The 248,416-nt window shown below is 40.0% G+C and overlaps 5 protein-coding genes and 2 non-coding genes across 8 annotated transcripts; 5 read left to right on the top strand and 2 right to left on the bottom strand.

Annotated features, from left to right (window-relative positions):
• The first annotated feature begins 18,461 nt into the window (after positions 1–18,461).
• Positions 18,462–34,266, top strand: LOC141015714 (arf-GAP with dual PH domain-containing protein 1). The gene is made up of 9 exons (XM_073489873.1): positions 18,462–18,553; positions 22,549–22,631; positions 25,276–25,388; positions 25,523–25,669; positions 27,565–27,648; positions 27,744–27,806; positions 30,126–30,197; positions 30,289–30,517; positions 34,222–34,266. Exons 1-9 carry the CDS (start codon positions 18,465–18,467, stop codon positions 34,248–34,250), a joined length of 909 nt encoding a protein of 302 aa, XP_073345974.1. The 5' UTR covers positions 18,462–18,464; the 3' UTR covers positions 34,251–34,266.
• trnar-ccu (transfer RNA arginine (anticodon CCU)) lies at positions 31,155–31,227 on the top strand. Its single transcript has one exon. It is a non-coding gene; the product is annotated as a tRNA-Arg (tRNA).
• trnar-ccu (transfer RNA arginine (anticodon CCU)) lies at positions 33,021–33,093 on the top strand. Its single transcript has one exon. It is a non-coding gene; the product is annotated as a tRNA-Arg (tRNA).
• An 8,579-nt stretch (positions 34,267–42,845) lies between the features above and the next one.
• On the bottom strand, positions 42,846–69,540 carry lmf1 (lipase maturation factor 1). The gene is made up of 11 exons (XM_073489813.1): positions 69,328–69,540; positions 68,312–68,621; positions 66,662–66,672; positions 64,463–64,611; positions 54,896–54,961; positions 48,083–48,250; positions 47,107–47,287; positions 44,721–44,874; positions 44,441–44,624; positions 44,061–44,173; positions 42,846–43,318 (listed from the first exon to the last, which is right to left on the bottom strand). The coding sequence occupies exons 1-11, from the start codon at positions 69,536–69,538 to the stop codon at positions 43,132–43,134; spliced, it is 1,734 nt and encodes a 577-aa protein (XP_073345914.1). The 5' UTR covers positions 69,539–69,540; the 3' UTR covers positions 42,846–43,131.
• Positions 69,541–70,906: 1,366 nt separating this feature from the next.
• On the top strand, positions 70,907–73,587 carry LOC141015563 (transcription factor SOX-8-like). Its single transcript, XM_073489686.1, has 3 exons — positions 70,907–71,307; positions 72,472–72,722; positions 72,809–73,587. The coding sequence occupies exons 1-3, from the start codon at positions 70,907–70,909 to the stop codon at positions 73,585–73,587; spliced, it is 1,431 nt and encodes a 476-aa protein (XP_073345787.1).
• A 13,406-nt stretch (positions 73,588–86,993) lies between these two features.
• On the top strand, positions 86,994–186,959 carry LOC141015035 (ras-related protein Rab-26). The gene is made up of 9 exons (XM_073488931.1): positions 86,994–87,443; positions 90,833–90,943; positions 132,003–132,044; positions 134,501–134,567; positions 151,041–151,093; positions 179,837–179,902; positions 181,431–181,487; positions 182,199–182,275; positions 186,095–186,959. The coding sequence occupies exons 1-9, from the start codon at positions 87,255–87,257 to the stop codon at positions 186,195–186,197; spliced, it is 765 nt and encodes a 254-aa protein (XP_073345032.1). The 5' UTR covers positions 86,994–87,254; the 3' UTR covers positions 186,198–186,959.
• On the bottom strand, positions 168,092–172,526 carry LOC141015794 (uncharacterized). 2 transcript variants are annotated; one of them, XM_073489982.1, is made up of 3 exons: positions 172,438–172,526; positions 170,557–171,657; positions 168,092–169,108 (listed from the first exon to the last, which is right to left on the bottom strand). In XM_073489982.1, exons 2-3 carry the CDS (start codon positions 171,596–171,598, stop codon positions 169,047–169,049), a joined length of 1,104 nt encoding a protein of 367 aa, XP_073346083.1. In that variant the 5' UTR covers positions 171,599–171,657; positions 172,438–172,526; the 3' UTR covers positions 168,092–169,046. The 2 variants fall into 2 exon arrangements, with proteins under 2 accessions (XP_073346083.1, XP_073346084.1); XM_073489983.1 differs by having other exon boundaries at positions 168,092–169,105.
• Positions 186,960–248,416: the final 61,457 nt, after the last annotated feature.

Raw genomic sequence — 248,416 nt, 5'->3', positions numbered from 1 at the left:
CAGACAGACATTAGAAGTCGAGCAAATCGCACTGATCATCGATCAGGTTTTCGATTTTATGTCCCAATAATTTTACAAAGACAGAAGTCACGATTAGAAAAAATAATCAAAAACAATCTGACGAGAGAGGAACAGGTAAACCAAGGGAAATACACTGATGTTTCTATTTTTATAATTTTATATTGATATGTTGGTGTTGTTTGTATATGACAGTTGGATTACCATTGGATTATTGATTTTATTTTATTGGGTTTTATTGCCAATGAAATCAACCCAATAGTGTGTTGGGAATAGGCCTACAAATTAAAATTAACTAGTGATAGTATACTATAAAACAAAAATACCCAAGGTATAGATTAATCTTTCTCTGGCTTCATGTTTCTCCTTATAAACTAATAACGTAGACGTCTGGTGGACACTATCTACTGAGAAAGAACCAGTGATGAAGGACAATCCTGCAGGATATAGGTCAACGGCACAATGTGGCCTCCTGTGAAAGCATAGGCCTTCTTAATACCATGCTCTGACATTTTAATTTTTTTTTAAAGGAAATAACCTAAGTGTGTACTGTTTTGCTCGAGATCATGGCTTTTCAAAGAGTTGTAGACTTTTTTGGGATGGGCTCTGAGGTGTGTTCCGGCAGTCCACCGCTGGATGTCTCACTTCCATTAGATATAAGAGTGGATGGAGGCGAGAGGAGACAGACAGGCAGGGGAGGGGGTGAAGGAGGGAGGAGGAGGTGGTGGTGATGGTAACATATAAGCTTGATTATTATGCAGTGAGTGAGAGTCGGTAATAGAGCTATCAGAGAGAGAGAGAGAGAGAGAGAGAGAGAGAGGGAGAGAGAGAGAGAGAGAGAGAGGGAGAGAGAGAGAGAGAGAGGGAGAGAGAGAGAGAGAGAGGACTCCTCCAGCATCGGCTCGGATCGTTCAGTCTTTCTCCTCCACTTCAGATCGGAGGTGACAGGTGATCGGTCAGTCTGTCTGTCTGTCTCTCTCTGTCCATCTGTCTGTCTGTCGGACTCCAGCAGCGGATGTTCTTGGCCAGGCTCCTTCTTCCCACCGCGGTGAGGCTGGACGGATAAAACTCACCATGGCGCTGGAACCGGAGGGGAACAACCGGCTCCTGCAAGACGTGCTGGTCAGACCGGGCAACGATACGTGCGCGGACTGCGGCAATCCAGGTAAGCAAAGAAAAAAAAAAAGAAAAGCCTCCGAACCCCGTCCGAGCCAGGCTCCAATGCAGCCCGGAGCTGGGGGGGGGGGGGGACGAGCCAACTGGTGCCTGAAAACCCAACAAGTCTGAGGGAATTCAGTCCAGATATGATGACAAAGGCCTGGCAGGACACATGCACCTGAAAACAGGCTTTTTCTGCAGGTGTAAGAAGGCCGAGCAAGACATGGACTCTGGACTTCTGTCTGAGCCATAAACACATAAAACAGTGTGTGTGGCTGTGAGGGTGCACAAAGACATGTCAACTATCCCCTCCACAATTATTACTGTTGTTATTGACTGTGTGTGTGTGTGTGTGTGTGGTGTCATCATGTTCTACAGTGTCAGCAGCCTCCACAGTAATTACCGGTGTGTGCATTTTTGTTTTACATGTTTGTTTTCCATTCACAGGACACTCATTTCACCTGATTATTCTCTATTAAGCAGCTTCATCCCTTTTCTCCCTCTCTCCATCCTCTCCCTCTTTTTAATCCTCCCTTTTACCCCCCCACCACCCCCTCCTTTCTTCTCACTGAAATGGCATTAAACCAGTTAGTGGCCACAGAGGCTCCAGTTTCGGGCCGTACGCCCAGCGTTTGGAGCCGAGCCCGCCCAGGATGCCTGTTCCTTGGCCCTGGCTGCACAGCTCCTCAGAGGGACTGGCTGTAGTGGAGCAGCTTTCAGGGAGCCAGAGGCACCCTCGCAAATTTAGATAGCTTTGTCTGAGCGGCGGACACTTGAAGAGGGATTTCATTTTGACCGGAGGGTGTTATCTCGTTGAGAAATAAGCAGAGATATGGCTCGCATCGGGGTCGGTGCCGTATGTACGTGTCGTGCTGTAAAGTATCTGAAATTTTTATGTGGCCTTTTGCTCCTCAGTACCACCAACTTACATAATGCAATCCAGCCTGTAGCCGGTTTATAAAAGCTTTTACATAAACTGTTGGAGATGCTCAGTTTAAAACATGGTTTTATCTGCTAGTTTTTAGCGTTGGCAGTGTCAATCTGTCATTGGGTCTGCTGGTCCTCCATTCTGACCAAAGTGAAAGAGCACAACCTCTGTGGGATGGATTGCCATTGAATTTAGTAAAGACAACCGTGGTCCCCAAAGGATGAATCCCAGTGACTTAGGTGATGCCCTTACGTTTCCTTTAGTGCCGCCAGCAGATTAAAGTTTTTATTGATCCTGAGAAACATCAACAAGATGTATTGGCAGAAGAATTAGAGCAGATGTTCGTGGTTCCCAGAGGATGAATCTTAATGACTGACAAGTGAAAGGTCTTGACAACAAGTGAATGAATTCCCAGGAAGTTTGATAAAGATATTCACGGCCCCCACAGGATGAATCGTAATAACTTTCGTGATCCCATAATTCTTCCTGTAGCGCCATCATTATCTCAACACTTTAACCTGTTCAACGGCCCAAAAGCTGTTGGATTGATTGTCATTCATGGTCCCCAAAGGATGAATCCTAGTGACTAGGTGATTCCCTCTCTTTTCTTCTTGCACCAGGAGCAGGTTTAAGTCTTTACTGAGCCTGTGAAACATCTCACCATCAACATGATGGATTGACTTCAACAGTAGGAAGCAGCCTGGAGACAGGTGACAATGTCACAGTGGTTACTTCTTCATATATTTATCTTCAGTCTTTCATTGAAGCTCAACTTCGACTGAACAATGTTTGAGCACTGCTTGAATGGAGACGGATAGAATTTGTGGCTAAACTCTCCGATCGTGTCTCCATCACTGCCGATCGGAGCCGGAGCTGATAAACACCTTCCACTGCTGCAGAGTCATTCCTCACTGAAGACAATAGCAAGATGTTACTAGGTGTTAGTGGGCTTTTTCTCCAGTTGGAAAGTTGTTTTAGGCTTGTTTGGGGAACACTGGCACAGTCACCTCTACCCACATGGCCTTATTTAACCTTTGGGATACATCTTTTTGATGTAGTTTCTTCAAACTGCAAAGATCCACAGTGCCTGGAGGAGACATTGGTTCTGATTGTTCCCCTGCTGTGGTTGTTCATGAGTTTTGTTTGGCAGATACGCCACTTTCACCTTTGCAATCATTGCATAATCAAATTTAGCCTTGGCACAGCAAAGGCGGGACTGAGTTGAGATTGATCACAGCTAAGAAAATCTCAGCTGGTGAAGTGACTCATGTGTGCTCTCTTATCGCTCAACAAGTGCTGAGATTGCCTTGAGCAAGGCACTTCAAACACAACTGCTCAGTGGTCGGGAGTACAACTCTGCATGAATCCAGCAGCTGCTTTCTCTACCAGATTTGCATGTGCAAGCGCTGGGCTCATTCTGTCAAATTTCCGGAAAGCAGGCTGAACAGATGAGGAGTGTTCGGATGGCCATCCATCAAGCAAACGGTTATCTTTCTCCTCCTCCTCTGCTACCAGATCAGGCATTCCCAGGCTCATAATTCACATCTCATAATGGTCAAGATATGAATTATTGATGCTGGTTCGGCGGCTCCTTCCCAGATGGGGACCGGATCTTATCTCAGTGGCTTTTCCAGAAAACATCACAGTTTCATTACAGCTCAAAATACCACAAATCATCTCAACACAGCAAAGTAAACAGACAAACATGTACCAGTCTGGAGTAGATGTAAACTACAGTTACCAATGTTATTTAAGGTTACTTAAGGAGACTAGTTTAGTAGGCTGTAACAGGTAATGTAGGCCTAGTGATATGATCTTTCTGTTTATATATATATATATATATATATATATATATATATATATATGTATACATATATATATATGTACATATATATATGTATATATACATATATATATATATGTATATATATATATATATATATATATATATATATATATATAGTTTTAGTTTTTTATTCTTTATTCTTTATTCTACTCCAGTTCTTTTGATTGGGGCTAATGACAGTATACCTTTGCTTGTAATATGATTACATGACCCTAATTACATGTAAAGAGTTACTTCCCCCTTTTGTTACTTAATCATGGAGGTTTCGATTGTTAATGTGGCTATGTGCAAATAAATTCTAAATATGCAACCTCCTGGGCAGAAAAAGAAGGAAACTGACTTCTTCAATAATACAAATAACGTGGTAAACAACAGCCTCCCGACTTGAGGGTTAGAATCTTTCCCAGGGGTCACATGGTGAATCAATTGGGTCTCTAGTAGGGCTGCAGCTATTTTTTTGATCAATCTGTTAATTATTTTCACAATTAATGGATTAATCATGTCAAAACATATAGAAAAATAGTCATCACAGTTTCCAAAAGCCAAAAATTATGTCATCAAATTTCTTCTTTTTTCTAACCAACAGTCCACAACCCACAAATGACATCATAAATAACAAAGAAAAGCAGCAAATCCTTACATAAGTTACGTAAGTAAGCTGGAACCAACGAATGTCTGACATCTTTGCTTGAGGAATGACTAATAATTATAGTTGGAGACAAGACAAAGATATCGTCACCTTCCTGTTTCCTGTTAAACGTTTCTGCAAACTTGTATGTCGTTTCAACGCTGTGCTTATGGTCTGGTTAGGTTTAGGCACACTAGGTTAGGGTTATGAAAGGATCATGTTTTGACTTATCTGGTTCTTTGTCCCGACATCTTGTTCAAAACATCCTGTGGTTTCAAGAGTATTAATGTTGATACTCTGTCTTGAACAGTGGTCTTTGGCTTGGCAGCCTTTGAGCCTGGCTGTAAAGCCTCGACCAGCCCTTCCACCTCCTGATATGAAAGTCAGCTCATATTCGCTTAATGTGAACTTGATATGACACGTATTGTTGAAATGTCGATATGATATGTGGGTAAGCAAACAAATTTAACGAATCAGTGGTTTGCAGAAACATACAATGCTAACATTTTATTCCTGCGATTGGGCTGGTCGGCTTAGGTCATCATTTTGCAAAAAGCTCAGTTTTCAGTTTTGGGGTTAAAAAAATGCAGTTTTTGACTGGACGCATGGCTGACAACAGAGAGATAATGCATTTTAAGATTTAATTGGCCTAATGTCATACTCACTACAGTCAACAACAACAATCAAATGTGTTAACAAAAAGACATAATGACTAGCTGACATGGTTTGCGCTTGCTAACAAGTTGACATTATCTAACACAAATTCACTTAGATATGACTGATAAAATGTTTAGTTCCCAGTCAGAAGCATCACAACAGTCAATTTATTTTGCATTGCCACATTAGCAATGAAAAGCTGAGGACCTCTAATATGGCCGCTGCTGCATTCCATCACATAAAATCCCTCCATTGTTTCTGAATCTGCAGGGTGACAGAGGAAAGACAGACTATCACATCATCAGCGGTGACCCGACTGTCCTCCCTCACCTCCGCCTTATCTTCCCATCACAGATACAACATCCACTAAGCAGACAGAAGGCCTGATCTAATTGGTCTGCAAACACACAAATTGGCGACACGGCTTGTGCATTATTTGTGCTTAGTCATTCCACCTCTGCCTTCCTTACCTTTGCCTTTTTCTCCCCCTATCTTTTCTCTGCTTGTGTTCTCAGATGAGGCTGCTCAGAGGCTGAGCTGGGAGCTTATAGGGCAGGGTTTCTCTGTAGCTCAGCAGCGCTGTGGTTCTGCCCTTCGCTAAGGACACACAAACGAGTTATTCCCCCCAGAGAGAAGCCTCAGCAGTCCTCTGAGGTGTGATGAAGGTGTTTGTTGAACAGCAAAAAAAAGCAGGAACTGCGATGAGATAGGAGGGGGGTGGGGGGGTGGGTGTTGCGGTCAGGCTCCTATGGAAGCCCGCTCATGAATTTCTGGACGATGTTCCAGTGATTTATAGGAGGAAAGTTGAAGAAACACCTTTTTTTACTGCATTTTCCCACTGCAACTCAGTGTCCTGATAGAAACTGGTGACATTAAGTAGAGCCCTAAACAAAAAGCGTGGTTGCTGTGCAAGTGGGGCGAATATTGCCTTTCTTCATGTGCAGATGAATAAGAAAATTCAGTGTCAACTGACATTTGTAGGCATAGGTTTCCAAGCCATAGCTCACCTACTGCATTAACTTGTGCGTGCTCCCTGTGCGCTAAACTGACAGACGTACATCATGTGTGTATCCCCAATACTATGGTTATTGATCTTCTGGTTATTCTTTTCACTGAGCCAGCGTCAGTGTCTTTTTGGGACATAGTTAATGTGGGAGTTGCACCTTAAAGGATAAGTTCACCCGAAAATAAGAATTCAGTCGATGTCTATTCACCCCCTTGCCGATGGAACAAGCAGCAAAATATATTATTGCTACTACTGTTTCACGGCAAAATGGTGTTCCCCTAAACAACTGAAATAGATGGGGACTTTTAAAAAAAGCCCTGAGATTGATTTGAGAACATTTTATTTACATGCTTGAATTGTGGTTGAGTGCATGCACCCACATCAGATGTGGTACGCGCTAACTCTTTTAGCTCAGCAGCTACAGTGATGATTTTTTCTGAGAAAGGGTGTAAATTATATCATTTCAAATCAATTTGGGACTTCTGCAGACTTTCATTACACCAGATGAGCTGCATGGAGCCATTTTATGTTTGGTTTTGGATGTTTTTTTTTGGTTTTTAAAACAAGTCCCCATCTACTTCAGTTGTTTAGGAGAATGCTGCAACACTGTTTTGCTGTGAATCTCCAGAAAATGTTATGGGCTCTGCTAAACTTCACCTGACTTTCCATCAGCATGGGGGTGAGAAGATAATGGCTGAATTTTCATTTTTGAGTGAAATTATCCTTTAAAGGAGATACTGTGATCATAGCTCTGCCTTCTATGACCGTGTCATGGGAGGGTGAGAGCAGTCGATTGTGAACATGACTGGATGTTTTTAGTTAGCTGGTAGCCAAGCAGCTGATAAATGAGCCACTGAAGGTGAAGCATGAATGAAGCAGCTGATGCTGATGACTTTACAAGGTTATCGTCGCTCGTTCACCCACACTAACACACCAATGACAGCAAGCTTCTATGCAGGATGCTGGTCTGAACATCGGAAGGAATTTGGGGTTCAGTGTCTTGCCCGAGGACACTCAGTGTGATCAGGAGGAGGTGGGGATTGAACCATTAACCCTGTGATTAGTGGGCAACTCATTCTACCTTCTGGGCCCAACCCTGTGGGTGAATACAATATGACTTATTTGAAGTGGTGTAAGAAACTAATTACATCTACTGAAATTACTGTAATAAGGTCATTTTGGGGTACTTTTAGGGTAATATTTTTGCAGCCAATAAAGCTATCCGATCACAACCAGGCCAATGAAAACCATGCGATACAGTGAAAAAGCACAAAAAAGTCTGTGTCAGGGTGTAGGATTAAATACAAGAGACCTCATGTGTAACACAGATATATTTCACCTGCAACACACATCACTAGCACACAGGGAATCGAACAGGAAGCATTGTTAGAACCCACCATGAAACAATTACCACACTTCAACAAATTCAAAGAGAATCCTTAATGCGAGCACTTTTTTATTGTTCACTCTTGCGAATACATTCAGTCTGAAAAGTCAGCCTTTAGAAATGAAGAAAACCTTGATGATTTTCTCATAAAAGCCTTGGGCCTTTTCACAGATTCAAGTTAAGGCTAAACACAAGTTACATCAAAGCTTAGACTATTACTACTGCTGTAGAAATAAAATACCCAGCTAGTGCCTGAGGGGTTTTGCCAAGACATGAGAAGGTCACAACCTCAGCTGGACCCGCTGTCTAGTCATTAACCCCGATGATGACGCAGCCACTGACAGGCTGATGTGTAAAAAAACGTCCAGACGTACGAATGAACTGCAGCAGATGCAGAAAAGTGTCTGCGAGCGCTCACAGGCACAGGGGCTGCCATTGTGTAAATGCCCCCTCATTCATTTATCCTGCATCTGCCCCGCAGTAACACCACAGGCGCTTCTTTCTTCAACCTTGTCAAAAGCTCTGCTGTTTCAGGCCCCGCAACTCCTGCACAACTCGACTTTCCTCTCAACAATCCCTCGGAGATGGAGCTGTTTGGCAAACACACCTTTCGCTGCGACTGTGCATGTGTTGTTCACAGTGATCCTGTTGAGAAACATCTTCTACCTCCAGGAGGAAGCCCTGTGTGTGTGTGTGTGTGTGTGTGTGTGGTTAGTTAGTCATGCGCCCACAGTAATCTCCATGAGTGCTGTCTGCTCCTCTGTAAGGCCTGACTCAGACAGCGATGACTTCACCGCTGAATGGCCGGTTGTGTGGTTTCGTGTCAGCAGGGTTGTGTGTAGGTGTGCGTTCGCCTGTGTGTGTATTGCTGGCTAAAAGGACATGTAACGGATTAAAAAAAAGGCAAGAGGTTTGATTTCTTCACATCAAGGCGCCATCTTGTGCTTGATCACGATCCAGGATTACCAAAAGATGAGTTGACATTTATTCAAATATCGCCTCCCTGTCTTTGGTTAACAGAGATCAATCGAAAGACAGATTATCGTAGACGGCGGTAACACCCTCAGGGGATCTTGTGAGCGTTCATCATCTCTCTGCATCATGAAGAACCCACGCTCTTCCTCCTTTCCCCTCCTACATCTCCTCCTCATCTCTGAACCTCTCCTCCGCTGCTTCCTTGTCAGGCTCTGTGGCATCTCCATCTATGCTTTCTCCAGCCCCAAGAGGACGGGGAAATGCAAGAATAGTATTTTTTTTTTCTCCCACCCTTGAGAGCTACACACACTCACAGTGAGTGCATGTGTGTGTTTGGCTGCGGTGCACCACGCTGAGGGCCTCCTTGTGTGAGAAATGGCAGCTGCAGAGAAAGCGAGAGAGATGGATGGTGAATAGGGGGACTTTTAGGTGTTGCCTGTTGAGGACATGGAACACTCAGTCATACCATGATACATGGATGATACATGCATGGACAATATCACAGGCTGATATTAGCTGTTTATTGATCATCGATCAAATGACAATATCCGGTCTCAGAAACACAGTATTGATAGGGCTCTCATTAATTCCATGATTATGATTATGTATGGCTTTCTTGGAGCCAGCAGTGATCATATTTGGACTGGAGGGTGGAGCTGGGGAGGGTATCCTGCTTCGATCTGAATGAGAACCCAGGGACACGCCATGGTGGCAACCTGTCAACCACAATGTAGCCTTACCCTAAACCTAAAGCATACCATGCTGGCTGTCCATTTTACTTTAAATGGGACCATAATTTATAAGACGAACGTCATGCTGTATTGAAGAAGCTAACAAATCAAGTAAGAATTAAGGCCATTTTCTCATAAGCCTACATACATTCAGACTTCTTCTTGAAACCAGTGGAGTTGCATTAGAGAGAATGCAGTTTTAAGGCACTTTTGCAGTTGCTTTGCTTTTCAGACCCAGTTCACTTATTATATTGTCAACACTTTTGATAATCCAATAAGGGTTTGTGATTTGTATGTAATGTATGGCAATATAGCTCCAGCTTATGGCTCCTGTAAATCATGCTACATTTTTGTTTCATTTTTTGGGCTTTTTTACAAAAAGACATATTGCCTATGGCAGGATTACTGTCATCAGCATTGGAGAAGGTGTTTTGGATCAAAAGCAGTGGACTTTGAGACCATCACCACCAGCCCAGGAAGGAAGAGAGTTGGGATAAAAACCATGCTCCTCCAGCTTGATTTAAGGCTGCTTCTGGCTAATGTCTGGTCACAGGAAAAGGAATTGGACAAAATGGGACTCAGGCTGGCAAAACAACGTGAAATTAGAGACTGTTATGCCCACTGAGACCTATCTCCACCACAGCATCTCAGATCAAGCTGTTACACTCGACGTGTTCCAGGCCTACAGCGGGACGAGGACTGGTGGACTCTGTGTTTATAACATTGATGCCTGACACCATCTATTTCAGTTGTTAAGTTAATGGAAGTGTTTCCCAGATGTTGAACTTTGATATGAAGATGCCGCACTATAACTACCATCTTGTTGCTGCGGCTTACATACAGTACATCCTAATGCAGATTCAAAAGATGCACTACGTATTTATTTAATTAGCACATAAATAACTGAATATCCTGTTCTGCTATTTGTGTAGCATGAAGGAGTTAATTTCGTTATGCAACTCTGTGTTGTGCAATGGTGAATGCTCGAAATGATAATGCTAACGTGCTGATTTTTAGCAGGTATAATGTTTACCATGTGAGCCATATTATTTCAGCATGTTAGCATGCTAACCTGCGCTATTTAGGGTCGTAATTTGGTCATAAGCCAAATTATTGGACAAATAAATAACGTGACCTGATGATGGCCTGAACACCATATTTATTATATTTCATTCTGTTTGGGAAATGAATGTGTGCACCAAATTGTGTGCCAATCCATCTGGTAGATGTTGAGGTACTTTACCGGATAAGTGATGACTTTGACCTACTAGTAGAAAAACGGTAGAATCAGTAAAGTCTGTAGGCTTCGACCAGATTTTACGCCAATCCATCTGATATTTGTTGAGATATTTCAGTCTGAACCAAACTCGTGGACAGACCGGGCTTTAGCATGGCTAAAAATAGCGAACCTTCACTTGTTCGAGCTTTTTGAATATGAGGACTTTTTCTCTGTTTTATATTATAGTGAGACCAACTGTTAATCTGACAAAACAGCTGACCCAGAGCTCACACTCACCATGGTGCCAGATAAAGGAGCCCACATTTCCCACCCTGTCAGTTGTATTAGTTGCAAAATACATTTGCTGTAGATCTCTGTCCCTTTTCTTCATGATACTCTACTACAGTCTACAAGAGCTAAACGACAGCAAAATAGAAACGGCAACAAAATGTGGTGCACAGACTCGTTAAAGCACAGAAGCTTTTTTTTTTTGTGAGTCTTATTGAGTCATTGGCAGGTTTGCCAATATGAAACAGGGACAGATGGACATCTACAACTGGACATTAACTGTAATTAGTTTGTTGTTTGGATTTAAGCAAATAATTAATTATGTTGGAGTTGAACCAGCAGACATATTTGAGAAATACACAGAGGTAGGAGAGTAATAATTTCTCTGGGTGTTTTTTTTTGTGCTTGTGAGAGTGAAAGAGAACAGAGACACTAGTTTCCTGTGGTGGATTTTGGTTGAACCTGCTCTGCTAATCTTAGTGTAAGGGTTAAGGTGACAAATTGCTGAGGTTACTCACACTGTACTCAAATTATTGATGGCAAGGATGCTACTTTTGGTTGCCAATGATTGATTTGAAGCAGGGCTTAAAGTGCTCTGATGTTTAAGCAATATTAAATGGAGCTAGTTCAAGCAGACAACTCGAGCTGCACTGATATACACATGACATGCCCCACTCTCCACACTCATGTACCAGACGCACCCTGTCAATTTGGCAGTCTATTTAAACTGCAAAAATCTCCCATCTCTCCCTCTGCCTGCCAACGCCACCGCTGCCCTGCGACAGTATTGCGGCATGTTCTTTGAGCCCCGCCACCACCCCAGCATCCACCTGTAGGCTCCGACTGGGGGATTCAAGTTGTTTTGCTCATCACTCCCCGCAGATATGTTTACATAGAGATATTGGGGAGTGATGAGGTTGGAGCCTAGACGCCAAACTCTAACTATGTTATGTAAACATTTCAAATGTGAGCTGTCTGACTGAACTGTTTTAATGGGCAATAATAGTAATTATTTATATAGAGAGGTGTTTCCAATCTTCTGCCAGACATCATTATAGACCAAACAATTATTTGCTCAAGACAGATTAAGTGGCAGTTAAAATAAGCAGTTTTCACAGCCTTCAAAGAAATGATCAGAAAAAATGAATAGACGGATTAATTGATTGTGGAATTAATTATTAGGTGCACCCCTATAGCCTACGTTTATTTGCTGAGTCAGGTTGCATTTGATTGATTCACTTGTTTAATTATTTGTTTGATCAACTGACAGATTTTTCAGTGTATAAAATGTCGGAGAATGGTGAAAAATGAACGCCACAGTTTCCCAGAATGCAATGTGACATTCGACCCAATATGCAAAAGCCATCAATATTACCTTTTAATGTCAGTTACACTCATATAAAACACAAATTTGACTAGGATTGCTTGTCGTTGATCAGTTAGCTAACTTACACCCTGAAAATATTTCTTCTTAAACAACCACTGAGCTTCAATTTCCATCAATCAGATCATTTCTGCCAAAAGGGCAAAAAAAAAAAATCAGCATTTTCCTCTTTTTCTCTTCCTCTCTCTCATTTTCTGACACTTCTCACTACACTCTGTCGCTGTCTCTGACACACTGCGTCTCTGACTTTGACATCTTCATTTTCATCGTCTGAATCAAAGTCTACGTCTGAAACAGTGACTCAGATGTACCTTTGGTGAACACCCACGGATGCTGCTGCTGCTGCTGCTGAATCACGTTGCAGGGAGAAAAAAAACAGTCTTTTTACCTCTCCTTTTTTGCACGTTCTGTCTGACTGCTGATGAGACTGTTAGTTCTGGCGCTGGTGTCAAAGCGTGTGTTGCGTCACATGCCCACGTTAAGCAGCATATGGTGTGTTTAGAGATGATGCACAGGTGTGTGTGCCTGCATGCACGACGGGGTGTTTGTGCTTTCCTGTTATATCGTCTCCTTTTAAAGTAAAAAATATCGCATGGGCATAAAAATGTGAGTGTATGTGTGTGTGTGTGTGTGTATTTTGTGGTCTGGCGATGTAACTAACCTGATAACTCCCTCGGCTGACTTCTGATCAGATCTCAGGCAGTCTGCTTCCTGTCAGGAGGGTAAATAGGATTTCCCCAAAATCACATTTTGCTGCCCCGCTCTCCTTTACGAGCGGGGACACGCTCAACCGGAGTCCCTTGTAATATTTGCTTCATTTACTTTGCTCCTATTACCTCTATAACACTGCCAGCATCAGCACTTTCAGTATTTATAGCCTGAACCGTGAGCGTGGTGTTCTCTTTGTTGCAGCGCTTTTATGACAAGATTTTCTCACCCCTCCTCCTTTTTATCTCCCCTCCATGTCCACCACCATCCTCCTGCACCGCTTTTGCCTGATTTCATTTCCTCTCTCTCTCTTCTCTCCTTCTCCCCCAAAACTCACCTCCCCTCTGTTCACCTCTCCCTACATCAACCCTCCTCCGTTCCTCCCCCTCCCCGGCTCTCCTTCCCTTCCTTTCCTCTCTCCTGCAGAGCCGGACTGGGCGTCGCTGACTTTGGGTGTGTTCGTTTGCCAGGCCTGCTCGCTCCTTCACCGGAGCATCCCCCACATCAGCCGGGTCAAGTCTGTGCAGGACACGTGGGATGCCAGCGATGTGGAGGTAGGGCAGTGATGGCAAACATCCATCGCACTCGCATCGCAAAACATGTACACATCCTGAATAAAACAGCACTTCCCCCCCGTCTCTCAGAGGACTCCTGACATTTGATATTTGCCTGGTATCACTTTACCTTATTCCAACAATGGCAAATATTTGAGATATTTTTTTTCCGTGAGGTTTGCTCATTCAAGTGTTTCAGATTCTCATGAATAGCGTGGTTCAGCTCTGTGAAGGCCAAATGTTCGCGAGGTGCGTGCTCATGAGATGATTGGCCCTAAATTGCCATATAAGGCTACCTCTTTCGCTCTGATTGTGGCCGATTTTCATTGACTAAAATGTCACCCAAGAGAAGAAAAAAGATTTTCACACCACTGAGATGTACATCCTGTTGCTTAAAAGCAGCGGACGATAGCAGAACACATTTCAGTCAGCAGTCGTGTGAGGGGGCCCAGAGCGTTTAGAAAATAGAGGTGTGTCATCAGAGCAGCGCTGGACTGTGGCAGAATGAAAAGGGAATGTTCTGACATGAAGTTGGACGCTAAAAACATAGTAAAAGCAGTGTGTGGTGATGGAGGAGAGAATATTAGACCGCAGGTAGAAGAGGGGATGTTCACCCGGACACTGACATGCAGAAAGACTACGAAGCAGCAGATAGAGTGAGAGAACTTCTGGTGAATGCGTCGCCTTTTTCTGAAAGAGGTATTTCACCCTTGCGTAAAAGCTGCGCTGTCCATGTATTAGAAACACACAGACACCTTTCAAGCACTGTAAGTGTTACATGGACTGTGGTTTTCCGCTTTGCTCACAAGGTAGAAAGCCCACAACAACCAGAATGCACCAGAACAATAAACACCCCCGCTGCGAGTTGGGCGGTGCTTGGTTTTTGCCTCAGTCCATTTTGAAACAGGAAACAAAGGTACGGTCGGGCTCACACTACAGGAGCTATTTTAAGCCTGAGTTGCCCCTCCCGACAATCGAAGGAGAAATCTGGGCAGAGAGCTTGGTGGTCCTGAAGGTCGGTCCAGATTATCTGGTAATGTGAGGGGTGTACAGATCCAGTTTTACACCTCCCGAACTGCTACAGACTCATCAAGGCTGCCCAGATTAAAATGAACTGTATTAGAAATCTACAGTAGGTTACAGAGCAGCAGACGGTGTTGCCAAACCACCCTAGCCCTCGAGGCTAACGTTAGCTAGCATACTACTGTTGACACATATAATAAACATTAAAGAATTGATACAACAGCCATAAATTCCTCCAGATGATGCGTTTTGCCTTTTTTTTGGAGGATTTTTGCTGGCAAAAGAGTGGAGGGTTCTGGGTGAAGGCAAAGTAGTTTCATTTGCATGATACTGCCAACATGGTAATGATGCAAAGCTGGTTCAGAATCATGTTCCAGTCTAAATCACCTGTACGTTCCAGTTAAAGGGGCTCTGTGAAACGTCCGCGTTGTGCTGGTCGTTAGTTTATGTTAGCAGGGAGGCATGTGAGAGAATTTGCATAAAGTAAGAGAATCCAACCCGCATCCCTTACAAAGGGACAGTCCAGCAGCATTTAAATAACTCTAACGTATCGTCCACAGGCTGGGAAGGTCTCATTTTTCATGTCATGTTGCAATACACTCACATATGGGCAATAAGAAAGTGATTAATACATGTACTATGTGCTACAAAGTGTTTAATAGAGCCCATTTAAAGAAATAGTTTGGAGGGAAATACGCTTCACTCACTTTCTTGCCGATTAGATTAGAGGAATATTGATGCCACTACATGGTAAATATGAAGCTACAGCAACAGATGAGACACACTTACTCTGGCTCTGTGCAGCACCTCTAAAGCACTCTATATCCTGTTTGTTAAGTCAAAAAAGTGTACAAAAGTGTAAAAACAACATGTGGGTTTACAGAGGTTTGTGTGCCAGACTTCATTTTGGGTGAGACAGGTTGCCAGGCAACCAGCAGAGACTCCAGGAAGTGACTGGTATCAATTTCTCATTTGACTCTCTGCAAAAAAAAATAATTCCCAAATGTTCAACTATTCCTTTTTAGAATGAATCCTTTTGCTGAGGTGGTTCTTGCATGAGGCCAGATATTGAATATACTGACGCGTGCATAGTAATGTGTATGCATGCACATTTAGTATGTGAATGGTTTGAATGTGCATACAATACAGAGAAAAAATATTAAGTACGGAGCCCACGGTGGCTCCAGTGTGTAAAACTGTATTTTAATTGATGCTGTTGCTATGGAAACGGCCCAATCAGCAGACATTTTCTTATCAATATGGCAGAAATTCTGCTTGCTGACTGACACATGCTGTAGGTGCAGATCTCATTAACTCATACTGCTGGCTGCTGTTTATTTTATGCTTGTAAGTCAGTGATGGGGTTTCAGGAAAGTGTACATTAGGTTACAACAGGGATCAGAGTTTGTATCTGGTTTAACATAGCTGATATCAGTCAGTTTAAAATGCTTTGTTGGCTGCCTCCAGACATGTCTAGTCCTCGTGCAACACAATGAATTCTTATCTCCTGAAGAACATTGATCCCCAGCTGACCCTGACCTCTGACCTCCCTTTCGGAGGGAGAGAATTTCCTCACAGGGATCAATATGACTCCATTAGTGAGGCTGTTCGCACTTTTCCTCCTGCGTGCAAAAAGAAGCTGAGCTGTCGCATGACTCGCAAAATCTGTTGGCAAGAAATGGGAGTTCTGTGCAAAAATTGTTGACATTTTTTAAGGTTGTCATTTGTGATACTTGACAAATGTGCTGTTGCTCTGCAGGGGAAGTGTGAAGATGTCCTTTGCATGGATCATGTCAGTGCTTTAACACCACCGCTGGGTGACAAAGAGCACTTTGGGGGAGGTGATGCTGGGATGAGTCATGAGGAAAAACAGGGGGTTGGGAGTGTGAGAGGACAATAATTAGGATGTAACGGGGATTTGACTCACAGGAATAATACAAGAGAATTAGATGAATGGACCGGATCTGGTTGAAGTTTAGGAAAAAAAGGTGAGGGCCTTCCTTAATTGTCGCTTTGTGAGAGTTTAGGGGTGATTTTGAGATGCCAGATTTTATTGTTGAGACGTCTGGAGCTGCTGTGGTCCCACTTCAATAAAACATCCACAGTAAGAGGAGACACTTTTGTCTAACAGCCACAGTATTCACTCTATCAGCCGCACCTAGCTGATACTTGGAAGGAGCGTCTGGAGTCCGACAAGGTGCCACGATCTGTCCCACAGGAGTCTCGCTTCATATTGACTCGCAGTAAAAACTTGACTAAGTTCCTGCTGATATTTGCTCTTCCCTCTCATCGTGAAAGTACCTGGGATGTGACAACTGACGGAAAGTCATTGTCAAAGAACTACCTTGAGATCAATCTGTCTTTCATCAGTCTGAGGAATGACTTCACGGCTTGTGAAAGCGTTTTACAGCCAAACGGGATGACAGTAACCTTAATGGGAGGCGAAGGAGAGCGATGGAGGAGAGCAGTTTGGGGAATTAAAAATGACTGAATATAACTTACAAAAAGTCTTTAAAAGGTATAATCAGACAAATTAAGGACAATAAAACATTAATATGATATTAAAAGGAAAGTCAATCAAGGGTACATTTATGAAAAGATGGTGCGTACTTAAAAAGCACAAAAAAAATCTGGGACCTAATTTACAAACCATACTGTGCTTAAACCATGCATATAATCACTTCCAAACATAGCATCTGATTTAGTCATTTCTTCTTATAGATGTCCCTGCATTTGGCTGGCAGCAAAGTGAATGTTGATTCATCGCCTTGATGCACGCTGGGAAGCTTTCCCACAGGGAGGCTGCAGTACTTTAAAGGGGCAATGTGTAGGCTTTCATTTTAAAAACATTTCAAAAAAACGAACTAAAATGATCAACAGAGTGTGAAGAAACAACTGTATGTAAATGAGCCTGCATGCGCACGAGCAGATGGATGTAGAACAAATGAGATTTATAATTCTTCTTGCGTGACACTGGGAGTGTGCATGTTCTGATAAATGAGCCCCCACCTCTCCGTTTTATGTGATGCCACGCCAGAAAAGGAAATATCAGACTTCTCAGCCTCATCTGTTGTTGCCATGCGAATCACGTTATTATGAAGAGTTGCTTATTTTATTGAACAGTCACTGAATGACACGCTCTGTAGATGCTTGCAGCTCACAGTCTGGAATAGTAAGCAGTTAAGATAAAGGGGAAGGCGTGACAAATAAAGTGGATACTGAGAGCCGAGGTTACGCAATGTGCTCCTGCTCCTTTTTGTTTTGATGATATTAACATCGTGGTCTTAATGTCACGTCCCAGGTGTCGAAGGCGACACATTTTGGCAGCAGGTGTGTCACATGGTCGTGACTCTCCGTAGAGGTTTGTGTTTCGGTTGGATTTTCTGCTGCTATATGACCTTCACAATAAAACGCCACAGTGCTGCATGCCTTCCCGAGCCCCTCTGAGGATAAGAGAGGCGTGTTGAGGGATTCAGCCAGCTGGATTGGACTCAGGGATTATCCTTGGATGAAACGCACAATAGAGGGACCGAGGGCGGAAGGCAGACACGTCCCAATGCAGTGTAACCATTTCCACAATTAATCCCACAGCAATGCCGGGGCCTCATTGTCAACTGAAGTTCTGTCATACTTAGGATTTTCTATGCTTGTCTCATTTAAAGTTTAATGTTATTTTCCTTCTCCTATTGTAGTTTTGTTGTCACCATTCTCCAGGGCTTACTCTTTGAAATGTCACGGCTGCCGTTGTAATCAAAGTGACAATAGAAGGAGACGTATTACCTCATGGAAGTGTTTCCAAAATAAAAGCACCTCTAAAATCCGGCTGGATAACACGACTGTAAATATGCTGAAATGCATCTTGTGGAAAACACTGTATATTCCATTGAAGTGAATGTTGGACTGTGAACAGCATTCACATGACCAGGTTGTGTTTTCCTGTCTTCCCTTCAGTTGATGGCTGCTATGGGAAACAATGCAGCCAAGGCCAAATATGAGCAGAAGGTTCCCGCTTTCTACTACAGACCGACACACAGTGACTGCAAGTAAGTACTCATTCATTCAGTCGTGACTTTCAAAACACGAACACTGGCATGTATAGATGATATTCATAGAAACAGTTTATGTCTGAAAAGAGAAAATGCCTGCTAACTCAAGCGGCCTAGCTACTTGCTAGTTAGCTAACAATTTGCTGAGGCTAACTGAGCTTACTCCCCATATTAGGCCTACTTCTGTTTTGGAGAACAGACTAGTGTTAAAAACAGTGTGGAACCATCTGTTTAGTGACAGATATAACTTAAAACAGTATTTACTTTACAACGACCTCCTTTTCTGGCACGGCTATTAAATATTTTACGGTACCAGTATGGCACCAGTGCCATGTAAAGGTCAGTGTTTGTGTGTCAGTGTGTAATATGACCTTTATTGGAGAAAATATCAGAGGTGAATTATAAGTTCACTTGTATTTTGACAACTGTCTCCTCCTGTATAAACAGTGAAAAAGATAGAGTGGAGTGGTGTGTCCTTATTATTTACTGTTGCTAACAGGAGCTAGCTGGCTTCGGCTAAGCTACGTGTGTGCCTTTTTCATGGAAGACATCTTGAGATGTATTTCATAGTAGAAAATTAAAGGTGTAAATAACATTAATGATGGGTTAATAGAACAGAGCCATTATTAATGATTGGTAGCACTTGTGCTTTTCTTACTATGGCAACTCAACATCTCGTACCGTGCAGCTCAAAACGGATTGTCCCCATAGACCACCATGATAAAAGAGGTGTTGACGAGACACCTTGAACTGCAAGGTCTATTATTACCTTTTGTATAATGAATTTTAAAGGTTTTATATTTGTAAAACTTCCCAGAGCTTAAAAAAGGTCATCCCAATCGTATGTAAAGTCTACGCGCAACAAGTCACTGTGACTGCCAGTTCTGGAAGTGTTCTCCCCCATTCCATATTCCCATATCTTCCTTTAACAATATCCTCCATGCTTCGTAACACAGAAACACAAGTTTCTCCTGAATAATGTAACAATCATAGGGGTTTGTTGCGGCCGCCGCTTTGAATTATTTCAGCTTCATTTCAGAGAAATCACGTGTTGTTTGTCATTTCGGAAAGTCAAAAAAAAACATGTTGTCATACACTTGGTGCTGAAATGTACCAAGAATTAACCAAGAATTTCAAAGTAAATTAATTTAAGCTGCAGATTGAGTTTCAGTTCTTTCATCAGCCGTCATCTCTAGCTTGTAACACTTTTAGAGGACAAAATTATCACTTCCTTGGTGTCTGGCCACCTGACAAATGTAAATCCAAATACACTCTTCTTTAAGCTCAGCCTTTGTCTCCATCACCTCTAAGCTGTCCTAAACGCTCCACTATGTTCACTAGCTGACTGCTTACTTTGCCCTGCTACTATTAGGTGCAGGACAGGTAGTGCACAGTGGCGATTATAAGACTTTCTGAGTTGAAAAAATATGTGTCTGCCAGTTCTGGGAACCAAAGCAGTAAAGTTTCAGGCCTTAAAACCTCAAGTATATGCTGAAAGACGACACTATCAAACACTCTGTGAGCTGAGGGAACCCCTGCAGAGTGGGGTGCTAATAATCTGTGGGTACAGTGCTACGAGCAACCCCTTTCACGTTAGACAGAGTCATTTGATTTATTCTTGCTATGAAAATATTGATCACTGTGGCTTTAAAGTGTCATTATTTTATGTGATGTCGGCCCTTCTTGAGCCGACAGTCCTCTGCCCACACTGCCTATGGCCGAATGTGGTGAGAAAAAATGCTGAATGCAGAGGCAGTTTCATGTCGATTAGTGCAAAAGTGATGCACCATGCTGCGCAGTGGGACAGTGTTACTGTAAATGTATATTTAGTTTATGGTTCGCACCTCTGACTTTGTATATCACTTGAATTTAACTTCCTCTTCCTCTTTGTGGGTATAAAAGGACTAAAAAAAGAAATCACACACCCCCTTGGACTAGTTCATGTTGCTTAAGATCGTTGAGTCACAGTTGATTGGTTGAGCTTAAACTTTTTTTGACAACATCAAAGTTATTATTATAGAATACTTTTCTGACCTCAAATACTTTGATTTTATAAGTTGAGGTAGTCATACTTTTGGTCGCCTTGGACATTTTTAGGCTTGTCTATCCACTTCTCTCTGTGTCTGCCTCCTTCCAACAGAATTTCATTACAACAGACAGAAACAGAACCGAGAAAGGTAGAGCGAGAGGAAGCCTAGATGAGAGAGAAGTGTCTCTCTCAGTGTCTGTGCCATGGCGCTGTTTGTGTTCACTCGCTCTGCTCCCCCGAGGGCCACAGGGTTTAGTGTTTAAGATCCAGTGTCACTAGAAGGCGTCGTTCAAAGAAATATCTGCTAAGAGCAAGACGTCTTACTCCTTGATGCTGATAGAACGGTTGTTTAAATCCTACTCGAGAGAGAAAAGGGGCAAATAAAGCGAGAAGTGTGTCGAGATGGAGAGGATGAAAGCAGTTCGGAGCCTGAAGGGGGGTACTGAAAGGTTGAGAGAGGTAGAGAAGGAAACAGGATGAGAGAGATTGTTGGCATGGTGATGTGCTGACTGCTGCCATTTGTTTCTCCTCATGAGAGGAAGATGGTCTAAAACTGTGGTTGCTTCCTTTATATGCAGCTTTGGTTAAAAGTGTGGAAACAAAGGTAGTAATCATATTTGCCATTGAATGACTTGTGTTTCAATACAGCACATGTCTATGAGTGCTCAAGGGTTATGCTATTTCTTTAATAAGGATCAGGTAAGAAACATAATGTAAAAGGGATAGCGGCAAAACCTCCTTGGCTGAAAAATGAAGCCAATGAGGAAGTGCCAAAAACCACAGTTCTTCAAATGGCCACTTGAAGCTGGCTCCAAAAGTGAGTCAATCCCCACAGAGCACAACATATAATAATTCTCAGGCACAAAAGTCGGTTTTAGTCTCAATAGCTAATGTCTAAAATTAACTCAATCCCAGTAAAGTTGTCATGAATGGGTCATGACAACTCTACTGGGATTGAATTTTTATATAACTCACTCAGTTTTAATTATATCAAAGCTTAAAGTTAGGCATCTTTAAGGGTGTGGACACTTTAAGTGACAGCTAGCCGCTAGCTGGGTGACATCACGGAGACTAGGCCTATATGTCCATGTTTTACAGAATTAAAAAAACAGGTTTAATGCTCTGCCATTGTAAAAATAGGTCAAATTTCTGGGAAATACACTTTTTCGCTTTATGGCACAGAGTAAGGTGACAATGGCAATACCACTTTGTGTTAAATATGAAGCTACAGCCATACAGCTATGGAGGGTAATAGCTGTTTCCTGCTTTTGCCAGTCTTTAAGCTAAGCTAACTAGCCAGCAGTGGCCTTATAATTACTAGACATATGTGAGAGGGGTATCGATCTTCATATCTAACTCTCGGCAAGAAAGCAAAAAAACACATATTTTCCAAAATCTCAAATGTATTCCTTTAAATAGACAAGCAAATAAATCAGTCAATTACTAAATGCTAATATGTATACATAATTAAGGGTGATTTCATCCCTATATGTTCTTTGACTAAATTGTGTTTTATTCATGTATCATCGCTTTACCTCTACAGATGGTATGAAAGCAGATACACTCACAAATACCATTTAAATACCATTCTGTCTTATCTGACTAAATGCCAGTGTTTGTGTCAGAAGTTAATCTCTCCATTAGACTATAAATACTTGAATCAATGACCACAAAGAGGGATGATAATGTTTGAGTAGCTCATTTTTATCCTCATTCATCTAACGTGGCAGCCTGCTTCTCACAGCAAGAACTCCTCTGTTCATCTTCTTATAAGGACATCACATGCTGTAGGTCAAGCTATACATTTATTGAGTTAAAACTAGCAGATTATTTCTATTATTTTTTGTGTAGTTAAAAGTTAAACTGAGTGGAAACAGTTTCATACTGTATGTGTGTATATCGGGGCCCTTAGCGGGTGCAGCTGAGGAGACAGCTAACTGTGTGTGTTTTTCCATCTCTCCAGGCTGCTGAGAGAGCAGTGGATCAGAGCCAAGTACGAGAGGAACGAGTTTGAGTTTATCGAAAAACAGGAGCCTTACTCAGCAGGTACGTGACATGTTTGCATTATTATACTTGTGAAGACCCTCATCCAAGCTGATTTATTTTCAAGCTTAAGCTGATTTCCTCATTAGTACCCCTTGGGCACAGCTTGAATATTTAATGATTAATGGTCTCAGCTATGTAGAAAACACTATCAAAGGAATAGTTTTGGGAAATACACGTTTGCTTTCTTTTTGAGAGTTAGATGAGGAGATTGATACCACTCTCATGTTTGTATGGCATATATGAAGAAAAAGCCAGGCTACTAGTAGCTTAGCTTAGCATACATTGTGGAAATAGCTAGCTTTGCTTCTTTTAAAGGTAAGAAAATCTGCTGTCCAGCACCCCAAAAGTTCATTAATTAATTAATTAATTAGGGTGCGGCTAACCAGGAGTTGCAAATTTCTGCCAGAAATTGCTTCGGGTTGATCAGAAGTTGCTGTATTTGTGATTTACCAGAAAACTATTTACAGAACAGCCTCTGAATTGAGCTTCCAATCAAAGCTCTAATCACAACAGTAAGAGAACTATTTGCACAAGTTGTTTGTTCAAAGCAATAAAGTAATTAATACCCAATGGTAACACCTTTGTAATAATACCAAATGGAGATGCTGTTACCTTGTTTCTATGTGTCATTATCACCGATGTCTTTTAAAAGTGCAAGAAATTCTGTCATGCACCATCTTTTTTTTTGCAGCAGCAGTAGATGCAGTCATACAGTCAGAAGTAGATGAAGAACACAAGCGCTCATATACAAAAATGGCGGTTGTATTGTCGTGCCAGTCTTGCTTTGTTTACCCTTCGATAAGCAGAACCTTGAAAAACTCCTTGGACAAACATTTCTAGCTGGAATTCAATTACCCTGAAACATCCATCGACTTTCAAACATTAATTTTCATCCTTCTTCTCTTAAGTGGTTGTGTATATGTTTGCAGTTTAAAGTGCCATTGTTGTATTCGAGCAGTGACACTTTAATTGTCCCTGTTTGTTTGGTTGTGTGTGTGTATGAGTGTGTGGATGTTGAGTGCACAGTATTTGTGTGTGTGTGTGTGTGTGTGTGTGTGTGTCTCTACTCGTATACATTTCACAGTCATGTTGAAGATGGAGCCATCTGATTGGCTTGCAGTGACCTCATGTGTTTATTGTTACGGTGGAGCAACGTGCACACAGGCGCGCATACATGCAGACAGGGCAATGATATGAGTCATTCTGTCATCTTTATTTGGCCTTCAGGCTCTGTTCATCATTCATTGTGAGGTGCATGACATTGGTGTATGCGTGTGTGTGTGTGCGTGTGGGTGCATGAGTGGGCATCTGAAATTGACTACTGGCAGTAACCTGGCCTACACAGCAGCCAATGTTAATATTGATCCGCTATGCAAAGGATAGGAGGAAGAAAAGAGTGTCAGTGAAGGCGGCGAGGGTGGGGACAAGGAGGGCTATTGATCGATGAGGTAATCCCAGTGTAGGTGAATGTTTCATGTCAGAAAGTCACAGCCACAAAGACACACACCCACATCAAGACGGAGCAAAATGAGCGCAGAGGACGAGAAGACAGACGGGAGGCAATCAATGGCAGTGTGCCTTGAATAAGAAGATGAAAAAGAGCAGTAGAGGCATGAAGTTGTGTATGAACATGTAAATGAGGCATGTTCTGTACATGCTATACATAAGACTTTGGCTTTAATGTTTGACGTCAACCCTGTAAACTGCTGAGGAGGTTCATCAAACTCACATTGTCTTGTGTTAGGTTAAGTTATCTACCCAGCACACGAAAAAATTAAATAATACTGTGTTTAAGTTAAGTTCCATTTAAAGTATTGGCTCACCCGAATCACAATTAAAGCCATTTTGTAACTGCAGTCTGGAAAGTTAAAGTGTGAAAGTGGAACAAAACTGTCGTCATGGTTGGATATCACAGTATCTAATTTTTGGCAAATCAGCCCTTTAAGTTCCTGTTACTTAATTGATCTCCCCTCTCATCCAGTTTTCCTCTTGATTAAACTATTTCATTTATTTTATTCTGTACTATGTATTAATTCAGCAAATTAACTTCTCTTTCATCGCCCGTTAGAAAACACTCTTGCTAATGTCATGAGTCAAATGGCTGAAATGTAAATGAGTCCCCTTTTCGGAGCACTACCTGATTGTGTTTAGACATCCTCCACCCATTAAGGCACTAGAATAGATCCGGAGGGAAAACACTTCACAGCATGACCAAAATAGAGAAAGAGAGAAAAGGGAGTAAAAGGAGGCAGTGTGGCCAGAGCTATACACCAAAATAGACTAAAGAAGAAGAAGATGAAGACTTTACAGGCTATAAATAGAATAGCGTATCATTAACATGAAAAGAGGATGTTCTTAGTTTTAGAGACAATAAAATCTCTGCGTGCTGTCTCATGCTGCATCTCTTGGATGTCGTGTTGTCTCCCTCCATCTCCTTTTCCTCATTCCCCTTCTAAACACGATTTCAAACGATCTTTGATTTCAGCTTAACTGAAGGATCATCTTACACCAACCAGCTACAACATCTCACCATTACTGTTATTAATGCCTCCTCCGTTTAATCTCTCATCTGCTCTGATGGGATTTTGATACCATCCTCCCAACCGCACACACTTTTTTTCTCTCTCTCTCTGTCTCTGCCCAGGGTACAGAGAGGGGTTTCTATGGAAACGAGGAAGAGACAACGGTCAGTTTCTCAGCCGAAAGTTCATCCTGTCGGAGAGGGAGGGAGCGCTAAAATACTTCAACAAGCAGGATGTAAGCGAGATGATGCAGCAGATTTTAAAGGGTGTTTACAGACGCACAATTGCACTTTGGTAAAAGCCAGCAATACTCAGGCATATGAGACTTTGACTATGTTCTTTTTGTTGTTCATGCGTTCCTCCACCAAGGCGAGGGATCCCAAAGCGGTGATGAAAATCGAGACCCTCAATGCCACCTTCCAGCCGGCCAAGATTGGCAACCCCTGCGGCCTGCAGATCACCTACCTGAAAGACAACAGCACAAGGAACATCTTTGTCTATCACAGTGATGCTAAGGTACACTGCTACACTACTCTTTACAGTATAGAGTATATGCTACAACATAGTATAGAGTTGAGTCCCAAAGGACATTGTTGCAGGATGCCTTAACCTTAGTAGAGGCAGCAGTGTGTCTATATTATTTCCTCTGGCTCTTCCGTGACTATACGTTTCTACTTGTCACTTTGATCATGAAGGTGACACCATCTAGTTTAGAGAATATTATAGAGCAAGGCTAAACTGACAGAAAGGCACGATGCATTCTAGTCATGCTGTTAACATGGGGGGTGGCATCCCCCCTCAAATTGCCTACTGGTGAATCCTATCACTGCTCGCATTTCCCTTTAAAAAAAACTCTTTACTGGAGCGTTTCCCACAATGGCACAAGAGTGTGCTTCTCGTAGACTCCATGTCAAGTGTTAGATTACAGTAATACAGGGCACTAATACAAGGTTAGCAGTATAATATGCATGCTGCCTGCTTTACAGAGTCGGAAATATTTAATTTCCTTTTGGCATTTTCTGTAACATGGCAGCCAGACTGTATTTGGATAATGGTACATTTTGTGTTGTTTTGGCTCTGAGACCATAACTATGCTGACTTTTAGCTTTAATTCAATGGGTCTACATCCATATTCAGTGAAAAGAGCAAGAATTGTCTTACTGTTCAAAAATGGGGTGCTATGGGGAAAGAGAGGGCTGCGATTTCTACAGTATATGACCAGTACAAGTACAAGGTCCTGATAACCTCAAACAGTCTTAAAACTAAAAGTCAGCACTCTCATAGGTCTCATGGGCATTGTTTTATTTCAAAGATCAGAGCCAGCCCAATGAAAAATCTGTTTCATGAAACTAAATGAATTTAATCCAGGAAGCGTTACAAAATAGATTTGCCATATTGCTGAAACCCTGACTGATAATAACCTTCCACTTGAATCATGCGTAGCCTGTAAGCTAGTTAGCGCGTGTCTCTCAGGTCTGCCACTTGCTGCTCCTTCTGCTACTCTTCAAAAAGCATGTCGAAAGCACCACATCCAACCCAGCATTCATCTGTAAGGTCTAAGCATAGCTTCTCCATGGGGGGGGGGGGGATCTCTCCACGCCATGCTGACTTAATGCAGACGGATTCATCTTCTGTCCTTTGTTGTATACTTGCATCTACAGTAAAGTGGTGATCAAAGTATTAAATGTTGTTTGGTTTGTAGGATCAACAGCAAACCTTTAGGAAAGTATTTGTAAATGCTATGGTAATAATTGATTTTATTGGTCCCATGATTTCTGTTCTGTTTCCTTGGAGGCTTTCCTGGAAAGAACAATGTAAATTTAGTACTAATGATAGGAAAAAAGAGACACATGTTCTGAGCCAGTACACTAAGTACTCATTTATTTTGGTTTTCAAGAAAGAACCAGGAAGTAATAAATAGATGTGGAGGAGGAGGGGGGGAAAGTTTGCCCTCATTCTCCTTTCAAGCTCTGACCATTCTGATTTTGAACCAATTTATGTTTGTGTGTATGTGTGTGTGTTTGAGACAGAGTGAGAGAGAGTCCATCTAAAATGAGAAGATCAGATAGAAGAAAGACAGATATTATTAACCATCCGGGGAGAGAGTGGAGCCTCAGACAGGAATAGCACTGCTCCCTCTGCTGGCTGAGCGGTGTTACTGACGGCTGTGACAGAGCGAGTTCATTGGGTTCATTCAGTGTCACCGTCACTCTCGTTTCTGTGGTGGAGTTATCGACAGCACTGCAGCATCCACAGAGCCGAGGTGCCTTTGACTGCACCTTACTGTGTGGAAAAGATACCTTCCCAGGCATCTGGAGAAAAATTATTCACCCAGACTAAAAATACATACTGTGAATAGACAGTGCGTGGGATTCCAGCAGGACATGTTGTCACTGAAGGTGTTTTTACAGGAGATGGTCGACTGGTTCAATGCTATCAGAGCGGCCAGGTTCCACTACCTACAGGTGGCCTTCCCCGGAGCAAGTGACGAGGAGGTGAGGGCGACTTATTTAATGTCATGGAGCTTATTGTCGAGAAAACAATGGTCTTTGATCACTAATCATAATTTTTCAATTTTTTTTTTATTAAGCTGGTGCCCAAACTGACCCGAAACTTCATGAAGGAAGGCTTTATGGAGAAAACAGGTCCAAAGGTTTGTGTTGTGGTTGTGCTCACTGGATCCTCACACCCCTCTTCAGTGAAATCAGGAAAATTAATGTTATATATATAATGTTAAATATAACGTTATTACAGTTATATTTGCCCAAATCCTACCCAAAAACTTTATTTTGACTTAGTGTGTCACACACGCACACACATGCAGTATTTGGGGGCAGTGACTAATCCTCCATTTTGTTGGAGGTGCAGACAAAGAGGTCGTTATCACTCTGAGATGTTTCTTTTTGTGTCGGAGCCAGTGCATAACCACCGTGAAGTGGTGTAGTGCAGGGATTTGCAAAAACCAGCATCTAATGAAAAATGAGGACAGCAGCTCCAAATATGCATTTCTTAAATTCCCAAGCCACGAGAAACAGCCTTAGAGAAGAGCACTAAGACAATAAAGCAATCTGTAGGGACAATGCTTCAGTCCACAAAGTTTCAACTTTTGTTTATAGCGCGCAAGTGCTCTACACTTGGAGCACAGAAATGTAACCCGATGACAGATCGACATATGTACCACAAATAAGGGATAAATATCAACTCTCTTGCACCTCCAACAGTATGGCGGATAATATCACACGGAATTGTGGGTGGATTATGATGCAATGTGCACTTGCAACCCCTCAACACATTGTGTTAAATGAGCAATATGTAAGAAAACTCCCAGGACTGCTAACTGCACGGCCAACTGAGCTAACGGCAGCTACAGTTAGCAACAGTTTGCGGTTACGCTCGCAATATGCTGCCCCCTAATTGTTTTGAATCTCTCACTACCAGAATGTTTATTTTGAAAAAGTTTGATAAATCAATTAATAAGTAATTGAGGCCAGAAAAGGCAAAGAATCTGGTGTTTCGTAAAAAATTATAAATAAATAGATTTTATATATTGATATACACTGAAAAAAAATATAAACGCAACACTTTTGTTTTTGCTCCCATTTTTCATGAGCTGAACTCAAAGATCTAAAACTTTTTCTATATACACAAAAGATCCATTTCTCTCAAATATTGTTCACAAATCTGTCTAAATCTGTGTTAGTGAGCACTTCTCCTTTGCTGAGATAATCCATCCCACCTCACAGGTGTGGCATATCAAGATGCTGATTAGACAGCATGAATATTGCACAGGTGTGCCTTAGGCTGGCCACAATAAAAGGCCACTCTGAAATGTGCAGTTTTGCTTTATTGGGGGGTCTGGGGAGGTATCTGGTGTGACCACCATTTGCCTCACATCTCCTTCGCATAGAGTTGATCAGGTTGTTGATTGTTGGGTTAGGGTTAGGCACAGGTGTGCCTTAGGCTGGCCAGAATAAAAGGCCACTCTGAAATGTGCAGTTTTGCTTTATTGGAGACGGCTCATGGTAGAGAAATGAACATTCAATTCACGGGCAACAGGTCTGGTGGAAATTCCTGCAGTCAGCATGCCAATTGCGCGCTCCCTCAAAACTTGCGACACCTGTGGCATTGTGCTGTGTGATAAAACTGAACATTTTAGAGTGGCCTTTTATTGTCTCTGGATACGACACGTATACGATACGTATACGACAGCGTGTTCCAGTTCCTGCCAATATCCAGCAACTTCGCACAGCCATTGAAGAGGAGTGGACCAACATCCCACAGGCCACAATCAACAACCTGATCAACTCTATGCGAAGGAGATGTGAGGCAAATGGTGGTCACACCAGATACTGACTGGTTTTCAGACCCCCCCAATAAAGCAAAACTGCACATTTCAGAGTGGCCTTTTATTGTGGCCAGCCTAAGGCACACCTGTGCAATATTCATGCTGTCTAATCAGCATCTTGATATGCCACACCTGTGAGGTGGGATGGATTATCTCGGCAAAGGAGAAGTGCTCACTAACACAGATTTAGACAGATTTGTGAACAATATTTGAGAGAAATGGATCTTTTGTGTATACAGAAAAAGTTTTAGATCTTTGAGTTCAGCTCATGAAAAATGGGAGCAAAAACAAAAGTGTTGCGTTTATATTTTTGTTCAGTGTATATGTATATATAATTTTTGTCTTTCATGTTGTGACTACCCCCCAGTTTGTAAAACATTTCTTTAAAGTATACTATATAGCTAGTACAGTATATGATAGCTGTAGCTCATACTACAACCTTTATTTTATATTATTTATATATTTATGTATAATTAATTCTTACCTAACCTAACAAAAATGAAAGGCTTCAGTTTGTTAAGACTTGCAGACACCCTGTAGACCTCTTATGACCAATTCTAGTGTTTGCAGTGTGCTGAGTCTGTTTTTTCTCTCTTCAAAGTTTAATTGTCTCTTGCTCTGCCGCAGCACACAGAGGGCTTCAAGAAGAGGTGGTTTACTATGGATGACAGGAGACTCATGTACTTTAAAGACCCTCTGGTAAGGAGACATGACCTTTCCTTTAGTCCTGACTGATCCCTTAGTTTGTTAACACAACTTTGACTTTTCTCTCTCTCTTTCTGCTTCCCAGGATGCCTATGCCCGTGGCGAGGTGTTCATCGGCAGTAAGGAGAACAGCTACACTGTCCTGTCCGGCCTGCCCCCGTCCACGCAGGGCTACCACTGGAACCACGGCATCACCATCGTCACGCCAGACAGGAAGTTCCTGTTTGCCTGCGAGACCGAGGCCGAGCAACGAGATTGGATAGCTGCCTTCCAGAGGGTCATCAATCGGCCAATGAGGCCACAGGAATATGCAGGTGAGGAAATCTCTAAACATTTGAATACCTACAGGATGCCTTTATTCCTGTTTTTGTTTTAAGTGTTTATGGTTCCATGTTTTAAGGTCCCCTGTGGAGTTTTTTGATGGCTAGCAGCACTATGCAGCAATGCTTTTAAGCGTGGGTCTCTGTATGGTTGTATCTTTTAACACACAAGGTACAAACCAAGCAACATAGTGAACATCATCATGATGTATTTTGTGTCATAAACTGTCCCCTCCTTTGTTATAGGCTCTGTTTTTATATCCAAGTGTACGTGGACGCACCGGTACCACAAGATGATGTATTGACCTAAACAAATACGCATGGTTCTTAACTACTTGCGGCTTTGACTATAAAGTGGTGCTCATTTAAGGGACATATTTTAGTATAATTTCTGAGCTAAAGTGTGCTTTAGTCTCTAGTTCTCTGTTCTGTCAGTGCTTTACTGTGTCTCCATGTGCCTCCCCCTCCTCTTTGTGTTTCTCTTTATCTCTTTTATGTTTCCTCTCTGTTACTGCCACAGTAGCGTCAGGGGCCATTGTTATTGTATCTAAAACCACACATTGTGCTTCCCCTATAGTTGCTTTATAGTGGAACCCACTCGATATCTGCAACCAAATCACACATCTTTGTAGCCCCAGTGGCCCAATGGATAAGGCACTGGCCTCCTAAGCCAGGGATTGTGGGTTCAAGTCCCATCTGGGGTGACTGATAGCTGGGAGGAGCCATGTATGGCCCATTACCTAGCTCTTGGTAGTCTTATATAGCTTCCAAGGCTACCCCACTTTACTTAGCTGGCAAACCAGCTGCTTCCTGTCTGACACAGTCACATGGCATAGTCGTGCTGAAGTCAGTCGAGAGAACAAAACATCTTCTCCATCGAGGAAAACCTTGCTCTTCTTTAAATAAATAAACACTCTACGTTAACATCTAAACTTCGACCTAACGTGAAAAGTTGTTTTCAAATGAACAGTCACTTCTCTCGCAGGTTGTCACACATAAATCCCTAGTTCCTCAAAGGCACTGATTGGTCTGAACCACTGTGGTTTAGCCACAGACGGATAGCTTGAAGCCCGGCAAGATGGAGTTGCAAAACCACATGATCACTTGATCTCGTGAATCCAGCTGCCTTACGGGAAAATGTCACCGTAGCATCGGGGGCCATTGTTGCCTTTCCACTGAAGTACTTTCGGTATAGTAACCTTTGAGTCGTACGTAACCCCTGGTAACTGTACCTAAACGCCAGATCTGTTGTGCATTTCCACTGCGGACAATACCCTTAAATGTAGACAGGTTTGTTACCGACCGCTTTCTCTTTTCCAGCAGTTGGGAAACAATGGGAGAGACTGGTGTTAACTCTTAATAAGCCGCTGCATTTATTAACTGGCACATTGTGACCTGTCCTGCCTGACTGACAACTTTTTATCCTCTGCTCTGCTCGCATTCACCGACTCTTTTCTGCAGCTCGCTCTCTCTTGTGCAACCGCTCACTCCTCGACCGCACCATCTCTACACACAGCACACACGTGTAGTTGTTTAATATGGGGATGGAATTGGCTGGCTTGCATGTTAAGGAAGGCCCAGTGGCCTAATGGCACTGGCCACCTAAGACAGGGATTGTGGGTTCGCGTCCCAGCTGGGGCCACTCAAGGCAGAGTGCTGCAGTGGAATCATGCAGGGCCCATATTCCACAGCTTGCTGAACCAAAACCATTCTCTGATAATGGTGGAGCCCTTTGGTAAATCCAACTCTTACTAAAGCCATTCGAAAGAAGAATACATCTTTTCCAACAGGAATAACCTTCAGTGCCGTTCATTGCTCTTCATTCAATGAAGAAACACTGACCAGTTCTGATATAACTGATGCTATAACAGCATCTTTGCTAACCTCATGAGGAGCAGTCTTGGTTTTTTTTTCAAATGAACAGTACTTCTCTTGCTGGTCGTAGTTCCTCATAGGATGCCAATTGGTCTGAACAACTGTGGTTTGGCCACAAGCACACAGCCTGAAGCCTGCCTGCTAGACAATGCCAAATTGACATCAGAGGCCATTGTTATGTTTGGACTGAAACTGTATGGATGTGAGACATGTGAAGCCCCAGTTTCCTAATGGATACGGCACTGGCCTCCTATGTCAGGAATTGTAGGTTTGAGTCCCATTTTGGGTGACTTCACCACTCTTGCAGACCCGCAGACTACTTGCAGGTACATTCCCCTGAAGCCTGCAAGTGCTAAAGACTGTCCAAACCCTTCTGCAGAGTCCGCTTGGGGTGCAGTCTTCAGTGATTTAACTACCCACAATTCGTTGCAACACAAACATCTCATAGTTTTTCCAGTCACCGCACATACGACTGAAGGCCAAGACGGCTTAATCCACAAGTCCAGAGGGTAGACAGTTTGGATTCATCCTTTATAATAACCACACACCACACACAATATGCTTCCTGTATTGTTGCCTTTCACTGCATCACCACAGAAGTAGTCAACTGGGAGCCAGAGAAGCCCCAGTGGCCCAATGGATAAGGCACTGGCCTCCTAAGCCAGGGATTGTGGGTTCAAGTCCCATCTGGGGTGACTGACAGCAGAGTGAAACCTCACTCGGCTAGTAGGCAGTCAACCATAACTGTTCTCTGCTAACAGTGTTTTACTGACAGCTCGCTGGTCTCTCTCACTGCTGTCTGCCTGAGACAGTTACACGGCTCAGGGTGAGTTCTAGACAGCTCAGAACTCGATGATTTCCAGCCTGCCTAATTAAAATACAATGAATGCCACTCAAATCAGACTTTCTACTTGTAAACTCGGAGCAGCACCATCTTCCTCAACCTCATAACAGTGGGATGTGTGTGGAATTCATGTATAGACTACAGTATTTGTATGAGGCTGGTAAATGGACATTTTTAGATACATTTTAAGTATAAAAGAGCAGTAAATTAAAATGTGTAATGGTGTCTGTTACCTCATGCATCATTTTTCCTCCTCTGTTTCATTTTCCTATGAAAGGAGGCTGCACTGCTGACGGTTGCCAAGGGGAATTCATTTTGTCGCAGTCAGCCATGTTTAGTGTGGTAGTTAGTGTGGTAATTACTACATATGCTGTCTGTATAGAAAACCTGAGTCATGATGTCACATCAAGGCTAGCCTCTGTTCCACTAGCTTATGTCACTCAATGCCATCTCCCATTCAGCATTTTGTTATTAGGCTCACAGGGTGCCTTTAATTTCATCTCCTGCAAGCATTTTGTATTACCTCATCTGTTTGTATTAAACGTGCCACAAATTAAAGTCAATATGACACATATTGGTTAAAATCATGCTTTATTAAAGGTCGAATATGTAATAATTATAGTTGAAAACATTCAAAAATGTACTAAAAGTATCAACAGAATGCGAAGAAATAACAGTTTTGACATCTATGTCTTGTGTTGCAGCAATATCTAACCAGCTAGCCCCATCCCCTCCCCGTCCAAAGCTCCCGTGCTAGCAGTGTAAACACCAACACTCCCCTGGGGCTCAGAGCTCCCAGTCCGGCACCACTAGATTCACAGCTAACTGAGCTAACTAGCTAAAGGCAACTCTAGTTAGCAGCAGTTTGTGGTTACTCTGATGACATGCTGCCCCCTGTTTGTTTTGAGTATGAATTCGACCAATTCGACATATTGCACCTTTTAACTGTTGTTCTGTATAATATTTTGTGTCTTTGCAGTGGAGGCCCATTTTAAACACAAGCCTTGAAGACCACAGGAAGCCACAGCTCAGCTGGATCGGCCCAGTCTCAATCAGATCAGAGACAATCCCAACGTGTGACCACAGACCGTGGCGGGAGGTGGTGGGGTGGGGTTGGGGGACAGGAGGGGGGTCTTGGGATGGGCCGGGATGAGAAAAAAGATGTTGAAGGAAAAGAAGAGACAGTTGGACTTAAGTCTGTCTGTGTGTAGAAAACTTGAACTCTAATGGGACTAAAAGCCTGTCATGGGTTGAAATGTTGGTGATCAGAGGCCAAAGGGTAGATGATGTCATCACTAATGCGCCTACCAACCCTGTGCTATACATTATCACCCTTCCTTTCCCCCGACCCTTTCCCTGCAACAACCCCCCCTCCCCTATTTTGTCTTGTGAATGGTTCATTCTACCTGTAATCTAATGTAATTATGTAATCTAGAGTCATTTCACTGGTTGCTTAACAAAGACAATGCATTGTTAATTTATTGAATGTACAGTTTTGATGACAGTGGCTTACCGTGTGTGTGTGTGGAATCGTGACGTTTTCGTTGAGGACGCTGTGAGGTGGAACCGCTGGCACTGGCACCCTGTTATACCTGAACCTACAAAGTGCTGTTAACAACAAATATGCATAAAACCACACAAACTCTCAGTGATCACCGTCGCTGTTAACGTAGCCGGAGGTGGCTGATCTGCATCCAGACAGGGTTCTTTTACAACCTCAATCTGACAGCTGTTCTCTTATTTATTTGTACTGTTGAACATACTGAGTCATCGTAGACAGTTATTGCTGCTTTAAAGGATTGTAATGTGACAGGATTGTAATTTATATAACACTTCTACAACTGTTTTATTTACGTTTTGCATCTTGTTTTAAAGACACATTGTTGTGTTGACCTTAAAAATCACAGTGATAGTTTGTTTCATTATAAAAATCTTAAGATTAATACAGTTGGAGCTGAAATCATGTGTCCGTGTTTGATTTCTCCTCAGTCGTTATGTCGTTTCAGCATATCTGACGTGTGTGTCTTCTTTAGGACTACATATGATACAAGTGTGACACATTTCAACTCAAGGATGAAGTGATTTTCCTGGTTTAACTTGGGTCTTATTTTAATACATTTAACTCTCATTCTTGTTGGTCATACTAACTTATTTATTTTACTTTTATTTTTCTAAAGTATTTAGTGCCATATAATGCTTGTAATGTATATATGTATGTATATAATGTGGGCCAACGCCACATGCCGCAGCATTTATAGCCATTCATAGCCCCAAAACAAAAACACTTGAGTGAATTTTTATCAGAACCCCCAGTTTAGCCTTGTGTTTCTTGTCTAGTCAGACTTTGCTGTAGTGACGTAGGCTGAAATAAACTTGAACTTACCCTTCCTTTTTTTTCTGAGCATGTTTACTGACATTGGCAGTGCTATTATGAACACGCAGTTACGCCCATTTATCCTGCAGATGGAGTTCTCGTCTTACTTCGAAAGGGAGAACATGTCACCGTCAAATGAAATCTTCATACAGTGAAATGTTTTCATCCTACAGACTGAATTCGTCCTTAAATTGCAATGAAGAGATTAAAATCAGTGGATATTGGTCAAGGTTCCCCTGGATCCTTAAAATCCTTGAATGTTTGAATCAAGGCCTTGACAGAAATTGTAGTTTCTTTAGTTTTTTGTTTTTTTTAACATAATGTTAGTAAGTGTGCTACCTTCCGCTGTCTCAATGGGTCTCTTGCAGTTGCGTAATTGTTAAACAGGCTGCAAGCCTGGAGATAGTCAGGTGCGTGCATCAGTGACTGAAGTGGGAGGATGCCTGTTACAGCAAGGTGGACGTCTCAGTTTGGGTTTATGTAATGTTGCTGACTGAAGAACTGAAGCTGTTTCTCCCTTCAGGGTCAGGTCAAAACTTAAAATATAAATATGAGAGAACAAGAAAAATATCCAACAATGAATAAAGACAATAGAAGAAATGAAAACAGAAACAAATGAACTGACAGTGAGCTCCAGACATGTTTGATAGCTGCCTGGATGTGATGAGTTGTGCAGCTCTGGGTTGTGCAGCCTGCAGGAGGCAGCAAACATTAGCTCTGGTTGCATTTACAGCTCAGAATGATCTGTTAGACAACTTGTTGATATTTTTGAGGTTGAGAGATGCAACAAGGATCCAAGTCAGAGTCAAACTGAGGACGACGAGATGGTTTCTGATTCAGCCCGATGACAAACAACCTTTTCTAACACATGGAGCTGCTCCAGAGACAAACATGGTTTTAAATTTAACTGTTTTTTTTGTTGTTGTTGTTTTCTGGCAATTGTAAGTTTGATGTGACTGAACAAAGGCTTGATGTTCTCCTCCACACTCTGCAACTGAACATGTAAAATGAGTGACGGCCATTTTTTTATTCAAACTGTGTTCCCGGTCAAAAAATGACCAAACGTCGCTGCACATCCTAGTTAAATGATGAATAAATGATGAAGTACTGAAAATGACATTTGTTATTGAGATGTGATTAAAAAACAATCTCAGATAAGAAGGTAATTAAATTGTTGATAATAAAAATAATTTAAGCGTCAAACATTCAGGACATAACGTTGGTGAGTAAATGAGATAATTAGGTTTTTATAATAAAGTGTTTTCATGTGAGCAGATAATTAAAACCACTTCAATTCTCCACCTCCGTACTCTCCTCATGTTTCACCAAAATATCATTTCAATCAGAAGACAAAGATCCTCATTGGCTGATTTTAAACACTGATGGAAACAGTTTGTGTTGTTACCTATTAATATTGTAAATATTAAAATTCAGAGTCTGAATTTCTCCAAAACTACGTAGCGCCACTTTAATGCTGATTATTAAACAGTTGCATTTGTCTTCAGTCAGTGTGACTAAACTCTCAGTCTCTTACTGAGTCAAATGAATATTAACTGAACAAAACAGACTGTGTTGAAGTAACTGGTCAACAGGAATACCTGTTTCACTGCTTCCTGTCTGTCAACACAACAAATATTGTGATCTAAATATCTCAGTGTGGGCTCAATCTGAATCCTTTCATAAAGATTGTAATAATTTAAAATGAATTATGTTAAATAAACGTTTGTAAGATGTTTTTGGATCAAGGCTGGACACAAAATAAACAGAACATGAAGATATTGGAGCCCAAATACATGAGCAAAATGTGATCAAGTTAATATATTTTGAGGTTAATATTTCCTCCAGACAGTTTCAGAAAATGATTAACCTTTAATATAAGTAATAATATAATAGAGAACACTACAGTTCAGGCAGTGCTGGTGCTGGTTCTGATGGGACTATAGCCCCTCCAACAACAACAACAACAAGTGTATCAGATTCCATTTCCAGCAATGAATCAGCACTTTGGACTGAAACACTCCCCTGAGTCACATGTGAACCAACAGCATTCAGCAGAGGTCTGACAAAGCTCCGCCCTCACCTGACTCACCTGAGACAAACCAGGAAACAGTGTGTGTGTGTGTGTGTGTTTGTGTCTCTTTAGTAAAGAACCACAAGCAGATGATCAGATTCACCTTCAGACTGAACTAACAACGTCCTCTGAGTGAGTTCATCTACAGGAGAGAGGAGGAGGAAACTACAACACTGCAGACGCTCCACACACTGAAGGTGAGTCCGACTAGAACCAGAACTCAAAGTAAACTTCAGTGAAGTGAAGGAAGAAGTGGAGCTGTGACTGACTGTACTGTCCGCTGTGTTCCCAGCATCACTCAGAGACAAAATGGCTTCCAGATTAGAGGAAGATCTCTGCTGTCATGTCTGCCTTGACATCTTTAAAGATCCTGTCATCCTGTCATGTAGCCACAACTTCTGTAAAGACTGTCTGCAGAGCTGCTGGGCAGAGAAAGAAATCAGAGTGTCCAGTTTGTAAGAGAAGATCTTCAAAGAATATTCTACCTCCTAACTTGGCTTTAAAGAACCTGTGTGAGACCTTCTTACAGGAGAGAGATCAGAGAGCTTCAGAGGATCTCTGCAGTCTGCACTCTGAGAAACTCAAAATCTTCTGTCTGGACCATCAGCAGCCGGTGTGTCACATCTGCAGAGACTCAGAACAACACACCAACCACACAGTCAGACCCATCGATGAAGCTGCACGACAACACAAGAAGAAACTTCAGGAAACTCTGGAGCCTTTAAAGGAGAAGTTAAAGGTTTTTGAAGAAGTTAAAGTGAAGTTTGATCAGACAGCAGAACACATGAAGGTCCAGGCCCGACACACAGAGAGGCAGATTAAGGAGCAGTTTAAGAATCTTCACCAGTTTCTTGAAGAGGAAGAGGAGGCCAGGATGGCTGCACTGAGGGAGGAAGAGGAGCAGAAGAGTCAGATGATGAAGGAGAAGATGGAGGCTCTGAGCAGAGAGATAGCAGCTCTTTCACACACAGTCAGAGCCACAGAGGAGGAGCTGAGAGCTGAAGACGTCTCATTCCTGCACAACTACAAGACTGCAGTGGAAAGAGTCCAGCAGCCCCCCCTGCTGGATGATCCACAGCTGCCCTCAGGACCTCTGATAGACCAGGCCAAACAAGATGAAGGACATGGTCTCCTACACTCCTGTGGTTCTGGACCCAAACACTGCTCATCCAATACTCATCTTGTCTGAAGATCTGACCAGTGTGACAGGAGGAGATGAACAGCAGCTTCCTGATAATCCAGAGAGGTTTGATTGTTACATCTCTGTCCTGGACTCTGAGGGCTTTAACTCAAGGACTCACAGCTGGGACGTCGAGGTTGGAGACAGTACACGCTGGTCACTGGGTGTGTTAGCAGAGTCTGTCCAGAGGAAGGGAGACATACTGTCTGGATTATGGAGAATAATGTTATACGAAGATAAATACTCAGTGTGGTCACCATCAGCTCCATCCACTGTTCTCGTAGTGCAGAAGAAGCTCCAGAGGATCAGAGTGAATCTGGACTGGAACAGAGGAAAGCTGTCGTTCTCTGATCCTGATACTAACAGACACCTACACACCTTCCAACAGTCTTTCACTGAGAGGGTGTTTCCATTCATTAACACTGTGGATAAAGTGAAGATATTACCCCTGAAGGTGTGTGTGACAGTGGAACAGAGCAGTTAAAGAAGTATTTCATGGGGGTAGTGAGCAGGCCATGGCGTAGGTTGTGTTTTTTCTCAGCTCCTCCACCTTTGCTTGTTTTAATAAATAATTGCTTGGTTTTTTTTACCCGTTGACAGCGGCAGATAACTCATAAAGCTCTAAATAATGGTCAAGAACAAGAAACCGAGGCTGGGGGCGCAGGGTGGTCCTCCAGTGGATGATTGTGACAACTCCAGCCTGTCAGTGAGCTAGCTAGCGCCGCCGACTCATCAAGGTCAGCTAGCCTCATGGTCGGCACCGCAGATACGACGGCGGAGGGGTCCTCCTCACCCATCCTGGAGGCCATTAGACGGATGGAAAACTCAATGAACACAAGGTTTGACAACTTGGAGACAGCCCTCGCTGCGGTAAAATCCGCCCTAGCCGCAAATTCATCCCGCATCACCAATCTAGAAGAGGCCCGGGAGGACCATGAGGCGCGCCTCGCTGACCTGGAGAAAGTTTGCAGTGAGCTGCGGACCGAGAGTAAACTCCTCAGAGCCAAACTGAGCGACCTCGGGGGTTGGTCAAGAAGGCAAAACATCAAAATCATGGGTTTGCCCGAGAAAATTGAGAAAGGCTCGGCGACGGCATTTGTGTCAGAGTTTCTGCCTAAACTCCTGGGATCGGACCTCTTTCCCCACGGAATAAAAGTGGACCGAGCTCACCGGATCGGCCCACCGAGCAACAGACCACGTATCACGATTGCCAAGATCCACCATGACCCGGAGAAAGAGAAAATAATGCATATTATATATATGATATGTGGAGAATTCAACATCCCACAGAGAAAGAGTATTCTTTTTTTTCACATGTTCACAGCACTTGTACGAGGATTGATTACTTCCTGACTGACTCTAAACTAACACCTGCGATTCGCTCATCAAAATACCACAATATCCTAATCTCAGACCACAGCCCAGTTACCATAGGTATCGATGTTGGATGGAAGAGGCCCCATTACAACTGTCGGTTCAATGCAAACTTGCTTAATGATGTAGGATTCTTTGAAAAATGTTCAGCATTTATTGAGGATTACGTTGCTTTCAATGACACAGGGGACATGACAGACTCGACTTTGTGGGAAGCATTTAAGGTAGTAGTAAGAGGATTTGTAATATAAGGCAGAGAAGAGCTAGACTGTCAGAAATAGATCAACAACTCCCTTTGACAAACAACAAAATCAAAGTTTTATTACATCTATGAAATGTTTGTAATGAAATACCCCGCTGTTAGTCGTCTGTTCAGTGAGAGGAGGAGTCCTTCTATATTTAAGGTAAGCAAGATTGAAACCATCCGTCGCCCAGGGAAGGAAACAAAGGAAAGAAGAGGAAGAAAAACGTGAAAAAGAAAGAGGTACAGTGACATCAATGTGATGAAGTGAATGAAATGGTTGAATGAAAAGTTAATGTTACTCCCACCTTAAATTCATCAGGGACATATGGAAAGTTAACGTTAGGCCTGTTCAGGTGTTATTTTAACCTGTTGGCTGTGTTTTCCTGCTTGTATGTCAGTTAAAATGCTATTAGATTTCCATCCCCTTTATAAGTAATAGGGCAGTTGTAAGACTTTGGTTTATTGTGTCACAGTTTATGTTTGTTAAAGTTTACATCAGTGTTAAAGTGCAGTTAAAGTGTATTACTGTTAATACTCCACACCTTAGCTTTCCCATATCATTCATAGGCTTTTTTATTAAAATGTAACATCCAGTGGTCACATATACTTCTCTTCTCTCTTCAGATGCACTTATATATATGAATAAATATAAAAAATATAAATATTATACCACCACCCCCAGTGACACAGCATCAGGTGCTCCTGTCTCCTCTACCTCAGCACAGCAGAGTGACAATATTCTTTAATATGTGTGTGCAATACCTTATTTATATTGTATGTTTGATTCATTTTATGTCACTTGTTTTCGTGTTCACTGTTTATATTTTGTATGTAAATAGAATATTCCTTAATATGTTTGTGCAATGCCTTATTTATATTGTATTTTTAATTTATCACTTGTTTCTTTCTTCAGTTTTTATTTGGCGTGATATTTTTGACTTAAAAGAAATAAAATCTTGAATACATACATGCAGTTTCTGTGTGAGTGTATGAAAATTGACTGCGACGCAAGGGGGCGCCAGCTAAAATCTTGCCTAGGGCACCAAAATGGTCAGGGCTGGCACTGCAGCAAGCAAAGGCTTGAAACATGACCATGAACCAAAGTTGTTCCAGCATGGAAGATGTAAGACAATAGTTAAAAATAATCTTTTACGATGTTTTTTTTTTCTTTTTCTGTAAGAATTGAATGTTTATTACTTTTTGACGATATAAACTACATATGTGAGTAATGTGCGTATTTTGTAAATTACAGGATGATAATTAATAAATAATTAATTAAAAGATAATTGAAGTTACAAGTTTCATATTAACAGAAATGTAGCTGATTTGAGAATAAGATAAATATTCACAGGCAGCCACTTCAGTCATGACCTTTATTCAACCAATATATAGTCGATTTTGAAGTCTATTCTTTAAGTTTCACAAGTGAATCCTGGTGAAACTGTTTGTAATGTTTTCATTCTGATTTGTATCATTTATGTTCTTTTTTGCTTCAAATGGAGCGTTATTAGTTTGTGGTGGTCAAAATTACAATTTAAAGATGTTTTCCCAGCCATAAAGAACATAAAACTTTAAGCATATTAAATGTCAAGTTTGAACTTATCTGTGGTTTGCAGAAAAGCACACTGCCAACATTTATTCTGGAGCTTGGGTTGCGTTTTCTAGAAAGTCATTGTGGTGAAACAGTTGATGCAGCAGAAGTTTAAACTTTGTTCAGCACTGCACTTGGACAGCTGTCTTCGTTCCAAACCCCAACCGACTCAGCAGCCCCAGGCTGATCCTTCGGAGGATGCCAGCTCCAGCCCTTTCCAGCTGTTCCTCCCCGGGCTCCTCACCCAGGGCTCCCCCCTGAAACACCTCCCGTTTCCCCCTCAAACTCTTCCTCTTCCTCCTTCCCTTGCTTCTCACCATGCTCCTCTGCTACCTCCTCCGCCTCCTCTCGCTCCTCCTGTTCTCCACCCTCTAGCACCTCCTCTGGTGCCTCTTCTAGTTCTTCCTCTTGTTAATCCTGTAGCTCTCCTTGCTCCTCCAACAGATCCTCCTCAAGCATGTTTAATTACTTGTAATTTTGATACTTAAGTTCATTTAATATCAGATACTTTAAGACTTTTTAATCAAGTACGACTCGTATGGGTGACTTTCACTTTATCAAAGTAATAATTCAATACAAAATCTTTACCTTTACTCAAGTATGACTTTTGGGTACTTTGTCAAATGCTAAGTGACACAGCCACAAAAAATTCAGCCTGTCCCAAATATTCTCATTCTCATCCTCATTGAGAGAAAAACCAATGAAGGGAAAACAAAATCTCAATCAGGACTGTTTTAATATTGAAAGTAAATCAAGAGTCACACTCAAATTTGGGCTTTCACAGAGTTTGTTTTATGAAATACAAACGGCAGTGATTGTTGTAAGACATAGCTAAGTCCCTAGATGGCACTTTGAAAAAGCTTCACATAACTTGTGAGTAGATGTCATGATGTTTGACTTCAGGCTTTATGAAAAAGTTCTCCATAAAACATTTCAGTTTGATTAAAATCTGATGGCATCCTTGGTCCTTGTAACTTGTGTTCAGCCTTCAGCAGCGTCACGCTGAAAGAAAGTCCTCTGATCTCCTCTTAGCACTGCAGTCAGACGTCATGGCTTTAGTTCCTGTTCCGTGGTATGTGTGGGTGTGGCCAGTTCCTGGACTGAAAGTAGCCTCTGAGTCCTTCCAGGTTCACTGGAGGGAAGTAAGCTCCGATGCGTTTTCTCAGCCACCACTTCCCCTGCGCTGCGCTGGAAGTGCCCGGCTGGCTGAACTTGTATTTGAAATGTTCCCCTCGAACCCACCTGAGAAGGACGAAGACACGGAAAAGAGTTTAGACACATGAAACAAAGATATTTTAAATCTCAGCTCAAAAAAAGCCAGATTTGATCCACCTCACTCCTCCTTCATCATGGTGTTAGAACCGGTCGCTCTACAATGAGCAGTTTTTAGTCACGCATGCCCACCACTTTGGATCAGACTAAAATATCTTATCTACTATTCCTATTCACCTCCTGAGGCACCAACAACTATAGTCACTTTGGGACACTGAGCGCTCACGGTCGGCCTAAAAAGTAAGTAAATCCTTACATGTAGGAAGCTGGACCCAGCAAATGTTTGACATTTTTGCTTGAAAAATGACTGAAATATTATCATTTATCTAAATATGATTCTGTTATTATTTTTGATTAGTGGTATATACTGTCCTAACAAATGCATTGTGAGACAGTGCACATCCTCTAAACCTATTTCAGTTTTTGTATTAACAAAAGAAAGACACTATTTGCTCTTTGTTTCACCAGAGGGAGCTATAGCACAGACAGTAATCACTCATCCTATTGATCCCTGCCAACGCATATTTAACGACAACCAGGGCTTTATCATTAATAGGACAAATATGTGCCTTTTCAGGAAAAAACAGCTGAAAACAAAAGGTGTAACGGAGTTTTTAAAATTAATGATAGGAGCATTTTCATGAGTTCATGGTACAGTATTACCAAGATGCACTGTTTGGATCTTTGCTGCCACCTTGTGCTCTGTGTTTACCTGGGAGTTTCTCTGCCTTGGAAGGGGTTGTGGTCAAGCAGCGAGAGGACCGCGCTGTCATTGGACAGCAGACGTCCCGCTATGTGGATCACCCACTCGCTCTGCTCGTAGGTCTGTATGAAGACATGGAGACAGGGTGTTAGAAACTGAAACTAACAAAAATAACGCAGGGTGTGACGGAGATGTAAGTGTGGAAAATTTAAAGAGACAGGCAGAGACAAAGAAGGAGGGGGAATGTGAAATGTTGTAGGAGGCTCCCAGGCAAAATATTAAAGAGTGAAGACAAGTATATCCATACTCCAAGACAAGCAAATATGTTTATAGGCTGGTAGTGTACTTCAACTCCATACATCATGTCCTGCTATTGTTCAGTTTCTCACCTGGAAGGCAGCGAACCACATGAGCCAGTCCAGCCGGTAGTGGTACGGTGATATGAGGCACGGTCGGCGGTAAACGTCCCCTGGCTTACACAGGAACTGGTACTCCTCCCAAACCGCCTCTGGGTCCTTGGGATCCTGGCTCAGAGTGCCCTGGAAGATCACTTCGGTACGCTCCTTGGTAATGCTGAAGAGAGGTAATTTCATTGTTGAGGTATGTTTGATGGATCTACAGATATCTCCTCCAACCTCATGACCCCAGTGACCCCTGACTGTACTGTACCTGCCAAAGGCCCCGTAGGTGTTGACGATGCGCAATGGCTCGAATGACGTGTTCATCGCCTGCCTGGAACTCAGCAGGTTCATCACCACGGGAATGCTCAGGTAGCCGATCAGAACTGCCAGAGAAACGTTCACCACCCGACGCATCAGCATACCTGGATTACAGAGAGTATGTACACACACAAACAGGAAGAAAGAAATGGCATGAAAAACAGCACAGCGAGGGATATTGGAGACCGTTTAATGACTTGTTTTTAACGACACAGCTGCTCTATAGTCTGGTGGTACGTTAGTGGATACTCCTGTATCGTTTGTCAGATGGCAGCAGGGTGAACAGACTGTGGCTGTGGGTGTTGTTTTTTAGTACACTTTGGGCCCTGTGAAGGTTCCTCACCTCACCAATATCACTGACGCTTAGTGGATTGGAAGCAAAAATGTTCTGGCTGATTTTAATGCATGTAATTGTTCCTGTTTGGCCTAAAGTAGCTGCTACAGCGTTTGTTAACTTGCTAGATTTTTAGACTTTTAGAAGGATTATGCATCTCCCAGCTCCATTCCAGCATGTCAAAACGAAACTAAGTGGTCCAGGGGAAAACTTTAATTACAGCTCAAATAAAGGTGACATATTTGTTCGTGTCTGGTCTTGAAGGGGATTCATCATTTCATGTTTACTTAAGTGCTATTAAGCTTGTACGTCTGTGTGATGACTTTAACACTTCCTCGGTGGAAAAGGTTTGACCTGTTAGATCATGGGACGGCTGGTACTGACAAACGTTGGCTGAGTCCACGCCAGCTCCTCCCTACCTGTGTCTGCCTGCTTATCCACACATGTTCAACACATCAACGTAATCCAAAGCAAACTTTCTTCACACTAGCCCAGACTCTCTGGGTCTGTTCAAATGATTAAAAACCCAGTCACACTGCAGGTAGAAGCCTATTTTATACTCAACATCCTACAATAAAGCAAAGACACTAATGGGTCCAATGAGACCAATTATAAAGGGGCCACTCTTGTTTTACCACATTCTAAGCAGTCTGTATTGTAAAAAATGTTAGCGACATCACATTAAATTCCAATAAACCATATGTCATGCTTTTCCCAGCTCCTCAGCTGTCCAAGTGCTAATCCCTTTTCTTCTCATAATTCCCTCTCCAATATGACCGGACCCATTACAGGCCGGTTGTACCGATTAGCCTCGACTGTTAGTGATACCAGTGTTTTTTACATACTGGATTCCAAAATGAGATACCAACCACTTAAAAAAAAAGAGTGAAAAAAGGTAAAGTGTATATGTCCATGACTCATGATGACTCATGCATTTTTCTGATTTACAAATGATCTTATCTCACCATTGGGAGTCCTCCCAAATAGCTCCAAAAGTTTCCTCTTAAGACCTATTCACAAAGCTGCTGAGAGACACTGTTAGTAAGGAAGTGAGAAGGGCCAGGGTTGACATCATGTTTCATGAATGACCTTACATGCTATGTCTGCACTGACTGGTTGACAGTTGGCTGGTCTGTGTTAGTGAATGTGAAATAAAATATTCAACAAATAAAGGAGCACAAGGAACAACTTCAATTAGGATGGATGGAGGAAGCAGGTCCTCCATCACAGAGCCCGCCGTTTGGTACCATCATGTTTCTACGGTAACCCAGAATGGACACCGAAAACACTGGATCTAGTATTTTTCACGGTTTTAACAGCCATTGCAGTTGCAGTCTGCAATCTCACAGCTAAATGCCTCTAATTTCTACACACTGGACCTTGAAAGTTGAGATGAAACTTCACTTTAAACCTGGTTCCTTTCTCCAAAATACCATGGCTACTGGTTTGCTGGCTGAAATGTCGCACTGTAATGTCACACTAACAACAACATTCATTTCTTGGAAGACAACTGGCAGTTGATTTGTATTGCGGACATATGTCAAATTTGAAAAAACCGCATGAAAAAAGACAATTCAATTCTTTTTAAAAGGGGCACTGTGTGGTTTTTAGAGAAGAAATTTCAATTCATTTTAGACAATACTGATGAGCAAATTTCCCCCAAAGCTACATCCTGTTTCGCTCAGAAATAGGTCACGATACAGAAGCTATTAACTCTCGAAATGCTGTTTCATCTGGACTTTAACTAGCTGCCATTAAAATATATTAATGTTTATCGGTGTCATTGGCAGCATGATGTCCTCTGGATGGCCTCTGATATCTCTCAGAACTAGCAGCTAACTTTCATCCTAAAGAGATTTGTGATTTACTGTTAAGTCCTAGGAATTATTAAGTTAGCGTAATTATAAAGTTATGCTCTTTATTTTTAGGACAGTCTGCTGACTCAGCCAGTTAGGAGCTACTTTTAGCCATCAGATGTTTTGTGAATACGGTCCCTGACTACCTTTGGTGGGTTTGGGCGTCTGTCCAGCTGCATCCTCATTCTGTATCTCAAGCACTGCCTGCTTGGCTCCCCCTCTGGAGTGAAACAAGAAGCCCAGCGATGCGTCGTCAAAACAGGCCAGACTGGGAACAATGGTGAGCCAGTTAAGGAAACTGAGGTTCCCGCTAACTATCAGAACTACCTGTAATACAAGAGACAAGACAACAGATATAAACAACATCCAGGTAGTGTAGAAAACTTTATCATACAACTGCTAGACTGACTGTATTCCATCACGTGAAGGAGTTCAGCCAAGATGTGGCTGGTGAGAACTGACTTATTTTGAGCCTGGGTACACTGAGATACATTAACATGAGCTCTGGCATCCACAGCACATGATGCACAAATTACATTTAAGTCTACGGTGACAGATAATCCGATAAAACACAGATAAATGTAATAAAACATCCCCTTAAATCAGCCATTAAACACGTTTAATGTAATAATAATGTTCTGACTGAACAATTAAACTCACATTACTGCCTTGACTGTGTTTCTTGGAAAGGCGATGTTTTGGACACGTGGTTTTCACATTCTGAGACTTGTAACTCCACCTCAATACACAGGGAGGGACTGGAGTTTTGTTTATGATGTATACGCTATTATTATTATTATTATTATCATTATCATTATTGAACAATTACATAAAAGTAGTACCCCACCAAAACTAGTAAAATTAGTGATTAAGTGATATGAGGAAAAGCAGACAAGCTGTAGCCATGGTAACAAGTGCTTGACAGGGTAATACACACTCAGTGCGTAAGCTTACATTTAACTTCGTATGGGTTGAGTCAGGTTCAGACGTAAAAAAAAAAAACAGATAAAAAAAACTCTTCATAAAACTCAAACACAAGCTTTCTTGACAAGATGCCGCGATTAACCAGCGCCAGTGTTTGTCATCATAATTTCCTGTGAGTTAGTGAACGGTGCGAGTTACCTGGAACAGGATCTGGACCGCTCCGTTGACCATACACATCCGCCTGCCCAGGAAGGTGAAGAACGGGAAGATGAGCTCGATGAGGTGGTTGGACAACGTCTCGAAGCGATGAAACCACCACGGGGAGCGGTGCATGTAGTACGACATGGGGTTAGGAACCGGCTGGGTCTGGGGAAGAGATGGAGGGCCGGAGAGAGAAATGTGAAACCCAGACTATGTTTGAGACGATGCTTTGAGGCATCGAATGTGTCAAAAAGGCTGCATTTGTCAAGATAACCATGATCTTTAATCAGCATTTCTGTTCCGTGCACTTATGCATTAAAAAAGTTTAATAAATCTTCTAAACATAGACTCCTTCTTCTGCTTAAAATGCATGTTTCCTCTGCTTTACTTTGGCTCTAAAATCTCGTCTGAGCCCGAGATGCAGAGTAATTTATGGTGCTCCACCTTGAGGGAAACATTTCCATGTCTAAATAAAGATGGAACTTTATTTAAATTAAGGCAATCCCACCTACACTTAAAAAAAACACACTCAGAGGTTTCATACAGAGCTGTGCAGTGTTTGTGTACATATGATTAAGTGTGTGTGTGCGATGTGGTCGCATGCAAACCGTGTAATAGCTGAACATGCAAACAGTCTCAGGTGAGGTGGTGAAAAATAAATATAGCACAGAAATAGGTGGGGGGAAAAAAGAAAACAAGACACTGCCACACTCGTCTATGCTCTTATTGTTTTCATGGAATGGAGGAAAAAAAGAAAAAGGGGTTATTTAACCTGCAGCTTACCAAAACAGCCCTGGAAATCCGAGGGCAAGGAGCCTGTAACCTCAGACAACCAAACAACCCCACCTGGGCTGTAAACTAGCTGCACTACAAGAAACAAACCGATGCAAACAAAACACCAACTATGCCGAAACACATCTACGCAGCCCCCTGAGAGTCGGGACAGGAGGGGATCTGCAGTTTCTCTGCAGGTTTGAAAGGGAGCAGTGTGTCAGAGGGGGTTAATAAGGCTTCACCCGGCGCCAGTGGCTTCCGTCTCTGCCCATTGACAGTTGAGGTTAAAGCAGGTCAAGGAAACTGACCCAGCATGGAATAAGGTCCATATAGTAATAAGATTTGTCAGGTGACAACCGGTTTTCTAATAGACTCCATTTAATTACATTTTAAAGGGACGTTTCCCCCCAAAATCAAAAAGACATATTTTTCCTCTTACCTGTAGTCAATTTATCCGTCCAATCAATCCATAGATTGTTTTGGTGTGAGCTGCTGAGTTTTGGAGATATTTGGAACTAGATGGCCCTTAACTTGTGGTGCTCAAAGTATCAATTATTATATCAATTAACTATCAAATATTCTACACGGGGATATGATTGTTGGGTGTCGATTGGTAAAAGAGAAAATAGTTGCTAAATAAGAAGGTCTGTGGATTATCTTCAGTAACCGGGTCATAATTTTTTCAACTCTCACTGAATCAATATAGATGGACAAATAGGACTAAAGCTCAGAAAAAAAAAGATGTATTTTTCATTTAGGGGTGAACTGTCCCTTAAAAACCCAACATACTTCGCCTTTGCAAGCATTTATTTCATTCAGCTAGTTAGCTTTAAGGAGTGTTTCAGCATCTTCCGGCTCATCTTCCATATGACCCGTGACGTTACTGCTGAGTATTAACTCTCTCAAAAATCTCGTTTACAGCCACAGCAGGTGGCTGTTTTCAGCGGAAAAGCTCTGATCCCACTGTACGCGACCTGCCCACAACCAAACGACGCACAGGTTATGCTAGGGACTAGCTGGTGAACAGGATGGAGCATTTAGCAGCTAAAGAGCCAAATATTTAACTCAGCAGTCGGTAAAAGACAGAGCTATAAGCAGAATGAATACTTGACAGGCAGACAGACAAATGACTAAAAATACATGCTAATGGTGCGTTATCTGCAGACTGTGTGATGAGCAAATGTTTGCTAGCCTGTCCACATAAACACTATAGGCATCTGCTGCTATGTAGCTGGGTTAAAAATAGAACAGCAGTGCACACGGACGCTATAAAGAACCACGTGAAAGGAACCGATTTAAACCGTAAAAGGGCACAAACACAAGCGTAAGTATAAGGCTGTCACGAGACACAGATATACTGTACAGTATGTAAACCACAGAGCGGTAAATTGGAAGCCACACCACGCCGGTTTACATGTTAAAAAAAAAAAAATCCAGCTGACACTTCGATTTTTCAGATGATTCTCCTCATTACGGTTCATCAGTGCTGCCACTGTAGAAGGTCCACATTTTCCTGCTTTTTGTGTTGAACAACTGCTCTTGGTCTCCATTTAAAATGCAAATGGTATAGACAAACAACCAAGTCTTTGGTTCCTTTTAGTCGCTGGAGTTTGGAACCAATGCATCAGCGAATAGCTCAAAGAGATCTTGTTTTTTGTGTAAATTGTCAGTGACAGGCCCAATGTTCCCTTCGAGTTTCCTTCACCGCTGCATAATTATATTGGGTCACTCTTCCTTAAATAATTACAGTCATTTAGAAGAACAAAACTCAAAGAGAGTTTTACATGAAGATGGTAAAAAAATCAAACCTATACAGATATTTCTTAGTGGCACAAAACATTTGCTACCGTACAGTTCTTTGGTGGCCCAATCTGTAATTACAGTTATGATTATACTGTATTACATTTATAAGCACATTGCATAAGGTTTAATGTGAGTTTTTAATGGAGACTAAAGCCATGTTCAGACGGACCAAATCCATCTTGCCAGGCTTCAAGCTATTTGCTCTCGGCCGGACCACAGTTATTCGGACCAATCAATATTCTATCGAGAACTACTGGATGCTAAGGTTAGCGTAGCTGCCATTATAGCATGTTATATCAGAACTGGAGGGTGTTTCTTCATTGAAAGAAGAGAAAAGAACGACTGAAGGCTTTTCTTGATGAATAAGATGGGTTTTTTTGCACTGGCTTTGTCAACAGCATGATTTACCAACTGGCTCCACTGGTAGTACTCTCCTACTGTTATTGGAATGGTTGAGGTTAGACGATGATAGATACGTGGTTTGTCATATCACCTGCCAATTTTGTGCCTGCCCTTTTCAAAACATTTTCTAAAGAAGGTTTCCCTCTGGCACCATAGTCAATTTCCTTTTGTTTTTCCAATATTTATTTGGTTTATAATAGGGGTAGACCGATTATTGGCCCTGGCAGATTATCGGGGCCAATATTTAGCATTTTCAGATTATTGGTGTTGATGATTTTTCCGTCAGATTGCTGATAAAATAAACTAATTTAAAAATGTGCTACTTTGGCTCTAATGCAAACATCCTCTCACACAATCTGATTGGTAACTCGTCACAATTAATACTGCAAAGTAACTAGTTAGCAAGTAAAGTACCTCATAATTGTACTTAAAGTGACTATGAGGAGCCTTCAGTTTTTGTTGATTTCTTTTCGCTGATGGTCTCGTTTGCTGTTTCAGGTCATTTATAAATCATCAGAGGAATCAGGAGACTGTTTCATAAACACTTAAAAGTTTCTTGTTGTCACTTTAATAAGCTCTTAAAGTGAGTAAATTGTACTGAGGTTTATTCTGTCACTGGTTGTGGAAATTTTGACACAAAGATTTTCATTTTTACTGCAAATGAATATCGGTTCCAAATATCGGTTTTCAGTCTCCTTGATTTCCGATAATCGGTATCGGCCCAGGAAAACTCATATCGATCAACCCCTAGTTCATAAGCACATACTTGCTAAACTAATGACATTCCTATTAGCCTCAGAAATAGCTTACTTTGTGTTCAGTGCTAAGTAGAAAATGCTAATACGCTAAATGAAGATTTAGCTGGATTTAGCTATAAATAACATTTAGCTCAATGCACCACTGTGCTTCAGTACAATCTCACAGAGTCACCAACACGTAGACTCTTGTTTCTGACTAAGCATAGTCTGTCTGCACGGAAATATCTATTTTGTCTTATAATATAATTTAATATAACAAAGGTACTGTACTTGTGACTCACTATCACATTCTTCATAAAGCACACTGGTGAATCTGCATATACAGAGTTGTTCAACCAAAGAATGATTTCCCCTGTGTTTCATTTGATTTATATCACAGAGGACAGTGACTCTGAAACTGTTCAATAATTTACACGCAATAGAGATAATAAATTGCAGCAGCGGATAAAATATCCTATCCCATATTTTATCTTACCACCCCTGCGGTTTTTACAATCACAGTCATAGTGATTTCCATGGCGATGCTAAATATGTTCTGAACATGGGAACTAAAAATCAGGGGATAAATTACAGTAGATTTACAATGCAGTGCACTAGACTGTTCATATACAAGGTTTGTGCATCCCCAGTGCATATCAGACTGTGTAATATTCAATATTGTGTTCTTAAAACATGTCAGAGTGTCATCTTCAGTCATCAAGTCCCATCGGAGCCAGTGTATTCCTGTCTATGTTAATTACAGAAGATGCACGGCCCTCCTCCCTCTGCGGGTTGGAAACACAGAGCAGAGTAGGTCACAGTGGTTGAGTGTCCCACAGGGGAAAAACAAACAAGGGATTTGCACAACCTCAGGGTCTGTGCAAGACGCTGATTTATTGAATCCCACGACAGCGGTTACCATAATGTGTTGCCCTGGTGTGGTTAGCCTGATGTGAATTCATTGCTGTCTTGTCATCGCTCATGACACAAAGCCAAGGCACAATGTTTCTGTGCATCTGGATCAGTCTTGGAAGTTCAGTTTGGCAAAGGAAAGAGGCCTTTGGGAAATTTACAAACTAGTGTTTCAGAGGATGATTTAGGCTTTTTCTCAAGATGTGCTGGCCATCTGCCCGCAAGAATATTTCAAAATAAAACTGTCGCAGCAAGTGTCGTCTTAACTGGTAATTTAATAGGTTTTTAGCGGTATCTTTGGTGCTCAGGGCTCATTGCTGTGGTTTTTTTTCTGCACTGCACTTCTCAGAAGTCAACAAACAGCCTTGGGATTTTATGTTGAGAAAATCAGAGTTTCTCTTGTTTCCTCCTTCACTCGAGATAACCACGCTTTCACTCTCTCACTTTTGTTGCGTCTGGAAATGCCAACTGCATAATTTCTTGTGCACCAGCAAACTTTTCCCATGAAGGAACAACCAAGTACCAAATGTTCTGCTCAGAAAACATAAATGCTTTCACACACTTATATTTCAAAATAAGCTGTCAGCATTTGAGTTGAGTTGTGGGCAACATATGCGTCAGATTTTGACAAGAAAGAAGAATGCGTGGCTTAAGAAAAAAAGATAACTCTCATTCTGCATTAACTTTGCATCGATTTTGGTACTTTTTCAAGAACTGCATCATGCATCGTGCATCATGAGGCGTCACTGTGGTTCAGTGGTTAGCTCTGCTGCCTCACGTCAAGAAGGTTCTCACTTCAAACACATCAAAAAGGTTAGGTAAGGTTGATTGGTGATTCAGCCTGTAGGGGTCAGCCTGACCTCTCCGGGATGTACCCGGCATCGCCTCACCAAAGTGAGCTTGAATCTCTCCTCTAATTTTAAAAATCAGGGGTCTTATACTAAATTTCATCCTGGGCTACATGAGCATTAAGGTTGCTCTCAAAGGGCCAATGATAATGTGAGACTATAGAAATGTATCTGCGTAACGGATCGATCTGTCAGGGCCGATACCAATATGATTATTAGTAATCAAAAAGACCAATGACTGATATTTGAGCTGGGTTTGTAGTTGTTGTAAAACTGATAAATAGATTTACATTGTACTTTGTAACTTGTATATGCATTACATTTGCACAATAAATGAAAATCTTAGTGTAAAAGTTAAGAAATTAGAATTTGCAGTTTATTCAAGGTTATACTTAAGCACAATTTTACAGTACTTGTACTTGAGTATTTTTAATTTCTGCTAATCCACTTCATTTTGTGACAAATACTGCACTCTTTACTCCACTACATTTGATTGATAACTTTACTGATTCAGATTATTAATACAAAGTAAAAGTCTACTGGTATGAATAGTTATTTTTTAAAGGTGTGTGTAGCCAATGGATGTCTGTTGTGAGCATTGTGAGATGCTTAATCAGTGGAGGAAGTAATCTGTCAGCCAATAATACTGAATTTCTGATTATCATTGTACTTTGGAACGACAAAACTTACACTTAAAAGTTAAATTTTAACATCTTGTAGGAGTATTTTTCTTTTCTAATGAGAACAAAACAATACAAAGTGAGTCACATGTAACCGGGCATATTTACAGTCACCACAATTCATAAATAAAAATAAAAACAACTATGCACAAATCTGCAATATAGAGTCCAGTTTTGCGTCTGATGGAAACACTAAGTATAAATAATCAAAGCTGAAATAACTGGTTAATAAACAGATTATTTTATTGACTAAATATCAATGAATCTATCATTAATCATTACACTCCAGTTTCCTGTTTTATTGTCCCTAACAAGCTTTTTTTAATGGAAAAAAAACTATTAAGTCATTAAATATTCAGTGAAAACACTCAGAAGTTGCGAGAACGTCATAGTATGTAATGGACTGTTTGATAACTTTTCCTTAAAGTCTGAATTCATGAAAGCTTTTGAAAAAAAGCTGGGAAAAAAATGTCAAGGAGGACAGAAAGCAGAGCCCGGCAGCTGAAGAAAAGATCAGTCAGTTTAATCAACTTATAGATGCAGGGCATGACGGTGAGAAAGATTTGCGTAATGTACTGTAACGGCACGACCGTCACTGCAGGGAAACACACACACACGCACAGAGGATACATTAAACAGATTCTGTACACACACCTCGTAGTGGTAGTCCATGCAGGTGAGGTCTCTCCAGCATTTGTCGCCTCTGATTTTAATGAGACCCTGAAAGAGACAGAAAACATACGAACGTGATACAGTTTATGATGCGCTATATTTAGCAGGCTGTGCTGTTGAAAATCTAACAAGCAACAACCAAGACTCAATTAGAAAATCAGATTACAGACTGCAGTCATCTAAATCCCATATTTACTTGAAACGGTTCAAATACAACAAACCTAATTAGGATTTACTCGCCAACATGCATACATGACTGGAACACATGAAAAAAACAAGAAATGTCTCACTAATTTAGAATAACTAGAGATGTGATTTGTTTAAAATGGGACAGCTGCTTTTTAATGATCAAAATGACATTACTGCATTAACTAGACCCCTCTGAATACAAGAGGAATCTATAGATAATCTGTAGTATATCTCTGAGTAAGTCATCAAACACAGACAACATTATATTTTTAGAAAAGACTGATGTGCAAAGCTTCCAAAGAAAAAAAAAGGAAGGACTCAATATCTGGTTGACAATTTTGACATTAACTTCTCCTAATAAATTGAATCAATTCCTAGCCAAGACAGAGAAAACACAAAAATAAATGTGGCCCAGAAGAAAAGGGAGGAAGTGAGCTGTATTTTTAGAGCGACTGCACTCTCAGTTCAGGCCAGATAATAATAATATACCAGAGTTTATCGTTTCAGTTGATTTTTGATGAGTTTATACTGAATATCTGTAGTCAGACAGCTAAACGTGGGGGGTGAATCCAAATGAAACGTCTTGAAAAAGTCACTTTCTAAATCAATGTTGGTGGCTTCTTTACGAGTTCTGAGTGCGTCACACAAAATGACACAATGACAAATGACAAAATGATGATTCATAAATCCTCCCAAATCGAAATGTACTTCTCCCTATAGACTAAATTACTGGATTTCTTTATCCTCAGTCCTTCAATCCGTCATATATAGGGAGGAGTAAATGATTGCACGAGTGTGCTGGTGAGGGTAAATTCATTTGCAACTAATCAGTCACCATTCTTGCATTTAAAAATTATATATAATCTAATAACTGCTAAAAGTTTGATTCTGCTAATGCAATGTGTCTGCTCTTCCTCTCTTCTCCCACAGCTGTTTGTTACCTTCTTCTCTCCGTGCTTCATGTTCCCCTGTAACTCTGGTGATCTCTTGACCTTTTCTCTTGTATCGACATCAAGTCGTTCTTTTTATTTGTCCAACACAAAGCTAATGTTAGCGAAGCAAATGTACACCCTCACATAGCTGATGGAGTGTCTCTAGACTCTTTTTTTTATACATATATATTTTTTTTTATTCAATTTGATACTGGCAAAAACAAATAAACCCATGACTACACACAATATATCCTCACAAAAGGACAAAACGACAGTTGGACACAAAAAGGTAAGGAAAAAAGCCAAATAAACAAAATAAAAAATACCATACAATAAAATGTAGTCGGATCCCTTCAGCAGTTCATATAATTGTCAAACACATTCAATTTTTTATACAGTCGCACTCTTCATTAGAACATATTTTCTCCCATTTTATATTGTTCTTTTACAAAAGATATTGGCTTTGCCATGTATTTCTTTAATAAAACCTAAATTCAAATTGGTTCTTGATTTTTTTTTTTTAATTTTATTAAATATGGAGGGACAATTTTCATCCAAAATCTCCAACATATTGTTTCACGATGTCAATTTAAAATCAAGGCTGAATGGCTTTCGGCAGTTTTGGATATTGGTCGGCAGGTTGGCTAGATAAGGACTCTAGAAAAAAAAAATGCATCTGCTCTTCCTCTTCCTCATTACAGAATCTAATGGTGATTGTTCACTGTTAAACATCTTAGGTTGTTTTGTAGCAGCTGTGATTTTGTGGAATATCTTAAAGATTCTGAAACATGAATCTACTGATGTTTAATAAACTGTTCAGAATAATTAGCTCCTTTTTTTTGGACTCTTTCAGATAGTTTATGTTGCTTTAAATAGCAAGAGTGAAAAAAGGGGCTGGCCAATCACAATCTAGTATTTCACAATCCCAAACCACAATCTCAACAGTAATCTTCTTTCTCAGTTTTATAATTGCCCTATAGTCTGTAGCCAGACTTGAAATAGCCTATGAATTTTCCGTGTTTGCCATTAAAAGACGGTATTGCATGCAAGATAGTTCTTTTCTATCACAATCTTGTGCCACGAGCTCACAATGCATTGTTTGCAATAGATCACCCAAGGAAGAGCCATCTGAGTTAGCATGGCTGTCTTGGCTGCATCGCTCTACTGGTGTATCTTCCAGTCATCTGCTAGTTATGATAAATATGGAAACAGAAGGTAGAGGACATCCACAAAAGTAGCTTGTGGATGCCTTGAAGACCGATCTTGATCTAAAGTTTTTACTATTAAAATACTGTATACTTAGTAGCAGTGACTTTTTCAAAGACAATTTCATATGTTATAGAAGTATAAGGTTGGCCTTGTACCTCGTGTCTTCAGTTAAATCACAAAGTGGACAAATCAAAAAAAGAACAAATCAGATTTGCTTGCCGTCTGAACACATCGTTAGCTGTTCCGACTTTCAGTTTTCTCAGTAACAGCTCACAGATGTGTGATGTGCGTTCCACTAATAGAGAGCAACCCATACAGAATGGCAATAAGCACTAATAAATCTAACTATGCTGGGTGTTAAGGACTGAACAGAGGTGTTGTGCAACATGAAAACAGAGAAATGCTTCAGTTGCTCTGGGCCTGCTTTTGACCTAAAGAAAAGAGGAAGTACTCTATTGAAGGCACGAGGCTTGGGTAATAATTGTACACCTTTTTGTACCCCCCACCTTTGATCGGAGGTGTTCAAAGGCATTTTGGGAAATTAAGGAAACTACTGAGTGAGGTAGATGAGGCCCATAATAAAAGAAGATACTGATAAATAATATTTAAAACATACTTTAAGTGTCTGAGAGAGGATTTTCCCATAAGAAATGGGAAACAAAACTCAAAGTCCTCTGCTCGGGGCCTGTTTTTCACTACCTGAACTTAAGTAAATACTATGCTATCCAGGACACGAGGCTGTCAATATTGACACATCAGCCCAGCCCATGTGGTTGGCATGGAATGTGGAAAAAATCAGCAGATGACCTCTCTAACCAGATTTAGAAAAAACAGGACATTTCATTCTGATTATGACCTTGGCTGTTGAGATGATGTGGCCAAAGATGTCGCTGATAATTCAATTCAGTCATGAGATCCTGTAATGTCATCAATTACAACCTGATATACAGACCTCTGACAGGAACACAGCAGTCTGCCCAGAGTGTCTGGAGCACTGACGAAAGGATGTGAATGATGTGAATTCAACACATTTACAGGAAGAGGATCACAAAGATTTAATTAGAAGACTTTTAGCAAATACTATTTAGATACTCGCAAAATGTATATAAACGTCCAAGACCTGGCTTGCTATAGGGATGTCATTTTTGGACAATTACCTGTTCTTTCAGATGAAATCTGGGTAATTCTCCATCAACTTCATTCTAAAATAGACCGTGAAAAATTCCATCAACATGTTATATCATTAAGTCACAATGTGAACTGATTAGCCCTGCTAAAAAAAGAAACTTCGCCCCTTCCAAAACAACTCTGGGTAAGACCACAAGTTCTGTCGTCCAGGTGCACTGAGCCTGACAAAAATGCAAATGACATTAGGTAAACCGCAGCATTTAAATGTGAGAGACTGGCATAGCGAAGGTTTACCCTGGATCCCGACAATAAAACAGGGTTTAGAAAGAAAACGGAGCATTAACCATGGTGGCAGCACTACAGCAGGCCCTCATTTATACTGCAGTTCTCTTGGATTTAGCTCTTTGAAGAACAAGTTATGCCATTTTTCTAACATAGAGTAGAGGTGGGGACATTTCTCGATAATAAGATGCATCGCGATGAGGACGTGGAAGATTCTGCATCGATGCAGAGACGGAGCATAATCGAGAGTCTGCAGCTTATGTTGATTGGTGATTGTCTGGCCTCAGCTGGACAATAAAGTTACATCGGGACGTTGCTCCCATGCTCGAATTGTTGGTGGACATTAGGCTAACGTTACTTATGTAGGAGGTATGTCGGAGGGAGGCAGGGATCATCTGAGAGTGATAAAAAAAACTCACTATTTTTTTAAATAGACAAACTGGACGAGACCCACACTGAGCGTGACTTCCGACCAACAACAATTACTAATCATGTTAGCCATTTTCACCTGAAGCTAACGTCTGCAGCCATAAATAACTGTGACAGCCAGCCCAGCTAATCAGCCAAGATCTGAGGAGGCGCTGTCAACTTTGCCGTCCAATTCTGAGAGAGGTGTGTGCAGCAGAGTCAATAAATGCCTTATCTTAAAGCTGCCATGTGAAAACAATATTATTATAGATTACAACAAATGTGTAAGGCCCTGCAGATGGATAAATGTTTTGTTTTCGTAATGTTTATGTACTGAAAAGATGCAGCTTTTATTTTGTAGACTGCTGTAGTCTGATTAATGGCGGGACTTTCTGAATAAAAGGGCAATTTAAATGATGAAAAAGTAGCCATGTGCAGTAATATAGATCATTGACAGCTCATTGTTTTGACTTTACGACCCACAACTTTACAACTTTCATTACATTCTCAGGCAAATCAGGCAGCTGTTCTAAGCAACAAAAGCAGTGATAAACTCAAAGCATGCTATCTATTTAGCACTAAACAGCAGGCAGACAATTAGCTGATGAACATAGTCGAGCATTCCGCAGCCAAAGAGACAGATATTTCCAGTGGAAACTAAAAACAGGGCTAAAGGATAGTGGACTGTTTGCTAGCATGTTCACCATATTAACCTAAAATGCGATAATACCGTTTGTCACTGTTGTGTTCACAGCTTGTTTTTGCTGCCTCTGGGTAGCTGAAAAAATTGTGAATGTAGGTTTAAATTGTAACTCCAGATTCAATGCAATCATTTCAGATTATTTTACAAAGGGGCTCCAGGATTGGGTAGCCAAGAGGTTTTGCCATTGGTAACACAAAGAGGAAGAGAAATGGGAGAAAGAGAGGAGTTTAAACCATTTTAATCTAACTTCTTATTGATACCTATCGTAAATTGTCTGATAAAGACAGTGTACAATATAGCTCAAACCAACAGTGAAATCTTATCCACCTATTACCTATTTCTTCAAGCTTTTATCCTGTCCAGTCTTCATAATATCCTTGAATATCACAAATAGAATCAAATTAGAGGACTACAAAACAAAACAATAATCTTCAATCCAGACTGCCAGACTGTTCCTTGTAACTTCTTGTACATTAAGGAGAGGAACACTTGCTATATAGGTAACAATACGTTTTTCTCAAAAGGTTATGGCCACTGTGCAACAGCAGCACCGCAAACTTATGGGACCTCACCATCAATTACACTTGCACAGGTCGAGTAGGACCTACCCATTCCAGTTGGCCAGGTCTACACCAACTCCCTGAACGAGTCAGCATGCCAGCAACACTATATCTAAAAATTCCTTAGCAACAGTCAAACCAATCCGATTTGCACTCACCAAACACCTTTCATGGCAACTCTCTAATCCCAGTTAACACCCAAAGCTCCACACCTAGCGTAGCATTTCCAACTGTTGGAGTGTTTAATAGAGATGTTCCTGCCAGCACTGAAATGTGTGATCCAATTCACAATCACCGTGCCAGCACCTCAGACAGGAAGCTCTTAAATATCAGCAGCAAACCTGAGAAATGAATCACTACAAAGTTCATCCCAAAGAAAGGTACTCAGGTGCATAAGGTAAAATATCAAGAAACCCATATTTACTGGAGTTATTATTTATTAAAAGACATAGGTCAGCTAACGGCTAACAGGTTTTGTTGAATTGCTAATACGCTCACAGTAGTTAGCACTGTAGAAACTCTACCATGGACAAAACCCAAGTTACTAGCTTGCTTGCTAACAACGTAGAAGGTGTAAATAAGGGCAGCCGTCATGGGAAGGTAGTTTTAATTGTCCGACTAAACAAGACTATGTGTGTGCTCCCTGCTTCCAATGTTTGTGCTAAGCTAACATAATACTAACCACGGACCTAAAGTAGTTCTGTGCTAGATGGACAGGTTAAACTGGTATCCATCTTCTTGTGTGATTATGAAAAAGCCAGCATATAAAAATTTTATCTCAGATGTTTTTTTAGCTCGACCCTTATGTAAACACGGCAAGAGTATTACTGCATTTAACCTTTTATGAGCTAACAAGGACCTATCAGATCCCATTAGCTACACTTGTTGTTGCTCATCACCTGAACACCGGATTACAAACTATCATGGTACCACGGTTCTATCACGGCACAAATCAAGAGACATGTCAGCTATGCTAATGGGAACGCTAATAATTGCACAGCATCTATTTGTTTGCAAATGTTTCTCCGTCAACACACTTGTTTAGCACAACATATGGCCATCTGGTATTTCTTTTATTTTCGCAGCCATATGTTGGAACTGATTGTGTTTGGGCAACCTGCTGTGCCATTGCTATGTGTGTGTGTGTGTGTGTTAGAGGTTCTGTTTGTTCTAGTGAGCCAATTACTTCAAATATGTGGTGCTGTTTTATCTAGCTTAGCAGAGTTGTAAACATTTGATTTCTTTCTTCTTCTTTCTCCTTCTATATTAAAAGGGTTATTAAAACTTAACGTTTATCAACCCTTTAAGTAAAGATACGTCTTAAAAAGTATTTATGTGTATGGAACTATCATTAAGCAACAGCTAGTGATGGATAATAAGGGTAAAATGCACCATCAGTAATGGTTACAGAAAAGCACATCAGCCAGTCCCAAGTACAAATACACGCTTACCATCTTAATGCATTTTTTCCTTACTGATGTGACAGATGCCACCATGACAGCCATGCAGCCATGATGTCGGGACAGAAATCAGAGATTAAAGCATGTTGTCGGTGCAATCAGCGTTTGGAACATTTGTTAGTCACGCTTGCGAAAATACACGCAAGCAACATGACGGGTGGGCTCTTGCAACCCCTCTCCCACTCATTTCCTACGACTGAGGGGTCCTTTGAAGTGTGTGCTACGCCATGTCGTCCTCACAAGCACAAACTCTTTAGCAGCCGCAGAGCAGTGGTGAACCACAGGCTGTCAGACAGAAAAATGACTGTGACCAGGGTGGATCAAACACTGAGGGACTGTGGCAGGGGCTGTGCTGTACTTAACACTGCTGAGCTGCTACACAAACAAGGTCACACAGACAGAGTCGTGCTGCCATCCCATATGTGTAAGTGTAATTTCTGGGAATGTTCATTACATATCGAAATCTATGTTGTCGCAAACACAGATTTACTAAAGACGAGGAAAAGACACATAGTTGAGTAGCTGAGTGAACGCTTTGTTTGTTCTTTGTTTATTGTTTGACGTCTGGATTCAATTTCCTGACAATGCAGCGTGTGAGTGCTAAATTCTGGATGTCCGACATTCTTTCCAGCACCTGAATGCAGCATTGTGGGAAATTACTAAAAAATGAAAATCTCATTGTGTGATTTCTATATCTAGATTGTCACCAAAATCTAATCAGCTGATCCAATTGGGCCGAGCAGAGAGCTGAACTGAACTTCTTCAAATATTTTGCATACAATCTGACAGGGCAGCATCAACACCTTCTTGCTAATGTCAAAGACAGAAATTAGAGGAAGTTATGAAAAATGTATCATCTATTCAACAATGAAGTGTAATGATTAGATTTACTGACAAACAGATTAAGCGAATACGTTGAAAAAAAACAACTGACATACGTTGCTGCAACAAAAGATGACAATATTGTCATCATCGAAATATTTGGTGACTGTTTTCTCAATCAAACGGGAACTTTCCTGATTTTCAACCAGCTTTGAATCACGACAATGTTGGTGGTATATGCAAATGAACAATGGCAAACTTCTTTCCAATTTGTCTGCATCCAGAGACCCAACTCCATTGCCAGCAAAATTCCCCTAAATCACACAAAATGTGACATCTGCCAGATTGAAAGAGAGAGAGAGAGCCGCCGCCCTTTCTCTCACTCCAACTCGAGCGAGGGGCGTCCCACTAAACTCAGATCAAACTGTCTAGACTAGGCAGTGCTGATAAACTATAACGTAGGATTCTGTTATTACATTGCTTATTTTGCCTAAAATGCTTTCAGCAACATATTTTTGTGTACTGTTCAGCTGCAACTGAGAAAGGCTGCAAACCATATCAGCCATATCGTCCCACTATTATGAAAAGAAAGGCTGAACGAACTTTTATCAAACTGTGATACAAGGCAGTGCTGATCCAACATGAACGGTGATCCTGCTCATTCTCTTTTTCTCTCATAAAATCTTTTCAACAACATATTTTACTGGACTGTTCAGCTTTAATACAATATTGTTTGTTAATAGCTGGCCGCCGCATGGTTTCCTTTTTTAAAAACAGAAGATGAGCCAAACTGTCAGTACATCACCCATCAGCCACTCTGCAGGGCAGTGCATTCTGGTTGTTTTGGATTTTCTACCTTTTCAGTAAAAGGGAATACCACAGCCTCTTTTTTCCCTGTTTTCTCTGATCATGTAACACCAATTTCAACAATATCTGTGTCTTTCTGCTGCATAGACAGCCCCGGTTTTATGTAATGGCAATTTTTCCAGCGGTGAAATACTCCATTAATTGATTCAGTGTATAGTATATCAAATATAACAAAAGCCTTGGCCAACTGACATTCTCAAACCAAAGAAATATTCAATTTACTTTAATATCAGAATATGAAAACGCAGCAAATTCTGAAACTAAAGAAGCTGGAACCATCAGACATTCTGCTTAAAAAATGACTTCGGTCACAGATCCATTTTCTGTCTATAAGCCTTATAATTAATTGACATAAATCATAAATGTATTCAGAAATCATTAAATCTATAATTTTTGCCAACCAATATTTTACATCTCCTTCTACCATTCAGAACAAACCATAATTCAATGGTCAAAACAACCAAACTCTCAAAATTGTGTTGACATATTGCTGAATATGAGGTCTGTAGAGTCTCCTTGTGTTTCAGCTCTTTTCACAGTACTGACTGAAAAAAACCCTTCAGGATTTGTGCAAACTGCAGTGACTGGCAGATAAAACCGAGCTGGTGGGCTAAAATTCACCATGGAAACTGTCTGACAACAAACAACCAACTGTATATTTGGGTTGGATCTCCAAATACTGGCTGTATTTTATAGCAAAGAACACCAAAAGTAGCGATTTAAAATCAGACGGGCAAACACTGAATTATCCCACGGAATTAAAATGTTGCAAAATGGCTTTATTTCTCCATGCTGGCCTGCTGGATGCTACTTCCTCCGAGACAGGAATATAATCCGTAACCTGTAATAATCTATAATCTGTCTGTGCTGGATCTCCCAATAGGAAATGACTAGGTGACAGTGAATGGATTGGCTTTAGGAAAAAGACTAGTACTTAGTCAGAGGTATGCAGGTAACCCTTCTATGTATTTGTAAAGAGTTTTACTTACAGCTCCAAGCATGATGCGAACAATGAGCCATCTGAAGGTCCACATGCAGATGAGGGAGGGTGGACAGTTGCGGGGGACCTGAGACAGAGTCCATACCGGACACAGGAAAATGGCCAGAAACCCTGTCTCCAACAGCTGACTCTCCCAACCTGCACACATCATCACAGTATCATTTGTGAAAAAATGATTCTCTGAACTAAGGGACAAGGAATGAATGTAAAATATTCAAGTTGATTAATAAGACAGTTGTTGAGACATTTGACCTAAACGCACAGTATGTAATTTCTGCTGCTAGGGGTCTCTCGATCCAAACAAAACCGTAGACAGAAGTAGCAAGGGTTCATGAGAGTTGATGTCTCCATTGTTTAACAATCACCGTTGCTGATGCAAATCTATCTGACGTACGTAACTCATGCAAAAATGTTGACACACGAGGTAATGTTTTAAGTTTTAATCAAGTTACGTTCAGTTTTGTTCACTGACTTCCTTCCTTCTCACTCTCTGACTCTCTCTCAGAAGTTAAAGCGACATGGGACAAAATGAAACGCACACCTCGAATTAAATGTTGGATTTCTCTAGGTTTTAACATTTTTGGAACTTTTAGGATAATGTACTGTAAGCACACAACTCACCAAAATATATAACAAAGGTCTTGTTTGTTTGGGGAACATTTTAATGCAGAAATGTTACATATTATATCTTTGAAACCCCAAATGCCAACCTGATAATGACACTAAAGGAACAGTCAGGGGATCACCAAATCAAATTTGTTATTTGAGATATTTCACAGGATTAGTGAAAGTTTGGACCTGCTGGTGGTTCTAGACGAAATGTCAGGAAATCACCTAAGTCAGCAGGTTTCACTCTCTGGGGACCATGAATGTCTGCACAACATTTCATGGCATTCATCCAGTAGTTGCTGAGATATTTCAATCTGGGCCAAAGTGTCAGACCAACCTCCTGACACTGTGCTCTCCACAGCCATGCTTTCAGTGTGGCTAAAAATCAACTGTTCAAATCAAACTGTTATGAAGAGTTGACAGTTTCAGTTGCAGTTCAGTGACAACTGTTATATAATCATGTTATATGGTCAAAGCTCTTGGGTGGAGAACGTTTTTTCAAAAGAAATGTGATTTAATTCTCAATAATATCGTAAGATTTACTTTTATAGGTGACGTTTTTGTGTTTTTAAAATCTAAAATAAGGACTGAACAATGCCTGCCACGCATGCTCACCCAGGCACCAATTGCTCCTGACGGCAACAACTCCATATTCTCTGTATTTTAGTCGAGACTTGGGAACTATTGGAGGACCTCAGTCTGCAGACTTAAAGCTGCACTGTCAGCTATAGGGTGATCACTGGTCCAAAAGAAATTAGGGAGTGAGGGAGAAAGACAGAGAGAGGGAGAGAAAAAGAAAAAAAAAAGTTTTTTAAAAAAAGAAATAAAAGCCACAAGCCCCAACCACAGACACTGGCCTGGCGTCTCTGACTACAAAGTGTCATTAACCAATCACAGAGCTGCCACTGACCTCGCCACTTATCTGGGCCGGAGCCCTACATGCAAACTCCTATTTATACTTTCTTATTACTTTCCTTTCTGTCCTCTGTCTCCACTATTAAGTTCATGACAGCTTACTGGGTTCACCAAGTAAGGGGGCAATTTACTGCACGTCAGCAAACCTCAGTTCTGTCAGTCACCGTGTTTTAACCCAATCATGGAGAGTAAACAATTTGGGAAACAATCATGAGAAAGCTTGTAGTGACACTCAGATGCCTTGAAGCAGATTTATGTGCAGTGATTGTACTGTATTCAATCACACTTATATGATTTATATGATACTTATGTGCTCCATGAGGCTGCAGATCCATGCTGCCAAGGAATGATTGTTTTCTTTTTATTCTGTGAGATCAGTTCTTAGAAGAATCCTACTGTGTGCCCATCAGAAACCTTCTTGAAATAATAAAATTGGATAGATATCCCTCAAAAGCATCAGTTTGAAAGTCTTGTTTGAGGAACTACATTTGTTTGACCATAAGCAAACTAAAATGACATCCAAACCTGAGTGTCTCACATATAATGCTTTGCCTCAAATCCACTTCTTCTATTGGCTGTGGAGGAACAAAGGGAGGAAGTCCTGGATTGTGTGTCAAGGTTGAAAACTGTGAGGCTCTTGGTTTGGATTATGAAGTACACTTACCAAAGGAATACCTAGAACAAGAATAAAAAGAAGACAAAAAGGGATATTACAAATTTTACATTAAAATAAGGGACTAGAGAAATAAACAGAATGACCTATATTTGACAAATTCTACATTTCTTTAATTCATTTAAAGCTGCAATCATTGATTTTCTTTTTGCCACTTGGCGGGGACAGCAGGACAACTGCAGTCAAATCAACTGATTGTGCTAATTACTGTATTTTGTGTTCACATTTTCTAGCAAGTTTAATGTGGACAGAAGACTCCGACAAGGGTACGTGTGGTCATTATTGTTCACCTGGGGGCAGAGGACCAAGCCTAAAATTCCTATTTAAACATCCAGGCCACACATGGACTAAATGAGCATTCATTTGGAGTCCTGTGTCTGTCCACTGTATGATTGTAAGTCCAATATTTACTCTCTTTTAGCTCTGTTTTTGGTCTCCATCCAACTCCTTAGAAACATACACCCATCAGCCAAACATTAAAACCACTGACATTTGAAGCGAACAGAATTCATCATCTCTCATCAATGCAAAGTTCTGTTGGGAAACCTTGGATCTTGGCATTCAGGTGGATGTTCTTCGATACGTACCTCCCATCTAAACACCACTGCAGACCAAGTACAACCCCCTCATGGCAACGGCATTAACTGATCGCAGTGGGCCCTCCAGTAGGACAATGTGCCCTGCCACACCACAAAAAACTTTCAGGAATGGCTTGAGGAACATGACAGAGCTCATCGTGTCAACCTGGCCCTCGAGCACCGCAGATATTGATCTGATCTAAGCACCAAATTCAGCCACAATATTAAAGTGTTGTTGTGGCCTTTTAATGTCGTGGCTGATTTGAATCTTGTATGTCGCGAGATGGGGCCACCATTGATCTGACTTGTTCTGTCATGTCCCACAAATATTCAATTGTATTGAGATCATTCCTGAATGATTTTTGTGCTGTGGTGGGGCACAGGGTCCTGCTAGGGGGCAAGTGCCATCGGGTAATACCGTTGCCATTGGGGGGTTGTGCATCATCTGCACTGGTGTTAAGATGGGTGGCACCTGTTAAAGAACATCCACCTGAATGCCAGGAACCAAGGTTTCCCAGCAGAACATTGCACTGTAAAAAGTTGATGGATGCTGCTCACTTCAGTGTCGGTGGTTTTAATGTTTTGGCTGATCGGTGTGTGTACCTCATTGGCTGCTAAAGGACTCTTCATTTACCATCATAAATGACAGAGAAAACAGTCCTTACATTTTAAAAGCTGAAATCAGCAAATGTTTGACACTTTGATGACTGAAAGGATTCATTTATTATTAAAATATGTGTCAAGAAATGTTATTTCGTTGACCGATTGATTAATCGTCTGATCACTGCAGACAAAACAACTATCCAAAACAGACTTAAAGGCTTCAAAGAGCTGAGAAAAACTGCAAGGTTGGGGAATAGTGCTCCGCGAGATCATAACTACCATGGATCCCTTTCACCTTTTTTATAATATATAAATTATTGATTGTGCAACTATGAATAAAAAAAACACTGTAAAGGGACTAAAACAACAAAATTCAAGGATAGCATGAAAATGAACACTAACCCTAACTGAATATGATACTTTTATTTTGAGGTTCTGTATGTGTAAATCCCAGACTCACCACAGCTGTCCCACGTTGACCAGAGAGTGATAAAGCACCCACAGTGCACCCATGATCACCATATTGGCCATCCCCGTCACCAGGACAAATGCAGACAGCGCCATCCCAACCAGGGCGATGCCATCCAGGTTGGCGTCCATGTCGCTCCAGTCTAACAGCCAGAGGATGGAGGGTGTGTACGCGAAGGCGGCCATGCCTATCTTTCCCCCCACATAGCGCTTGACGCTGCTGAGGTAGTTCTTGCAGGGCATCAGGCCATGCTCGCCTATCAGCTGCTTGTTCTGGTTGTAAGCAACACTGAACGCCACCACTACAAAAGAGAGGAGACGAAAGGGGATAAAGGCACTAACACAAATATGATGAGCAAGTCAGAGGCCATACTTATACTTTACTTGACCATATTTGCTTCACTACAATTAAGACGAAAACACAGTACTTTCTTTAGCTCTAAATCCTATTGACGAACTCCTGAGTACGAGTTACGTTAAAGACATTAAGAATTTTACATACATAGATGAAACCACTAAACCATATGTAAAGCAGTAAATATTAGCCTCACCTCCACCAGCTAGACATCAGCTATTAACTGCAATACTCAAATGCAGGACTTTTACATTAAGAAAATACGTCTTTACCTAAACGAAAGAGTTGAAAACACACTTAATTGTGAAAGCCAATCAAAATACATGTTAGTATCACTAGCTTCTCAATCACTGATATTTTCTACATACTAAATGATGCACTGTTAGTCACTGCAGAACATGGGCAAAGGCAAATCTCCTACAAAATGACCTACATTAATTCACTTGAAAGGTTTTAATCTACTTTGTCGCTTTTAAAGACAAAAAAGTTACAGACACACATCTCATTCACAGTTAGCCACGTTTTGAACACAGAAAAGAGACTATGAAAAAGAGAGCTAGCATGTTCAGACGTGTAAACTCAGTAATGACAGTCTTTGGACTTCAGTGTAAGAACCCAGTGAGAGTGACGGCTCACGCTGCCAGCATGCTTACAGTAAATACAGGCGACGGAGCGCAGCAGCACGACACGAGTGAGCCAGTAAGTCCCGGTGTGTAACCGCTGAAGCTTCTTTTCTTTCTCGGTGTCTTTGCTGGAGTCTGCTTCATTTTCTTCACCGCTGTCGGCACACTTCGTCTCTGTCTTACCGCTGTCGACACGTCTTTTCCTCACGGAGCTTCCTGAGCTGTCACTGGTGGCCGCCATGTTCACAGACTGCGAAGTCACGTGACTAAACAGACGCGGAAGTGAATTATTATTATTATTATTATTATTATTATTATTATTATTATTATATTGTTTTTATATTTAAAAAAAACAGAAAAATAACCGAACAAAAAATACTTGTAATGTTGTAACAATAGCCTAATGAACAAAACAATGACTGTAAAATGTTTTCTTTGACTTGGGACGTATAGGTCAATAATGGCTGTAATAATAATAATAATAATAATAATAATAATAATAATAATAATAATAACAATAATAAGGGAAAACCTGGGCGGTTGTGAAACGGCTCTAGATAAAAAAAAAAAACACATTGCAGAATGGCCCCTTCGTGGGTGTAATGTTGATATTATATTACTTAATTATTATATATTATGTATTAATATATGTAAGCACCATCTTAATATTGTATTTTCTCAGATGGAGTTTATTTGAAGTACTTCTTCATACTTGTCGGTAGTTTAGTATGTAACACATAGGCCTACATAGCCTACACACATACATACATACATACACACATACATACACACACACACACACACATATGCATCCAGACACACATACATACATACATACACACATACACACACCCACACACACATACATACATATACACACACACGCGCGCAGACACAGACACACATGCATACATACACTTCCACACACACACACACACATATACATTCATACAGACAGACAGACAAACATACATACCTAAACACATACATACAGACAGACAGACACACACACACACACACACATACAGCTCATAGTCACTAGCGTCAGATAACTGTTGCATATATGAGTAGAAAGCTTACAGTTTCTCTCTGAAATGTAGTGAAGTGGACGTCTATTTTCCAAAATAGCATAAAATGGAAATATTCAAGTAAATTACTTCATTTCTGCCTTTGAACTTGGACAAATCGAATCCAGTCATACAAAGTCTGTCTTATACTGCGTAGACTAATATCCAAACCATCATAACATTTTGTTTTAAATGCCAAATGTAATATTGACTCACAATAATACGCCTCATCCTGCTTCGTGATGCCAAACTAGGAGGAACTCTGCGTTGCAGAAGCCAGTAGGACACGAGGGGTGGAGAGATGCGTGTTCTGAAGAGAGTTGTAGTGCGAAAAGAAAACAGAGGCGCGTCAAACTTTACCTGGCTGTGGAGGAGAGTGCGGAGATGAATGAGAAGTTTAAGACAGTATATCTGGGATTTTACTTTTTACTTTTTAGATTTTAGGGCCAAACAGTTTTCCTACAAAAGCGTGCGCATTTACGCACTTGGAGAGTTCTTCGGGAATCCGTCAGACACCTTCTGGCAACTTTTACGCGCCAAGAATGACAGAAGAGAAGTCTGTGGCAGACCATCCGCGCAGTCCAGCCGGCAGCGACAGCTCCATGTCCCAGCATGGATCTGATTCAGAGTCCCCAACCTCTCCGTTAGGGTCAGAGGAGGCAGCGCGCCAGCCTGGGATTACGCGCAAACCGGAGAGCAGCGTTGAGGATGAGCGCTTCCCCGCCTGCATCCGCGACGCAGTGTCACAGGTGCTGAAAGGTTACGACTGGTCGCTGGTGCCGATGCCCTCTCAAGGCGAGAGAGGCCTGAAGAGCAAACCTCACGTGAAACGGCCGATGAACGCGTTCATGGTTTGGGCTCAGGCAGCGAGGAAGAAGCTGGCGGACCAGTATCCTCATCTGCACAACGCCGAGCTGAGCAAGACGCTCGGCAAACTGTGGCGGTGGGTACTGGAGCTCAACAAGAGACCCTCATCTTTAACTAATGAGTTAGACTTGGATGTAAACCATCAGAACCATTAGTGTTTCCAAGCAAACATTCGGGATATGAATTTCTTTAAAAAATTGGAAATCTGACAACTGAGGAGAAATTTTAAAAAACTATTTCTGTCACAAAATTAGGTTGACCCCTGCATGCTTTTAAATGGTGAGTAGTTCAAAATACATTACAACTTTCTTGCCAATGGTGCCCCACTTGATGGTGGCCTTTTTTTCAGCCCTGCCCCTCAGACAGTCCTCGACCAATTTTCAATTTGGGAAGCCTCACTAGTGATGCACTTCTCTGAAATACCCTTGCCTTCAGGGCTGGAGAAAAGAGGAGAGGTGCTACAACCTCCCAAAAGCTGATGGAGGCTCTAAAATCTTTGACCACATCAGTGAGGGTATTGATGTGCGCAATTGCTTATAATCCAATGATCACAAGCAGGTGACTGTGATTTGTGATTACTGTGCGGACTAATTTTGGTATAGTACGTGTCTATGAGAACCTATAGCAGCTTGTGTGTAAGATATAAAGTACAGTATTAACATGAAACTTGAGAAGCTTTGCTTAAAATATTTGTATTAATACATTTCAGAAAAGAAACTCTGATATTCAATGGTTTTGAAACATTTCATAATGACAAAAACAAAACATGTGTGTTTGTTGTTGTTACACTAAGGAGGTTTGACCCATGTCCGCTTGTCAGTTGGTTTGTCAGCAGGATTACACAAAAACTACACAAGGTTTTTCCACGAAATCTGGATGGAAGATGCGTCTTGGCCCAGAATAAACCCCAATAACTTTTGGTGCAGAGCCGAATAAAAGGACAAACACAGGAATCTTTTCCCACACTCTTTAACATTGCAAGTTTTTTTTAAAAAAGCCAGTGCCTTAAAGGGTTAAATGGGATAAAAAAAAAATGTTGCAAAATTAAGTGTTAAGAGTGCTTCTAATCGGTCACTTCCTGTCTGGTATTGTTGAAAATGCTAACACTTTTGGCTTTTCAATACAGAACACAACACATATTGCGACGTGTGTATCCATTTTAGAATGAACATCGCCAGCGTAGTTGTTGGTATTTAAAAGGACCGTCAAAAACCTGATAACCCATTCCTCTCGTCCTCAGACTTCTCTCTGAATCAGAGAAGCGTCCCTTCATCGAGGAGGCCGAGAGGCTGAGGATGCAACACAAGAAAGACTACCCAGACTACAAGTACCAGCCTCGGAGACGCAAGAGCACCAAACCAGGACAGGGGGACTGTAGACTGGGACTGATCCAGCAGCAGCATCAGCATGGCCTGTATAAGACAGAACCAGGCGTGGCCAGGCTGGCTGGCGTAGGGGAAGTGCACCATCATTACCATCCAGACAGGACAGGTGACATTACTGATAAATCTTCAATTTTGATTACATTTTTTTGATTCAGCACATAAATATTATAATAATATGGTTTTGGTTTCCAGGTCAGTCTCATGGACCTCCAACACCTCCAACTACCCCTAAAACCGACCTTCACATGGGGAACAAACATGACGGCCACCGGCCTCTGGACAGCATCACCGGCTCTGTTCCTCCCACCACCCGTCAGAACATTGACTTCAGTAATGTGGACATCTCAGAGCTCAGCACCGACGTCATCAGCACCATCGACGGATTCGACGTCCACGAATTTGACCAGTACCTCCCTCCCAACAGCCACGGCTCCACTGTTCTAACCCCACCAGACACCAGCCACGGACATAACAATCCTTCTGGACCCTTCATCCTACCCAGCGTCCACTCTCACACCCACAGCATTCCCACTTGGACACCCAAATGTACGATTTCCACTGGAATGTCGCCATCCTCTTCCGGTCGTGACGTTCACGGGATCCAAGAGGACTCTAGCCAAAAACCTCAGATTAAAACTGAGCAGATGAGCCCAGGTCACTACAGCAGCTCCTGCACCTCCACTCCTCCACCACCACAATCTGAGTACACCTCCCTCGGTTCGGGCATCTGCCCTCCCTCCACTTCGTCCTCATCCTCCACCGGCCAGTCTGACTACACTGACCTCCAAAGCTCCAGTTTCTACAGTGCCTTCCCCGGTTATCCTCCCCATCTGTATCAGTACCCGTACTTTCACTCCTCTCGCAGGCCTTACGCCACGCCGCTTATCAACAGCCTGGCTTTGGCACCACCTGCACACAGTCCTCCCTCTGGTTGGGAGCAGCCTATCTACACAACACTCACCAGGCCTTAAAGAGGGAGAAACCCCCTGAAAGTTTGTCCATATGGACAAAACCTCCCTGGATTTCTGCAGGACCAAGCTGATATCTGTTGGCCAAAGCTTCAAATGACTCATGTTGTGCATAAATACATTGTTATATTTGTTCATTTTCTTGGGAAAAATATCTAAAGGTTAACAAAGATTCAGTGTGTTGACTCTTTTCTAAGTGGAAAGTACTGAGACGTGACATTTAAACCGGCATTGGACACTGAAATGTTCCATTAAAACTTCACACTAAGGAAATGTTGGTATGTGAGTAGCACCTATTTAAGACGGGGAGTTTCAGGTTTAACAGCAGGTTTTCCACTCTTAATCTGGCTGAGAAAAATAAAGTCTTTACCTTCAAACTTCTCATTGATGGGGTCCAAAGTAGACTGTGTTACATTTTGATTTAAACTGAAGGTATTTAATTGTTTCCCTTTCTGAGGCAGAGTTAGGTATGCATTAATCTGTAAAGAGTTTTTGGCCAAAAGGAAGGAGGGATCATAGGGACCAGGATATTGTGTCTCACCTTCCAATTTATCACTGGAGACTGCATAACAAGCATTACGAATGAAAAATGCCACACCTGCTCAGCTTTAAGGGATCAAACGAGTGTCTGTTAAAGCAATCATTTGTAATTTTGAGATATACACTTCTTAGGTTTTTTGCTGAGAGTTAGACAAAATTGATACAACGCTCATGTCTTTATGTTAAATGTGAAGCTGCAGCCAGCAGGCTGTTAGTTTAGCTTAGCATGACTAGCCTGGCTCTGTCCAAAGGTGACAAAAGCGACACCTAGTTATTGAAGTCTTAAGTCTTTTTTTTTACTACTCGGGGGCAGCGGAATCAAGTTGTTAACACAACATTGACATATCATTACCATTTAAGTTTAACAGTTGCTTGTTCTAATAATATCTTTGTATATTGTATTTCTGGCCACCTGACCTGGTCACCTGTCCTCCTTTGAGCTCTGTGTTTGGTCTCTACCTACTCCTGAGGGAAATATCTAGCTCGGTTGCTCCTAAAAGCTACACTTTGTTCACTAGCTAGCCGCTAAATGTGTCTGTCTGCCATATAGTGGTGAGCAGGTAGTGAGCCTCTGCTTTTTTGTTGAAAAAGCTGCCTCCTGTTGCTTTTACACCACGATGAGAGCGGAGAGAGTGAACCAAAATAGTGACGTTGAGGCCAGAAAGCTGACTAATATGCTGTAACTCAGTATAAAGCTCAAGGGAGATGCAGATTCTGGTGACAGTTCTTTGTAGATTCATCAGTTCAAGTGACCCTTTTCAAACTGTCACATTGTTTTCACAGTCAATTGATACCTTGCTAATATTAAAATATTGATGGTCGCCTTAAGCACACTAATTGACATGTTCAGTAACATGGAGTCTAAAAAAAATGGAACTCATGTAAGCCAACAAACCCTGGCGCTCTTGTCCTCTTGCAGTTGATATGTGATTTAGTGTTGAACGTGTTCTGTATCTAGGCAAACGGCAATCAAAATGTTACATCCTGAGATTATGTGCATTGTTTAACCATCCCAGTTATTTGACAATACATGTATCTTTCCTACATATTTAGGGGACATCAGCTGTGGGGCTGAACAAGGTATAAAAACTCTAGATCATAACATTACAGGAAGCTAAAAGCAAGGAATGTAAGGATCAGAGTCGCCACGCTCAGCGGCCACAATAGATTCAAATCTGATATCACTGAGGCCATTTTCTCTCTTGGCTGGACTTGTTGCTCTTACTGCCGACCTGCTGCTTCATTTCCAGTTCTCTTTCCAGTCCAACAGCTGTTGCTGCTGGGTTTCCTGTGAGGAGATTAGCTAATTTCACAGATCCAGCTCGGGGTGGAGTGCCGGCTACAGGGCCTGATAGACAGGACAGCTGGATTGGGTTTTCCAGTCAATGTAAACAGCTACGAGATATGCTCTATTGACTTTTGACACAGAAAAAGCCTTCAACGTATTGACACTCTTTTTAGAGTATAAAAAGGAGTTTTAAAGAACATTTTCCAACACACAGAGACAGTTGTAGACACAGTCCCCAGATGGTTTGAACCTAAAAGGGCCAAATATGAAATCAGGGTCATTTCTTTTAAAATTAAGGCCACAGTACTATGTACTGAAGCCTCAACTTTACTATTTAAATTTAATTATTTTAAAAAATAAATATTTGCTACACTTGCCAGCACCTCAGTGACCATATTATCTTGAAGACAAACATGGTGGCTGCTGAGCCGACGTCCCACCCGCTTTTAAACACTTCCTGTGTGGGTGCGACCCGCCCGCAGCAGCTCAGTGGCTCACTGTCTGAGCAGTTTGACATGACAGCCTGGTCGCCAACGACAACAAGACAGCCAGACAGAAGCAACATTGATTTACCCATAATTCCATGAAGCCTCGGAGCCAGCCAATGCCTGTATGTGGAAGTTTGTATAAGAGTGGCGAGATCATCAGGTGACATTTACACCGCCAGACCAGTTCACGCTTGTGTCCTTCTGTGAGGGTGCAACTCCAGACACGGTGACTGACGAGCGCCATCTACTGCTATACAAATTGAGTGAACAGCCTTTATAAATAGGAAAATGCTAGAGTGCAGCACTTTCTCAGTGACCTTTTCTTCACAGATGTGTGACAAATCAAAGGGAAAAACCATCACAAATGTGTCATTGTAAGGTGTTGGGCCACCGTGCGCCTGCAAAACAGCTTCAGTGTTCCTTGGCATTGCTTCACCAAGTCTCTGGAACTTTACTGGATGGATAAACACCTTTCATCCAAAATATAAAGTACTGTCTTATGTGTTGTTTCCAAAATCTCCCACAGTTGTTCAGGTGGGTTTAGACTGTGAAAGTATACAATTCATATCATTTTCATTGTGATTAAACTGTTGAGTGACCTTTTCAGCCCAGTGTGAAAGGATTTTCCCAGTAAAAGGAATTGTCCATCATGTTGAGAAACACATGGTGAGAGTTCGATGAGAAGATCAAGGTAACTCCCATGTCTGTGTATTAGGTATTACAACTTTTATACTTGTCAGAGGAGCCATTGACCGGGTAGTCTGAATGAGGATTGTATTTTCCTCCATATTCTTAAGGTGAACACAGTCCACTCTCCCATTTCAATATTTTTTAGGGAGCCATCTTGAAAGGATAGCTCAGAGAGAGGTTGAGGTTTCTTCCATTGCTGTTCTTCTTGTATGATTCAAACTCACAAATTTACATTTTTGAGTTAAAAGACTATTTTTAAAAACATTTTTTTTTAACAAAATAAAACGTGTTCAAAAGAAGAAAATACAAATACCCAGTCGCCCCCATTAGAATGAATATAATCATGTTGACACTGGATGTTACGTTAGCTGAACACCAGCTTGTGATTCTGGCCCTCTGGATGGAGTGACAGTAACACAAAGAGGCCACTAGATGGTGTTGCTCTTCTGGTAATCCATGCAGTCTTGGCTTTTACGGTTTCCTCAAAGTTAACCAAACTACACCGAGTTGTGTCGTTTTCATGTTTCGTGTTGTGGTGATTTTTTTAGTGACAGTCACCCTTCTGTCTGTGAGCCAAGAACAACAACTGGATTGTTTTTCGTACCCTCTTACTGGGCCTGAGAATTCAAAACACAGTGACAAAGACTGATCAGTGTTCAGTAAAAGCGTTGTCAAGTGTGATCTCTCGTAAACTCCTTTATTATGATAAATGATTATTAAATCTATTATTAATTATTCCATCGCTTACAAATTAGTGTCACCCATTCATATAACATGAGACCAGTTAGAACTGATGATATATTTGGTGCAGTTTCTCTGTACAAAGATCATTATGAGAGCTCACTTCAAATCCAGGATGAAACGGTTTTTGGCATGTAGTCATGGGGGATTATGTCTTTCATTTGGATATCATTTAGATTCCCGGCACTGCAATGATAGTTCAAATGTATACATTTTTAGACTATACTTCCTTATTTCATTCATGTGCAATCTTCTTTGTGTTGTATAATTCCCCCCTAACAATACAACAGTATTTTCAAACATTCAAGGAAAAACTGCCAAAATAATTTGTTCTTGTTTGGGTGATTTTTTATTTGAGGCACTCTGTGATTGTGTTAAATACAGAAATCTTCCACATTGTCAGCATCTTTAAATGGAGTGTGTTCAGTCAGGTACCAGGGGTCCTCTGTCAGCTGCTTGTGCTGTAACATTACAAAGATGAGCTAGACAAACAAACACACAGATGTGGTCTTACAGCTGTAATTATTAACACCAGATATCATAAATAAAAATTAAAAACTTCAGTCACTGATTCATAGAGAAATTGTAGAAACATGTTGTATCTAGAGAGCTGTTTTTAAGACTTGGGGCTCTCCTTTGGCACATTGGCTACAAATAAACAAGACATAATGTGGTTAACATACAATTATGTCTCGCTGTGCTCTTCCATTCATCTTCCTTCATCTCGTTCCTCTTCTCTGTTGTATCCTGGGGCTGCTCCTCATCTCGTCTCTCATTGGTTGGCTACTCTGGGTTCTTGGAATCACCCTGAAGAACAACAATAAATCGAACTTTCATTAATTCTGAGATAAATCGTTGCATCGCCACAGCACAACAGTATGACGTTATATGGTAAAATATCTTTGGTGTGATTTCACTCCTTGGTTTACCTTTTGTTAGTCGGGCTGTTGTTCATCTCTCTTCTGATCCTGGATCTGTTTCTTGTTTCTTCTGTCATCCTGGGACTGTCGCTCATCTCCTCACTCTTAATTAGGACTGTTCTCTGTCTCTCATAACAGCCTGGCTTTCTTCTTCTTTCTAATATCTTTCTTTCATCTTCTCATTTGGTATCTTGAGTCACCCAAAACAAGTTCTGAAGTAAACAAACACAGATAAACGTTTCATTAATACTGAGATGAATACATGTATTTCCACACAGCTATAAACTAAATACTTAGTAAACACACAGTTACTCCTTTTGTTAACCCTTTGTTTACCTCACCAGTGTATTACCATGCTCTTCCATGGCTTCCATCTTGTCTCTCTCTGTCGAACTGTTCCATCATCTCCGTCTGTTTCCTGGGGCTGTCTCTCTTCTTCTTTCTCCTCGGCTCTTCTGTGGTCTTCTTTTCCATTTGGGAACCTTGAGTCGTCCTACATCAAAACACTTGAAGGGACGAAAATAACACTGAGAAGACAACCAAAAAACTAAGCACAGAATTTATCTTGTATTGTTTCAGACTTGGGAGGAGAACACTAAAACAGGAGACAATACTAATCAGATCTGATCAGATACAGTCACATCAAATCAGTTCCAATAAAACCTGATCTATGGTTGCAACGATATATCGCTTTTAAGGTACACCGTGGTATGAAAGTTAACATTTATCACACCGTTTACATTTACTTATCAATGGTACTGAAATCTACAGAATTAGTGTTATTAAAAAGTCATATTTTCAATTCATATCGAGTTTCATGTCTGTATGTCTTATGCTAAAATCGTTTAAATTCATTTTTCCCCCTCATCAAACTACACGGAGTACACCATAATAAACAAAGCAGAAACAGAATTTTAGAGCTGACCGCCAAACTGAGCAATCAGGGGAGAAGGGCCTTGGTAAGAGAGGTGACCAAGAGCCCGATGGTCACTCTGGCTGAGCTCCAGAGATTGTGTGTGGAGATGGGAGACACTTCCAGAAGGACAACCATCACTGCAACACTCCTCTGATCTGGGCTCTATGGCAGAGTGACCAGAAGGAAGCCTCTTCTCAGTGATAGACGCATGAAAGCCTGCTTGTGACTGTGAGAAACAAGATTATCTGATCTGATGAAACCAAGATTCTGAGACTGTGTGGCCTTAATTCTAAGCGTCATATCTGGAGGCATCGCTCATCACCTGCCTGAATGTAGATTGATGAGGGAAAAAAATAATTTTAAACGATTTTAGCATAAGGCTGCAACATGACAAAATGTGAAAAAGTGAAGGGGTCTGAATTCACTGTGTGAACATACTGAAACATACTGAAAATGCTAATTATTGAAAGTGACATTGTTGAGTTAGGTAGTGCAAATATTTTGAGGAAAAAAGGTATCTAGAATAATAGACAATTGTCACTTAGAGTTCAGCAGTCTGCTGACATGGGGGGGGGGAGCTGTTACAGAGCCTTGTGGTCCTGCACCGAATGCTGCAGAACCTCTTTCCAGAGGCCAGCACTGAAAACAGTCCATGGTGAGGGTGGGAGGAGTCTCTGATAATATTCCCAGCTCGGGACATGCAGCACTTGGGAGCAATGTCCTGAATGGAGGGGAGAGAAGTCCCAATGATCTTCTCCGCTGTCCTCACCACTCTCCTCACATTCCTCCAGTCAGAGGCTTTGCAGCTTCCACAGCACATGGAGATGCAGCTGGTCAGGATGCCCTCTATGGTGCTCCTGTAGAATGTAGTGAGGATGGGCGGGGGCAGGAGGGCTCTCCTCATCCTTCGCAGGAAGTGCAGACGCTGCTGTGCCTTCTTGACCAGTGCCGCAGTGTTCACAGACCAGGTGAGGTTGTCTGTGATGTGCACCCCCAGGAACTTGGTGCTGCTGACCACCTCCACAGCCGTGTTGTTGATGAGAAGTGGAGCGTGGCTGGACTGCTTCTTCCTGAAGTCGACAATGATCTCTTTGGTTTTGTCCACGCTCAGGATCAAGTTGTTTTTTTTTTTGATGAGATGATCATTGTAACGCAAGCAATTTCCCCTCGGGGATCAATAAAGTATTTCTGATTTAAGTGATATGATTTTGTACATCTCTTCCACAAATTAAGTTTCTTTTTTTCAAAAACAAATAAGTTATTGGATTTTTTTGTTTTACAGTCTAACAAACATCAGCTGACATTGTGCCATCATTTTGATTATTGTTATTGTTAAATTCCCTTATGCAATCCTTGCAATCCAAAAATGTGGAAATGATGTTTGTTCACCACAATTTCTTCAGAATTTCGTGTTCTTATTAGTCTGTTGGGCCCATCTTTGCCATCATATGTAGTGCTTGACAATATCTGATAATAACTTCCCTCTATGTGTTCGAGCTAGTGTTACCAATCATCTTTCTTTAACTTGTGTTTAATTATTTTGCTTCAACTGTAAAATACCTGATAAAAGCTAGAGATTAGCCTTCTCTCATCATTCCTCAATTGTTTATTTCGCAGAAAATTCTCTGCTCCTGTGTTTTTCTCTTATGTATTCTTCTGTTCTTTTGAACTTAGTCCACACCTTGAAAGGCTTAATCAGAGAGAGGTTGCTGGCATTGGATTTTTTAACGTATTATGCCATTTTTTATGATTTCAACTTACAAATTGAATGCTGCAAGCATTCACACTATTGTCCTTCTGGAGTACAAGGCTGAAAGAGCTTAAAGAGCTGAACATTTTGATAGTTGAACGGTTTCTCTAGCTGAACGTATGCTGAAGTAGTAGCAGAACGAAATCTGAAAAATTCCCCATAAGAATGAATGGGAAAAATTTGCAGAAAAAGCTGAATATTTCCAAAAGTATAATAGATATAAACAACAAAAATACAGCAGTAATGTCCTTAAAAAGCTGAACATTTTGATAGTTGAATGGTTTCTGTAGCTCAAAATTTGTAGGAGGAGAAGCGAGCTGAAAACGTACAGAAGAAGAATAATAAAAACTTTAATAAATTCCAGAACGACAATTAAAATATAAACAAATTAAATGTATTTCTGAAAAAATAAAATGTGTACAAGAGAAGAAATACAAATACCCAAATACCCCTGTTCTCATTGGAATGAACATCACTTGTGACACTGGATGTTACATTAGCTGAACTCATGCCTGAGATTCTGGCCTTCTGGTGGGAGTGATAGTAACACAAAGGGGCCACTAGATGTTGCTGCTCTCCAGGTAATTCAAGCTGTCTGGGCTTTCAGGTTTACTGTCAGCTTCATCACTTCAGCAGCATTTTACTCAAAGTGGACCAACTACACCACAGTGTTCATGTTTGGTATTGTGGTGATTTTATAAGGAGAGTCACCCCTGCTGTCTGTGAATATCAAAATGTGTATTACCTTCCTATTGTGCCAGAGGAACTCAAAAACACAGCAACAGACTGATCAGTGTGGTGGTACTCTTAGCTCGCCACCGAAGCTATTTATCTCTGCAGTGACAGGAACCATTTGTGTTTTTGCCAAATAATATGTCTGCAAAATGAATTGTAACACATTTTGATTGCTCTTTTTTTTAACACATCTTTCTACATCTTTGTTAGATATATTCATCAGATGTGTAGAATCCAAAGGCAAAAAAAGGAAAAAGGCTATTAATCAATTTCAAAGAACACATACCTATTTAGTACGTGCAGTGCATCTGAAACATGAGTTATTCCATGTTTTGTTGCTCACTTCCAGTCATGCCCCTGCAAAATCACTATTGCTGGGTCTAAAATGTGGAACTGACCACGTGAGTGTCAGCACAGTAGACCATCTGTCTTTACTGATATGAAAAATGAACCTGGTGATTTGTTTCTGTTTGTGTGACACAATGGATCTGTCTCTCTGAGGAATGAGCTGTCACACTGTCTTGTTAGGTAAAATAAAAGGAGAGGTGAGTGTACTGTGTGTACCGTGTTTATTTGCTGAAGCAGTCTCCTACATGTAGTTCGCTGATGTCGCTCGAGTAAACAGGAGCTCGATAAAGTAGCTTTCAGTTTCTGTACTTGCTTGCTTAAAGGTCATACGTTTTAGAAAGTGACACCTCCATGTCTTTTTTGATTAAAATTCAGGTGTAGGTGCTATTTAAATCAAGCGAAAGTATCAAAAAGCTCTATCCACAGAGAAATGTATACAGCCTGTATTCAGAAACTTTCTTTAAACGAGCCATCAGGACTTCCATAAGGTTGTGATGTCACAGCTACACAGAAATCGCCCGTCAGCATATTGAATTCGCCAATTCTCCGCATTTGTTTGTTCACATAGAACCATGCAGCTCCGGCGTAAAGCCGCACCAGTGTGTCAATTCATACAGCACTCCAGCGCTGCGGATCCAAAAGAGGCGTAACGGTACACGTCATGATGTTAACGTCTGTGTGTTTTTTTCAACGTGTTTCCCCCGGTGTCCACCTGTTAATCTGAACATGTACCCGCTGACTGTTTATAGTCATATGGATGCTGTCATAATGTTTTGTGATTGAGATCCTGACCCACCATGCATCCTGGAAAGTGACAAAGTACAAATTACATAATTACATAATCACCATCAGTAAACAGGACGCTATATGACTCTCTCACTCGCGAGTCGGTAGGACAGACAGGATGACAGACAGGGTGACAGACACTTCCCCACGTATAACTGCGGCATTTTTTTTCCTCATATAAGTTTCCAAAGACACTACCAGTTACTACGTTACAGTTGTTGTGCAACATTGCTTTGTGGGACTCTTTATTTTGTTGAGTGAAGGATCTGTTTAGTTGTCAGGCAGTGAACAGCATCAGATCGACACCCCCTTGCTCCGCTTCTGCTGCGGCTCTGATACTACCTCCAGAAGCGCATCAGGGTCGCAGTGAAATTTCACCCCTCTCCACATCTGAAACTTTCACACAGAGGAGGATGCGGACAACTGGCGCATGATCCCGCACTCAAAGGGCAGTGTTGAATGGGGCTAGTGTCTATACCCCCAGTTCATGCTATTAGGAGCAGCTAAAGAAGACACAACAGCAACCTTAAAGCTAGCAACCTACGTGCCGAAACTCGCAAATTACTCTAGCACTAGCCTATTTGCTAAAGGCATGAACATAATAAAGAAGCAGCTTTTATCTTTTATCAGCTTTTGTGGGGATAATCACAAGCACTAATAAAAAAGGGGCAGATAAATAAGAATTGGGGGAAAATAATCATAAAACAAAAAAGGGGTCATGTTACAAGGTTTTTTCTTTGAATTGCACTCTTTTGCAAACTGACATCAAGAACTAGGAATATCATTTAAATGGCAGGTCTCACCTCCCCATGTGCAAAACATTGGCCTTACAGACCCAGTCTCAGGCAAAGAATAGACTATGAGAGGGTGTGAGTGTGATGGTTGGCCTCGCCTAGGCACAAAAAGTGCATGCATGTATGAGGGAGTACCAGCTGGGGTGCTAATGACGAGAGCATAAAACGAATGTAGTAGAAAGAGACAGAAAGTCCACAATGGGAGAAGGCTGAGTAGGGTGTATTACATGGTTTGGCATGGTAAAGGGTCGAAGAGACAGGCACTAGAAGGGAGCGTCCAGATTCAGGGTGAATAGAGGCGCTGCAGCAACGGACAGTAGGAGAACAACAATGTCTTCATGGCGTCAAACATTTTTTAGTAGGGACCCAAAATAAAAGCATGAACCTTAAAATGAGCACAATATGGGACATCTAATTCACTATTTCACTATAAGGGTTCATGTATATATTAAAACTGTTTAGTCATCTGACTATTTCTCAATGTCTTGTTTATTTATTCAACATTGAACTCTTGTGAACCATAAGTATGTGTGTTTGGGTGATACGAAGTGTCAAATTACTCAAAGGGTAAATAAACAGCTCAACAGCTCATCCAGTCAGTGAGGCTGTAGGTAGGAACTCTATTATACCATCAGTGCTGGATGAGTGTGTGTGTTCCTCCTGTTTTTTCGCAGCTCATTGGTTTTGACGATGCACCGCTCGCACAGCATGGACGTTTTTAATAGACTCCTCATCAAACGTATCTGCATCCTGTTTGTTGTGTTCCCCGCCCTCGGACTGCTAATAAATTTCCCGTAGGAATCGCTTTCGCAGCTTTTCTTGCAGTTTTATGTGACTTTGATGGTTAGCTTACAGCTTGCCCGCTGGATCACCCGGCAATCCGTCTTTTTTGTACTCGGGTTGTGTAACAGACAGCAGGGACATGTGTCTGTCTCATCTTTTCAGCTCCAGTTTGGCATTTTCCCTGTTGTCCTCTGATATAATATTAAAGTGGGGGCGGCGGCAATGCTTAAAGACTGGTTATGACCAAAAGGGGTGTGGGTTGTCCGTTTGATTCCCTGCTGGGAGAGTTTGGGCAGTAGAAGTGAGTGAATCACCTCACAGGCATGTTGGCTGCTGGTTGTACTGGGCAGCTCTCAGGTGTGAAAGTTAACAAAAGTTGATTTTTGTAGGAGATGCTTAGCAAATCTTATCTTGAAGAAACAGGCTATTGTCGGGCAAATAAAGTACACTAGATACCTCAGCATGTGAATCACCAGCGCAGTGGACACATCATCCTTTGTTCATGGTTATGTAAAATGCTTTACAGAGTATGTATCGTCACAGTGGACACAGGAAAATGACTATATCGAGCTCAAATGAACATAAGGAGCGAGTCATGTGGCAATGTCACATAACCTAGAATTATAGATATTGTCCTGAGCGCCGGCTGAGAAGAGACACTTTCTCCAAACACACGTTTGCATTTCAGGCATTAATAATCGCATGGGTTAAAATCATTTAAAGAAAAACATAAAAACAAATATGAAGAATGACCAATGGGGATTTCTGTGAAAATTAAAACGAAAAAGCATTTTAGGAAGTGACAACTTTTTCATTAATTCAAGACCATGACATTCATACTACTGGTAGGTCTACACAGAATGAATAGTTTGAACCTGCATCTACTCAGATGGCTAAAAAGATTCATTTATCCACAGGTATTTCAGCTACCACATACACCAATCCGCCAAAACATAAAAACAACTGACAGTTGAAGCAAATAACATCGATCATCTCAGTACAATGTTCTGCTGGGAAATTTTGGGTGCTGGTACTCATGTTGATGTTCTTTGACACACACTACCGCCCTAAACACTGCTGCTGCACAGTTCACAGTTGACACTGCCCCCCCAGCAGGACAATGCTCCCTGACATACCCTATATATTTTGACTGTAATAGTGACTTAGGCAGCAACCTCTAGTGGCTGTAGCAATTATTACAATAAAGGAGGAAGTCAGGCAGAGTGATATGAAGCACAGGACTTTAACCCAGTAGACCGCTGTTGTGTCCAGTGTGAAGCGAAAGTCAACAGTGAGTTAACTTGCTGGCGTAGTGAACTGAAGTTACGTACGTAATGTAAGTACGTTCATGACTGAAGTTACAGAATATAACGTCATAATGTTTTCCTAGACCTAACCAAGTACTTTTTTGCCTAAACCCAACCAAACCTCAAGCGTACAACTGTCTCTGGTACGTTGAGATGGTCATGTTGTTTGGTAACAGTGATGTCGTTATGGGAGTCAATGGCAATCGACCGATTCAGTCGTTTAGGTATGAGGATGAGTTAGCTTATAAATGTTGAAATGTTTCCGTCTCCAACAATGGTCTCCCTCCATGCTAGCAAGTGACCATCATCCATATGAAATGAATACATTTAATATATCCGTAGTTTGCAGTAAGATGTTTGATTTTCTTTAGTTTTGTTTTCTACAGAAGCGGATGGACACCTTCTGTTCACTTAAAAACGAACATTTTCGCCTCTATCTGAGTTTAACACTTTTCCCACACTTCTTGGAGTATAGCCATGCCTAACTCCACAATTCAGTTCACTATAGACCTGCACTGATCACATGTTTGTGAGGATGTTTTCTCTAGGCTTCAGTCACATCACCTGTAGCCAGTAGATACTGAGGTTCAGCTTATAAGAATGTTTTTTGCTTTTAGAGCAACTCTGTAGGCTGAATGCATTATCTAAATCCTGCACCTGCTGGCCACATTGAAAACAGTCCCACTCTTCCCTGCTGAATGGCTGCTGCTTTTGTGCACCTCACCCAGAAGGAGCCCTCTGAATATCACTGGGCTCTAGAGGGAGGCAACCTTTAATTTGAAGTGTCTGGAGAAAACGGTATTACAAGCTGTCACACAGACCCAAAGTCTGACTTGGTGCCAACACCAAGCTGCACCTTTAAAAGAAAAATCCACCCTAAAATAGGATTTACATTTCATTACTACTACATTGCACAGCTCGGTTTTTACACTACAGACAAACAGCAGTGCTGTGATCAAAGATGGATCCTGGAGCTGCTGCTGATTCCAATGTGAAAGCCCTGAATCCAAAAACATCTGGTTTGGATTGAGCATTCAAACTGCTTTAAAGCCCAGTGTGTGCCAATTCATCTTTTTAGTCATCATCAAAAATATATACCTAAATAATCTCTGAGGAATGTTGTAATTTTAATCTAAGAGAGACAGCACCTGTTGTTGTAGACTGATGTCTTCACATATGTACATGATTTCTGTGTTTAGGGTGGATTTTCTCCATAAACGCACGGAAACAACCATGCCTTCATGCGCTCCCAACATCACAATACGAGAGAGGGAGGAGAGAGAGAGCTGTTTACATTGTGAACCAGACCTCAGATTTACAGTCATCCAGCTGCTCCACCGGGACAACAGCTGCCTCGCTTTACAGACAGTTTTTATCCATCAAACCGTTTCCAATTTACGCTTTACGCACAGTCATGATTTTGACGCACAGGTGAACTTCTTTCGCCTCAACGCGCCTCGACCACAACTCCACAAGGAAAAGTATCGGAAGCTTGAAAGAAAACCAATCTCGTCGGTGTCACACTCTCCCCCCTCACTCAGTCTTTAATCCTAATTGCTCCCAGGTGAACAGGTCATCAGAGCCATGTCCAGGAAGAAGGCAGTGAAAGGCAAGGGGGGCTCCAAGAGCCCCAAGGCGTCGCCGAGCAGCGGCAGAGACGGCGGGAGGACGGGGAAAGGTCTGGCCGCCGCTGCCGCTCCGTCCTCCGGACTTGTCTATCCCAGCAGACCGTCCCTCAGCAACAGCGGAGAGTTTTATGACATCGCTTTCAAGGTGAGCTCAGAATTCAGGCTTAACGCCTCAAGAGACTGAGATCGTGCCAGCGTGTTTTTAAATCAAGTAATCAATTAGTAAATGAGCACAGGTATGAGGTTTGGAGCGGCAAATTAAACAAACAACCTTTAAAATGTAACCTAAGCAGAATCCCCTGGTAATGGTATCCTATGTCTGCTTTCACGTTTCTTCGAAGTTGATATTCTACTTGTCCTGTGTGCAAGATTGGCTGAGAAACCAGTGTGTGAATGTGCGTCGAGCCGAATTCAAGGAAAGCAAGATGATTCGCGCTGGAAAGCACCTGTCTAAAAATGTGTGTTGGGCTGGTGTTTTTTTGGGCACTTGGACATGTGAGACGGCGGGTGAATATTGAAACCCATTTCAGCCAAGAAAAGAAAAAAATGTTATAAAAAGTTATGCATTATGCGTTTATTCTGTATGTTGAAATCATGACTGGTCACAGTTTAGACTCAGTAAGTCAGATTTCTAACTCAGTATCTGATAATATTGACTAAGGAAGCTAAAATTGGACTTAATATGTTTATAAAAAAGGCAGCATACATTCCCCTGTCTGCATGTGTGGAACTGAGGTGGAGCAGATACCCAGTTCAAGGTTCCTGGGATTCAACATGACGGTGAACCTGTAATGGGCTCCACACAGTGCACCTTTTAAGAAGGCTAAATCCCAGTGCCAAGTTCTTGTTAGCTTTTACAGAGGAGCAATAGAGAAGCATCCTGACTGGAAACATCACAAGCTGGCATGCTTCGTGCACGGCCCAGCCGGCCAGAACATCACTGCTACCCATTAACGGAGCATTAGTGATCTCAGTGAAGTGAGATGTCTGCACAGAGCTCAAAGGATACGAAAAGACAGCACCCACCCCAGCCACAGTCTGTTCACCCTGCTGCCATCTGGACAAAAGATACAGAAGTATCCCCTGCCCCTGACTATGGAGCAGTTTTTTTCTTCTGTGAGACTACTAAATTAATTCTCTGCAAGTAGGGACTGTAACGGTAATTCCATGATACAACCCTTTTTTAAATTTGATGTCGTTATTCAAAATTATTGAGATTTGAATATCAAAGTCTCAAGATTTTGGCTTGAATAGTCATAATTTTCGACTTAGTACTTAGTACTTAGAGTTTCCTGTGCGGTAGCTGTAGCATATACAGGACTATGTGGATACAGTATGTGGTGGATATTGTGCATCTCTGAGCAGGCTTGCAGAAAAAGGTTAAATTCAGCGTTTTATCCCACAGAAGGCACAGTCCCGAAATACATAATAATGCAGACTGTTTTGCACGTATTTGTCCCCCGCTGTGTAATTTTATCATGTTTAATCTTAAAACTCATTTTGCACATATCCAATACAATAAGGTCCATCCTCTGTGTCTCTAATGTGGTCCCTGCAAGTGCAAAAGTTTAGGAACTCCAGTATATTGGCCAGCAGAAACATTAAGTGGTGTGTGCCACAGCTATAGCCCAGTGCAATAATGCGAAAGAGAGGGTGAGGAGGGGTTTCTATTATGTATGAGGTCAATTACCAGCAGCACAGGAGGAGGCTTTTTGTTTAGCACCAGTGGACATAATGACAAAATATCTGGCTGCTAACACAAACATCCTCAAATGCATCAGCCCATTTGTGTAACCAAACCTGCGCATTTTAAGAACAGATATAAAGTTGATAATAATGATACTAATCTTTATTTATATAGCACCTTTCAAAACCAAGTTACAAAGTGCTTTACAAAACTGAATAGCATGTAAAACAAGCTAAAAGCAATTAAAAACAAGACCCATAAGAGAGTAAAACACGCAGTAATGAAGCAGATAAAATCACTGAAAGGCAATTTTAAACAAATGGGCTTTCAAAAGTGATTTTAAAAGATGACACTGAGTTTGCAGCCCTGATCTCCTCCGGCAGGTCATTCCAAAGTCTTGGAGCTCTGACTGCAAAAGCCCTATCATCTTTGTGAATTAATCTAGACCTTAGAACGAGGTGTAACGAGGATTAATGTAAACAGCAGCAACAAGATAGTGATGATAATATGTTTGTGTGAATGATGTAAACAGAGTCCACCTCTCCTCGTCCTCGGACGGGCTCTTAACACAGCCTGCCCGTTGATTGCAACAGCTTTATACGGGATGGTGTGGTGGAGGCAGGTCTCTGTAAAGATGTGGGCACACCAGTCTCTGATTGAGTCCCATTTGTCCATTTCATTTTCCTGCGACCAAACGTTAGCCAAGTGCAGCCTCAAATCCAATCAAGATTAGCGTGACCCTTATCCTGGATCTCCCCCCTCTCCTCCCTGGGGTGGTCTGGCTGGTCAGGTTGGATGGTGAAAGGATGCCGTGGGCTGCGATCATCTCAAAGCTGGCTGCTCTTAAACCAAAACCCACGCTTTCTTCTCCAGTGCTGATGAATTTATTTCTTTCATGGGTAATACTTGTTTCAGCAATAAAGCCAAAAAAATCTAGCGTAATATGTACAAGATACTGACCGCTGCATCTGCATGCGCTGCCGTTGTCATAGTGGCAGACTAATAACTGATTAATTGTTTCAGTCTTTAATTTAACCTGACTGAAAAACAAGCATGACATGTCTAGATGTCAACTTGGGCTTTTATTTTTCACCTTTTTTTTTTTTTAGCTTAGTGCTGACTAATGATTAATTTAATAAAAAATTGGCAGACGAATTAAAGATAATCATTAGAGGCAGCCCTGCTGGCTGTAGCGCAAGTGTAAGAAAGGGTGAAATGGCGATGATAAAGACTAATGATAGTCTGTACTGAGCATATGCAAATTTAAATTGTCATGTGGGTGGCAGCTGGTGCTAATTTCACACCCTGATTAACAGCTGTTTCTCTGACCGGCCTGCCAGAATCACTGCTCTTTGACTTTGTATAGCACACAGAGTTGTAACAGTTTAGTGTCACAATTATCACCTCTGCACACAGCCAATCAAATACAGTGAACGTTCATATGAGGGCTGAAAGAATGTAAAAGCATTACATTAGAAAAGCAGTACAAATGCAATAGATAGACACACAAACATAAAATGGTGTAAAAGTGAGCAGTTTGTGTTATCTGATGGGAAAAAGGGAAACAAACACACTCTTGGTCCCACCTCTCTTTGTCCCATTGGTCTGTACAATCTGCTCTCTCCCACCGGAGTGAGTGTAACGCTCTGTTTCCTCTGTAGATGGCAGTTTGGTGAGTGTATGTGTGTCTGTGTGTTTGTTGCATTGCCTATAGACTCCTGTGTATTTGTAGATAAGTTTTCAGCTGAGCTGTTTCCCTTCCCAAACTCAGCCACCTTTCAAAACACAAACACACAAGGCCTTGACTTGTATCATCCATGCCGGTCCACCTTCTGTCTGTGTCTCAGGTGATGCTGGTCGGGGATTCAGGTGTTGGGAAGACCTGCCTGCTGGTTCGCTTCAAAGATGGAGCTTTTCTAGCCGGCAGCTTCATCTCCACTGTTGGCATTGACTTCAGGGTAAGCACACACCCAGACACACTTGGAAAATGCAGAAAAGTAGAAAATGTAGGTATTCGGATGTTTTCATTGCTGCTGCTCTAGTCAACTTCATGTTTTTTTATTGGCCCTAAGCTGCAGCTCAAGGTAACTGAGAAATGTAAACGTTACTGACCATTCACTAAGCCTTTCTGCTCTCACATGGCGCATATGCAGCTTATAGTGATTATGGTATATCTTTTATAGTATTTTTTTGAACTTGTACTAAGATCTCTTTTCTAGCTGGTCAGTAGTTATTGCTTCCACCAGCTAAAACAATGCTTGTCGCTGGCTGATATTATTAATAGCAAGCTAATAGGGCTAAGCTAATGTATGAATTTGTCGAAAATGCCGTCTTTGGCTGACTTTCCAGATGAGTAGTTTTAAAAACATGCATAAGGTGTCCTGAATGGCATCGATTGTAAACTCAATACGCCACAACCACAAATCGGAATAAGAGCTTGGAACAGCTGCCAACATTATCTTTTAAGATTAAAGCTGTCGGGAAGTTTTCTCTATGGGTGCATTTGTAAATCCAATCTGACACTAAGATGAGTGCGTGGTTGTTTAAAGTAGTAGGGCGTGTGCTTTCCATATGAATAAACGGACATGTGAACTGTCAGAAAATAGATGGAAGATATAAACTTTCCTATCGTTACCTACAAATGCACCCTGTTTTTCTGGTTTGTTTGCACTGTCTGGCTCTGGTGAAATTGATATCTGTTTCCTGATTTCTTCCACGTGTTATCTACATTGCTGCTTGCTGAGTTACGTGACCAGCCGATCTCTAGTCCTTACAAGTATAAGTAAAGGACACGTTCAAATCAGAATGACATCTGTATATTTTCCCTTTTTCGTTCAATCTGGAGCAGCATAATTGTAGCTACACTCACATAGCATCTGGTTCTGGGTTCCTCGCAGTAGGGAAATGCTACAGGGAATGTGCTATCATGAACATTAGCTAGTAAAACAGTTCTTTGCCTCAGAGGTAATCCTTTTCACTGTCATTTTCGTCTTTCGTTTTTTGATTTTGGAGAAGCGAAATAAAAAAAAGACATGACGCTCCAAACTCTTCAATGCAAAGTATGGCTTGGAGAGAAAGGCCGACAGGGCGGCTGGAAGATGTGAAGATGAGATGCGAGTAGTTTCCCCTAAAAACCATCATGCAGCTGTGACAGCCAAGCTTTAAAAAGTTGATGTGTTGCCTCTCTTTGCGTGTCTCAGTGCTAAATGATGATAAGACTTGCGAGGTGTTTAAACCCTGTTCAACCCCAGATCTCCCCTATGAGACACAACACATTTGAGCTGAATTAAGCTAAATTTAAAAGGTAATTTAAAGTGGGGATATTTATCGGCGGGCTAATTCCTCCTAATTTTCTTTTACTGCGAATGGCTAACCCATTTTCTGCCTATTGTGCCCTGGGGGAGATTTCAGACGAGAGCTACAGTGTCAGTGAAAAACAGCCACATTTTAAGTGTCACAGCAGCTGACTCGAAGCAGTGACCCTTTCAGTCATTCGCTGTCTTGTTGCTCCCCGAAGCAAGATCCCTCTAACTGCAGAATCTGACACAGCTGTTTGGATAAACCTCCCCTGAGGAGGCATTCTCAACCCGGGTTTTCACAGATGCTGTCGTTGACTTACAGTAGAACAAGTGTAACAGTAGAAAAAGCTGAAACATGAGTACATTAAAACCACTAGCGGGAGAGAGTGTGAAAGTTGAAAACACACTCGGGATGTGTGTTAATTGATATCCCGAGCACAAAGGAAGCACCGCGGCGTGGTATGTTAACAGGAACACACTGCATATCAAGCGTGCAATGTTAATCGATGTTTGCTCTGGAATCTGAAGGTAAAATGTTATTTTACCTGAATCCCCCCTGAGAGTTCAGACTCGTAAGCGTCGTATAAGAAGAAGTGAAAGTACGCTAAACATGATGTACCAAGCCAGGGAGCAGCTTCGAAACACATGCTGCTGCCCTGCAGCAGCGACAGGCAAACAGGACAGTGTCTTAGGATACAGCAGCACAACAGTAATTCAGACTGAAGAAAACAGTCTTTTCAAAAGAAGTACCACAGGCAATAAAGGTAAAAATAGAAAACAAGTCTTTTATCTGCATTCGCGGGAGAAAGTCTTTGCAGCGGGGAGAATTGGTCATTATCACTTCTATAAACAGACAGAATAGAGAACATGCACATCCCAAAAAGTTTCACAGCATCTGGATCAAAAGACTTTATTGTTTGCGTGACACAGCCGAGTGAAAAATCTCTGAAATGTCACTTCATTAAATTTATTGGAAGCTATCGGTGCAATGTGCTTAGTGTGTTTCTGCCCTCATTATCACTCCTACACTGTAACTGTCTTCCCTCGTAGTAAAGGTTGACAGTCTGAGCGCATTAGCATGATGAATAATTTATTGAATCACTGTAATCACGCAATTTCTTGATTTAATGCCTTGTTTCTAACCATATCAACCCCAACAACCCTTACCCTAACCTTAAAGGTTAAGTTAACCAAAAAATGAAAATTCAGTCATTATCTACTCGCCCTCATGCCGATGGAAAGTTGGGTGAGTCTTAGCAATCCACAAATGTTTAGCTTCACACCAAAACAGTGTTGCAGCATTCTCCTAAACAACTGAAGTAGATGGGGACTTGTTTAAAAGAAACATAAAGTGGCTCCATGCAGCTTGTCTGGCATATTCCTAGTCTCCAGCAGCACAGAGATCCCAAATTGACTTGAAAAAACTGTATATACACCCCAAAATCTTCACTATAGCTGCTAAGCTTATTAGCATTAGCGCGCACCCCGTCTAAAATGGGTGTCAGGGGTGCAAATAAAATCTTTTCATATCATTTTGGGATCTCGGGGCTTCAGGAGACTTTGATTACACCAGGCAAGTTTTCCATCCACATGGGGGTAAGTAGATAATGAGTACATTTTTATTTTTGGGTGAACTCATCCTTTAATATATTTTTACCTGTAAATATTAGTTTGACATTTTGGGAAACACACATCTTGGTTATTCACTTTCTTGCTGATAGTCAAATGAAAAGTGATACCACTCTCCTGTGTGTACGCTAAACATGACACTAGAACTAGGGCTCGCTTAGCATAAAAAGCTAGCCTGGCTCCGACCAAAATATGTAACAAAGGTTAAATAATCTACCTAGCAGCACATTTGGAGCTCACTCTTGTTATATATTGCTTTTTTTAATCTGTACAAAATCTGAGGTGTAAAAATGTCGTCTCTACTAGTGGTTTATTCAGGAAGTCACTAAACGAAGCAGCACAGGGAGAAGGAGATAAGATCTTCATTAAAGACCTTTTAGAGGTGCTGGTAGACAGATTTGTTACCTTTGGACAGAGCTGTTCCTCTGTTTCAGTCTTTCTGAGAAGCTAAGATAACTATCTTCAAGTCATAGCTTCCAATTTTGCCAGCATGTATGAGATTGGTATCAGTCTTCAATCATCTAAGTTTTGGCAAGAATGCAAAAAAGTATATTTTCCCCAAGAAGCAGAATGATTCCTTTAATCCTAAAACCTTTAAACTACCCTTGTTTTACTTCCTTTTTCGGAAAAAGTGAGGACGAGCTCTCCTCAGCTTCAATTCTAAAATCAAATAGGTTTTTCAAAAAGATATATGTACAGTAGTGTATACAAACACGCACACACACACACACATACACACACTGCTCACTCACTCTTGCTTCTCTTTGATTTCCTGCTTTGTATGTATATTTTTGATGTCTAGAGATCTGTTTGTTCAAAGAGTTTTATTTTTAGCTTAACTTTATCTATTGAGACTGAAAAAATACACTTTTTGCTGTCTTTTGAAATTAGTGTGCTTTGTCAGCGTACTTAATATACAATGAGGAGTGTGCACTTTGCTTTGTGGTAATAATTTTGGAGAATGGTATTATTCCAAAAATGAGCAAATTGGAGCCAGTGCTCCCCTGCTAAAGGCTTGTGTAGTGGTTGTTACATGATGATGCTATTTTTAAATGGCGAAAGCCTCTTCTCCACACTTGGTACACTTTGGTAAGTTACCTACCTTGAGCAAGCCCATGTGTTACTGAAACGTGACAAGATGCATGCACCTAAAAATCCCCAGACAGTGTGTGGCTGCGCTTCTCTGTACAGTAAACCTGGCTACATCAGTTTTGTTGATTTAATTTGAGAAACCTTGAATACAAAGATGGGCCCCAAGTCATTGTTTTGCAAGTCACAAGTTACAGGTCTTTGTTTCCAATGTTCAAGTCAAATCCTTAGTCCTAAACTTAAACATTTTACAATCCTAATCAAGTCATAATGTGCTATTCACCAAATGTAATGCTGTTTTAACGACAGATTCTCGTGTTACTTTTCTTTACTCAACTTTTACTTGTAGAAGTTATTGCATCTTCTTCTCCTACAATTTTTTTACCCTCATGTTTTGTAAACTTCTCTTAGTTTTTAATCACTTTTGTTGACCACTGCAAAGTGTTTGCATAGCAACAGAATTATCTTTGGTATCATTCTTTCCAACTGGAGCTCGAACGTTTGTTCTGCATGGTTCTCTCCTGCAACATGATTGGATGCTGTTGGATTGGATCCAACAATTGGATCAGGGGAATTAAATGTTGATTTGCTGGGAATGAATAGCGTTAACATTAGATGATTCAGGAAATAAAGGGAAATGATTGGTTCAGTGCACACTTTTTAAATAACATACATTTTAATCGTTGGGCTTTGGGGAAGTATTTTCAAGTCTAAAGGCTCAGTGGTGTTAAAGCTCAAGTACAAGCACAAGGCTTTTTTGATTTTGCAGTCCAAGTCCTGTGATTTGAGTCCACACATCTGCTTCAATGTATGTGCCATTAACAAATTACCTTTACTCCACTAGTGTTATCCAGAGTGTTAGCAGTGAGCACTAGAGCTTGTTGTCTACAAGGACACATGGATGATCATAGTGTCTGTGTTCTCATAACTTTTAATTTAAATTAATTTTGATTGATTTAATTTTAATAATTACTATCAATAATAATTATTATAATATTATTATTGGTGAAAAGACTGTGAGTCTTTCACCATCATATTCACAAGAGCCTCATCTAGCTCTCGCTTCCAGTCCACTAAGACAAATAAATAAAGATATAAAGAAATAAAAAGAAAATGAATAAAAGAAAAATAAGGATCTATGTGAAATTGCATTTAAATGAAGCAGGCCTATGCGTCATGGAATACAGTCATATCATATTGTGTTAGTGTGTCTAGTTAATAATAATATAATACATATAGCCTACCTTGATTTGTGTTCCCCTGTTTAACAGCAGCTCCATGCTTGGAGGGGAGTGCCTAACCATGGAGGAAGTATTCCCATGATACTTCAGTTCAGTTGAACACACCAAGCACCAGACCTGTAGAGAAAAGAGTGTATAAAGCTATAGCCTAATGGCTACACTAATCATATACATCATTATACTGTAATGCTACTTAATATAGACTTGAGATAGACCATATAGTACTGTACTGACAGTTACTGTTGTATATGTAACTTTACTTTTCCTACGTTACATATAAAACAGCCAGCACACCTACCTTACCAGGAGCAATCAGACTGAAGTGTTCCCACATGTCAGAATGACCTCTCTTCCTGGCTGGCTCCATAATGATCCAATACAAACGCAATACCAACAACTCTACAGTAACAACGCACCTGCTACGACAACCCACAAATTGTGCATTGTTTAGGGCAGTTACAAAGTGTTGAGGCGCTCAAATTCAAAAATGTCTCAACCTGTCACCTGTCAGAATCGATACGAGGCAGTGCCAGTGAATCACCTGATTGGACCGCGAACCAGTCAGGTGTTTCATTCAGGCAATGGATGTCATATGTCACATGTTTTTTTCGCACCAAAGCAAGCTTTGAAGCAGTGGTTCTATGGAGTTGTAGTTCAGGGTTTGAAGCACGTATCGAAGCTTCAGTGTCGCACTGCCATCACTACCTGTGTCTCCTAAAGTCATCTTCACCACAGTAAATAAAAGGAATAAATCAAAATAGAAAAGAGTGAGTAATCTTTAACTTATGGAATAAGTGATATTATATGAATAAACTGCTCTAACATATTTCTTTACATAACAGACTCTTGTATTGAAAGTGACTACGAGGAACTTTTAAGTGCTTATGAAACAGTCTTGTGATTCCTCTGATGATTATAAATGACCTGTAACAGCAAACGAGACCGTCAGCCTACAGCATTCACACCTATACGTTTTTTCCTGTAACTTCTTCACAATAAAAGCCACCATTATTTAGTCATTGAAACACTTTTCTTATGAAGCAGCATAACAGGAAACATTATGAATGTTGTGAATGCAGAATGTTGTTTTTTTAAATGTGGTTTAAAAAAATGATGTCATCATGATGTCATAAATGATGTCATCATGATGTCATTGATCCTTGAGAATGTTGCTGGAACTACAACAACATTCTTGGAGGAGGTCTTGGAGGAAGAGAGAGAGTCCTGTCTCCAACGCAGAACTACAAGATCTTCAATTGGAGCTTGGGACGACAAGTGCACGCATAGTCCCATAGCCAAACTTATTTTTTCTTATTTGGAAAAAACATAGGAAGGCTGCAGAGAAAAATCGAAAGCTAAAAGTCAAATACGAGAAACTGAGTGGCGTCATTAGGCAAACTATCGAGCTGACGGTGAACATTGAAAAATGCGTGCAGCTCTTAGATGAGTGTGAGGACAATCAAAAGGAAATACAGGCTTGGAAGTCACAGAAGAAGATCATGCTTGAAAGGATAAAAGAGAAAGAACCATAGCGTAAGAGGCTAGCAGAAATAGAAGATGAAGAAGTCGCTTTGATTTTAGAGTGCGATAGAGAAAGGCTTGCACGAAGGAGTTCAGAGGAGATGGTTGGACAACTGAGATCTTTATGGAGAAGATTGTGCTGCATAGGGAAATGAACTTTGTGCTTCTGCTGGCCTGATATATGTAGGTCTGAGTGGGTCTCTTGAGTGGAGTGACCATGGTCGCTGGGTTTTTGTACAGGTTTTCACCGGGTCTGTCTGGTGAATCTGGAGAATTGGACAGTTGGACAGCTGGACCCCCGAGCCGTCCATGGAGGGGGTATCTCTCTTTGAGCCACGATGTTCTCTGAAGAGTTGATGAGAAAATGTGTGCTAACAACCCCACTGCTAAATCCTTGTGTAGTGTGGCAGGGTGCAACCCTTAGCACTGAATTTTTTAAAATGTACAAGCCATTAACTACTTTTCTTTCTTAAATCCAACCACTTTGAATAATTCTAGTTATTTGATCAGTCAGTGTATGCTATAATTTTAGAAATAACTATTGTAGCCAGTTATCTACTGGCTACACATGGATGATTTTGGTCTCATCCAGAGGGCAAATATCTCAAAAGCTCAGTGAATGTCTTTAATTCACACTGCTCGGTGATATTTGAAGAGATGTAATTAAGTTTTGGCAGCGGATTTTTGGCTTGCAGCTGACAGAAGGCGGAGGTCGTCTCGACACTGTGCTTAATTGAATGGGTCTTTTCATCTGAGTTGAAATATTAATATAAAGTCACTGATATGTCACATCAGGAGATTTGTGCCACTTTGTTGCTTAAAGCTGTTGGGCAGAAAACAGTTAATGAATTAGGATGTAAGTGTAACCTTTGTTCTCTAAAGTTTAAGCTGTATGTAGCTGCAATATGTAAGAATTGTATTTCAAAACATCCAAAAATGTGCTGAAATTATCAACAGAATGTGAAAAAAATCCTATATTAAAGACGTCTACATTCTGTGTTGCAGACATATGTACTGAAGTTAGCATGCTAATCAGCTAGCCTCAGCCGGCCTGTGTGATCCCATCCCAGGGTTCCAAAGCTTCGGTGCTAGCGAGGTAAACAACACCAGCACTCCCCCAGTGCTCAAGCTCCTAATGAGGACCGCTAGCTTCACGGCTAACCGAGCCAACGGCAGCAACAGTTGGCAGCAGTTAGTGGCTACTCTGGTGATATGCTGCTTTCAGACAATTCTTAGATGTGACACCTTCAGTTTGTTCTTCTTTATGGTGTTACGTTACTTAATCTTAGTTTTTAATGCCCTTATTTTTTTTTAGCTGTTTGTGGGCAGTGTGAAAGACTAAAGCTGCAAAGTTCTGACAAGATAAAACATATCAGTGGGGAAAAAAACAAGCTTGTTATCCGTTCACACATTGGCCAAGTTACCCAATCGCTCAGCTTTGTAGGAAATAAATGCACTTTCATCCTGATGTGATATTTCTCGCAGTGGGGTCAGACTTAAGTGCTGCAGCCTTTGTGTCCGTCTATTTTTTAAATGGCAGCAATGGGCAGATACTGGGACAGGAATGCTGAAAAAGATGTGCTGTAAAATGCAGAGCTTTAGCTGAAAGTTGATATAATTCACCTGTCGGCTCAGTGCAAAGTGTTAAAAAACCTGCATCTTTCGCAACGTCAGGAATGTGCAGCAGCGTGACCTTTTACTCTTGAGATAATGAGGAATAGGAGTCAGCACCTGTCGGGGGTGGGTGGGAGTTTTTTGGGGGTAAAGCGTAACCTTAACTTTTTTGGGAGGGAGTTTTTACAGTCTATTTATATTTCTACTGACGAGATGAAATGATGCATCAGAAATCAAACTTCAAACACTGCTCTCGCACTCTCCTTTCTTCTGTCTGTTCCTGGGAGAAGTTTGTCAGCAGTGACGATGAGATTTCTGTTCCTATGTTGGTAGAATAGCAGAGTGTATTTCTGCTTGTCATTATGATGGTCCTTGATGTATGTGTGTGTGCTGGCGCATTTAATGTGTTCTACCTCTCATTTCCATAGTATGGCTCGCTCTCTCTCTCTCTCTCTCTCTCTCTCTCTCTCTCTCTCTCTCTCTCTCTCTCTCTCTCTCTCTCTCTTTCTCTTTCTCTTTCTCTTTCTCTTTCCACCTATTCACTCTGCTTGAAATGACAAGGCACAGCACCGGACTGGTTGATCATTAAACAAACGGCTTGCACTGACGCACATGGTTGTGTGTGTGTGTGTGTGGGGGGGGGGGCCTGGAAGGAGCAACAGTCTGCCAGAGCATGACAGGAGGATAATGCTGACCACCCTCACTGCCCTTTACAGCTAATTGCCATGTGACACGGTTTGCATATGGGATTTATTTTTTTCCTTTACTGCTGTGTGTGTGACCATGAGCACCTAACTCTGTTAGCAAGAACATCTGGGGGAAACAGCTGGCTTGAGTAACATAACCTACATTTGCACACAGAATGTTTTTAAACATTTTATTAAGCCAGATCGTGAATGCAGCTGGTGAAGTTCGATGTTTTTTTTTATCGAAGATTTTATTGTTTTTGGTTCCTGCAATAACATGGTCAGGACAAAAATTGCAAGTCCGGCACATTGGCATTAGTGGTATTTGAACAAAAGCCCAACCGGTACTAGGAGTAAAAAATGTCTATATCGATACATCAGCCAATAAACAACCACCCATTGTCTAAAATGTCATAAGTGCACTGAAGCATTGAACTAAACTGGGGATTTAATAATTATAAATAATCCCAAGCATCTTTTCTGCATTGTAATCTCATATCAGACAACATATACTCTGATACCGATATATCTGTGATATGTCTGTCAGGCTCTAATGTGAACATGAATTGAAGGTTCCCTTAAACAGCAGTAGATTTGCATGAAATAAACATTTATACATTGCAAAAAATTATGTCATAATATCTGAATACTTTTTTTGACAATTTTCCTTTACACTGGGTTGGACATGGGGTAAAAATTGTTGGATTGATTTATGGCACAAAACAGGAAGCAGTCTTATTCAAAACCTGTGTTGATGTCACAAGAGAAATTTCTTACAATGTATTTATTGTCACCATCGTAATGACTTGCAACAAGAAAGCAATATATGCCCTGGGTTTACATCTGCTCATCAAACTACACACATGGCAGCTGATCTAGAAATGTCACATTCCATCTAATCTACTCACCAAAATTGTTTAATGAGAAATTTGAGAGGGGAAGTAAGACTTTATTTTATGTTTTACCTTGTGAGCCACAGTGAGTTCAGTTCCAGAGAAAAATCCTTCTTCATTGTTTTGCTGCACAAACCTTGAAGAAGTTGCTGTTCTTCCAGAGCAAACAGAGCTGTTTTCTCAGTATGTGGTGAAGGCAGATGGTGGAAGGAGTGAAGGGATAATAAAGAGATCAGTTTCCACACGTTTGTCCTCTTTGTCAAAGACAAAAAAGGAAAACTTTTTGTGACAGGCTGCTCTGGGGATGATCAGAAACTGTCACACTCCTTCTGAACTTAATCTCACTAAAATTGATTGCTAAAAATATTGAGACGAGAAAGAGGTCCCAATTACTTTTGGTTTACAACACTCAGTTTAGTTCAGTCGTTTATCTACATGAAATTTGAGAGGCATTAAATTCAGTTGCCTGTTGTTGTCATCATCCAAACTGGAACAGCACCATAGCTCCTTGATGAGTCTGGCTGCTGGCCACAGTGGATTCTCAGTGAATGGTTTCAAGACTTAAATGTCACAGCGAATATCAAGCTTATGAGATTTATGCCTGATTTGCAAGACTGGGAAGCAACAGTGTTCAAGGGAAATGCTTTTAGAGCTGGCAACATGACTGGTGTGAGATAAAAGCCACTTAATCTGGCCATGGTCTCAGTAATTGAATCAGTTAATTAGGTTTGGGTTTTTTTCAATTATATTTTTAGCACATGCATTCTGCTTAAATTTTCTCTTGTCCCAAACAGAAATTTGTGAAAAATTAAGGCTATTCCATGCATGAAATTGACAAGTAACTATAGATCTCGTACAAAGATGTCTACTACTCCTGTCAAAGAGCAGCGCAAACTGGCTGTTACTAGAATATAAGTGGGAGGCCCCAGTGCACAACTGAGCAAAAGGACAAGTACATCAGAGTATCTAGTTTGAGCAACAGATGCCTCACAGATCCTAAACTGGCAGCTTCAGGAAAAGATTAAGATGGGCTAAAGAACACAGACATTGGACAGAAGAAGACCGGAAAAAAAATGTTATGGACAGATGAATCTAAGTCTAAGGAATACTTGTCTTAGATGAGCATTGTGAGAAGCAGAACAAATTAAAAGATACTGGAGCAGTGCTTGATGCCCTCTGTCCAGCATGGTGGAGGAAATGGATGGTCTGGGTGGACTTTGGTGGTGGTAAAGTAGAAGTTGTAAAAGGCTGTCACTCCATTTTGCACCATACCCTGCGGGCGGCGCTTGATTGGAGCCAACTTCTTCCCACAACAGGACAATGACCCAAAGCAGAGCTACAAACAATGCAAAAGCTATTGAAGGAAGAAGCAGTCAGCTTGTATTCTGTCTATAATGGAGTGGTCAGTCACTAGATCTCAACCCTAGTGAGCTGTTGTGGGAACAGCTTGAATGTATGGTACACAGGAAGTGCCCATCAAGCCAATCCGACCTGTGGGAGGAGCTTCAGGAAGCACAGAGTGACATTACTTCGGATTACCTTGACAAATTGACAGCTAGACTGCCAAAAGTCTGCAAGGCTGCAATTGCTGCAAACGAAGGGTTCTTTGACGAAAGCAAAGTTTGAAAGACAAAATGATAAAAAAAAATTTGGTGACCCCAAACTTCTGAGCGGTGCTGTACAGTTCTATGCCTGTTAGGATGCACAGACTTAATCTCCTGATCGACAGACAATAATCAGTCAGCAGAGGACTGATGATGATTGCGGTCCCTCAGTGACACTTCAGGCTCCCAGACGTCATCCATCGATCCTGGAACGCCTTTTTTCTTGCTGTGAATCTTAATTCCACTGGCACAGGCAGTAGCTATCCAAGGATTTCTTTATAAATTTAGTTATGCTTGACCGTCCACTTTGTAATTTACCACTGACCGCACTGTACAACATTGGTTGCCATAGTAATAATGCACAGGTATACCAAAGGCAATTTTCTGTCCACAACATGAAAAGGCTGAAAGGTAGTCTGCATTATGCATGCACAGACATCCACACACAAACACGCACACTAACAGACTCAGACTCACTCTCTTATTCAAACACACACAGACATTATCTCATGCACTCATCAGGACTCAGAGGAAATGCTCCTCTGTCATCAGCTCCATATTGTTGAGCTGTTTTATTTGTTAGTGGAGGATGAATCATTGACATCTTCAGGGCCTCACTGTACATCCATGTTTTATGTAAGTGTATGTTTGACGTTCCGTACAGTTGTTTATGACCTGATTAAACCTGAATGTAGTCACACAGCGATCTTGACATACGCAAACTTATGAGTTTGTCAGTTTATGTAACACTGTGCGGTCTGTCATCAGTGCATTTCTGTGGCTTAGACGGCACAAGAGTGTAGAAAATAGGCAGTCTGAGATGAAGATGAGGAAGAGCACAATATTTAAGTGATTAAAGTGATAACACATTAAACTACAGGTGTGTATTTGTGTTCAACATACACACTTGCTCATAAGTTTGGGGTCACTTAGAAATTACCTTATTTTTAAAAGAAAAACACATTAAATTGGTCAGAAATACAGTCTAGACATTATTAATGTGTTAAATGACTATTTCAGCTGACAATGGCTGATTTTTGATCTGCATAGGTGTACAGAGGACTGTTTACATTGTGTTAGCTAATCCAAGTGTGTCGTAATAAAAGGCTAACATGATCATTAGAAAACACTTGTGCAATCATTTCAGCACAGATTAAAGAAGCAAAGAAATAGACCTTTCATTGGCTTGTTGAGTGTCTTTGACGAAAACAAAGTTTGAAGGACAAAATTATTATTTCAGTTAAAAATCATTATTTCTAACCTTGTCAATGACTATTTTGTTCTGTTCATTTGGAAACTCATTTGATGAGTAAGTGTGAGTTTTCCTTGAAAAGAAGATTTTTTTTGGGTGACCACACATTTTTGAGCGGTAGTGTAGTATTAAACAAGATATTGTAAAGGTTAATATATTAGTCATTTTACAACACCTGAGTGTAGAATGAAATTTATTTTAATGGTGCACTTAATGCTGTACTTTTGGGGAAGAAATTTGAATCAGAACATAACTCATCATTATCTCGTTACCGTTTGGTTTTCATATAATAAGAATCAGACCAAATAATTACCCTGATGCACAACATGTTTTGTCACACAAATCCATCTGGGAAGTCGCAATTACAAACTGTTCAGAAAAGGGCAGACGCTTTAAAAAAAAGAAGAAAAAAAAAAAAAGGCAGATGATTGGATGAACCATCTGTCCATCACAGGCTAACTTCAACTAATCAGATCAACAGCGTGCAAACCACCAGTGGAGACAGTTAGTAAATCAAACTGTTACCAAAGTCAGTTGAAAGAAGATAGAAACCATGTTTTTGATCAAGAAAAGCCTTCAGTGTCGATCTTTGCTCTTCTTTCAATGAAATATACTCTCCAGTTCTGATATAACTGATGCTACAGCAGCATCTATGCTGACTTCTTTAGAAGCGGCCATTGTTGTTTTCAAATTAACAGTCGCTTCTCTCACAGCTGAACGCCTGTTGCTGCCAGTAGCACCCCAAAAGACAATGATTTGCCTGAACTATTATCCTCCCAGGGTCTGTTTTCTGTATCTTTACAATAGCAGTATACTATTACTCAGTAAACTTCATATATCATGTGAAAGTGGTGTTAAATTAATTGATTATAGCTATGGTTGTATTGAATCACATCTGATAATGTACTGATATGTGACTGACGTACCCTAAATTAGCTATAGTTCTGCACTGCTTGAGCTAACATTAGCTTCAGACATGACATTAGCGGCTTCATAGGGTCCTAGGTTTTTTATTTATTAGATTAGTATTTTCTTTCAGTTTAATCTTGCTCTTTGCCAGAACTTCACAACCAAACTTAACTTGAAAACCATTAAGCAAACAAATAAAAGTCCAGAATGGATCATCAGCATCGTTATCATCTGTGTCAAAAGCTTCCCGTCGGTCTGCAGCACACCGCTGCTCTCCTCCTGCGGTGTGGGCTGAAAATAAGCCATATGCAGATGCACTTCAGTATTCATGAATAAGCAAAATGATGAAACGCGCTCATGCTAATAAGCTGCCATGGGACAACAACACCAGGAACAGTACGAAGTCAAAGCCACATTTTCTCTACTCTTACATAAGTGATCAATCTGACTCCTTTTCCCTTCATCCTTAATCCTTCCTACTGTAGGTTTCATTTACATTTACTTTGTCCCTTTTTTGGAGCTTAGTAAATCATTCTTGTTATGTGATATGACCCAGATGTGTAGGTTGTGAGGTGGTCCAGTTGTCCTGAGGACCTGGAGACAGATGTAAGGTGCCCACAGAGGTGTATTGGTCAGCTTGGTTTTACCATTTTTCCGTTACGTCACATGACTCCTCAAGTGCTCGTTGGGTTCCCAGGAGACTGTTGTTATGGACCAGTAACTGTGACAACCATGCAAGACAATGAATGTGTGGAAACTGCTGCGACCAGATCCTGATCGTTTGGTTGGCAGATGGCTTTCTGGCTTTTTTGAGCTTCAGGGTTGATTGTTGTCCTCAGCTGGGAATGAGGAAAGTTCTGGTGTTCCACAGCCCGAGCCGTAACCAAAATCTGCATGTGGTGACAGATTTAAAGGTGGGTTTTTAGCTGGCATTCATTCAGGGCAGGTTGGACCAGCATTGCTTTGCCTCACACCCTCACAGTTCAGTGCATTCAGAATTGTAAGCTTTCCAGTTCAATCACAGTCCTCAGCTGAAGGCCATAGAACAGCTCCACTGGAGCAGGTCATGGGTGAAGTGTTTATCTGTTCACCACAATGGATTTCACATGGAGAACGGATTTCTTTCTATCAGAAGCAAATTATTGGCTGCACACAACATGATGGGATAGTTGGTGATGTCAGAGCCAGAGCAACCTTTGAGGGCAGAGTATTGTTTCTTGGAAAAGGAGGATGTAACAACCGGAATGTACAGTCCATGTTTTTTTCTTTTTGTTTTTCTTTTCTTTTTTTTATGGCAAAATGTCAGTATGATTCAAAATGATTATTTTACACCCACCATAAAATAATATACTCATATTTTAATTCAAATATCTGTTTATGTAAGTGACATTTACAATTGAAATAAATGTCTTTCTTTCTTTGGTTCCTAGTCAAAATTTCGATTTTTGAGAAGGGTTGGGCATGGGGGGATTTGGAAGTGTGATTGTGATGCAATGTATAAATATTTATTTTGTGCAAATTTACTGATTTTAACCTTTAACCCATGTTAACAATAGGGCCCAACCGATATAACATATATTACAAAATACAGAAAATAATAAATAATGTATATTGTTTAACTGTAAAAGATCATGCATTAATCACACATCTGTGTTGCAAGTGTTTGAGGGATCACTGCAAGAAATGTTGTATTGGGTGTATATTTGCCGAGATATTGATATCCATAATTTTTATTATGGGTCAGGCTCTAATTTTGACTCAAAGACTTATTATTAGAGGAGCTTTCACTGACATGTTAGCAAGTGTGTTGCTTTGCTAAGATAGTCCCAACACTTCCAAAAAGCAACTGCCACCACGCTGTCCAAGATAAAGGAAATGCTTAAAGTTGAATAAAACCTAAAGTGGTATTAATATTTTTTTTGTTTTGGGCCACATGTGCACAGCAGAACACTCTGTAATCATAACAATGTCAGAATTTTCCCCTAAAGTTAATATGGTGAGCAAACATAGTAAATATTTGCCTGTTTACACATCCAGAAGACATGGAGCAACTTTAGCATCCATTAACAGTCATCACTCTGGGCAACTGATGAATTTAAGTCCAATGTTCACTCTGTTCTGGTCTTCACCAACTCCTGATGGAAAGATTTGGCTCCTAAGCTGCTAAATGCTCCATTTTGTTCACCACCAGCTCATTCACTTTGTCTGTCTTCTGCTTTGTGCCAGTACACAGTGGTTTGGCTGAAAACGGTTGCCTGCTACTGCTGCAATCAACGCTGATGAGAGCGATCAGACTGAACCAAAATCATTAAAGTCGTGGGCCAGTAAACCAAAACAATGACTTGTCAATAGAGACTGGGTTTGTTACTATCAGAGACCCCTTCGACATTCCACATAGTCATTTCATTCATTGTTGATATAATAGTATTGATAAGTGCAGCTTTAAACTAAACTCAGTATGGTTGTAGAGTAGTATAGTTAGATTAAAGCTTAGATAAACGTCATGTTCATGGCTGAATTATAAAAAAGGTCGACGCCTGTATGACATGGGATGTGATTGTACTCCACAAGTGTTCAAGACAAAACGGCGCTTATCCACCAGACCTTAGCTCACGTTGTTTTTCTCCTCTCCTAAGACTACAGTTCCCTGCATTGGTACTGAAATTGCCACTTAGCTGAATAAACATATGTGCCTTTATGAGAATGAATCTGCGTCCTCTTCATAGAGTTAGAAAGAAAGCGCATCTGGTAGCTGCCCAATTCAATTACACACATTCCCAGTCTTCTGCTGAGGAGCTGAGGCACACTGTTAAGCTGGTGAGGCAGAGGAGCACACTGCTCATTCACTCTCCCAGACCACCTTTTCTCTGCCAGTCCAGGGATCCAAACTGGCAGACTTTCATGCGCCTCCGAGTTTATATTTGTATTTGCTTTGTACAGACTTTGATCCAGTTGTTCAAATGCGTTTTTATAAATACATTCTGAGATTGACTTTGAGAAGTGTACTGCTGCCCCTCAGGTTACTGTCGTCACTAGTGGAGCGGAGACTTATAATTAGACATTTAGAAGTGAGGAGGTAGTGTTGGAAAGTAAATCAAAAGATTTAAAGACAGCAGTGTGAGTGTGCAGTGTTATCTGGCACTTGGTCTGCTCAGAGCTGACAGACCAAGTTTCTGTTTTAGGAAGTAGTTTGTGTGTGTGTGTGTGTGCGCATGTGTGTGAGAGAGAAAGAGAGAGACGGTGTGTGAATTAGCGAAATATAGATGGACAGAAAAAGGCTGTTAGCAGCTTAGCTCAGCCTGATATCACCAAATGGTGTATGAATAACACGCCATTGTCTTAAAGGTCCCATATTATGCTCACTTACATGTACATGTTCATACTTTTATTTTTTTTTTTTTTTTAGAAAATGGTTACATGCTTTAGTGTTCAAAAAACACACTGCTTTTCTCATACTTTCCACTGCTGCAGCACCCTCTGTCTGAATGCTCAGTGCCTGTCTCTTTTAAAAAGGCCCCTCCTGAAAGCACAGCGTGCTCTGATTGGGCAGCTGTCACAGGCCTGAGCAGACACAACCCGCCACGTTTCCGCGCCAGTTCCAAATCGACTCTGTCCATTTCCAGAGGAGCCCTGGGTGGATGGATGGGTCAAACACAGGACTTTTATCCAGGAGACTGCTGACGTTAACATATTTTAGCACATGTCCTCAAGTTAACTTGCGTAACGCACCTACCTTACATGCGTAAAGTGGTACTTGTGTACTTATTTGAACCCAAAACATGCTCTTTCCAAAACCTAACCTAGTTTTGTTGCCTGAACGCAACCAAACTGCAACAGTTTCACAATGTTAACCACGTTTTTTTTGTTACTTTGACGACCAAGGTCACCTGACTTCATCCATTCGTTCCCGTGCAGACGGCCTTAAATGACAAAAAATATCCACTTAAATGGCATGCTGTTTGAACGCCATCAGGACATCACGTTGAGTCAGTTTCCTCTTGAGCACAGAGAGAATTTGTCTCAGTCTCTAATTCGTCTCAGTTATGAGAAATCACAACACAGCTGTATTCTCTTCTGTTCTCTCCATCTGGGTTGATCTCGTCTGCATTAGTCGATGTGTCTCACCAGAGCACGGCTTCACACTACAGCACTTTCAATTTGTCTCAACAAATTACATACACATACTTTCCGATTCAAGCTGTCCCAGAACATTTAGGAAAGTGGTTACTGAGGTTTCTAGGGACAAGTGTGGGAAATTGTATGACATTTTACTTACTTTCATAACAAGGAAACCCAGTCTCTGCCCATGAGGAAGGAGTTTAGTTATCTTTTAAGCGCAGAATATTTCATACATACTGTACAGTCTAGCCATACTGTATATATTAAATTATAAGACAGCACCTATTCTCTGAAGGCAAGCTCTGTATCAGGTGGAAATGAGCCTTATGGAATGCTATAGGAGCGTAAACAGTAACAGCAGCAAGAAGTTTGCAAATGAATGAACTCTGCAGCATCAGCTTGGAAGAGCATCACTGAAAGTGTCACTTGAAATAGGCTGCGTTTTTTAAAAACGGGTGGGGTGGATATTTGCTGTGGCGGGTTGAGTATTCTTGAGTTGTCCGCCTCAACTGGCTCATAGATTTTCCCCCCGTGAATAAATACAAACAAGTTATTTTTGACTGTAACATCTCATTCGAACGGCACACAAATCTCATCACTAAATCCCAACTTGAAAATCACATCCCTCTCCATCTCTGCTGCTCAAACTCTGAACCATCCAGACTCAACTAATGCAGTAGTATATTATAAGGAACTTCCAAAGTCATCAATTAATTTATTTTATGTCCAGAACTCTGCTATGACAAAATAATACTTGTGACTGGGTGCTGTGGTGCTAAAATAATAAGAGAAATGCTAGTTTGATATCTGGTTTGTACCACAGAAGCTTGAGAATTTATCTGGTTGGTTTATTAAACTGAATGAATTAACCGTGTCATTTAAAGTTTTGAAGTTAAATATTCCTCAGATTGAATTCAGATTAACTTTAATTCCAATAAAATGCATTCTGATCCCATGCAAATCAGATATTTCCTTGTCAAATGACTGTTGTTGTGATTTTTTTGTGTTTTTAAAAGACAATCAACTTTGTCTACCAAATAAGACAAGACAAATACGTGGAATCAAAGATTTCGATTCAGTCATGTATGGCCAGATATCTCGACAGTCTCCACAGCACTTTTTGTGCTTCCAGCTCCAACAGAAAATGTTCTATGCGTCTTTACTGGGCATAAAATAGTCGTTCGTTAATAATGGATTAAGGAAGTTGTTCGTGCAGATTCCAAGAAGTCATCATTGGACACTGTTTCATATAGTTTAGTATCAACCATTCTATACTCAAGGATAAAAATCTACTCTACATTTTTTCGTTGAGTATCCTTCAACATGGTGGCATGTCTCTTGTGACCATCTCTAACCACTCGTTTTAATAAAAGCCTGTGTTGCATAAAAACCTTTTGCTTGTTAAAAGGCAAATGAAGGTGATGCAACCAGCGCTGCATTTAGAGGCACAAGTCACATCAGCACTTTGCAACACTTGTTAGGCAACTTTCTCAGTTACTCTGCACTGTTTATTGCTGCCCTAGGCAAGATTTTGAATTTTATTTTGTACCCGTCCTATCAGCCACAGTTACAAATCAGGCAGCGCAGAAGGTCCCATTCTCCCCATGTGGGACCAAATAGGCTCACCCTCTGAGCCAAACTGAAATTATAGTGTCAGCTATGCACAATGGTGGGAAGTCTTATCAGTTAACACAATGTTAAGTAAGGACAGAGAAAACCACTACCGGTCATGAAGAAAAAGTTAATCACCGCCCACAAATAATTAAGACTCACAGTATGTCTCATTTTCATGGTGGGATAGTGGAGCAGGGGCTGAACGGACCTTTAGTGCTCCATCTGATTACTATTCACAGGAACCTCCAGACATTTCTTGGGAGAACTCCTCAAATGAGGAATATTTAGATTTCATAGTTAAGTTCTTGAGGATCCACCTTGACTAACCCCAACAGTGCATTCAGCAGGTTAAAATTAAGCAAGCATCTGCATGTTACAATCATGCATATTCATAGATTCACAGAAACAGATGTTTAAGCCTTCAAATAAAGAGAAGCAGGTATGCAGTATCATCAATCAAAAAAAAAAAAAACACCTGCTCGGAAGATTTTCTTTCAACATCCTGAGATTTTACAGCGTTAAGAGTATCCACTGATTTTATTAGATGCAAAATACAGCGGGCTATGATTCAGGGTTACCACCATAAAGTGCTGTATACTGAGAAAGGGAGGAGGGAGTAGATGAAATAAAACACAAGTTTGCATTAACATTTAGATACAGCTTTAGAAGCAGTGTGTGTGTGTGTTTGTGTGTGTGTGTGTGCTGTCTTACTCACTCCTGCCCTTTTCAGAGCATAGATCAAACCCCTCATGTTTAATCTTTATTATTAAAGTGGTGGAAGGGCAAGGTGATACCAACTGTAGGTGAACAATTAATCCTCCTGCGAGGCGTCTTCTGTTGAAAAAATGTCACCACAGCTCTGCCTGCTCATCCTAGCATAATGAATCAAACCTAATCCCACAAAAATGATAATCACAAATCACGGCTGTGGACAAGCTCCGCTGAAGACCTCGGCGGGGTTGTATATTTTATTGCGAGGGTGATTCTGAAGTTGGCACAGATTGAATTTTCAATTTCACTCCAATATTTACACACATAAACAAAAACAATATTGATGTTCAGTCAACAGTGTGTGGGATGCACTATGATCTTTATGTGCATGTGTGCAATGTTAATTATTTTTCATCTTTTGAAGACAGCGTATATTTATTATAGTCACATCTTCAATATTTTTTGAGTCAACAGAAATTAAAGTTACTTCAATCTATGTAAGTGGAATCTTTGTCCCATGCATTTTGAACTTTTTAGGTCTTTTTGGCATGTATTAGCATACAGCAGTAGCCATCACAGGAGGGTTACATACTATTCTCTGTTAGGATAACAATAATGTTTCTTTAGGGAACATCCAGGGAAAAGACTTAAAGCCTTCATAAATGCCACACACACTCCCAACAACAGAATAGTATAAACGCGAAAGATAGTCAACTGAGAGTTAGCTTTACCTCCACATCCACAGTGAAGTCAACGTTAGCTTACCCTTTTATAAATGTTGCAGTGCTGGCCTGAGCATTTTGTGTTTTGAGCAGTTGACATTGGACAGAACAATAATATTGTGTTATCAATCAGATAGGAAGCCAATCAGATTAGAAGGTGTAGCTTCACGCGACTAAGACATAGGATCACAATTCCTTCAGGGAGCTTCCAGGGAAAGATAAAAAGGCCTACATAAGTCTTAACGCAACAGATAGCCTAGTCAACTAAAAGTGTGCCTCCACATCCACGACTGTGTCAACGTTAGCTTACAATACAGACTATTTACTACGGTTTAACTTGATGTAAGTAGGGTATCTAAAACATAGGATAACAATTCCTTTAGGGAGTTTCTACGGAAAGATTAAAAGCCTACATAAATCCTGTATATAGTCCTAACCATAGAATAGTATAACGCTATATTTAGTTTCAGACACATTTTTGTTGGGAAAAGGGTTGCCAAGGTATATTTTTCCTCATAGTTTTCATTGACTAAATAACACTGCATGTATGTGTGCTCCAGCTGCACTTATTGTTCTGCTCGTGCAGCTTGTCTTTTTGTTGATGTTATCATTAAGATTTATGAGAATAAAGACTCACCATGTGTTCCCTGCAGCTTATGTCTCAGTTTTTATAAACTAAGTAAACAGCATGCTGGGTCACTGTTGTTGAAGCGTTCTGTGAAAACTGACTTTATATTTAAGGCTTTATTACAATTTCATCTTTTAATTGAATAATAAGCTGTTGCTCAGCAGGCTAATTCATTTATTATTACCTCTAAGACCTCCATGTCAGGGTATGACGTCCAAGGTCAAGCTACTAAAATAAAAGTAAACATTTAGCAGGAAATAGCCTCTTGCAGAATGTTTGAAGAGTAGTTTACATTGATTACAAGGATGAGAACCATGTTGTAATGACAAGGAAATTAAACCTTTTTCACGTTGTAGTCTGTGTAATGCTGGGTTTGTTATCCTCTTTCCCATGTTATGATCAAACCAGTCTCCTGCAGCAAATCAACTATTGTTTTGTCAAGATGATGAAGTGACAACAATTGTAACTTTAAATGTTGTTGTGTGGTAGTGTGCCTCTCACGTGGCAACAACAGCAAATATATTTCCATAGCTGCTGTGAATGAATGGGACTCAAGGACTCATGGAGAAGAGGTACAGGTACAGTATTTGTTCTGAACAATGACAGATGGTGCTCAAAGCTCTGACGAGCACAATCAACACACTGCTTGAGATAAATTAGTTTGCTCTGTGTTGTATTTCAATGGAAAACAGAGCAAACTATCTCAAACAGTTTCAGTGAATTTCATCATTTTTTTAATACTTGAACTTAGATTAGTATACAAGTAGTGCTCTGCCTCAGCAAAGGTAATCTGTGTACTGTCCCCACAAAGTCATGGCACGAATATCCTTGCAGTCATCATCAGTGTAGAAGAATTTACATGCACACATTTATCATGCGTCCAAGAGTACAATACTCAGATATATCTTTTTAAAGAACAACACAGTTGAGCCACAGCTCCTCATTAAAAACCATTGAATCTATGGTTATGTAATTGTATTTCAAATGTAAAGTTTTCCTGCTGGACACAAGATGTCATCTACTTCACTGTACAGTCCATTCTCAGTGTGTGTGCACTGGAGGCCTTAAAGGTGCAGTATGTAAGAATTTTAGTGAAAATGTTCAACTATTTATTTCAATTCAACTCAAATAAAAACAGTGTTGACATTATGACATCTATGTATTGTGTTGCAGAGATATCTATTAACTTAGCATGCTAACCAGCTAGCCCCAGCCCATTCTGGTCCAAAGCTCCTTTGTTAGTGGTGTAAACGCCAACACTCCCATGGTGCTCTTAGCTCCCAGTTCGGACCACCAGCTGCATGACTATCTGTGCTGAACATCTAACTGCAGCTACAGTTAGCAGCAGTTAGCGGTAACTTTGGATGTGTGCTGCCCCCTATTTGTTTTGAGTATAAATTTGGTGGGTGGCCAATTCTTACATATTGCACCTTTAAGTCTCCACATCAAACTTATGTATACTGAATATTTTGTGACCGGATGGGAGACTTTTAATCAATATCAGAAAATACTGTTTATTTTTGACAGATAGATTTCAACCATATTGTCCAAGTCTACAATCTTTGGTCCAAAAACAATGAGAAAATTCTAAACTGACGGTTTGTTGCATCACTATATTACACCATCTGTAACTGTAACTGTAAAGTTAATCCACCAATTTTACACATTAAAGTGTGTTTAGCGGTCTTGGGGAGTACTACTGCATATGTGTTAAGGTTGCATTGTGGGTAATGTAAGCACCAGGTTTCGAAAAGAAAGAAGAAAGAAATGTGTGGAACAAAAAGGTAATATCTCTGGTTCCGCTGTATCGATTTTTAAAATGGGAAATGTATAACTGACAAATCAAACTTTTACAGGTAGTTATGTGTTGGACTATGGTAAAGTCCAATAACTTTCTGGAGTCTTGGCTGAATGGCAAGCAACTGAGTCCATAGCACATAACCATTCATTTCATTAAGCTGCGATTTGTCGAGTTTTACTTTAAATAACAAATGGCAAACTTTTTTAAAGTATTCACCCTCTCCCCATGTATATGAACACAAGTTGAATGAAACCGCATTAGTATACACAGACAGTAACTTCATCCTGGATTAGTAACCAAGGTCAAAATAAAAGCTCCAAGGACTCGTTTGAGTTTTTCTATGAAGATCTCAGGAGGCTCCTCGGTGAACTCCTTCATGAAGACTTCAAAAACCCTGATGCCTTTTCAAGACACATTTAAGTGCTATTTTAAAAAAAAACTAAAACTAATGAACTCATGGTGGATCTTGTATATTTTGAAAAGCATAATAGTTCACTTAATTTAGGGAAACGTGCACAAGCAAAAGCAGTTGTGTAACGAAGTGTGAATGTCCATGTGTGTGTTGACTGTTAAATGCTCCTCCTTTATCACAGCGTAACACAGCCTCTCACTGCAGACCCTGGAGAGTGACGGATGAACAGCAGAGTGGTGGGGGGTTAGCGCCATACACATGCACACGCACGCACACACACAAGCACAAACAAATACACAAACACACACTTACACTGTGCATGTGCTCTCAAGTAAGCAAGAAAGCAATGAACTGCATGACTGCACGAACAGAATAAAGATTTTCTGTTGCCCAAGACACCATTTCCATCCTCTGTCCTTTCATATCTTCACTTCCTTCATCTCATTTTCCCTTTGTGTAGCCTATTCTGTACACATGCACACACACACAGATCTGCTCTATCTATCTTTCCTCTCCCTTTCTCTCGCTCCATCCTTTTCTTGTTTCTCTCTGAAAGTGTGAAGACAAATGCCAGCACTGCTCAGTAATCACAATAATCAAACTCTGGTTTCCAAGAAAATAAAGGCGGGGACGATAAAGTCAGGCAACAACTACCAAGATGTGAAACCAATTTACTCTCCAGCGTTTGATTATCAGGCGACACTTTCCCTCCTACACACACAAGCCGAGCAGGACTACATCTAGGAGATGCCAGCCTTTAGAAAGCTCCCTCATCTTCGTCAAACCGCGCAGTTACACAGCGCCTATTCATCAAGCTGTCAGCCGCTACTTTCTTTACTTAACAATATCAAAGCCTCAACAAAATGCTTAAATATCACACAGTGCTCCTCGAAAAATTTAACTGAAAGAGCTTGCACACTGTGTCCTTCAGCGAGATAACACTCGGGCTTAAGCAGAAGTTTTAAAGCCCAGCAGGACTTATTGGAAGAATACGACATGCCCTAATAGGATTTCCAGCCTATTGTTTGGATAATACTGTCATGTCTGGGCAAGGATTGAATGGTTTATAGGGGCATTACATGCTGCACACATAAAATGAGAGGTGCTGTTGAGTCTTATAATGCCCAGACAGAACCAGAAAGCACCTTATGGTACCTTCTAGAAAACATCAAAATATTTTTTGAGCCTGGCACTTAATTCAACAACTTAATTGTCATTTTACATACACACAGGGTTGTGCAACAAAATGCAAGTTGTAGTCCCTTTAATGCTACTCAAGAATTTATTTTATTTTTTTATGGTGGAGTGTTGATGAATTGAGGAGTCTCAGGAAAGACACTTCTCTGTAGTCTGGTGGATACTTCTGTATCTTTTGACCGATGGCAGCAGGATGAGCAGACTGTGGCTGGGGTGGGTGTCTTTTAGTATCCTTTGGGCTCTGTGCAGACATCTTACTATCCTTATATCACTGGTGATATATAGTTAGACTGTAACTTTAAAGCTGCTCAATATTTTGTAGTAACCATGGAAAAATGACGCGTGACCTGTGTCATTTGAAAGGTGGTGTTCATAATAATGAACCCATAGAGAACCACAATTACCACATCACGGTTGTATGCAGAGTTTTTTGCAGAATATCATGATGTCACAGTGACCTTTGACCTTTTGAAAATAAAATGTCATCATTCCTTCATTTTATTCAATCAGACATTTGTGTAAAAAACAATTTAATTCTTTTTTCTTTTATATCATGTGAATTGTTGAGTAATGGCTAAAAATGTGTTTTTGTGAGGTCATAGTGAACTTAACCTTCACCCTTTGACCATTCAAATGTTATCGCTTCGTCCCTGAGTCCAAGACGTTTTAGCCAAATTTGAAGAAATTCCGTCAAGGTGTTTCTGAGATATCGCTTTAACAGGAATAGGGTGAGGGTGAGGTCACAGAGACCTTGACCTTTGACCTTTGATACCTAATCTCTTCATCCCTGAGTCCATGTAGACGTTTGTGGCAAATTTGAAGCAATTTCGTAAAGGCGTTCTTGAGATATTTCACGTTCTTGTGTTCACAAGAATGGGACGGACAACCCCAAAACATAATGCTTGCAGTCTGAGGTGGACGCACAATAATCACTACAGTCAACAGTTGTAGAGTTGAGTTGACAACATCACAAAAAAAGTAGCAGGTTGTGACTCATGCTGTTCTTTGTAATCACATTAGTAGTAAACTATGACTCAGTGGAAGCTACAATAACAAGCTTATTCATCTGTGCTTTAAGCTGTGCATGTTCTGTTGTCACCTTAATTAGCTCAGTGCTATGTCACGTGTTCCGTTGCTCTCATTGGTTGTAGATCTATTCAATTGCGTCCAGAGGCATTTCAGTCTTTGCCCCTTGCAAATTGAAAAAGAACTGAGAGGCTTGTTTGCACACTGCGTGTATGAGGACTGTCTGAAGTGAGAACAAAGACGTGATAAAAGATTGCTTACTTTGTCATTACGTTTGCCATCATAACAGAGGCCCATAAAACACAACTCTGCTTTATTAAAATTAGCGTGGAAGGGATATAATATACTCTAAGTCCTCACTCAGATTCTTTCACAGCAGCATGAGTGATTTTCACTGGGAGCCTGTCTAAAAGCAGAGGCTAGGGGAATGTTAATGTTTCCCCCTGTGATGTAAAGAGAAGAAAAACGGAACAGACCAAGCTTTAAGTGGACAAGCCATGGTTGGTTGGCTGCCCCTAATTCTAAATCTTTACTGAGATTTGTGACAGTGAGAAGAGGAGGGAAAGAGAAGGAGAGAGAGAGCCTCAGTGGGTCTGTGACTATCCAAACCTCAAGCCAGACTTCTCAGAGATAGACAGACATATTTCATTTAAGGTATAGCTACACTAGACTACAGAGGGAATAGTCAGCGTCTGAAGGGGTATCACATGGATTGGGATATGGGGAGAAAAGGATAAAGAAAAGAGAAGGATCTCAGGAGGTTGACATGTGAAAAGGAACAAAAGGTTAAATATTTCAAGACTTGATCGATGGATGGAGCTGCACAGAAATCACAGAGGTCAGGCCAGGGCACAGCACGTGGGAACACAAATCTAAGGAGGGTGGGAGTGGCTGAGCGGGGAAGATGAAGGTTTGAAAGGAGAGCTTCGGGTGGGGGGGCTTTTATGAAACGACAAATAAAAAATGTGACATACTTTACAGGAAAGAAATGGATGGAGAAAGAGAAGAGGGAGTGGGACAGAAAGAGAGTCACAGAGGGTGACAAATCTGGGATTAGCTGGTCTTCTTGCCAGATGCAGGGTGTGAGGCATTCTGTACTATACCACAGCAACATGAGTGGAGAGGAGGGCAGAGGAGAGGAGCTCTTGTGAAGCCAACTAAAAAATTGAGCTCCACTTACTTTAATCTAGTGAAGCTCAATGTGAATTAGCCTGGATTAAGTGTGTTGTTGAAATTGGTTCATAACATATTGGGTCAGCCTTTAGCTAGTTTTCATACATTGTGGCTACAACCTGGACAACACACAGTTGGTAGATGTTCTCTTTAGCTTGGGCAAAAACATGCACCTACAGCAGTTCTATGAATCCACCGCTCACTTGGCTGCCTTAGTTTCCATTTGCACAACTATCCTCCTATAATGGTCATATGTCTTTCCTAAACACTTCTCAGTCTGTCCACTAAGGTTAACCTTGGAACCAAGCAGGGAACAGGACTGAGCTTTGAAGCCAATCTGACATAGTGGCCAAACCGTGTAATTACAAAGACACATGATGCACATTGGCCAAAAAAGACTTTTTCCTATAAGCTTACATTGTGAAAGAGCGGCCATATAATGCTTGATACAAATGACTCGTTTCACTATCAGAATTTGAGCCATTCAGTCTAATAGCATTTAAAAGTCTAGAAACACTGCATAAAACTGTTTTATTCCCATTCTAGTTAGCAAAGCGCTAAACCAGAAGATGGTGGCTCGATGAAAAGAAGTCTTAAGTGCGCATGCTCTGTGGACCGCACAATACGGAAGTTATGCGGAAGATTTAGGTAATATTACACCAAGGAAATCAAATTTTTTTTGCTTAATGTGCCAACATCATTGGAATGAGCAGGCTCTATCCAGCTGTATCCAGATTTTCCTCATTATATCCATGCTTGGAGTGAGACTAAGGGTCTGCAGCCAGGCTAGCTGCTTTGTAGGGCTGTACTTATATTCTACTGTATATATTTGGTAAGCACAAACTCCATAGGAACAAGAAGTAGATTGAACAGTATGGCAAGATACTGGTAACAATATAAATATTAAGCAGGAATAGCGTTTACTAGGGACTTGTATTGTATGTTAGGAAACCCTCGATAACGACATGGCTCATCTCAAGGGGTTTATTTTTATGATTAAACTTGTACAACAACATGTTACCACATTAAACTACTAGGTGCTAAAAGAGAGAAACTCCTTCAACCCTTGTTGGGGGATAAATTGCTATACATAATCTTTGGGTTAATGATAAACCAGACATCAAACATACACGCGTCTGCCGTCTGAATGTGCTATCGTAATGGCCGAGTCTGCTTTTTATCAAGAACAAATGTCAATTTCCTCTAGACTGCTAAGCTAACAAGGTGGGCTGCTCCTTCTGTTTGAGGAGGTCACCCAAGGTGTGTGTGATTGTTGATTTTAGAAAGAAAGAAAAAGAGGCAAAGACACACATCCCTGTTTACATCAGTGGAGCTGAGGTGGAGCAGGTGAACAGTTATGGGTTCCTTAGAATTACCATTACTGAGAACCTATCTTGGTCATCACACATCACCACCCTGTTTAAAAAGCACAGAAAGACTACTTCCTATGAAAAGGAAGGCTATATATATCTTACTATGCTTCAAGCTATTTGCTTGCAGCCAAACACAATCAACATCCTATGAGGAACTAGTGGCAGCTATGGGTGTGGTTTAGGTGTGACAACCAACAAGAGAAGCAACTTTTTGTCTGAAAACAACAATGGCGGCACCTCAAAAGGTTAGTATAGATGCTGCTATAGCAAAAGAAAGACGGCACTGAAGGCTTTTCTCGACTGAAAAGATGTTTTTCTGTCGTCTCTCGACTGGCTTTGGTAAGAGCTTGATTTACTAACTGGCTCTACTGGTAGGGCTCACATACTGTTGATCTGATTGCCAGTGATAGACAAATGGTTCGTCCAATCATCTGACAAGTATTTAGTGCCTGCCCTTTTCCAAACTGTTTCTAATGGCAGCTTTCCTGATGGTTCTGTGTAACAAAACAAAATCTGGCAGGTCAGGTTAGCTTTGAGACTTTTTTAAGACTTTTGTTTCTCAGTAGTAATACTTTTATACGCCCCAGTGAATTCACATTTCAATGCAGTTACACCACAGATTGCAGCCATCACTTCTGATTCCAGAGTGGAGTCGTACCATTTGGTTTTGAATGAGCAAAGAACTGGTGGCATAAAAAAGGTAGGGAAGCATTATATTTTTCTGAAATTTGGTGACAGTGAGGCACAATAAATTACCTTCCTGTCAGATCTATTCCCAATGAAAATCAGCACGGCATATTATGCTGTGTGGTCGGCTAAGGATTAGATGATTTTGTGTCCTCATCACTGAAATAGCTCCTTCACTAACAATAAATCTGTGCAGACTTTGTCAGGACCAGTTCTTTGACAAAGGGACGAAGTGGGTGTTCATGCTACACCGCTTTTTTTAACCCATGGCCAGTGCAAGGAAATTACTTTTTATTTTGTTTTATTTTCTGAACTTTTGATTTCAGTAACCTCTATAGAGCACATCCGTCATTGTCAGATGAGTGCCTGCAGTAGTTTCTGTATTCACGTCTCGTAGAACCACTCTGGGTTTTCTCTTAATTTGTCTTTACCTGAGCCCTCATTTCCTCCTGAAAAGCTGAAGAGCCAGCAAACTTAAATAATTAACTCTCATTAAGTCAGCACTAATTAGACACAGCCTTGTTTAGACATGCTTGGGTAATGCATGTGTGTGTGTGTGTGTGTGTGTGTGTGTGTGTGTGTGTGTTTGTTGTGAAAGCTTTTTGATAGTTAGCTGGCTGTTTACCTCCTGATAGTGAAGCAGAAGCCAGGGAGAAAATTAACAGCTGCTGAAAGCCAAAGGCTGACAGTTTTGTTTGTGTCTATGAATTTTGTCTGATTTGCTGTGTTGCCAGAGAAGCACCTGGCTGTTTTTCTACACCTAATATCTATCTGACTGGTCAATGTTGAAGTGCTAAACTAGATGAAATTGCCATGCTGCCTCACTTGTCTTGGTTTTGCACATTTCAGTAAGAGCTTATACAGTAGAGTTCACTAAAATAACATGGATAATAGCTCTAGTTTGTGGCAGCTTAGGTCTTATTTTTATGTTTTGGACACCATTGCTGTTAATATGAATAATACAAGTTAATTGCTGGGATCTTGGCAGGGCAAGAAACATGAAAAAGGGCAGATGGTCAGACAGGTTTAACACAAAGCCCCAGGTTAATAAAACTAATTAGGGAGAGAAATGAATGCAAACTGCCCAGAACGTCTGCCTGGCTCAATTTTGACCGACTTTTCTCGCTATATCTGTCTCACTCATGGTTTTATGAACAGATAAAGTCACCAGATGAGATTTAGTTTGCCTTTTCAGTCTTAGGTATTCATCCATCTAGTGCGTATCGAACTGGACAGATATACTTTAGTTTTAATCAATACAGCTGACTGCGTAAAGGCGAGTGCTTCACCTATACTTTACTTATGAGTGGTAATGGTTTTAATACTTTATGTCTGTATGCGATGCAGTAAGACATTTATCAATTTAGTTTTTTTTTATGACTGTAAACAGACCATTGACATAAATTGTGTTCCAATAATGACATTAATTGTTTTGTTGTAGTAGGAATTGATTTTGTATTGGTCTGTAAGATGGTTGTGAATGACGGATCCAATGTAGATGCTGATGGAGGGTTTAATAGAAAGGTTTGACATTTTGGGAAATGCTCTCATTCGCTTATTTGCAAACAGTCAGATGAGAAAATGTAAATTACTCTCATACACTAACTAGAAAACTATAGCCAGCAGACCGTAAGTTTGCATAAAGACTGGAAGCTGGAAAACAGCCTGCCTCTACCCAAAGGCAACAAAATTCAATTATAGCAAGCTTGCAAATAACTCTCTATATCTTGTTTGTTCAATCTGTACAAAGTGTATAAACGACACCTTGTGGTCTGAATGTTGGGTTATGTGCGGCACCATTTCTTGTCCAGGCACGGTCCCTTTCTGGAGTCTTCACTAGTTCCATAGCAACCTCACTTGACAACAAGACTCCAGTTGCTCACTATGAGTCCCTGACCTCAACATGTTTATCTGTCATTCCTCCTTTTCATGGTTTTCGAAGTGGAACACTTAAGTGCACTTGGTTGTGACACATTAAAAAGTGATGGAAAGATGCAAAAACACAATGCCTACTGGGAAAGAGCCACAGGACTATTGCAGCTTTTGAAATGGATTGATGAATACCGGTGAGTGTTAGTACTAAGTTGGCTGTTGATTGCTGGTTTTCAAAGGAACTTTATAGGCAAAAGTCATTGTTTTGATATAGTTTTACATGATGGCCAATGGAAACTGCACGTCCAAAGCTCTTTCTGTTCTTTACTGTCGCCTAAAGTATGTAACAAATTGAAAAATAAGACCACAGTGTTCTAATCGATCAGTCCATCTGTGAGTTTCAGGTAAGTTTTCCCCCTCTTTTGACTTGTGTAGACTGCTTGTGGCACCTGATTACTCGTATATATTCAAAGTAAGGGCTAGTCAGGCTGACAGGTTGATTGGCAGATAGCTTAGAAGTGTCTGATGCTAAAGGCTGCTGTTGAATATTAATGGACATTTTCCAACTGCTCAGCACCGTGTGTAGGTGTTTGTGGGTTTATTCTTAGCCTGAGACGTGTTTGTGTGTGTGTGAGTTGTCTTTGTAACTGTCACGTGTCTTTTGTGTTTAATAATTGTTGAGTATGTGTAGCTGTCGTCTGATGTGTGTGTGTGTGTTGGCGTTCCTTGCTTTTTGCCTGTTTATGTGTCTGCGTGCGCGCGACAGTGTGTGGGCGTCTACACTGCACAGCACACTAGAAAATTGTCAGTCTGTCAAAGCCTGTTCCATAATCTGCCACTTTCCTGCTGCCATTCTTATCAGCTAACACAGACACACACACCTTAGAAAATGTGACTTTAGATCTCTTTAGTGTCAACTTTTAACATTGATTTCTAGAGCTACTTATTGACCGTGCTCAGTGTATTTTTAGGACGAAGAGCCAAAGGGAAATGGGCACACCATTTAGAAGAGCTGACGTTTTATTTAATCAAACACTGCGTGATAGAGTGGTGGCCGTGGGGCCCCACATGAGCATACAGTTTTGGTTAATTTATTTGAGTCTTTCTATAATTTTTTATTTATATGTGTTTCTATAAGTGGTTTTGAGAGGATAGGGCTTAGCTGGAAATGAACCGCCTGTATATCTATGCACCAATCAGGGTTTATCAATCCAAATGCAATGACAGTTGCGATGTTGTTTATGTTGCCAGTTGTCTGCCAATCAAATCTGGTCAGAAAACACTCACACAGTCCTGATTAGGTAAAATACTTTGAGTGTTATGTCACATGGATAAATACTTTGTTCAATATTCAACCCAGTATCGCATCAAATAGTTTAACAGGTGACATTTCAGGTGATGTAGCAGTTTGGTTTGGTTTAACTACTTGTTTAGATTTAGGGCAAGAAACATTACTACGCTAGTTACATACATAAGCTAAGTTACATTATATATGTCAGCCTCTTTACATAATCTACCAGCTGAACTATGAGGGCGCCCTGACATGTGAAATTTAGCTAAAGTCCAGCAGCGAAGTTACTGCACTTGGTACCACTTCTCTAATATCAGAGCAGACTGGCAGGGTAGAGGCTGTAATGCAGTGGTAGGCTGAAGTGGACTATTTGGTGTACTATCTATAACAATATATCAAAGATGTTTTATAAGACAACCATATATTTGATCATATAAGTAGAATTATAAATTGGTAAAAGTACCTCAAAATTCTTCTTGAGTACTTGAGCTCATTTACTACGTGACATTCCAGCATTGATGATAACATCTTCTTTTTAATCCCACCTCAGTGAATTGGACATGACACACTTGACTTCTCATTTTGCAAAAAACAAACCCAAGTTTTTCATGTACAAACAAGTTATAAAAGGATACATTTAGTCAACAAAATAACAAGTTACAACTCTCAATGAATCCTAACATCACAGCTCTTTTTTTTATCCTAATGAGTTTTCTTTGACACACATCAGTGGGGTCTGATTTGGATCTGGTTCGAGGGGCCTGCCGGCTGGACCGTCGTCATCCTTGAGCTCACACTTAGCTCGTTGTTGTTTTGTATGTCCGACCAGAGGGCTTGTTCTGTTATGTGGATGTTCTTAGAAAAATGGCCCTCTGAGACTGTAGTTTTCTGCTGCAACAGATGGCTGTTTAGAAGATATTTCTCATGGAGAGAAAAAGAAAGACAAGCTCCCCTAATCACACACAATAAACTCTTTTATTTAAATTTTAATTACTGTTTTGACTTCTTTCTCAGACATCCCTCCCTCCTCTGCTCTCCATGTTGATCACTTATTGTATCTCTGGGAGACCTGATCATAATGTAAGAGGACTGAAACGAGAGAGGGAAAGGAAGGAGGGTGAGAAATGGGGAGTCTGTGAGGAGAGAAGACGAAGGGAGATGAGATTGAATTTGAGCCTCATGTTGAATAATCGTAAACAGTGACCATGCAGATTGTTGCTTACTGTTATAAAGAGGACAAGAGAGTGTACTACTGCACTCCGATTCATTTATATGTATTCATTTACAAGTATAAGGGTAAAAATGGCTAATAATCTGACTTGCTGCTGCAATATTTTCATAGACAATGTTGTGGTCAAGAATCCTAGGATACGACAAACTTTTTTGATGTTTTTGGCAAAAATGATGAACAATTTTCATAAGAACTGAGCAAGGGCAGTGGTGCCTGGTCTCGTATTTGAGTGCTCCAGAAGTTCAACTATGACTAAACTCACTCATACTTCAGAGTTGGATCTGAGTTAATTGTAAAGCCTCCTATATTTACTTTCAGCAACGTGTGACAGTATTATTTAATAGCCCTTAAAGCTGTAAAGTACAAATCAAGATGACTTTGACAGCTATGAAATATTGCAAAATGTTGAAATGCAGAAAATCGCATGCATTTTAAAGGGCTTAATTATGCTCAGTTTTATTTAGGGTATATACTAGAAAATGTTTACATTCTTTAATTTTCAAAATACACGTTATTTTTCTCATACCGTCCATTACTGCAGCACACATATTCACCCCCTGTGTGAGCGCTCTGTTTTGGCTCCTGTCTCTTCAAGGCACCCTCCCAAAAAGCCCAGTCTGCTCTGATTGGTCAGCTCTCACAGGCCTGAGCAGGCACCACCTAACATGCTCCCACATCAGCTCTGCTGTTTTTACAACCACGGCCGTGTTGGGGGCGTGGCTGAGGGCGGTCACTGTATAGCTGTGACATCACAACCTTACAGATATCCAGACGGCTCGTTTGAAGGCTCCACTTCAGAATACAGAATTTGAGACTTTCACATCATTTATATAGCGCTAGTCCCGCTTATAATCAAAAAGACAGGAAGTCTCACTTTCTACAATATGGGACCTTTAATGTTTGCAGGCTATGTGTGTGTAGGCAACTAATATATAGGTCCCTGAGTTATTGATAAACCGCTGTAATCTCATAATTATATGTTGTTTGGATTGAAGGTTACAACAAAAAACTGGAAAGCAATTCATGTGGCTTGAAAAAATGAGCTTGACTCAGTCAAGTTAATGCTTGCATCCCTCACATCGTTTTAAAACAATGCTGCATCTTGTCCTGCATTTTGACCTTATGATGTCTATAGGAAACGTCAGGGGATCACTTAAGTCTGTCGGAGTCATCCTCAGGGGACAACAAATGCCTGGTAAAAAATATAAAACAAACCATCGGATATTTGTCGAGAAATTTCAGTCTGGACCCAAGTGACCCAACACTCCTGTGCCTAGAGGCATGTCACTATATCAATACAACTCTAATTTTTGCTCTGCAATTTTAAATACATGGATCAATATTCAACTGCTGATTTGTAATGAATGAATTAATGTGCAAATGAATGCGTCTGTGATTATATGAGGTGCGTTGGGAGCAATTCCAAGATCGAATTACTGGTGAAATTGTCTGTAATGACATTCAGTCATCAGCTTTGTAAAGCTGCTGTTCCCTGTAGCTGTGAGCTTGAGAGGACTTTGGATGTATTTTCTTTGCATTCCAAAAAAAGTGGAAAAAAAGAGGCTTTTTACATGCTTACATAACATGCTTTTACTCTGAAATGTTTTGGCCTTGAGGACTGATTTTATAACTGAGACACTTGACAAACGCCGGCCCGTCTATGTTTTGTGTGTGGGTTTGTGTCTACATGTCTACAGGTGTGCTGTTCACATGTATGTCCTTGTATATCATACAGCCAGAACACAGCTGCCCAGCTTCTGTTTGCTTTTCCAGTTCAACAACACAATAGACATGAAAGTGCTGATTTAGTCCGTGTGCCAAATAAAGCTGTAGATTTTATGTTTACAACAGTTCATCAGTGACCCTGCTGGAAAATGATGACTAATGATGACATTCACTCACAAGTATAACTGAGCTTAAAACAAGTTGCATAAGACATGGACACGTCAAATCCACTTAATTTATAGGTTGCTTATTATAAACATGATTTTAACAAAAATGGTTGGAAGACAGCGAAAGACAGGGCTCTGTCTAAAACAGGAAACTGTAATCTGCCTACTTTTATCTGAATAGAAAATCATCGGTCCATGGTCAGAACCATAAGTTTCTGTAAGTCATGAATTTATTCATAAAACCTTGTTCACGTATCTACCTCTGTTCATCAGACATCTGATTGACTTCACATCAGAGCTGAAACGTTCTGCAGGATGGTGCTATGCATGGACTCACAGTTATGTAAACACCCAGCCTACACACAGTGCTGCTAACATCTTTACACTCCGGTGTAAAGTAAAACATTAGTAACACAGTGTCACTCAGACACTCCAGCTTCAATATCAGACATTAACACAGTCATTTCAGTTGTGACTCCTGCATGACAGAACCAGATAAACAGTGACTCCATTAGCCATTACTGGTAACTTATAATTGTTGAAAGCCCTGAAACATCTGTGCCTGGACATTTGAATGGAGTGCCAACACTTCCCCTTGGTGGTGGAGCCAAAGTGCAGCAGCAAATGGATTTGGAACGGCTGCACCTGTACAATCCACCCTGTGTGAATTTTTAATCAACTCCAGATTCCTGTATTTCCATTACCCATGGTGACATTTTGCTCATTGCTTCCTGTAAAACATGACATATATGAATATATTATTTCTAGTTTATTACAATGAAATATTGTAAATGAAAATGTTAAACCTGGGCCCCATTAACTTCCCCAATGAAGAGTTATGCATAGTGTAACACAGATCTTCAGTTCTGTGTTTTCTTTTCGCAGGTAGATCTGACTGTGAGCTGTCAGGGTTGCTGCTGTGTTTTTTTTCCACACAGGGCTGTTGTCCGTCTGAACATGGACTAAAACTTTTAGAAAAATTAAACATGGATCATACGTTGTAACTTTACCACTCACTTCAAGTGGCTGAGTTTTGATGCTGGTTTTAGGGTACCACGGCCATTTAAACAGCTGGTACTGGGAAGCATTGAAGGGTCCTTCCTTCTTACATGTACTTTTCAGTGAATGTAGTGCCCTGCAGGAATGTTCCTTCAATTGCTAATTAAGGTTATAATCTGTAACCCTCCAAAAAACAGCACATGTCATCAGAAGTCTTCTCCCAAGCTATGGTGGGTGTAAACTGTTTTGCACTGCAAATTGTTTGTTCCCGCCCTTTGGCAGTTACTCTTTTCTGTCTACTGCAGTGGAAATGCAGCAAATGAGGCTTAGAAGATGTTAAGCGTTTCCCATTTCCAAGGTAAACTAAACAATAACTCACCACATCCCATGCAATATGCATGAAATGCATTAAAAATGAAGGAAAGTATGTTGTTAGAGAATGAGCTAATGCTCAAGGCTTCACGCTCAACAACACAGCCTTTGAATCTACAGTTTAGCTCCAAAGCAAAAAAATGTATGTAGACCTAAAGAAACTTTTGGGGCAGGCAATCAGAATCAGAATCAGTATTCCTTTATTGTCCCACAACGGGTAAATTTGTTTGCCACAGCAGCCAAAGGACAGAATATTACAAAAAAAACAATAACAATAGCCAAAAATTAACAATAGAATTAAAAAGGTAAGAAATAGAAGCAGCGTTAAGCAGAGTGACGAAATACACAGATCAGCCAATACATTAAAAACCACTGCCAAGTGAAGTGAATAATATTGATCATCTGGTTAAAATGCAATGATCTGCTTGGTAACCTTGGGTTCTGGCACATATGTGGATGTCACTTGACACACACTACCCACTCAATAACTATAGTTATATAGACCAAGTACAATACCTCATGGCAATAGAACTCAGATGGCAGTTTCCCCCCCAGTGGGACAATGCAACCTGCCATACTGTAAAAACGACTCAGGAATGGGCTGAGGAACGTGACAAAGAGCACAGGACATCAACCTGGCTTCCAAACTCCCCAGATCCCAAACCAATTAAGCATCAATGTGATGTGCCAGAGCAAGTCCAATCTATGGAGGCCCTACCGTGGATCAGATTCGCTCTGGCACGGACACAGGACCTTTGAAGGTGTCCTGTGGAGTTAACAGCAGATCCTCTGAGTCCTGTGGGAGGGCCACCATGGATCAGACTTGTTCCAGCACTAAATCGGATTGGGATCAGTGAAATTTGGAGGCCAGGTCAACGCCATGAGCTCTTTGTCATTTTTCTCAGATTATTACTACAACTAGAACTTTTGTGGCTCAGTAATGTTTTTTTGTGGTGTGGAAGGGCATATTGCTCTGCTAGTGGGACGAGATGATCAATGTTATTCACTTCACCTATAGTAGTTTAAATGTTTGACTGAAAAGGTAAGGCTTTATTTGCACTTGTAGAACCGGTTGCCTGCAGTGTTGCTCCAGCCTGTAATTTGTGTCTCACCCCAATCCACTTCACCAACAAAAATTAATTTCAGTTTAATGAACCACTTCTGTGTAATGTGTGTATACGTTGACATGGCTTTTCACTGCTTACAGTATATTCTGGAGCTTTCTTTCATTACTAAGGAGGCCTTCTTGCTGTTTGACCTACCAACTTGTGGTAAGCTGCATTTGAGAGACTGGATATGCCGCCTCAATAAAAAAGACTTTTTTTTTTGTATCTGTGAGTTAAAAGCAATCATAACTTCAATTTCTCTGCTGTTAAGACTGGGGCAAAAGGTAAGATGTTTTAAGCTGCTGGCTGTTTTTCTGTTTTTATGAAACCCAAATGATCCGTAGGTCTGCTATTTCCTTCCTGTCATAGTCATCCTTCTTGCGGTATTGGTTTCTTCTCAGCTTCACTGAAGGAGAAAGACTTGATTGCCCTTTTCATCCCTTCATTCCCCATCCAATAGTAACTGGACTATTGGTCAGCGTGTTGACACTCTACTCTTTGGCTCTACTAGAGAAAATGCAAAACCTTGTGACCATAGTGGCTCCAAGCTATTATCTGCTCATTACAGATGTTGTCTGGAAACAAAAGTAATTGTGCTCACGTCAGTAGGTCTCGGGAAGGACATACATACAGAAATATTCTAAACATTCAGCATATTTATCCATATAGTTTTACATTCTTGACTCACAGTGTGGTGACATGCACTTCATGTTAAAGCTACCGATAAGGGGAAATACCTTGATGGCTGTTCTTATCATAGATTCTCAATTCTCATGTGAAATTGACTGTTCACTAATCCCCGCCCGCCTCACTGTTACCCTTCCTGCTAAGCTTTCCATTCTCACATGGCACATATGCAGTTTACAGTAATAATGGTGACAGAGTTCCCACTCCCAGCCCAAGTTCAAACTGCTTATTTTCAAAAAGAGTCTTTTACTTTTACATTACACAAGATAAGACTTACGGAGATGTTTGGAAAATGAAACACTATCACGGGTAGCACCTGCTGCGGCTGTTCCGCAGGACACGGAGGCTAACGTTAGACTAAATTTTGATAACATCCTGGACTTCCACACAGTAGGGAGATACTTTCCAGTGGACTGACTAGTCGTGAACATAGATTTTTTAAAGCATATTCTGTAACCTTAATTTGAGATAATGGCAGAACAGATTCCTAAAAGGGTCGGACGCTTTATAAGACATCAATAAAGACAGAATGGTTTTATAAATTGTTCCAGAGTGCATTCAAGTCTTTCACAAAGTAGTAAACCTCACCTCGTCATTGCTTGTGAAAGACTGAGCCTTTCAGGGCTGCCCTTTTGATACACAATCATAATACCTGTTACCAGTTAACCTGTTTACCTGTTGAATCATCTCAAACAGGTGTTTTTAGAGCATTCCATAACTTTCTCAGTCTTTTGTTGCCCCTGTCCCGACTTGTTTGAAACTTCTTGCTGACATCATCAGTTCAGAATAAGCTTCCCAACAGTTTTGGAATTGGAGTTGTAGGTGAGGATGTAAAGATCGTTTCCCACTAAGGGTGATAAACCAGTTAGTTTTAATTTAAGTCAATAAAGACATTTTGTAATCCATTCTTCACACTTTCATTTTTGGGTTTTATTTGACAAGGCTAGAATAACGGCACCTCTAAGCTATTACGATGGTGTATATCACTCTTACTAGAGCCTAATGCACACTGCCTCAGCGTACTGAATGGAGAAAGCCAAACCAATTCAGTTATGCTAGGATTGGACAATCGCTGCTCTGGGAAGCGGTTAGCGAACGGTCGATTTAAGCTTTGATTGTGCTAATTTCAGAATTTTCCTCTCTTGAAGCCATCATCTTCCCATTAAGGGGTTTCTAAAATCTCCCAGTGACTCATTGTATGAACTGACTTTTTCTTCTGCAACAAAAAAACCCCACAACTGATTCTGCTCGTGCAGTCGGAGAGCTCTCTCTGTCTTCGTCTTTTGCCCCACAGAGACAGAAAGCAGGTTACTGAATAGCAAATTGGTGGTCTAATCAACTGGGGAACATTAGAGTGCATGCAACCTTAGCATTTGCATGCAAATATTCTACCATCCTGTTATACTTTGTCCCAAGAGGAAGATATTGGATGACTGTCAGGATGGAGCAAATGTATGAAGCGCCTAGGGATGATCATCAAGCACAGCAGTGGCATCCCAGCAAGCATCTGATGGGCAGTGATGTATGCTGAGCAGTTCACATTTCACAACAGGATAACAAAACATGTTTAGAATGCAGAGAAAGAACAATTTTGCTTGCAACAGCTGGAAACCTGCTTCTTTGACGCATTTCTGCCTTTATCTCGGTGAAACACATTAGACAGGGCTCCTGATATTCCCACCGGGTCCTGACCGAGGCAGTGTACTCATCCATCTTGTTTGCCAATTTTATCTCAACCCCTGTAATGATAGATGGCAAAATTAGATCTTCTCTCCATCTACTAGAATAGTTGAAAAATAATGCCGGAGAAGCTGCAACTGGTGACCATTAACTTGGTGTTATTTTGAAAAATATCCCTACAACCAAGTCTTTTCTTCATGAAAAGATATTGCAGAGCTATTGAAAAGCTATTGTGCCTGACTGTGTGTGTGTGTGTGTGTGTGTGTGTTTTATGTTAAACTGCTTGGCAGCCACGGTATTGGTAAATGATGCAACTCCCTGAAACAAACGTTTTCATCATAACAAAAGGTGTGTGTGCGTACATCGGCACAGGAGATAGTACAGTGTGTCGACAACATCTTAGTGATAAAAGAGCGTCTCGCGGCAGAGGCCAAGCCCTTATTACACCAACTGTGGTCACAAAAAGCCGACCATAACACATCTCTATGCCACTGGAATCGCTTGCTAAACGTATTCCTTTTAGAAAAGAGCTTCCCATTTCCCTGGCAGCACTTGAAAGCATCATTTAGTCTGGTTCTGATGCCTCTGTAATGTTTATATAGCTGTTTTTACTCACTTGTGTGAAGCGGTGATCACTTCCTTGAGTTTTTTAACTTCTCTCCATTATGCTTTTCTTTTGTCTTTCAGAATAAAGTAATGAGCATCGACGCTGTGAAGGTGAAGCTGCAGGTGAGAACTACAACATAGATCCAGCTATAATCTTTTAGTCTATTTAAATGGAGTGTCTACTCTCATTTTCGTCTAGGCAAGTTTACGTCTGTGTTCTGCACAAATCACCAGCAACTGTTTCCCATGGCGAAAATACCTCCCATACATCTTCATTGCCTGCTGTGGGAGGGCGAGGGAGCCCAAACGATGACTTAATGAGGCCTTAGTTAATCTCTATCAGTCAATTAGCCTGCTGCTCTGCCTGACTGAAGACACTAAAGGGAATAGCCGACTTTCCATCAGATTATCAGGCCTGGAAGTTATCAGCGAGGGACAGACAGAGATGCTGATGAATCCTCGACGTTCAAGAGCAGCATTAGATACTGTCTGATGAGTTTTCCACTTCAATTACACAACACTCACGTTCACCGTCCCCCATCATATTTCTCATCTTTAATGGATCTGTGTTCATCCATCAGTCTATCTGTCAATCGTGATAATTCCAGTGATTTCCTTGGAAGGAGTTTAATGAAACTTGCAGGCATTGACGCACTTTTTAACTACTTGAAAACTTTAACACAAAATGGTTGAATTAGAACATTACATTATGATGGCTTAGAGGTGCTCCTCCCATTTTAATTCAACGTTAGAACGATGATGCATGTTTGGACTGTGTTCATACAAAAAAAGTAAACATGATGTCTACAAAGTTATTACACAACAGCACAGAGAATACTTCATTAGGTGTGTGATGGGTGGTAGTTAGAATGATCTTGGATCAAATGACATGAGAGTGCTTAGAAATGTTCCCTGACATCACAAATTTGGCGGAGGTCTGAGTAGACATCATTGTAATTTTTTTTTGGTAATACTGCAATGATAGTTTTCTATCTTTTTTTTTTTTCTTTTTTGACGATTTTGTACAGGGAGGGGTTTAAGCATAGCCAAAACAAGTTGGTTCACTAAGACAGACATGCTCAATGGGCCAGGTATTAACAAAAAACGTATGATTAACGTGCAGTTGTCTTAAGTCATTTTGTGTGTTATCAAAGCACTTTTGGTTCTTAGTCTGAGACCATATTGAAAATCTCTGATATTTTCACATAAATCTTTATACAATTAGAAGGTTTGAGGATTCATAGAAAGTGAAGCTGTCACTAGTCCAATAGTTTTTCTAAGCAAAGAGGGGCTTTCTCAACATCAAAACATGGCTAGACTCAAGGTTTCTATGGGGGAACTATGAAATTCTTTCAGAAACTGGATCAGTTGTATCCAAAGTATGATCAGGCAAACCCAAAGTGACCACACCATCAGAAGATCAATACATCACGCTTAGTTCCCTGAGAGATACACACAGTGCTTCATCTGCAAAAGTCCTGTCAACAGAAGGCTGCCTTGTAGTGGTGTCAGAGGACAAGTAACAGTTTCTAAACCACTTCTCAGGAGAGGAAACAAGGCCAGAAGCTTGAGGTGGGCTAAGAAATACCAGAATTTCACAGTGGATGACTGGAAAAAAAAGTCTGATTTAATGATGAATGCAAGTTAGAGGTTTATGGCAGTAACAGAAGGGTGTATGCAAGGATTGGAACAGGAGAGAGAATGATACCACAGTGTTTCAAACCTACAGTGTAACACGGTGGCGGCAAATTACAGGTCTCGGAGTGTTTTTGCCTCCTCTGGAGTTGGACACCTACGCAGAATTGGCTCCACCCCAGGGCCAAAGAAGACCAAGCAGTCCTGTCTGTCAAAGACTTTCCTCCGCAGTCACCTGACCTCAACCGCATTAAACATTTATGGGGGCACTTGAAGAATGAGAAAGCCAAGCATTTTGTGTCAGGAAAAGAAGCTTTGTGGAACACAGTCAAATCATGCTGGGATAACATGAGTCATCAGGTTTTTCAAAAACTTGTGGAGTCCTTGCCAGGTCGAGTGCATGCTGTCATTGAAGCAAAGGGAGGAAATACCAAATACTAAATACCAACATATCATGACATTTGAAACAGATGTAAAATAGAAGTATCTTGACCCCACTGTTTGTCCTTAGCTAAACATATTTAGCTTGTGTCATGTACATGATGTAAGTTGTGTCACATAAGTAAAGCCAGTTAACATATTTTAACCAAAACAACAGTCTTTTCCTAAACCTAACCCAGTAGTTAAATACCTAAACCTAAACAAACTGTGACCACGTCTTTATTAATGTCACAATGGTGCTGAAGGTCACGTGACAATGAAAACAGAGGTGACATGACAAAAGTCAGCCGAATTCATCCTTTGCTGCACGTCCAAAACTCATAAACTGCGGATGTTGTCAGATGACAAGCAAACAGCTTAAAATGCATGATATGACACATGCAATGCTCTTAAAAGTGGCCTGCTATTTATATACCATCCCATAAGATCATGTTGGCTAAATATTATGCTACTTGATGGTGATGATTATGATCAAGATAAACTCTTGTTCCTCCCTTTTGTAGATCTGGGACACTGCTGGACAGGAGCGTTTCCGGAGTGTCACACATGCTTACTACCGCGACGCTAACGGTAGGACTCCTGTGTGTTTGTCAGTGTGAGCCTGTTTGATTATGACTGACATTATTCCCTCTACCTTTAATCTCCTCCTGACACAAACAAAATTTTCTGACTGACGTTTCATTGCCCTTGTTTTCTACAAATGTGTGACTGACAGCAGCAGTCTCCCTGCTGCGCCCTCTTTCCTGTTGGGAACGAAAAAAAAACCACTCAGGTTGCAGCTGATTTGATAGACCGGTACGTGTGTGTGCGTGAAAGCATTCGCCGGAGGCTCTGTGATGTGCAGGTTCCCTTAAGCGAGAGGCTAACCACTGGGTGGGAAAATGAGCCTGCCTCTCACACAGCGGGTGGCGGGACAGCCATGAGCTATTCCCCTGTGTGTGTGCCTGAGTGTGTATGTGTTTGTAGCAGTTATACCTCGAACAACCCCACTGAGTACAGACAGCAGTGTGCCTCAGGCCGAGCTGACTGAGCAGGTGTTTTGGAACACGCACAGACGTACACACTGCTGTACTTGCAGTGTTCTGTTCAGCAGCATACCAGATAGCATCTTAATGTGCGATTGTTGTGTACGTGGTCCTGTTGTATCTTTATGTATGAGTGTGTGCTTGCGTGTGATTGCATGCAGGTACAAATTTGTGTGTAAATGTGTTTTAAATGAGTGTGTACATGTAAAAATCACATGTGTGTTCACGTTATCCGTGGCTACAAATGCGTGTGTGTCTGTGTGTGTGTGTGGCTGGCCAGTTGCCCGGCGTTATTCTGATCTGTCAGTGCAACAGTTTACCCTCGCTGATCTTTAACAAGGCTCCCGGGGAGCTTCAGACCAGCTCCTCCGAGTTGTCCGTCTGTTACTGACTTTTAAATAAAGCTCATTCAGTCTGACGGGCAGCACCAGGGGAGAGGAAGCAACCCGAATGCAGCTGTCACAAAAGCTGTCAATTCTGGCGAACTAATGGACATTTTTTTTTGTGAGTCAGACTTTGAGACGTAACGAGCCAATGGTTGGTTGGAGGCCCCTGCCTCGTGTCTGAGCATCGACAGGTAGAAGTGAGCAAGTGGGATGTCTAAGAAAAGACTAAATGATTATAGTGCAGATCTATATTCTGAAGCACGACACATCCATTTCGGAGAGAAACACTGGCAAAGATTTATCATTTCAAAACTTGTATTGAGGATAAAGTCGGTAGCTTTGAGTAAATGGTTCAAAGGTATGGGATAAAGCCTGACAAGGTGTCCATTATCAGGAATTAATGGACAATTATAGGAGGCCAGAACCAAGCTGTGTGTCGCATTATGGAAACCTCAAAGGGCTTCAGCAATCCAGCTTTCGTCACTGTCACTTGCCAAAGAAAAAAAAAATAGACCATTAATTTATATTTTCATGCATTTTATGATCAAAATCTAAAGTTTTTAACTGAACACCTGAGGGTTTGACTTATACCTGGAACAATCATGACAATCCCATAAGGTCATTATGCAATGGAAGCGTTGTTCACTACTCCAGTAGATAGGACAAACCTTATATACGACCTAGCAAAAGGAGATAAACGAGTCCGCTCAGCTCATTGAAGCTTGCAGCTCAGCTATTAGCCAGTAAGCTAACGTTGTGCTAGCAAGGTTCAAAGACAGTAACTGTGTGTGGTTGACCGAGGTAAATATAATTTTATGCTATGTTTTAAAACAACACTAGCTAGCCATATCATGTCATGGTCCTCAAATGAATATCTCAATATAAGATTTTCATTAACAAATGATAGGTCACGTGTTCTGTCAGCCGCAGCCCGAAATAGCAAGATTAATTGCAAATTAAGGAAAGTGAACAGACAGTTGAGTTTAGTTCCATAAGTGTCTGTATATTAGGAATTAATTGAGACCCTGCAGCCAATCAGAATCAAGCATTTAACCAGACCATGGTATCAGACCATATATCCATACAATCGCCAGAGAATCACTAATTATGTAGACTTACATTTTGCTTGCTAGTGTTTGCTATTCTTTTCATCCCTACATGAAACATTAGCAAAGCACATATGCTCTGCTCTCGTTTACAGATATTTCTTTGGATCTCCTCACTACAGCCAAAGTTTGCTGCCACCACACAGCTCAACTGCCATCTGCTATGAGTTAGGAAAAAGATTTAGGCACATAAGGTGCTGAATTGAACACTGTCCACAAGTTTTGATGAAAATGTCAAGTGAGCGACCGGCCATCAATTTGTCAGAGAAACAGGAACACCTCCTGACTGCCGGTTATGTCACTCCTTAGGCTAAAATAGATGATTGTACAACAAATGAGTCATAATCTATTGTTGTTTCTTGTGAATAAAAGTCTGTCTTGTGGGCTGTTGCTCTCTGTTGGGGGCTGATGTATACTCAGCATCACTCAGTGCTCACTGATTCAGAGAGTGTGTAAGAAAAGACATCACAGCATTGAAAGCTTGGCAGCTGAGATGGAGACGAAATATAAATCACTGAGGTTTTGGCTGTCATTCCTTTGAGTAATATTGCCATTGCACTCAACCTGTAAGTTGTCAAGATGTGGGAATGCAGAAAATGTCGAGAAAGAAGTCAAATGGTTGTGTGCACATATAGTTTTCCTGTTCATTTTGTACATTTTGAGGGTGCTCACTTAGTTTTACCTCCAAAAAGTGCTCACGATAATGGGCTGAACTCTTGTGTTGTTTAACAACTTGTCAGATTGTCTGACTGCTGATATGCTTCTTGGCCTGCTGGACTTTGATGTAGCGATGCCAATGTGTTTCCAGAGCTCTGCTGTTATTGTGTAGAGTGGTTGATATCATAACCACATAAACCAAACTTTGCTTCATTAAGCTTGACTGTACCAAGGCACAGTTTAAGTTCAATACCAACTTTTGGTACGAGTTCTCTTTAAAAATATCCGGTGGTTCCATGCTTACTAAAACACAGACTACGGTCACCAGTTTGACAGCCTTGTCAATGTGAAAGTCAGGTAATAAAAATAAAATGTGATTGCGGTATGATAAGTTTCTTCACAAATATCAATATGGTGACGTATGACACATATAAAGCTGGATGTATGTGTGGTTTACAGGAACCTGAACTGCTAATATTATATCCTGGCGACAGTGCTGCTTAAAGTGATACTTTGCCCCAGGACAGCTATTGATGTATCTTTTATTCAGCTTTGACCCCAATCTTGGCTGCCATTAGGCTTTTAATGAGAAAGCAAGAAGATCCAGACAATCAGTGCAAATGAGCTGGTGGTTGCAGCGAGCCCAGTGCAATCTGCCAGGCCCATCTGGTGTACAGGGCGCTGTGCAAGGTCCAGCTGAGTCCAGAAACAAGCCACAGACTCCTCCTCCCCCCCTCCTTTCCCCCAGTGGAGCTGACAGTTTGTCATTTCCACCACATGGAGCGAAACCACGGGGCGTTCAAAAAAGTGGAAAGCAGACTTTGTGGGGGAGACGAGGAGCATGAGGGGGGTGGACAGGAAAGAGAGGGACAGAAATGTAAAATAAGAGAAGGGATAGTGAGAGAGATATAAACCTGATGCAGGCATTAGCAGAGGAGGGTGAAAGATGGAGAAATATTAAGTCACATAAACTCAATCTATTGAATCAAGAGAGGAAACACAAGGTCCAGAGGAACAAAGCAGTCAAACGGGTTCAAATATGCAACTAGCCTTCAACTCCCCAAGTTGGTTAAGGCTGGAAGCACTGTGCAGACAAATGGCAGGAGGTACAATTCAACTAATGTAGGGAGAGAGAGCAGGGTGAATAAAAGGGTTTAGCGAAACCATTATAGAGCTTTCAATAGAAGTAGCATCATGCCTCAGTAAAAGGCAGCGCACTATAACAAGAACAGAGGAATTAAAGAAAAGTGGAAGTCAAGGTTTTCAAGAGTGCTCAGGTGATGGAAGAGAGACTCTGCATGGACTTATCCTTTAAGACAAATGATGTGCGTGCACGTCGTTACTGAGCGGCATTGTGAAATTCCTGATCACAGGAATTGCTATCCCTGAAAAAAGCTCCGTCACTCACATTGACTCAGTGTGATCAGTCACTTTGTAACACAGATGTCACATTAGCAAATGACAGACATTTCAGCTCGATATATAATACCTCCGATGTCCTTTCCCATTACGTTATCGCAGAAAACGAGCCAATGTGATGAATTTTAAAGAAAGTGAATTGCAGAGTTAATAGATTTCATGGCGCAGGTAATGGCTGCATTACAGATGACTGCTCCAAATGGTGGTTTGTGATTAAAAGGGTTGTTCGAGCTGTATTGTTCAGAATGAGGTGCTTTGGCGGCTTCATTTCTCCGTAATGGCCTTCATCGCCTTCTCTTTGTTACCTGTGGGGGTGAGCAGGGGTGTTATGGCTTAGAAACCACACACCACAGTTATAATGTTAATTACTTATGTTTATTACTAATTATATTAGACAGTAACTGATATGTGTAGAGGAAGAGGAAAACAAACAATCTAAGAATCTATGGTCATGCTAGAAGCTCTGTGAGGCTACAAACAAAACAAAGAAAAAAGTTGAGGTCCAAAATTAGTTTTTTATCTTTAGCAGTCATTGTGAAGCGAATGATCAGTCAGTGTTGTGCTTGCCAATCCCTGGGAATTCGACATAGCCGTAAATTCTTCGGCTAGTCACTGCAAATTTACTGCAAATATGACCAATAATTTATTATGTGTTTTGACAAAATTGCAAGCCATTTGTTGGTCATTTCTCTGAGGGCGAAAGAGAGGGGTACGACACACAACAAAGATCACAAGCTGGAATCGAATTGGTGACAGTTATGGCCATTTAGCATGCACTGACATGTTGTCAGATCTTGTGAGAGTAAAAAATATACATCTCACAATAGAGCAAGCAAGTATAAGCAACTACACTTTAGAAACAAGGCCAAAAAAATGCAACGCTCCTCTATCAATATTTGTAAGCTACTTCAGAGGAAAAAAGTAGCTTATAATACGTGGACTTGGAAACGGTGCACAGTAACCATTTGGCTACCAGGGCGCTCCAGTTTGGCAGGCACTTCATCCTAAACAAAAGTATCAGTGCAAACTTTACAAAGGCCGCAAATGTCTGGATCAGATTTTCATGGTAATCCATCCAACGGTTGCCAAGAGCTCAGCACTCGAAAACCACATAATGTCAACTTCATGATGGCACTGATGGCTTTCTTGTGCATAATGACATGATGTCTGTCATCCTGTCATTATGATTCATGTTCTGTGCAACATGAATAACTGTGCAAAGTTTAATACCAATCCATCCAAAATATATTTTAGTCTGCACCAAAGTGTTGGACCGACCAACCAACACAGACGTGTACAGTACATGATTTCTCTTTTCTGTTTCTTTTGTGCCTTTTGCCTTATTTTGGATAGTGACAGGCTGACCGCTGTGGTAAGGACCTTTTGGTATAGGGTGTGTGAGCTCTACCAACTGACCTACTGGGGCATCCCACGTGTATAATTTCTTGATATTTCTGTAAAATATTCCTATAATGGCCTTAGCGTGATCTAATGATTGTCTGCTCTTCAAAATAGGTCAATAGTTTGTGTAAAAATTTAGTTTTGTGTACTTTAGAGCGCCCTCCAAGTCAGGATGATTGGCAGTGTTCTTTTTTTTTATAATAAACAAATTTAATGTTAAAAGGATTGCTGTAATGATTTATTGAATTTGGAAGTCATGAAAACGGCAAGAGGATTGGCGTTTAATATTTCAGTGTCTCATTTAATTGATCTATTTCAGAGGCTTTCAAAACCGCCAGGCTCGCATCCCCAGGGAGCGCTGGAGAGTTAAAGGGGAGGCATTGAGAGAGATGTGAGGCAAAGATAACATGTGAGGTGAAAGGGGCTGGTTCAGTTAGTAAATTGTAGTTTGACCTGATTTGGCCTGCTCACCAACATAGTCAGGAGTTGGAGCTGCTGACATACAGCTCATTGAGGCACTTAAGGTACTTTAAAACCCGAAGCAGTGATCCTGTCCTTCAGATACATGGACCAGACGTGGCCATTATACAGGTCAGGCACCGTGTAGTCACTAGGGCACCTCCTCTTTCTGCATTCTTAATTTGGGATAGAAATAAAGTAGCGTTGGTTAAGTCAAAGGTCCTTTGAAGCCCTATGATAAGGATTTTAGTCTTCTCCTCCTCCTTATGGGCAGTATCCAAGGTGTTATAGTTCTCCAAGCATGCAAAGATCGTACTCAGCATGGCGTCATGGCACTTAATGGCATCTTCACCATCAGACCATCACCTTCAGTCAGATCTTAACACTGACCTGCTGTGCGGTACATCTGGATGACGTCTTCAAGCCCTGTGAGTGAGGGTGTTTTTTTTCTACCATTGGTTATGACGCAAATGACAATGTTGTTTTTGGATGGGTGAAGCTCATGAGTTTTGAGAGCTCACATCAGTAAAACAGGGTCAGGTTCTGTTTTAGCAGGAAACGTCAACTGCTTGATTCCTCCGTGGAACCTGAGTTTAGTGAGTAAGGTAAGAGCAGAGACGGGCTGTGACTCGGATGCGGTTTGTGGACATGATCAACATATTTTTAGATTTATTACGACGTGCACTTTCTGGGTATCATTACCTCCGATGTTCATTGTCATGGCCATTAAGGCAATAAGAAATCGTGCAACGAAAGACGCTTCTTATAACCAACTTGTAACCAACATATTCGGCGTACTTTTATTGGTGCAGATTTGCAAAAATGTAATCAAATATAGTTTTAAAAGTTGCAGCCCCATGGGTAACTTTCTGCTGTCTTAAACATATAATCTTTAACACTTCTGCATTAAAATGTTTGAAAACGATTAGACATTAGTTATGTATCTTGTTGAGTTGTTTACATGCATTATTCTCTTTCCAGGGCAGCAGTAGCTCAGTCCACAGGGACTTGGCTTGGGGGCCGGAGGGTTGCTGGTTCAAGACCTGCTTGGACTAGTCCAGGGGTCAGCAACTTGTGGCTCTTTTGCTCTTCTGCAGTAGCTCCCTGTGACTATGACAAAAAATGATGGTGGTTATTTTTATACACACTGCTGCAGGCCTAGAGTGATTCGTACATTCATTGATTGTGAAAATGCGTAGCCTACACACAGAGTACTATCTGTTCTAGCAAGTTGTAATTTTTTGTCAGTGAATTGAACGACCCTGAACTGATATTGCTATTCAGGCTTGTGTATGTCAAAGAAGTATCAACAGAGTGAAAAAAAACTGAATTTCTCAGTAAAGGGAATAATGAAGTATGTCTTATTTTTCTTTTTCCTTGACATTTCCTCAAGGTTTATAGTGCATTTCATTTGTTCACCTGTCGCTTTAACTTCCAGGTGAGGGTCAGAGAGTGGGGAAGGAAGTAGGCGAACAAGACAACAACTCCCATGACCCCACACTACTTACGTCTTTTGTTGTGTTTTATTGAAAGACCTCTAGTGCGAGAAAGTACATAATGTGTGTTAAAAAGGCTCCAGGTTCTTCACATGTAATGGGTAGCGCTCTATAGAACATAGCTACTCACTAGTCAGTCTCTGTTTTGTAAGATCCATATTATTGATGTATAACCTTCAATAATAACTAAAGTCCTTATGGAATAACATTTAGTTTTATGTTGTTATTGAACAACCTGTCCTTGACTCTCAGTGTTAAAATGCCACCAACATGGCTGAATTGAGCTGTGACAAAAATAATGCAGGAACATAGAAAACAAGTGTTGGAGCCACAGACGCAACATTTATTGCATATTAAATCAGTGTCATTACCTAATTATGTCTCCGCTCATCCCACCCTGCCTTCATCATTTTTTATTCCCTCTATTCCGTCTTCTCATGTCTCCGCTTTCATCACTAATGAGCAACTGTGAGCCTCCATCATGGGCAGCTTGTGAGGGTGAAACAGGATGGACAGCTGCAGAGGGAGCGATGATCAATAGCTGAGGGGAGAAAGTTTGAAGGGGCGAGAGAAATGGTAGAAAAGATGGAGGGGAAGAGAAAGGGAAGGAAGGGGGGAAATGGATGGAGAAGAGGAGAAACGGCAATTGGAAACAAAACGTCGAGGGCTCTGCTACTTGGAGGGCTTTGAGCTGTGCGATCCATCATCAAACTCTGTCTGGGTCTTTTTCTTACACACACACACACACACGTGCACGCAAAAACATACAGACACACTATTACTGACTTTCTTCCTGCACATTAAACGGATGTGCAAGGTCAGTCAAAGACATTTTTGAGGTTTTATTCTTCGACATCTGTGTGAAGTGAGCAGAGAGGAGGGGTGTGTGAACATGCAAATGTATCTGCCTGCCTATACACTCCATCAAACTTATCTGTACCTCAGCTCACCCCCTCGTCTTCAAATATCGATCCAGCCATCACATTTCACATGCTTTACCTGCTCATTTCTCTTCAACGTTTAGCTGAGAAGACTGGCTTGATGCAGTATATTAATGGATTCTCCTGTCACGACGCCTGGGGAATGTAGTAATCGCTTGTCGTCGTGATTGATCCACCACTTTGGGAAATGGAGACCGTAGCATGGAGCGCGGCCGTGCTTAGCCAGGAGAAGAGGTAGAAATGACAACTGCTGCTTGAACTATCACAGGAATAACGTAGGTGATGTAAGGAGGGCACGCTGGTAGCAATTCCACACGCTCACTCTCATTTGGTCGTGCGGTAACATTAAGGCCGGGGCAGCAACATGCCTGAAGGAAAAAAAGCGAATCTCATCAGTCAGATATCACACACACAGACATACACACACTGGTTTTTCATTAGTGTAGTGTGGAGTAATCTTAGGGGTGCTTTTAATTTTCAAGGAAGTAATGGAGCAGGAGGGTGGCTGCTGATGCTTACATGGAATTTGAAATTTGATGGAAATTTTCTGTCAGGACTTGTAGTGTGCATGCATGTAAATCAGTCTTTAAAAGTGTCTTCTGAAACCACTCAAAGCACTCAGAAGTGGAAATACCACCATTTAGATGTGCCACACAAAAAGTACTGCATTTATTATATTTTTGTCAGCTAAATGTGCTCAGTGGATGCATGTTTTAGACGTTTCCCTGGCCCAAAACACCTGATTCAAATGAATGGGTTGTTGTCAGTCTTGAGCAGAGCTTGGTGACTATCTGATAATTTGAATCAGGTGTGATGGGGCAGGGAAACATCTAAAACATGCAGGGCAGGGGGCCATCAGGAACAGGATTGATAAACTCCATACCACTGTATGCTAAATATGAAGCCAGAGCCAGCAGGTGACCATCTTAAAGAGGTCATATTATGCTAATTTTCTGGTTTATACTTTTATTTGGGGGCCCTAGTAGAATAGGTTTACATACTTTAATTAAAAATAAAAAAAAGCATAATATGACCACTTTAACATAGCAAAAATACCAGAAATAGGGGAACACAGTGAGTCTGTCTCTGGACATTAGTTTAAAAAAAAAAATCCCTCACCGCTAAACTTTACAAATGAACACGTGTTATATTTTCTTGTGTTTAAGTGTTGAAGTTTTTTTTTTTTTTTTTTTTTGCTAGCCTGGTGTCCTGGACTCTCCATTGGTTAGGATTTCAAGAGGTCACTGCGCCCAACCAAGAAATGGTGCCGAAAATAGCGTAAATCAGACCATGTCCTTCTTACACTTTGGTTTTTGTATAAATTAAACAGACGCAACATAAGTGAGACGTCGGCAGATTTTTCTTTTATATCTCTGCAGAGGCAGGCTCTTTCCCCCTGTTTCCTGTCTTAATGCTAAGCTAAGCTAACTATCTCCAGGCTTTAGTTTAAAATAGTTTAAAGGTTTGTGTAGTAGTCATTTTACAACAGCAGGGTTGTGGATTGAAAATGAGTTCCCTTTAGAGAAACAACAAGACAAACAAACTATTTCATACAGCGTTTTATACAGTGGAGGAGGAATTGAGTTTCACAGCTTGGGGAATGAAGCTGCTCTGTAGTCTGGTGGTACAGCAGCGGATAATCTATCTTTTGCCAGATGGCAGCAGGGTGAACAGTAACAGACATAAAAGTGGTATCAGTTTTCTCATCTAACTAAAGCAAATGAACATAAATGTTTAACTATTGCTTTAAGTGCCTTCTCGTGTCAAACTGCACATACATCGTTCTACACAGTGAATCTCAAACATTTAACTGTAGGAACCAGAGGACAAACACATTTATGACTGGAGGAGGACTTAAATATGCAAACTAGGAACTACAGCTTTCAATAAAGGAATGGAAGTTATTATATAACTAGACAAATTTTGATGACATTTTTGTTCTCTTTTGCTTCTTGTGCTCCTTTTTGAAAGACGCCGGGGCGCCCTGGTAGTAAAACCTTGACATTCCAGTTGTAATTTCTCTCGGGAGCCTCCTATGCCTACCATCACTCTCTCTCTCCCCCTGTGTTTTCCTGTCTCTCTTTTTTGTCACCCCATCAAATAAAGGTTGACTGGATGGTCTGATTTCAGGATCATTATTTTGCGAAACCTAAAAGTCAACAATCAAAACATACCCCATGGCCATATGCAGGTCAATGTCTGTTTAAATTTTTATGCATGCATGACTTGTTTATGACTCACTGGAAGGAGAGCAGCCAAGGTCGGCCAGTCATTATTGACGCAGATTATCATCTGAGAGATGATGGATGGCTGCGCTCTTTATGGATCACTTCACTCCATCAAACTAAATCTCGTCCTGCTCAGGACTTCCTGTATGAACTTTGATAGTCAAGGTTGAAGTGGCTCACAATGTCGATTAATATTCTGTGTGTAATATGGTGTGTTGGCGAGTTGCATTTGGGTCAGGCCTGGAGGTGAACATTTTATTGTTCGTTTTTCTAAAAACATAGAGCAGAGGGTCATTTTAAAGATATATTTAACATTTCTGCATTCAAATGTCTAAAAACGACTCGACACAACCCTGTTATAGTTTATTAAATTGTGCACATTATTCTTCAAATCCAGGGAAATTTAAATTTTATTCAAGGTAACAGTGCATTTCATTTGGTCACCTGTTGCTATAATTCTCTTGAGAGACCCCAGAAATTACATACTTGACATTTAAATTTAATAAATGTGTCCCTGTTAATTGAAAATACTATATATCAAGCAAAAACATGAATGTAAATTAATTTGAAAAAAAAGTGCAAAAAGGTATACCAAAAAGGCCCTGTCACGTAAATTACAAAATACTATCTATGGGCATTTTCTGAACTTTGTAATAAGAAGTAGTTGGTTAAGGTTAGGGAAAGTCCTCACTTGTGTTTTAAACAAATTGCTGTTGGGAGAGTTTGCTCACAAAGACATCAATGTCTGGATGACATCAAGCAGGTTTAATGCTAATCACGTCACCATCATTAGTTCATCGTGGTAGCATGCCTACATATTATTATTAGCTCTAAACACATAAGATAAGGCTGATGTGAATGTCTTTGTTTTTGAGAGTCATGACAAACGTATTGGACAAATTTGAATTTTTAACCTGACGATCCAGCTAGATGTAAAGTCATGGGAACACCAATGTGATTACGACTCACAATTTCACAGCAATCCATCCAATAGTTGTTGGGGCCTTTCACTGAAAACCACAAATGTTAACGTCTTGGTGGGGCTAGCAATCCAGAGTATCACCAAAGAGACAAGAATACATTGACTGGGAACCATTAATGTTGCACAAAATAATATAGCAACCCATCAAGTAGTTAAGGAGATACTGCACAAGATAAAATAAAGTTTTGACCTGCTGGTGGCACTAGAGGAAAAAGCAGGGCATCACCAAAGTCAGTAGGATTCATCCTCAGGGCATCATGAATGTCTCCACAACATTGTATGGAAATCTATCCAATAGTTGTTGAGGTATTTCAGTCTGAATCAAAGTGGTAAACTGATCGACTCACCAACAATAGAGCCATGCCGACGACCTTGGTCAGATGTAGGTAAGGTTCTTGGGCATGGTTGATAAAGCAACTAGTATGGCTAAGGTTTAGTACCTGGTACTTGGACATAAGGTGAGGGAAAGTTTGTGGTCATTGAAAAAGTCACGACTTGGTTTTAAGTTCAAGGAAAGCTTGTAAGTATGGGAGGTCAGAACGTTTTAAATGAAGTACTGTTGGATAACTGAACAGCGTCTAAAAGGTGACAGGGTAATTCAACAGGCTGCATGCAACAATTCCTGTAGCATTCCCAATCTGATAATCGTGAAGCGATGACTTCAACACACCTGGTAAATAGGCAGGAGATGAACTTTCTCTGAAGCCTTGTTTGTCCATTATTAACTCAACTACTTCTGACACCATGAATGCCTTTGAGGAGAGCCTGTGCGCTGTTATCCTCATTTTAATGAATATTTGATCAAACCACTCTGCTTGATGGAAGATGATAGCTTTTTGGTGGCCATTCAGAACCACCTTTGCCTTCAAACATGCTCAGACCACACTTTGTATGAACCAAGCCCCAAGAAACATTGCTCAGCTTTAAAGCCATTGCAGTGTAATACAAAGTCACGTGATGTACACTTGGACAAGACTGTGCTAAGAGCTTACATTGTGAAATAAGCATCTATAAAACACTGGATAAACTTTTTTGGAGCATCCAAATCTCCAAAAATGACTTGCATACTGTGACTTAACAACATTTTGATAGAGTAGAAGAGCCGCACCATTAAATTGTTTTATTCCCATTCAAGTTAGCGGAGGAGGGCTAAACCAGAAGTTAGCCACACGCCCTGTGGAAGTCTAGTGTGCACGCTCTTTGGGCCGCATGATACGTAAACACAACAACAATTTGGGTTTCACTATCTTGCTAAAGGATACTTCGACATGCAGCCAGATGAGCTGGGGAATCGAACCAGCGACCTTCCAATTACTGGTGGACCCATTCTACCTCCTGAGCCACAGCTGTCCTTTGTGAGTCCCACAGTGTTTTAGTAGGATTGCTAAATCTGTCTCAAAGTTGTTAGTCCTGTCTGTTTATTCTGTTTGGCAACTACATTGTAACTGCCCGTGATAATAAAACTCTGCAGCTGTGCGAAAGTTCTCCAGCTTCGTCTGTCTTGTGCTCTTGGCACAATGTAATTGGATTAGGGGAGGGTGAAGGAAAGAAACTCCTTGTGGTTTACTCCTCTCTTCTGGAGGCTGATAAACACAGGAGCCACGCAAAAGGAAATTAACTCGTGGGGCAGGTGATATCTCTCTCTCCTTCTGTCTCTTTTTCTTTACACCTCCCTCCTGTGTCTCCACCTCTCTGTGTTTTCCTTGTGTGACAGAGACAGACCACGCTCACGGTGATTACAACTCATTAAACACCCTTCACGGACTTGTCAGGCTGGAATAAACAACTAGGGGACTTAATCCGAAGTAGACTGGTGAAAATGAAGCTGCAGCTGAGGGGTGGAGGTATATGTAGGGGTTAGGGGAAAAAAAGTGTAGGAATGAGGATGGATTGAAATGTAAGTAAAGGAGGAGATAGCGGGAGGGATTACATGCAGTAGGAGGAGGAGAGGTGCTGCGGCGGTAATTAGCTTCGGCTAATTCTTCCAAGTGAAGGTTGATCCAGCTGAGAAAATGAGCTGCAATTGCCCTCGTAGGTGTAATGAGTTTTTCTGTCTGACAAGGCTTACAATACACACCCTCCTGTTTGTGCAAGAAAACACCTGAGGTGATATTATCTTGTGTGGAAGAATGGCGCATTTGGAGGTAATTAGAATTCACATGCGTGGTAATGTAGTCAGGTGTAATACTAATGTGGTGGTAAATGGTAGACCTCAGCACTTTGCCTAACAGTGGAAGACTTTTTAGAAGTTTGTCCCCATGATTTTCTCCTCTTTCAGCTCCAAAAGCTCTTGTTCTTGAGGCTTTGGCAACAAATCATGACACGAATCACTACCTGACAAGCATTCGAGTGATTTTCACAAACTGACATCCAGCCATTGATGCTACAAAAGAGAGGCAGTTTGACAGAGCAGTTTGTTATTAAGATGTTTATCAATCTGTATTCCGACAGTCCCTGGACAGATGTGACTTATATCCCTGATTCCCAAAAACTTTGGGAAGCTGTGGTTCATATTACTTTGCGTCTTGCAGGTATCAAAAACATAATGTGTGTGTATTTACAAAAACAGTCGGGGTTGTACAATGTTAAGAAATCAGCCATTCTAAGGTCCGCAGCAGGATCTGGAAATCTAAGCTCCGCAAATCTAAATGGCGAAACAGGTCGTTTGTCAGGGCCTTCCTATAGTTTTGAGCATTACGGCAATGATTCACACGAGATATTTCTGATCTGCCACCTCTGTGATTTAGGTTTAGTTAAGTAAAAGGAATTAAAACTGCTTCACACAGGATTTTGTGAGACTATGTTGGGAAGAAATCTTTATCAGAAGAGAAAGATCTTCATTGACTTTATTTTAATGCCTAAACAAACTAATCACACTCTCTTCGTCGGCATGACTGAATAAACTGAATCAACAAATTGACCTTAAAGGACAACACAATTTCATACTGTTTTGCTTTGTTTATATTTGGCCGACCCTGCCAAATATAACGCCAGCTTGTTTATTAAGTTATGGAAAAAATAGTGCCCCTATTAGTTAAGTTAAATGCATCAATCTGGTGCACTTTGAGAGCAAAATTCAGAGGCTATATCTTAAATAACAGACAAACATGACATGCATAAGAAACTGTAGAAAATAATAAAGTATAGCGCTGAATGTTTGGCTCTGCTGCCTGGTACTTTGTCCAGTCCTCACAATACTGCACAGCTTTGGTTTTACAATGGTAACCAAGCCTATGGGCTATAGTCAGTAGTCAATATAAGTCCATGGCTTTCCATCTTGCATTAGTCCAGAGTTGTAAATAAACCTTGACTGAGAGACTAGAAAATTATTGTTATTGTCTTGTTTTAAAAGTAAGTAAACAACAGCTTTGGATCATTATGAAACTGTGGCAGGATAACAGACTATGTATGTGATTAATGGGAAACACTGTTTTATGCATTTTATCATATTTTATGTACCTTCCTCTGTGTGCCTAAGTCTCTGTGTTCCAAATTCAATCTGGTTGCAAAACAAATTTCCTCTCGGACAATAAAGCTGAAGTTGTAACACACTTAGCAAGCTCCACAAGGTTGTGGTTCTGGAGCTTTTTAGTCAGATCACACGTTGTTCCTCCCCAGCTGAAGGTTGCCCAGACGTCATGGGACTGTAGATGCTCACAGCACTTTAAGAAATACTTATCCGTGTTTGCCAAGAAAATTAAGATTGAAGTATCATTCTTGACCTTGGAAACAGCAGTTGTCAAAAAAATCTCACCACAGGGTCCATTCAAAAGCTGATTTGAATTTGTAGCTGTTTAAGGTTAGGAAAAAGTCATGATAATAGTTAAAAGAAACCAACGCCGACTGCTGGCAGGAGACAGGGTACAATTAGGGTGGAGTTATTCACTCTGACCTCGTCCCTGAGAGATATTGCAGCACTAAAACAAATCAGCTTGAGGCCACATTAGCTGCTTTTAGTCTAAATCATCAGAATCCAACAGATATTAGAGTTGCATATTGGCAATGTTATAGAGGTGAAATGCTGAAGCTGTGTTTGAATGTGTGAATCTTGGAAACTTTTGAAACTTTGATGATTTCCTGCTAATACAGAAACAGGAGAAATGAAAGACAAAAGACATTTTTTAATCAATACATTTTCATAGTTTCTTCAGGCACATAAAAGCAACATATCATGTATATTTTGCTTTTATGTGCCTGTTGTGCTTTGTGGAGCATCATGGCATAATGGAGACGGAATGATATCACAGTCCCAATGCCTCAATACTTACCATATGTAACAAACATGATTATTTGTGTAATAGCTGGATAAAAGCATCTTCATTCATTATTGTTGTTTAACAGCTGTCTGCACTCTTTAGACTACCTTGATGTTCAACTTAAACATTGATAATAAATAACTCTGTCACTAGATCAAAAGCTTTTGACTGAAAGGAAATGGATGTACAGGTTCACTGTTTGTGAAAAACAAGGGCAGTGATGAAAGACTGAATTATAGAGCATTAAAAAGCATATGATGCCAGCATAAAAGATGGTCGAAATGAAAATGTAAGGAGAATTATACACCCTTGTGCAACAACAGACTGACCTTCTGGGCATTTGGATCTTCAAAAGAAAGAATTATTCTCATTCAGGGGTTTAATGGCAGCGTGCCACTTACACTGGTCATTATTAGTGTTGATTTAGTTTGTTGCTGGCTTCAATGACACGATCACAGCAGTTTTCCGACAGCAGAAACATTTCCACCACCACTTTATTAAAGTCAGTAATGCTTCTGATGTAATAATATAAACTGCAGATTAATAATCACCAGCACATCTCCCATTAATATTTCATTATTGGTCAATGAACCGTTTCTTTACTGACAAAATGACTCTAAATCAGATTTCTGATTGTGGTTTGTTAGAACAGTTTTTAAATGTGTCTGTTTTCTTCTCTCTCCTCAGCTCTCCTACTTCTCTATGACGTCACTAACAAAGCCTCCTTCGACAACATCCGGGTAAGAACGACCACAGTTGAACTTGTCCGTCTTCTTCTCTTTCCATCTTTCTTCACTTCTTTGATTCACTGCTGTTAGTTCTTGTCTTGTTGCAGCCATTTGATGTTTGATCAAATAATAGTTACTGCCCTAAATGAGTTCAAGTTTTTTCTTCTTCACAATTGAGAATAAATTGGAACATAAGGTCGACAAGGCAAGTTGATGAGGCGCCAACTGTAAGGTGGGCATTGAACTGGATCATTGTGAGGGAAGAGAGAGCTAAGCCTGAAGGTGAAGCTCTCAATTTACCCATTGACGTACGTTCCGACCCTCACCTATACTCTTTGGGTTGAGTGAAAGAGAGATCGTGGATACAAGATGCCAAAATCATTTTCATCTGTATAGTGGCTGGCATCACCCTTAAAGACAGGGTACAGAGGGCAGACGTGTGGGGGGAGCTCAGAGTAGAGTCGCTGCTTTAAGCATTGAAAGGCATGTGATAAGAATGCATCGTCAGCGCCTCCCTTTGAGTGTTTAGGTCAAGTCCAACTGATACAGCAGGAGACCTGGTGGTAGACTCAGAACATTTTGTATCTCATCTGTATCTCATCTTGGGAATGTCCCAGTTGAAAGAGGGATGTTTGGTATATCATAGACGTTTTCTTCTGAGCGTCAGTGTCCTTTTTAAGTTGAGAAGACAGCTTATGTGATGTCTTTGGAAAAACCTTTTTTCAGTGCTCGCCAACTTTTTAGGGTGCCTTCTGGTTTAAAAATCTCTGCACTTTCCAGAAAGGTGCTGGAATTGTCACTGTCCCTTCTTTTAAGGTGGCCAATCATATATTAAATGGAGCGGGACTTGTCATCCGTCAACCTGGTAACCAAGAAAAGGGAGGAGAATGTGGTTCTGGCTTTGTTTGTCTGTCCTTAGCTTTATCAGACGGTATATGAATTGTGTTGCAGAGATATCTATTAAAGTTAGCACGCTAACCAGCTAGCCCGGTCCGTCTCAAGTCCACAGCTCCTGTGTAGTCCCTGAGCTCTCAGTCCAGACCGCTAGCTGCACGGCTAGATGAGCTAACTACCTAACAGCAACTACAGTAAGCAGCAGTTGGTGGAAGGGTCTCTGTTGACTGCGCCAAGTTTGTTTTGAGTATGAACTCGACAGGTGGCCAATTCTTACATATTGCAGCTTTCAGTAAACAATTTCCAATCGTTTGATACTGAGTTGACATGAAGCACAAGGTTTTATTGTTTTTATTGACAAATATATCCCATGAAAGGACCAAAACCAACAATGAAAACATCCGTTCTCTCACTACAAGAGACAGGAAAAGCCCAGTTTTGGGAGCAGATCGGCCAAACACTGAATGTTGTTGGTACTGTTATTACACTACACATCTTAAGCTTGTTAGCTGTGTAGTCAATTCTCTGTAAACATAGTGTCATGTTGGCTACCTAGCTAATGTCAATCAAAACCCATGTACAGCGTTTTTCTTTTCATCGTACAAGCGCTCCAAGCCGGCTCTCCTAAGTACCCTGCCAGAAAAAAACTCTATTATACACGGAGGCTTACTTCTGCCACCATGACGCTGCCCCGGATAAGAGGCGGAAAATTAAATGGAATGGCTCTGTTGCATGTTAACAAGATTCAGGAGTTCTTAGATTACACCCTAATTTCACTCAATGGAATAAATTGGCAGGCTGCCTGAAGGGTGTAATGATCCCTGGATGCTTGAAATCACCCGCTGATTCCTCATGAGGAACAAATTCAATGCTGCTTGGCGCTCCTTGGTGGAATAACCATACTCACCCTTTAACATTTTCTGCGGATTATTATCACAATATGTGGGTTAGCATATTTCTTTGGATATCTAGATTGGGATTTTGCACGAATGCTTACCTTAGATTGCAGCACAGATGAGTGTAACATCATGTTGAATGCTTTCCCGTCATGTAAATAAAGCAGAAATCTGGATTGTACAAGTTAGGATGGTCCTCATGGAAAGTCTGTGCAGCCGAATACAGAAGCTGCCCGTTCGCTCGCGCTCACAGCAGGGATCAGATGATGAGCGATGAGGACAGTGAGCGAGGGGGACCACAGTGGCAACAAATGAAAGGAGGTGACAGGGCTGAGGAGCATGGGTGTGCAGATTAGTGCTCATTCTTTCCCCAAATGGACCCTTCTCTTTGTAGTGGCGGCCTGTCTCTCCTCTGCGCACAGCTCCCACTGTGATTTTCCAGCCATCTCCTGCCCCATTTGGTGCCATTCCCCTCACTTTCCTTTGATTAACGCAGAGCAGAGTTAAGAGCAGAATATGGCCATTATAAAAATGTGAGTGTCTTACACATCGAGCAGAGGAATGGCTCTATAACCATCTGGCAGGCCCAACACATTCACATCTGGAGTCTGTGTGTGTGTGTGTGTGTGTGTGTGTGTGTGGCTTGGTTTGTTACTGTGTCTTCATAGGTATCCTGTGTGGGGTGCCTGTATGACCTGAATGTGCATGTGCGCTCAGGTGTGTGTGTAGGTGTGCAAATGCCTTCATTAGCAGAGGATGGAGAACAGTCCCTAAAGAGACGCAGACACAGCTCAGCTTCTCTCCAAACAGCTGGTTACCCTCATTATGCTTTTAATAGTTTGCATGAAATCACTCTATCAGGTATTTTGAAGCAGAGGATCTAATGGGGATGGAAAACAGAGGACAGACCGGGGAGACGGAAAGATTATGTAAAAGGATAAATGGGTAGTTTTCAAAGGTTCTGTGTGTAAGAATGTTTGTTGAAAACATTATCTAAAATTATCCACAGAATGTGAAGACGAACAGTTTTGTCATTATGATGTATATGTATTGTTATGCAGAGATATCTACTGAAGTTAGCATGCTAACCAGCTGGCCCCTGCCGTCCAAAGCTCCTGTGCTAGCGGTGTAAACCAAGGCCCGTATATTAAAGCTGGACACATCGTTGGAGGCGGAAACCCATTCATTCCTATGCAAGCTGCCTAATGGCATCTTGAAGCCCAAAAATCTCTACTTCCTGGGTCTGAAAATGCTCTTATGTATTATGTACTTCTGATTACTGTACCCAGCTACTACGAAGTCTTCAAAGCCTGGTGCTCTTCCTGGGGGCTTGGTGCAAACACCAGCAGTCCCCTGGTCCCCAATTACCTGATAGATAACCCTGATGACTTCAGAAAGCTCCTCTGGAGCCACAGTAGTTCGAGCTAATTGACTTTGACATGTGCCTCTTTAATCAGACCAATAATACACATAAAAGTAAAATTGTGTTTGAATAAAATTATGAACTACTTGTTGAGTTTATTTTCAGCTGAAAAGTCCATGTCTATTGTGTACAAGTGTGTTTAATCCATACATTTCAGAAGATTACGCTTGTTTGAGATGTAACTAGATGGAACATGAACTTGACGTACTATGACCTCCTCTTTAAATGTTTAAAGTGGGGTCTTGGCCTGGGTGTACTTTATAGTCCCCCTCATTATCCAGTGTTGTGACCCTGCTGCCTCGCTGCATGGAATGACCAAAAAAGGGTGAAATACTTTGTCCCACAGCCACAAAAGGCTCAAATTGGTCTTTGTGTGTTACTAAGGTATTCTTGGAACAATCAGAGAACAGAAAGAGTGTAGCTGATTTGAAATCAGAAAGCTTTTGTTATAGCTGGAACAGAAGATTGGACTATGATGGGGTGGATATATAGATGGAGTGTGTACCTGGTGTACAAAGATGTGTGCAAAGGTGTCAGACATGTTTGCTGTTTTTTTCTCTTAGCAGTAGCACTCTGTCAATGAATTCTCTGTATTGTCTGATTATTACATTTCAAATGTCAGACTTCTGGCTCAGAAGACAAATCTTCCTCATCCAGACAAGAATATCCTTTAAATTAAACAGAGCGACACAAATCCGTCTCCTCCTCCGTCTCTTTGATCATTTCTTTTTGTCATATGTAGTATTTATCTTCTCCTCTACATGTCTTATGCCTCAATTTTATATCTTCATATATGAGGATGTTAGCCTGTTGGCATTAACATATTAGCAGGTCCAGCAACTCAGTGGGATGCTAGTGGACAGTGTGTGTGTTGCACGTGTCTGGTGAACATGTAATCCCTTCGGAGGGGTGAGACAGCACACCTGTTAAGCACGGTGCTGAACTACAACCTGCGACACACACACACACACACACACACACACACACACACACACACACACACAGCCAAACATACAGAGGCAAGTTGGGCTTGTTATTGTTAATCAATACTAATTACAATTGAAGTGCACATTGTACGGGCCCTGTGCACAAACACCCTTATATGGATAACCTGTGTAAGGTTTTCATGAGGTGCAGTGATGTTTTGCTTTCTATTTTCTCCTGTTGAAATATTTTGGAGACCTGTCTTGTGTCACAGTGGCAGGAGGAGCACAGTTCAGCTGCCAGCAGCACACTGACGCACTGCATGTTTTACCCCTCCCACCTGCACACCCATGTTTTTTCTTCGCTGTTGTCACTTTGGTGCACGTAGCCAAGTATACTTTTCATAAAATCACACAGATTATGCATGTTATGTACAGTGGTGGAATCTGACTAAGTGAATTTATTTAAAAACCACACTGAATTTCATGCTGTCTGTATTCTACTTGATTATTTCCATTAAGGCTACTTTTATGCTTCTACTTCAGTACCTTACTAAGTGAAATATTCTCAACAAGAGTTGGTCGATATTTTCCACATTTTCCAAATTGCCATCACAATGGCTCACGAAATTGTTGTTTAGGTTTGGGGGTGTGTGGCGTCTATAGACCTGGAGTTACATTCATTCTGAGGCACTCTAGAAGGTAATGAGTCAGAAAGCCTTTAATTTACCACGGCTGTTGAATCAGAACAACAGTAAAAACATCCCTACGTGTTTCAGCTATTAATGCTTTCATCAGGGCGAATGTAAAATGGCCACCTTTGGGCTCTATATTTATAGGTTAGTAGATTCTCACAGTATAATCAGTATGGACAGTAAGTGGTAACATGACTGGACTAGAGACAATGTTCAACATGCAGGTAGGTATATTGTCAGACAATCAGTATGAACAGGTAATCATAATTGGCCATAATTAGGCAGTTAAAACCACATGACAAACCATGTTAAGCAGATTAAATAACAATAATAATAATATATCACAAAATCTTTCAGTACAATCAGAAAAGCATCAAAAAGTCATTTCTCAAATGCCTAAATGAACTTTTTCATAGATACAAGGCCTCAGATGCTTTAGTAGAAAAATCAGTTAGAGAAAAGGAGAGAAGTCCAGTTCCCCATTCAAACCTGAGTATTGGGTGACTTTCAGTGTATATATCCAGAACAACAGTCTTTGTAAGAGCCTTTTTAATCCATCTCCACCCGGTATTGAGTCTTCTATACATTCTATGGCTACGCTTTAAGGTCCAGCTACACTGAAGAACACCAGAGGGACACTATTTTCCACACCTGATCAGCACTCCTTGCATATATTTTTTGACTATTTTTTTTAACATTTATCCATTTAAAGTAGTTTCACTGTGAGCAATGTTCTCTTTTTCAGGAATGCCCTGATCACATTCACTAAGTTACACATTCACACCCGAAAGCTGCTCAGTTCAACCACAGTCTGATCTGCTGGCTACTGAACAGCTCCACTGGAATGATTAGGGTTGAGGGCCTTGCTCACAGGCACCTCAGTACCGAACAAGGGAGTGGCCTCTCTCTTTACCCAACCAGAATTATGCTGCTGGTCTGGAGAAATTAAGTGGGTACCCTCCGGTCACCAGCCAGCTTCAGTTTTCAATATTCCATCGTTCATTGGCCCAACCCTGTACTCTGCTATTTAAAGTTAAACTAGTAAAGTTGTTTAGATGAAGATTTTCTATGTAAAACACAGTGATTTTGTACATTATGATGAATGTATTCAGATTAGTTTGACATTTTGGGAAAAATGCTTGTTTGGCTTCTTGCAGAGAGTTAGATGAGCAAGTCGATACCACTGTTGTGTCTGTACAGTGACTATAAAACTACCTCCAGTAGTTATCTTAGCTTAGCACAAAGACTGGAAACGGAGGCTAAACAGCTAGCCCTGCTCTAACACAAGTAACACAATCCTCATAACAACACTTCTAAAGCAAACTAAATAACATATTAGAGCTGTCATCTGTTAATGTATATGTACAAAGATCAAATTGTAAAATTGTTCGTCTTGTTTTGCTGAGCTTAGCTAACTAAGCTGGAAGTAGTTTCATATTTACCATGAAGACATGAGACTGTTATCAATTCTTACATCAAGAAAGCACATGAGTATGTATGTGTATCAGGAGTACTTTTACTATTTAGGCTATACTTACACCTTTCTTTATACTTTTTTGTGACTTATATGCCAACATGTCTAAATATTCTAAAATCAAACATTAAAGCTGCTAAAGTGATAGAATAAAGTTACACAGACATGCAATTGTATGAAATTGGTTACAGATTAGAAAGATTTGAGCTTTAACCCAGATAAATGTATACATGTGTCATGTGTACAAGTTCTCACCATACATGTGCATTCAAGGCCACTGCAGCACACTATCAGCACACACTCGTGTCTCCCATAGAGTGAATCCATTAGCAGCAGAGCCTCGGGGTGAAGGCTGGAGAGCATTTGGATGATAAAAAGCTCGAGACACTGTGCCCAGTGCTTTCCATCACTCACTCTCTCTTATTCTGTCTCCCGTGTTTTTCTTTGGCGCTCTCTCTTCTCTTTTCACTCTCCATACCATCTGTAACCATGGCCACAGCCGCTGCTGCTTTCTATCTGCCACTCGTTCCTGCCTATATTTACCTTCATTTATATCTTCTGGTGTTGCTCTCTGCCTTTCTGTTTCAGTAGTCCAGGGTTGTTTGCATAACTATTTTGGAGACCAGGACATTCTGATAAATGTGGATTGTCATTGTTAAAGTAATTAAACACAAATGGTTGATGACGATCTTGCATATGGCTTTTTAAGCACCTTGCTGTGTAAATGTGAGTGCATTACCATGTAGGTCTTTTGTATGAATAAGCCCCAAGTCACTTCTACATAAGAACAGCAGCAGTTTTTATTAGGTTGGACATACCATTCCTCCAACATGGCATATGCTTAATGGCACAGAGAGGGAATAAATGCACATGATCTTCTGCCTTTTTAAGAGCATAAGAAATTAGAATGGGACTCAGTAGAGTGCATATCTCTGCCAAGGCCCAGCAGTCCCCTTTCATAAAATCATTCCTAATCCAATATAAAAAAATAAAACATATTTAGATCTGCTAGAGCCTGATTTTTATTTGGATCCACATCAAATTCTTCTCACTCATAGATACCAGCCATCTAAATACGATTTTTTTCATCAAGATCCATTCTTTATTCCCTGAGAAATCAATGTAAGTGTCAAAAAATGCCTTATCCCGCAATGTTAAAGGAAGTGAGAAAAAATTCCTGGATCCATCCCTTTGTCCAGATCTGCACTAAAAGTTAATGGGGTCTATTCGTCATCCATTCAAGTTTTGTTGAACAGACACTTTCTTTTAGCCCTATTTTGTTCTCAACCCACTCCTATCTGGCTCTTTAGCTGTTAAATGCGTCCCTGTGTTACACCAGCTTGTCACTAACTTGGTCTATGCTGCTTTGTCATGAGCAGGTAGGTTTATGGTCGTGGGGGGCTTTTTTTTGTTGTTGCACAGCTGCTTGCTGTGGCCGCACATGACACGATGAGAACAGACCAAAACAGACAAGTTTGCTGGCCAACAATGATCCATTGTTGATATAAAAATATAGAAAACAGCTGCTTAGTTTTTTGTTATTCTCTGATTGTGCACTGAAGACTTTTATAAAAATACACAGCGGAATTCTATTAGATGATTTAATAGAGGAGAAAATGTGTTGTACGCTGTGAGTGTCCCTTGCAATCATGATGGTCATTAAATAAAGCTTCAATGACAAAGTACATTTAATTATCCATCAGTGATGTTAAATCATCCTGATGTTCTGTACAGCTGACAGTGAACCTGCTACATGCAATACATGAAGGTGTTAATGTGACACCGTCTCTGTCTCTGCTCCTTTTTATGTGACGGTGATAATGTCAATGTCAAGAGGAATGGAAACCTTCATGTGTGTGCGGTGAATCTATAGAGGATCACGCTGTTAAAATGTCAACGCTGATTTCACACATACTGTAAACACACAGATACACACAGTGTGTATTCACAGATAATCGAAATGTGCACACACACACATACAGCTCATAAATTTGTATCATTACCGTTGTGATGCGAGTAGTGAAATGTAACGCCTTATATGATTATGCAATTTGTAATTTAATTCTGGTTCCTCGTTTGTCAAGGGCATGCCAATGATAATTATGTACTTTACTGGTTGTCATGCCAACAGAGTTTATGATTGCATGTGTCTTTTTTTTTTTTTTTAGTTTTTACCATCAATGCACCAATCATTTTTCACCGTCACCATCCACAGCTTTAATTGGACCATAGTTGTCTCTGTGGCGTCCAAAATGGTGGCTTTCAAATTAAGCTGCAAAAAAACTGACACCGGGGGCAGAAACACACACATCCAGGTGTGTCCAGTGTATTCAGATATGATTATGCTGCACATGTCGCAATATATGTGATTGTTAGAAATGTTGAAAACACTTCAATACAAACAAAAGGCCTTTTCAGGCTATTTCCCATGTTGCATTCTTCATTCTGTATGCATTATTGCATGCATGTAAATATAGTTGTAATGTCTCAGGAGCCAGATGCCTTTAAACCCTTGAATCCTTTACAACCTCATATCAGGGCTTTCCAGCTGCTCCTTTGGCACCATGCGCCATGTTGGCTAAAGACACTGCTCAGTTGCACATTTGTACTTACTTACATGCCAAACACACACGCATGAACACACACAGACAAGCATAGCGGCACACACACACGGACAGGTTTTATTGGTATTGACCAGCACGCTCGGGCACGGAGGCCACAGGGAAAAATCATTAAATCATTAAATCGCTGAAAGGATTCACACAGCAGGGAGGCTTTGTTGTTGTAAAGATTCCAACAAGAGTAAAGTAAAAATCAATTTGATGTATGCCCGGTGTCAGCTGGGACATGGCCAGCTAAATGCTTGGGGAGAGGGAAGAAATAGAGCCGACTACAGGGACAGAATTACAACGTGTTCGCACAGATATGATCAGAGGAGGGTTTTTTTTTCTTTTTATGTAAAGGTTGTTGTAAATAAGTTTTAATGAGCAGCAGCGAGGGCCTTGAGGACTTTCTTTGCCCTGGGTTCCACCTCATGGGCTACATACAGTACAGAGTATTGCCCCTTACATGTGGAGCTTGAACTGTAGCTCCAGCCAGAAAAGAAAACTCATAACTTGAACACTGAACACTTGAACACACTTGAGTGTGGACGCTCAATATTCTCCTAAAACAAATAAACATCAATTGAAGATGAGGCAGTCAAGGACAGGGTTCTCTGTAGTGAAGATGCTTACAAAATAATGATATATGAAGTCTCTGTTATTGTGTTTTTAAGTAAAGCCAGCGTATTAATGACACAGCCATTTACACTTGATTTTTTTTCTTGTATACCTCAAACCACATACATAAAATTCAAATTGGAGAAACACCTGAAGCTGTAGATAGTCTGAAGTGTCACCCAAACACAATTAAAACACTAACACGGAGTCACAGTGTGTTGGCAGCTAACTAGATTTAGCTGCACTGGCCTTTTCCGACAAATAAAAACAGACTGCTAAAACACTCCAGTGATAATATTTTCGCGATAATTCACTTTGCTTGAGTAAGATCCAGCCCTTCCTCACGAGAAAAACAGCTGTGTAGTTCATCCGGGCAAGCAGCTTTGTACGACCCAATATTGAGGTTTATTGTAAGGCAGTGGCCCCGAGCGGCTGTTGTAATTATGAGGGGAGCAAAGGTGGACAAAGGTGACGAAGTACAAGAGCGACAAAGTCCACAAAGATGGGGGATAGAGTGGGTGGTTAGGAAAAACAAGTACAGGACTTTCACTTAGGAGACAGCTGTTCATGTCCCCTACAAAACCAAAAGGCATTGGTGAGTTATTTTATCTTGTGTAATGTTAGACTGACAGAAAATATCTTTAGCGTTACAAATGCAACTCACCTATTTAACCAAATTTGTCATTTTTTACGTAAACATAACCAAGTCATTTTGAAAGCTGAACCTAACCAAGTAGTTTATGTTAGCTAAAACTAACCAAGTCATTTTTGTGCCTAAACCTAAATCTAACCAAACTGTGACTATTTCACATTATAAACCCCGGGTCAACAAAGGTCCAGTCCGGTTCATGGTCATATGTCATAGTTTTGTGTCATAATGGGAACAGTCCTGTGTTGTTTTTGGAGTCATGACCTATACGGTCGTTTTGATATGAGGAGGTGTTGGTAAGATCAGGCAGCAAAGCTACAATTGGGGAAAAAAAAGAGCATTCTCTTTTAAAAAACTCGGACTGCTAGCTTCAGCTCAACTTAAGAATTCAGCTTGGCACGGAACAAGGACTGTGGCTTATACAGTGTACTTGCACTTCAACGTAATCAACTGACGGCTAGTATGGACTACAGGAAATGACTGCAGCTGCTAAAACACTTTAAATGCACATATAAACGTGCCTTACTCTATAAAGATAGAATTTCAAAAATCAAAACCTAGCCTTCAACAAATATTGTAATGTTAGAAAGCAAATCCACATACATTGATCATCTGTATATGTACCACAGTAAATCAGACTTACTAAACAAGGGGGCGACTCTCTTCTGAAAAGACAAGTTCGGCAAACATTTTCCAGCACAGCCAAGCCTCTAGTACCAAAAACGAAGTGCCAGTTTGCTTAATTGAGATGCAGGCAAACCGAAAAGCTCTTGGGTGAACAAAAAAAAATCCCACTGTTGATTGGCAGCAGAGAGTGGTTATGTTTTCTTCCTCAAGGTCCGTTCCTTTACCGAGGCAAAAACACTCTCTGCCTGTTTATTTCACCGAAACAAAAAATGTTTGTCCTTCTCTCTCCCTGCTTTCCTGTCTGTCTTTCTTTTCCACTCACATAAACTGACAAGCATATTTTGTCCTTACCCCTTTACACCCGCCAGCCCTCATGCTTTCTCTTACTTTCTGCTTCTCCTCTGTTTATATGTCATGCTTTCTCCCTTTGGTCTAGGCTGCATCTTTTCTAAACCCAAGATAGCTTTTTCACCCTCTCCTCCAATGCTAACAGTGGCATGTCTTTGTCATTTTTTGGCAGTAACATTCCCCCGTGTCGCCACAGCTTATCGGGCAGGACAAACAGCTTGGGAAGACCAAAGTGTCCCATGAATATGTAAAAGACAAGGAGCAGGAGATTAGGATGTGGAAGACTAATTGCCTATTCAGCCTTTGAGCGGTTTTGACATAAACTTGAATGGCTCCATCTGTACTCGGCTTATTGCAGTATGTGAAGGACCTAGAAAGAGTCTACACACATTCATTATAATGTGTTGTTGCCCTAAATGCTCATTCACACTCACAGAGGGACATTCACATAAGAGACAGGTGCTAATTAACACACAGAATCAGATGTTAAAAAGCACCACGGCAAGTATTTGCGGATGTGGTTCACCATACATTGTGAGACCACTTTGTATTTATTGGGATATAATTAGGATGTAATGTCATATTACTGATACACTGTAGGTGATAGTAGCATTATTTTATTCTTTATTGTGAAGGAAAATAGTAAGTTGAGGCAGAATCCTGATGTTTAGTTAAGCAGTAGCTGTATGTGAGTTGTCTCAAGGGGAAACTACAGCCCTATCTGACACACTGGATGTAGACCAAGCCCCCAGGATGAGTACTAGTCTTTGAAGACAGTTTTTGTAGTGGCCATGGTGATGCACTGGGGGCCCAAAACTACTTTTCCCCATAAGCTAACATGGGGTGAGATGCGTCAAACGGTGGATCATTTGTTTGAGCCTCACAACTCCCTTGAAATGACTCGTTTCACTGTCATAATTTGAGCCATTTGGTCCATTTAGAATTTGGAAAGTCTAAAAGAGCCGCACTATCAAATTATTTTATCCCCATTCAAGTTAGCCGTGCACTAAACCGGAAGTTAGCCGGCTTGGTTGGCGGAAGTCTCCAGTGCGCATGCTCTATGGGCCCCACAACACAGAAGATCCGGTTATTTTCATACCCGGGAAGTCGAGCCATTTGGCTTCAAAGAGCCTCTGAGCAGCTTTCATAGGAATGAATGGGGCTTCACCACCATGACTGTGTCCAGATTTAATATAACATCCTTGATTTAGACAGGCTGTCTGCGTGTTATAGCAGGTCAGCCATACCCAAACCTGGTGGCTAACAGTACGAACCTAAACAAGCTAGTGGCTGTTATCTTTTGCAGAGATTTAGCCATTTTAATGCCAGGGCTTGCCTCCCCATGTGCAAAACATGATCACCATGACACTATTGTTTAAGGGCAAGACCATTCTGATTTGTTTAAAGATGATTTTTTTAAGAAATGGCAAGAATTCAAAGGTGGCTCCTAAACTACAGGGGGCAGCACTGCCTACTGCTGCTCACTATACTGGATTGCTCTTTGGCTGTAGTATCTAGCTTCAGCTGCCATTAGCAAGTAGCTCTGTAGGTCTTGCAGCTAAGTGGCCCCATTAGCTCATTTGAAGACAGGAGATACAGGTGATAGCATAAATAGAGATTCAATTTAAAAACAGTTAATTAAACACATTACTCCTTCAAAGCATTACAACCAAATCGGAGCATTGTTTCCCTTACACCAGAATGAGAGCTGTCTCATCCAGCTATGCAAGACTATGTTTTCCCAAACCCTCAGATGCAATCTGGAAGACAGATGACTTTTGGTGAAAATGAACAATATATACCTGTCAAAGCTGATCATTATTTGGGTGCTAGTTACTTTGACTTGAGACTCTGTCTTCATTGCAGCTGTGACATCATGGGACCTGAAACACACACACACGTGCAAATTCACACATGCGTACACATTCCACTTATAGGACACACTGACATGTACACTCTTACACAAAACCCGAATAATACACACCCTACTCACACAACCTGACACTGTCCCAAACACACACACACACACACACACTCAGAGTGCAGCAGGCTAATAAGTGTCGGTCTATTCTGCCTCTGCTGTCCGCGCTCTGAAGGATGAAAAGATCTCTTCCTTTCAGCCTTTTCATCTTCTCTCCTTGTTCTTCCTCAGAGGCAAAGTGCATCCAGTCATCTCATTTGGACTCCTGAGACTTTTGTTCCTTTTTACTCTTCAAGTTTCACTTATTAATCCATTTGAGTGAAAACTTATCTGAGGTGCATTCACACCAAATGTCTTTGCAGCATCTTTTCGAACCCTGCAGTGTTTGATTCTTTACCTCGGTTTGTTTGGCAGGGTGTTAAACGTCGTTTGAGCTGAGATGGCACTAAAAAAAACCCACAAAGATGCTTTAAAAAGACGAAAGTGATTTTGTTTGTAATAGGGGTTCATCCAATCCAGTATATCCCATCATGGGAATGCTTTATATGAATTATTATTCTAATAAGCCTTATAATATCCCTATTAACATTGATAAGCCTAAACTTCACTAGATTTTAAGACATTATAAGCAATTGTTCACATTTTTCAGCTGTTTTGTTTCTGAAGTAAGATTAATACGTAGTTTTTCATCCCTTTATTAACAGTCGACTACACACTTATCAACACTTGAACGTGCTTTTTTGCCATTACTGGGTCTAAACTGTATGTATAGCCACGCACTGTCGACGTCAAGATGTGTCACTCCATCAACATACACCACTGTCCTACTTACCCAGATCTGACATGCGTCACTGCATCATAAAAGCAGCTGTTTGTCACAGTCACTCCTTAGATTGGCTCCACTCAGCTACTGACCACTTCTGTCTGTGCAGCTGTACACAGTAGTTAATGACTTCATCAAAATCCAAAATGGAATTGATGAAATGCATAAAACGTTCACCTGTTTCTGTTTAATGTAACTTCATACATGTAATACTCCAAGATACAAGTTTTCAACACATAACATTGTCATGATGTAATGAGTTTTCTTGTAGTTAGCACCTACATTACGTCTGACAAATTGTTACAGACCTGGGATTTGTGTTTACGACAGTGGTGTTTCACTTAGAAACTGGGAAATTGCAAAATGCAATTTCTTTATAATGTTGCCAAAAAAAGTCAACCAAAAGCCAACAGTGAATTTTTCCTCTTTTCTTTGCTTTACAGCAAATGTAGAGTGAAATAATGGGGAAATATAAGATGCAGTGGCTTCAAATTTGCATGGATGTTTGTACTATGTGTATGGGTATGGGGTCTGCATGTGTCTCTGTGTATGTGTGATGATCTGTAGTCCCTGTGCTTACCTGCCTGCAGCGTTGCCTTCAGCCTCACTGCAGATATCTCTCCGCTCTGCTCGACACCCAGCAGCTCATCTCAGCGGACCAAACCCAGATTCACACAGCTGATTCCATCCAGACTTTCTCTGTCTGCACCTATCCTGTTTTTCAACACAATTCGTTGCACATCCTGCTGAAATATAACCAAGTATATCACTGTGAAAGATAGAAAGTTAATAAAGACAGCAAGCGAGGTCTAATCTGCTTTAAACAAATTTGACCTTAAACAAGAAAACTTTTCAAAGTTTAAGCTTGGCCTTGAGAGAAATGATGGATGTAGGGATTTGTAACCGTGAGTATTGTTTTATTAAATAAGCTTTATTCCTGCAACCTTCAGTTAACAGTTTAGAAATAGACTTAAATCAGGTTGGAATCATCTGCCAGGAAATAAAGAAGTCATATAATCTAACAATGGGCCTAAAAAAGCTGATGACGTTACGCGGTTCAGTTATTAAATTTTCAAGGTTTTTCACCAGCCAGTCATCAGTTGTATTTTGGGAGCACAGTAATACTTCCCAGGATTTTTGTTCCTGGATAGGATGATGTAATTTGGCACTAATTAAAGGAAATGAGACAATGATTAGAGACAGCACACACAGTAAGACAGTACACCCACTTCATGTATTCCTAAGAAAGATCAAGAGATGATATAATAGATGTCTGAAAAAAGTAATCTGGCCTCGAAAACCACTTACAAGCATTACTGAGCTTTCTGTTTTATGTCAGAGTCATCATCAGCGATTGGACTTCACATAAGTGAAGTGTGGCCTGTTGGTTATGTCAGTATTTATACAGGGAGGTCATAAAAGCATGTTTTGGTTGAAGATGCTGTTGGAAGCTCTGGTAAATTGGGGAGTCTGCTTTGTAGTCATATTTCAGTCATTAATTTTACGCAGCCACAAATAGATACATTACCTCATCACTGTGCATCCCACACGTCAGCCAGATCACGATCTTTCGACACAAGGCTGTGGTCATGCAGCTTTTGTCCACAGGGGGCGCCAGAATCAACAAAAAAAGAAAAGTTCCATTTAGCAGCTTTAAGCATTTCTAACCTAAGTATTGAGTTGCATTATGGGAAATGTAGGATCCAATGGTTTTGGATATTAGGGACTGTCAGGATATCTCAACATCTGCTGCTTCAGTTTCGACCAGTCTTATTTAATCCGTCTCTTGTTTGCTCCTTAACATTATGAAAAACCAATAATCATCATTGATGAACAATGATTGAAACAACTTACATCCACTTAAACCAAATGTATGTATTTCCACATTTATTGGATTATAGACATTGTGAACTGAGGGAAAGACTCTTGAGTAACACCAGCATTTAATTCAAATTAAATTAAGTGTCTCCATTTCCCTTTCATAGCACCAGATTACAGGAACCATCCCTATTACCCATTCAGTGCCTTTCCTAAAAGGAACCTTTGGGATCAGTAGAAATAAAGTCTTACCCGTTGGTACAGTTCCCTTTAACACTAAATTCTGGCTCAACTTTCTCTTTCAAGTGTGTCATTAGTAGCCAATATGAATATATGGTGAGTCTGCAAACTTGGGCACAGAAGCATCAGAAGGTAAGCACCTATTTGGCTGCTACTTTACGCAGACCGGCTTTGGTCCGTTGTTTTGTCATCTTAGCACCTTCTTTTGGATCCTCTCCCTCTTGACTGCAAATGTGTCCCTTCTGTTGTTGCTGTAAAAACACACTATGTGCACACTCTGAGTATTACTTGGCTTTAGTAAGGCTTTATTTGTTTGTAGCTGCCACCAGTAAATACACTGTGATAACAGAGTTGTGTTTTCTGCCATTTTTCCTGTGATTTCCTCGTAAGCAGCTGTTCCTTTGTGATTTAGACGATCTGTAAACTTAAAACCTTTGCTGTCTTGAGCCCATTGCTCTGCTTATTTGATTGAGATAAGCAGCAAGGTCCCGAGCACTTTGCACCTGTGTGAAGTGTGTGAAGCATACTTTTCCAGTCACACTGCAGCCACAAGTTAGATTTTTCTGCTGCACATTGTGTGTGTGGTTGAGCATCTGTCAGGCAAACACAGCACGGTTTACCCAAGTATTGTATTGTGCAGTAAGAGCCTGCCAAGCCTGAACTGAAGCATAGCAGGAGCAATTCATCTGGAGGAAGAGTGTCGGAGATAACAGAAAAAGACGTATAAATGTCTGTTTCAAATATAATATAAACTTTTACCTAATTCCTACACTCACATGCCTCCAATCATTTCAGAGTTGTGATTATCTATTGACAGGTCAAATTATCCATACAATATCCATAATAATGACTAAGGTAGGCCAAAGTGATGTATTAAAATAGTTTTCTTTGCTTGATCATCAGTTAAAATCTCTATTAACATTATTGTAATCAACTAACATTGTTGGAAACAGTAAAAGAATGCAAACTTGAATGCTTTAGCCTGTATTTTTGCTTTTATTTGACAGGAGGGAAGGGGTCTGCAGCTTCAAAAAACAAACTGAAAAAAACAGAATAACTGAGATGATACAGGATTTATTGCCATCACTTCCAAGTTCAAAAGTATTAATTTCACGAGCAAGAATATCATATTTAATATCATAAGTAACCTACAGCGAGCAGAACACATCATGCAAATTCTATACACTGCACAGGCAAATACTGTATACAGCAGTAACTCGAAGGGAAATTGAGTGATTTATTATTTCTATTAGCAACCAGCTGGAATTGCAACATCTGCAGGGCATGTTTCACAAGTAGCTTCCTAAACTTAATGAGAACTGAAGCTAAATTTTCACAGCAGGGTTTTCCCCCCTTCACCATGTGAATGATTTTTCATGTGTGTAATCGATCAGCTAGAAGAAAGTGTTTAAAACACATATTATGCTGATTTTCAGTTTCATACTTTTATTTTAGGTGATTACTAAAACATTTTTATATGCTTGAATGTAAGAAGAAAACTTTATATCTCTCATACTGTCCATTTTTACATCACTTCTGTACATCCTCTGTCTGTACACTCCATTTTAGTGCCTGTCTCTTTAAGGCCCCTGTCCCAAAAACAAACCAAAAAAAACCTCTCTGATTGGTCAGCTTTCACAGGCCCGAGCAGGCACCACCCATTGAATTAAACATCAGGTCTGTTGGTGTTTTTGCAACCATGACCGTGCTGGGGGCGTGGCTGAGTGCGGTGACTGTAGTCATGACATCACAACCTTACAGAAGTCTTGACAGCGCGTTTAAAGGCACAATTTCTGAATATTGGCTGTGTGCATTTCTCCGTGGACTGAGTGTGTTGATACATCCACAGTATTTACATTGCACCCCGACCTGCTTTATTAACCGAAAGATATGGACATCTCACTTTCTACAATATGGGGCCTTTAAACTCCGGAAATGTCACAGTTTTGAGTGCAGAAACTCAGAGGAGGTGTCCCATCCTGTCTGTGGTAGTTAGTGGTGTTGGAAGTCTCCTCAGCCAGGGAAGCGTGGAGTGGACCTCTCCCTGTCGCAGCTGGCGTCCACACGCAGCCCTGCTGGAACACAGACAATGCTGTTACTATTGACTGACACTGTGAAGCCTCTCCTCTCCTCTCCTCTCTTCTCAGCACACGCTGATGGAAATCAATCAAAAGTTAATCAGGGTGAAAGGCACTCAGGCATCTACAATTACATCTTCTGCAAACTTTCAAGACAATGTTGTGCTTCATCTTCATATACAGCAAATTCATTTTTTCACACACATGGATTCTCATCATGAGGAGTGCTATAATGTCAGCCCAGGCCCTAGAGGCCCTTTCGAAAGTGTAGTGATGATAGTGCTGGGCAACATATCGATATTATATTGTTATCATGATATGAGCCTATTCATCTATATCGACTTAGATTTTGGATATTATTATGATCATGATATGGCATAAGTGTTGTCCTTTTCCTGGCTTTAAAGGCTGCATTTCATTAAAGTGATGTAATTTCCTGAGCCTACCAGAGTGTTCTACTTGTTCTAATACACTACATAATCATAAATCTCAAAGAACCAGTAGTCATCCCTTCAATATTGTTGCAATAATGATATTGAGGAATTTGGTCAAAATGATTATCATATTTGATTTTCTCACCCAATCCTAACATTTATTAAGTGCTTTGGAGGAGATTTCAAAATATCGAGAGATATATTGTGGATCAAGATACATTCTAAAAATATTGCACTATTATTTTATGGCCATATCGCCCAGCCCTATACCTCATGATGCAGAAAGGGTTTTCTTGGCTTTTTCAAAGAAAGCGTGTGTTTCAGAGAGAGCCATCTGTTTGAAGGATGTGAGAGTTCACCAGGCAGGGAGAGCTTTTATCAAAAGAGACATCGTGCTGCATTATGGAGAGTGTCGGGTCTAGCATTTTTGGAACAAAGAGTTCCACCCACATCATCAGAGGAAAGTCTTATTGATTGTTTTACATTACTGAACTCTCATTTCCTTCTCAACTGCTCTAATCCTACCATTAAACCTAAAACTTAAAAATAGTTGAAATGTAATTCTTTTGTAATTTCATTAGTTTATCACCACCCCTAGCAGCATGTCTTATACTTATTCTTAGTTTGTGCAATTCATCACTGTACGATGTGGGTCCAAATAGTTAGTTAGTTAATGTAATGTTAATTACATTAAGTGACTTATATATTTTTCTATTTGCGCTTTTTTAATCATATGTATACACAGTTTAAATGGCAAATTCTGCTGTTATGCTACATTCTCTTAGCTGTAATTTGGTCCAGGACAGTGTCACTAGAGGGCAGCACCAAAATATTTGAGTCTGCCTGTTGGAGGATGTTCAAAAGCCTGTATATGTCTTTTACATGTTAACATTCTCCTACTTAAAAGTTAACAAATAGTTATTTGGAAAGTTAGCAAATAAAGGGTTAGCAAAAGGGTTCAGGTGTTAATCCAACATTACTCTTTCTTCACTGTGAGACTTTAATGCTTACCAGTTTTCCTCTCCTGCAGGCTGCTGTGGTCCTCAGTCTGGTGTGATTTTCTGGGTTTTGGCTTTATAACGCTGGTGTAAATGTTTTCTTCATTAGATTTACAGCGTTGGTGTGAATGAGCAATCAGTTGTGCTACTTGTCTTGCCATGGCAGTTTTTTCTGGAACAGGCGGTGGTATTTTACGTGGCCGAGTGGTCACCTTCACCTCCTTTTCTTCGCCGAAGACATCGTCTGACTCATCTAAAAGAGTGACTGAGCGGAGATGCACGCCGCGGAGCTCCTCAAGCGTCACAGCAGGCAGAGGGTTCGCCCGAGATCTGAGGAAGGCTGAGGAGTCTGAGTGGCGACGGGATGGTTTGGGTCTGGGAAGGGGTTTGGTTCTGGGGGAGGGCTCTGGATTAGGAGTGCTGTCTGACTGAGAGGGAGGTGCAGAACTAGATTTGGGTTGAGGAGAGATGACAGGGAGGGGAATCTGCAGGGACAGCCTGTTAGTGCGAGCCTGGGGGGAGGTGGAGTTCGACTTGGGATGCAGCTTCCAGCCTAGAGGGTCAGGACCGGTGATGACAGATGTCTGGACAGGAGGAGGAGAGGAGCAAGAAGAGGTGGAGGAAGATGAAGAAGAGGAGGATAAATGACTTGGTGAGCTGAGGACCCCGAGGGGGGGGCAGGAGTAGCGTTTGGATGAAGGATGGGATGCTGTGTTAGGCTGAGAGAGGGATACGCCTCGCTGAGGGGGCTGTGGTTCCTTCTTGTTCTTCCTCACAGTAATGACGGGGGAGGCTCCACACTTGCAAAAGTCGGCCGACCACCGTCGCTGATGAGAACGTGGGGTCCCATTAGAGGTGCAGACTGTCGAGAGAGGGCGATCTTTGGGCCCCTGGCTGGGTGTGGTGACACATCCTGATCCTTGTCTGTTCTTGCTGTCTCTGCTCTGAGCTCTGAGACTCACATAATTAGAAGGAGACACCTTTTTACTCATCTGGCCACACATAGCAGAACCCCCATTGGTACCAGCTGGGCTAGCAGTGGAACATAAACTCATCTTGCTTGAAGGCGTGAGAATTTGGTGTCTCAGATGAGGTCAGATGAGCATAAACTACCCTGTGGAGAGGAACATGTAGAGGTGAGACAAGGGAGGAGGGGGGTTGGGATGATTACATTGCAAAGGAGAAACAGAAGACGCCCATCTTGACTTCTCAAGTAAAGTTTCACATGTTTCACAAACATTTTCACAACAGAGATATTAGCTCATCAGTCGTGTGAAACATTTTCTAAAGCACTTTGATGATTAACTGAAAAGCTCATTTTAGCTTAGCTTTTCTTTTCTTAGAAAGAGTACTAAAGATCACTTTTTGGACATTTTCAGCTATACTGGACATATTGAGAGTGTAGCGGCAGAGAGAAAACAGAGGTCGAGAGAAGGGGGAGAACAACATGCAAATACGGTAACCACATGGAATCGAACTAGCGTCATTGCACAGCACTCCAAACTACTGTTAAGCTATGAGCTAAAATGCTATGCTATTGCAATAGTAGCAAAAGTGAAGAGACATAACGTCAGAAAATGACTCAGTATTGTCCTTCATATGGCCATATATGACTATCACTGAGAGCCCAAATGTTCCTGTTTTTTTTTTTTTTTTTACTAGCACTTAAACACAGCATGCATTTGTCATCAGTGTGTGTCAGGTGAACTGTACACACGTTTAACAATCTGTAAATAAATACAAAAGAAAGTAACATATTTTTAAGCATTTGTATATGAAAGCAAAAAGTATCAGATCTGTGCAGTTGAAGTAAAGAAAATCCACAAACACTTACAAAACAATGTTCATACTTTTGTGTCCAAGATGTGAATGCAAAATGTGAAACATTGTTTACCTGTTGAGCTGTGTTGTCCTCAGTTCTCGTCCAATCTGGACTAATCTCAATCTCTCATCTCTGTCTTAATATCACTATCTCTCTCTCTGTGTGTTCCCCCGCCCAAAGACCCACCTCGAACCTGACCACAGCTTCCTCAAACTTACGCCCTGAAAATTTTCACATCCTCACACATGTGAGGATGTGAAAAGCACAAAACCTTTGCACAATCATACACACACACACACACACACACACACACACACACACACACCAGTTGGGTTTGGGTTAACAGCTGTTTTCACAATGGCATGAAGTAAGAGCAGTATGGGAAAGTTTGCAGTTGTTTATGAGAAACACATTTCACAAGGACATTTAAACGGATCATAAAGGCACGACCCGCCATGACCTCACTGTTAACTAGTATTTTACTACTGTAAGTAATAGTCCACATCTTCTTCAATGTAATTCAATGTAAGGTTTTTATTCTCTGTCAATAGGAACAGTTATAATGTAACTATTGGACAGTTCATCAGAGTCAGTTCATCCAAATCATAAAAACATAACACATTCTTCCACATCTTCTAGTTGCAGACCAAAGAAAGATTTACACTTCAGTGAAATATTGATAATAAGTGAGAATGATGCACAGTAAGGCCCGAGTGACCAGAACATTGTCTCTTGGAAGTAAATTTACTGTTGAGTGACTAAGAGGTTACCTCAATGTCTCAAGTGCCACATATGAAATCCTATTCATTACTATTCTCTTTGTAGAACAGCATAAGTCTCATGGTTCTGGATGCTTCATTGGGTGCAACATTGGTGCTTTGCATTCAGACTGCCTTCTCTGCATGGAGCCTCAAATCAAGTGAGCCCTGTTCACAGATAAACACCAATTATAAGCATTTGTTTTCAAGCATCTCATAATTAACTGCTGTCAGCTTTACAAACTCAGCTGCAGGGAAAAACATGTTTTTTAGCTACTCTAGTGATTGCATTGCCTGTCTGTTGGTCAGTCTTCCACTTTGGTCCAGACTGAAATAGCTAAAAAACTACTGAATGGATTGCCATGAAACTTTGAACAAGAGATGCACCGGATGCAATCTCCTTGGCCAATTTCGAATCCCAATTTATTCAAATGTGTGTGAAATCACAGACCTGGATATAGCTGACACTGTCACAGAAAATAACTCGTCCTCTGTCACCCATGAATATCTGTAAAAAGTAGAGATTGACTGGCCAGAGAGGCTGTTGATCTAGTGTTATCAGATCAAAATTTGAAATGATCCAATATATTCGGTGTTTAGTGCTAATTAGCAAATGCATGCTAACGTGCTAAACTAAGACTGGTAACATGGTAAACCTGCAAGTTGTTAACTGCATTTTTTCTGCAAGAATGGTCATTTGCATTGCAGTGACGTTCTCGAGACATTTCTGTCTCCAGTGATTCTCGGCGCAGTATCCCCCCAGCAACTTTAACTGCAAACAAAAACTTAAGCCATAAGAAACATAAGATAACGTGCTAGGCGCTTTAATATTGACAAAATGGTTGTTGATGTCAGTGTACTTATGCATTTCTTTTTTATTCTTTTAAATTCTTCTTCTTCTCTTCAAACGTCTAAAGTTACAGTCGAAATTCATGACATTATTTCTGAGAATCTCTTGTTGAAACCATGCGACGGTAGCAAGATTCAGATCCCCTCCCTGTTTGCATTCTGAGATATACCGACACTACTGATTTACACTTTTCACTTATCTATTTTCAAGAAACCCGCAAAGCTCAGAAAGCTGTAGCAAATGCAAATTAGGTACTTTATTTTCACACACAAGTTATTGTGATCTTCTCTGATAGCTAAAAATAAGCACCCAGCAAACTGATCATGTGAATCTGCGGTAGCCCCCTTATGAACCCACAGCAGTCTCCCTTGTCAACCTCTGACTTTGTGTACAACCACCAAGTGTCAACCAAAAGCTGTACCAAAACTGTGAATCTGAATGCTATCACATGTAGGCTTGACATGTACACGTGCCCCCCCTCCCATGCTCCCAGATACTGTATGATCTCAAACGCTCGGTGTCGACAGCGGGTCCTTTGAAGTTTTGATCACTTTCAGCTCAGAAGCCACGTTCCTCCTCTCACTTCCTAGTAATCCACCCACAGGCCGCCGAGACCTTTCAAGGCTGTGTGAGTAATTGGCAGGTTCGCATGTTGTCGAGAGTCGGGGCTGCGAGGTGAGGGCTCGGCGCATTAATCTCTGTGTAATGAAGTGATGTAAACCCCAGGGGAGGGAGCGCCGAATACTGTAAACCTGCAGACGAGGGGAAGGGATTACGGCTGATCTGAGTGGTATTCGTCTGATGATGCACAGAGAGAGGTGGACGGAGGCAGGAGGGAATGTGTGTCTACTGTACAGTGTGTGTGTGTGTGTGTGAGAGAGAGACCTGACCTTTCTCCCGCTGTTTTATTCAATCGCAATGAGGTACATTTCCCTCTGCCCCCCACCAGTCAGAATGATCAATACGTGCACACCGATGCTTGAAATGTTAACAGCAGTTCTTTGCTCAGCTGGCCGTCTCCACTTATGTGTGGGGTTTTATTTCTTTGTCACAGTTAAAACCTATTCTGGGAAATGTTTCAGTTCATTTTGCAATATTAGAAAATTGCTGTAAAAGACAAATAGATTTACTTCTAGATTCTTGCACCAAAGTATTTGACGTGATCTTAAAGTCTAAAGAAGGGAGTTAAAGTTGTCTATAATGGCAGAATATAGGGTCTCGAAGTAATGCAACATTTCAAAAGCCATGTGGGGATGATGTCTGAAGAGCAGGAGGAGGATTTCATAATGTTTTTCTTTTCAGAAGTTAACAGAGAGAGTTGCCCTCTAATACTGTAGGTAAGAACAGACAGTGGCTCAGTAGAGATATACAGTACAGTGCTGTGGAAGACGGACACATCTGAAAACTGATCCCCTCAGGTTTGCTGGCAAAATGATTGAAGATTTTTTGAGGGAAGATTCAGAGATCCAAGTGTAACAGCTCGTCACACACTTAGGTTTTTGAGGATTCCTGGAAGGATAAATTCACACATTTTGCTTAATTCCACACTGAAAAACACAAGTAGCAAAAGAAAAGCACAATAATCTATGCCATCACGAATTGTTGCTGATGTTAAGCTCTCTAAATGTCATTTAATATGTAAGACAGCTATTAAATGTGCCTGAACACAAGGCCAAAATAAAAATAATAACAACATCTACATTATCCCATCAGTGCTACCTGCATCGCTTTGTGAAATCAGACGTCTGAAGGTCTTTTAGATACTAGAGCCTTTATTTATGAAACTTCTGTTAATTAACTGTGAGAATGCTCTAAAGAGCCTAATTAGAAGTAAGAAAGATCTTCACTGAATATGAAAAGTTACAATAGCTATCTGAGCTTCTCTTTTTGTTGTACATTGTTTAGCTTGATCTCCATTGGGAAGATCATATAGTTAATTTAAAAAAATGGCGACGGTTAGATAAAATTGGATGTAGCAACTCAGTCAATAATCTACAATAGCTTCCTCTAATTTGGCTCTTCACTCCATCGAAGGTCATTGGGCAGCAGCACAAATCAGCGTGTTAAAGTTCACTGATTGCGGTGATTGCACTGGATGGAATGGAATGATTTCACCGGGAATGTTTGGCGTTTGATGCCTGTGGGACCAGGCCTTAAGAGGAACCACTAAAAGCAGCTCTGAAGTGATCACATGATCAATCACATACATGCTCACAGCGGGAATAGCCGATCAGAGACAAGGATTTACTCTACATGTGCCATGATGGTCATTGTTTTAGTTTTTTTACTCCTTACATTTTGCTCTGTGGTGTGTAATGTTGCAAAAACAATTTCCTGAGTTGGCATTTGATATTTTTTCAATGTGGTAAAATATCCAGTGTCTATCAAATGCTCACTGTTCCTGTACACTTTTCAGTTGTGGTCATTGATTTGGACACCCACAGATTTTATCATTTGGCAGTGACTGACAAAACAACATATATGAGCGCTTAACAGAACCCACAACAGGCTCACCAAACCTTTGCTGCCACAAGGTTAATTTGTGAAACACAGTCACAGTTTGGTTAGACATAGCCATCAAAACGACTTGGTTAGGTTTATAAAAAAGATAATGGTTTGGGTTCAAATGACTACGTTATACTTCTGTAAGTTAAGTTACGTTCCGTAGGTAATGTAAGTTCAATTAACCTATGTATGTAACTCAATATAAGTCAAGTTGACTTTTGGCTTCACTCTGGACATGGATAGCAGTCTCTGGAGTCTGGGTCTGTTTGGCCCATCCATCCACCCCAACCTCCTCCTAATACGTCACCTGGCTTCCTCCATTGGCTCCTGTCATAATTACTATTGACCCTAGAGGTTGCGCCCAACAAGTGTTTTTATAGTGTGTTTTTTATAAGCTCCTTGCACAAATGAGCTGTACAGCATGTTTTTGGGGAGGGACCGCCAGATTTCCGCATCGCTCCTGTTAACATAGTAGTTCATGTGCAGTTACTTCACTTCACTGATTTGGTTAAATCATCTGTGGTAACCTCTCTCTGCCTGGTTCGATTGATATCACCAGCTCAGTTCTACGCAGTGATTGAAGTGAGTTTACCAGCCTCTATAATCTGATGTAGCTTGAATGTTGGCAGGTATGTGTTGAAGAAGTTTTCGTGAAGACAGCATGATGTAATTACTTCCAGAAAATACATTATTTGAAGACATTTTTCATGAAGGACATCCTTTTCTTCCCAGCTTCCTATATGTTACGACCATACTGATGAAATATCCATTCTCCTCTAATGTCACAACAGAATAACCTTCCTGTGCTCATCTCTGTGCCAGTAGGGGTGTTTTGACACAACCTTGAACCGCTCTTGAAGGCTGACTCCACTGTTGCATAAGCTCTCCATTTCATTATACCTTTCCTCATCTTCCTCTCACTCTTATCCAGGCTTAATAGCACAATCTCTGAATAGCTAACTGTCCTTCATGATATCCTGTGAACAAAAACTTGGTTGGCTAGAAAAGCTGGTTAGAAAGTTGATAGAAATCTCCCGTGGCTCATTATTTATTATCTTCACCGTCTTACAATTCAATTCGCGGTCAAGGAGGTGCAACTTTTCATGATTTTTAATGTATAAAAAAATGTATTGAAGGTAAGATTGGATTTATATTTAATCATATATGCAAAAGCACACACATACACAGGGAATGTTAGGGGGACTGTCATAACCATCATCATCTGGGCTAATTAGAAACATGAAAGTAGGACAGCTACTCAGATTTAATGTAAATAATTGTAGCCTGCATTAATAATCCTATTTTACTGTTACCACATGGTCATCATCAAAAGATACATTATTAAGCTACATGCACATATTGTAGGGGATTAGAGGTAAATAAAAAAATGATGAGTAAATCCTCTTTCTGGGTTTTTTCACGTGTACCCCTCCACTTCCATTTTCTTTTATCTTTAACTGTGTTAAGCAGATTTCAATATTAATGATTTTTTTAAAGTCTGGATTACAGTGAAGAGCGTTAGCGTTCCATGTTAAAGTATTTTACACTTAAAGTTGTAGTCCAAAAGAATTAATTTTGTCATTTGGCAGGATAAGGGTCAAATTTAAATACAAACAAAACGACATCAACATGAATTTTCAATCACTAGCTGCTTAAGCTGCTACAAACTTTTATCCATTCAGATTGTTATGGTGCAAGCTGCAGAGTTTTGGAGATGTCAGCCATAGAAATGTCTGCCTTCCCTCAAATATAATGGAACTAGATGGCGCTCGGCTTATGGTGACAACAAAACACATTTGAAAAACTCAACAGCAGTGTCTCGAAAAGTTGTGAGCAAACATCTACACATGGACGAAAGTCTCCTGCTTGTCACAGCACAGGATGTAAACATTAACTGCGTCCTCCTCGGCTGAGCTGTAACGTTAGCTAGCTTTGTTAGTGTAGTGAGCTCGCCTCTCGTTCATGAGTAGATGCGCGCTCCCTTCTGCTCATAACAAGCTCAGTGAATTATCTTGAGTAATCGGGTCGTGATTTCTGAGAAAAGATATTGCCGCTTGAGTTTTGTTTTGATGAATTTATTTTTTTGGCGCTTTGATCATCACAGGCTGAGCGCCATCTAGTTCCATTATATTTGAGGAGAAGGCATCCATCTCTATGGCCGATACCTCCTAAACTCAAGTCACACCAACACAATCTAGACAGATGAATAGTACTGCAGGTAAGAGGGAAAATATGCATTTTTGATTTGGGACTGAACTATTAAATTATTGTTGGACATAAACAATATCAGACACAGATATTGATATATTGGCGATAAGCCAACCAATCAACAATGTGAGATGTGAGCTAGATTGGGTCGTCCAGTAATAGGAAGGTTGCTGGCTCGATGCCCTGGCTCCCAGGGCTACCAGGGCTCCCAGGGCTGGGTCGGCAACTTGAGTGTTTGAATGTTTGTAGATTGGAAAAGTGCTATAGAAATGCAAGTCCATTTAGCTAATGTATTGACCAGGCTCTAAACAAATAATGTCACCACTGATTGCTTTGACCTGTACAACAAGTGTCCTTTATGTAAAATAAACCTCTCTGAGATGTCACATCTACTGTTGTTGCCGCATACACGCTGAACCCATCATTGTATTTAATGGGTGTAGTGGAATATTGCCAAGTACATTTATTTGTTTTGGATGAAAATATGGAATAATGGCTGACAGTGAAGAATGACATGGCCAATACTAATCAGATCTGGAAGGACTGTGACCATTCCTCTCCCTCTCTCTCTTTTTTCATTTTTTAGCTTCATTCATCATCATGTCTTGTCTCGTAGCTGTTCAGTGACATCGCTGGTCACTGGGCATTTCTAAAGTTTGAACAAAGTTGTCTGAAGATTGGGTGAAAACACACTTTTGCCTCAGCTCCTGTTCTCATGTGTGCTGCACGTATACCGTAGTGAAGGAACGATGAGATCTCCGAGGACGGTGTACGTGAGGAGCTAACAGAGTATCAAAGACCCCCTGAGACATTAAGTGCTTTTTAACCAAGCCAGGTACGAGAGAGCCAAGAGACTGCTGACCAGTAATTGGATGAAGATAGATGGAAAGAGATTCAGGAGGAGAGAGGAGGGGTAAATAGGGGATCTGGGGGGAGGAGAGGACGACAAGATGAACTGCAGCCAGTGAACAATGAATGCATCTTTTGTCTTTCTACCTCTCTCTTTCACTGTGGGTCCATCCATCTCCTCTGTCACCAACATCTATCTCCAATAACTCTCCTCCACCATCCTTTCTCCTCTGTACTACCTCCTCTCCTTTCCCATTTTTTTTGATTTCCTGACCAGTATGTGCTCTCTTTCCATCTCCAGGCATGGTTGACAGAGATCCATGAGTACGCCCAGCAGGATGTGGTCGTCATGCTGCTGGGCAACAAGGTGAGACCTTGTTGCCAACACTGGGAGATGGATGGACAGATGGACTCATAGAGGGAGGGATGGAGGGAAGTATGGGGGGAGTGTACTGATGGATTTATGAATGTGTCTGGAAGCAGGGAAAGAGATTTCACTTTATATCTATCACAGACTGGATTTTCAAATGTCACAAAATGTCTTGGGAGGATTTACTAGTCATTTCCATCGATTGGCCGACATGTTGAAAAAAGGGAAAATAAGCTCATACTTAAGCTTAACTAATCAATATTTGACATTTCATGTTAACTAACTTTCAAATGAATGTAGTGACAAACCCACAGAGAATTATCAACCGACTCTGCAGGTCCACTCAGCTCTAATGAGCTTAGCATTTTAGCTTTTAGCTTTCAACTGTACTGTTTTGATTCAGTCTCACTGCTGTCATCATTCTCGGTTCTAACCTCAGCAGCCAACCAAATCACCAGAATTAATGTGGGCAGTGTATGTTTACGCAGATCACGGATATGTTGAATTTGACGTGTTGCCAAAAAGTTCCTTTATGTTCAGTTTTATGCACAGTGCAGTGCTTATGTTCTCGTTAGATCTAGGCACAAAAAACACTTGGTCAGGATTAGGACACAAACACAGTTGGAAATTGCCCCGATAGCATATATATTTGACGATTACCAATGTTGAAACGCTGAACATTATAGCAACTAGCTGCTGAACACAGTGGAGTGTTAAGCTAAGCTAAAGAGCTAGCTAAAGCTTAAGACTCAAGTATTTCTGGGTATGTACATACACAATATTTGCTAACCTCTAGCATTTTAGCCCTTTTAGCTATTTTTGGGTTATTGCTCTCCTCAACCTTGGTTTTAGCCACAGCACAATAAAAAAAGCTGGTGAGAGAATGTCTACCATAGTCAGGCTAAAAAGCTATACGGACTTTCTTGCTCTTTACACTACTTCGCCTGATTTCCTCTTTTACTGCCTAATAATTACTACAACCACTAGAGGTCACTGCCCAACAAGAAATGTCAACATGGGTCCCAATAAGCTGCATTCACCATCGACCTATGTGCTCGTTTTGCTGATGAGCACGGGCTGTCCACGTCTGTTGAATCTGTGAATAGGCAACTTTTAGCCGTAGCAGCTTTACACGGCGATAAAATGTCAGTCATGTATTTTTTTTTTTAGCTTTTTATGGAGCTCCTCTGTGTCTAAATGAAAAAAAAAAGACAAGCAATAAGACATCTTATTTATATATAAAAACAAAAATATCTTGTTTCTGTGACATTTATGTCCAAATCCCTCTCTATTTTTTTTTTCTTCTTCAGAAGCATTGGTCATGAAAACACAAAAACAACTGTCAGGTATTAAAATGTATGCTGTAAGCAAGGAAAATGTGATAGTCCACGTATATGTCGAACATGGACAACACTGTGGACAAGCTGTGAATTCCCTCATTAGCATGAGCCGCTCTGCAGACGCTGTGTGGCAGGAAATGGGACGTGCGCCACTAACAGGATATTGTCTTTCTAATGTATTCTAGGCTGACTCAACACACAACAGGGTGGTGAAACGAGAGGAGGGAGAGAAACTGGCAAAGGTGAGTTTTATAAAACACGCGCGCGCACATAGTCATGCAATTTGACACATGTTAACAAGGATAAAGGACGTGCTGCACTTAATCCACCCACACTGCCACGTAGACCGTCACACTCCCCCCGTGTAACTGCTGCCCCTTGATTAGTGCGTGTAATTACGTATTCATGGAGGCACACACTGTTGTTATTGTTCTGAACAAATGACGGGGGCTCGCTAACTTAATTTCCTGGGCCGTTTCGCTCAGATGAGCCCTGAGTTGTGAGTAAGAAAGAACAGAAACGGTAGTTGGAAGCGTGGCAGAAGCACCGCAGCTGTCAAGGAGAGACATGCAGCGGGCCTATTGACATGGACACACACACAATGAGATTACTACCTGGGGGCAGCTTTCATCGACCGAATACTGTGCTTTTTTTCTGTCTTATAAATTACAACAAAGAGGGGAGAAAATTAGTTTGTGAAAGCCAGAAGTCTCAACACCCATCAAAATAATTGTCGAATTATTGGTATTGATCAGCAGACCCCCTCCTTCTTCTCCAGGTACTCTAGATCCTATAGCTCTAAACTCCCATAACTAAATGCATTATAAAACTCATCTTTCTGTCAGCATGAGGACTTTTTGTCATAATTAGGAAAGTTGTACAAGAGTGCCAAGTGTCCACACACACACGCATGACAAACAAACACACCTAGTAACAGATGTTTCTCTGTGCAGGAGTTTGGAGTGCCCTTCATGGAGACGAGTGCTAAATCTGGACTAAATGTGGAGCTGGCCTTCACTGCAGCGGCCAAGTGAGTCACACCACAGTACAAAGAGCACAGCAACAATCCTCCGGCGGAAATTGTATCTTTACTTTCAAGGAACACGCTGCAGCTTTTGAGGGTTTGTGTGCTCTGCCATTTAGTGCTCTGTCACCTGTAGATCAATAGCTCTGGTGTTCCATGAACTGGAGCATGATCAGGAGGTGAGTATGTAACTATTGAGAAAAGTAGTTAGTCTTCCTCTCTCAAAATCTTTAAGCGTTAAGACACACCTCTGCTCAGTTCAATACACTCAGGGGTTATGCAGCTGCAGTCTCACTTGATCTAGCATGATCAGTAGCTTATGGTTGCCAATGTAGGCCAATATTAGCAAACTTTAGTTCTCTAACTTTGCTATTGTCACAAAAACATGAAGTAATCACACCAAAACTTACTGATCTGATTCTTTTGCTTTTAGCGTTATCACACTGTGGTTGGCTACAGTTGACATAAATGTGCTAGTGACAGCCGTTATTTCAGCACACAAAGGCCATGGTCATGGTCACCATTATTGTTGAAAACTGAATGTGCCGTCCCACCACATTTGACATAGTGGCCAAACCGGGCAATTATGTGACGTGATGCACGCTGGCTCTAAAAGACTTTTTCCTATAGATTTACATGAGGAAAAAAGCAGCTGTAAAACCAACACAAGTTACTACTGTACCTTCCGTTCTAAATGTACCTATGTTAGCTTAGTAACTTACGTTCGGTCACTTCATGTTAAAATACACGACTTAACTTCACTATGTTAGTCAGTTAAAAGGTCACTGAATGAAAGCTCTGTGTTATTTCACCCAGTTTTTCATCCCCGGCCTCCTCCCTATACAGACCTTTCACTCTTAATACTACTCCTCACTTCTTCCTTTGCACTTGTAATAATGACTACAGACACTCCAGATTGCCGCATAAGAACAAAAATAATATGGATTGTAATGAGCTGCTTTCATTTTCAACCTATATGGTCGTTTTTTCTGATGAGGGCAGGCTCTGTAAAACGGTTAATATTTCTTTTTTAAATCACAGCCCCTGCAAAATTACTCATTTCACTATCAGAATTTGATCCATTTGGTTCAATAACATTGAACCATTAAAGTCAGCTGAGCGCTGTCAGAAGTCTCTATTCCGTACGCTTTATGGGCCCCACAATGTGGAAGCTGTGCAGAAGATCTGGGTAATTTTAGACCCTGGAAGTTGAACTATTTTGGCTTCATACGCCACTGAGCAAATTCATAGTTGAAAGGTACCCAGCCTCCAACGCTGCGTTGAGTTTCTGCTTTAAACATTTGTGTAGCACGTATGAACAAGCCTTCAAAGTTAAGACCAAAGGAATCCAATGTCTTACTAAAATAAGACCCGTCAGCTAATGATAGGGGAGAGGAGGGTTATTAAGTGTTATTTTATGAACTGATGTACATTTGCATTTGTTCCCTACAGTCATGGTATGTTAATTGAAATACCAAGCTTATGCAAAAACAGAGAGTCACAAATTACACATTCAGCTGTTAACGTGAGCTCAGCATCTAAACCAAAAGTTTATCCCGAAAAAACGCTGTTAATACTATTTTTAGTGTGTTTCACTGAGATGTGTAGAGTCGGACACTTTGTGTGGGAGTTGTACATTTATAGCCTCGTTATGGTAACAGGCTGGCATGGTGAGATGGTGCCAAAAATAGCGTGGCAGTCTGGCACACAGCACCCTGCAGATACAGAACATAAGACCAGCTCTTTTCTTGTTGTTGTTCTCGCTCATCTTGACACGTTTTCAGTTTTTACATCTCTTTCATTCTTTTTCTCTTTTGTCAGCTCTCTTTTTAGGCTGACTTCTCATCTGTCAATCTCCCACACCACAACATATTTTGGGTCATATCACTTTGATACTGTAGTGCTGTGTTTGCAGAAAAAAACAAAAACATGTGCTTAAAGTATAAGCAACAAAAAACAGGTAAAAACAGGATTCACATGGAGACCGATGCAATAACAAACATTCTCATCCTGTTCAATAATTGATGACAGTGATATTGAAGCACTGACAAAGTGGGGCATCGTGCATCTCTTTAAGTGCTTTAATAGTCCTACACCATGTAAATTATGTTTTTCTTCCTCACTTCTAATGTGTTGCTTGTTTTTCTTTTTGATGACCAAAGATAGTTTCTCTATTAATATGTCGCCATGCTGTCAGCTCACATGGGCTCATAAAGACCTTAACATAAAGTTTTACTATTTATTCCCAGCACAGCTTTAAATAGAACAGTGCCACATTTTGGGAAATGTGGTGAATTGCTTTCTGGATTTTGTTACCTTTGGATAGAGCCAGGCAAGCTGTCTCCCCATGTGTTTCTGGTCATTGAGCTAAGCTAAGCTAACCATCTCCTGGCTGTAGCTTCATATTTATTTAAGGCTGCACGATTAATTGAAATATGGTTGAAATTGCAATATCCGAATTGCCAGAAGCGGCAGTTTTTCATGAAGGTAAGATTAAAAAGGTTCTGTCAAGACCCCAATGAAGGTCACATTGTCATGATTTTAATAGTTTTTCATTGAAGATAAAAATGCAAGAAAATGTAATCATTGAATCATTGAATCATATTGCAATCACAATATCTGTCAACATAATCATTATATGATTCTTTGACCGTATCATGCAGCCCTGTATTTAATGAACAAATTGGTATCGACCTCCTCATCTTAGTTTTGGACGAGCAAGCCAAGACATGTATTTCTCAAAATGTCATATTATTACTTATTACTAAAAAATTATGTCATATTTTGTTTAAGGGACGATTTTTAAGATATGGCCAGAATTTTAGTTTAAAATGTTCAAACAAACATTATCAACAGACTGTGAGTGTTGCACAGTTGATGACTGAATTTAGCTTGTCCGGTCTCCTAATACTACTTTGCACCGCAAAAGCCCCCGTAGTTTGAGCTGGGAGATGTGTTGGGGAAGCTCTTAGCCTTTGTCCCCGGCTGTCGTGTCCTCTCGTCCCCGGAGTCATAGTCCTGGTTAGAGCTGCTGTAAATCACCTCCATACAGTATCCCCTGGCTTCAAACCGGCATCCGTTGGTCTGAGTGGCCATTTTCAGTGGGAGTCCGACTCTAGGATTACTCCTCCTCTATTGCAAGAGTTGCGTTCAAGGCATATAAATAAACCTTACTTACTTGTGTCTGCTAATAGAGCCACTTAGCTCCACAGCAAACTTAGCTACTTGCTAACGGCAGCTAGTCACTACAGCCAACAAGGTAGCAACAGCTATGAGTATACTGCCCCTTATGTTTTGTTGTTGGACCTACCTTCAAATTCTTGCAATTTCTTACAAATCACACCTTTAAGCGTGTTAAGTATGTTTACATAAATAACAACATATCGTGTATAATTTTGATAGACCTTTTAACCAAAATTTCAAATGTGTGCCTTTGGCACCTTTGGGATTTTTGCCCAGCAGCCGGTCTGTAAGGTTTCATCACTTGTCACATCCAGGACACATCCAGGATAGTGCTGTATTCCACAATTGGAGCTATTTCCATTTTGCATGTAACAATTATAGTAACGGTTATACCCCAAGTGACTGAACCAGAAAATAAAGGTGATAAAACTGATATAAAAAAGAAACAACAGGGATGCAATTAACAGTTATTGATGAAAGACCAAAACACAATTAACACATGCGTAATAAGAAATTAACACTTTTGAGTTACCTCTTGCGCTCAGCATCCAGCTCTACAAAACAGATCCTCTGTCGCCACCTACTGGTAGCAGAGCAAGCAGTGCATCATATTTCTGCTGTCTGTCTGTGTGTCTCTCTCAGAGAACTGAAGCACAGGACCATGAAGGAGCCCGATGAGCCAAAGTTTCAGCTGAAGGAGTACGTCGACAAAGAAATGAGGACTGCTGGCTGCTGCCGCTCGTAGACCACATCCTATGTGTGTGTATGTGTGTGTGTGTCTGAGAGAGAGAGAGAGCGAACAGTTAACTTCTGTTAGAGTAGTTATAAATCTGAGTCGGTGTGTCTGAGAAATATCACGAAATTCTCAGTGTTTTTCGTATTTGAAGTGGTGATATGGCCATTATGCTCTCTCTCTCCCAACCCACCTTTCCTCTGCAACTGTGAATGTAATATAACTCCTATCTACATGCTCACACATACACATGCATGTACACACACAGACACACACACACACTTTAGGCTCTGTTTGTACGTTTACTTCACAGCCGGTTCGATCCATTTTGCCATGAGTGTGTTGTACATATTTTAAATGTCATTTTAATTACGTGCTTTGTAGTTCTGTAAATGCCCGTCCTGTTGTAACAAAAGAACATAGACACAAATGTGTTGAATATTAAATCAGTCAATCTTGTTAAAGTAACAGAAATAACCACGTTTGTACAGATTCACTATTGCACCTAATGTAAGCTGTCGAATGGCACTGTGTGCTGATTATGGACAGGATATCATATGACAACTGTTTTTAATACTTGTGATCATGACTATCATTATACTGATGTGTCCGCGGGATGTAATTTGAGTTCTCTAGCTTTTATACACAGATTGTTCAGTTTGAGTTTAAAGCTGCTACATGAAGCATTTTAATGTTAAGAAATGCCCTTCAGTCAAACAAATCACCGAAATAAATGCTGGCAATTTCTGCAAACCACGGATTGTTGCAACTTAACGTGTCTTTAGGTTCAGTTTTTTATGTTGTGATAATGCAGTGCTTATGCAGTTAGGTTTAAGCACAAAACCCCCCTGCATCAGTAATTGCGAGACGGTATTCAATTTAAAAAAACAAGATCATCAGCAGAAGGACTGACGGCGGCCACTGATGTCTGCAGATTTAGCAGATTTGGGAATCAATCTGTTGCATCGCTTTATGGCACCAAACAGCTTAAGAATACCAATTCTTCCATCACTTCAAGCACTAAATGTTTTTGGAATAAGGGAAAGAAAACACAGAAAACGGGGAATAATAAAAACATATATTGTGACGCAACACAGCAAGGTTCTTGGAAAATCTAGTCTTAACCTGGATTTAAAAAAGAAGTTCAAGATAAATTAAATATAGTCCAATCTTGACCTTGGAAACAGAGGTCCACTTAGTATCTAGAGTTGAAAACTGTAGTTAGTACTAGATTTTTCCACCACAACTCACTCTCTCCGTCAGCACACTGAGTTTGTCTTCTGATAAAAACCAGATCAACTCCACCAGCAAGATTGAACAATATTGATTATAAAACCAAATACATTTTCTCGATCTAATGAAAATGTGGTTAAAGCTCCAGAGAAAGCTACTAAGGGAAGCTTGAACTTAGAGATGCATTGATTAGTTGTCAAGTATTACATAAATCACCAACTATTTGGATCATCGATCAATCTGTTTGAGTAATCTTAATATGAAAAGTCAGAATTCTTTGATTTCAGTTTCTCAAATATGTTTTTTTACTCCTCTATGACCGTTAACTGAGTGTGTTTTGGTTGTGAGTAAAACAAGACATTTGAGGATGTCATCTTGGCCTTTGGGAAACACTGAACACCATTTTTTTTAACCATTTTCTGACACTGACAGACCAAACAACCAATCAATTAATCAAGAAAATAATCAACTGATTAATTGATAATGAAAATAATTGTTAGTTGAGGCCTATTTGAGTTAAGTTTTAAGTTGAATATTGCTGGTTTATAACAACATAAACCCACAAAGAGCCAGTGTTTGACTTTTCAATCAATATCACATCTCAAAGAAACGTTGAGAATTTGTAAAACCCAGAAGAAGCATTGACTGAATCTATATTTGACTTGTTTTCCCGTCCTGAGGTTTGGTAACTCCTGTCTTTCTGGAGAGATGTAGCTGTTGTTATTGGACCTTTGCTGAACTAATGCTGCGATATGGTTTCAAACCCGAGAGGAGGTAAAGGGAACAGTAATTGGAAGTTGGTCGTGGGTGGAGAGATGCTGCTATCATGCGTTGGCTTCAAGGAGAAGTTGCAGGAAAGATACAGCATTCATGTGTAAATGAAGCTTTATCTTATTTATCTTATTTTTTGTGAGAAGATTTCATACTGCTGTCTGTTTATGTTAAAAATACTATAAATTCCATTAAATACTATAAATACACATTCAGTTTGCTTACATTAAATGGTTAAACTGAATCTTGATATACAGATTTTACAATAGATCACAGACTTTCAGAATAAGTCGTTAAGTTCTTGTTAACTTGTAATCTGTATACTGTATCTTATCTGAAATGATTTGTATTGTATCAATCCCCAGTGTTCACAATAAAGAATCAAACAATAGTGAATGACTTGTTCTTACCTGTGGAGTGATGCAGCTCACACATGAATCTACACCGCCACCATCTGGCACAGTCGTGTCATTGCAACACTGACTTCGACTGTCTGTATTTGGGCAACACAGTACAATGGTATTATCTAACACATGTAAAGCTCTGTCTTTTTTGCAGTGCCTTGGAAAAAGTGAACTGACACCAACATTTTTTACACAAGTTTGCTAAATGTATCGGAACTACTTTTGGTGGTTTTGCTTTAATATAACAAGTCCAAGTCAACAAATGACCTGCCTTACTGCACTCCTATTTATTGCCCCAGCTCTAGTACTCCCACTTGGCTCCAGGTCCTGAATTGTCTGAACCCAGAACTCTTGGAAAACTCTGTATTGAACACAGCAGAACACAGATGCACTGATTCAGGATCAGTAGAGAAGTAAGAGTGGCTTCATCTGGTCAGCAGGTCTCTTACCATCAGAACTGCAGGAAGCACCCTTGGGGCTTAAATAAAGGTGGGTAACAGGAGGCAACTGGATCGGTCCATTGCCAATGACTCCCCAATGTTATATAAAACTACACATATACTACTTCCTGTGACTGTTGAACACCAGCAACAGGCAACCAAACTGCACGTGGTTAAAAACTAGTTGGTAAGGTTTAGTTAGCAAACTACCTGGTTAAGGAAAAGATCATGATTTGGTTTAAAATCAGTAAGCTGCATTAGTAAAGTCAAAGACACATTAGGTACAGGACATTTTATATATGTCACGTCACAAGTTAGAAGAACTCTGATGATTTTTGATTTTGCACGGGACACTAACTCCCCTCATACTTACTAGAACACCGCCTAACAATGAATGTAAATATGGGTCATACTAAGCTGCTTTGGGGTTAAGGCGGGCTAGAATCAGGCACTGTTCTATGAGGGGCTGCATAGGCCAAAATTTATATTGTTCTTTAAGAAAATCACACTAGGTACAATAAGTGCTAATGGGTAAAAGCGTAGGAAAGAAGTAGTTGATCCTGTGTGTGCAGATATTATTTTCTATTATACTGATATTTTTCATTCTCGTTTTGGAAGTACAGTTTCTTTATTTGCCATTTCAAAATATATTATTAGTTATTAAGTCTTGCATTTATGTAATTCATTTGTGGTGTGGTTTGAGATTTGTCTTCTGTTATTCTCAATTTGTTTGTGATGCTATAAAGTTTCATGCATCATGGTGCATTTAAATGCTTTTAGAGCATTTCTTTGCTTATTCAAGCTGTGATTGTTTTCATTTCTAGAATAAAACAGAATATATAGAACTATATCTGAAAGACTGATGCAAAATGTGTATTTTCTGTGGTTGGATATTTTATTAAAAAAACAAAAAACACACGAGTCAGAACAAAATGCAATCAAAGCGGACACAACCCCCTCAAAAACCAAGGGAAAGGTCAAGTTAATGTGTCAGATGAAATGACATAATTTATGGGCCCTGTTAAATCCTGTAAAGCAGTCAGCAAAATCAATTCTGCCTCCACAAATGTGTCATACCTGAAACTGTGATTAGCTATGAGAGGGAGACTGTGAGGAGTGATTACCAGGCTGGATTAACCTGGATGTCTGATGTGTCTCTGTGTGGGCATGGAACACTGGAAAAACCCTGTGTTTCAAAGGAAGAACACAGCACGGGGACATTTTAACCTGAGTGCCCCTCCTTATCAGTCAATCCAGAGCTTTTCTTTCATTGGTCTAAGATGGTTTGACGCCATGACATTCTGTAGCAGGGTAGAACAAAGTGAAAGGGAATGAAAGAATGAGGAGGAGGGGGAGGAGGAGGAGGACGAGGAGGAGAGGGGACAAAGTGACCGGAAGAAGAGAACAGGTCAACATCCCACAGTACAGGACGATCAAATGTCATAAAACAGGTTGGGCAAAGGACAGAACATTATGAACCAGACAGGGAGAGAACATGGAAATTTAACTTTATTTTCAATTTTTAATAAAACTGCTTCGTCATTTTAAGTTTGGATCAAGATTTTTTTATTTTTTTGCCTTTGGAGATGTAAAGTCTTTTAAATCAAGGCCTCTAAAATGTTTGGCCCCCGGACGAAAGTTTCCTCTCTCATGGTCACATTAAAACTTTATCGTGATTTTTAAAAAATATCCACTGTAGATAAGGATGTAGATGCATGGCACATTTAAATAAATACAATCCCACATTGAGAGAGGTGTGCTAACCACAGATAGTGTGTCTCATTCTGCATCAGGGCATTTGAACAGTGCATGGCGCTGAAATTCATTCTAATAAATAATATAAACCACGTCACTTCAATGAAATTGAATTCAATTCCACACATTTATGATGTTGAACCAAAACAGATTTTTTTTAACTATACTTGCATTGTACCATAGATGGAGCAGGCCAAAGCAGAGCATACAACTGTATATGAGTCCTTTTTATCGGTAAAATGAGTGATAACAGAAAACGTTGTAACTCTATAAGCCGAAATTAAATCAGTCAGTTTTAAAAAAAATAATAGTTTTATACCGTCAGTGTTTTCATCAATGAAATAAAAGTAGTGATGGAATCTGCATTTACTCAAGTACTGTTATTAAGTACAATTTTGAGGTACCTGTACTTTTTACCTCATTCTTCCACTCGACTACATTTTGGAGATCAGTATTGTACTTTTATTTATTTGTTTACTTTACAGATTGCATGCTACATCGGAGCCAAAGTAGCACATTTTCAAATACATGTATTTTATCTATGATCGGATTAAAAACACTCTTTAGTTTAGAACAATGATGAATATCAGATCAGATCATTGGCCAGGCTGATAATCATCAACCCACAATATACTTTGTATACGTATATGTAAATATATATGTATAATGTACTTTTACTTGTACTTTTGATGATTAAGTACATTTGATATCAGATACTTTAAGATGTTTACTCAAGTACTGTTCATTTGGTTGACATTGCCTTTTCTAATGTAATATTTTAATCCAGTTTTACTCAAGTATGACTTTTGGGTATACGTTTTAACAGCACTGAATACAAAGACACAGATAAAACACAGGCCTGTGATTCAAATGCACCTATAAAACACTGGCACAAAGCATTGCTGATAAAAACTTGCCCATTAACTGCTTGTTGTCACTTCATTTGGAACTGAGCAGAATGATTAATAAGTCATGATAAAATGTTTCTCTGTACATCAATCTGAGTTAAACCAGTCTGGGAATGGTATGCAACTTGAACAAATCAGTGAAGTGAAAGTTCCCAGTAAACAAACAATCCCAAATTGTTTTGTGTTGTGGTGAAACTTTTGAAATGAAAGATATTTTCTTATTTTCTGAATATAAGGGTAAAAAGTTATTTTAACCAGTTAACTGATCTTGAGGGGGTCTTTTGGACACTGACAAACAACCGATATTTTTGTTCCAGTTTAACAGTGTTACAGCAGTAAAAACTACAAGCAGAAAATAAGTTTAATAGTCTGTAAGTTAAAATGAATAATGCTTTGAAATAAAAAAATAATATGAATACATTTCTATTCCATGCATTTTATGATGTTTAATTACAGTGTTTCATTCTGAAGCTGCTCTGAGATAAGGACTTCGACCAAACTTTCACCCTCCGACTATAAGTAGCAGCTCGGTTTTATGAATAAGTAATTTGATTGCATTTTAATGTCTTCAGGCTTTGAGTTTAGACCAGTTTGCGTCTTCCTTTTGCTGACGGTGATGATGGTGACAGAATGAATCTACATTGTGTTCCGTCCTCTTCTGCTAAATCAAGTTTCCTCTCTTTCTGTTATTGTGTCCTTCATCGGGAGTGGAAAATACGTTTCCATGCATAGTAGATCAACACTGTGTGCTCAGACAGGCTGTGACTCATACTCTGACGAATCGTTATTCCAGTTTCCTTAAAAATATCCCAGTCTGGAACAGTATGACGACCAAACCCAGAAAAATTTCCCCTCATCCTCTTGTTTATTAGATTCAGTGGCACTGATTAGAAGATGGGTGATTTGAAGCACGTTGGTCTGATTATGTGACCTGAGAAAAAAGCTTTGTCACATATTTTGTCATAAATAATTAGATGTAATTGACAGGCATACTTGATGAGCTGCTTTTCTATGCTGCTGCACTACCACTAAACCTTTACTGTGCTTGAACTCACTTTGCACTATTCCTTCATCAATTATTAACTTCCATCACCCACATTTCCCCAGCTGTTTTAAACCTCCCAGAAACCTGCTAGTCTACCGTAGAATTCGTGTGTACTTTATATTTTCTGCATCAGAACTATCTCATAAATTAGCAAAACGAGTACAAAGTTTGAAATATATGCCTCATTTTTATTTGAAGGCAAAACACAGGACACTTAGCACATTAATGAAAAAGAGCACACATTGGTTAATTATTCACAAGCTCATCTGTTCTCATAGAAATGTAAATCAGGCTCCAGAATGCAAAAATTAATTTCAGACTTTAGTTTTCACACTTAGTTGTCTCATGATTGAGTCAACATCACCCTCTGTGATCAAGTTTGGTTGAGCTGTAATGCCTTTTCTGCTCAGCAGGCGTCGCACTTGTATCACAGATTCGCTAAGTAAGCAGCACCTGTTGCTCACTGCTCTCATATGGACTTAAATAAGAAGTGAGGAGAAAACAAAATCATGAACGAAGACCAGGTGCGCCTCATTTTGAGCCATTGTTTATAGTTTTTGAATCAACCATTTCTGCAAACACACTGGTTGACGGAGACATATTTTCAGTAGAGCACACGCCCACTTGTGACTACCAAGCCACAAGTTTTTGAAAAATGTGCTCGGAACTGTGTCACAAAACAACAAAAACATTGATGTTGAAGATACCAAATTTGTACATTCTGCCCGAACAGTATGTGTGCAAGTCTCAACAGAAATGAGACTTCCATCATCAACTCCGGGAAAAAAGCAGATTATTGTTGATTGAGACTTTAAATAAAATATTGTTTTAATGTCTTCTGGATGAAGTCTGATGAGTTATATGAGCATGTGGTGACATCAGATCTAGAAAGCATATTTGTGTGAGACATACATGGAGATACACACTATATGTGATGTTTAAATGTTTTGTCATATATCAGAATTTTGTATGCTGGGCCTAACCGAGGTTGCTTCTGGGCTGGGATGTGACTTGCTGGCTGCTAACTGAGCTAGAAAGTTTCTTCCTTTCGGCAGCAGTGTTTGCATGTGTCCTCCAGTCACAGCGCTGTATGTCCTCTCTGGATGTTTTTGATCAGCTTCCTCTGAATTAGCTGCAATCTCTCTTTGTTTTGGGTTTAGTTTCAGTAATTACAGGTATTGCAAATTGGCTGAGTTTCGCAGATAACACCAGTTTTTGAGAGGAATCGGGCAAATGAGGATACAAGCATGAAATCTGTTGTGTTTGTTCTTGTCACACTCATTTGAAAATCCAAGATGATGGCCATTTTTTCACTACAGCTGCCAAATTGACTCTCTGAAGTTTGATATTTGTGTGTAATTGGTTGATTTGATTGGTCTTTGTTTTGATTCCCATGTTTACAAGCCTGCTGGATTGGATTTGACTGATTTTATGGCCCTTAATTTACACTTATTCAATTTACATGATGAAAAAAGGATAAAAGGATCTCTCGACCCTGAATGTCAGACTGGCAATGGACGCAAGCTCTATTGGTCAATCAAGGAACACAGACCGGATAAAGCGTCGCCTCTGTCAGCAGAATAAGAAGGAATTCTCCATGGTCCAATTCTGCCAAAAGAGCAGACGACGGGTATGTGAACTTGGCAAGGAATATGAAGGCTCCTATTTAACAAGACAAAGAACGACCCGCATTTTCTGATCTGATGCTCCTTGCTTGAAGCTGCTATGTGCAGTCTGCTGTGTGCACTATACTTAATGGAATCATGGAGGTGACAGGGTACACCCACAATGTTCATAGAGTGGAAGGTACGGCGGGGATCGATTTGGGCCCAAGTAAATCCCCACCATGCGTAAAGCACATCAGTAGACTTCTCTGTCTTCCTGCTAATCGCCTCTGTTTACCATTAAATTCTTATTGTCTAAAAGTTCACTTCCTACTGACTTATTCATATACCATACATACAGTATATCACTTGCGCCAGAATTTGTACAGTATGTGTGTGTGTCAGAGGCGAGCACAAGACAAAGAACGGTTCCAGGAGTGGTCATGCTGCCTGAATGTGTGTAAATGTGTGCAATGGTGTGAATAAGTAAATAATAGACAGTCATAGTCATGCCGCTTGCTAACAGAGGCCCTCATATGACTTAGCGAGGGCCATCTGTTGCACCAGTTGCTCTCAGTGTCATTAGCCCGGGCTGAGGGCACCATAACCCCGATGGCTCTTCTATAACCACCGATTGTGTGTCTGTAGATTATGTGTGTGTGTGCTCATCCGTCACCAGTTGCCAAGCAGTCCACTCTGCTTCTAATAAAGTGACCAGGAACCCCAAACAAAGCCATGTGGTGTGTGTGTGTGTGTGTGTGTGTGTGTGTGTGTGTGTGTGTGTCTGTGCGCGTGTGTGTGTGTGTGTCTGTGCGCGTGTGTGTAGAAATCCTGGTTTCTTCAGCTTACGTTTGTGGAGAAGGCATCATCACTTGTTGTTTCTGGAAAACTGTGCACACTCAGCATGCACACACAGCAGCCTACCTGCACTGTTTTAAATTATCCTTGTTCACAGAGAGTGATATAGCCCGGAGAAGTAACAGAAGATGAAACACCACCAGATACAGCTCTGGGTTATTTATAGGATGAGACAGCATTGATAGAATGAGTGCAAAGAGAGGAGGTAGGTGGTCTTTTTGTCCTTGCTGTCTGGGTTTTATTGAACTAAACTGTGTTGCGATGACAAACAGAGAATTCAGCAGCATAATTACCGTCTTATACGTGTTCCGATTATAAAAGACACTGCGTCCCTTGAAGAAAACACTAAAGACCAGGTTCATTTCCAATGTTGTTCTCCTCCCCGTTGTTTTTATCATTATACCTTATGTAATAGCGAGTTAAGTCGTATCACAATATATCAGGGAACGTCAGCAATTCTTAGATAACAGTGGACAAAATCCACACATACATCCATACATTGCTTCTGAATTTCATAAATACATATTTATTTTAAGCTGTCACTCATTTGCTGCATCCTCACCCTGCATGTTTCTTGCAATTGTGTTTGGGAACACACTTGTCATGTCACATTATGTTATGTGACCTAGACAGCACTGAACTAAATTCGATTGAACAGGACTGGACTGGATTTTAATGGATTTAGCAGGACTGGACTGGTAGATTAGATTAGACCCAACTGGACTCCGTTTAGATTGGATTGGACTGAATGGAACTGGATAAGGGCACACCCAAATGTCTGGACTTCCGCACTTTTGCAGACTCATGGACTGTCTGGACGCATCTGCAGGAAGTCTGCAAGTGTTAAAGGCTATCCAAACCCACAATTCATCCAGTCCAAATTAGCCCTCTATTGGACTTTCTGCAGACTTCCGCTTCTGCAGAAGTCCGCTTGGGGTGCACACTTCACTAGACTTCAGTAATTGAATTCCCCACAATTCACTGCAATAAGGCATTGAAGTTTTACCAATTGCTGACTGACAAAACAAAAAGAACATCATATGAACGTGTAATACAATTCTCACAATTATAAGACATCAATGTGATCCCACATCATGATAAGGCCTGCCTAGCCGCAGTTTATTTAGGCCTTGCTGTCTATTGCCCTAGCAAACTTGATATGATGACAGTGAACAAGTAACAGTACTGACAGACTGGAGACTGAGAGGGCACAGTCCGTAAGTCCAGAGCATGGACATTTGGATTCAGCCAAAGACTTAACAAGATTGTATCCGATTTCTGTCCGGGACTACTAGACAGTCTGCAGGAGGAGACCAGATGGGAATTGACTGGGCTAAACTAAGAATGCATTGAGTTTGATTTCACTAGGCTCACCTGGATTGCATTAGATTTGAAAGAACTGGACTATAAGAGGCTAGATTGGACTAGACTAGATTAAGATTTTAGATGATTTAGCTTGGAATACATTGGACCTCAGATGATTGAACTGAAGTAGAGTCTCTAGAGAGGACAAGACTCAACTAGACTGGATTAGTTTGAATGGATTTGAACACACTGGACTATATTTGTTTGGGTTATACTGAAATAGATTGGTCGGAGCTGCATTAAACTAGACTGGACTGATTTTAGTGGATTTAGCTGGACTGGAGTGGTAGATTAGATTAGATTTCTGTACTGGACTATCGGATTGGATTGGGATAGATTGGACTAGACTAAGAATGTATTGCGTTTGACTTCAGTGGATTCGGTTTGGACGTGATTGGAAAAAAACTAGACTATAAAAGGTTGTATTGAACTGGACTAGATGTAGAGATGGATTTAGCTTCGATTAGATTGGACTTATTTGGATGGGACTGGACTGGATTCAACTAGAGTGGACAAGATTTGACTCGAGTCTGCACACAACCATGTCGGATTAGGTTAAACTGGAATAGATTAGACTGGGCTGCACTGGACTGGACTGAAATGTATTATTGGATTAGGTCTGGACTGAATTAGAGTGGATTTATTTGGACTTCACTGAATTGGATAAAGATGGAATGGACTGCACCGGACTGGTCTGGACTGGATCGGACGAGTCTGAACTGACTTTGACTGGGCTATTATTTTATTGGATTATATTACACTTACTAAATTGATTCATCTGGATTGAATTAGACTGGATTTATTTGAACTTGACTGAATTGGATAAGGCTGGAACGGACTGGACTGCACTGGACTGCACCCAACTGGTCTGGAGTAGATAGTATTGGAATAAATTGGACTGGATCAGACTAGGCTCAACTGGATTTGACTGGGCTATCATTTGATTGGATTACATAAAACTCACTGGACTGAACAGGACTCAAACGGATAAGATGGACTGGAAAGGACACTGGATTATAATGGACTGGGCTGGATGAAAAGAACAGACTGTCCAACACAAAATGGACACATAGATTAAAACGATAGAGGCATACAAACATATAAATAGTTTAGTTTCAATGTGATCCAAGACATTTAATGGACAGACCAAAATAAATGCATCATCTCTTAGTTTTACAGTAAATGACTCTTCTGGGATCACAGCAATGTCTCGGCCCTTATGCTGTTACAGTACATCATAACCCTTCCTCTGTGTATTTATAGTGTTGGTAATGTGGGAAATATGTTACAGTATTTGTTTATGAAGCCTAATGGCCTCCTTAAAATGTACTGCCGATCAATACTGGGAATAAACACTTCCCTAATCTTTACTGGTATGTGAATGGGCTGACGGTAATATGTGTGTTTCAGTTGTCATTTGCACATGTGAATGGAGAAACATTAGTTTCCATATTTGTGTTTTTGTGTGCACGTGGGCTTACGTGCACAGCTTCTGTTATGGAGACGACTGGCCTTCCAGTTATGCAGTCCCATTAAGATAAGCTTCCTCTCCACTCGGGCGGGGAACATCAACAAAGAGTGAGGAAAACCTACTGCTGCGACACACACACACACACATCACACACACACACACACACACACACACACACACACACACACACACACACACACACACAGGTTGTGCTTGGTTTGTTTACTTATCTGTGGAGTAGTCAGGACGGGCCACGTGTAGCTGCTGCACTGTATGTTTTCATCGACAGATTCCACCCTCGTTGACATTTACCTGATAAGATGAGACAACAAATGAAGAGGAGGAGGAAGAGGCAGTGAATGACACACAACTTAGAATGAAATGATGGGGAGGAGGTTGTCTTATTATCTTGAAAATGCATTTCATATGAGCGTATTCTGTTTTTTATTAATAAATTCACATGGCTGGTAGGAGGCAAGGACCGCACGGGGGGCAAAGTGAGAGGTAAGTATGCACAAGAGGAAAACATGTTATGACAAACAAGATTTTCCCCCCTCCCAACCTCCTAACCTCCGCCTCTATCCAGGTGACTGTGAATCACTGATAAGACAAAACACACAAATTATGTAAGATAGAGTTCTTTACAATTGTTATAATGTATGCACACTACCTTAAAACAACACCTGAATAAAACAACTTTAATACAAATTAGAACAGGGCTGAAAAGGCATCATGCCTGCAATGGTGAGTTCAAAATTGTGAGGCAAAACAGGACAACTTTATCATTCAGATGTAACCAAAATTGGCACTATCCTTTCCAGTGAACATTTCACTAATTAGTAATAGTATTTACACTCAAATTTGGAGGCTTAAAAAACAGTTTATCCCAACAATTAAAAAATTCACTCACATCACTCATCTCGATGTTGATGGAAAGTCAGGGGAAGGTTTGTAGTCCATAAAACACTTTCTGGAGCTTCACAGCAAAACAGCATTGCAGCGTTCTGCTAAACAACTGAAAAAGATGGGGACTTGCTTTAAAATGTAAGAAAACCACAAAAAAAAGAAAGACATAAATTGGCTCCATACTGTTTGTCAGGCTTAATCCAAGTCTCTGTAAGCCTCGAGATCTCAAATTGATTCAAAAAGACGTTCCTCTTTTAAGACGAAATCTTCACTGTAGCTGCCAGGCTAAAAGTGTTAGCGTGCACCCTGTCTGACATGGGTGCACAAATTCAACTATGTATGGAGGGTGTAAATAAAGTCTTTTCAAATCAGTTAGGGATCTCAGGACTTCCAGAGACTTGGATTAAGTTGTGCTTTTCTTTTCCTGGTTGTATTTTTCCGACTTTCCATCATGGAGGTGAGTTGATAATGACTGAAATGACATTTTTAGGTGATCTGTTTCAAGATGTTTCCTCTTGGAACAGGCAGACTTGGTGACTAAGTGATTAACTGCAGGGCTAATCAGCACACTAGCCTTAGCCAACCCTTTTACAACCAGGGTTGACTGAGGCAAGCTTGACACACAGAACAGCCAAAAAAACAGCACATTTTCCTTAGTTGTCTTTAAACTGCGCATTAGTCTCCCAGGCAGATGAAACATGTGACTAAGCACAATCTGCAGCTTGGTGTTAAATAGTTGTCTCGTCATTGAGTCAAGAATCCAGTTTGTGTAATATTTATCAGACCCGGATACAAGTCCATCCATCCATCCATCCATCCATCCATCCATTTTCTGTAACCGCTCATCCTTTGCAGGGTTGTGAGGGGATTGAAGTCCATCCCAGCCAGCTGACATTGGGCGAGTGACGGAGTACACCCTGGACAAGTCGCCAGTTCATCATAGGGCCCTGGATAAAAGTACTGGATAAACATATTGAAAAAAATGTTTACTTTGCCTCTGTAAGAGACTTAAAATGAATTGATTTTGCTCCAAAACATTGTATTGTCTACACCCTCTCCTTGCTGATTGGTTTGGGATGCCTTTTACACAGCTTGGAAGAACATTAGCAGTTGAGCGGAGGATGAACTGAGACAAAGCCATTCTGTAAACTGTTGGATACAAGTGTAGCTTTAATTACTTCATTTGGCTCAAACTGTGGCTGAATCCTATTATTACCACGGTGGTCCTGTAGACTGGGCCCTTGCGTTTTTCATTTTATTACAGTGCGATGCTCCTCAAGTGCTTTCTGTCATCATGTCAAGTCATCATGTCACTCTGGACCTTCTCCAAAATAAAGTCAGTCTTAACATTTGTATTTAGCCTTTCTTTTTTTTCGTGATGTGAAGACATTTTAGTGTATTTATGTTGGGCAAGACCATCTGTGAACTGGTTGACACAACAACAGCATTGGAGGAATCAGCAGATAGAAATCAACCAGCCAAGCTACAAGTAAAGGAGGCAAGACAATGAAAAAAACCCTTTGCTTTGTTAATGGAGGAAGGTTACGCATCTTCAGGCGGATAAGTGACATAGCGTGTATATGCGGGAGCTTGAAAACAGTGAGGGGCAGGAGACTAGGAGTAAGAAATAGGTCCTGCCTTACAGGAGCTGTAATCACATATAGAAAAGCTGCAGCCCTGCATTTCAAATCAGCTTACTAAATAAGCTCCCGTCGGCTCCTTTCATCACTCCTCCCTGACTATCAGCGATGGAAAGTAGGATTCAGCAGGCCTGCTGCGTCCAGCCGATGCTCTGACCATTTGGGTTCATTTCTACCGTGTCCACTTTCTGCTGCTCTTCCAAAGACCTGCTGCTTTGAAATGAGGGTTACATCACTGTGGGAGCAGTTTTTAGACTGTGATTGTGCCACCGGGGGCCTAAACCCAGCAGTTACTTCAGAGGGTAAAACGCAATCTCTCAGTGCTGTGTCAATGGGGCATGATTTTATATATAGATATATTTAGCCAAGCGTTTGAGAAGGATTTTATACAATGAATGCATCCGTAGATCCATTTGGTACCTTGATGACTGTGGAGCCACGATGAATCTTTCCTGATGAGGGAGCAGGTGGAAGTGATTCCTGCGGGCTAAAAATAACACTGAATGGATGTTCAATTTTTTTTCTGTTGCTTCGTGATGAGAACAATGTTGATCTATACACCGTCGCCCATTTCAGTCTGTACATCATTCCTCTACAGCTTATTGCTTGGTGACATTTTAATTTTTTTTTCTCAGTTTGCCTTCTTTTAACCATGCAACCAGCAACGCTTGCATGATTGGCATGTCAGTTTAGTCCAGATTATGAAAGCATCTCACATAGATTGCCATGAAATGTTGTAAAGACATCTATTGTCCACAGAAAATTAATCCTACTGACGTTGGTGATGCCATCAGCCTGGGCTGTACTTTGTGTTCAGTGCTAAATAGCTAATGTAAGCATGCTAACACACTAAACTCTGATGGTAATTACCTGCTCTGCATCTTAGAATTGTCATTGTGTTATGGGCCAAATGTACTGAAAGCTCCAGACGTTTGCATTGTGAAGCCCACCTATTGTTTTAAATGGCCATGCATCAAAAGCATTGTGAGGCGCGTCAAACTGCCCTGGCCCTCGTATCCTGATCTAGTTTCGATTTTGGAGCGTCAAATGAGGACCCAGTGAACATAGCTGCTTTTCTGCAGCTGCGGTACCCGTTTGTAGAGAGCTAAAAGGGGGAGAATGTAATGAGAAAGCGAGAGGGACACAATTAGGGAGAGAGGGCACACTGCTGTGAAATCTCTCATCAGTAATGACCAAATTCAGCTATTGTGAATACTTGTCCCATTTCTGTAACACTGACATAACTGATATAATTTTCCATCACGTGTGCGAGGAGGCATGAGACTCTAAGAGCTATGTAAAGACAGAGGCAGAGTTTTTGTTTTGGGTTTGACACGCTGTGTCTATACATAGTCACATGTACGTGTCGGGGGATCCTTGTTGAGGAAGGTAGAGGAATATGAGTACTACATAAAATAGCTACTTTTCCCTAAAATACTGCTGATTCTGTAGTGTTGGCATTTCAAATCTGATGCCTGCAGTGCACCATATGAGCATAATATGACATGGTTTAGTAGAGGCGCGTCAATTAACACATTCAGTGCGTGTAGGCAATTTACCCTCTGATATTTAGCATTTAGCTTAGAGTACACCCTTACCTTAGACTCTAAGTGGCCATTGAGACGCAATGCTAGGAATGCACCGCCAGAAAAACTGTTGTGTACCTATGGTACATCACACCTGGATCTGCTCTCTTCTCTCGTGCCCTGCCCTAGGGGTTTTTAGAAATTAAAGTTAAAGTTAGATTCCGGTACCGGCATTGGTTTTTCCAGCTCATGGCCGGTTGTGCACGCAACCCCACACCACAGGTGCACTGCGCTGAAGCGTTTTTGATTACCTGCATATTGCTCATTGACTCAATTTAGCCTAGTTTTGGCTGGCTAGTGATATCGAATTGAGGATATTAATTATTTACCCTTATTTGATCTGATTTGAAGACAGAACAGTTTTCAAAAGACACAGGCATACACAGTGAAAGAGAAATGATGTCACGTGCATTTTAAATGTGTAACGTCTATTATTTTGTTCCGCCACACTTCTTGCCTTTGAGCTGTCTTACATTCTATTATCATGTTTTGTCTTCATTTGTGCTAATTAAACTACTTCAGGTATTTAATTTAAAACATTTCACATGGCTTTGGAGCTGATGTTGTCCTGTATGTATGCATATGGTGTGGTAACACTTTGAATGACCTCAATATATAGGCTGTTATGTATTAACAGTCTGAGGGTGGACTCTCAACAGCACGAAGCATACCTGCAGAGCTCTCTTTACCTGCCATCCAAAAGCTTAGTCATTGTTGGAAGAGAATAACAGCCTCACGACTCAGCAGCTAAAGTTAGGTCCGGAGAAATACTCAAGGGATCCTGCATGGGGTATGTCTGACAGTCAGGCCAAGGCAGGTCGGTTGCTTTCGTCACTCAAAATGCTGCTAAAGTTAGAGTTAGACGCAGCCCTTGGCCTGTGTCGGAATATGAGTCACCGATGGGAATAAGTGGCTGTTTGTAGACAGACACAAGCATGCAGACAAGAATCTCATCAGCCTGCTGATGAAGGTCCCCTGAGGCCCTTTTGTTCAGTCATAAACTCTGGATGAATTCCTACAAGAGAATACAGGAAGCTGTCCCATAATCAATATCAACAACACCAGCTCAAAAGCATTGCATACCCAGCGTGATTTAGTTGATAGAGAAGTGTGTTGTTCATAGAAAGTTGCCAGCCTAAATTCCTGACTAGACCGTCCAAGCAGACAAATATATTGAGATATTACTTAAACTAATGCTGAGGAACCATTGAGCAAATCACCAGATAAATAGTGTGTAAGGTGTTTTTAGAACTGCAAGGTCCCTTTATATTTCTCATTAATATCATACCTACTTTTCTGTGTTGCTTGTTTTTATACTGCAAATATTGCTTTTCTAACACCCCTATGTAAATAAGCACTTATGGTTTTGTTTTCAATCCATGGCAACATCACTAACATTTTGAATACATTGGAAAAAAAAAAAAACATTATTTGTAGTAGTAAGGTTTATGTTATCTTTAGATCAATCAAGCAAATTCTAGGACAAAGCCAGAACTCCAGTCACCTCTTTGCTAAACCCCTGACCAGTGATTATTATAGTCTATAGTTATATAGTTTAGGTTTCTAAACTATATAACTACTTAATACTCAATATTCTGGAATTATTCCTACTGAAATTGCTTAATAAGCAATATAAATTAATAAATTTGTTAAGTTAAACAACCCAGAAACTTAAAGGTGCACTGTGTGGTTTTGGGGAAGACATTTTAATCAGAAGAGAAAGATACCTAAACAAACTAAACAAACAAATTATCTTCGTTTCCATGACTAAGTAGAACATAACTAATCAAACTGACCCTTAAAGGACAACACAATTTCATAATGTTTTACTATGTTTATATGTGGCAGACCCTGCCACCTTTCTAGCATTCTAGGGACCTTATTTTCCTCTGAGAACAGCTTGTTTATTATAAAATAAAATAAATTTAAAAAAAATGTCTGAGTTTGTATTATTACCTCATTAATATTGTAACTATTAAAAATATGTTTGAATTGCTTTTTCAAAACTACATAGTGCCCGTTTAATATGTACAGTAACTAAGATAACAGATTTACACTTGTAAAAGTGAATTTACAAACAATATCTCTAACCTCTTTTTTTCAACACTTTTTGAGCATGACCCCATCTTGTTTGAATAAAACTTTATTGGATTCATCTATTGACCGCACATTTTGACCCGGTCATACGCTTCAGCCATCCAAGGACGATCTAGACGACTAACAAAAAAGATGTGTCATGCAAGTACTGATGTCCAATTTCATTCAAATCTTAAAGCTGATTCATTCAACAGGTTAAATCTAAATTTTTGTCAGTGAGGGATAGAACTGTCCCTCTGTCAGTCCACCACTTTCACCAGACTGAAATATCACAACAACTATTTGATGGATTGCCATGAAATTCTGGACAATACATTCATGGTTTATAGAGGATGACTCCTAATGACGGTGGTTATCCCCTCACCTTTCCTCTTACACCAACACCAATGTGACATTTGTATAATTTTGGTGAAATGCCTCCACAATTACAGGATAGTTTGCCATGAAACTTTATATTCATGTTCCCCTTAGGATTAATTATAACTTTGATGACCCCTAAACTTTTAATCTAGCAAAATAATCAGGTCAAATTTTTAATTTGTCCTATAATTTATGACCAAATGTACTCTGTGTTTAATGCTAATTAGCAAATGCTAACATGCTAAACAAAGAAGTTAAGGGTTATTCCTGTTTAACATCCGGATATGAGCATTGTCATTGTGAGCATGTTAGCATGCTGACAGTGCACTCTAGACCATTCTGCAACCAGGACAAATGATACAGTCTATAAAGTTGAGAACAAGCAAGCAACAAAGCTATCAAAATTAGACCCGTTATATCAAAATATCGCATCATTTTTGGTTTTAATCAGTATTTCATTTGCCTGGTATCTGCCATCCGTGCCTGCAAGACACAAAACAGCAGCGGAGGAAGAGGAGGACAGTGAAAAGGAAGGAGAAGAGGGACATTAGAAAAAATGAAGTGAAAGGAGACAATGGAGAGAAGAGGGTGCTGTTGCTTGATTTAAAAAATATCACACTATAAAGCTGGAGGATAAACACACACAAACACATACTCTCTCTCCCTAATCACACCTCTAATTGCCAGATTGACAGGCACGAGCAAGCCACCTATACAGATGTTGCTATGACAACTGTCTATATTTATACCTGCGGCTGGATCCAGGTGATTTGGAGAAGACGACTAACACTGAATCAGTACCAGACATCTGCAGATATACTGTCCGTCCGAAGTGATTCACAGCATCTGCCAGACCATCTCTTAACCTCGGATGAACCCCCACATGTTCGGACCTGCTCCCCACGGTGGTACTTCACAGACAGACTCTGTCTTTGTCTGCTGTTCGTCCACCAGAGAGTTCCGCGCTTCACACTCAGACGTGCATTGTATACAGATAGTGCTTCCTAAGAGGAACTGAACAAATAGGATTCTTGAAGGCAAAGGTTCTGTCTGTTTTTCTTTTTCCTTTTTTGTTGTTTTTTTTTTTTAGTTCAGTTTCACTGTATGTTTTGGTACCAATAAATCAGAGAGTTTCAGATAACTGCCACCACCCTGGTTATTGTTGCTATGCTAGTTTTCTAACCTAGCACGGCATAAATGTAGTTTACAATGATAAAAATAGATACCACTCAAAATCTGTAGTAGGGCTGCAACTAATGATCATTTTTGATGAAGTTGTACAGTAAAGAAGTTATGAATCCCAAAGTGAAGTGAAGTGAAGTTACTAAATAACTGATTATCAAAAATAGTTCATTTTCTCTTATTAGATTAATTGATTTAACGACTTATTGTTGCAAATAAGCAACAAGATGCTAAAAGACTGAGGCTGAATGTCCCTGTCAGCATCAGCAACATGCATTCCACAGTTTAGCGATATTAGCTACTGTTTTTACTGTAATTAACTTTTAATAGTGAAAGTCTGTAACCTTAGCATAAAAAGGAAGGTAGTGCCAGTTTGCGTCTACTTTGGAACAGTTAATGATAGGGAGGATGCATACACTGACAGTAGCCATGCAAAAAATATGTCATCACAGAACTGCTTCCAAAATTTAAGACATGCCAGAAAGCCATCCAATTTGTTTGAAAACCAGATTCTTTGGGCCTTAATAACCTAGTCTGACTTGACCACTGAACATAGCTTTAAGGTGCTATATGCAGGAACTGGCCACTTGTCATGTTCACTCCAAACACACTATGCAAGCTGCCATTAGCAAATTAACTGTGCAGCTAGTTGCCCTAAGCTGACTCCAGTCTGCCCAGACCGGTGGCTCAGAGCAATGGAAGAGCGTTGGTGTTTTACACAGCAGGCAGAGGAACGTGGCTCAGCAGCCTCCCAGTAACACGGTAGGATCGAGACTGAACAAAACCTCAGAGACCAGATGGAGGCCAGTTTGACGACAGGCAATACAGTGCCGAGGGAGTTGGTATAACTTGAACCAGGATTCCCATTCCACGGATAACGAAGAAACGTCAGGCGAGGACAGGGGAGGCGTAAAGCGGGAGAGAAGCGAAACAGAGATTGGTCATCACCAGCATGGAAAAGCAGCGTCTACAGCGGTGAATTAAGGATTTACTTTGGCCAGGCCAGAGTTGGTGATGGTTGAAACAGTCGTCAGGCAAAAAAAATGATTTTGGTTATTTGATGTTGTTTCTGTTGCGTTTGAACGAAGTGTTTTAACAAGGCAATTCAGTTCATCTTAGTTTGGTTGAGGAGAGAAACTTGAATTCAGAAGGTGTGTGGCTGTATGTTCTGTTTAGTAAGGAAAATAGTTTCTTTTACATTTGGTGCAGTGGGGTGATGTGTTTTTGTAGGCTACCCGGCAGTTAGCATCGCCCTGGTTCCCTTTCATAAAGCCTGTATGATTTTTCCATTGGATTATGGATTATTGCAGAAAATAAGCTCTGTGGCAAGTTCATGATACTTACACGTTTTGTTGAGCGAGATAATTTTCACATTCACACACAGTCAGGATGTCACTGTGTTCCCCAGTAACCTGAGTCGGCGAGGGATTACCCTGTGAGAACACAGAAAACCTGTTAACCTGGAAAACAACACCTCAGTGATTCATGTATCCATCACACCACTGAATAAAAAGCACAAGGTTGATGTCAAGTTTCCAGCGGTCAGCCATTGCATCATGGCGAAGTCTCGTTTTGAATGATCAGTGAGCACAGAGCACTAAAACAAGAAACTGATACGTTCCCTCCATCAGTCTCTGGCTGCTGTCAGTCTGCATCTGCTGCACTGTTGAATATAGTGAATATAATCCCAGCTGGCTCACTGTTCCAGACAGGAGGCTGGGTTTGTATTTTTAAAAATGTGGAACAAACTGATCTTTAAACCACTGACCAAGACATACAGTAAATACAACGATAACAATAATTCTCACTAAGATATTAAATATGCTCTCGTCAATGTTTAAATTAACAATGGTTGAAATGACCATATATAATGTTAGAGATGTTGCTTGTTAATGACGAAACCACAAAGAATTACCAACCAGTGTCATTTCCTTTCTAGCTATAGCCAGGAGCTGTTTTCAGTAAAGTAAAATGACCTTTGTGAGCCATCAGTCCACCACCAAACAATTGTGTAGCATTTGGCTTGATGTTTCCTTCAGGAGTTGGTGGACGGCAAACAAACAGGGAGTAGGCGATTTCATTTTAAACCCCCCACCGATTTTCAATTTCAAAGTGGTGCTTCACTTTGTTGATTTTAACAATCACCACGCCACGTTTTGTATAACAAGATAATAATCACCAAGGTTCAGCTATGAGTCATACCAGTTTTGAGCTGGCCGTAGGAAGAATGAACATGTACAAGTGTTTCCTTTCTAAATTAAAAGCTGCTTTCACTGTCAACTTTTCCCCAACTTTCTTCTCTCGTCCTTTCTCTTGTATTTGTGTATCTGTTTGATTTGAGTCGTAATGCTTATCAGAATCCACAGATTTCATTGGCTGAGTAGTGTCACCTGAACAATCCTTAATGCATGCAAATAGAAACATAATAGTTCTCTTTTATTTATTATAAATCTGAGTCCGACAGGACTGCTTCTGAACTTGGAACAAGTTCTGCCTCTTAGTGACCCCGAGTGGGAAAGAGAGGTAAGATAGGTTAACAAGGGGGATGACACGGTCTCTCAAATTGCCTACTGCATATATTAGAGTTAATTCTGGATTTTAGATTTGTCATCATCATTAAGTGTTGTCTATTCCCAGTTTTAATGGTTGCATTATAGCAAAGTGATGGGATTTTCTGACTGTTACATACGATACTTGTCCTTATCCATTTACTCATTATATCCATATTACTGATGATTGTTTGTGAATTAAGGGCAGCTGTAGCTGAGGAGGTATAACCGATCATCCAGCAATCTGAAGGTTACTGGTTTGATTCCTCGGCTCCCCCGGCTACATACTGCAGCATCCTTGAGCAAGACACTGAGCCCCAAATTGCTCCTAATGAGCAGGTTGGCACCTAACACAGCAGCCTCTGCCATTAGTGTGTGAATGGGTGAATGTGACGGCTGTTGTAAGGCGCTTTGAGCGGTCAGTAGACTTGAAAAAGGCTATAGAAATACAAGTCCATGTGGCAATATTTTGGGAAAGTACCAATATTCATCCCTACAATATTGTCGCAATATTGCAGCATCCATATTGAGGTATTGGTCAAAAATCGCTAATGCTACTGTCGCTCTGTGTCATCCAGATGTATGAATAGGCCCAAAGTAAATCTCCAAACTTGTACTTTGAATGTCATGCATGGTTATGGCTCACCTCCCCTTTAAACTGAAATTATGTAATCTTCTTAGTAAAGGAGATTGGATCTTCTTCACAGGAAATTGCATCCTCTGTGCAAATTGTTTGCTTTCTTTGTTTGTCTCTCAGCAGACTACCTCAGAGAAAGTTTTTTTTGATTAAGAGCTTGGTTTTTGTCCAAGGAATTTCCTGTTACACTTTGGTGGACAGGACCATGATTATACTTAGCCTGGCATGGATTAAAAAGCCTCCAGTGCTCATATGTTGTATGAAAAAGTGCCTCCAGGCTGTGTTTGGTGTATTCCAAGTAAAGTTGCATAATCTGTGCTTTTGCAAATGTCACATAGAGAGTATACAGCAGTGTATGCAAAGCATCTATACAGCTGTGCTATTTGTTTCTTTATTTATAATCCCTGCACATTTGCTGGGATATGACAGGTTTGTGTGTGCACATTTGTGTTTTTTTTCCCCCATTCTGTCACTTTCATACAATCACTGGATTGCAAATCAGAGGTCATCCTGAAGAAACAAAGCCTACTTCCTGAAGCAGTGTCTGACCAAACAGCAGGACTTAAATCTTAAAGCCAAACATCACTTGCCCTCAGCGGAGTCATCGCTATGACCACTGCTTCCATGGCAACGTAGTATATTTCGCCAAAGCAGCATGGTCCGACCTCATTAAAGACGAAGACTAAATGTGAGCATGAGCTACTTACGATTCATGTGATGACTGAATGTGTGCATCTCGGCTGACCTCGTTCTCTTTTTACCTCACTCTTTCCATTGCACACACTAACCCACTAAGAGCTTTGAGAGGTTTGATAAAAAATGATGGGAAGATATGGGTAGTGGCTACTTTTTAAAATATTATACTCCCTCTCTCTCATGCTCGTTATTTTTCTCTTTCCGTCTAAACCATTAGTCGCTGCAGACTGTCACTTTCTAGATCTCGGCATCCTTCTCTCGGTCTGATCACTTGCTCGCCAATCAAATCATGAATTATCCTTCCCTCAATCATGCACTTGTATCAAAATGAGGCTAATCATGTCTAATCATGTGCCAATGCAAATTAAGTTCAAAGAAAGTTCAGCCGATGTCTTGGTTCATCAGTGATATTTATATAAAACACACATAACCACAGAATCACCAAATATTGACTTTTCTCTCCCTGTAACAAATGTACAAGTAGTGTGATGTTACAGCACCAAACAACTTCTAAAGTGTGTTCAGACTGAACACAAAAAAATAGATATACTGTATAAAGTCTTTTTGGGTCACAGTGCTTCACGTTACGTTTAGTTACACAGCCACTACGAAAACTGTCTTTAAAGCCTCTTCCTGGGGGCTTGGTGTTCACAGACCGAATGTGCTCCAATTTATGGACCAAATATGGTGTCACCCATGACCCTTAGTTGGCACTCAACAGTGAGTAAAAAGAGAGGTAGAGTAACACAGTTATATGAGCTGCCACAGGCTTAACAACAACCAATGGTGTGGTAAAAAACGTAAAAAATAAAAAGTGAGGTAAAGTCAGCAATGTCAAAACGAAGATGTCAGACTGACCCAGAGCACTGAAAGCCATGCTTTCTGTTCTCGTTGTTGCTAAGCGCCGGAACCACACGTGCACACAGACCCTCACAGACAGTGTTATTGCATCCCACCCGCACACAATAGACATATCCAAACACACATAAAACACACCCACACAGTGACTGAGTTCATTACTTTATCCAGATTTATATATTGTTGGTGGAGGCAAACATCAGAGCAGAAAGTACTGCTGTGTGTGAGCTGTTTGTGCCGCAATGATGAAGTGACAGGGAGGTGAGGTGACAATGATTTCAAAAAGCCTTCTGAATTTTATGGCCTCCTTGCAGAATCATAGGCATGGTAGGTTTTTCAATTTATTTTTGTGTTACTTTACATGGTCTTAACTCGGCTTAGAATATGACCTGTAAGGAAATGATGAGCAGTTCTGGACAGTTTTCCTAGACCTACACACAACCCTCAACATATCTTGATTATGAAGTCATCCTTGCAACTGGAATTGTGTGTCTTGTGTGAAATTATAGAATACTTCACTGTGTCAGGTGGCTAAATTAGATGGGCATTGTTTGTTATTCTCACATATCTAGCCACACTACTGTAGCAATGTATGGAGGACTAAAACGGCCAAAATAAAAAATAAATAAATAAATAATCAGAACTGAATTAGGTAAAATGTCATTCTTTCACAGTGCTCCTTATACATGGAACAATCTGCAAAAAATCCACTAAATGTGGAATCTCTGCTGCCACTAGGGCCGTTCTAAGTCCTTATATCAGATCTTGATCTTGTTATCTGACTTTTACTCTCACATTTATTTATTTTCAATCTACTTTATACCCCATTGTTTTTATTCTTCCTAAATTCTATTTCCTGTATTTGAACTTTTAGGTATCATGCATTGTTGTCTTTGTTGTTAAACTGTTTCGTTCTGTTTCGTTTTCAAAAAATAAATACAATTGAAAGAATGAATTCATAAAATGTGGCATAAAATGATATGTGTTTTAATCTGCATCTGTATTATTTACCTTTGTATTAATCTCCACACTTATTTACATTAAAAAAAACTGTCCCATGTCCCATGTAGGAAGCAGGACATGCAAAGAGTCTGGCTTTGGCAGCACGGCCTTCAGTTTGTTTCCTATCCTCTACCAACAGTCGATGTCGGTTTCTTTTAACCATGACCATCATTTTTCCCATTAAACAAGTCCTTTTAGATGCCAACACTTAACCAAATCTTCACCATGAGGGTTTAAAAAAATGCATTATCCCTCCAATTTTGACTAAAATCCCAATTATAATCAAATATGTAACATATGTTGTGGATCCTGCCATATCCACTGCTTATGCTGTGGTTGTAAGGTCAGAGTTATGTTATGAAGGCAGCGAACAGATGAGAAAGAAAGAAAGAACAGTCATCTGTTTGTGACAGAAACTAAGATGATGCACAATGGATAGAAGAAGGCTGGACAGAGGAAGACCTGTAGCTAAACAGTGGCCAGGAAAGTTTCAGGGAATCGAGGAGAAAATGATATAACAACATAGACAGAATTATCCTGGGCAAGCAGAGACACCAGTTGCACTTACTCATGCTCTGCCTAACATTACTTAAGGAGAGACACAACCAGACAGGGCAAGACCAGACTCTGGTCATAAAAGACAAAAATAGAAAAGATTAGATTCCCAACATGTCTGTGCCAAGGTTTGTTTTCCCTCCCTGCTCATCCCTGCAGTATGTCGATTCATTGGAGAAGTATGTTAAGACTGCCATCCAGAAATGGCAATGTAATTATACAGAACATTGAGTCCACAATAAGCTATACAGTGCAGCACCTCGATTACGTCCCTGTTCTCTGTGATGTTTGAAATATTTCTCATGGCTCATTGCTTTTATAGATTTGTTGGACATTTTATATTTACTGTGTGTAAAATATGTGTAGTATGCAGATATCAAAACCTGTACCATTGATTCCCAATTTGCATTCAAAACTCTATTGACTTACACCACCTTATAAGATAAAACCAAGAGCTTCTGAAACTTTATTTTGTACCAGTTGAGTCAGGTGGTTAGATAGTTAGGTTTGGAAAAGTGGAGTTTGTGTCTCCACAAACAAAAGAAAACAGACTAGAGAGTAAATAACTAAAGGTGCTTTCAGACAGCGGGAGACTGCTGCCACCAACTCCATTGTCTTTAATGAAAACACAATAGCAGCCGTGTAGCTGAGGTAGGCGGCAGCATCAAGGAGAGGGAGGGTGGCTGCTGCTCTCATGAACGCACACAGCTCTTTGCTGCTGCATTTGACAGCCTTCTTTAAAGTTTATTGGCACTTTCTTTCTTTCTTTCTTTCTTTCTTGTACCAAAAGTTAGCCTCAAATTCACTTGACAATTAGATGGAAACAGATTTTTTTATGCCACAACAAATTGCATGTAAATACAAACTAACAACATTTCTTTGTTTTCAACAAACTGACCTTAAAGGACAACACAATTTCATACTGTTTATTCAGGTGTAGTTTGATTTCTTCTCCAAAACTTTATAGTGCCCCTTTAATGCAACAATTTATTTTACAATATGCTTGTGTTAAACAGTTAGGATGTTAATAGATGTCTCATAGCAACCGTTAATATCAGCAAAAATGTAAACACGCTGTTTATTCTATTGATAATCCAGGAGACAATCAGTTGAGTGTTGGTATGACGTCACATTTAAAAGTCTTCCTTTCATGCTTCATGTTCTCATCTGATCTCAGGTCTTGGTCTGATCAGGGGCTATATTTCCATTATGCTCTCCCCTCAAGCATGATTAAAATGCATGCAGTGATCTGATTAAAAAGGTCAGAGAAAGGGGACTGTTATGAAACACTTTATTTTTAAGCTACAGTTTATTGCATTTCTGTATTTCTGCACTCTTACGTATCCTGTTACAGTTTCCTATATTCCAGGGATATACATGCCTTTGTCAAGGTCAGGTGGCTCTCACTGATGCCTACATTCATACATATGAGCATATACTAAGATGAGTTAGTATATTCACTTTTATATGGTGACATGCTGCATGATGTACAACGGAGGCTATTGCAAAGGTCCCTCTGTTACTTTATGGTGCTACAATTATTTTGTGAATGTTGAATTTTGAGAACAGCCGTTTAATTGCCCCACAGTTAAACTGTTGGAGCTCTTCCAATTTCAACTATATAAATACTCCTGGCCCCATTTTTGCGCTGTGTCCTGCACACGTTTTTTCAACTGTGCATGTTAAAGCTGTGGCAGAGCCCTTTGGTGAGCGAAACCACTCTAATCGGCTGTTCAGCAATGCCAATCCATGCCCATGACAAGAAACTCTTTGTCGGTGCCATTTGCAACTTTTTATTGGACACATTTCCATTAGAGGTGACTATATAAGCCAGAGTGATGTGAAAATGATAACGACAATTGGTGTGTCCAGTCTGTATGGAGAAGTATTTCCTCTCACACAGACGCAGAAAGTATAAGCTAGTCGACTGCTGGCTCTAGTCTGTGTGGTATGTTCGAGGCCAGCTTTGTGGCGTGAGACTACAGTCTGCTTTTGTTGCCGCTACTTCTTTAATGTGGGTTTGGTGTGTCTGGGCCCTACGAGCTATCCAAAATGTCAACAACTTTAACTACAGTACATCACAACTCACTTATGTTGGCTGAAAAAAAAAGTCCTTAATTACTCTTACATTAAAATAATAATTAATTGTTAGACCACAGATCACTCTTCCATTCAACATTAAAACTCAAAATATCACAATCATCAACACTGTACGTCAGTCTTTTTAAAGTGAAACTCTCGCCAAAATGCAACCTAGGCTTTTCTTGTGAAGGAACCCGAGTCAAAAAAGCAATACATGAGAATTGGCCAGCTGCCAAATTCATAATCAAAACAAATAGGGGACAGCATGACCAGAGTACCTGCTAATAGCTGCAATTAGTTAGTTACAGTTAGCAGTGCAGGTAGGGATGTAAGCTTGGAGCACCGGGGTAGTGTTGGTGCTTACACCTTTAGCATCCTAACTTCAGTAAATATTTCTTCAGTATAATACATGGACATCATAATGTCAAAATATCACATATTGCACCTTAAGGATCCTGGTAGATACTGTATATTATATACTGGAAAAACTGCTTGTAAAATTTAGTGGCGCTAATAATAATTTTACAGTCATGGGTGACTGTGGGTGAAAACCACTTGGCTGAGCGGGACAACCTTGGCATAGTGTTTGAAAACGTTGAGCTCCATCCATCAAGGTTGTTAATCTGGAATATCTACTTCCGGACCTGGTAAATTGCTTCATACATAAATTGGCTTTGACATTAATTTGCGTCATTGTGGTATAAAAATTAGGCCATATACTGTTCAATGCTCTGCTTTTGTTATTGGAAAAAGAACATGACCATGGCCTCTTTCCTCCCCACTATCGATCTATGCAGTATGCAAACCAGCACAACCATCACACAATAAATACAATTAAAATTGAATATAAAAATAAAATCTAGAGCAGTAGATAGTGAGGCGGAATGACGCAGTATTACCGTTGTCTATTTCCCTCAGGACTAATATCACTGTTGAAGAGTTGGCTGACCCTTTGCCGATCTGCAACCTCCTTACTATTGCTACGCTCACAAAGTTTTCCATTCTAACACGGCAGATAGGCGATTTACAGTGACAATGTTGGCAGATTTATCACTCGGAATTCAAATGTATTATATATATATAATATCATTTGTATATAATTTATTAAAAATGGATCTTAAATGTACATGTCTTATGAGTCTTATTTCTAGCTAACGCCTTTTGATATTTTTGGCTAAAATGAGGCTGCTAGCAGATTTCACTAGCTGTTGCTAGCCAGCTAATTAATGCTAGCTGTGGTTGTCTTTCTAAAAGAAAGTTTACAGCCCACTTGTTTAAAACAAGGGTACAAGGGTCTGAAACATTGCCAGGATGTCTACCAACATGATACAGTGCTAACACTATGTAACATAAATGCTAATACAATGTAAAAGACTGAAACTAAAGCTAGCCCTGCACGCCCCAGTTCATGATCCATGTAGACGACATGTTCATAAGGAGCAGCATTGCTTGTGTGTTCATTTGTTGTTTGTGTGTTATCACCTGTGAAAGCCACACAGAGATTTGATGTATGCCCTATTAAAACAAGTGAGGGAATGCTCCTTGGCTATGAAAGTATTCCTGGGTTACTATTGTAGCTAATAAGCTAATTAGCTGGGCATGCTTGCATGTGTGCCTTGCATTATAACAGATAAACACATTGTTTTGCTCCTGCAAATTTTGTTTTCATCCAAAGTTTGAACGTCCCGCCCATGAACGTATTAAGAAATCTGGATACAGTGTTGGAGGTGGAGCCCTATTTATTCCTATAAAAGCCGCCCAGTGGCACATGAGGCCAAAATGGCTTGACTTCCTGGCTATAAAATTACCCAGATCTTCTGTGTTGTGCGGCCCATAGAGTGTGCGCACTAAAGTCTTTAAACCGAGCCGGCTAACTTCCAGCTTAGCTCCCGGCTAACTTGAATGGGAATAAAATAATTAAAATTTGCAGCTCTTCTAGACCCCTTCCAATTTTATTAGACCGAATTGCTTAACTTATGATGGTCAAATGACTCATTTTGCGGGGGGTTGTGATGCTCAAAATAAATTATCTGCGGTATTACAGCTGCTTCTTTCACAATGTAAGCTTATGGAAAAAAGTCTTTTTGGGCCCCAGTGCAGTACATGACGTAATTACACCGTTTGGCCACTGTAAAAATTGGCTTCAAAGCATGGCGCTCCTCCTGGAGGCTTGGTCCTTCCTTGCTTTCTAATGACTGCTAAGCTATGATTGGACAATCACAGTTTTGGGGAGGGGTTTATTTGCTGTGTTCAATTGTTAAAGCCAGCGTTGTTCATTCTTCCTCAGCATTAGCAATAGTAGCAACATGAGTCATGTACAGGGCTAATTTGGGGGGGTTTTTGTGTGTTAAAAAATCCAGCACTTTATTTGTGTGGATTTGGGGCCATATAAATTAATGAAATTCAGAAAGAAAATCCTGTGAAGAATAGTCTTAAAAATAGCTTTTATGGTGCAAACTCTGTGATTGCCATTTGTTATTCATTTTTACCTTAATTGACACCGGAAAATTTCATTTGCATTTTGCTTCATTTTTCTCTGGCAATTTAACTTCATTCACTTTGGAATAACATTAAACAAAAACAAAAATGTCTCTCAGTATTATTTTTTACAACTCTCTTGTTAAAATATGAACTGTTATTTCACTTGCTTCATAGGACATCGCATTACCAGCTGTACATTTGCATTTTCTCACTTTTTCGCATTCTATCGCTGGAAGCTTTGTCTGCTTTAAACGGCAGAGAACTTTTCATTTTGTGGCAGGAAACACAACTTTTTTGTGTGCGATTAAATCAGTGCTCCTTAATAAACCATATTTAGACCAAGATAATAGCTGAACATTGTTTCACCCATGTCAAAACCTGTGATAACAGTGTTGCTCCCCTGGATAGAGAAAGTAATGTTTTGTCTTTGAGCTTTAAGTGAGAACAATCCTGGTGGTAGTAAATGTGAATTTAAGTGTGTGTTTAGGCTCTTTTGATTGTGTTAGAATTGAAACACTTAGCTGACATGAAATGTTCTGACTAATGAAGACGAGAGACATCTATGCCAGGAAGCCAAATGGCCCAACAGGAACTATCATCCACTGTTTGGTTTTTTCCCCCTCCAGATGGAAAACAGATTGATTCACTTGTTGTTTCTCTCCATCCTGAGACTTCACAGCAGGACAGATGCCGAGCTGCTGGCTCTGTAAATTATGCTGAGAAACAATAATTGATGGCTCTGATCTAAAGCACAGCCTCAGACAGACATCATGTATGCTAAACACACACAACACACACTTTACCAGCATAGTTGTGATTTGTTAAAGAATCTAATTGTTTTACTGTTATCTTGAATTGAACATTTCCTTGCTTGTGGTCGCTGTGGGAAAATGAGATTAGGTTGCAAAGGAAATGAGAGATGACTTCACTGGGTCTGGTTATTGCAAATGTTTGCCTCAGTAGTGAAACTAATGAAAATGCAGATGCTAAATAAATTCAGTAGCTGACACAGCATGCCTAATACTGCATGCGAGCACCACTGTATATGTCATGCCAAAGATTTTATCTAGTTAACAGTTATTAAAACACAAAAACAAATTTCCAACGAGTTCTCCAGTTGTTTGTCGACAACAGGAAATGACCTTGTTTCTTGCTGAGCGTGTGAATTTTAATAAGATGAAATCATGTTACACCCAGTAAGATGATTATTAGATGATGAACAGAAATCCATAAAAAAGCTTTACTTTTTTTTTTTTTGCATCTTTATATTTATGTGCAAGTATGTTGACAATATAATGATACATAAGCTGGTATAAACCCATTTTTTGGCCTGTGTAGACTTTTTCCTCCTTTACCAGCAAACGTACCAGCATCGGTCATGTAGGCTAGCATTAGCTATCTATGCTAGCTGCCTCTCTTATTAAGCAATTGGTTAAGCCAGCTGAGCTAACTAGCTTCTTCCACACAGATAGAAGAAAGTGGTTAGCCTAGCTAGCTCGGATACCACTACCCTTTACAGTAACACTTTACATATAATCAGGGTACAAATCTTATACTTTAAGCTCTCATGAAATGGCTAACTGATTGCTATTTGCTTCAGTATAGTTACGTGTTTCCTGTAAAAACAGGCAGCAGCCAATAGCGTGGAATACATGTGATACTCCACCCCACTGTTGGGCCTGACACTGGCGTATAGGTGAGATATGGAGCAAGACATATGTTACTGGTGGGGAACAGACTTTGACACAAAGTCCAAATCAACGACATTCCAAAGTAGACAGATTGTTTTTTCTGGAGCTGATGATGGAAGTAGCTACAGAGTGAGACATCTCATTTCTTGATCAACTCTCTTTTGAGTTTTTATGTGCTGCACCGATAAATCTGGGCGACTAACAAGGATGTTTTGGCGATTACCTTTTTACCATCTCTTTTTTCAGTCTCTCTTTCAACACAGTGCACACTGAACGATGTCTGAGTGAGAGGTAGAGGAAAACTAGTCGCCGTCCTGAAAAGTGGCGAAAGTTATCGTGTCAGTTACAGCTGATCGAAGCTGGAGCTGACAAACACCCGTGACTACTGCAGTCATTTGACAGGAGTGAATGTAAATTTCTACTCAGCCAGGTGCTTTTTTCGTTCAGAGTGCATGGGGCAAAAGAGAGGCCTCTTTGATGGGTCTGCAGTTGTGGTGACGCCAAATGACCTAACTGTCAAAACTCACAGCAGTGTGAAGTCTTGGCACCGCAGCATTCAGTACATTTCCCTGTGATTTGGATCACAATCAGGGTAACTTACATCATGAACTAAATTAAGAAGTGCTCTGACTGTAACCCCCCCTACCACCAGTCAGCCTGTGTTGGTGTTGGAGAACAATGATGCACTATAAAGAAAAATAAGTCAAAATTAAATAGATTCTATAATCACAGCTTTAACCAGACACTACATCAAAATGAACACCAATATTATACATAATGGTTTCTTTAGAAAAAATCTATGTATTTAGTTTGACTTTAAATGTACTACGCATGATTTAGAATTTGTAGAAAGTAAAAGGACTAAACTACACTGAGAGCCTTGTTGAGGGTACTTTTGAAACTTTGCAATTAGCGAGAGCTGAAACAATAGGCATCAGGCACAGACCATTCACTCGGCAGATGTGGGCGTTCTCGGCAGCAACGTGATTCATGTTGTGTTATGTAACTCAAACACTCATGGGAAGAGTATCCTGTCTGTCTTCAAGGTTTGATGTACAGGAGTGTTTGTCTTCACCTTGTGCTTCAGACATCTCTAAAGCAATCAAAACATGATGATGATGTGTCGTTTAATCCAAAAGAATTTACCCTTCTTGTGGCTTGTCTCTCTTAACCCTTGTAGTGATCTACATTCACGATCTACAACACTGTCCTTTGTCCAGTCAGACTCAATCACCTTGCGGTTGGTCTGACTGAGCGCCATTTAGGATACATGCCAATCAGGAATAAAGGAGGAAATAGTGACAATGGGAAGGAAATACGCTGGATGTCAAGTGTTGTTGGTGGAGATGGCGGATGAACAGACAGCAGGCTTTACAAAGAAATTACAGTTCAGTATGCCACGTCTTTTCAACTGTGTATGACACCTCTGTGTTTGGAAGATGCTGAAGTGGAAATTCAATAAAGTTCTATCGAAATGTCTTGTTGTATTGGTAGAATGAGACACAACTGTTTTTATTGGATTTTAGTGGAATTTCTATTTTTCATGAATATTTTAATGAAAAAGCTCCATTTTTAATGAATACACCGGAAGTTTTCTTTAATAGCTTCGAGGTCGTTTGAGCCATCGACTCAAAATCAATGGCCAAATGTCTTGTTATACTGTAGAATGAGACACAGCAGTTTTTATTGGATTTTAGTGGAATTTCTTTTTTTCATGAATATTTTTGTCAAAAAATCACCATTTTTGGCGAATACACCGCCCAATTTTTTCAATAGCTCCCAGGTCATTTGAGCCATCGACTCAAAATCAATGGCCAAATGTCTTGTTATACTGGTAGAATGAGACACAGCAGTTTTTATTGGATTTGTGTGAAATTTCTATTTTTCATGAATATTTTAATGAAAAATCACCATTTTTGGCAAATACACCGCCTGACTTTTTTCAATAGCTCCCAGGTCATTTGAGCCATCGACTCCAAATCAATGCCGACATGTCTTGTTATACTGGTAGAATGAGACACAGCAGTTTTTATTGGATTTTAGTGGAATTTCTATTTTTCATTAATATTTTAATCAAAAATCACCGTTTTTGGCGAATACACCGCCCGATTTTTTCAATAGCTCCCAGGTCATTTGAGCCATCGACACGAAATTCATGCCGACATGTCTTGTTATACTGGTAGAATGAGTCACAGCAGTTTTTATTGGATTTTAGTGGAATTTCTATTTTTCATGAATATTTTAATCAAAAGTCACCATTTTTGGCGAATACACCGCCCAATTTTTTCAATAGCTCCCAGGTCATTTGAGCCATCGACTCAAAATCAATGGCCAAATGTCTTGTTATACTGGTAGAATGAGACACAGCAGTTTTTATTGGATTTTAGTGGAATTTCTATTTTTCATGAATATTTTTGTCAAAAAAATCACAATTTTTGGCGAATACACCGCCCGATTTTTTCAATAGCTCCCAGGTCATTTGAGCCATCGACTCCAAATCAATGCCAACATGTCTTGTTATACTGGTAGAATGAGACACAGCAGTTTTTATTGGATTTTAGTGGAATTTCTATTTTTCATGAATATTTTAATGAATAATCACCATTTTTGGCGAATACACCACCCAATTTTTTCAATAGCTCCCAGGTCATTTGAGCCATCGACACGAAATCAATGGCCAAATGTCTTGTTATACTGGTAGAATGAGACACAGCAGTTTTTATTGGATTTTAGTGGAATTTCTATTTTTCATGAATATTTTAATCAAAAGTCACCATTTTTGGCGAATACACCGCCCAATTTTTTCAATAGCTCCCAGGTCATTTGAGCCATCGACTCAAAATCAATGGCCAAATGTCTTGTTATACTGGTAGAATGAGACACAGCAGTTTTTATTGGATTTTAGTGGAATTTCTATTTTTCATGAATATTTTTGTCAAAAAAATCACAATTTTTGGCGAATACACCGCCCGATTTTTTCAATAGCTCCCAGGTCATTTGAGCCATCGACTCCAAATCAATGCCAACATGTCTTGTTATACTGGTAGAATGAGACACAGCAGTTTTTATTGGATTTTAGTGGAATTTCTATTTTTCATGAATATTTTAATGAATAATCACCATTTTTGGCGAATACACCACCCAATTTTTTCAATAGCTCCCAGGTCATTTGAGCCATCGACTCAAAATCAATGGCCAAATGTCTTGTTATACTGGTAGAATGAGACACAGCAGTTTTTATTGGATTTTAGTGGAATTTCTATTTTTCATGAATATTTTAATGAAAAATCACCGTTTTTGGCGAATACACCGCCCGATTTTTTCAATAGCTCCCAGGTCATTTGAGCCATCGACACGAAATTCATGCCGACATGTCTTGTTATACTGGTAGAATGAGACACAGCAGTTTTTATTTGATTTGTGTGGAATTTCTATTTTTCATGAATATTTTAATGAAAAATCACCATTTTTGGCGAATACACCGCCCGATTTTTTCAATAGCTCCCAGGTCATTTGAGCCATTGACTCAAAATCAATGGCCAAATGTCTTGTTATACTGGTAGAATGAGACACAGCAGTTTTTATTGGATTTTAGGGGAATTTCTGTTTTTCATGAATATTTTTTTCAAAAAATCACCATTTCTGGCGAATACACCGCCCGATTTTTTCAATAGCTCCCAGGTCATTTGAGACATCGACACGAAATTCATGCCGACATGTCTTGTTATACTGGTAGAATGAGACACAGCAGTTTTTATTGGATTTTAGTGGAATTTATTTTTTTCATGAATATTTTAATGAAAAATCACCATTTTTGGCGAATACACCGCCCGATTTTTTCAATAGCTCCCAGGTCATTTGAGCCGTCGACTCAAAATCAATGGCCAAATGTCTTGTTATACTGGTAGAATGAGACACAGCAGTTTTTATTGGATTTGTGTGGAATTTCTATTTTTCATGAATATTTTTATCAAAAATCACGATTTTTGGCGAATACACCGCCTGATTTTTTCAATAGCTCCCAGGTCATTTGAGCCATCGACACGAAATTCATGCCGACATGTCTTGTTATACTGGTAGAATGAGACACAGCAGTTTTTATTTGATTTGTGTGGAATTTCTATTTTTCGTGAATATTTTTTTCAAAAAATCACCATTTTTGGCGAATACACCGCCCGATTTTTTCAATAGCTCCCAAGTCATTTGAGCCATCGACTCCAAATCAATGCTGACATGTCTTGTTATACTGGTAGAATGAGACACAGCAGTTTTTATTGGATTTTAGTGGAATTTCTATTTTTCATTAATATTTTAATCAAAAATCACCGTTTTTGGCGAATACACCGCCCAATTTTTTCAATAGCTCCCAGGTCATTTGAGCCATCGACACGAAATTCATGCCGACATGTCTTGTTATACTGGTAGAATGAGACACAGCAGTTTTTATTGGATTTTAGTGGAATTTCTATTTTTCATGAATATTTTTTTCAAAAAATCACCATTTTTGGCGAATACACCGCCCGATTTTTTCAATAGCTCCCAGGTCATTTGAGCCATCGACACGAAATTCATGCCGACTTGTCTTGTTATACTGGTAGAATGAGACACAGCAGTTTTTATTTGATTTGTGTGAAATTTCTATTTTTCATGAATATTTTTTTCAAAAAATCACCATTTTTGGCGAATACACCGCCCGATTTTTTCAATAGCTCCCAGGTCATTTGAGCCATCGACACGAAATTCATGCCGACATGTCTTGTTATACTGGTAGAATGAGACACAGCAGTTTTTATTGGATTTGTGTGGAATTTCTATTTTTCATGAATATTTTTATCAAAAATCACCATTTTTGGCGAATACACCGCCCGATTTTTTCAATAGCTCCCAGGTCATTTGAGCCATCGACCCGAAATTCATGCCGACATGTCTTGTTATACTGGTAGAATGAGACACAGCAGTTTTTATTGGATTTGTGTGGAATTTCTATTTTTCATGAATATTTTAATGAAAAATCACCATTTTTGGCGAATACACCGCCCGATTTTTTCAATAGCTCCCAGGTCATTTGAGCCATCGACACGAAATTTATGCCGACTTGTCTTGTTATACTGGTAGAATGAGACACAGCAGTTTTTATTGGATTTTAGTGGAATTTCTATTTTTCATTAATATTTTTTTCAAAAAATCACCATTTTTGGCGAATACACCGCCCAATTTTTTCAATAGCTCCCAGGTCATTTGAGCCATCGACATGAAATTCATGCCGACTTGTCTTGTTATACTGGTAGAATGAGACACAGCAGTTTTTATTGGATTTGTGTGGAATTTCTATTTTTCATGAATATTTTAATGAAAAATCACCATTTTTGGCGAATACACCACCCAATTTTTTCAATAGCTCCCAGGTCATTTGAGACATCGACTCAAACTCAATGGCCAAATGTCTTGTTATACTGGTAGAATGAGACACAGCAGTTTTTATTGGATTTTAGTGGAATTTCTATTTTTCATGAATATTTTAATGAAAAATCACCATTTCTGGCGAATACACCGCCCGATTTTTTCAATAGCTCACAGGTCATTAGAGCCATCGACACGAAATTCATGCCAACATGTCTTGTTATACTGGTAGAATGAGACACAGCAGTTTTTATTGGATTTGTGTGGAAATTCTATTTTTCATGAACATTTTTTTCAAAAAAACACCATTTCTGGCGAATACACCGCCCGATTTTTTCAATAGCTCCCAGGTCATTTGAGCCATCGACACGAAATTCATGCCGACTTGTCTTGTTATACTGGTAGAATGAGACACAGCTGTTTTTATTGGATTTGTGTGGAATTTCTATTTTTCATGAATATTTTAACGAAAAATCACCATTTTTGGCGAATACACCGCCCAATTTTTTCAATAGCTCCCAGGTCATTTGAGCCGTTGACTCCAAATCAATGCCGACATGTCTTGTTATACTGGTAGAATGAGACACAGCTGTTTTTATTGGATTTGTGTGGAATTTCTATTTTTCATGAATATTTTTTTCAAAAAATCACCATTTCTGGCGAATACACCACCCAATTTTTTCAATAGCTCCCAGGTCATTTGAGCCATCGACACGAAATTCATGCCGACATGTCTTGTTATACTGGTAGAATGAGACACAGCAGTTTTTATTGGATTTTAGTGGAATTTCTATTTTTCATGAATATTTTAATGAAAAATCACCATTTTTGGCGAATACACCGCCCGATTTTTTCAATAGCTCCCAGGTCATTTGAGCCATCGACTCCAAATCAATGGCCAAATGTCTTGTTATACTGGTAGAATGAGACACAGCAGTTTTTATTGGATTTTAGTGGAATTTCTATTTTTCATGAATATTTTAATGAATAATCACCATTTTTGGCGAATACACCACCCAATTTTCTCAATAGCTCCCAGGTCATTTGAGACATCGACTCAAAATCAATGGCCAAATGTCTTGTTATACTGGTAGAATGAGTCACAGCAGTTTTTATTGGATTTTAGTGGAATTTCTATTTTTCATTAATATTTTAATCAAAAATCACCGTTTTTGGCGAATACACCGCCCAATTTTTTCAATAGCTCCCAGGTCATTTGAGCCATCGACACGAAAATCATGCCGACATGTCTTGTTATACTGGTAGAATGAGACACAGCAGTTTTTATTGGATTTTAGTGGAATTTCTATTTTTCATGAATATTTTTTTCTAAAAATCACCATTTTTGGCGAATACACCGCCCGATTTTTTCAATAGCTCCCAGGTCATTTGAGCCATCGACACGAAATTCATGCCGACTTGTCTTGTTATACTGGTAGAATGAGACACAGCAGTTTTTATTTGATTTGTGTGAAATTTCTATTTTTCATGAATATTTTTTTCAAAAAATCACCATTTCTGGCGAATACACCGCCCGATTTTTTCAATAGCTCCCAGGTCATTTGAGCCGTTGACTCAAAATCAATGGCCAAATGTCTTGTTATACTGGTAGAATGAGACACAGCAGTTTTTATTGGATTTGTGTGGAATTTCTATTTTTCATGAATATTTTTATCAAAAATCACGATTTTTGGCGAATACACCGCCCAATTTTTTCAATAGCTCACAGGTCATTTGAGCCATCGACACGAAATTCATGCCGACATGTCTTGTTATACTGGTAGAATGAGTCACAGCAGTTTTTATTGGATTTTAGTGGAATTTCTATTTTTCATGAATATTTTAATGAAAAATCACCATTTTTGGCGAATACACCGCCCGATTTTTTCAATAGCTCCCAGGTCATTTGAGCCATCGACACGAAATTCATGCCAACATGTCTTGTTATACTGGTAGAATGAGACACAGCAGTTTTTATTGGATTTTAGTGGAATTTCTATTTTTCATGAATATTTTTTTCAAAAAATCACCATTTTTGGCGAATACACCGCCCAATTTTTTCAATAGCTCCCAGGTCATTTGAGCCATCGACACGAAATTCATGCCGACTTGTCTTGTTATACTGGTAGAATGAGACACAGCAGTTTTTATTTGATTTGTGTGGAATTTCTATTTTTCGTGAATATTTTTTTCAAAAAATCACCATTTTTGGCGAATACACCGCCCGATTTTTTCAATAGCTCCCAAGTCATTTGAGCCATCGACTCCAAATCAATGCTGACATGTCTTGTTATACTGGTAGAATGAGACACAGCAGTTTTTATTGGATTTTAGTGGAATTTCTATTTTTCATGAATATTTTAATGAAAAATCACCATTTTTGGCGAATACACCGCCCAATTTTTTCAATAGCTCCCAGGTCATTTGAGCCATCGACACGAAATCAATGGCCAAATGTCTTGTTATACTGGTAGAATGAGACACAGCAGTTTTTATTTGATTTGTGTGGAATTTCTATTTTTCGTGAATATTTTTTTCAAAAAATCACCATTTTTGGCGAATACACCGCCCGATTTTTTCAATAGCTCCCAGGTCATTTGAGCCATCGACACGAAATTCATGCCGACATGTCTTGTTATACTGGTAGAATGAGACACAGCAGTTTTTATTGGATTTTAGTGGAATTTCTATTTTTCATGAATATTTTAATGAAAAATCACCATTTCTGGCGAATACACCGCCCGATTTTTTCAATAGCTCCCAGGTCATTTGAGCCATCGACACGAAATCAATGCCGACATGTCTTGTTATACTGGTAGAATGAGACACAGCAGTTATTATTGGATTTTAGTGGAATTTCTATTTTTCATGAATATTTTAATGAAAAATCACCATTTTTGGCCAATACACCGCCCGATTTTTTCAATAGCTCCCAGGTCATTTGAGCCATCGACACGAAATTCATGCCGACTTGTCTTGTTATACTGGTAGAATGGGACACAGCAGTTTTTATTTGATTTGTGTGAAATTTCTATTTTTCATGAATATTTTTTTCAAAAAATCACCATTTCTGGCGAATACACCGCCCGATTTTTTCAATAGCTCCCAGGTCATTTGAGACATCGACTCCAAATCAATGCCGACATGTCTTGTTATACTGGTAGAATGAGGCACAGCAGTTTTTATTGGATTTTAGTGGAATTTCTATTTTTCATGAATATTTTAATGAAAAATCACCATTTTTGGCGAATACACCGCCCGATTTTTTCAATAGCTCCCAGGTCATTTGAGACATCGACACAAAATTCATGCCGACATGTCTTGTTATACTGGTAGAATGAGACACAGCAGTTTTTATTGGATTTTAGTGGAATTTCTATTTTTCATGAATATTTTAATGAAAAATCACCGTTTTTGGCGAATACACCACCCAATTTTTTCAATAGCTCCCAGGTCATTTGAGCCATCGACACGAAATTCATGCCGACATGTCTTGTTATACTGGTAGAATGAGACACAGCAGTTTTTATTGGATTTTAGTGGAATTTCTATTTTTCATGAATATTTTAATGAAAAATCACCATTTTTGGCGAATACACCGCCCGATTTTTTCAATAGCTCCCAGGTCATTTGAGCCGTCGACTCAAAATCAATGGCCAAATGTCTTGTTATACTGGTAGAATGAGACACAGCAGTTTTTATTGGATTTTAGTTGAATTTCTATTTTTCATGAATATTTTAATGAAAAATCACCATTTCTGGCGAATACACCGCCCGATTTTTTCAATAGCTCCCAGGTCATTTGAGCCATCGACACGAAATTCATGCCGACATGTCTTGTTATACTGGTAGAATGAGACACAGCAGTTTTTATTGGATTTTAGTGGAATTTCTATTTTTCATGAATATTTTTTTCAAAAAATCACCATTTCTGGCGAATACACCGCCCGATTTTTTCAATAGCTCCCAGGTCATTTGAGCCATCGACTCAAAATCAATGGCCAAATGTCTTGTTATACTGGTAGAATGAGACACAGCAGTTTTTATTGGATTTTAGTTGAATTTCTATTTTTCATGAATATTTTAATGAAAAATCACCATTTTTTGCGAATACACCGCCCGATTTTTTCAATAGCTCCCAGGTCATTTGAGCCATCGACTCCAAATCAATGGCCAAATGTCTTGTTATACTGGTAGAATGAGACACAGTTGTTTTTATTGGATTTTAGTGGAATTTCTATTTTTCATGAATATTTTAATGAAAAATCACCATTTCTGGCGAATACACCGCCCGATTTTTTCAATAGCTCCCAGGTCATTTGAGCCGTCGACTCCAAATCTATGGCCAAATGTCTTGTTATACTGGTAGAATGAGACACAGCAGTTTTTATTGGATTTGTGTGGAATTTCTATTTTTCATGAATATTTTTATCAAAAATCACGATTTTTGGCGAATACACCGCCCAATTTTTTCAATAGCTCCCAGGTCATTTGAGCCATCGACACGAAATTCATGCCGACATGTCTTGTTATACTGGTAGAATGAGTCACAGCAGTTTTTATTGGATTTTAGTGGAATTTCTATTTTTCATGAATATTTTAATGAAAAATCACCATTTTTGGCGAATACACCGCCCGATTTTTCAATAGCTCCCAGGTCATTTGAGCCATCGACACGAAATTCATGCCGACATGTCTTGTTATACTGGTAGAATGAGACACAGCAGTTTTTATTGGATTTGTGTGGAATTTCTATTTTTCATGAATATTTTTATCAAAAATCACCATTTTTGGCGAATACACCGCCCAATTTTTTCAATAGCTCCCAGGTCATTTGAGCCATCGACCCGAAATTCATGCCGACATGTCTTGTTATACTGGTAGAATGAGACACAGCAGTTTTTATTGGATTTGTGTGGAATTTCTATTTTTCATGAATATTTTAATGAAAAATCACCATTTTTGGCGAATACACCGCCCGATTTTTTCAATAGCTCCCAGGTCATTTGAGCCATCGACACGAAATTTATGCCGACTTGTCTTGTTATACTGGTAGAATGAGACACAGCAGTTTTTATTGGATTTTAGTGGAATTTCTATTTTTCATTAATATTTTTTTCAAAAAATCACCATTTTTGGCGAATACACCGCCCAATTTTTTCAATAGCTCCCAGGTCATTTGAGCCATCGACACGAAATTCATGCCGACTTGTCTTGTTATACTGGTAGAATGAGACACAGCAGTTTTTATTGGATTTGTGTGGAATTTCTATTTTTCATGAATATTTTAATGAAAAATCACCATTTTTGGCGAATACACCACCCAATTTTTTCAATAGCTCCCAGGTCATTTGAGACATCGACTCAAACTCAATGGCCAAATGTCTTGTTATACTGGTAGAATGAGACACAGCAGTTTTTATTGGATTTTAGTGGAATTTCTATTTTTCATTAATATTTTTTTCAAAAAATCACCATTTTTGGCGAATACACCGCCCAATTTTTTCAATAGCTCCCAGGTCATTTGAGACATCGACTCAAACTCAATGGCCAAATGTCTTGTTATACTGGTAGAATGAGACACAGCAGTTTTTATTGGATTTTAGTGGAATTTCTATTTTTCATGAATATTTTAATGAAAAATCACCATTTCTGGCGAATACACCGCCCGATTTTTTCAATAGCTCCCAGGTCATTAGAGCCATCGACACGAAATTCATGCCAACATGTCTTGTTATACTGGTAGAATGAGACACAGCAGTTTTTATTGGATTTGTGTGGAAATTCTATTTTTCATGAACATTTTTTTCAAAAAAACACCATTTCTGGCGAATACACCGCCCGATTTTTTCAATAGCTCCCAGGTCATTTGAGCCATCGACACGAAATTCATGCCGACTTGTCTTGTTATACTGGTAGAATGAGACACAGCTGTTTTTATTGGATTTGTGTGGAATTTCTATTTTTCATGAATATTTTAACGAAAAATCACCATTTTTGGCGAATACACCGCCCAATTTTTTCAATAGCTCCCAGGTCATTTGAGCCGTTGACTCCAAATCAATGCCGACATGTCTTGTTATACTGGTAGAATGAGACACAGCTGTTTTTATTGGATTTGTGTGGAATTTCTATTTTTCATGAATATTTTTTTCAAAAAATCACCATTTCTGGCGAATACACCACCCAATTTTTTCAATAGCTCCCAGGTCATTTGAGCCATCGACACGAAATTCATGCCGACATGTCTTGTTATACTGGTAGAATGAGACACAGCAGTTTTTATTGGATTTTAGTGGAATTTCTATTTTTCATGAATATTTTAATGAAAAATCACCATTTTTGGCGAATACACCGCCCGATTTTTTCAATAGCTCCCAGGTCATTTGAGCCATCGACTCCAAATCAATGGCCAAATGTCTTGTTATACTGGTAGAATGAGACACAGCAGTTTTTATTGGATTTTAGTGGAATTTCTATTTTTCATGAATATTTTAATGAATAATCACCATTTTTGGCGAATACACCACCCAATTTTCTCAATAGCTCCCAGGTCATTTGAGACATCGACTCAAAATCAATGGCCAAATGTCTTGTTATACTGGTAGAATGAGACACAGCAGTTTTTATTGGATTTTAGTGGAATTTCTATTTTTCATTAATATTTTAATCAAAAATCACCGTTTTTGGCGAATACACCGCCCAATTTTTTCAATAGCTCCCAGGTCATTTGAGCCATCGACACGAAAATCATGCCGACATGTCTTGTTATACTGGTAGAATGAGACACAGCAGTTTTTATTGGATTTTAGTGGAATTTCTATTTTTCATGAATATTTTTTTCTAAAAATCACCATTTTTGGCGAATACACCGCCTGATTTTTTCAATAGCTCCCAGGTCATTTGAGCCATCGACACGAAATTCATGCCGACTTGTCTTGTTATACTGGTAGAATGAGACACAGCAGTTTTTATTTGATTTGTGTGAAATTTCTATTTTTCATGAATATTTTTTTCAAAAAATCACCATTTCTGGCGAATACACCGCCCGATTTTTTCAATAGCTCCCAGGTCATTTGAGCCGTTGACTCAAAATCAATGGCCAAATGTCTTGTTATACTGGTAGAATGAGACACAGCAGTTTTTATTGGATTTGTGTGGAATTTCTATTTTTCATGAATATTTTTATCAAAAATCACGATTTTTGGCGAATACACCGCCCAATTTTTTCAATAGCTCCCAGGTCATTTGAGCCATCGACACGAAATTCATGCCGACATGTCTTGTTATACTGGTAGAATGAGTCACAGCAGTTTTTATTGGATTTTAGTGGAATTTCTATTTTTCATGAATATTTTAATGAAAAATCACCATTTTTGGCGAATACACCGCCCGATTTTTTCAATAGCTCCCAGGTCATTTGAGCCATCGACACGAAATTCATGCCAACATGTCTTGTTATACTGGTAGAATGAGACACAGCAGTTTTTATTGGATTTTAGTGGAATTTCTATTTTTCATGAATATTTTTTTCAAAAAATCACCATTTTTGGCGAATACACCGCCCAATTTTTTCAATAGCTCCCAGGTCATTTGAGCCATCGACACGAAATTCATGCCGACTTGTCTTGTTATACTGGTAGAATGAGACACAGCAGTTTTTATTTGATTTGTGTGGAATTTCTATTTTTCGTGAATATTTTTTTCAAAAAATCACCATTTTTGGCGAATACACCGCCCGATTTTTTCAATAGCTCCCAAGTCATTTGAGCCATCGACTCCAAATCAATGCTGACATGTCTTGTTATACTGGTAGAATGAGACACAGCAGTTTTTATTGGATTTTAGTGGAATTTCTATTTTTCATGAATATTTTAATGAAAAATCACCATTTTTGGCGAATACACCGCCCAATTTTTTCAATAGCTCCCAGGTCATTTGAGCCATCGACACGAAATCAATGGCCAAATGTCTTGTTATACTGGTAGAATGAGACACAGCAGTTTTTATTTGATTTGTGTGGAATTTCTATTTTTCGTGAATATTTTTTTCAAAAAATCACCATTTTTGGCGAATACACCGCCCGATTTTTTCAATAGCTCCCAGGTCATTTGAGCCATCGACACGAAATTCATGCCGACATGTCTTGTTATACTGGTAGAATGAGACACAGCAGTTTTTATTGGATTTTAGTGGAATTTCTATTTTTCATGAATATTTTAATGAAAAATCACCATTTCTGGCGAATACACCGCCCGATTTTTTCAATAGCTCCCAGGTCATTTGAGCCATCGACACGAAATCAATGCCGACATGTCTTGTTATACTGGTAGAATGAGACACAGCAGTTATTATTGGATTTTAGTGGAATTTCTATTTTTCATGAATATTTTAATGAAAAATCACCATTTTTGGCGAATACACCGCCCGATTTTTTCAATAGCTCCCAGGTCATTTGAGCCGTCGACTCCAAATCAATGGCCAAATGTCTTGTTATACTGGTAGAATGAGACACAGCAGTTATTATTGGATTTTAGTGGAATTTCTATTTTTCATGAATATTTTAATGAAAAATCACCATTTTTGGCCAATACACCGCCCGATTTTTTCAATAGCTCCCAGGTCATTTGAGCCATCGACACGAAATTCATGCCGACTTGTCTTGTTATACTGGTAGAATGGGACACAGCAGTTTTTATTTGATTTGTGTGAAATTTCTATTTTTCATGAATATTTTTTTCAAAAAATCACCATTTCTGGCGAATACACCGCCCGATTTTTTCAATAGCTCCCAGGTCATTTGAGACATCGACTCCAAATCAATGCCGACATGTCTTGTTATACTGGTAGAATGAGGCACAGCAGTTTTTATTGGATTTTAGTGGAATTTCTATTTTTCATGAATATTTTAATGAAAAATCACCATTTTTGGCGAATACACCGCCCGATTTTTTCAATAGCTCCCAGGTCATTTGAGACATCGACACAAAATTCATGCCGACATGTCTTGTTATACTGGTAGAATGAGACACAGCAGTTTTTATTGGATTTTAGTGGAATTTCTATTTTTCATGAATATTTTAATGAAAAATCACCGTTTTTGGCGAATACACCACCCAATTTTTTCAATAGCTCCCAGGTCATTTGAGCCATCGACACGAAATTCATGCCGACATGTCTTGTTATACTGGTAGAATGAGACACAGCAGTTTTTATTGGATTTTAGTGGAATTTCTATTTTTCATGAATATTTTAATGAAAAATCACCATTTTTGGCGAATACACCGCCCGATTTTTTCAATAGCTCCCAGGTCATTTGAGCCGTCGACTCAAAATCAATGGCCAAATGTCTTGTTATACTGGTAGAATGAGACACAGCAGTTTTTATTGGATTTTAGTTGAATTTCTATTTTTCATGAATATTTTAATGAAAAATCACCATTTCTGGCGAATACACCGCCCGATTTTTTCAATAGCTCCCAGGTCATTTGAGCCATCGACACGAAATTCATGCCGACATGTCTTGTTATACTGGTAGAATGAGACACAGCAGTTTTTATTGGATTTTAGTGGAATTTCTATTTTTCATGAATATTTTTTTCAAAAAATCACCATTTCTGGCGAATACACCGCCCGATTTTTTCAATAGCTCCCAGGTCATTTGAGCCATCGACTCAAAATCAATGGCCAAATGTCTTGTTATACTGGTAGAATGAGACACAGCAGTTTTTATTGGATTTTAGTTGAATTTCTATTTTTCATGAATATTTTAATGAAAAATCACCATTTCTGGCGAATACACCGCCCGATTTTTTCAATAGCTCCCAGGTCATTTGAGCCGTCGACTCCAAATCTATGGCCAAATGTCTTGTTATACTGGTAGAATGAGACACAGCAGTTTTTATTGGATTTGTGTGGAATTTCTATTTTTCATGAATATTTTTATCAAAAATCACGATTTTTGGCGAATACACCGCCCAATTTTTTCAATAGCTCCCAGGTCATTTGAGCCATCGACACGAAATTCATGCCGACATGTCTTGTTATACTGGTAGAATGAGTCACAGCAGTTTTTATTGGATTTTAGTGGAATTTCTATTTTTCATGAATATTTTAATGAAAAATCACCATTTTTGGCGAATACACCGCCCGATTTTTCAATAGCTCCCAGGTCATTTGAGCCATCGACACGAAATTCATGCCGACATGTCTTGTTATACTGGTAGAATGAGACACAGCAGTTTTTATTGGATTTGTGTGGAATTTCTATTTTTCATGAATATTTTTATCAAAAATCACCATTTTTGGCGAATACACCGCCCAATTTTTTCAATAGCTCCCAGGTCATTTGAGCCATCGACCCGAAATTCATGCCGACATGTCTTGTTATACTGGTAGAATGAGACACAGCAGTTTTTATTGGATTTGTGTGGAATTTCTATTTTTCATGAATATTTTAATGAAAAATCACCATTTTTGGCGAATACACCACCCAATTTTTTCAATAGCTCCCAGGTCATTTGAGACATCGACTCAAACTCAATGGCCAAATGTCTTGTTATACTGGTAGAATGAGACACAGCAGTTTTTATTGGATTTTAGTGGAATTTCTATTTTTCATGAATATTTTAATGAAAAATCACCATTTCTGGCGAATACACCGCCCGATTTTTTCAATAGCTCCCAGGTCATTAGAGCCATCGACACGAAATTCATGCCAACATGTCTTGTTATACTGGTAGAATGAGACACAGCAGTTATTATTGGATTTGTGTGGAAATTCTATTTTTCATGAACATTTTTTTCAAAAAATCACCATTTCTGGCGAATACACCGCCCGATTTTTTCAATAGCTCCCAGGTCATTTGAGCCATCGACACGAAATTCATGCCGACTTGTCTTGTTATACTGGTAGAATGAGACACAGCTGTTTTTATTGGATTTGTGTGGAATTTCTATTTTTCATGAATATTTTAACGAAAAATCACCATTTTTGGCGAATACACCGCCCAATTTTTTCAATAGCTCCCAGGTCATTTGAGCCGTTGACTCCAAATCAATGCCGACATGTCTTGTTATACTGGTAGAATGAGACACAGCTGTTTTTATTGGATTTGTGTGGAATTTCTATTTTTCATGAATATTTTTTTCAAAAAATCACCATTTCTGGCGAATACACCGCCCAATTTTTTCAATAGCTCCCAGGTCATTTGAGCCATCGACACGAAATTCATGCCGACATGTCTTGTTATACTGGTAGAATGAGACACAGCAGTTTTTATTGGATTTTAGTGGAATTTCTATTTTTCATGAATATTTTCATGAATAATCACCATTTTTGGCGAATACACCACCCAATTTTCTCAATAGCTCCCAGGTCATTTGAGACATCGACTCCAAATCAATGGCCAAATGTCTTGTTATACTGGTAGAATGAGACACAGCAGTTTTTATTGGATTTTAGTGGAATTTCTATTTTTCATTAATATTTTAATCAAAAATCACCGTTTTTGGCGAATACACCGCCCAATTTTTTCAATAGCTCCCAGGTCATTTGAGCCATCGACCCGAAATTCATGCCGACATGTCTTGTTATACTGGTAGAATGAGACACAGCAGTTTTTATTGGATTTTAGTGGAATTTCTATTTTTCATGAATATTTTAATGAAAAATCACCATTTTTGGCGAATACACCGCCCAATTTTTTCAATAGCTCCCAGGTCATTTGAGCCATCGACACGAAATTTATGCCGACTTGTCTTGTTATACTGGTAGAATGAGACACAGCAGTTTTTATTGGATTTTAGTGGAATTTCTATTTTTCATTAATATTTTTTTCAAAAAATCACCATTTTTGGCGAATACACCGCCCAATTTTTTCAATAGCTCCCAGGTCATTTGAGCCATCGACACGAAATTCATGCCGACTTGTCTTGTTATACTGGTAGAATGAGACACAGCAGTTTTTATTGGATTTGTGTGGAATTTCTATTTTTCATGAATATTTTAATGAAAAATCACCATTTTTGGCGAATACACCACCCAATTTTTTCAATAGCTCCCAGGTCATTTGAGACATCGACTCAAACTCAATGGCCAAATGTCTTGTTATACTGGTAGAATGAGACACAGCAGTTTTTATTGGATTTTAGTGGAATTTCTATTTTTCATGAATATTTTAATGAATAATCACCATTTTTGGCGAATACACCACCCAATTTTCTCAATAGCTCCCAGGTCATTTGAGACATCGACTCAAAATCAATGGCCAAATGTCTTGTTATACTGGTAGAATGAGACACAGCAGTTTTTATTGGATTTTAGTGGAATTTCTATTTTTCATTAATATTTTAATCAAAAATCACCGTTTTTGGCGAATACACCGCCCAATTTTTTCAATAGCTCCCAGGTCATTTGAGCCATCGACCCGAAATTCATGCCGACATGTCTTGTTATACTGGTAGAATGAGACACAGCAGTTTTTATTGGATTTGTGTGGAATTTCTATTTTTAATGAATATTTTAATGAAAAATCACCATTTTTGGCGAATACACCGCCCGATTTTTTCAATAGCTCCCAGGTCATTTGAGCCGTTGACTCAAAATCAATGGCCAAATGTCTTGTTATACTGGTAGAATGAGACACAGCAGTTTTTATTGGATTTGTGTGGAATTTCTATTTTTCATGAATATTTTTATCAAAAATCACGATTTTTGGCGAATACACCGCCCAATTTTTTCAATAGCTCCCAGGTCATTTGAGCCATCGACACGAAATTCATGCCGACATGTCTTGTTATACTGGTAGAATGAGTCACAGCAGTTTTTATTGGATTTTAGTGGAATTTCTATTTTTCATGAATATTTTAATGAAAAATCACCATTTTTGGCGAATACACCACCCGATTTTTTCAATAGCTCCCAGGTCATTTGAGCCATCGACACGAAATTCATGCCAACATGTCTTGTTATACTGGTAGAATGAGACACAGCAGTTTTTATTGGATTTTAGTGGAATTTCTATTTTTCATGAATATTTTTTTCAAAAAATCACCATTTTTGGCGAATACACCGCCCAATTTTTTCAATAGCTCCCAGGTCATTTGAGCCATCGACACGAAATTCATGCCGACTTGTCTTGTTATACTGGTAGAATGAGACACAGCAGTTTTTATTTGATTTGTGTGGAATTTCTATTTTTCGTGAATATTTTTTTCAAAAAATCACCATTTTTGGCGAATACACCGCCCGATTTTTTCAATAGCTCCCAAGTCATTTGAGCCATCGACTCCAAATCAATGCTGACATGTCTTGTTATACTGGTAGAATGAGACACAGCAGTTTTTATTGGATTTTAGTGGAATTTCTATTTTTCATGAATATTTTAATGAAAAATCACCATTTTTGGCGAATACACCGCCCGATTTTTTCAATAGCTCCCAGGTCATTTGAGCCATCGACACGAAATTCATGCCGACATGTCTTGTTATACTGGTAGAATGAGACACAGCAGTTTTTATTGGATTTTAGTGGAATTTCTATTTTTCATGAATATTTTAATGAAAAATCACCATTTTTGGCGAATACACCGCCCAATTTTTTCAATAGCTCCCAGGTCATTTGAGCCATCGACACGAAATTTATGCCGACTTGTCTTGTTATACTGGTAGAATGAGACACAGCAGTTTTTATTGGATTTTAGTGGAATTTCTATTTTTCATTAATATTTTTTTCAAAAAATCACCATTTTTGGCGAATACACCGCCCAATTTTTTCAATAGCTCCCAGGTCATTTGAGCCATCGACACGAAATTCATGCCGACTTGTCTTGTTATACTGGTAGAATGAGACACAGCAGTTTTTATTGGATTTGTGTGGAATTTCTATTTTTCATGAATATTTTAATGAAAAATCACCATTTTTGGCGAATACACCACCCAATTTTTTCAATAGCTCCCAGGTCATTTGAGACATCGACTCAAACTCAATGGCCAAATGTCTTGTTATACTGGTAGAATGAGACACAGCAGTTTTTATTGGATTTTAGTGGAATTTCTATTTTTCATGAATATTTTAATGAAAAATCACCATTTCTGGCGAATACACCGCCCGATTTTTTCAATAGCTCCCAGGTCATTAGAGCCATCGACACGAAATTCATGCCAACATGTCTTGTTATACTGGTAGAATGAGACACAGCAGTTATTATTGGATTTGTGTGGAAATTCTATTTTTCATGAACATTTTTTTCAAAAAATCACCATTTCTGGCGAATACACCGCCCGATTTTTTCAATAGCTCCCAGGTCATTTGAGCCATCGACACGAAATTCATGCCGACTTGTCTTGTTATACTGGTAGAATGAGACACAGCTGTTTTTATTGGATTTGTGTGGAATTTCTATTTTTCATGAATATTTTAACGAAAAATCACCATTTTTGGCGAATACACCGCCCAATTTTTTCAATAGCTCCCAGGTCATTTGAGCCGTTGACTCCAAATCAATGCCGACATGTCTTGTTATACTGGTAGAATGAGACACAGCTGTTTTTATTGGATTTGTGTGGAATTTCTATTTTTCATGAATATTTTTTTCAAAAAATCACCATTTCTGGCGAATACACCACCCAATTTTTTCAATAGCTCCCAGGTCATTTGAGCCATCGACACGAAATTCATGCCGACATGTCTTGTTATACTGGTAGAATGAGACACAGCAGTTTTTATTGGATTTTAGTGGAATTTCTATTTTTCATGAATATTTTAATGAAAAATCACCATTTTTGGCGAATACACCGCCCGATTTTTTCAATAGCTCCCAGGTCATTTGAGCCATCGACTCCAAATCAATGGCCAAATGTCTTGTTATACTGGTAGAATGAGACACAGCAGTTTTTATTGGATTTTAGTGGAATTTCTATTTTTCATGAATATTTTAATGAATAATCACCATTTTTGGCGAATACACCACCCAATTTTCTCAATAGCTCCCAGGTCATTTGAGACATCGACTCAAAATCAATGGCCAAATGTCTTGTTATACTGGTAGAATGAGACACAGCAGTTTTTATTGGATTTTAGTGGAATTTCTATTTTTCATTAATATTTTAATCAAAAATCACCGTTTTTGGCGAATACACCGCCCAATTTTTTCAATAGCTCCCAGGTCATTTGAGCCATCGACCCGAAATTCATGCCGACATGTCTTGTTATACTGGTAGAATGAGACACAGCAGTTTTTATTGGATTTGTGTGGAATTTCTATTTTTCATGAATATTTTAATGAAAAATCACCATTTTTGGCGAATACACCGCCCGATTTTTTCAATAGCTCCCAGGTCATTTGAGCCATCGACTCCAAATCAATGGCCAAATGTCTTGTTATACTGGTAGAATGAGACACAGCAGTTTTTATTGGATTTGTGTGGAATTTCTATTTTTCATGAATATTTTTATCAAAAATCACGATTTTTGGCGAATACACCGCCCAATTTTTTCAATAGCTCCCAGGTCATTTGAGCCATCGACACGAAATTCATGCCGACATGTCTTGTTATACTGGTAGAATGAGTCACAGCAGTTTTTATTGGATTTTAGTGGAATTTCTATTTTTCATGAATATTTTAATGAAAAATCACCATTTTTGGCGAATACACCGCCCGATTTTTTCAATAGCTCCCAGGTCATTTGAGCCATCGACACGAAATTCATGCCAACATGTCTTGTTATACTGGTAGAATGAGACACAGCAGTTTTTATTGGATTTTAGTGGAATTTCTATTTTTCATGAATATTTTTTTCAAAAAATCACCATTTTTGGCGAATACACCGCCCAATTTTTTCAATAGCTCCCAGGTCATTTGAGCCATCGACACGAAATTCATGCCGACTTGTCTTGTTATACTGGTAGAATGAGACACAGCAGTTTTTATTTGATTTGTGTGGAATTTCTATTTTTCGTGAATATTTTTTTCAAAAAATCACCATTTTTGGCGAATACACCGCCCGATTTTTTCAATAGCTCCCAAGTCATTTGAGCCATCGACTCCAAATCAATGCTGACATGTCTTGTTATACTGGTAGAATGAGACACAGCAGTTTTTATTGGATTTTAGTGGAATTTCTATTTTTCATGAATATTTTAATGAAAAATCACCATTTTTGGCGAATACACCGCCCAATTTTTTCAATAGATCCCAGGTCATTTGAGCCATCGACACGAAATCAATGGCCAAATGTCTTGTTATACTGGTAGAATGAGACACAGCAGTTTTTATTTGATTTGTGTGGAATTTCTATTTTTCGTGAATATTTTTTTCAAAAAATCACCATTTTTGGCGAATACACCGCCCGATTTTTTCAATAGCTCCCAGGTCATTTGAGCCATCGACACGAAATTCATGCCGACATGTCTTGTTATACTGGTAGAATGAGACACAGCAGTTTTTATTGGATTTTAGTGGAATTTCTATTTTTAATGAATATTTTAATGAAAAATCACCATTTCTGGCGAATACACCGCCCGATTTTTTCAATAGCTCCCAGGTCATTTGAGCCATCGACACGAAATCAATGCCGACATGTCTTGTTATACTGGTAGAATGAGACACAGCAGTTATTATTGGATTTTAGTGGAATTTCTATTTTTCATGAATATTTTAATGAAAAATCACCATTTTTGGCGAATACACCGCCCGATTTTTTCAATAGCTCCCAGGTCATTTGAGCCGTCGACTCCAAATCAATGGCCAAATGTCTTGTTATACTGGTAGAATGAGACACAGCAGTTATTATTGGATTTTAGTGGAATTTCTATTTTTCATGAATATTTTAATGAAAAATCACCATTTTTGGCCAATACACCGCCCGATTTTTTCAATAGCTCCCAGGTCATTTGAGCCATCGACACGAAATTCATGCCGACTTGTCTTGTTATACTGGTAGAATGGGACACAGCAGTTTTTATTTGATTTGTGTGAAATTTCTATTTTTCATGAATATTTTTTTCAAAAAATCACCATTTCTGGCGAATACACCGCCCGATTTTTTCAATAGCTCCCAGGTCATTTGAGACATCGACTCCAAATCAATGCCGACATGTCTTGTTATACTGGTAGAATGAGGCACAGCAGTTTTTATTGGATTTTAGTGGAATTTCTATTTTTCATGAATATTTTAATGAAAAATCACCATTTTTGGCGAATACACCGCCCGATTTTTTCAATAGCTCCCAGGTCATTTGAGACATCGACACAAAATTCATGCCGACATGTCTTGTTATACTGGTAGAATGAGACACAGCAGTTTTTATTGGATTTTAGTGGAATTTCTATTTTTCATGAATATTTTTTTCAAAAAATCACCATTTTTGGCGAATACACCGCCCAATTTTTTCAATAGCTCCCAGGTCATTTGAGCCATCGACACGAAATTCATGCCGACTTGTCTTGTTATACTGGTAGAATGAGACACAGCAGTTTTTATTTGATTTGTGTGGAATTTCTATTTTTCGTGAATATTTTTTTCAAAAAATCACCATTTTTGGCGAATACACCGCCCGATTTTTTCAATAGCTCCCAAGTCATTTGAGCCATCGACTCCAAATCAATGCTGACATGTCTTGTTATACTGGTAGAATGAGACACAGCAGTTTTTATTGGATTTTAGTGGAATTTCTATTTTTCATGAATATTTTAATGAAAAATCACCATTTTTGGCGAATACACCGCCCAATTTTTTCAATAGCTCCCAGGTCATTTGAGCCATCGACACGAAATCAATGGCCAAATGTCTTGTTATACTGGTAGAATGAGACACAGCAGTTTTTATTTGATTTGTGTGGAATTTCTATTTTTCGTGAATATTTTTTTCAAAAAATCACCATTTTTGGCGAATACACCGCCCGATTTTTTCAATAGCTCCCAGGTCATTTGAGCCATCGACACGAAATTCATGCCGACATGTCTTGTTATACTGGTAGAATGAGACACAGCAGTTTTTATTGGATTTTAGTGGAATTTCTATTTTTCATGAATATTTTAATGAAAAATCACCATTTCTGGCGAATACACCGCCCGATTTTTTCAATAGCTCCCAGGTCATTTGAGCCATCGACACGAAATCAATGCCGACATGTCTTGTTATACTGGTAGAATGAGACACAGCAGTTATTATTGGATTTTAGTGGAATTTCTATTTTTCATGAATATTTTAATGAAAAATCACCATTTTTGGCGAATACACCGCCCGATTTTTTCAATAGCTCCCAGGTCATTTGAGCCGTCGACTCCAAATCAATGGCCAAATGTCTTGTTATACTGGTAGAATGAGACACAGCAGTTATTATTGGATTTTAGTGGAATTTCTATTTTTCATGAATATTTTAATGAAAAATCACCATTTTTGGCCAATACACCGCCCGATTTTTTCAATAGCTCCCAGGTCATTTGAGCCATCGACACGAAATTCATGCCGACTTGTCTTGTTATACTGGTAGAATGGGACACAGCAGTTTTTATTTGATTTGTGTGAAATTTCTATTTTTCATGAATATTTTTTTCAAAAAATCACCATTTCTGGCGAATACACCGCCCGATTTTTTCAATAGCTCCCAGGTCATTTGAGACATCGACTCCAAATCAATGCCGACATGTCTTGTTATACTGGTAGAATGAGGCACAGCAGTTTTTATTGGATTTTAGTGGAATTTCTATTTTTCATGAATATTTTAATGAAAAATCACCATTTTTGGCGAATACACCGCCCGATTTTTTCAATAGCTCCCAGGTCATTTGAGACATCGACACAAAATTCATGCCGACATGTCTTGTTATACTGGTAGAATGAGACACAGCAGTTTTTATTGGATTTTAGTGGAATTTCTATTTTTCATGAATATTTTAATGAAAAATCACCGTTTTTGGCGAATACACCACCCAATTTTTTCAATAGCTCCCAGGTCATTTGAGCCATCGACACGAAATTCATGCCGACATGTCTTGTTATACTGGTAGAATGAGACACAGCAGTTTTTATTGGATTTTAGTGGAATTTCTATTTTTCATGAATATTTTAATGAAAAATCACCATTTTTGGCGAATACACCGCCCGATTTTTTCAATAGCTCCCAGGTCATTTGAGCCGTCGACTCAAAATCAATGGCCAAATGTCTTGTTATACTGGTAGAATGAGACACAGCAGTTTTTATTGGATTTTAGTTGAATTTCTATTTTTCATGAATATTTTAATGAAAAATCACCATTTCTGGCGAATACACCGCCCGATTTTTTCAATAGCTCCCAGGTCATTTGAGCCATCGACACGAAATTCATGCCGACATGTCTTGTTATACTGGTAGAATGAGACACAGTTGTTTTTATTGGATTTTAGTGGAATTTCTATTTTTCATGAATATTTTAATGAAAAATCACCATTTCTGGCGAATACACCGCCCGATTTTTTCAATAGCTCCCAGGTCATTTGAGCCGTCGACTCCAAATCTATGGCCAAATGTCTTGTTATACTGGTAGAATGAGACACAGCAGTTTTTATTGGATTTGTGTGGAATTTCTATTTTTCATGAATATTTTTATCAAAAATCACGATTTTTGGCGAATACACCGCCCAATTTTTTCAATAGCTCCCAGGTCATTTGAGCCATCGACACGAAATTCATGCCGACATGTCTTGTTATACTGGTAGAATGAGTCACAGCAGTTTTTATTGGATTTTAGTGGAATTTCTATTTTTCATGAATATTTTAATGAAAAATCACCATTTTTGGCGAATACACCGCCCGATTTTTCAATAGCTCCCAGGTCATTTGAGCCATCGACACGAAATTCATGCCGACATGTCTTGTTATACTGGTAGAATGAGACACAGCAGTTTTTATTGGATTTGTGTGGAATTTCTATTTTTCATGAATATTTTTATCAAAAATCACCATTTTTGGCGAATACACCGCCCAATTTTTTCAATAGCTCCCAGGTCATTTGAGCCATCGACCCGAAATTCATGCCGACATGTCTTGTTATACTGGTAGAATGAGACACAGCAGTTTTTATTGGATTTGTGTGGAATTTCTATTTTTCATGAATATTTTAATGAAAAATCACCATTTTTGGCGAATACACCGCCCGATTTTTTCAATAGCTCCCAGGTCATTTGAGCCATCGACACGAAATTTATGCCGACTTGTCTTGTTATACTGGTAGAATGAGACACAGCAGTTTTTATTGGATTTTAGTGGAATTTCTATTTTTCATTAATATTTTTTTCAAAAAATCACCATTTTTGGCGAATACACCGCCCAATTTTTTCAATAGCTCCCAGGTCATTTGAGACATCGACTCAAACTCAATGGCCAAATGTCTTGTTATACTGGTAGAATGAGACACAGCAGTTTTTATTGGATTTTAGTGGAATTTCTATTTTTCATGAATATTTTAATGAAAAATCACCATTTCTGGCGAATACACCGCCCGATTTTTTCAATAGCTCCCAGGTCATTAGAGCCATCGACACGAAATTCATGCCAACATGTCTTGTTATACTGGTAGAATGAGACACAGCAGTTATTATTGGATTTGTGTGGAAATTCTATTTTTCATGAACATTTTTTTCAAAAAATCACCATTTCTGGCGAATACACCGCCCGATTTTTTCAATAGCTCCCAGGTCATTTGAGCCATCGACACGAAATTCATGCCGACTTGTCTTGTTATACTGGTAGAATGAGACACAGCTGTTTTTATTGGATTTGTGTGGAATTTCTATTTTTCATGAATATTTTAACGAAAAATCACCATTTTTGGCGAATACACCGCCCAATTTTTTCAATAGCTCCCAGGTCATTTGAGCCGTTGACTCCAAATCAATGCCGACATGTCTTGTTATACTGGTAGAATGAGACACAGCTGTTTTTATTGGATTTGTGTGGAATTTCTATTTTTCATGAATATTTTTTTCAAAAAATCACCATTTCTGGCGAATACACCGCCCAATTTTTTCAATAGCTCCCAGGTCATTTGAGCCATCGACACGAAATTCATGCCGACATGTCTTGTTATACTGGTAGAATGAGACACAGCAGTTTTTATTGGATTTTAGTGGAATTTCTATTTTTCATGAATATTTTAATGAATAATCACCATTTTTGGCGAATACACCACCCAATTTTCTCAATAGCTCCCAGGTCATTTGAGACATCGACTCCAAATCAATGGCCAAATGTCTTGTTATACTGGTAGAATGAGACACAGCAGTTTTTATTGGATTTTAGTGGAATTTCTATTTTTCATTAATATTTTAATCAAAAATCACCGTTTTTGGCGAATACACCGCCCAATTTTTTCAATAGCTCCCAGGTCATTTGAGCCATCGACCCGAAATTCATGCCGACATGTCTTGTTATACTGGTAGAATGAGACACAGCAGTTTTTATTGGATTTGTGTGGAATTTCTATTTTTAATGAATATTTTAATGAAAAATCACCATTTTTGGCGAATACACCGCCCGATTTTTTCAATAGCTCCCAGGTCATTTGAGCCGTTGACTCAAAATCAATGGCCAAATGTCTTGTTATACTGGTAGAATGAGACACAGCAGTTTTTATTGGATTTGTGTGGAATTTCTATTTTTCATGAATATTTTTATCAAAAATCACGATTTTTGGCGAATACACCGCCCGATTTTTTCAATAGCTCCCAGGTCATTTGAGCCATCGACACGAAATTCATGCCAACATGTCTTGTTATACTGGTAGAATGAGACACAGCAGTTTTTATTGGATTTTAGTGGAATTTCTATTTTTCATGAATATTTTTTTCAAAAAATCACCATTTTTGGCGAATACACCGCCCAATTTTTTCAATAGCTCCCAGGTCATTTGAGCCATCGACACGAAATTCATGCCGACTTGTCTTGTTATACTGGTAGAATGAGACACAGCAGTTTTTATTTGATTTGTGTGGAATTTCTATTTTTCGTGAATATTTTTTTCAAAAAATCACCATTTTTGGCGAATACACCGCCCGATTTTTTCAATAGCTCCCAAGTCATTTGAGCCATCGACTCCAAATCAATGCTGACATGTCTTGTTATACTGGTAGAATGAGACACAGCAGTTTTTATTGGATTTTAGTGGAATTTCTATTTTTCATGAATATTTTAATGAAAAATCACCATTTTTGGCGAATACACCGCCCGATTTTTTCAATAGCTCCCAGGTCATTTGAGCCATCGACACGAAATTCATGCCGACATGTCTTGTTATACTGGTAGAATGAGACACAGCAGTTTTTATTGGATTTTAGTGGAATTTCTATTTTTCATGAATATTTTAATGAAAAATCACCATTTTTGGCGAATACACCGCCCAATTTTTTCAATAGCTCCCAGGTCATTTGAGCCATCGACACGAAATTTATGCCGACTTGTCTTGTTATACTGGTAGAATGAGACACAGCAGTTTTTATTGGATTTTAGTGGAATTTCTATTTTTCATTAATATTTTTTTCAAAAAATCACCATTTTTGGCGAATACACCGCCCAATTTTTTCAATAGCTCCCAGGTCATTTGAGCCATCGACACGAAATTCATGCCGACTTGTCTTGTTATACTGGTAGAATGAGACACAGCAGTTTTTATTGGATTTGTGTGGAATTTCTATTTTTCATGAATATTTTAATGAAAAATCACCATTTTTGGCGAATACACCACCCAATTTTTTCAATAGCTCCCAGGTCATTTGAGACATCGACTCAAACTCAATGGCCAAATGTCTTGTTATACTGGTAGAATGAGACACAGCAGTTTTTATTGGATTTTAGTGGAATTTCTATTTTTCATGAATATTTTAATGAAAAATCACCATTTCTGGCGAATACACCGCCCGATTTTTTCAATAGCTCCCAGGTCATTAGAGCCATCGACACGAAATTCATGCCAACATGTCTTGTTATACTGGTAGAATGAGACACAGCAGTTATTATTGGATTTGTGTGGAAATTCTATTTTTCATGAACATTTTTTTCAAAAAATCACCATTTCTGGCGAATACACCGCCCGATTTTTTCAATAGCTCCCAGGTCATTTGAGCCATCGACACGAAATTCATGCCGACTTGTCTTGTTATACTGGTAGAATGAGACACAGCTGTTTTTATTGGATTTGTGTGGAATTTCTATTTTTCATGAATATTTTAACGAAAAATCACCATTTTTGGCGAATACACCGCCCAATTTTTTCAATAGCTCCCAGGTCATTTGAGCCGTTGACTCCAAATCAATGCCGACATGTCTTGTTATACTGGTAGAATGAGACACAGCTGTTTTTATTGGATTTGTGTGGAATTTCTATTTTTCATGAATATTTTTTTCAAAAAATCACCATTTCTGGCGAATACACCACCCAATTTTTTCAATAGCTCCCAGGTCATTTGAGCCATCGACACGAAATTCATGCCGACATGTCTTGTTATACTGGTAGAATGAGACACAGCAGTTTTTATTGGATTTTAGTGGAATTTCTATTTTTCATGAATATTTTAATGAAAAATCACCATTTTTGGCGAATACACCGCCCGATTTTTTCAATAGCTCCCAGGTCATTTGAGCCATCGACTCCAAATCAATGGCCAAATGTCTTGTTATACTGGTAGAATGAGACACAGCAGTTTTTATTGGATTTTAGTGGAATTTCTATTTTTCATGAATATTTTAATGAATAATCACCATTTTTGGCGAATACACCACCCAATTTTCTCAATAGCTCCCAGGTCATTTGAGACATCGACTCAAAATCAATGGCCAAATGTCTTGTTATACTGGTAGAATGAGACACAGCAGTTTTTATTGGATTTTAGTGGAATTTCTATTTTTCATTAATATTTTAATCAAAAATCACCGTTTTTGGCGAATACACCGCCCAATTTTTTCAATAGCTCCCAGGTCATTTTAGCCATCGACCCGAAATTCATGCCGACATGTCTTGTTATACTGGTAGAATGAGACACAGCAGTTTTTATTGGATTTGTGTGGAATTTCTATTTTTAATGAATATTTTAATGAAAAATCACCATTTTTGGCGAATACACCGCCCGATTTTTTCAATAGCTCCCAGGTCATTTGAACCGTTGACTCAAAATCAATGGCCAAATGTCTTGTTATACTGGTAGAATGAGACACAGCAGTTTTTATTGGATTTGTGTGGAATTTCTATTTTTCATGAATATTTTTATCAAAAATCACGATTTTTGGCGAATACACCGCCCAATTTTTTCAATAGCTCCCAGGTCATTTGAGCCATCGACACGAAATTCATGCCGACATGTCTTGTTATACTGGTAGAATGAGTCACAGCAGTTTTTATTGGATTTTAGTGGAATTTCTATTTTTCATGAATATTTTAATGAAAAATCACCATTTTTGGCGAATACACCGCCCGATTTTTTCAATAGCTCCCAGGTCATTTGAGCCATCGACACGAAATTCATGCCAACATGTCTTGTTATACTGGTAGAATGAGACACAGCAGTTTTTATTGGATTTTAGTGGAATTTCTATTTTTCATGAATATTTTTTTCAAAAAATCACCATTTTTGGCGAATACACCGCCCAATTTTTTCAATAGCTCCCAGGTCATTTGAGCC

Source organism: Pagrus major, chromosome 20 (genome assembly GCF_040436345.1).
Source record: "Pagrus major chromosome 20, Pma_NU_1.0".
NCBI classification, from domain to species: domain Eukaryota; kingdom Metazoa; phylum Chordata; class Actinopteri; order Spariformes; family Sparidae; genus Pagrus; species Pagrus major.
Note: the sequence above shows the minus strand (reverse complement) of the source record. Positions and strands in the feature narration are given on the sequence as shown.

What these genes read in the sequence shown, in the direction of transcription:
- lmf1 (XM_073489813.1), bottom strand. Translation starts at nt 69,538, where the DNA reads ATGGCGGCCACCAGTGACAGCTCAGGAAGCTCCGTGAGGAAAAGACGT. An exon ending in TTCGCATCATGCTTGGAGCT is followed by an intron (nt 54,962 to 64,462) that starts GTAAGTAAAACT and finishes TGTCTCTTTCAG; the next exon opens with GGTCTCATTAAAATCAGAGG. An exon ending in TGTGGTTCGCTGCCTTCCAG is followed by an intron (nt 44,174 to 44,440) that starts GTGAGAAACTGA and finishes GTCTTCATACAG; the next exon opens with ACCTACGAGCAGAGCGAGTG.
- LOC141015794 (XM_073489982.1), bottom strand. Translation starts at nt 171,598, where the DNA reads ATGAGTTTATGTTCCACTGCTAGCCCAGCTGGTACCAATGGGGGTTCT. An exon ending in CCTGCAGGAGAGGAAAACTG is followed by an intron (nt 169,109 to 170,556) that starts GTAAGCATTAAA and finishes TCTGTGTTCCAG; the next exon opens with CAGGGCTGCGTGTGGACGCC.
- LOC141015563 (XM_073489686.1), top strand. Translation starts at nt 70,907, where the DNA reads ATGACAGAAGAGAAGTCTGTGGCAGACCATCCGCGCAGTCCAGCCGGC. An exon ending in ACGCTCGGCAAACTGTGGCG is followed by an intron (nt 71,308 to 72,471) that starts GTGGGTACTGGA and finishes TCTCGTCCTCAG; the next exon opens with ACTTCTCTCTGAATCAGAGA. An exon ending in TTACCATCCAGACAGGACAG is followed by an intron (nt 72,723 to 72,808) that starts GTGACATTACTG and finishes TTTGGTTTCCAG; the next exon opens with GTCAGTCTCATGGACCTCCA.
- LOC141015714 (XM_073489873.1), top strand. Translation starts at nt 18,465, where the DNA reads ATGGCTGCTATGGGAAACAATGCAGCCAAGGCCAAATATGAGCAGAAG. An exon ending in ACAGGAGCCTTACTCAGCAG is followed by an intron (nt 22,632 to 25,275) that starts GTACGTGACATG and finishes GTCTCTGCCCAG; the next exon opens with GGTACAGAGAGGGGTTTCTA. An exon ending in TGGAGAAAACAGGTCCAAAG is followed by an intron (nt 27,807 to 30,125) that starts GTTTGTGTTGTG and finishes GCTCTGCCGCAG; the next exon opens with CACACAGAGGGCTTCAAGAA.
- LOC141015035 (XM_073488931.1), top strand. Translation starts at nt 87,255, where the DNA reads ATGTCCAGGAAGAAGGCAGTGAAAGGCAAGGGGGGCTCCAAGAGCCCC. An exon ending in CCTCCTTCGACAACATCCGG is followed by an intron (nt 151,094 to 179,836) that starts GTAAGAACGACC and finishes TTCCATCTCCAG; the next exon opens with GCATGGTTGACAGAGATCCA. An exon ending in AGGGAGAGAAACTGGCAAAG is followed by an intron (nt 181,488 to 182,198) that starts GTGAGTTTTATA and finishes TTCTCTGTGCAG; the next exon opens with GAGTTTGGAGTGCCCTTCAT.